This window comes from Crocodylus siamensis, chromosome 1 (assembly GCF_052110815.1).
Source record: "Crocodylus siamensis isolate JL-2025a chromosome 1, ASM5211081v1, whole genome shotgun sequence".
Classification (NCBI taxonomy): domain Eukaryota; kingdom Metazoa; phylum Chordata; order Crocodylia; family Crocodylidae; genus Crocodylus; species Crocodylus siamensis.
The window spans coordinates 63,171,474-63,448,371 of NC_143395.1; the positions used below are offsets into that span (position 1 = coordinate 63,171,474).

General features: G+C 41.6%; 3 protein-coding genes across 6 annotated transcripts; 1 reads left to right on the forward strand and 2 right to left on the reverse strand.

The window, feature by feature from the left end:
- Nucleotides 1–8,136: 8,136 nt before the first annotated feature.
- IRAK1BP1 (interleukin 1 receptor associated kinase 1 binding protein 1) lies at nucleotides 8,137–21,739 on the forward strand. Its single transcript, XM_090035250.1, has 4 exons — nucleotides 8,137–8,619; nucleotides 18,491–18,556; nucleotides 20,604–20,734; nucleotides 21,369–21,739. Exons 1-4 carry the CDS (start codon nucleotides 8,179–8,181, stop codon nucleotides 21,628–21,630), a joined length of 900 nt encoding a protein of 299 aa, XP_089891376.1. The 5' UTR covers nucleotides 8,137–8,178; the 3' UTR covers nucleotides 21,631–21,739.
- A 42,585-nt stretch (nucleotides 21,740–64,324) lies between these two features.
- Nucleotides 64,325–225,918, reverse strand: PHIP (PHIP subunit of CUL4-Ring ligase complex). 2 transcript variants are annotated; one of them, XM_090035265.1, is made up of 40 exons: nucleotides 222,580–225,918; nucleotides 222,419–222,477; nucleotides 222,286–222,315; nucleotides 222,107–222,166; nucleotides 212,475–212,625; nucleotides 212,265–212,363; nucleotides 190,814–190,974; nucleotides 175,083–175,304; nucleotides 173,346–173,446; nucleotides 158,319–158,389; nucleotides 157,261–157,361; nucleotides 157,133–157,173; nucleotides 155,873–155,971; nucleotides 153,885–154,038; nucleotides 152,487–152,621; nucleotides 136,527–136,655; nucleotides 135,165–135,390; nucleotides 127,449–127,586; nucleotides 126,136–126,319; nucleotides 122,631–122,754; nucleotides 113,856–113,996; nucleotides 109,778–109,881; nucleotides 107,082–107,313; nucleotides 103,078–103,197; nucleotides 100,855–100,962; nucleotides 100,178–100,302; nucleotides 99,894–99,976; nucleotides 98,987–99,098; nucleotides 98,671–98,732; nucleotides 96,539–96,694; nucleotides 94,558–94,678; nucleotides 91,150–91,275; nucleotides 87,051–87,123; nucleotides 86,462–86,512; nucleotides 85,987–86,136; nucleotides 83,787–83,939; nucleotides 80,913–81,076; nucleotides 80,165–80,442; nucleotides 79,438–79,599; nucleotides 64,325–70,802 (listed from the first exon to the last, which is right to left on the reverse strand). In XM_090035265.1, exons 1-40 carry the CDS (start codon nucleotides 222,620–222,622, stop codon nucleotides 70,159–70,161), a joined length of 5,493 nt encoding a protein of 1,830 aa, XP_089891391.1. In that variant the 5' UTR covers nucleotides 222,623–225,918; the 3' UTR covers nucleotides 64,325–70,158. The 2 variants fall into 2 exon arrangements, with proteins under 2 accessions (XP_089891391.1, XP_089891399.1); XM_090035273.1 differs by having other exon boundaries at nucleotides 109,778–109,854; nucleotides 222,580–225,917.
- Nucleotides 225,919–246,485: 20,567 nt separating this feature from the next.
- On the reverse strand, nucleotides 246,486–271,537 carry HMGN3 (high mobility group nucleosomal binding domain 3). 3 transcript variants are annotated; one of them, XM_090035285.1, is made up of 7 exons: nucleotides 271,359–271,511; nucleotides 253,589–253,639; nucleotides 251,177–251,206; nucleotides 250,278–250,325; nucleotides 248,339–248,452; nucleotides 248,123–248,222; nucleotides 246,486–247,821 (listed from the first exon to the last, which is right to left on the reverse strand). In XM_090035285.1, exons 1-7 carry the CDS (start codon nucleotides 271,371–271,373, stop codon nucleotides 247,808–247,810), a joined length of 372 nt encoding a protein of 123 aa, XP_089891411.1. In that variant the 5' UTR covers nucleotides 271,374–271,511; the 3' UTR covers nucleotides 246,486–247,807. The 3 variants fall into 3 exon arrangements, with proteins under 3 accessions (XP_089891411.1, XP_089891419.1, XP_089891426.1); XM_090035293.1 differs by lacking the exon at nucleotides 248,123–248,222; XM_090035300.1 differs by lacking the exon at nucleotides 246,486–247,821 and having other exon boundaries at nucleotides 247,828–248,222; nucleotides 271,359–271,537.
- Between the last annotated feature and the right edge of the window lie 5,361 nt (nucleotides 271,538–276,898).

Sequence of the window (276,898 nt, forward strand, 5' to 3'; positions counted from 1 at the left end):
AGGAGGACCCGGGAAACTATAGGCCAGTTAGTCTTACTTTGATCCTAGGCAAGCTGTTCGAGAAAATTATGCTGGCACACATCAATGAGGGGCCAGCAAGGGATTTCATGCTTCGGGGCAACCAACACGGGTTCATCAGTGGCAGGTCCTGTCAAACCAACCTGGTGGCCTTCTGTGATCAGATAACCAAATCATTACATGCAGGGGTAGCAGCGGACATAGTCTTCCTGGACTTTCAGAAGGCTTTCAACACTGTATCTCACCCTGTTCTCATTAAGAAACTGGGGACTGTGGTGTCGACACCCACACAGTCAATTGGGTCGCCAACTGGCTGAAGGGCTGCACCCAGAGAGTGGTAGTGGACAGGTCATTTTCAACCTGGAAGGACGTGGGCAGTGGGGTTCCGCAGGGCTCGGTCCTCGGGCCTGCACTGTTCAACATCTTCATCAGCAACTTGGACGAGGGGGTAAAAAGCACCCTGTTCAAATATGCTGATGACACTAAGATGTGGGGGAATGTGGGCACTCTAGAAGGGAGCAATAGGCTACAATCGGACCTAGACAGGTTACAAGGGTGGGCAGATGAGAACAGGATGGGATTCAACATCGACAAGTGCAAAGAGATGCACCTGGGGAGGAACAACCGGCACCATACCTACAGGTGGGGGAACTTCCTTCTTGTCAGTACAGAGGCAGAAAAGGATCTTGAAGTCATTATTGACTCCAAGATGAACATGGGTCGGCAGCGTGGGGAGGCAGTCAGGAAGGCCAACCGTACCTTGTCATGCATCCATAGATGCATCTCGAGCAGGTCCAAGGAGGTGATCCTCCCCCTCTATGCGGCACTGGTCAGGCCGCAGCTGGAGTACTGTGTCCAGTTCTGGGCGCCGCACTTCAAGAGGGATGTGGACAACATGAAGAGGGTCCAGAGGCAGGCCACTAATATGATCAGGGGGCAGCAGGGCAGGCCTTATGAGGAGAGGCTATGGGACCTGAACCTGTTCAGCCTCCAGAAGAGAAGGCTGAGGGGGGATCTAGTAGCCTGTTATAAACTAGTCAGAGGGGATCAGCAGGCACTGGGGGAGTCCCTGTTCCCCTGAGCACTGCCCTGCCAGGAGTGACCAGGAATAATGGTCACAAGCTGGTAGAGGGTAGATTTAGGCTAGATATCAGGAGGCGCTACTTCTTGGTCAGGGCAGCTAGGATCTGGAACCAACTTCCAAGAGAAGTGTTGCTGGCCCCTACCCTGGGGGTCTTTAAGAGGAGGTTAGATGAACACCTTGCTGGAGTCGTTTGACCCCAGTACTCTTTCCTGCCATGGCAGGGGGTTGGACTAGATGATCTACTCAGGTCCCTTCCGACCCTAGAAACTATGAAACTACGAAACAAGGAAATATGGAATAGGTGAAAGTAACATGAACATATTGGATCATTGAGCTCAATGAGTAGTCATCAATGGCTCAATGTCTGGTTGGGAGATGGTGTCAAGTGAGGTTCCCCAGAGGTCTATCCTGGATCTCATAGTGTTCAACATCTTTGATGACGATTTAGATGAGGAAATTGAGTGCATGCTTACCAGATTAGTAGAAGACCAAGTTGGGTGGAGTGGCAGACACTCCAGAGGACAGGGCTAGGATCCAGGTGGGAATAGGCTAGAAAAAAGGTCTGCAATGAATTAGATGAAGTTCAACAAGAACAAGTGCAAAGTCCTGCATGTGGAATGGAATAACTGCATGCAAAAAATACAGGCTGGGGAATCATAGGCTAGGTTGTAGTACTGCAGAGAAGAACTGGGGGCAGCGCTAACCCAAGCAGGGTGCAGGGCTGAGGGCAAATCAGCCCATGCAGGGCCCTGCCCCCACTCCAATCTCATGGGCCCCAGACCCAAAGAAGCTCTGCCACCATCGGCAGCAGGGGTAAGGGGGAGGTGGTTAGAGGCTGGATGCGGAACCACCACTCCACCCAACCCCACAGGGCCCCCCCAAAATGTGGGGCCCAGGGCAGTTGCCCCGATTCACCCTCCCCCCCCCCAAAGGGATGGCCCTGACTGGAGGTAACACTAGACCGTAAGCTAAATGTGAGCCAACAGTGTACTCTTATTGAAAAAAAAAAGCCTACTGGGCCGTAATAATAAAGGTATCATTAGCAAATCAAGGAAAGCAGTTCTTCTGCTGGATTTGGTGCTGGTGAGGCCTCACTTGGAGTATTGTGTCCAGTTCTGGGCCCAGCACTTCAAGATGTGGGCAGATTGAAAAAATTCAGGTGTGAAGTAGTAAAAATTATTAAAGGCCTGGGAAGCAAGACTTATGAGTAAAGGCTGAAAGAACTAAGGATATTTCATCTGAAGAAGAGAAAACTGGTGGCGGATTTGATAACAGTCTTCAAATACCTGAAGGGGCATTTCTAGAGAGGATGGAGATGTACTTTTCTCTGCGGCCATAGAGGACTGGCCTAGGAGAAATGCCTCAGGCTGCAGAAGGGGAAATTTAGGGGAAAGAGAACACAAAAGAAGGAATCTCTGGGCAATAATCTTGGGGTGGGGCATCAATCCCCAGCTTCCAAGGCTGCTGACATCCTGATTCAATCAAGAACCATGAGGTATCATTTGCATACTAGCTAGACATATAAAACCCTAGGACTGGTAAATGAGTAGGATTCTGTAGTCATTTTGCTTGCTTTGTTTGCATTAATTTTATTTGCTATCACTGGGCAAATCTACACAATGCAATTAATGTTATTTTGATTTACTGCACAGTAAACCAGTCCTGGGCAGGTGTCTACACGTGCAGCTATTTGAAACATTCTGGATGACCTGGGCCGCTTTCCAGGAGCTCCTCAATCAGCTCCACCCACACCTGGAGTAGCTGTCCCCAGCCATGCAGTCTCTCTGGCCACCTTGCGCTATGTCAGCCAGCTCTTCTCAATGGGCAAAGTAATTGCCAGGGAAGCTGTCCCAAAGGTCTGCAGCACTCTCCAGGACATGCTGGGCCACAACCCCCTGGAGGCCATAGAGGTGGGGAAGTGTCCCAGGTCATCCAGAATGAGTTCAGCCACTGCTTGTCATCACCGGTGCACTGGACAACATGGAGCCATATGTCCTGACTGGCAGGGCAGGCCCACAGGCGAAGGAGCTGGAGCACCAGGAGCTTGTGGATGCCACCTGTGGCAGCATCCATGTGAACGTCATCAGTGTCCCTGACAATGTCCAGGCAGCAGCCCAGGTGCTGGTTGGTGTCAGTACAGGGCCAGGAGGCTTCAGATGCAGTGGTGAACTTGGCCATGTGACATGGGTTGGGACAGACAGGGTCAAGACTGACCAAGGCCAGGTGGCAGTTGCCATGGCGGTGAAGTGCGGCAAGCAGGGTGGCAAAGAAAAGCCCCAGGCATGGGTCATCACTGTTAGGGCCTAGGAGTGGAGTAGCCATTCCATGGTGGGCACAGGGTCTGCAGACCCCCTGGAGGTGCGGGTGGGGTTCTGCACCCTAGGCTTCCCCCAGTGCATCAAAGCCCTTGATGGGACCCACATCCCTGTCATCTGCCTGCCCTGCAGTGATCACCCATACAATAGCCAGCGGGGCTTTCATTCGGTCATGCTTCAAGCTGTCATTGACCAGCAGGCACCTTCACCAACATCAGTGCCAGCTGGGCTGGCAGCACTGATGATGCCTGGATCTCCTGCAACTCAGCCCTGTCAGTCCTGGTGGAGAGTGGGTGCTTTGCACCAGGGTTGCCGGACCTCCAGCTGGGTGAAGTGGCAGCCCTACACCTCCTTATCAGAGACCCTGCCTACCCAGGTTCATGCAGCCCTGCATCAGCCAGCTGGACTCCCACAAGTCACATTTCAACAGGTGCCTGGGCCAGAGCCACATGCTGGTGGAGTGAGCTTTTGGCCACCTGAAGGGATGTTGTCGCACACTCCCTGCTCATCTCGAGGTCGCAGAGGCCAACATCACCCAGGTCATTGCTGCAGCCAGCGTGCAATGTAACATATGCAAGGCCTGGGTGGGAACTCTTCCACGAGGCATGAACAGAGGAAGTGCAGCGGGACTGGCAGCAGGAGCACCACCTGCAGCAGCAGCAACAGTGATGGGTGTCCCCCCACAAGGCCTCAGGCAAGCCACACACCTAGCCAGGGCACCATGTGTGAGAGGAGCTGGCATCTGCTCTGCGCCCCCTGCTGTAGGCCACCTGGCCAACCACAGGCCCCTGGCTTCCCAAGCACGCCCAGCACCACACTCACTAGAGAGGTCCTGAGCAGGGGCTGCATGAAGCCTGGGCAAGCAATGGGGAGGGACCCAGGTCAGAGGACCAGCTGGCAGGGGACCTGGGGCAGGTGCCAGGGCAGGGGGACCAGACTGCTGGAGACACTGCTGCCCCTCAGCCCAAACCCACTGGGAGGCTTGCTGCTGGGCAGCAGACAGCTGCCAAGAGGCAGGTGGGGCCAGAGCTGGGCAGCAGGCAGCATGAAGGAGGCCGCAGGGCCAAGATGGTGTCCTGCTCCATGGCCTACACTGCCTTGGCTACCACTCCTACGCATCCAGCATCCTCTCGAGGAGGGCAGTTGGCCTCTCCTCAAGGGCCAAGGGCCTGTCTCTGAATGCCCAGTCCTCCTGGGCCCTCTCCTGGTCTCACTTGTGCTCACGCATTATGTCCTCTGCCTACCAGGCCCGCAAGTCCACCAGCTGCTCTTCTGCCATGATGATCAACCAGCACAGCAGCAGGGTCTGGCCTAGGGCCCACTGCTGCCAGAGCCAGCACATATGGCAGGCCCCAGCTAAGGTTGGTGGTGACCCTGGAGGCACATCCCTGCTGGCAGCTAGTGCCTTTCCCACCCCCGTGCAGCTGCTGGACCTGCTGAGCCAGGAGAAAGAGGCTGTTTGTGAGTTTGCAACATTTCTGAGATAACATGCAGTATACCAGTAGGCCATGCGCTGCCTGGCCTCAAGTTGGGTTGTATGCACATAGATGTCTAGGGACCATGGTAAGTCAGCTGGGCAGGCCCTGGCACAGGTGGCTGCTAGCCGAGTCCCCTGTCCCCACTCACTCCACAAGGCCAGGTGGGCTGCTTGGTGCTTGCCACAGGCAACCTGCCTTCCCTGCCTCCTTCCCAGGTCGGAACAGGCCTGACTCCTGGCAGCACCTGCCGGGGCGCTCCAGACCCACTCCCCACCTTCTCCTTCTGCAAGCCAGGCAGTCTTCTCCAGTGCCACCAGGGTCATGTCAGGGCTAGATATACACCTTGCTGGGGTCATTTGATCCCAGTACTCTTTCCTGCCATAGCAGGGGGTCAGATTAGATGATCTACTCAGGTCCCTTCCAACCCTAGAAACTACAAAACTGTCGCCCAGGCCCAGGGGCGAGGGGTTCCTGGCCAATTGATGGCACCACTGTCCTCCCCCCAGGGGGTACTTTGGAGACGTGCCTTGGGGCAGTCCCACCCCCCGCCCATGGCCTGTGCTACAAGTATGGCCCTGGTGAGAGTGCCCACTGCACGCTGACTCGTAACATCCTGCTGCTACTGATTGGTATGATGCCCCAGAAACACCTGAGAACCTGGCATGGGACCCTGAGTTTTGATGGTGCAGCAGGCAAGCTGGTGCTTCCCCACAATGTTTGCCACCGCCTGGAGGGGTACATGTGCCTACACTATGTGTCCCTGCCCCCCACAGCTGAGGATATCGGAGCAAACATTGACAGGTTTCTCTGCACGTGAGAGGCCCATGGCTGCCCAGCTGAGGGGGCACTGACTGCTCAGTAAAGTTTTGTACTGCCTGCTGCCTCCCTGTGTGGTGTCAGGGGGGAACTCCAGGGACCAAGGAGGAGCTTGGCCAGGCCAGGTGGGGTGGGGAGACAGAGTCAAGTTCAGGGACAGGGAGTGGAGAATCCTCCTCAGTGCAGGGTTTATGGGCTGGGTATGTTAGGAGCATGCAATGGCCTGAGCCTGTCCTCACTGGCAGCGATGACAATGTGCAGTTCCTGCCAGCATCCTTGGGTGCAGAGGTGTGGTATCTGGCTGGCCAGGCAGGGCCCCCTTCTGGGGAGGAACTGCAACTTGTCAGGGCAGGTGGTACCATCCCCAGGCTGGCCTCTTAGACAAGGCTGCACACCTGGACCTGGCGTGGCAGTGCTAACCCGGGATGCCAGAGCTGGTGGATGAGGCCAGGGGTAGGAAACATGCAGGGACATGCCCCTGGTGTCCTCCCCCACTGAGGACTGCCACTGCTGCCAGGCTGTGGAGGCTCCAGCGGGCCACCCATGCTGGAAAACACAGCACAGCTCCAGCCAGGGACCCCAGGAATAAGGATATGGTCCAGCTGCCACATAAAGAGCATGGGCCTGTGGGAAGTCCCCAACAAACAGCTCTGGTCAGTGATGAGGACCCACTGTGCCAGCAGGGCCTTGACCTTTATGCAGCACTGGTGTGCAGACCAGTAGTGCCTGTGCTCCCACATGCAGCCCGCCAGGGCCTTACAGATGTGGACATTGGAGCACCAGCCCAAGGCAAAGTGGCTCTGGACCTTGGTGTCGCCCCACAGTGCCACAAGGTCCGTGGTGTCATCCTGGGACGTGGCATGTGGCATCAGGAATGACACCACTGTGGCTCTCCTGATGGCCCTCAGGAGCTGCAGCTGACAGTCTTGAGTGCTGCTGAGCCTGGGCAGGTGCCTGCAGCCCAGCGGCAGCAAGGCAGGCGGTGGAGCTGGCCCTGGGGCCCATGCAGGCTGCTGTGGTCAGCACAAGGCCACTGCTGCGGGACTCAGTGGCCAGAGGCAGTCAGCAGGTGACACAGGTCCCAGGGTCACCGATGACTTTAAAGGCCAGGCTAGGGCAAACAAAGAGCTGCCCTAGCCCCACAGCTAGATAAGCTCCAAGCCTTGCAGTCCTGGTGCTACCTTGACGGTGGCCCCTAGTCAGCATCTACACATGCTACTGCCAGTAACTATGGTGCAGTTAATTTGCTACCTGCATTTGCAGGTAGCAAACTAACCATACAGTAGACTAATTTACTGCACAGTAAGAGCCTGCATGTGTAGAGACCGTGGTGCTTTACTGCCTAGTAAAATAGTCAACTGTGCAGTAAAGGGCCTTGTGTAGACATGCCTACTACATATCAAAAAAGTTTTTTTCTTATCCAACAGAGGTGTCATAGTTGGAAAAATTTAGAAAGGCTGGGCCTGCCTGGAACAAGATATCTGGACTGGTTTATAACTCCAGTGCCAACACTTCTAAAGATGTATGCCTTAATATCTTTGGGTGTGTCTACACAAGATGCTTTACTGAGTAGAGTAACTGTGCAGTAAAGAATCACCGTCTACACATGCTCACATTTACCGAGCAGTATGATTTGTCTGCTGTGCAGTTAGCTAGTAAACTAACTGTAGAGTAGATACTGTGCAGTAACATGTGTAGATGCTGTCCAGGAGAAATTTACTCCAGGTCAGCCTAGGCAGCAGGGAGTGGCAGGGGAGGGTGTCCCTGGTCCTGGCACTGCTCAGTTCCCTGGCTCCCCCCAGCAGCTGATCGCACCAGGACTGAGGAGCTGCCTCTGGGCTCCTCAGGGAAGCTGGGAGGTGCGGCTGAAATCCAGCCCATGCCCGTCCCCCCAGCAGCTCTGCAACACTGGGAGCAGGCTGCTCCCGGTAGTGAGGGGAGCTGGGAATCCAGCCCTCGCCTGACCCCCAGGAAGCTCAGCGCCCACTCACTCCCCAGACCCACCAGCTCCAAGAGACAGGGGAGGGCTGGATTCCCACCCGCACCACAACGTCCCAAACCAGCCGGCTCTATGCCCAAAAGGGCAGGTGCCAGCGAGCCCTGCACCTCCCCACCCGGCACGAGGCTCAAGCCACCTCTGCTCCGTATCCCAGAGAGCTCCCAGCACGCCCTGCCGGGCTGACTGCGGGCGGGGCCGACTCGGGCCGCACTTCGTGACTGGGCAGTGACAGCGCAGATGCCAGGGGGCCTGCGCTGCCGGTGACTACAGAACTTTTTTTTTTTTTCTTGAGTCTGGGACTGCTGGGGTCGGGCACGGGGGCGGCATCAGGGCCTGGCTATGCGCGGGCAGCGCCTGCGCCCGTCCCCGCACACAGGCTCAGAGCCACAATACCCGCCAGCGCCGCTCCCCACCCCAGGCAGGCCCAGCCCGGCCAGGCCATGAGACGTAGCCGGCGCCAGGCTACGCATGCCCGGGGCGCCCGTGGGAGCTTCCAGACGATCATATGACCCGCGTCGGCCACCGTCATGGCGGACGTCGTATGCGTGCTGTGGCCCTCCTCCTTCCCAGGGTGCTGAGCAGCTTGGGTTGCCATGGAGCCGTAACTGCTGGTCCTTCCCCTCCCCCTCTCACTCCCCCCTCCGCATGGCGCTGCTGCCGCTGCCTCCCGCGCGGGTGTTCGCGGAGCTGCTGCCGCCGGCGGCGGGGGAGGGGCGGAGCCGCGCGCGCGAGGCGGAGCCAGGCCGGGAGGTGCACGTGAGCGGCTGCGCGGAGCGGAGCGCGGCGCCGGACAGGGCCCGGGTCCTCCTGCGGCTGGGCAGCACCAAGGGCGCAGCCGGCGAGGCGCGGAGCAGCGTCAGCCGCCGCCTGGACTACGTCACGCACAGCGCGCGCCAGCGCGGCGTACCGGTGGGTCTGTGCGGGGAGCGGGGCCGCGCTGTGGTAACGTCACTGTCTATGCCCCGCCCGGTTTCGGGGTTTGGGGCGGGGCCGCGTGGCGGTGGCGGTGGCGCCGCGCCTGGGGGCGGGGCGGGGCCTCAGCTGTAGCGGGAGGTGCTCCCGGCCTGCGGACAGGCGCGGAGTCGCAGCCCCTGGGTGGAAGCTGTCTGGAGCAGGCTCGGGGCTGGGACTGCGTGGGAAAGAGATGATCCCGGATTGAGCTGAGCGCAAGGTCTCTTCCAGCTCCTACTCGAAGTTAAGAGTCGGGGCTACGGGGGAGCCGAGCTAGCCGCACCAGTTGGACACTCAGGGAGGTGAAGTCCTGAGAGATGGTCCTTGCACCATTCTTCAGATCTAGCCCTCAAGCTCCTGTGGGCACTTTTACACGTGCAGGGGGTGGGCGGGTGAACTTTAATTAGAGTAGCTCTAAGAGCCACTGTAATTAAAGTGCTGCAGCATCATCTAGCATCGCCATGCTTCAAAGTGTCCGCAGGGGCACTTGAACTATGACTTAGGCGCTTGAACATGAGCTCATCGTACGTGCCACCATGTTGAAGCACAGGGACCCCGATCCAGCAGGCTGCTGGAGCACAGCAATTACCATGCTCCTGCAGGCTCAATTAATTGTCAGCTCCGAGGCCCTGGAATTGCAAGACATTGGAGCAGCCTCCACCCTTGTGTAGGGGTACTCTGTGTTCTCAAATAAGAGAAAGCTGATGTTTCCTTGCCTTTAAGCCACTTCATTTTTTTGATCCTTACATTATTTTTTTTCTTTTTCCAGACACTTGTATGTTAGTATTTTGCTTCAAAATCATAAGGTAACAGAAACTTACAGGCTGGAAGTACAAGTATGTAGAGACCAAGGATAATTTTGTTAGTTTTAATAGCCAGGACAGTTAAGCTACAAAGAGGTGGGAGTGTTGTAGCCGTGATGGGCCAGATTGCGTACAAGAGGCAAGGATTTTATGGTGTCATTTATAGAGTTGGTTCGATAAAAAAGTTTGGACAAAAAAAATTTTTTTTAAATCCTTGCCTCAAATTAGATCCTTTTTTCTGCTTGGGATTTAGATCTCTCCAGGCAGAGAACCTACCCTGCAGCATGAGCGCTGCTCCGTACCTGGTACCTGGCAACAGGTTATGTGGCTACAAAGGGTTTAGAAGAAACTTTGTTTTAAAACAATCTTGCAAAACTGTCATGACAATTCATAAAGATAGCTGCAACTTGTATTTGCACATACTTTATGATGACAAAAATGCCATGATATTTCCCTTGGCCATAAAGAATTAGTTGCGGGGTAGGGGAATAACATTTTGCAAGGCTGCTTTATGGTAAAGCCCTCCAAACCTGTCAGTCATACAATATTTTTGCCAATTTTCCTACCAAGTAGGAAGGTTATATAGCGTTCTTTACATTCACATCATTATTGTTAGTGCACATTAATCCCACATCAGTGCAGGATATTTCACCATGCCTGCAATAGGAACCATAGCCTAGAATAGCAGTAAGGCTTGATTTACACTTCATTTTGTTAGACTAAGAAGGTAGATCAGAAACACAGAAGGATGTCTTCCTTTATTTATGCCTTACCAGTCTCCAGTATAGATGCTGGTTAATTTAATAGTAAAGCTTATTTAGTTCAGGGAATGGGTTTAAACTACACCGAAGAGCTTTTTTGTCACTAAGCTGTATCTTCACTCTAGGTTTTGATATAAATCTAACAACCCATAAGTATACATGGGCCCAACACTTTGTTAACTTCTGTGTTTACCATGCAACACTCATCTTTCTTCTCCCAGCCACAGCATCTTTTTCTCCCTTTAAAAAAAAAAAAAAAACTGTTCCCTGGTAGAAAAGGAACAAGAGAACAGAGGAAAAATAACCCACCTCTTTCCCCCTATCTGGGACTTATTTCACTTGCCATTGGATTGCTTAAAGAAAGGGGAGTTAAATATCTGTATTCTTTCAGAGAATACATAGATTGGGGTGGGCCAGATGTGGCCCGTCAGGCCATTCTATCTGGCCCGCGGGGTCCCTAAAAAATTTAGAAAATTAATATTTATCTGCCCCGGCTACCTATCATGCGCCCCTTGATGGCTTGCCAAAATTCAGTAAGCGGCCCTCTGCCCAAAATAATTGCCCGCCTCTGGCATGGATGCCGAGGAAGGTGGTAAGAGCAGGATGATAATATGATTCACTTGCTCCAGGGAAAAAGTGACCTGTTTGTGGGAACTGTGCCTGTCTTTTGGGGACAGGAAGGATCTTCTGGCACAGGCACATTCTGCAGTTTTTTTATGAGGACGCAAAGCACAGGTCTGTCTGGTGCTTTTCTCAAGCCATATTTATATTGCTGGAGAAATAAGAGCAGAAGGTCAGAAATGTCACTGGGATTAACCCAGAGGGTTGTTTTAAGGGCCTCACCTGCAAACTAGTCCTATACTTCCCCAGTCCTATCTCTTTTTAAATTAACCTACCACACCTTGATGGAAACAGAGTATCAAGGGAGGCTGCCTGGCATCAGAAGAGGACAGTCCAGTGCTGTTTCTACTGCTTTTTTGCTTTAGCCCTTCTAATCATGGCCCTGCATGACTTCTAACCACCCCCATGCCACGTAGGTTTCAGTCTGTTTACAGGGTCTCCTGACTGTCCCTGCTTCAATCTTCAGGTTCCTGACCCTGGCCTCAGTTTCAGCCTCAATCTCCTTGAGGCCTATTTCAAAAGTTTCTTCTTCCCTAGCTCCAGGCCTCAGCCCTGTGGCTCTAGCCCCTCACAGGGGAAGGGAAATGCATCAAAAACTAAGAAAAACAAGAAAATCACAATATGTAGAGCACTATTAGAGCCTCCCAGCTATTCCTCACAGCACTTTCCAGTCCCCTAGTAGTTAAAAACAAACCATTAACACAAAACAACCCCACTTAGTTAACATAAATAATACTCAGCTAAACTCTCACCCTCCTGCTACAAACACAAACAGTCTTCAACCAAATCTGCAGTTCTCCGGGAATGTTCACCAGCTAGGGTTACCATATTTCCAGGATCAAAAAGAACACCTGTAGGGAGAGGGGGAGGAGTCAGTGACATGCGTGTGCCCTGCCTCTGCCCTTGCTCCCCCCCAGCCCTTTCAGTGCCCCTCACTCCCAACCTGCACCCCAGCCCCCAAGCACTGCTGGTGCCCCTCACTCCTGACCCAGAGAGAGACAGACACACTCACTCTCACTCCCCACCCCCCGTGCAGAACACATGATCCCCAACAGCCGACAGTCACATTGCCTGTTTCTCCCAGCCCCAAGTATCCAAGCTGCTTGTCCCCAGGAAAGGCAGAGGCAAAGCAAAAACCCAGACATTTGCTTGCATTTTAAAAACCAGTCTGAACACAAGGATCGGGGGCCAAAAAAAAAAAAAAAAGAGAGACATGTCCAGGAAAGATGTGATATTGGTGATATAGCCAATATCACATCTTTGATTTGCCAGTCTGAATAACTAGCTAGCCATTTTACACCTCAGTCAAGTGGGAGCAGGCTTTGGCATAAATCCAGGGCAGGTCTTGAACTCACTCCAGAGCCAGAATAAGACACCTTACTATTCTGTCACAAACCTCATTACCGTAGTAGCTGGCCTTTCACAATGGATGGGATTTGTGAATAAGCAGTTGGATGCAGTGCTTAATATTTTGAAACAGCAGTTTCTCAGAGTTTTAAAATCTATATTTATCTTACATTGGAGCTGTGTGAAACTTTGCCTGAAAGAAACAAACCTCAAAAAGCCATGATCTGAAACTAATGGGTAGCCAAAAGTTTATAGCATGTGAGCCAACTGTACTGTTGTGGAATCTGATGGTTTCAAAATTCATCGGATGAGCCCACTGGGGGCTGTGTGTATAACTATTATCAGACAGTAGATTTTAATGGGTAACTCACGGATTCATTCCTAGTTCTAAAATAACCACTTTAAATTACCAAACTACAGGGTTTTACTGCTAGGTGTAGCCAAATAGTTCTTTTTAAAAATGTAACTCAAAGGTACTGAATATAATGATGGAGTTGGAAACAACTGATTCTAGAATAGGAGGCGGCAAAGTACTCCTCACTAACCATTTGAAAGAGAAGTAAGAGACATGCTAATTCAACTAACAGATGTTTAGTTAGGTGGGGTTGCTAACACCAGTGAGAACAGAAAAATAGTAAGTACTGAATAAAGTATGACATAGGCAAAGACAGGCTGGTAAAACTGAGGATACACAGGTCACACGCAAATGTAATGAACGTTTATCTCTTGGAAAGTAACTCTGTTATGACCTAGGTTTGAGTGGACTGCCACAGAGGTCAAAATATGAAATGAGCCACAGTGATAAAATATGCTAATGAAAGTGCAGAAATACCACTTTGTTGATGAGGAAGGGTGTTAGCTCTCCTTTGTATTTATTGTGGAGGATGTGGATTGCTACGTTCAGTATCAGCAGAATATCTGACTTAAGGGAATTCAGAGGATAGCATTTTAGTCATCATTTCCTATGGTATAATTTGTAGTGCTTGGTTTCAGCCCAATTTAAATCACCCTAGTACTAGAGATTCTCTTTGTTTTGCAGATCTACTAGCAGCTTTCAGTAATTTGTCCTTTACTGGTATTGCATCGCATGTAGTTAGTACCACAGACCACTCTAAAATTAAATATCTTTTTCTTAGTGTTTATACCTTCAATCTTTTTAATCTTAAGCCCCTTTAGCAATCCATTAGCCAAACTATAGATTGATGTTTATATAGTCCATATCACCATTCCTTGTAATCATGCTTTATTAGGGAGTTGGGCTAGTTCTCTACTATTACACAAGCTTCCCAGCAACGAGCTGCAGTAGTGGTTTGCCAGGAAGCCTGGGGGCAGTTTGTGTTCTTAATTTCCATATATATTTACAAAGGATTGTAATCAGAAATAAATGCACACAGTAGCATGTATTTATAGAGAGCTGGAAGTATACTCAGCACTTCACAATACAGAATCATCTTTGAGGGCTGGAAGGGAAGTGAAAACTCAATGTGGAAAGCCAGCTTCTCTCAACCCAGCTGTCTGAAAGCAATGTAGGCTGTTTCAGTTGTGAACAAGCTATACACATGAAAATGGTGAGAAGGCTGAAGGGAGGTACTCTTGATTTACTCCATATATCAGCACTCTTATGTCAAAAGAAGAGGATCCACACATGGAATTAATGACATTAGACAAAAACACAGTTTGAAGTATTTTAAAAAGCATTAACAATATTTCATATTCTGCATTTGCAAAACAAGTATGCATTGAAACTCAAACAAGACACAAAAACTAATTAGGCAACAACTGGCTTTTACAAACATTTATATGACATTCTTATATGTCTCAAGCACAATTCTGTTCTACCTTTATGAAAATGCCTATTAAGCAAATACACTTTGAGTGCTCACTTAAGAAAGGTATTACAGAGAGTTCTTTCTCTTGGTTTTGTATGCTGCTACTTGTAGGAGTGTGATGCAGTATGCCAGTAAAAGTGGAGCACAGATACTATTGAAGTTGTTTTGAATGTTATTTGTCTTGACTTTAGCTACATGTGGTTTCCATGCATTCTTGGAGCACCTGTCCAGTCTTTTTACTTAGTTAGAACTGTTTAGAGATATGTCAGCCTGTAGCATTTCATGGAATACTGCCATGGGTCATAAGCATCAAAATACCTTGTGCCAAAGAGGGGAAAATAGTTATATTAGAAAAATATAAAATACTGACGCAGCCTTTCTATTATAATTTTCTCATTTTTTTATCTCCTGTTTTTCATAGTCAAAATTGTGCTGTATTAATTAGACAAAGCATGCCTATCAAAAGCTGCTTAGGAGGGACTTGCAAGTGCACATGCACATGTATACATGTAATAATGTAACCCAGGGCTGTCTAACTGGCAGCCCACAACCCCATCCAGCTTGCAAGGGGTTAACATGCAGCCCAATTAACAGGGCTCCCACCTTGCAGCTACTCCCCTCACTACTTTGGTTGAGCAGTAGCTGGGGCTGGGGGTCTGGAGAAGGACAGAACAGCAGGAGGCCCCATGAGCTTGGCAGATAGCCATGTTGGGCTGGGCAAGGGGTGGTGGGGCTTGGGCAGGGGAACTCACACAGCAGCAGTGAGGGTGACATCGCCCATGTGGTAGGAGCATTGTGGAGGATCACACAGTGGGTTGTGGGGGAGGGAATTGCCCACAATAGTTTGGGCTGCTTACTCGACAGCTGCTTGTGGCAGGGGTCTGGGGGAGTGTATGGGCCCTAGCCACCCTGAAGTTGGACAGCCCTGGTGTAGCCCATTATTAGTATGGTGAAACCTGGCATTGGGATAACTGGTCACTATGGACTTGGTCAAATGCACTGAATCCATGTCAGAATCCCATCAATTTGTACAAAACACTTTGGCTAATTAGTCATCTGTTAAAGTGTAATTAGTCATTTCCGAGTGTGTACATGTCCTGAATTACAGTGGAATTTGCTCCCGATAATTAGTTGGCTTAGAAGGTGGCTTTCATAGCATCTGTCTTCTGATTTTCAAGACATAGGTACAAGAAGACATAGGTGATCAGCCCTTTCATCTAGCAGAATTATCTTCTCTTTCACTTGCAAAGATGCAAAACAAACTTCTTTGACTAATTATTCTACTTAATCATAGGTATTATACTGCAAGCACTCTCACCTTGTGTAGTAAATGCTTAATGTAAAGTTTCTTATCTGTATAATCTTACCAGTTCTCATGTCAGAATGAATACAACTGCACCCAGTTTTTGTAATGAAGAAAAAACATATTCCAAAGGTCTAAAACCATTCTTTTTTTTTACTGTCTTGATAGAGCATGCAAAAATATGTCTTAGAAAAAATTTGAAGTGGTTACCTACTAGTAATTGGTTATCATTACCCTGTACAGTTATGAAGTTACCAGATTTTACTGTATATAAATATTTTCAAATTATAGCAGTTTTTCCCTACTAAAACTTCTGTCTCATTCTGATGTTGAATAAACTAGATTGAGTTTCCTTTTAAACAATAACTGAAGTGGCATAGAAAAAAAGACAGGTTTTTTAGTAGTTTTTTCATAATTACTCCACTGCTTTGTGGCTATTTGTACATGCTTTCACTTTATGATTAGTTTGTCTTGTTTCTTTTCATACTCATTGGTGGAAGCCTGGGTCACTCATATCACTAGCTGTTGTGGTACAGGTAGTGGCAGTTGCAAAATGGCTCTTTTTAAAGACATAAGCAGCAGGGACTTGCAACAGCAGTATATTTTGTAGAATTCTTATATTTTCAAGATGAGGAAACTGGAAAAACATAGAAAGATATAAACAGCCTTATTCAGATGAAATAAAGACTACTAGCTATGCAAGCTGTCTAGAACAGTGGTCTCCAAACTCTTTTGATCGCGCACCCCATCAATAAAAAAATTCTGAGCACGCACCCCAATATATGTATATAGAGATATAAATATACATCTAAATAGAAGTTCCAGTATTTTCTTCCTGCACCCCAATGAATAGTCTTTGCACCCCACTTTGGAGACCACTGGTCTAGAAGATAAACCATCTTACTTGTTTCTTGTACAATATCTAAGATGACATGGTCTTGTTCAGTGACTGAGACAACAAACAACATGACTTTTTTCCCCCCAGACACACAAAATAGTGATTTATTTCAGTAATAGTTCAACACACAGCAGTAGGTTAGCATGCTCTGTTAAAAATAAATTCACAAACTGATAGAATTAATGTGGTAACATCCTTTACATGTGATTTGTTCATTTTTCAGTTTTAATTATTTTCCTACCACAGTTTTTGGGGGCCTCTGAAACAGGACAGGGAGTTAGTTGACTGTCACAAAAATTCAGAGTGCATAGTGTCAAAAGTGCTTTTCATTTGAGGTGTTGCAAAAACTAATTTCTTCCTGTGGCTAACATGATTAAATTGATAACTCCTCAAGTAGAAAAAAAATTATAAACAGCAGGCACAGTTTTTAAAAAATTACATTTCCTTTTGAGCTAGCCTGAGTCATCATTCCGATTAAAAATTCCACCAACATCCATCCTTCCCTCACCTTTTCCCTTAAAACAGATCCTGAAACAGAAGCAAAAAAAATCTGCAAGGGAAGATGCATCATAAAAGGTCATAATTTTATTGTTGAAGCAGATATTTCTTCCATTGTTTTTCACTTGGAATTGATTATTACTAGATACACTTTTCATTTCAGCTTAAAAGTGGGGGGAGGGGATAAAAATTAACTTCTACTGGATTATTCTTAAAATAGAAAATACAAAATGTCTTTCACCACTAATGATCTTGCAATAGCACATAAAACCACAAGATGGCAATGTTTGTATACATAGGCCATACATTTTGAAAACATTTCATATGAACCAATTGTACTGTAATCTGTAGAAAAAGGAGAAATGCTTGCAAATTTTGGAGCAGCTGTGAGACCTCTTTCATCTTCATAATCAGATTATCTTGCCAGCGTGTGTTTTACCATCATACCACAGGGAGGTTGGAAGAAGTGACAAAAAGGTCCAAATACATGGAGTGTTTTCCTAGCCACCCTGTCAGTGTACCTCGGCTCTGGTTTTGTGCAGAGCTGGGAAGATGGGAAATTTAGTCTCTGTGGCCTATGCCTTGTCAGCTCTTGGCCTTACTGCAGAGACTACCAAAAAAAGATATCAGTCACACCTGCACTTGAGAATTGCCTGTTGGGAACTAAACTGAGATTGCCAGTCTCAATTTACAACCGAACTGGTAATTTAAGAGGAAAATGCTTATATCTTATTATTATTATAATCCTACAAAAGTATGTATGCTACAGAGAAGGTAGCTTTGGGGTCCTTGTTCCTATTTCAAGAAGTACATTAACAGTTTTCTTTAGAAAATGGGTAGGTAGTAGAAAAAGACTACCATTCTCTTCTGCACAGTCTCCTGACAGATGTTTTGTTGTGTTCTACAGAGCTGTTATTAAACTTCATGAAGTAGAATTCAGGTTGTTTGATTTGTAAGAACCTTAAATTGTAAGAAACATTTGATTTTAAGTTAGACACTGACCTGTTTATTTTGAATATTGTCTCCTGTTCTATAGTAGAATGATTACACTGTGCCCTAGCCCAGGGAGGAAGTGAGGGTAGGAAAGGAAGTTCATGTGAGATCAGCAGCAAACCAGTGCAGAAGCCTTGTGTTTTATTTGCATGTGGTTCTCATACAAGCCTCTGCTATTATCCACTGTGAAATAAAGCTCCTGTTAGCGCGGAACTGTCAAAGGAGAGTGGTAATTCTTAATAAGGGGATACTTAACAACAACAACAAAAAATTCTAAGAATTTTTTTACATTTGCTACTCATAGATTGTAAGGCTGGAGGGACCTTGGAAGATCGTTGGGTTCACCCCCCTGCATGAAGTAGGAAAGACAACTGGGGTCAATCTATGTAATATTGCTTTCAGGTTCTTTCAGAGGGTTTTGTAAGGAGTTTTTTTTTTTTTTTTTTTTACTCATTAGCTCTATGAAAACAATTCAGCTCCTTGTTCTGTAAGCCAGGTGCTGTGGTTATACACTGACATGGTTTGAACTGGCAGTCACTTTCAGGATTCAGTTCTGCTGAAGTGATGGGGAGCAAAATTATTCTATCCCACTATACTTGAATTTTTAATATCCACCTTGTTTCTAATTGAAGAGACATATATAGCAATTTCCAACTTAAGTTGCTAAGCTTCAGTTATAGACTAAAATACTCCAACCTTTCCAAGACATAATGTATAAACAAATTCTAGATTGATGGGTTAAGAAAAATTATACTTGTGTACTTTTTTTTCCCCAGGACAAAAGTGTGACTGTGACAAAGGATTTTAGCAGAGTAGAAAATGGTTATAAAATGGAAGCAGAGGTAAGTATTATTCATAGCAAGAGTAATAATGGTGTACACAGACATTGAGCATATTTGCAAATTATCTTTTCTCAAAACTGGGGACAGTTGTATAGAGTTTAAAGAATCTCCTAAGATACAGTTTGAAAAAAGCCTTTCTGAAAGAGTACAGTTGTAAAAAGACCCTCCATGAAACTTTCAAAAACATAAGCTTGGTGCTTTTGTGACAAAGTTTCTTTACTACTTCTGTAGTACAGCCTATTGTTTTGCTTCCAGGGCCCAGTTTTTAAGCATGACTACAAAACGGCTTGAGAGATCATGTATATTCCTCTGTCCAAGGCATTCGACATGGGTTGTGTTTTAAGTGGCTCTGCCACTGGTCTAGCCAAGCCACTAAATTTGGATGAAGATTCCTACAGAAGGGCTAAGTTTTAGGTTGGTAATCCCATTGATCTCAATGAGACTACTTGCGTGAGTGGGGCTTTGCAAGATTAGGCTGTTAAAAAGAAACTGCTGCCTTGGAGCTGTCCACTGAGGAAAAGCACCGTGTCTTCAGTCAGTGAACCTTTTGAATACATCATACTAATTAGACTGGAGGTAGACAGACTTTCTTGACAGACTTTCTTGACTGAGTCAGAATGATCCCCCTTGGGTGCATCTACATGTGCACTTTACTGTAGAGCTTACTTATTAGCTCCACAGTAAAATGTCACAGTCTACACATATGGCTGTATTAGGGCGCAGTAAACTACTTAACTCTAATGTAGGATAGTACTGTCTGGGATAAGTACTGTCTTACCACAGTGTAATTATGTGCACTCAAACACATGTGTAGACTGGGCTGGCTGGGGCACAAGAGTGGTACAGTGTGGGGTCAGCCTGCCACGTAGCCCCTGCACTGTAACACCCTCTTGCACCAGTCAGCCCCTCCACCACCCAAAGCCCAGGGCTGACCCCCTCAGCTCCCCTGCCAGCTTGAGGCTGCGCCACCCTGGCTCAGATCGTGGTGGTCCCAGGCACATGCAAAGACACAGCACCTGGGAAGCAACTGACTCCAGAGTGAACTCTGCCAGAGTTTATTCAGGCGCGTTAACAACATGTGTAGATGCATTCCCTGAGTCAGAGATGGGTGGGCTGGCATTAGAACCTGATTGCTGCCGTTTGTCCCAGCAGTGGCCCAGGGACAATTCAGGGAGAGCACCCACCACTGAAGCCCCACATCCTTGGGTCAGATTCAGTGGTTCTGTAGGCCAGATCTAGCCTGAGGGTCATAGGTTGCTGACCCCTGAATTAGACAACTATCCTACATCTTGATTTTATTTTACTGAGGCAGCCTAGGAGTTTGCAACACTGACAGATGTTTTGTTATGTTCTACAGAGCTGTTGCTAAACTTCATACAGTAGGATTCAAGTTCTTTGAATTGCAAGAAAACAACATAGCATACCCTTCTCAGATTTCCCACATTGTATTTAGTAATAATGCAAAAAAGGGACTCATACATTTTTGGGAGCAGAAAAATAAAATAGATGCTTAACTTCTTAAAGAACTCGAATCATGTTTCTTCTTGAACATCAACCCTTAAATCCTATTTTTGGCTGTAGCACTTGTAGGTTAGTCTTCCTATAACTTTATGTAACAACACTTAGAATTATACTGTAATTTTCCTTACTGTACATGCTTTTCATCCTATTTTACCTAATTTTGTACATAACCATTGAAATAGTAATTACTGCCTGCAGTAGCCTTTTGTGTCTTGAAAAATACATAAATAGAGTCCATATGGCTAGTTTCATCTTAAGCATTTATGTCAAACTGCTAACATACCAAAAATACCAGACCTCCTCACAAAAGAACATTTTCTTAATCCACTGCTTCCATCCCCTTTAAACAGTTTTAGTTCTGCTGCAGAGCAGTGACTTTCTTATGATAGTCTTCTATACCTGGAATATTGCCCAGGTATAGAAGCAATAGTTTTCATTAGATCTTAACAACAAAGGTATCCAATTTTGATCTAAGCATCATGGAAAAGAAAAAATGTTTCTAATTTCTGTTTATATTAACTCACAGGTTTGCATTACATTCAGTGATTTTGAAAAAATGCAGAATGTCTGCAATCTGCTCATTGAGAAGTTAGGTGGTTCCATTAACATCAGTCCCCCTCACTTCTACCATGCGCCAGAAGCTGTACATACACTCCGGTAAGTTCCACCTCTCCCCACCAGTGGCATTTATCTGAATGCGTAATCAGTGGTATTTAGAAATGGAAAGGAAGTCCTTATACTTAAAGGAAAATACCAGTAGCTTTATAAATCAAATCTTATTTAGCTCACAGGTGGTAAAACTTAATTTTTCCATGGAGGTTACCATATTCTTGCACAAATACAAAAGGTAACAAAGGATCTTACTTCTCCTGGTGAAATCTGTGGATTACTTAGAATATTAAGTCAGCATATTTGGTTTTGGAGAATTCTGTAAAGTACACCGATTTAGCCATCAAGCAAGAGAGTTGGGTCAGGGCATCATGTCTAGATACTTTTGATTTCCCCATTCTGAATGACCAGGTACTGTTTGCTTCTGGGTGTGGCCTTCAGCATGAATCTGGAATAAAAGTTGCACTTACACTGTAACTGCTTTACCATCATGCCCGCTAGGTGTATGTATGTTCTAAATCTCTCTCCCCACACAATTTTTACTGTCCAGCAAAAGACTTGGGAAGATGTCCTTCATATCTCTGTAATTATACAGAAACAACCCCCGCAAAAAAACAAAAACTTGGCAGGAGACTGCATCAGTTGGGTCTGTAAAGTTATTTTGCTGCTTTTTATGTTCTAGGTGTGAAGTGTGTCTTGCTGCTGTTGAAAACACACGTCAGAAAGCTCAAGAGGTCTGTCAACTGTTTGGCCAGGCACTGGGAAAACCTTTGTTAATAAAAGAAGAGGAAACAAAAGAATGGGACGGACAAACAGACTGTCACCTTTCAGACTCATTGACTATGCAGCAGAGAATCGAGAGAGCCACTATTTATGCATCTTCAAGAGTATTTGCTATTTTTGAGATAAAAGGAAAAGAAAAAGGAAAGAACAAGTTGATTTAAAAGTGTATGTCTTACCTGCCTTTGATAAGTCTTTAAATACTTTAAAAGTATGCATTTCTTCAGTTTTTCAAACATGTATCTTTGAATACAGTTGTTCAGGAAAAAGGAATTAATAGTGTTCCCTAAAAAATAGATTGTTCTTAACTGGAGACACAGTAGTAGTTCTATCATGATTTTTCAAAGGGATTAAAGGTGGATAACCTGGACTGTACATATATTTCATTCCCTTTAATGAGGAGAGAGGTGGGCTTATGGCTTTATACAAAAGTCATTAAGATTGTCTTTTTCAGATTTTACCAATCATGAATAGAGCGGGACACCAGTAGGAAAGCTTATGTATACCATGTTTCAGTGTGCTAAAGAAAAAGATGCAAGATAAAAACATTACTAACGATAACCACATTTTGACATTTAATTTTCAGTATCTTCAGAATTGGGAATAATATGTAGCTCGGTGCATAATCTGTCAGAAAACAGATATTCAGATTCAGATATTACTACAGATATTCAGAGGAATTACTAACCTGTCCATTTGGAAAGACATGGCAGTCAACTGTTAATTTAGTTTTTTAAGTGCATGACTTTAGAAGCTGCTAGCTGAAGCAGCTGTATTTAAAGCTTTCATTTCAAGCAAGTGATAAAAGTAAATTCAAGATATTATGATTTTTTTTTTAGAAGTATGGGAATTTTCTTTTAACTCAAATTTGACAACATAAGATATATACTGTAGTTCCAACTAACTGTTTATCTGAAATAAGTCATTAATGTATGTTTAAGAAAGAAGTTTAATTTTATTTCTTTAATGAAATAATTTGCATCACATTTATCTTGGTTTCCATTTTCCCAGTTTAAAAAGGGAATGAATGTATTGTATAGTTTTACATCACATGTCCAAGACATAGGCAGTTTTAAATGCTTCAGTGATGAGAACACATTTTTCTCAACTAAGGCTGCATAGTGTACTTTGATCCATCATACCTACTTTAGTAAGCTTTTAGATCAGGGTGGCATACCTGGGAAATAATCTTTTTAAACTGAGTCGACATCACAATGATCAAAAAAGCTCTGGCAAGAAGTTTAACAGTACTGTAAGTTATTAACAGTAGTTTTTGAGAACTGTTCAATATCTGTTACCCATAGTAAGAACTATGGCACAACTCAATGCAGGTCCAAACACAATTCAGTTAAAACTTTTAGGAGAAAGCAAGCAAAAAAGTGTATGTATTTTTTATCTTGTATATCTTATATCTTACCTTGTATATTATCATCTTATTATATGTATTTTAGTTCTCAAAAGATCAGGATATTTTACAGACAAACCCAAACATTTGTGTGAAGTATTTACAGAAGAGAAAATTAATGCCACAGTTCAGTAAAGAGGAGGAAATTAATGGCTAAATTAAGTAAAGGACCATAGGTACCTTTTCTGCAACATGGAGTTCAGAAACCAAAGAGTCAGGTGCCTACAGTATGGGGGCAATGACACCTCTATAACCCAAGAAATCTATGTGTTGAGCAGGGGGCTGCCTAGCATTTCCCAGCAGGAAATGCTGAGCACAGGAGTAAGTCTGCAACTCTATAGAGCTTGAGTACCTCATCCACTTGGGTTCCAGAGTGCAGAATCTTCTCCTGAAGACAGAACTTCTATCCATTCTTTGAAAGAATGGAGCAGGGCTCATTTTAACTTTAGAAACACAACTGGAGAAGATGGAGATGTGGAAGAAATGGAGTTAATAGAATCTTAGTCTGAGGTTATTCAAAAATGCATATTAACTAGGCTTGTGTGAATAGGGAAGTATCTGGTTCGGATTCGGCTGATTTGGAGGACAGTGATTCAACTTGGAAATTCAGATCACTGTCCTGAATCAATTCGGCCAAATCGACTTCAGAAGATTCGGCTGTTCAGATCTGCTGGGGAGAGGCAGGCACAGCTGGGTGGCTGCAGGTTTCCCCATGGCTTATCTGGCTGTGCTTGCCTCTCCCTGGGCAGGGGAGCCACAGGAAAAGTCCCCATGGCTGCCCTGCTTGGCTTCACTCCCAGCCCAGCCCCAGCACTTAAAAAAAAAAAAAAAAAGGCCCGCACTCACCAGCATATCAGGGCCTTGGGGCTGATAGCAGAGCCCGCCCGCCCCCAGTACAGTGCAGGGCAGGAGGAGACATCAGGGATCTGGGAAATAGAATTAAACTGGGGGGTGGGGAAACAAACAGGTTCCATTACCCAGCCCCAGGTTTGATTCCTCAGACCCCAGTTTGATTCACCTGGGAACCAGGGCCGTGCTGCATGCGTCAGCTAGACCCCAGTACTGCTCAGCTCCAGCAGTCCCAGCTCCCAGGCAGTGAGCAGCACCCTGCCGAGCCCCACTGCACCTGTGCCGTGGGACAGCTGCCACACAGGTGCCAGGTGCAGGGGGCGATCCCTGCTGCCCCCCACTGCGCAGGGGGGCCTCTGGGCACTCATGGCAGAGCTCCAATCCCCATTTCCAGAGCCAGTGAGTGGAGGTATTTTTTGTTTTGTTTTTTAAGTGCCAGGAGGCTGGGGCAGGGCAGCCGTAGTGGCTTCCCCTGCAGCTCCTCTGGCTGTGCCTGCCTCTGTCCTAGCAGGGGGAGCTGCGGGGGCTGCTACCACTTGCCCAGCTGGTGCGGGAGGGGGGGCACAATGTAGGTGCAGTTCACCCTGGGCAGCAGCAGGGCATAGCCCCAACTCCCAGCACTACCGTGCCCACATCAGCACTGGGAGTGGGAGCTCTGCTCTGCTGCTGCTTGCCAGCCAACACAGAGCGCGGGATGTGGGTGCAGCAGCGCTGCAAGCAAGGGCTATGCCCTGCTGCCACTTGCCCCCTTCTGCCCAGAGCAAGCCGTGCCCACATCCCACCCCTCCCAACCCGGCTGGGCAGGTGGCAGCAGGGCAGAACCCCCACTTCCAGCACTGCCAGGCCCACATCCTGCAGCCCCCACCCCCCAAGTAATGCACCCCCTGCCCTGGCTGGGCAGCTTGTCCCAGCTTCAATCCCTCCTTCTCCCACACCCCTTCCCTCCTCCCTCCCCCAACCCTAACAGACTTACCAGCTAGAAGCAGCTGTCAGCTGCCTAATCTATGACTGAATCTCCAAATTGGCCGAATCTTTTTCTGAAGCTTTTCCAACTCGATTCGGATGCTTCAAATCAATTCAGAGCTTTTACTTGGTCTCCCGATTCGATTCAGAAATCTGATCCCCAAATTGGACTGAATCTCCTCTGAAACTGAATCAGCTACCAAAGCTTTGCACAAACCTAATATTAACCTTGCATCCCAGAATTTCCAGGACAGTTTATCTAAATGAAGATTCCCTGCTTTCAGGTAAGTGAGGTAGTCCCCTTACAAGGAAGTGATACTCCCTCTTGTGCTCTGTCTTTCACCCTGTAATTCTTGATTTCCTTGCTACATTGTGAAACAGCTTCAGCAGGAGGAGTGGGGAGTATCTTGCCAACTAATCTGGTGATCAGGTCACTCTCCAAGGAAAGAGATTAAGCCCAAATCTCCTGAGGATTTGGTTTAATCACTTGGCCATTATAGCAAAGTGTACCCACCACTACCACCAGATACCTTTTAAAAGAAACCATGGTTTGTGAAGGGATCGGTCAGTGTGTGGTGTGCAGGCTTGAAGAACATCTACTGGATTGGCCCCTTAGAAGATGAAGGCTGCCTTCCAACTAGCTGCAAGATCCTCATTTGGCTTGGCATAAACTGGGTACTGAGCAGTTCAGACCAGGCTAGAAGCAGAAGTCTAGAAACCTCTAGAACTGTCACAAAGTACCAAGAGCACTGAGGTGTCTTGTGGGTTCCTCAGCCCCTGAGCAGAAGCTTACTGAATTGGAATTTTGGACATGGGCAGAACTGAGATGCCCAAGCCCTGTTTTAGGTACCTAAATCCTTTACTGCATCTATCCCAAAGACATTACGTGACCTGCACAAGTCAGACCAAGTCAATGAAAGCCAGCAACAAAACTCATCTTGTACAACAGTTTGCAAGAGAAGCTAAGCTGGTATTTAAAAAACCTAAGGGCTAAAAATGCCCCTGAAAGAAAAAGGCATCATCTAAATTATTCCTCTCAGCCTTCATCAATTGAAAAGATTTTTACATAAAAAGCAGAATAATGTACCCGTGCAGCTTAGGCAGCATTTGCACATCTGCTTAGCCTACTGGCTTTCTGTGCATTCAGCTGGTTGAGCTAGCTGTCTTTTTGACTACAGGGTAGCAAAAGCAGTTTAAAATGAAATTGGACTTAACTCTTACAAACTGAAATAATACCTTCTGTTCTCATAAGAATTGTTATCTCTTCCTCAGGAACAAACTGTAGACTTGCCAAATCTGTTGACTCTGTTAATAAGGATTTGGTAGTAAGGAGTACTTCTTAGACCCTGTAAAAGTACAAACAAGGTTGTCACATAAATATATTCACATGACAATATTAATATTGTATAATATAGCATTTCTAGATCCTAGAAACTTTAACCACTTGGAAAAATTACTTTTTTCTTTTGCGATTTCATAAACAAGAAAAATTAAATTGTCATATCACAACCATAAGAGGGAAAATTTGCCCACAGTAGATCTGAGGCCTATTTGCAAAGTCCAGATAATAAAAGGAACATAACTTTAGATGCAAGTCCCTTAACTCCACTGGAGGCATCAAGAAAGGCTATTTAGATAATACTAATTATTAGAATCATTTAACGTATTATTCATTACCTGAGGGGCTCAGCCCTTTGGCAGGTAATATTGATCTGATAATTACTTGACCACTGAGATATGCATGTAAAATAGATGAATATAGCATAGCTTTATTTACAAGCTTATGCAAAATAGTATTACTGTGACCTACCAAAGAAAAAGCAAAACAAAATTGACCAACATTCACGTTGCTCACACATCCTTCTGGGATTTATAGCATGTAAGACAACAGGTAAAAACATCAGGAAACAATTCCTTCCTCACTTTGGGCTTCCTAAAGACATCCTGTGTGAACCCTTTCCACCACAATTTTTACTGATGCATAAATTTTATCCATTGGCATTTTCTCAACCCCATGCATTCTTCTCATAGGGCACATACTTCCACTTATTAATTACCATTTGCATTACAGTAGCATAAGCACATTGGTATTGAAAACATGTCTAGAAAGTTTTAACAGACTTTACTTCCCTCAACCTTTTAAAAAATTAAGGAACCTATTTTGTGAGGCTGATAAAGCTATCCTAATCACTTGTTTTGCAGCTGATTTTATGATATTAGTTAAATACTGGTCACCTATTCTTGCTTACTAGGCCCAAGTCTGTTGCTTACTTGTGCTAAGCTCTTGATTCACAGGTTTTATGGTCCCTTTTGTTCCCTACTCACATTACTACTTGCTATATTATTTCTTATAGTTGCAGACTACACCCATATTTTTTGATAAAATATAGCTGACAAATGGTTTTGCACCACCAGCTGTGCCCTCCACAGGGTATGTATTTATATATTTCGAGGTGGAAGCAAGCTATGGTCAGAACTTCTGGTGATCTTACAATCTAAGTATGATGCAAGAGATAGAAGTAGATAAGCACATGGATTTGAAACATGTAGACCAGTGGTCACCAACTGGTCGATCGCAGACCCTCTTGCAGTTGATCTGAAGCTGGGGTAGGGGCTGAGCATATGCGCACACCATCCCCACACCAGGTCAGTCTGTGGGGGAGGGTAGGGGTGGGGGCCAGATCGAGGCCCCTGCAGTGAGGAACAGTGTGTGGCAGAGACCGGAGCCCTGGTAAGGTGAGTGAGGCCCCAGCTGGGAGGGTGGTGGGAGGATAGAGGCTGGGCAGCTCATCTAGATGTGTGGGGGGGGCTTCTGCTATGTACACCCCAGTGGAGGCCCCAGGGGGCATGTGCCCCCCCCCATCTGTGTGTGGTGGAAGCATCTGCCATTGCATGCTGGACTTTGCACCCCAAGCCTGGCTGCAGCTGGCCCAGGAGCAACCAGGTGCCACATGCGTCCTGACACCAGACGGGCAGAAGATGAGGGTCAGTCCAGTGGTGGGATGCACATGGCATAAAGCCACTCCTGGGCCAGCTGCAGCAGGACTTGAGGCGCAAGGCCAAGCCCACAACAGCAGCTGCCTCCAGCCCATGCACAGATCAAGAAAGCCACATGCCCCTTCCCCCTGAACATGGGGCAGCATGGGCAGCTGCAGTAGCGGTGAGGGAAGGAGCAGGGCTGGGGCAGGCCCTGCACAACCAAGGTGGGGCACAGGATGGAGCAGTGAGAGAGACTCACCCAGGGGGCATGGGGAGGTGGGGGCATACAGCCCAGGAGGGCATGGGAGGCATGTGCCCTCAGGTCTGCACAGAGGGCAAGGCAGACGGATGGCACTGGGCTCTTTCCAGTGGGGGTGTTGGACTGGACTGTGCTTGGGCCAGGTGCCAGTGCTGGGAGTGGTGCTACAGGTGGGGCTGCTGCCACCCAAAAATTCACAGTAGCTCCCCCACCAGCCCTACCTTCCAGCACTGCTGCTGCCTGCCCCAAGTGCTGTGCGGCCCAGCCCCCCCACCAGGAAGAGCCCAGCATGGTCTTCCCCTCCCCCTGACCCTTCCCCCCCACCCCACCCAGGCATGGGGACCGCATGCCTGGGATCTGCACCCTGCAGGGTAGGGTCCTGCAGGCTGGGGGGTGGGAGGCTGTGCCAGGCTTTTGCTGGCAGGGGGTTGGGCCATGCTGCACTCAGGGTGGGTGGCAGCACAAAAGGGGTGGTTGAGGGGGGCTACACTGAATTTTTGGGTGGCTGCAGCCCCCCCCCCCATAGCGCCACTCCCAGCACTGTCAGCCAACCCAACACTCCCTCCAGGAAGAACCTGGCATTGCCCCAGCCTTCCCCATGTGCAGATCCGGGGGCACACATCCCTCATGCCCTCCTGGGCTGCATGCCACCCTCTCCCTGTGCCCCCTTGATGAGCTGCTTGTGGATCCATCCTGTGCCCTGCCCTAGCTGTGCAGGGCCTGCCCCTGGCCCAGCACTCCCTACTCCTGGTGGTGAGGGAGGGAGCAGCGCACAGGCAAGAGCAGGGGCTAGGAGTAGTGGGGGACAAGCAGAAACCTGGAGGGCACGTGCCCCCAGGCCTCTGCTTGTCCCATCTCCTGGCCCAGGCAGATATAAAAAGGATAGTCAACAGGTCAAGGGAAAATATAGATAGTACACTGCTTCTGAGCTTTTGTTAGAAAGAGGGCATTAGAGATGTAAAAACAGTTGCAGTGGACTGCAGGGAGCAGAAGTCAGACTGAAGAGGATATAATAAGAGGAAAGGAAGTCCAGAGTACTATTATAGATAACAGATTGAGTAAACTCAGAAATGAAAGAGATTTGGAGAAGCAAATAGGGTCAAAGCAGGTTTTTAAGAAACTAAACCTGCATGTACTAGAGTGAGAGAAACAGGAGTGAGCAAAGGATAAACAGCAGTAAGAAAAGGAAATAAAAAGAACAGATGGGCAACGTGTGTGACAGGGAAGGAAGAGAAAGAAAGTCATATGAAGGGAAAGAGGGAAAGGTTGCATTACATTTTTTGTCAACTATCTCTTGGAGGTACAGTCTACATTGGAGTGGGCAATTATTTGGGCCTGACTTAGGGAGTTTTGGTGAGCTGCCACAGTCTGGGTCAGTTCCTTGCCACCCTCAGTTGCAGTGGGTCAACTGCCCTGTCCTGAAAGCAGATGAGAAGACATTAATGCTGACAGACTGAAAGTACTGGAAACTGAACTACAAGGTATGGGCCTGATTAATTTCTCTGAAAGACCACTTGATGGTCAAGGAAGAGGAAAAGAGATCAGAGAGACAGCACGCTGCCTGATAAAGGTTGTGTTGAGGCAGTAGGAAAGTGGAACCATAGCATTATGTTAAACATAGAGTGAGAGTAAGGGGACATACAGATAAAGAATCTGTGTCGTTTTGGGCACTGTACTTCAAGAGGGATGTGGATAACCTTGAGAGGGTCTGGAGGAGGGTCACTCATATGGTTGGGGGCCTGCAGCCAAGGCCCTACGAGAAGAGATTGAGGGGCCTGAATCTCTTCAGCCTCCACAAGAGAAGGTGATCTAGTGGCCGCCTACAAATTTATCAGTGGGGGCCAGCAAGAGATAAGAGATGCTCTGTTTACCAGGGCACCCCTTGGAGTAGCTAGAAATAATGGCCACAAACTGACAGTGAGCAGATTCAGGTTAGACATCAGAAAGAACTTCTTCATGGTAAGGGTAAGTGTTGCCAGAATCTGGAACGGGCTTCCAAGGGAGGTGGTGCTTTCCCCTACCGTGGGGGTCTTTAAGAAGAAACTGGACAAGCACCTGGCTGGGGCCATCTGACCCCAGCACTCTTTCCTGCCCAGGGCAGGGGTTCGGACTCTATCTGCTGAGGTTGCTTCTGACCCTAGTATCTATAAATCTATGAATTGCATCAATGTGGAAGCTGAAGATACAGAAGGTAGATGAGGAAATTATGAGGTGAGAGAAAGTCCAAGCCTGAGAAGTCTGATAGGGAAAGAGCTGGTCAATGGTAAAAGACAGCAGCACAGAGAGGGAAAGAGCTGGTCCACAGCAGAAGACAGCAGCATGGAGAGCTGGATGTAGGGCTACTCAAGAAGATAAAGAACAGAAAAGGGAGAGACCAAAAGCAGAATGGAACAGAAGCCAAATGCCACCTGTTCATTCATGTCAAGTAATGCAAGAAAAACAAGGAATGTGTAAAAGCAGCAACAGAAGCAATGTCAGACAAAAAGATTCAAATCTAAGACATCTATCTGAACAGAGCAGATTGCAAGACAGCATGGATGAATGTCCATGTTTTAAAATTGGAGTAGGCATCCAAAGACAGCAAGAGAAGGAAAAGAAGGATGATGTTAACAATTATAGCACAAGAAAGACAGGAAGTAGAAGGGAAGTCAGGACAAGTGTTACTGAACAGGAGGAGGTAGAGGTGGGAACTAGATTTGTAGTGGCAGGAGGAGAAAAATGGGAACAAAGGGAAAGCAGAGCCGGTAGAGCTAGTGGGAACTGTAGGAGTGAAGTTAGCCAGGAAGAAGATGAAGCTACTGGGATAGAGGGAGGAAGATGAATGCTATGATAGGAAAGCATCAGCACTTAAAGTGAATTGAACTAAACACAAGAGCTTCCTTTCATGTCTGTAAGCTTGGACAATGGAGATTGCTTCAGAAGAGATTTGATCAATAACAGGGATAATGGATTTGAAAAATTCTCACTTGATCATATTTAATAATCAGCAACCCAAGGTATTAGTTCATATTTAGTCAATTTTGTTGACAGTGCTTCTTTAAATATAATGTAGTGTGCTAAAAAACTGATTCATAAGAATGCCATGTCAGGCAATATTTAAGCAATCCAGTTTTAACATGCTCTGCTGTGGTGGCAGCCAAACACAGCAAATGTGTACTTCTGCATGTCACAGAAGATACAGGACTCAGAAGTTATGTTCCACAGGCAGGTAAAAGTTACAGTAATATGATTTCAAATATAACTCACTTAAAGCAGGAGTTAAAGACTTTCAAAACTGTTTCTCTGCAGTCATTTTTCTGGAGCTCTAGCTTTTAAGTCCCAGCCAACAATGACTCCTGAGTACCCAAATCTTCTGGGTACTATCACCTGTCCCACTCTGAAATGAACAGATTTTAGCTTTGGACTACAAAGGCAAGTTGATTCTGTTATAGGAAATTAACAGAATTAGCAAAGAAAAACTCTTTAGTCAATTTAATAGACTTTACTGTTGGAAGTTTGGTGACAAGTAAAAAAATTGGTCAATTAGATGAACTTGATAAAGTGTAACAGGAAAGCAGGAGATGAATGCTTTTTAGTGCAACAGCTACCCTGCTGTTCAAACCAAAGGGCATTTTAAAGAAGGTGTTATAGTATTTTACAAAGCAAACCCCATTAAAGTATACGTTTTCAATACTTAACTCATTTATATTTTATGTTATACCCTTGCCTTAAGTTAATGTGTGTTTTGAGAGATTCAAACTAAAAAAAGGAAGAGAAACTTGACAGTCATCTTCTCCAGTCTTAAATGAAGTATTTTGCATTACTATACTCCAATACCCATGACTGCAGCATTAGCACTAGGTAAGTTTATAATTTTTAGTCAAACTGTGATGGTTTCTTTCCTTGTTTCAAAATAACGTGTCTTTACATTTCCCATCACACACACACACAGTACCCACAGACACTCTGCAGGGGAGCTGATTTGATAGGGAATTACTTTAAAGTCTTTGTGATAAATTTTGTAAACTGTACTATGATACTTTTGCACAGCCTCTCCCCCTTTTGAAGTACTTCACTAAGAAGTACACAATCAATGGTGGCCTGGCTAGATTCTGATAAGGGATCCTCTACATAGGGCTTTTCACCTACTACCAACAAGAGGGCTTCCTGGCATTGCATGTTCACCTGGATTTGATGAATAGACTTTACCAGCTTTGATGTAGCAAGAACAGGTGAGGGAGTGAGGCTTGAAGGATGGAAGCAGAAGTGAAAGCCATAACTTGCATCAAACTAACTGATCCCTGCTGAGCAAGTTGCACATTGTTATATGCAAAAATTTGGCCAGGATAGCAAGGAGACCCAACTGTCCTCATGATAGTTTAGAAAGCTTTTGAAATATTGGTTTAGAACTTGATTTACTTGTTTTGATTGCCCATCTGTTTGAGGGAGGTGTTCTGTGGAAAGGTGCTGTTTAGGAGATGGCACACTTCCTTCCAAAAGTGGGATACAACTTGAGCCCCATGATCACAGACAACTGGTGCCTCCCAAGTCTGGGGGGGTGGGGGGGCACCAGCAGGACTGGAAGACAGTGCTCCCCCTACACATTACCCATGCCCACGATATGAAGTTATATGGTTTGGAAGGCTGTGTAACTGGAAGACATGATAAGCAAGTTGGTTGTAGCTTTTGCAAATGATACTTTGGTACAGGGCAGGAAGTGGGCCAGGAAGTGGGAGCATTCATCTTTGTCAACTTGCCTACCATGTGGTAAGAATGGTGTTCTAGCCCTCAGATGCTAGTAAAACTACTATGAGGTCCATGGTTGTGGCCCAAGTTTGTGAAGTTCTTTCTGTGGGTACTAACAGTCCAAATAGTTTGTGATGAGGAGTCTTGATGAGGAGCATGTCAAGTTTAAGGTAAAGTACCATTCATTTTTTTCTTTTTTTGGGGGGGGTGGGGAGGGTTTGTTAACATTTTTTTTTCTTCAGTGTCTTCAGTTTGGGACCAGACAGAGTACAGAGAACCTCACAAGACTTTGGCACCTGGGTCTGGCCCTATGGGTAGGGGTCTACTTAAATCAAGGAGGCAGCTGGCCATTTTCATGGGCTTATTGTGGCAGAGACCAGCCCCAATATCTCGATTAGCCCAGAAGCCCCAGTAGCCCCTCCCCCTGCTGCTAACTGGTTGCAAGGTTGGTCTGTTATATGGCCCTGCCCCTCACTGCCAATTGTTGGAGAGGGGTGGGGCTATACAACAGGCAGCCCTCTCAGTCAAACAGTGGCAAGGGGCAGGGATGGCAGCCATCTCGGGCTCTCCTTCATGGGCCAAGACTAGGCACACCTCCTCCCTTAAGGTATCAATCCTCATGCAGGGGTATATGAAAGCCTCCAATTCTAAGGGAGAATGTAGCCAGGCCAGCACATCTTTCACCTCAGAGAGGCCAGTTTTGAATTGGCGCATCATGTAGACTCAATCCAGCTGGTGTCAGATGCCCATTGCTGGAACTCACTAACATAGGTAGTAGATGAGCCGGGAGACAGACTGAGCTCTCTCAGGGCAATTTCAGTTGTCTCAGCCCAACAGGGGTCATGCAACTGGGAAGCAAACTCTTGCTGGAATGCTTCCCAGTTCCAGAGAAAGGGATGGTCCTGTTCCAACAGTGAAGTCCAGATTAAGGCTTTCTGTGAAAAGACTCAGGACAAGCCCTATTCTTGCTTGGTCAGTGATGTATTCTTGGGGATACATTAGAAATAGTAACCAGAACTGGCTGAGGAAGCCAAAGAATGCTTCCCAGGAACTATCATATCACTCAGGCACAGGTGATTATAGAAATCCATAAGCAAGGATAGAGAGGAAAGCATTTCAAACAAATAGTCTCAGTCTCCCTGAGCCAGGATTGCAGGTCCCAATTTTCTTCCTGTAATTGATCCAAGAGTACAATAACGATCAAAGTTCTGTGCACAATGTAAAAAGTTTTTTCTTAACTGCTGCTAAACTGTTTGCTTCCACATGCACAAGAATTTGTGGCAGATTACCAGTGTGGGTTCAAGAAGGATGGATCAATTTGTGATCAGAAGCTTTCAAATAGATTATTGCTGGAAAAGAAATGGGAACTTGTAAAAGACGGACCTCAGAGAAGTTCACGTCCCCAAGATTGTCAAAGCTTATGACAGTATTAGACAAGAGTCACTATGCTCAATCATGCTGGGAGCAGGAATTCCCCAAAAACTGGTATGCCTTACTAAGATGTGCATTGAATGATCAAGAAGTTGCTGGATAATTGAGGGAATGCTACCAGACCTGACGGAAATCAACTGCAGCTCAAACAAAGAGATACACTGTCACTGATGCTTTTCAACTTGATGCTTGAGAAGGTTGTAAGAGCTGTTGAAAAATGAAAAAAAATCTGAAGCTGAACAGACTGCACCAAGTATTTGTATATGCAGATGATAGCTACCCAACAGGAGAGGAAATGGAAATGATACAAAAACAGAGTTACATAGTTCATAGAATCAAACACCAAAGTTGGGCTTGCTATCAGTGTCAACAAGACTAAATACATGGTCACATCCAGAAATAAATTGCAAGATCACAGGAAGATAAGGATAGGAAATGCCAATGCGGAAAAAGTAGAGAGATTTAAATCTTTAGGAGCAATAATCACTGAGGACAATCAAATAACTGAAGAAATCAAGGCAAGAAGGTACAGTACTATGCCTGCTGAACATAAGAAAAATCTCAAGGAACCTTAAAATCCAGCTTTTGTTGTTCAACCAAGCACATGGAAAAAGGCAACAAGTTCTTGAAACCAAAGCTCTAAGGAAAATATTTGGTGCAGTACAAGAAAAAAGAAAGAGTATAGAAGACACAGTAGTGTGTGGACTTTTACAGATCTGATGTCTTGGGCAAGATAATACCACAGAGAATAAAACAGGTGAAGCATATCCTGAGAACCAACAAGAGAAGGCATTGTGAAGCAGATTTGGGAAGCCAAAGTCAAAGGTATCAGACTTCAAGGTAGACCTAGGTAATTATGGGAAGATAAAAATTTATCTAGAAGGGATAAGTGAAGATGCAACAAGGTGGAAGGAGATAGAAGACTGTAGTTAAAGTAGTTATAGGCCCTTGAGGTCTGTGAAATCAGAGAGGCAAAGAAAGAGAAAGAGCTGGTGATTCAGCAGGTGCTGGAGACCTATGAGCTGCCAGCTACAAAGGGCTAACCTGTTCCTGAGGTTCCAAGTCCTCTGATAAGGCTAGGGATCTTGAAGGTGGGGAAAAATCTATATTTCCAAAATACGGGTCCACAAACTAGGAGGAGGTTATATGTGGAATCCCAGTAAATTGTCACAAGTATGACCTGGAAATGGGGGTAGGGAGTCAGGGCTGAGGGACTGAGAGGCAACAATACTGGAAGCCGAAGCTAAGGGTCACAATACCATGTGTCAGTCCGAGACCAAGGTGTCACACTGAGGATCAAGACAGGTCTGTGGTCAAAGCCAGGCCAGAAGTCAGGAACCAAAAAGTTCAGGACACATAATGGTGGAAGTAGGAATGAGATACTGGGATCCAAGGCAGTGGATAAGGCAGCAACAAAGCACAGGGGTCAAAAGCTGGAGTGAGGCAGGGACAAGCCTGGAGCAGGACAGGAGGTTCCAAGGCAAAAGTGAGACAGGAGCAAGGCAGAAAGGTCCCAAATAGCAATGCTACAAACACTGCTGCCAAGCCCAGGTCCCAGGGCAAGTGGGAGGATTTTGATAGTCTTCCCATCAGAAGTTTGTGGCTTCCATTGGTTCCCTACTGGGAACCTCATGAGAGACCCAAGCAAGGGCCCAGAGCTTGTTTGGTGGTGCTGCAGCCCAGGCCTCTGTCCACAAGCCTGCAATACCTGGTTTTGAACCCCAGGGCTTGGGACAGAAGTTACATATAAACCAGTTTAAATATTCAGAAGCTGGTTTAAACCTGTAACAGAACAGAAGTCTAGTGCACTCAAACCAGTTTCAAAATGGCTGAAACTAGTTTAAGAAGAACCTGGTTCAATGTTATCAGACTTAGCTGATTTGGGTCAAACTGGTTTATGAAACTTCTGTCCCAGACCCCTCCCTAGTTCAAGTTATATCAAGGTCCTCCAGAATCCCAGCATAGGCTGTGTTCATTCCCTCTTCTTGCTGCCCCCAAGATCTCTGGGTTTTGCAGTCCAGACCCAAAACAGCAGGACTCTGCAGCATTGCTCATCACTTCCTTTTCCTGCTTCCAGGTCCCTGGGACTTGTAGTCCATGATCACAGCAGGACTCTGCAGGGTTGTTCCCTTCTGTTCAATACAGGCTTACTTCATAGAAAGGACTATTCTTGTTCAAACTTTTAGGAATTCAGTACCACTACCTTTTTTTCCTACCCACCCCCTCCTCATCCTGGCAGGTGCTGCTACCAACTCCAGGCAGCCCCTCCAGCTAGCTCTAGGCTGGGGCTTAGCCATGCCCCCTCTGCTCAAGCAGAGAAGTGGGGAAAGCCTTGGAGTTGGCAGACTGCTCTAGCACATCCCAGCTTCTGGCTTGAGCTACTGAAGGCATGTGCCTGCATTTCCCGATTCAAAAGTGATCATTTATTCACTTTCAAATCGGTTCAATCTCTGCAGCATAGACTACAAAGACTGACTGATTCAGCTTCAGACTTTTTGACAGTCTATACTTAGCCCAGGGGAACAGAGTAGGACTCCTATTGAATGAATTCCTTTTAATAATTACCCCTGTAACCTGGGTACACCCAAGGGTGTGCCCTATTTTCAAATCAGATGGGATAGGTAGGCAGGAGGAGGTGCCATGGGAGGGATGCCAGAATTTTGAGTGGATCCCTCTTTCCTCTGTAGAGTTAGCCCAAACCCAAAGTTCTTAACTATATACGATTTATTGAGTTATAATATACATAAACATAAAACTAAATATCATATACATATATTTACACAGTCAACATTAACCAATAACCAAGGTCAAACCCTAAATAACACTATTTACCCATCATAATAAAACAATTTCAGCAGCATCAGCACAATACAACATCACAATACAACATTTCAATTACAAAATATAAGGCACAAACATGAACAATCTTAATTTCATATATTCCTTAATATAGTCCCTGACCCATAGCAAGAGACAGTCCTTCTTCCAATGGGGTCCCTTGGGGGTGGGGGGAGGGAGGTGTCCAAGAAGCACCATGGGCCCCTCCTCTTAGGGCCTTGACTAGGCGAGGGCTGCTCACCCAGCCCCTTCTTTGGGGTTGCCCGCCCCAAATGTCTTTCCCCTGTGGGACCCAAGAGCCCAATGACCTGCTTTCCCTCAGGTGGCTGTGGTCAGGGTGCAGCTCGATGAGGTCTCCTCTGCTGGAGTGCCTCTCCAGGCCTCTCCTGTGCCACTGGGCTCCTCCCCACCCTGTGCCCCACTCTGGGCACCAAAGGCTCAGCTCCTCTCAGCTGCTGCACCACTGCTCCTTGGCCCCACTCTTGCTGCAGCACTACCATTTCGCCATGCCCTGGCTTTGGCACCAAGGGCTCTTTTAGCACAGGCCAGGCCTTTTGGGCTCTGTCTGTCCATCCTCACACTGGGTGGCTAACCCAAACAGCTTCCACTGTTCCCTGGCTCCCAAGGGTCGGGCCCGTGCGCTGCCCTGCATACCGTGAGACCTGGCCACTTGCTGGGAGATGAAGCCTGAGCCGCCTCACTGCAACCCCAAGGCCCTTGCCCCATGTGCTGTGTGGCCCACTGGTGCTGCTGGGGTTGCAGGCTCGAGCTGCCGCTTGCGGCTCCCAAAGCCTGGGCTCCGTGCATCAAACCATGCATCATGATGGGCCCAAGAGGTCTCACACTGCTCCCAGGGCCAGTTCTCCCCACACCATCCCTACATACTGTCAACAGCCTGAGCAGTCTCACACCTCTCCCAAGGTTGCTCCTCCAGTGGCAGCTTCAGGAGCCTTGCTCCTATTGCCCTCTAGGAGAGAGCTCCCCAGCTTTCCTTGGCCCCACTCTTCTTGAGTCCCTTGCCACATCTGCCCAGCCTGCTAAGCATGCTCCCCTTTTATACTCTTCAGGAGTTCCACCCCCAAAGTACTCCGGACCTGGCTGGTGCAGTTCTGATTTAGGTTCAGGTGCTCCTTGCCCCCTTCTTTTGCAGAAGGGCAGGGCATTACTTCCCTTGTGCTGCCTCCAGATTGGTGGGTGGGCTCCACCAATCAAACAGCAGATCCTTGATCCTGAGACTCAACCCAAGCTCTGAAAAGGTAAGCCTGCTGCACCTCTACACATCATCTCCCAAAATTAGTCAAAGGCAACAGTCTTCATTGACATGCAATCCATTTATGTGCATTTTAATTGATCTTTTTAGACCAAATCATTTTAGGTTAACCTATGTCCAAGAAACAAGTTCTCCTTGCATTTCCCACATGCAAGCCCTAATTAAATGACCTTCAATACAAAATTCAAAACTAGAAGTATTACACCCTACATAAGATGACTGCATGTTAAATTTTAGATGGGTTGGATCTGATCCTGAAAACACTTATGTACTTAACATTGTTAACATGGGTAATCTCACTAACTTTATAGCCAAATAAATTCAAATGCCAGGGCTAATTAAAAATGCAAAATTATTGCTGCGATTTATCTTCAGTTTCAGTATGCAATTGGGCTTGCTGCCAAATAGAGTATACGAGGTCTTTTTAAACAAAGAAAGGGGCGCTGCAAGGCTATCCTCAAAAGGATAGATCACTGTTTTAACCTGTCACTTATTTCGTATTTATACCACAGTCTCCTACTAAAACAGGCCAAAGATGATCAACAAACATAAAACTTTGTTAAGCACAAGTATGTAATGTCCTACCTTGTTTTTGATATCCACAGCTTTAAAGGGTTTTTCCATGCATCCAAACTCCAATAAGACTTTGCAAAGCTGTTCCAATTGCTGATTGCCTTTTAATAATAAAAGTGGCTGTCACATGGTTTAACAATTTGACAGTGTACTGTATATAAAATTGCTTTACATAAATTTAATAGACAGTTTATTTCCTTTTGTAGCAAAAGATATACATTTTTAACAGGGATCATGAATCTTTAGTAAAAAGTATCACCTCTAGGTATAAATAGCTGTCTTTTTCAATGGCGATTTGTACCCAAAACCAACTACTCTTCTTTCTCTCTCTTTTTTTTTTTTTTTAAGTCATAGTTTCATGCCTATGTGCTTCCAGCCTTTACTCAGACAATAGGAAATGCTATGCAGCATTAAAGCTGTGATTTCTTCACAACTGTGTTCTTCCTTTCTTGGCAAGTGGCTAGTCCCCACTCCCTAGTACTTCAGAAGGTGCAAGAAACCACAAAAATAGACAATTATAGAAGAGCCTGCAGAGTTAGTGGCTACATAAAAACTTGAGGGTACATCCCCCTACTAGATGTATTTACCACCAGCAATTTTATTTATTGGAATCTCCAGAAGGAGATTCTCACTGAGATGTAGTCACACAGGCTACACAAACAAGTTTTCATATGGAAAAAAACAAAGGCCATTCAAATACCAGAGACCATCTTTAAACTATCAAATACATTTGCATGAAACCACAAAAATGTTTCAAAAGGAATGACTTGAATGTTGCTTTCTTGTAAAAATGATGGGCATGACTGAAAATGATGGGTATGCCCCTGCGCATGTGCTGCAGCGCAGGGCAAAATGCCCTGCTTCGGACAAACTGCCCGTTCCCCGCTTCTCACAGACTGCTGGAGGATCCAGAATGGACCCAGACGAGGGGAGACACTCTGGCTGACAGCCTCCTGGAGCATGCGCTGCACCGCTTTTTTTTTTTGCCCCTTTTTTAATACTGGGTATTCCTGGTATTTAATTTGCACCATGGTGAACAGTTGCACATACACTGCATGTGGTTTGGAGCATCATAAACTATACGTGCACATTCATCTGGTACTGGCTACAAGGGACGACCTAATCGGCAACCTAGTGATTGATGGGAAGTTGGGTGACAGCGACCACGAGCTGATCACCTTCACCATCCGCCGTAAAGCTGGCAAGTCAGTCAGCAACACAGAAGTCCTTGACTTCAGAAAAGCCGACTTTGATAAGCTCAAGAGGCTAGTCGGTCAGGCCCTCAGGGACCATGACCCCAGGCAGATGGGAGTTCAAGAAGAGCGGTTGCTTCTCAAGGAAGCGATCCTCAGTGCACAAGCTAAATCTATTCCAACATGGAGGAAAGGCAGCAAGAAGGCACAGCAGCCCCCCTGGCTCAACAGAGACCTAGCGGACCTACTGTGGCTAAAAAGGAAAGCCTACAAAGGATGGAGGATGGGATTCACCTCCAAGGAGGATTACTCCACGCTGGTCCGGTCCTGCAGGGACCAAACCAGGAAAGCCAAGGCTGCAACTGAACTCCAACTAGCTTCAGGCATCAAGGACAACAAAAAGTCCTTTTTCAGATAAGTGGGGAGCCGGAGGAAAAGCAAGGGCAATGTTGGACCCCTGCTAAACCAGATGGGGCAACTGACAACTGACGCCCAGGAAAAAGCCAACCTATTAAATAGGTACTTTGCGTCAGTCTTTCATCAGTCACACGGGATGCCCATGCCTGCTATGGGACAGGGAAATCTGGGTGAGGGGGATCCCCTACCCTCCATCAATGCTGACCTTGTGAAGGAACACCTTGAGAAGCTGGATACCTTCAAGTCAGCTGGCCCTGACAACCTGCACCCCAGGGTACTCAAGGAGCTGGCGAGCGTCATAGCCCAGCCCCGGCACGGATCTTTGAAAACTCCTGGTGCTCTGGTGTAGTGCCTGAAGCCTGGAAGAAGGCCAATGTGGTGCCGATCTTCAAGAAAGGGAGGAAAGTGGATCCGGCTAACTACAGGCCCATTAGCCTGACTTCTATCCTGGGGAAGATCCTAGAAAAGTTTATTAAGGAGGCCATCCTTGGGGGACTGGCCCAGGCTAACATCCTAAGGGATAGCCAGCACGGGTTTGTTGCGGGTAGGTTTTGTTTGACCAATCTCATTTCCTTCTATGACCAGGTGACCTATCACCTGGACAAGGGAGAAGAGATTGATGTCATATATCTTGACTTCAAAAAAGCTTTTGATCCGGTATCCCATGATCACCTCTTGGCCAAACTGGCCAGTTGTGGCCTTGGCTCCACCACGATCCGCTGGCTGGGAAATTGGCTCCGTGGTCGGACCCAGAGGGTTGTGATTGATGGCAGTCACTCATCGTGGTGCCCTGTGACCAGTGGGGTCCCTCAAGGCTCTGTCCTGGGACCCATACTGTTCAACATCTTCATTAACGATGTGGACATTGGAGTCAGGAGTGGACTGGCCAAGTTTGCCAATGACACCAAACTTTGGGGCAAAGCATCCACGCCAGAAGATAGGCGGGTGATCCAGGCTGACCTGGACAAGCTCAGCAAATGGGCAGACGAGAACCTCATGGTGTTTAACACCGAAAAATGCAGGGTTCTCCACCTTGGGAGGAAAAACCTGCAGCACCCTTATAGGCTCGGCAGTGCTACGTTGGTTAGCACTAGAGAAGAAAGAGACTTGGGGGTCATCATTGACCACAAGATGAACATGAGCCTGCAATGCGATGCAGCGGCTAATAAAGCGACCAAAATGCTGGCGTGCATCCATAGATGCTTCTCGAGCAAATCCCGGGACGTCATTCTCCCCTTGTACTCCGCCTTGGTGAGGCCGCAGCTGGAGTACTGCATCCAGTTTTGGGCTCCACAATTCAAAAAGGATGTGGAGAAGCTTGAGAGAGTCCAGAGGAGAGCCATGCGCATGATCAGAGGTCAGGAAAACAGATCTTATGATGACAGGCTGAGAGCCATGGGACTCTTTAGCCTGGAAAAGCGCAGGCTCAGGGGTGATCTGATGGCCACCTATAAATTTATCAAGGGTGACCACCAGGATCTGGGGGAATGTTTGTTCACCAGAGCGCCCCAAGGGATGACGAGGTCGAACGGTCACAAACTCCTGCAAGACCGTTTCAGGCTGGACATAAGGAAGAATTTCTTTACTGTCCGAGCCCCCAAGGTCTGGAACAGTCTGCCAGCGGAGGTGGTTCAAGCACCTACATTGAACACCTTCAAGAGTAAATTGGATGCTTATCTTGCTGGGATCCTATGACCCCAGCTGACTTCCTGCCCTTTGGGCAGGGGGCTGGACTCGATGATCTCCCGAGGTCCCTTCCAGCCCTAATGTCTATGAAATCTATGAAATCTGGATGTACCCAATAGGGGAGAAAGAGAGGGTTACAACCTTTCTGTTATTTGGATGCACTGAACAGAGTCTGTTCCATACCACTGGGATATGAAATACTGTGGAAAAAGAGCAGATAACAGCACGCAGATCTTCAGAACCGTAGCTACATTCATCCGAGGTATTCCAACAGTAAAATCTCTTTAAAGATGCTTCTCTTTTCTCTCTAATCTGTTGGGGGGGGGGGGGAAGAAATTCAGGTCTGTTAATATTACAAGGTAAAGTTTTTATCAGTATATATGTTGAGTCACAAAATTCATAATGCTACATTTCATCTGTATTCAAAATGTGTTTCCTTGCCTTAAATATAGCACTATATTATAAGGTTGCTTTATTAATTAACTTAATTATGAGGTATTTAAATGGAAATCTATTCTTTTTCTCCACTTGGGGATGAGGAGAAAAGGAAAGAAACACTATATTGTGTGCTCATCCATTCTAGGCTTGCAATAAAAGCTTGATCTCCTTCCTGCTGAGTTTTAAGATCAACTGAAAAATAACTACATGAATATACTGTTTAAGATCTGCTACACAGACAGCTCAGACTGGACAAATTTACCTATCCTACCACAACACTTACGTAGTCATCTTGATAATACGTGCTCCCTGTTTTGTTTTGTTAAATCTCCAATGGTGGTCCTTAACACTGTTCTTTATCACTGTTTCAATATCTGTGCCATGCAACCATTATTATTTTAGGTGCCTCTTATTCCAGTTTTTAGTATTTAATTTTAAACTTTGTCCTATGGAACATATTAGTGCTCTTTTTCTTAAACTATATAACAATTGTGGAACTTAACATTGTGGAAAACACCTAGGAAAGGACAAAATAAAAAACACACAAATGCTGAAAGAAGATTTTGGAATAAAGGATTTCAAAAATCCTACTTACAAGCTGAAAGATTAGTGGGAGACAAAATTTTCAGTCACACTTTACCTTCTCTCTCTGCCTTGAGAGAAGAACAAAGTAAACATCTCCCTATATTAGACGTGCACAGTAGTTGAGCACAGTTTGCTAACAAATCTTTCCTCCTGGCATCCACTCTGAAGAAAAATGATAAGAAACAAATACCAGTTTGCTGATTGCTAGTTCAGGAAGAAAACTGTGGCTAGGGACTGGTTTAAGTGATCAGAAACTGGTTTAAACCAGGAGTGCCCGATGAAGATTTTGGGGGCCAATACTGATAGCTGATTTTTAAGGAGGCATATTGGCCAATACTGATCCTATTTCTGATGCAGCATGGAGAACTGCGTGAAATCTGGAAACACAACATTTGCTGGGGTGCCCCATATAAACAAAACCCCCTCTTCACAAGCAATGTAAACACAAAAACCCAAATTTATTACAAAAAATCTTTAAAAAAAAATCAAAAGAAAAGACTAAATATAATTTTAAAACACTATTAGCTACAAAGCAAAGTCTGTAGGTGGCACTATCTTGGGGAGGCTTCACCCATGCCCAGCTAGTCTGGGACTTGGGGCTCCCCAAAAGATAGTTCAGGGGACCTTCACCCTTTTACCTGCCCTTCAGCAATGGGCTGGAGAGGGGGGCCCACACCAGAAAGTCCTAATGAGCTGCTCCTTGGCTTCACGGTGTCATGGGATGCTGCTCAAGAGCAGGGTTGCTCTGTGCTGCAAGGGGCTCTATTGCTTCTGAGAAGTGGTAGAGAGCCAACTTCCTCATGGTGGCTTTGAAGCATTAACTGTGACTTCCATCAGCATACTGCACCCCAAAAATCCTAGTTCCAATCCCAACTCTATTGGGCAGAAAACTACAAAAAAAATTGAAGAAAAAGTCAGGGCTATCTTGGCTTGGGCTTGAACTACAGCTAGCAACCAACTACACTGCTTGGTTGGGACAAACTACAAAAGGGACAAAAGAAGGCCCAGGCCTAACTCTGGGCAGCAAAAGCTGGCTAGGCATATACTGTACTGAAGCCTGGATCAACAACAAGTGCCAGGCCTCACCCTGGCTCAAATCTGCCAGCCACACATATGGCTGTGGTGTAGCCTCAGAGCTAGGTTGAAATGCAATAGCTGTGAAACAGAAAAAAGGGCCCAGGCCTATGGCTGCAGCCTGGATATCCAGTCTCAGCTATACCAACATGCAGAGATGCTAGTTACAAAACAGAGGGGACCAGGCCCATGTACCGATAACTGCCAGGCCCCCATTTCTGGTCAGTCTGCTCCAGGGATTAATACCCCCCTGGTATTATCCCACTCAAGACCTGCACGGCCAAAACTGCCATGGCCTCCATTACTGATCAGTTTACTCCAGGGATTAATACCACCACTGTATTATCCTACTTAAGAAAAGAAAAAGGGGGGGGTGGGGGAAGAGGGAGGAAATAGAGGTCACAAACTGAGACAGATTCTCTCTCCTAGTGCCTGAGGCTTTCCTGTCACATAGCTTTTGCTCGCCTCTCCTGTGAAGAGGGGAAGAGACCCCTGACACAGGGAGCAGTTTTTCTGGGTCCCAGTTCAGCTGTGCAGTTCTCAGCGGCCCCAGAAGAAAAGGCTTTACATATTTTGCCCAGATACATGCCCCAGTTTTCCATGTGCAGAGCACATGGCCAGAACAACAGGGGCCATCTTGCCCATACATACAACTACAGGCAGTCCTCAACTTACAACGTTTCGAGTTACAATGTTTCACACTTATGACATTTCTAAATTGACACTCTGTTTCAACTTTATAACATCAGTTTCAATTTTACATTTGATCCAATGCGACACCACACCAGTGAACAAGTTCTCTGTGTCACTCATGTCCCAAGAACACCTGTCCAAACTTCCTTGAACATTTTCTTTAAGAAAGCAGACAAGACTCCAGAAAAACCTGCAGCCAAGACTCCCAAGAAGACTCCAGCCAAGAACCCTTCAAAAAGTCCAACCAGGAGCCTTTCAAAAAGTCCAGCAAAGTCACTGCAAAGAAGTCCTTCCAAATCAATATGATTGCTATTTACAATATAAATATATTAATGTAGCTATATTACTCATCTATAATTGATTGAGTACAAAATTCTGGGGTATTTTTGTGAAAAACAGGGTATCAGGCCTTGGTTCAGGAACAATCCCCCATTTACAACATTGTTTCTTATGAGAAAATTGGCTCTGAGTTACAATGTTTCAGATTAAGATGTGGTTTTCAGGAACCAATTGTGTTGCAAGTCTGAGGACTGCCTGAATATACACAACCCAAGTGTGTGTGGGTGTTACATATAGAACAAAAAACCCAGAAAATAAAAGCAGAAGAACTTCTTAGTGCAATAACCTCTAGAGAGTTTTCAAGTATAAACCTGGTCACAAACAAGCAAAGGTAGCCTCAGCCTATTTCCCACACAGCCATAAAAATCTATCCAGGTCACTGGAATTAGTCACCTGTTTATACAACCAGTATCAAGGCTATATTAGTACAAATGAAAAGTTAACACGATGATTCACTGAGAAAGAAGCAGCCTCAGATGACTGAGGGAATAATAATGAGAAGAAAATATCTTAAGCTACGTATCAAGCAAGTATTTAGTGCACAAATTTATCTTTGGAGTTTTCCAAAGAGCCTTTTGGTATAATAGAAGCCCCTATGTTTAATTCTGGGGTAAAATCATTTAGGATGCCAGTTAAACAGTTTGTGCTCCAAATGCAGGTGATTTGACATCAGGATAATTCATAAAACCCTGTTCAATAAGGGGGATGGACAGCAAATAAGAGTTTAGAGTCAAACTGCAAAACGACTGGGAAAGATTGCAGCTCAGAGGGGGGGTTGGGAGGGACATAGTTACAGATGACTGGAGATATTCCATACTAATAAATCTTAAGCCTTGTACCCACATAGAGGAAAAGTTTGTTACCTCTTTCCGTTTATAGACTGTCCGTCTCCAAAATACAAAACAATGGAATGAAGAAAAAAATCATTATCAACCAATTTCATCAAAGCACATTTTATTAAAGTGAGTTAGTTTTCATTTTAATTATTCCAGTATTTATGGTTTTGAAGCAATTCAGTACTCTTAGCTTTCACAAAAAAACTGGGAGGTTACATGGTCAGGCAGAAAGAGGACCTTAACATATTGTCTACAATATGAAGAGTTCAACAACCGTTGAATGGGCATAACTCAGAGTACTGTAATTCTTTTGTCTGCTATAGCACCAAAAACTAGATTCCAAGTTGCAGAGTACTCAAGGTGAAAAATGTTACAGAAATAAACTTCATTAAATACCTGCGTGTGGTGTTACTCTATCTCCTGTACACAGCAAAATACTTAAAACCATGTCACATTCAGCATACAGCAAAAGACTGAAAGTTAGGCTGGCAGTAGGAAAAAAGTTAACGAACCTATTTACAATCAGATTTGAGCATTCAGTGAATAAGGTTGTAAATCCCATCATTCCATGACTGTTAACTGGACTAAACATAGTCCTTGCCACAAAATTACACTCTGGTTTCATTTACATGCTTAGGTAAATCACGCTTAAATAAATGCATCCCTCATTACTATAAATTATCCAGACAAAATTCCCATCTTCCAAGCCCCTGTTTGTACTGGCTTTTGAACCAAGTTAGGGAACCATATTTAACATGGTCAGAAAACTATATTTTAACAGGTTGGCCCCCATACTGGGTATCTCCTTTCTGTCCTCCTTCCCATACTTGCTCTCTGCTGCGAGTCATTCCACAGGCTGCCTTCGGCAGGGATTGTTTTGTGTACAATACATGGGTAGTGCTACATTTTAAAAGTGTCCACATAGTTTGACCATGATTTGAATGGAATATTCTGACAAAGATTTCTTCACCTTCTGGCACAGAGGTTCAAAAATTTGGATTCTCATTATCAATGACCAAATCAATGACCATGTCTTTCCTGTGTACTGTGATACACCTGATAAAAGGTTTTCACTTTAGTTTTGGATTCTTGTCATGCTTATCTATCCTTAAAATATTGCAGTGTGCTTGATATGCGACTGAGCTTTCAAACCACTCAGAAATTGTTGCTAGTTTATGATACAACAGCCTGTTTAAGTGAGATGTTGGGCAGAGCATACAGTGCATGCTCCATGATCAGGTAGCTAATTTCTGGGTGATGCGTAAGGAGTTGCTTTTGACTAGTGAAATCAGAGGCCCTGCCTACGTGGAAGATCTTTGTCTGCCCTGGTTTATACACTGCTCTGTGCATGTCTTTTCACAACATCTGGTGAAACGAGATTGGGTTTAGCTTGGGCTGACAATAAAATGCCACTAAAGAATGAATAAGAAACCCTTAGAAAGAGGGATGGGAAAAAAAAAAGACAGGAATACCCAACTACCTGTGGGAGGCACGTTTCTTATGAGACAACTCCCTCTCCGATCTCTCCGTTCTAATCCTCAAAGGGAACTTAGAAAACACCTTTCATAAACAAGCCCACGAGCTTCACTTTATAAATCTACTGGATGCAAAAAATCTACTCAATATAGACACTGGATTTGTGACGCATTACAACCTGCCTGACATCTGATTACCGGGTACCTGCCAGACCTGACTCCACCCTCACACTGCTTCTCCCCTCCCCCCCTACTTTTCTGCCCTGTCTTCTCAATTTCTAGCTATTTCCTTTTTCACAGGCAGCCTTTTTTCTACCTTGAATTACTACCACTATAGAGTCTCTCTTACTCACCTTTGGCTTTCCCCCCTGCTGCTTGTTCTCCCCCTCCCTTCCCTGCTTTACTTTTTGTTTTCCTAATTTACTTTCTCACTGACATCCTGTCCCACTTCTAGCTTCTCTCATTCCTTGGAGTCTCAGAACAGCAGAGACTCCCTATGCCTAAAGAAGGGTGATTGCCCTCAAAAAGAACCTTACCTGCCTTGTTTTTATAGTTTCTTCCCTCTGCTTGACTCAGATTGCTGTGTTTAGTGGCGTTAGCATTTAAATAAGCCAATTCAACTTTGAAGGTAACACTTGTTTGAGGAAGAGGTGATAGTGAGGCAGTCATAATAAGCTTTTGATCTGGTATCCCATGATAACCTCTTGGCCAAACTGGCCAGTTGTGGCCTTGGCTCCACCATGATCCGCTGGCTGGGAAACTGGCTCCGCAGTCACTCATCGTGGTGCCCTGTGACCAGTGGGGTCCCTCAAGGCTCTGTCCTTGGACCCATACTGTTCAACATCTTCATTAATGATGTGGACATCCAAGTCAGGAGTGGACTGGCCAAGTTCACTGATGACACCAAACTTTGGGGCAAAGCATCCACGCCAGAAGATAGGTGGGTGATCCAGGCTGACCTGGACAAGCTCAGCAAATGGGCAGACGAGAACCTCATGGTGTTTAACACCGAAAAATGCAAGGCTCTCCACCTTAGGAGGAAAAACCTGCAGCACCCTTATAGGCTCGGCAGTGCTATGTTGGACAGCACTACAGAAGAGACTTGGGGGTCATCATTGACCACAAGATGAACATGAGCCTGCAATGCGATGCGGCGGCTAGTAAAGTGACCAAAACGCTGGCTTGCATCCATAGATGTTTCTCGAGCAAGTCCCGGGACGTCATTCTCCCCTTGTACTCGGCCTTGGTGAGGCTGCAGTACTGCATCCAGTTTTGGGCTCCACAATTCAAAAAGGATGTGGAGAAGCTTGAGAGAGTCCAGAGGAGAGCCACACGCATGATCAGAGGTCAGGAAAACAGATCTTACAATGACAGGCTGAGAGCCATGGGACTCTTTAGCCTGGAAAAGCTCAGGCTCAGGGGTGATCTGATGGCCACCTATAAGTTTATCAGGGGTGACCACCAGGATCTGGGGGAACATTTGTTCACCAGAGCGCCCCAAGGGATGACGGGGTCGAACGGTCACAAACTCCTGCAAGACCGTTTCAGGCTGGACATAAGGAAGAATTTCTTTACTGTCCGAGCCCCCAAGGTCTGGAACAGCCTGCCATCGGAGGTGGTTCAAGCACCTACATTGAACACCTTCAAGAGTAAATTGGATGCTTATCTTGCTGGGATCCTATGACCCCAGCTGACTTCCTGCCCTTTGGGCAGGGGGCTGGACTCGATCTCCCGAGGTCCCTTCCAGCCCTGATGTCTATGAAATCTATGAAAATAATGTTTTTGCTGTTGCTTGCCTGGGCATAGTTTTCTGCAAGGAGAAGCAGAGGTAGAAGGACATTAGACAGGAAAGTCATCCTGCATCAGAAACTTTCGAACATTAGATGTGAATTTTTTCATTTCATTCACAGGTGTCAGCCGAACTGTAGAAAGATCCTGAAAGGAAATAATTTACAGTTGCTTGCATTTACACTCTCCCACTGGCTTGATCAATATTTTGTGGGAGTAGGAGAGGTCATCTTGGGAAGAGATTCCTGGTGTTTTTTTTGTTTTTTTTTTTTTTTTGAGTGTGCACACCTGGAAAGCTCTCTGCTACAATGCATGAGAATACTACACATACACTGTCAAACTCATCAGCAAGCATCATAATGTATGATTGCTAAATTATGGTATATTGGCTCCCAATATCAGTAACTGATTTGACTTGCAACTCCTTAGCATGAAAAGGGAACATCTTCTACAAGTGGTGTATAGTTAGTAGCTGTAATCTATGTATTGTCTTGGTTACATAGGACAAGACAAGCTGTCACAGAGGTTCATTTGTCTGTAATGATTATAGGCATATTGTAATGCTTGCCTATGTGATAATAAATGTGGTCACAGTTAGCTCTGAGCCCTGTCAGTCAAAAGAAAGGTACTTTCTCTTGTGTACAGACAATAAGTCTGGGTGAATGAATCATAGTTCACATGTGAAATATTTGCAGTGTAAACTAGAGAGCCATTCTCTATTGTGAATTTCCCTGACTGAAGGTTTTGTTATAGTGGCAACTTGACTAAATGAGGAAAAAATTCCAGCACAGTCACAAAAACTATTCTGACTCTTGTCTGATTTCATATAGCTACACCACATTTACTATCATACCCAGGAATTTGAAAGATCAGAAGGAAAAATATCCAAGGTAGGAATAACCTCCTTACAGTATCATTCTGATAGAAACAAACATGAACTTGTACTTCATGACAGCAGTTCTAACTTTTGTGGGCACAAGCTGCCAAATGTGATAATCTGGTAGGAGGCGCCTGTAATTTCATAGACATTAGGGCTGGAAGGGACCTCAGAAGTTCATCGAGTCCAGCCCCCCGCCCAAAGGGCAGGAAGTCAGTTGGGGTCATAGGATCCCAGCAAGATAAGTATCCAATTTGCTCTTGAAGGTGTCCAATGCAGGTGCTTGAACCACCTCCGCTGGCAGACTGTTCCAGACCTTGGGGGCTCAGACAGTAAAGAAATTCCTCCTTATGTCCAGCCTGAAACAGTCTTGTAGTAGTTTATGACTGTTCAACCTCGTCATCCCTTGGGGTGCTCTGGTGAACAAAAAGTTGCTTTATCTATCCTTCCAAGCACCATGTTTTCCTACAACCAGATCCCCATTCCTGTATTACTTCCCTGTGTGCCAAAGGCAATTACCAAGAGCTACCCTTCCCTTACCACATGCACCCAACACTACATGTTGGGGCTGTCTCCCCAAACTGGCAAAAGCCTGCTTCACTATGACCTGCATTTGGCAAGCCAGGCACTTTACTTGCTTTGTTCACCAGCCCCCACCCCCACCACACCCGTTTTTGAGGTCCCAGAAACACTTCACTTGCAAAATTCCCCTCACCATTCACTGTTTTGGGGCACACAAGCCTACATGCTAGGGTTCGGTCCCCAAATTTCAAACTGCCTGCCTGTGTGGCCTGGGGAGAAAAACTTGTCTGGGCGTAATTTAGATCCACGCTGGGACTTGATGTGACATTTCAGGACTGTCCTCTCCAGTGAGGGCCAGGCGATCCCCTACTCACAGCAATCCTTATGGCACTGGGTACCCGGTGCTGTTTCCCACCCCCCACACACCCAGTGTCTCCCCATAAAGTTCTGAGTTTTCCTATCAGCCATTCCTGGGGCAAGGGGGAGGTAGTTTTTGTTCCTGATCCTTCATTTAGATCATTAGATGCAGGGGTAGCAGTAGACATAGTCTTCCTGGACTTTTGAAAGGCCTTTGACACAGTCTCTCACCCTGTTCTCATTAAGAAACTGGGGGGCTGTGGTGTTGACACCCACAGTCAATTGGGTCACCAACTGGCTGGAGGGCTGCACCCAGAGTGGTGGTGGAAGGGTCATTTTCAACCTGGAGGGATGTGGGCAGTGGGGTCCCCCAGGGCTCAGTCCCCAGGCCTGCATTGTTCAACATCTTCATCAGCGACTTGGACAAGGGGGTAAAAAGCACTCCGTTCAAATCTGCTGATGACACTAGGATGTGGGGGAATGTGGGTACTCTAGAAGGGAGCTATAGGCTGCAATCAGACCTAGACAGGTTACTAGGGTGGGCAGATGAGAACAGGATGGGATTCAACACTGACAAATGCAAGGTGATGCACCTGGGAGGAACAACCGGCTCCATACTTACAGGTTGGGGAACTCCCTTCTTGTCAGCATAGAGGCAGAAAAGGATCTTGGAGTCATCATTGACACCGAGATGAACATGGGGATGCAGTCAGGAAGGCCAACCGCACCTTGTCATGCATCCACAGATGCATCTCAAGCAGGTCCAAGGAGGTGATCCTCCCCCTCTATGCGGCACTGGTCAGGCCGCAGCTGGAGTACTGCATCTAGTTCTGGGCGCTGCACTTCAAGAGGGATGTGGACAGCATGGAGAGGGTCCAGAGGAGGGCCACTCGCATGATCAGGGGGCAGCAGGGCAGACCCTACGAGGAGAGGCTATGGGACCTGAACCTGTTCAGCCTCCAAAAGAGAAGGCTGAGGGGGGATCTTGTGGCCTGTTACAAACTAGTCAGGGGGGATCAGCAGGCACTGGGGAAGTCCCTGTTCCCCCAAGCACTGCCAGAAGCGACCAGGAATAACTGTCACAAGCTGACAGAGGATAGATTTAGGCTAGATATCAGGAGGCACTACTTCACTGTCAGGGCGGCTAGGATCTGGAACCAACTTCCAAGAGAAGTGTTGCTGGCCCCTACTCTGGGGGTCTTTAAGAGGAGGTTAGATGAACACCTTGCTGGGGGTGTTTGACCCCAATACTCTTTCCTGCCATGGCAGGGGGTCAGACTAGATGATCTACTCAGGTCCCTTCCGACCCTAGAAACTATGGAACTATGAAACTATTTTAAGTCCTGGGTCATCAACCTGAACCCCAGGTTTCTACCTCATAAGCTAACACGGAACACTTTTACTCGAGTTCCCACAAGGCTGTAAGACTGCTAGAGAGACACATTTGCAACAACCTGGGAGGTAAATCTTGCCAAAACTGGCCAATTTTCCAGCTAGGGAACCAAGAGCTGTTACCAGGGGAGTTATCTGACAGCACTCCAGCTATATTTACTGTGTTATAGGAAATAATAGAAGGCTTACTTTAGTTGGCTAGAGTGATGTTGTAGCCATGATGGCCCAGGAATTATGTCAGGGGCAAGGATTTCTTAGGGTGGTATCTTTTATTAATGGGCACATCTAGAATTTTGAAAAGGGAGTGCAGACAGGAAGATGCATCATCACATATAAAACAAGACATTTTTCTCCAGTTAAGAATAAACTAGAATCTTTGCTAATAGCTAAGGGCCTAGGGCTATATCATTCAGTTTCAGACTGAAGCAAAAAACAAATACAACTTCACTGGCATAAGTTAAAAACCATCTGCAGGACTGAAATAAGAGCTTCATTACTAGGAGCAGCTAACTGACAGCAGAACTGCAGAACAAAGGATAGCTCCACTGATGAAACATCAAGACCACTAAAACCTGTGGAACAGAGTTTATCATTGACTTGATTTTTTTCTAATGAGCCATAAAGTCAATCAACACCCTTGGCACAACCTGACTAGGAATCCTGCTGCCACTGCCAGGCAGTTGGTTTTAACCTTTGGGTGGACCAGGAATCAAAGGGCACCAGTATGTGCCCCTTGGTTCCACCCCTGCTTTTACTGGAGCAACTGCATAATTGGCAGAGTTAGACAAGCTTCTGAATGCAAAACATTCTTCCTGAGGTCTCAGTTTGGCAGTTATGATAATCTGGGTGAGCCAAGTCACTCTACTTAACTCATGCTTATGGTAAAGCTTTTTTGTGGTTTTAGCATCACTGAATTTCCTGGGTGTTTTTTAATTGAAAGGGCTAGTGATTGCTTAGCTCTATTTAACATGTAGGCTTGCAATCAAGATGTTACCAAGTCCATGTAAAGATAGTATGATGATCAAGATGATGATAGCTGCTGCTTTCCCATTCTGTACATTGTTACAGTGGAAAAGGGGGGAGATTATGAGCAGGTTATAATGGAGTGAAGTGCACAATTGCTAACAGGGTTAAAAAGAGACAATGCATGTTCTTAGATCCTGATGGCTCTATTATTTGGTGTTTGCAATAATTGTAAGCATGTAAGAGAAGACTGACTGGAGGGGTGGGAGGAGGGAGCAACTGCCTCTTTCTCTCCTGTAAACTTCATTTGCTTGTCTTCCCCACTATTTCCAGCTTCATCTTCTACCCCCTTAAGCTATTAGGAAGAAGTCATCGCTCTCTGTTTACCTATTGCAGGTAGCAGCTTATCAGTTATAGAGCCCAAGCTGCACATCAAACTAGGTCTCACCCCACAACTGCACCCCTGCTACTGCCCCTGCTTCAACCAGTCCGCCCCCACAATGCCTTGGGCCCACTCATTTCTATACCTCTGGCTGGTTCCTCCATGATACCCAGCAGTGGCATACTTGCATGCCTTAATTTTGTATTTCCTGGTATTGTGGTAACCTAAAATATAGGTTCTTTAAGGTGACCCTCCAGCTTCTCGCCCTTAGGTCATGGTTCACATGGAAAGGAGCCCAAATGACATTAAGGGACGGTCTCCCCAGATCACATCTCATGTACAGGAGGGGCAGGTAGAGGGGAACAAAGACCCTGGAATGGCAAAGACTTCCACATATCCTGGCTTTCAAATCTAGAGGGACAGGGGCTGCCAAAATCTGGAACATCAGGCATACACCTATCCCTGGAGCTTAGCTATTGCTTACTCAGAGGAATAATGGCTAGCAGCATGGGCGACTGGTGCCCTCTTGACTTTGGGGGTGCACCAGTAGCTGATCACCGACCCTGAAAGCGCCAGCGGCAAAACTAGAAATGCCGTCAACAAAACTGGAAGTGCCTCTGGCATTTCTCAGACACGGTGGTGGGGAGGGCACCACCGGCCGGCACTCCCCAACTGGCAAGGGCCAATCTTAGGGGGCTCCCTCATGACCCCTCTACACATCACCTATGGCTGTCAGGCACTAGCTAGGGTGAGAGAGGAAGAACTCAGACCATTTGGGGCCTGCTCAGAGGCACAATTTGTTCCTCCAAGTCTATGCAAAGAACAAGGGTCAAGTCTCTAAGCCTTAAACGAGTTCTTATTTTGGAAGGTCTGTATCTTAGGAGCCCTTGGCTCACTGAGTGCCTGAAGGCATGCAGAAACACTGCTTCAACATGCTGTGTCACAGCAGGTCAGAGCAGACTTGATTACTCATCTGCTGGAGTGCTAATCAGCATGCTCCAAGCAGCCTCTGTGTCTCATGTATTCAGTGTCTCCATTCCTCAAAATGGCAATGCGGGTGCTCTAACTAAAACTTTAGTTAGTGCATCCCCACTGCCATTTTGAAGTGAAAGACGCTGAATACACAAGATCTGTGGGCACTTAAATTAGAGCAGTTCTCAGAGCCACTCTAACTAAAGCATCCATATCCCCAGAGCACATGTAAAAATGGCCACCAAGTCCAAATTTGCATCACTAACTCTTCTACAGACATTTTATTTTTGCCATCATTAAGCATCTCTGATTCTTGATCGTTGTAGGATTGACAAAGCTCCTCCCTCTAGCACAGGGGTTGGCAACCTCAAGTATGCGTGCCAAGCATGGCACGTGAGGCCATTTTGCTCAGCACACCACTGGCAGCCAAGGCACTAGGCAGCTGCTGCCAGCCATGAAGCCCAGGCTACTCCCAGCAGGCGGCGGGGAGACTGCAAGACCTGCTGCAAGCATCCTGGGCTCTGTGGCAGGCAGCAGCCACCCAGAGTCTGGGCCAGCTGCAGCCAGGGGGCTGCAAACAGCTATTCTGGGCTCCAGAGCCCTGGCATCAGCTCCATACTGCTGGTGGATGCATGTGTGCCTAGGAGTGGATGGTGGGGATAGTGCCTGAGGCAGCACAACCCTGACCCACAGTCTACTCTGATGTGCATGTGCAGTCACCACCAGCATGGAGCTGATGCCACAGCTCTGGAGCCTGGTGCAGCTGTTTGCCGTCAGCCCGCTGCCTCCTGTAGCTGCCCAGAGCCCAGGCTGGCTACAAACAGCTGTGCCAGGCTCTGGAGCCCCATCACCAGCTCTGTGCTGGCAGCAACTGCACGTGCACCTCAGAGAGGACAGCAGGGGATAGGCCAGGGTTGCACTGCTTCAGGCCCTTTCCCCACCATCCACTCTGAGGTGCGTGTGCACCCACTGGTATGGAGCTGATGCCGGAGCTCCAGAGCAAGGGTGGCACCAGCTGCCTCCCAGTGGTGGAGCTGAGCAAGGAGACTCCACCCCTCTCCCAGTGCTGCTATTGCTGCCTACCCACCCTGCACAGCTGAGCCCGCCTGACTCCCACCTGCTCTGAGCCCAGTCCTAGCCCAACCCTCCTACCGGGATGAGGTTGGTGCTGGCCCTGCCTGGAATGCTACATTTTAGCAGGTTTAGCTGTGCGGGGTGGGTGGGTAGTTGGGCTGATGGGCTGGCTCTAGGCTGGGGCCTTGGCAGGCCACCAAGGGCTGGCTCCCCAGGGAAAAACACACGGGTGGCGGCAGGCCCCAAGCATTGTCAGGTCGGACTTTGTAACCTGGCTCCATGCACACGTACAACCGGTTCTGTGCCTTTGTCTACTTCTGTGTGCACACATCTGGGGATGCGTCTGTGTTTCTCTTTTGGCTCCTTTTTTTCCTCTTTCCTTCTTTCTCGCTCTCTCATCATAACATGCTTAACAAAAAAACAAAAAAATACACAACAACAAAGGTAGTACATGAAGTTGTATTTATTGTCACCAGGTTTAGGATTTGCAGAAGATCTGGTATTTACCAGGAAAAAAGGCAACATTTATGGTTATTAATTATACTAATATGCAGTGCTTCCTGCTATGTACCACTCCCCTCCCCCCGCCTTGTTTTTGCCAACACTCTGGCACCTTCCAAGGTAGATATTGTGGTTTTGTCAGCACTCCAGGCAAAAAACCTCCACCTACCCCTGCTCTAGCAAGTAGCTGTCAGCGCGATTCAGGACAGCTGGAGAGATTCAAGGGAGGAGGAGTAAAACTTGGGTAGTGCCCTGGGCCAGATACAAAGTATAAGCCTCCTTGAGGGCCAGATCCAGCCCAGGGCATGGGGTGGAAGCTTGGGATAGGCAGTGGTGGCAGCTCTGGCTCCAACACAAGGCATGCAGCAGCTCAGCCATGAGGCAGCAGCAGAGGAGACAGGGTAAACACACATGGGCCAAGTGGCTGGTTGCTGTGACAGTGACACACCAAGTGGCCATAGGGTGACTGGGACTGTATCAGACCTCATTTGCCCACCCACCTCCCCACTACCAAGAGACTCATCCATTAGAGCCCCACCCCACCTAGCCCTACCTCCCAAACCCTGGTAGGCTGGCAGCCTGGATAGAGCAATTCTGCAGGCTGGACGTGGACAGAAGTTGCTGATAAGAAGGAATAAAATATGGGAATTTGGAACAGGTCCCCTAGGCTCTGAAACAAACCCTTTTTCCTCAAAGCCCTCTTTCAAAGCAGACTCTAAGCATCTGTCCAACTGGCTTCTCTCATACCTTATTCCCAATCAGAAGACCTGCCTGCAGTTCTGATCACACTTCCTACACTGCTTTTGGAGATCAGAGGGCCCCATCAAATCAGCTGATCTGTATCTCTGGCCACAGCTTAGGTCAAACAGCACTCATTCTTGAGCTATAGATCTTGCAAGTTAGGCTGCTCCCAAAACTTTATCCCCTAGTCTCATGCATCATATCATGTGTATTTATTTCTATCCTGGAAGAAAGTCAAGCCACAGATCAAGGCCCTATTCTGCTGCTAGGCACTGTACACATTTTCATCAGTCTGGATTCAAGGCTGACCCAGCTCTGGCATACAAGGCTGATCAGTTCAGCCATATTAACCTCAGGACATACCATTAAAGAACTGCTAAGTGTAATGAACATGAATAATGTACTAAGCCAATTTGTAACAAAATGCTCTAAAAACTACATTGCCTGTAACGCCACCCGCAGTCCCATGGCAGATGCACAATCTGGTGTCTGCTGCTCTTGGTACTTAATGCTAGTGTATTTTTTCTGCAGGTCAGCACTGTCACTGACTAAAGGAGTTTTCAACCTGGGGGGCATGCCCCCCTGGGGGGCATGAAGAAATGTTGGCGGGAGGAGCCATGCACAAGACAAATTTTACTTTTAATTATTATCATTATATAACAAGAACATGATATTTGACAACATCGTACACTGAAATAGTATGAGTCAACCTTTTGCAAATGATTTCACAGGTGTTCCAATGTATTTAACTAAGCCAGAGATAACTTCCATAGCAACAATTACATTTCCCACCTTCTGGTTTAGTATGCCTATCATATCTACTCTTAGAACAAAAAAATTACAAGCAGCATTTGTGCAGTGCAGTTTTTTCTACTGGTGAGCTCAATATTTTTCATACTATTACAAAGTGCAAATGGATCAGTACTTATTGCCAAAAGATACTGTTCCAAAACAAAAGGCAGAAGCAGACATGGCTAAAGCCCTAAGTGAATATCACTTTCAAGCTGTGAATTTGAGACTTACAGATGTAGGTAATTTAATTAGGTAATTTAAGTTGTGTTAGTCTCTTAAGTTTATGGAAGCATCAGTACGTCTGTTTTCTGGGTTGGGGCAGAGAGGGCACAAACAAAATTGTAACTCAAGGGGGTGGGGGTGCTCAGCTCAAAAAAACCTGAAAATTGCCATACTAAAGTGATCACACCACCGTCTTTGCTCTTTATACCCTATTACTATCTATTTGCATCCAGAAATTCACAGCAAAAAAAGAGTCAGCTTATCATGCTCTGAAAAAGGTGGGACTCGTGTCACATTTTCACTAACTGCATTTGTGGCAGACATTGCTTTTGGTGACTGCATTCCAGATACCAATGCAGCAGGTGCTTGGTCATGGCCTCACTGCCCTGGCATGCAATCGAGCCAGCAAAACAGACCTGCAACCTCATCATCAAGTGCTATAACAGCTAGCACACTGGCAACTTACTAAGACTATCTGATTCAGCAGAAGGAAAATTAAGAATTATTGGTGATTTCTCCCGTTTCCAGAGATGTTGCCTGTCTAATGTCCAGGTCTCTTACCAAAAAAAGAGCAAGCTAATAAGAACTAGTCTCATAAACAACAATCCCTGGAGAAACTATGATTCCTTGTTACCTCCAGACCAGCTTGATCAGTTTGCCAATAGCTGCATTTGTAGACCCCACTCCCTCCTCTAACTTAGTTGCATTTAATGACTTGATCTGTTTGCATGCTGCCCAGATAGCAGCACTCACAATCAACAGGAACTCGTTTTTCAACAATGTACAATGCAGGTGGTACATAACTCTTGCCAAGTACTGGCTAATACGACTTTGGTCTTCATTAAATCATGATCTCTGAAGTATCTCCAGCTAGTACAAAGTGGTGAACCAATACCTATAAACTGTTTAGGAAACACCACTAATACAGAATCATTGCCTTCAAGCAACTCAGAGCAGCTGAGTGGTGACTTTCAATCTTATTTGAAACTTTACACTATTGAACAGCTTTGTAAAATCTTATCACATCAACCATGGTAACACCAAACACCTCCACAAACACCATACAGATCAAAGTGAACAAAACTGGTGCAAGAACACAACTTTACACAACCCTGTTAGAGACAAGGAAAAGCTCAGATTGCCATCTTTGCTCTGCCCTGCATTCTTTCATAGCACTGATCATGTCAAACCTTTTCAGGATACTTGAGCCTTAATGTCAGTGACTATAAGGACTGCATTTTGGTTCATGTTTCTCTTGGATTTGTTACAATTATCTCCACTCTCTCAACTCCCTACAGATGCTGGGTGGTTTTCATGCAACAGGTGGAAGAGAGAGGATGGAAAGAGGTTGCACATATTTATATATTTCATAGACGTTAGGGCTGGAAGGGACCTCGGAAGATCATCGAGTCCTGCCCTTTTGCCCCTCTTCTGCATAAAACACAGCATAAAGAAAACAGGGCAATTCTTCTGTTGCAAAGAACTTAAAAAGCCTACAATGGATCAGGAAGTCAGACTCAAATGGCACTCAAACAATGCAAGGACTGAATTCAAATCCTGTTATGGATTCTTGATGCGAGAAGAAGTTAGTTATAACTTTTAAGAAATCCAAGGGCTGTTGGGTCCATTGACTGGCAGTAGAAGGATAAAATGACTGCCAGTCATACTAAAATGGGGCTAACAAAGCCATCAATATGTTTCTGGCTACTATCAGAAATGGTTTACTGAACTAGAAAGTTGACTAGTCAGCAATCCTAATCTTTCCATGTAGCATTTTTGCCCTTCCGGAGCCTTGTATAGAAACAACTAAGTATTTAGACGCCCATCTACATTTCTTTATAAAGGGTATTGGTAGCAACTATCCCAAGTGTGTGAAGTATTCTGGATACAAAATGAGGTAAGTCTTTGCTTCTCTAATTCAAATGAAGGGATAACAAAAGGGAAAGACCAACAGAAGAGGCATAAGCTGGCTACAGGTGTCACAGAAGATTGAATGTATTTGACTATACTTACTTTATCTTAAAAGTGAAAAGGGCATTTTAAGGATTGTGATATTAAAATTAATACAGCATCTCTTTAAATGGATAGAATTATATTTTTAAATCACCCTTTACATTTTGGAGGGTTCAGTGTTCAATAGTCTTCTCAATGTTCAGAAAGGATTGTGGTCAGACCTCAGATCTACAGTAACCAATATGCTTTGCCTACCCCTCCATTCTTTTTGACACAGGAGAAAGTGTGAAGCTTTTATGTATACTGTGCTTTGTTATATACAATGAAGCATGTGCCTCTGCCTTTTTACGTGGCAACAATTGACCCCTTCTCTTTTTGTTCTTTCTTCCTGATGGACTAGGATACTGTTGTTCCTCACAACACTGTTAGGATGGTTGGAAAAGAGGTAGTAAATATCTGTTCCTGTACATCACTTTCCATTGTTTGGTGAGGTTTGAAGGTGCTGAGAAATAGTTACGGATTCACAGAAGTTTAGGGCTGGAAGGGACCTCGTGAGATGATCAGGCCCAGCCCCCCTGTTCTGGGCAGGAAAGACTGCTGGGGTCAAATAACCCCAGCAAAGTGTGTGTCCAGTCTCCTTCTGAAGATCTCCAGGGTAGGTGCCTGCACCAGCCCCACTGGAAGTCAGTCAGATCTTAAATCGCTAGGAACTTTTTAATGTTAAGACAACTTCTTTGAACAACAAAAATCTCAGGTTATTGCCCTTGGTCTAATAAAATGGAACATTTCCTTTTGATTTCAGTTTCTTATTCCTACATCAATAAGTATGATAATAAAACATGAGCATTTAAAAGTCCTTTCACTACTGACAAATATTCTGAGGGCCAGTCAAATGAGACCAATTAGAAAAGAGAACACTGCTGCAGGTGCAGAAGAAGAAACCAACCCTGCAAGCTGGGGGAAGTCTCACTTCTTGACACATCTGGAGTCTGGAAATGTTGGCTGCTAAAAAAACTGGACTGACTAGCGTGAAGACTGGCTAGCAGAACCTTCTCCTTGTAGAAAGCTAAACTGAAAACGAGGACTTTCCCAGCATTAGACCTCTGAGAAGCAAGAACTGCATTACTTGAAGGGATAGGCAGAAGCAGCTAGAAGGTAAGAAAGAAAAGCTATGGGGAGCAAATTGTTCAAGCTGTCAAGTCATAGAGGTTGTAACCCATTATAATGCAACAAAATATGGATGTTCATTGCTGTTGCTTTGTGCCACCATAAAAATACTTATGGTGGCACCAAGGTGACAAAACAATGTTGGTTTCCATTCTTCCTCCTTGCTTCCGACAGAGGAAGAAAACTGAAGGCAGCTTGTCTGGTTGTGACTACATAAACAGGTGCAGTCCCAAATCCTGCGTCCTCACTTTCTTTCTGGTGGTATCTAAAAATCTCAAAATATGACAGACTATAAATTCACAGCACCACCTTACACTCTGAAGTGAGCAATGTTGAGTCTGTTTGATAGATAAAAATAAGTCAGTGAAAAGTCAAGCACAGAACCTTGGATTCCTGGCTTCCTGATGTATCCAGCAGTACATACATTTCTAAAACACTGCAAAAATAGACAAGTGCTTTATAAAGTTTTCAAGTTTAGCAGGAGAATTAACTCTGCATATTACTAAAATGCAAGGCAATAGCACATACTAATTATTTGTTACATTTTTAGTTTTCTGAACAAAAAGATTCCAGTGGACACTTGCTTTATTTTTACTCATGCTTCAGACAAACTGATTTTTAAAGGTATGGCCCTTTTGTCAATTTAACCCATTTCCCTGGAAACAGCAAATGGCATTCTTTCCTGTATATTTTAGCTGTGATTACAGGATTAGTCATGCAAAATGTTTCTTCCTCTGAAGCAGCACAAATAGATTTTGGGATACAAAAGTATATTAAGAATTTTAAACATTTAACTCTGACAGCACAAACAGCAAGGATACTAGCCCAGACACTTACCTTACATCTCCTTTAAGAAGCTTTATGATTTGAGGTGCATAAACTCCCTCTCGAGTTCCTGCCTGTGTGTTTTTGCAATCAGAGACCACATTTCACAATGCCCAATAATACCAGATCAAATTTGCTTTCTTTTCCTTAGACCCTGCCCAAAAGTATAGTCAGTTAGAGGAAAAGGTCCAAAGCAGACACCTCAAAAGCAAGCATACACCCATCTTCCACTCAGTTCCCTACCACTATAATAAATTAGGATGCCACAAATTGGCTTCTAATGAAGAAGTCACTAATATTTCCCTGCCACAAAAAGCTGCCAAGTCTTTCGGATAGGGCAAGATATGAATGTAAATATAAATAAATTTACTACTTGTTAGACACTATGGAAGTTTGATTTATTTTTTAATAACCAAAGAACAAAATTGACACCAAACCCAAATATACTGGGGAATTAAATTTTAAAGGAAGGTATTCTATGAAGTATACATTAAGCAGAATGAACTTGTCAAACTAAGGGATGGATTACGAATGCAATAAATTTACAATACATGATACAATTGTGGAACCAGACTATATATTTTATTTCTAAAATTTAAATGATTGTTTATATAGGAGAAAAGGCACATGTGAAGTGGCTTAAAACATGCTAAAATAGTAAGCCAAAAGTGTTCCTATTACATTTTAAAAAAAGATGAAAAATATTTCAATGAGGTAATTAAAAAAAAAAAACAAAACAAACAAACCCAAAACTGAGAAGAGTTGCCCCAAAGGAAGAAAAAAACCCTCCAAATGTATTTATCATGTAGAACCGAGTACCAGAAAATTTTGACAGGCAACATTTTCAGTAGGCAAGAGGGGGTCAAATTTCTGAAATACTTACTGTGTTTGCAGGTCCAAGCAACCACAGTGGAATATCCAGATACGTTTAAGTCTGCTTTTTTAAAGGTTTTTTTCTTCACTGTTCCTAAAAATTCTTAAGAATTTAAGGAAAATAATGCTGTAAGTACACAAACCCTTTAATTACTACCTGCTAGATTGTGGAAACAATTCTTAGTTTCCATCCCCCTTGTCTCTGTCCTGCCTCCCCTTCCTCCCCCCCCCCCCACAAACATATACAAGTTTCTTTAACAAACTTCTAGTACAAACATCAATTTTGGGGAAATTTTCTCCTTGATAACATCAGCAGAAATTTCACGTTCATTAAAACTCATGCAAACACTGCAATACTCTCCTTCCCACCCTACTCCACCAAGTATAACATAGACTGAAATATAAGCATTTAAAAAAAAAAAAAAGACACTCTTGCAATAGAACTTGCTATGAATCTCTCTGCAGCCACAGGATGCAGTAACATCTTAGAAATTTTTAGTATGACAAAATTATCAATGTAAAATCAAGGAAGGAAGAAAATTTCACCTTCACAACATAGTTTAACAATGAAATTTGGTTTTATTGTGGCTATGAGGGTTGGTAATTCAGTAGTTTATCTGCTATTTCAGGTGAGTAAATGCAGAGAGAAAAAAAAAGGATATAGCTTCCTATAAAGGATGAATCAAAGGAAAAGAAAAGCAGTGAACAAGAGGGAAAAAATAATCCACAGGATGCTGTGTTTGAAATATAAACAAACATTTTTTACAACCATAAAAGATAAATATGCAGATAATACAATTCAAGGAATAAAAGAATTAGATTTTCAAACTGTTGTCTCTATTCTTTTTTGTAACCTCTTTTTGCACCAAACAAAATCACAAAAACCACTTCTCTACACACAGGGATGTGGAGGCATCTATCTTGATGCATCTTTTTAGTCATCAGGAACTTTTCCAAAAACTATAATTCTTGATAAGCTGAGGTTTCCAAGGCTCTTGGATATAGTCCTGCTAAAAACAGATGGGACTAGTATGACTATTCTTTGGAATACAAATGTGACCCTGGGAGCACCTTCCCAGAACCTTTAAACTACAGAACTTCTCAGTCTTCATAGGAGTGACCTAATGAAGCTGGTAGCAGGATGACCACAGTATCAACAAACATCAGTGTCTTTGCTGTCAGCTGGATTCACAAGATTTTACTGGCCATGAAAGATGGTACAATTTAATCACTTCAGGGATAAAATGCTGCACGATCAACTGATAATAGCACTTTGAATAGCATCCTCTTGGGAAAAAACATCCACAAAGTCAAATAAAGTTGATTTTAGACTTTCCTGAAACTAACAGATTCAATGCAATTTCCCCATTGATACAGGTGTCAGACCATAAGGTAGAACCAAAAAAATAATAATAAATCACACTGTAGGGAGATTAGAAAAACATGTTTTCTATTTATTTAAAAATAAGTTTGTAGTTACTACATTGCAGTGACAGTAATTCTTACACATACATTCTAGTTTGTATAAAAGGATTCAAAGTATTATGCATCAAAACTAACATAGAAAGTGTCCACGTAACAGTAAAGAAATTCCCAATCAATATGTACAAAAAGAAAGGGCACTGTTATCCTGGTGAGATACCGCAGGTTATAACATGATAATCCAGATTTCTGGAAGAAAAAAAAGCCTTGATAAAGCTAAAGAATTATAGTTTTCAAACTGTTTGTTTCTCATTACATACAACAGATTTTTGTGTTTTACATCATTCTGTACAAAATAAGCATTATTTTAATCTGAAAATGTGTCAGTTTCAAAAATTAACCCTTCTAGATCACTTCCTTAAAGTTCAGCTACATTCTACATGTCTAAACATTACATGACAGGATTTAAATAATTCACTCAAGATCTTTAACAAGTTGCCTGTCATTGTTTTGCAGTTCTAATATGGTCCAAAAATGTAACTTTGCAATCCGTCTCATCATTATTTCTGTAAATTAACATGCACAATTTTAAGTTCAAAATTATGTGTGTATGCCTTATATGCACGTGTACAAAGTAGGTGCTGAAATTTAACATTCTTTTCTACTCCCAATTTGTATGAGCTAATTCTTTGCCTTAAGGACAGAAATTCATAGTATAATACTACCCTACACTGTACTGTTTACACCATATTAAGTGAATTTCCTGATGTATTTATCTGCATTAAAAGGAGTTCCAAAGATCTACTCTTGCCATTACTACCCTCAAGGCCCACAGAGGACAATTTCTTCCAAACAATCAATCAAAGCTAGCTCCTGGAAGTTGTGTTTATTTACCTTGATTTTATTGCAAGATACATTCTCTCTGGGGTACCTTGATGCTGTGTTGCCTTCAAAACAAAAGCTTATCCTTCTCATCTGGTATCCTTTTCAAGAAAATCTAACCTTCCTGGACTGGAGTGTTTTCCCCTTAAATACAGTGCAAGATTAAACAGCAAAAATGGCCCCTATACTAAAATTAGCATAAACACAAGAGCCTAGAAGTTAACTTCAGTTTAAGAGCTACCTGATTTTCCTTCCCAAACACAGTGTCACCAGATCTGTGTTCCTTATTTTAAAAGATCTGAAATTATATAAAGTGTCAATACCAGGCTTGTCATGTTAGAAATAATTTCAGACTTGGCCAAAGTATATGAAATTTAACATGCTATTTCTTCTGCATAGAAACAAAACACACTTATATACAATAATTTACAGCAGAAAACTAACAGCCCTTTTATCTGTTGATATTTAGGTCCCCTTGGAAACTGTTTATTTAGAAGAACTTTAGGGAAAGTAGACAAAAATATTTTATAAAATAATTTTACACACTGTTTTTGCCTCATTAGGTAGTAAAAAGTAACAGAGAAAATGAGCTTTTGTTGTTTCCAGATGAGGTTGGACGGCCTCTTTCTGGGCTTTCACCAGTGTTAGAGTACTGTACTTAAACCTCTTTTGAACACTCAGCTGAAACAGTTTTAAACATGGTCTGACTAGGATACAGTCCTATATTGTTTGAACAGTAATATGTTGAACTATATTAGCTAGATTCATGCTTAAAATGAGCTCACACATTTAATAAGGATGGGCTAAGGCTATCTACCATATCCGAATCCTAAGGATTCTATTCCATTAAGTGTGATTCAGCAAACAGTTTAACACATGCTTAGCCTTAAGCAAGTACCCAAGTGTTTACTGTATCAATGCTTAAAGTAAATGTGAGCAAGAGATTTAAATATAACTGCAGCAAGCCTACTAAATGAATGTACTGTTTTAGCTTATGTAATAGTTTTGTAGATGGCAAAAGCCTCAGAAACAGGAAGTGAGTTGGTACTAGAAACATACATGTACAGCAATACAGTGCATAAGCTGTCTGCTACACTTTTTGTTATTTGTATAGCTCTAATACATCCTGCATGCTGCATAAGAGTTCTTTACCAAATGAATGTTTTCACTTATATTAATTCATTGTAATACTAAAACTCAACCAACTCAATCTTACAACTCTAACAACAAACTGATCACACATGTACAAACCGAACGATCTGTACAAATATATGTATGCAAATATATATCAAAGCAGTCTAATCACAGGAGGAAGACATTTTCTGTCAAGTTATGGTCACTGGTTAAAGCACAAAGAACCTTAGGTCAATATTGACACAATATTGGTGAAGTTCCTTAAGTTCAATTCCTGGATAACACAGTAGCAGTGGAAAAGAGACTGGGTACACATTTGCTCAGTATGTTGGTATAGGTACAATGATTGCCATTAAAGTAAACATTTAGAATATAATGTTATCTGGGAAACAGCAGTTTTCTCCTCTGTAGAGAATGCACTGATATTAGATACCTACCCACAGTGGAGTAAATATTGACTTTAATGGCCACAAGCACAGAAAACAACTGAATATTCCCATATCAAAAGTCAAATATCAATGTATTTGAATGAATGGATGAAGCGATGTTCATTGCTGGCAGGTTTGTAAGCTTATAGTTTGATTGTATATGAATAAAACATCTATGTAACAATATTTACAATGCATGTGAAACAAACACCAGCTATAATTTCAATATCCCAGTTTTGGATTATATGTTATGTACTTGAGATGGCATTATTCAGAACATGCATGTAACTTCATATTTTTAATTCTTTCAAAAGGCTGAACTACAATTTATTGCTCAAATTTAAAATCTTAAGACTGTTATCAAAAGCTCTTTTTCTGTGTTGATACAGTATTATGCAAATATTTCAAATAATACATTCTTCCAAACTAAAAGGACAAACAGTAAGATGCTGATGTTCCATAAATAAAACTTTTGCAACCTAGAGAAACTAAATTATAAAAATATATTTTTAAATAAATCTGTTATTACTTCTAATACATTTTAGTGTTGCTCTTATAAAAAAACGGATTCAAAGCACTAATTTTATTTTAAAAGAAGAAAGTCAATGTTTCTAGATGCGAACTTTTAAAAAAAATATAGGCTAAGGTCACAAGTATTTGTGGAAGGGGAACAATATCTATGTTCTGCAGATAAGGCCTTCTATTCTTACCCTTTTTAAGATGTATAGTTTCTCCACAAGTCATAGGAATGCTTGTTATTCCATTCTCCAAAATTTACATACAGGTATTTTCTGTGTATAAATATCTACATAAACATGCCCCTTAGATTATTATTACAAATGGAGTAAATACAGAAGCTGAATTTTAGATATACTCTAATTTTTATATTACAATGCAGATAACATCAGGAAATTACACAGTTGAAACTGATTGCCTTCATCAGCAGTGAGCTGCTTAACATTAACTGTTACATTTCAAAAAACTAAAAAGAATGTTACAAACTGTAAAAACTGCCTTTTTAACTATACAACCATAGTTTTTCCACCATATCATATATTTAACTACTGCATTTTAACTGAAAAGAAAAAAAAATCTGTTAGAAAAAATAAATATACATATGAATGAATATCAAACTAAAACCCTGTTCCCTAACTTCAGAATCAACGTCAAACTGTCAGAATCTGGAAAATAGTTTGCTTAATTTCATATAAAGATGTGTAATGCAGATAATTATATAAACCTATTCTAAGAATGCCAAATATATAGGTTACCAATTTTTTATTCATTACAGGTAAATAGATGATAAGTACGTTCTCTTCTTGGTGCCAAATATAAATCTGCTTGCTTAGACATTTCTTAAGATGACTTTTTGTAACACAAAATAAAGAGCACAGGATTTGGCCCAGAATAAGTAAAGGTAATCTGTGCAAACAAAAGGTCCTAATTCTGCAAACCCTTCCTTCGGCAGTTGCATTAAAAATCATTAGACTTGGCTTAAAAATGAAGAATTCTTGTAGAAGTAAGGTTTTTCAGGATTGGGTTCTAATTTTATACTTAAAAAAAAAACCAAAAACAAAAAAACCCCAACTTTTATTCTTTTCCAAATCCAGACAACATAAATTCTTTCACACTACCCCAAAATTCCAAAATAATGTGTCATCTGAAAATTTTGGTTGCATTTTTGTACCATACCAGATCTCAGAAAATATTACTAACTTTTATACTTCTTTTAAAACTGGACAATACTTTTTAAGCAATAGAAAATGGTATTAAAGTTTGTTTATAAGGTATAAAATAACTAAATGTACCATAAACAAATAAATAACTGCTTTTCTTTTCCATAGCAGTACATATAGTAATACATTCCCCTAAGTCATATAGTTATCATTTACAATAGACAACTTAATTTTACTAAGGATGCAAGAAATAATAGAATACAAGGCACAATCATTAAATGGAATTTTTCTTTAGGGTGTATATTGACTTATGTCAGCTTGATAAGTATACCGTAAAAAGTGCAGAAAAAACACAATGTGCAATGAGACCACTGTATAAAACATGATTGCATAAAAAGTGATTTGGCCTTTTTAACCTTTAATAATTGAAAATAACCAATCTTTTTCCTTAAAATTAAACTATAAAGTATGAGTTTAAAATTTTTTTTAATTCTCGTGCTATCTAAAAAATCCTGAAAAAAAGAATTTATACCTGGGTAATATTGTCTATACATGTGTTTGTGTATATAACCATACACAAACACATGCACACACTTCTTTGCAAGTCATTTTTAGCCTATTAAACATGTCTAAAGTTGTAGAAATAACAATCTGGATCAGAAAGTAAGCATCATAATCCCATAGTTTTCCTGTAATTTCTTGGAATCCTTTAACCAATTATAAATTTTGTCTAAAACATCTCTGTCAAAGAACCCTACCAGTGCATTATTGTTTTCTAGTATAAGTACCAAAAAAGGATACATCTCAGAACAATTTAGAACAACTTGCTATTTAGAACAATACACAGTCCTTATAACTGAAAATTGTATGCGGTACTGACACAAAAAAAGAGAGAGAGCGAAAGAGAGAGAGAGAGAGAGAGAAAGAAAGAAAGAGAGAGAGAGAGAAAAGGCTTCCCACTGCACTGATTTTCAGTCTTTGGCACAATAAACAGAGATTTAGTGATTGATACAAGAATCAAGGTCTGAAAAATTAGACATATTAGTCAAACTTTTTCCAATGTGGATATATATATATATATATATTGTGATACATTTTCTCTCTGTTTGGCAGAACTTGGATAAACAACAGCCCACACTATGCTTCTTTTGCAGCTGAATGTTCCATCACTACTGAAATTAAGCATTTTCAGATTAGCAAAGTTTGGTATTTTTGCAGTTGTCTTTAATTGAAATATAAATCTTAATTTACTGCCACTCTTTATCAACATCTGCCTTCCTGGGAGACATGACCTCTACAATCAATAAAAATGTACCTTGCTTGGTCAAAAATAGAATTCTGTTATCAGTTTGTGGCATTAAAATTTTTATCACTTTTTTAAATTACACAGAGATATTATGCAGTGCTCAAGATTACAGCAACTCATTTCTGCAAGTCAGTCAGAAATTGCTTATTTATAGATCTTCAATTATTCTTAGCTATGAACAAAATGACTGTTGAAATGCATAACCTATTATTTGGAGGGCAATAAATAGCAAAAGTTTAAAATATATATTTCTTTCAAAGAAGTGTTCTTTCAGTTTATTTTTTTGCTAATTTTTTTCATATCAGAACATATTCTTCTATTCCATAATAGCAGCAGGGAAGCAGAAGTCTTTGTTCTGCTCGTTCCTTAACTGTACCTGCTTTACAGCACTCTAAAGTAAAGGGTCTGGTAAAAATTACCAACCAATCAAGTTGGCCTTTGCTTTTTCAGTCAACTTTCGGACTCTGCCTCTGCTAGATGTTCCAAAAGTTAAAGAGGTGTCTTCAAACAATAGCTGCCGTTGCTCTTCCTCAGAGTCATCTTCGTTATAAAAGGCTGTCCTCCTACCCTGGTTTCTAGTTCTCATGTGGGGTTCAGAATCTTTAAGTTCCTCAGACCGTTCTTCCTCTACAGGCTCATCTGTCTTTTTCCTCCTGCTTCTTGTCTGCATCTTAACATTTACAGGAACTAAAAGATCTGAGTCTGGTTGATGCAACTTCATCTTTCTTTTTGGCTTTCTACCCCCACGGCCTTTTTTTTGTAACAAGTCTTCCTTCACATTATTTTCCGAAAGAGAATTGCACGCATTAGAAGCTGATGCTTCTTCTGTTGCGTCTCTTGTGGTCTGGATTGTATTCTGCTCTGCATTCTTCTGGTCAACAATTTGTAGCTTTTTTGGTTTCCTGCCTCTTTTCTTGTGCACCACTTCACAGCTACTGGTATTAGTCTCTGCTTTCGGTTTCCGTCCAGGACCTCTCTTAACTGGAGGTTTTGAAGGCTGACCTCCGTGTCCATTTACCTGAATGCTTCCTGATGCCAAAGCATTATTTTTGAGGTTTGCTGTAAAGGAATGACAATGTAAACAATATTTAAGTAACAGGCTTGCATGTACATTCTTCATCTGCACAATAGTTCCTAATCAGACTATTCTATTCCCTATTTTTACAATCAATCATTCTCAAGAGGACAAAAGATAAGTGCCATAATATGTTAAGGCCTAAGCATGTAACCAAAACCCAGTGGTAGGGTACAAAAAAAAGCTTAAAATGCTGTGGAATTCAGTACTTTAGTGGTGTGTTTCTCAAACTGGGTTATATGGCGAACTTCTAGAGGGAAAGTAAGGACCCTGTCAAACATTACTTACAGGTAGGGCCCTATTTAAGTCGTGACTTTGGGGAAACCACAAAATCCACATTCTGCAAAACCAACTTAAAAAGAAAAAAATTAAAACAAAATGTTGATGACTCAGTGAAAACCAGCAGTCTTTACTGCTTTGCAGTCTGCCCGGCAGGGGAAAACCCCACCTGGCAGGATGGCATGAAGGGCAGCCAGCAGTCAAGATCGTGACCACCCTCCTCCTTTCTCCCCCCTCCCCGTGCCTCTGCTAATCAGCAGCAAGGGGCAGAGCCACATGAAGGGCAGCCAGCAGCCCAGCAGCCAGCTGCCCCCTCATCCCTCCTCCCCGCCAGGACCTCTCCACCAATTAGTGGTGAGGGGTGGGGCTGTTGGAAAATGCCCATGCAATCAGCTTTCTATTGCAATTAAGCCAAGAAAATTCCTTTGTTTAGGCATGAATCAAGTAGATCCCTAGTTATATGACATGATTAAGGTGCTAATCATGCCCTATATTATAACCATGCCACATTAAAACCAATTTATGATGTGATAATATAGCAAATGAGGCACAAGGATATTCCATATATAATTTATAACATCTTTGTGGCTTGTTTGCGCCTTAAAATGTAGCACATCAGGGCTGACCCATAACAAGATCCAACATTCAACTGTGTGAGAGGATCCATCATGGGGCAGCCTCAGGTTCCAGACAGCCAGTAAGGCTAGATAAGAATGGGTCAGAGATGATCCAACAGCAGCAATACCTGGAACAGGCTGTGAAGAGAAATAACTGAAAGCCCAGGAGACCCCCCCCCCCCCAACCCCATCACTTGGAGACCATGAGAAGAGCTCTGCAGCCCAGGATAGGTGGAAATTGAAGAGGACCACGCTTATCAGAAGAATTGCACAGAGCTCTTTAATCAGCTTACTTATAAAACATAACTGAAGAGGGGGCAAATTTAAGGAGGAAAGAGTATGATAGAACAGGGAGTTCTGGCTCTGCAATCAGTGTGTGAAATGTGTGGAGCTGTGTATGTGGTCACCAGAGGTTGCTATGTAGAATGCTTCTGGCTTTGCTGGTGGTCACATGGGGCTAGAAAGAAGTTTTTCTCCTCCTGTTGTTACAGGTGTTAAGGTAGTGTTAGCTACCTTGGGTGTTAGCTACAACCAAGGCTGAGGATTTTGATTGGGTCTGCCAATGCTCCAGCTGGAATTTAAGCCCAGAGGTTCCTGGCTACACAATTTGCTATTCTGCTCAGAGTCTAACTGATCACCACATTTGATATGAGCGAAGAATTTTACTTCACAGTCCGATTGGCATGGACTGTGGGGGCTGTTCTGTAACAGGGGGAACAGTCTTCTTCACTAGATTTCTCAAGTGTATTTTAACTACTTCCTGTCCTTGCAATGCCAGGAAGTTGATAGGGCACTTTTTCCCTGCTTTACCTGTGGCAAATTAGGGTGTTTGGGCATTGTGCCAGGAGTTCAGGATGAGTAGTTGCTCCTCACGGGAGCAATCCTGGATGCGCAAACAAAGTCCATCCCGTCTCGGAGGAAAGGCAGCAAAAGGGCACAGCTGCCCCCTTGGCTCTCCAGGGAACTGGCGGACCTTCTATGTCTTAAAAGGAAGACCTACAAAGGATGGAGGGCTGGAACCGCCACCAAGGAGAAATACTCTGCTCTGGTCCGGACCTGCAGAGAGCTAATCAGGAAAGTCAAGGGTGTGATGGAACTCCAGCTAGCTACAAATATCAAGGAAAATAAAAAGTCCTTTTTTAGCTATGTGGGGAGCCAGAGGAAAAGCAAGGGCAACACTGGACCCCTGCTAAACCAGATGGGGCAACTGACAACTGACGCCCAGGAAAAAGCAAACTTGCTAAGTGGGTATGCATCAGTTTTTCACCAGTCCCATGGGATGGCCTTGCCCACGATGGGTCAGGGAGGCCCAGGTGAGGGAGATTCCTTGCTTTCCATTGAAGCTGACCTCATGAAGGAACACCATGACAGGCTGGATACCTTCAAGTCAGCCGGCCCTGATGGGATACACCAAAGGGTACTCAGGAAGCTGGCAAGCATCATAGCTCAGCCCCGGCACGGATCTTTGGGAGCTCTTGGTGCTCTGGTGAAGTGCCGATGACTGGAAGAGGGCCAATGTTGTGCCTATCTTCAAGAAAGGGAGGAAAGTAGATCTGGCAAACTATAGGCCCAGCAGCCTGACCTCTATCCTGGGGAAGGTCCTGGAAAAGATTATCAAAGAGGCCATCCTTAACAGACTAGCTGAAGGCAATATCCTGAGGGATACCCAGCATGGGTTTGTTGCAGGTAGGTCTTGCTTGACCAATCTCATTTCCTTTTATGACCAGGTGACTTATCTGGACAAGGGGGAAGAGATTGACATTGTATACCTTGACTTTAAAAAGCCTTTGATCTAGTATCCCACGATCACCTCTTGGCTAAACTGGCTAACTGTGGCCTCGACCTCACCATGACCCACTGGCTAGGGAACTGGCTCTGTGGTAGGACCCAGAGGTTGGTGGTTGATGAGAGCCAATCGTCTTGGTACGCTGTGACCAGTGGGGCTCCTCAAGGCTCTGTCCTAGGGCCTATACTATTTAACATCTTCATCAGTGATGTGGACATTGGTGTCAGAAGCGGACTGGCCAAGTTTTCTGACGACACCAAACTCTGGAGTAAAGCATCCACACCTGAGGACAGGAGGGTGATCCAGGCAGATCTTGACAGGCTCAGGAAATGGGTAGATGAGAACCTGATAGTGTTCAACACCTAAAAATGCAAGGTTCTCCACCTTGAGAGGAAAAAGCTTGAGAGGAAAAAGCATCCTTATAGGCTCGGCAGTGCTATGCTGGTTAGCACTACAAATGAAAGGGACTTGGGGGTCATGATTGACCACAAGATGAATACGACCCTTCAGTGTGATGCTGTAGCTAGTAAAGGGAGCAAAACACTGGCTTGCATCTATAGATGCTTCTCAAGTAAATCCCGGGACATCATTCTCCCGTTGTACTCGGCCTTGGTGAGGCCACAGCTGGAGTACTGCGTCGTTTTGGGCTCTGCAATTCAAAAAGGATGTGGAGAAGCTTGAGAGGTCAGAGGAGAGCCACACGCATGATCAGAGTCAGGAAAACAGACCTTACGATGAGAGGCTGAGAGCCATGGGACTCTTCAGTCTGGAAAAGCGCAGGGTCAGGGGTGATCTGGTGGCCACCTATAAATTTATCAGGGGTGCTCATCAAAATCTGGGGAAATGACTGTTCACCAGAGCCCCCCAAGGGATGACAAAATCAAAGAGTCACAAACTCCGCTGTGACCGATTCAGGCTAGACATAACAAAGAACTTCTTCACTGTCTGAGCCCCCATGTTTTGGAACAGACCGCCGCCAGAGGCAGTTCAAGCACCCACTCTGATCGCCTTCAAGACACATTTGGCTGCTTATCTTGCTGGGATCCTATGATCCCTGCTGACTTCCTGCCCCTGGGGCAGAGGGCTGGACTCAATGATCCTCCAGGGTCCCTTCCAGCACAAATGTCTATGAAAATCTATGAAACCTATGAAACATGCTTGCTTATATAACGTAATGTAATTTAATGCTATAGTATTGTTTATCAGTATCTGTATGGTGGTACCTTGCTAAAAAGGCAGTAATGCTTCACTCTGAACCAACTGCTCCAAGACATTCATAAAACATCTCTTCCTTGACCAAAATTTTTCATTTGGAGGTTGTCTAGATGTACACTCCAGACTTACTTAGATGCATCTGCCATGAGAGTTACTGGGCAGCGAACTGGATAGAACAACACTTTGCTGGGTCTTATGACTTTGCTGGGTCTTATGACAGCCTGTACTATATGACAAAAATTTTAGCATCTGCAGAGAAGAGGCAGGCAATTATTTTGGGCGTAGAGCCGCTTACCCAGTTCTGGCAAGTTGTTGAGGGCCACATGCGTAGCCCTACCTCTTGACAGGTGCCCTGGCCCCTAGTCACTGTCTTGGGACCAATATCCTAATGTCTTGGGACCAATGCCAGTGGGGCTCAGAGCTCAGCACAGGCTGGCTGGGGTCTGTGGGGCTGGGCTGAGCTGCACCAGCAGGGAGAGGAGGGAGCTGGCCCAGCTCTATAGGGCCCCTACTGGCCAGGACCCTGTACTCCTGCTGCCCTGCTCTGGGTCCCGCCCATGCTGAACTTGGGACAGTGGTGCAGGCCCCACACTCCCACTGACTCCTGTACCCACCTCGCTCCCAGTGCTCCTTGCCCCCGGTACAGGCAGGGGGCAGCATGCAGCCCCAACCCCCTGCTTCCTGGCAAGGAAGGAGCCGGTGCTGAGCACGGGGAAAAGCAGGCACAGCAGCCCCATGCGGGCTGAGAGCGGCTGCAGCATGGGGCACTGGCCACAGGGCAGGCAAGGGGCTGCTTTCCCCCCAGCACTCAGAACCAACTTGTAACCTGGCCCCGCTGCCAGCCTAGGCTTGGCGCCAGCTCGGGGTTGCACTGCAGCAGCTGCTCAGCATAGAGGAAAGCAGTGCCCACCCCCCAGCTTGCCACACTGTACAGTGTTTGCCACTGCTGCCTCTGTGCAGCCCGGTGCAGGAGCTCCAGGTGGGCAGCAGGAAACACTGCCCAGTGAGGCAAGTCAGAGGCTGATTTTCTCTGCACTGAGCAGCTGCTATCGCCATGGCACAGCCCCAACAGGCAAGCCCAAAGCTGGTGCGGGGCCCAGGCTGGCAGTGGGGGCAGGTTATAAGCTGGTGCCGAGTGCAGGGGAAAAGTGGCTCCTTACCTGCCTTGTGCCTGGCACCTCACGCTACAGCCGCTCACAGCCCACGTGAGGCTGCCTGTGCCTGCTCAGGACAGCCCCGCACAGGCTGCAAGTGGCTACAGCAGCGAGCCCAGGCCATGGGTGCAGCTGCTTTTCCCCCAAGCTCAGCACCAGCTCCTTCCCTGTCCGCAGTCCTCCCCTGCTCCCCACCCCCACCTGAGGTTCCCATGCCAGAGGAGCCACATGGTCCCAGGCCAGAAGCCTGTACTGGGGCTTCTGCCACCGGGGGGGGGCCTGCAGGCCATATTTTGTCCACCCCTACAGTAGAGAAACTTCTGCAAGCATGTCAGTCACAGTGCCTGGTTAGTTATTAAACTGATTTTGCAATTCTTTCCTCTGCAAAAGGGATTAAGCTCAAACATGGATTCATCTTCACTTTGTTTCATAATCATTATCCTGAATTCCAGTGTTAGAAAAATCACAGAATCACATCATAAAGAAGTAGGACTGGAAGGTACCTCTGGAGATCATCTAGTCCAACCTCCCGTCTGAGGCAGAATCATCCCTATCCAAAACATCCTATACAACCATAATCTAAACTCTACATGAGACTACCATCACCCATGATGTAATACAGACCAAATAACCAAACCTCACACAGAAAGCAGAGTAATGACAGCCAACATCCTGCTTCTGTGAAATGTTGTCAATATATGCTCAAGAGATCCTTGGTAAAGGGCCACACCCTCTGCTACAGAAGAAGGCAAAACCCCCCACAGTCTGTACCAATCTGACCATAGGGTAAATTCCTTCCTGGCCCTATAACGCTGGGAAGGCTTAAAATCCAGACATTGGTGATAAGAAATAAACTGTCGAAGAGAATTTAAGTGGGGCAACAAACTCTTTATTGAGTGTATCGGTAATGAAGCAGATGTATATTAAAGTTGCTGGTTTTATTTATTTTTTTAATGGTGGTACCAAAGATCCCCAAACTGACCATACCAACGATAAACACTGCAGTGGAAGTATCAATTGCCAAAGACTGACAGCATGGTACCAGAGCCAAGAGAGACAAGAAAGAAAATACTGAAGACTCAAGTTTAGTTGAGGAGTTTTGAGAAATCAGATAAGTAGCTCTAGACTTCTTGGCTGATGCTGAACAGTGCCGAAAATATCTGTTCTTCTTGCTATCTTGGACCCTGGGGTTACTGATTAGAAGAGAATACTGTGAGGGTTCATGGTATGGCTAGATGGCAAAGGCAACACCATGAAGACAAGATCTTTTGAGTGTTTGTCAAGGGACAAGATCCTCTTCCAATTTATTAGAGGCTTAAGAAGCATGATCTTATTCCACTCAGCTCATGTTCCCCAAAAAATAGTTAATACAAAAAGCTGACGTGTACTCCTGCTTTCTGCTTTTCATGGCTTACTTTTAAGGATAACATGATGGAGTTACAAAAGCAGATACTTTAACATTTTACGCACTTAAGCAGGGTGGAACAGGATTACATTTACTTGTTGAAATCCACTTACATATCTAATCAGTGGAACAGGATCTGGTCTCAATGCCTGAAGGTACCTTAAGTCCCAAGGCAGCTTCTCTATTAACCAGTTCAACAACAGGGACTGGCATCAGAGCAAAGGAAGAAGAGGAACTTCAAAGACTGTTGCACTCATTGGATTTCTTCAATAAATTTATTTTTGAGGGTTGCTACACTTTTTTGCGACTAGCTTTTTGGAAGATTTACAAATAATGTATTTGTCTGGGGCACTAGGTTCCATCAAACAAAAGGTTCTTTGCCCCTCCGAGGAACACATACCCCAGAGGCAAAGCAGATTTTGAAATCCAAAGTATTACAACAATTACAGAAGTCTTGGTATCAAAGAAGACTCAGAAGAAGAAAAGTAATTAGGTGCCAATGGGCCTGTAACAGGTCTGGCGTGCTAGAGCCCTTCTGTTGGTGGCTCTACCTTCCTGTCTTGGGCTAATCACCTGCTTACTTTCCTGCCATGCCTTGATCTTAATTGACTGAGTGATGCAATTAGCAGAAGGCTGCCCACTTTATACACCCTGTGTCAGGGGGCGCTACCTGCGGCTCCTTTTCCTCCCCTACACCGCAGCCCAAGCCTCGCAGATGATACTTGACATGGTTTGCCCTATGCCTTGGCCCTCTTCTTTATTTCTGGGGCCCCTCTCTGCCCCCTCTCACTCCGGGGCTCCTCCCTGCCGCCCCCTCGCTCCAAGGCTTCTCACTGCACCCCCCCCCCCCGCTCTGGGGCTCCCAGGCTGGGGCCAATGTGCCCCCAAAACAATGCTGCACCCTCTCTGGCACCAGAAAACCCCACGCTACTGTGGCATCCCTATGAGGCCACCTCCACCCCTAATAGCCTCACCCAGTCCTCCGGTAAAATAGTAAACACAAAACCCCTGGGCTATAACAAACTAAACCACCCGGTCAAAAATCCACGTTCTGTCCCTACCGGAAAAATATTTCAACTCCGCCGCAACCAGGGGATGCTCCTGCAGTCTAACTTCCCCCTTTCCCTGCGTGCTCACCGAGTTTCCCCCTGCTTGGCCACTGTAGGGGAACTGCTCACCTGGCCTTATGCTTGGGGTTAAGAAGGGGCCAAGACCTGCCCCTTCCTGTCAGCTGACCCCCTTGGTTTCCCTGGTAACCAGCACCTGTGCTGCCCTGGTGACTGGCAGTTGAGCCTCCCCCTTCTCACCACTAGGGGTCTCTCCTACCATTTCTGCTTTTAGGCACAGGGCACCCGCATGCGCTGCGACACAGCCCCATGAAATTAAGCAAGCAGCAAACCCTCTGAAACTAGTCACTCCAACATGGGAAAAAAAATACATTTTCCAAAAGAGTTGGGGTAAAATTATTTCTTCTTTCCTACCCTTCCTAATGCCAGAAGCTTGATATTAAGGTGGCAGTACACCATTTTTATTTGACTGAAGAAATACTCAGGAAGAAAAAAAACACGTATTCCCTCACAACAGATTAAATGGTGTGAAACAACAATATTTCCTGTAGTCTGCAGTTCGTAACACTGTCTCAGGAACCCTTGAATACGAATGAAATATACTACACACATTACCATTTCATTAGGGAACATAAAACTACCTTAAATAAAATTAAGCCAAAAAATAAAACCAAAATGTTTTCCTTGAGAAGTGATTATTACAGGCTTGCTCCCCTCTTGATGTTCGTATGTTAAGACATTTGACATTGCTTAGTTTAAAATGTAAGATTACAGTTTTTCCGTATACAAGAATTATACTGTAGTCATACTAACACATACTTGTAATTAGAATTAACTTTATATAAACAGAAATTTGATTTTATGACAGAGTAATTACAACATAAATACTATGTTGTTGGGAGGTGTATTTAGAATCCAGAAAAATTAACTATGAAATCAAAGGATATTAATGGCATAATTAAGTCATGTAGCTAACCTTCTTATAAGGCATAATAGCAATTATTAAAAACAGTCATGGTATACTCAACTAGCTACAATGGAATTAAAATCACCACTTTCTGAAATATAACCAAATACTCTTTTAAAAATACCTTACCTTCCTGATTAACAGTGGAAGATTTCACTTTTCGCTTGACTTGTTTATCTTTCTCCAGATTTTCTCTTGAGGAGTTATTTCTAGTGTTGTGACTGTAACCAGATTGGCTAGCGTTTGACAGAACATTTTGACTCCTGGAATGTTTGGCAGAATTTTCCAGTACTAAAAAGACAAACCCTTTGTAAGCAAAATGGCACCGATTTTAGTTTATAGCATTTATATAAATCGATCTAATCTGGCTAAACCAGTAGTGCTTAATGTTCTGGACCTGTGGGCTGCATGAATAGCATGGAGCCCTACATCACGATAAGAACCCTGCGTCACCTCCACCCAGCCCCATATGCCAGCATCAGGTCTGACACTAGCCTGGCATGCCTGATCTAGCATGAAAGGCCATGGCCTGTAGGGTTTCCCACATACTTGTGGACTCCATGACCCAGCACTGGGGGCTGGATTTGGCCTGTAGGCTTGGGTTGAGCACCCGAAGTAAAACAGACAATGCAGTAACTTTCAGTCAATACTGACCTAAACTGTATTTGAACTAGTAATCCAGAGAAAAGTTTCCATGTTCTCTTACCAATCCTGTGAGCCATTCAGGCTCCCTCTGAGATCTACTAACTTGAGTAAATGGGGCCCATTCTTAAATCAAGAACATAAATATCTAAGAAGCAAGGAACCATTAAATTTATAAGCTTGCAAATATTATGAACGCCTTTACAACACCTACCTGATTTCCCTGACACTGCAGAATTGGGTTTTGTAATTAAAGGCTTTGTAGTTAAAGGCTTTCCTCCTGAAGAAGTGGATGGTTGTTCTGTAATAGGAGTATCTAGCACCCCCCTATTGCTTCTAGTCCGCACTAGAGAAGACGTTTCAGCTGCTTTTCCGTTCATCTGAGCAGCAATGTGTCTCAGTGTTGTTGAACGTGCAGGTACCGAAGATGAAGGAGCAGCCAAGGCCTCTGTCTTCAACTGAGGTTTTATAAACCTTCTCTTCCTTTCAGGGCTGTGAATAAAAGTGAGATTTATAGCCTGGAAATTAGAGTTAATCTTTTAAAGGAATAAAAGAAACAATATGCTAGGCAGTGTCTAAGACTGTGGAAGCCAAAAGTTGTTTCTGTATGAAATATGTTAAATATATTACATTTACAGTAGAATTTCATGTAGTTGTGAACCTCTGAAAAGTGAATCTTTAGTGAAGGATCACTGTAAATGCTGTAGTTATGACGAAACATGATGCCGTCACTATCCTAATAATGCTGGTTTACTGTACATATTTAGCAGTTATTTGAATTTTAAGCACTTACACTAGCTTTAGTTAAAGTTTAAAAATCTTCCACATCATAGGAACTTGCATGTCAAATATATCATTCTGCAATATAGGGAATAGTAAAGGAGTATTAAAAAAAATACCATACCAAGTTCTACTACTATATTTCAAACAGAGCATTTCATAGCACACAGCAATGAATGTACCTTGATGCAACGCTACTGGACACCGAGCTGCTTCTGCTTCTTTTTTTCCTCCGTTTCTTTAATGAACTTCTTTTATGAAAACGCACAGCAGATTTATAATCTGATAAAATAGAACTTATATGTTCCTCAAAGAAAGCAGAAAGGCGCAAACTCATGCTGTAAATCTATTAAAAAAAAGCCAATGCAGGGTATAAGTGAACAAGACAAAGAAGGGGTTTTTGTTTGTTTGTTTTTTAAGGTTTATATTTTTTCCAGAAGCACTGTTTTCCTAATTACCTACCTAGAGCTATATCTATACAGAAAACCATACCACTTTAATATAGAAATGTTTTAGCTTCTCAATGAAATAAATGAAAGGAAATTTACAGGAGGAGCCCATAAATCTGCACTCTTGGGAGTTTAGCTTTGGAACCATCAAAGCAGTTCATAGAAAAAGTGGGCCATAATCCTGTGAAGACAAATACAGTGGAAAAAAGGAAAAGTTTAGAAGATAAGCACAGCTCCTATTCCCTCAGTTCCTGATTGCCTTTCCACAACAGTCTCTGAAGAAACAAAGGAAGAGTGAAAATGGGAACCTACAAGGGAACACTCTGAAAATCCAGTTTTCTGGATTAAGTTGCATATATATATATCCCCATCTATGGGCATCAACCAGGAGTAGCAACTCATCCCAAAAGAAGACATAAAGGTTAGCTACTTAAATGGATGACAACTATCCGTGTACCTGTAAACCTCAGTTTTTTTTAAGCTTTGCCCTCAGCTGAATGGGCGTGCATGAGTTTCTCTCTTATCCAATTAATTGGATTACAGATGCACCAGTTCCAAGAAAAAAACAAAATGACAAATGGACTGGCTAAAGTAATATAATAGGAGGTAAAATCCCCCTTGAAAGATGACAAGTGATTGGAGTGTAACAGTGGAGCCACTGCATTTAAGGGATCTGGTAGTCTGGCACCAAGATACAAAAGCAATAAATGTGATAGTATCTAAATCACTTTAACACTTTTTTTTTTTTAAACACTCATAAGCAAGTGCCATCTAAATGGGAAAAAAGCTTAAGTCTGATCTCATGGGAGGTAGACAGTAGTAGTTATCACCCCATTTTCAGAGAGAACAAGCAAGCCAAAATGAGGAATACTGACACCAACACCAATGAATGTCTAGAACCAGACCGAAGACCATTTCTACTTCAGTGTATATACACTGTGTGTGTGGAGAGTCCATTGAGCTCTCTAAAAAACCTAGAATATTTTTTGCTGATAGCTTCAGAAATCACTGAAGCTAGAAACCTACATTTTAATTAGAGGTTCAAATAGTAAACAGGTATTGGTTTCAGCATGAATTTAAATGCCTTTAGAAGATACGAATTAATATGACTGGTAAAATAAATATCTTGTTTTGGAAACCATTTAAGTAGTGTAATTGGTGAGCCCATGCTCAAGCCATGATAACATCAACCATGTACCCTCTCCAATCCGAGAAGACCTGAAGCAGAGGAGAAGAGAACAAAGGAATCCCAGTCCCAAAGTCTAAAAAGTCCCAACACCTGGTGTTGGCAAGGGCAGAGAACAATTTCTAAATTATTCCAAATGCTGAACAGATTGCCCAATATTGACTGAACTAGACCAATCATGCTGACCTCAGATCTTTTAACTGAGGCTCTCCTAAGAACCTTGTTGCCTACATGCTGGGACAAGAGTCAAAGTAAAAACTTGATGGAGCATTCACCATTTGCATCAGTAGCCACACACAGCATACCAGCCTGGTTGTTTACACTTGTGTTCTAGTACCAGAAGAAAAGCCTATCCCTGGAACAGTAATACATTTATGTGCAGCAATTACTTCCATAGGACTCTTTAAACCAGAAAAGAATCCCAAGAACTGAAGGAAATTAACAAAAAAGCTAATAACGTGGGGCCAACAGTTTAAAAATAAATTGGCAGATGAAAAAAATAACAGGATTTGCAAGGACAATTAAGAGTCTCCTCAATCTCAGTGCAAACCAGTAAACATCACAGGATATTATCCCTTTGTAATCTAGCCATTTTAATATTCTGATTTATGGAACTCTAAGAGTGAGGAGTTTGAGAATCAAGTATTATCCTCTCATAAACAGTTATACTTTGCATAAAATATTTATTGTTACCATCTGTCCAATCACTCCTTCAACACTTTTGGACTCTGTTGTCAAAAAATTATCTGTTTAAACTACATCTCAGAAGTATCAATTTAAAATCCAAGAAAGTTGCAGAAGAGAACTTCAAAACAGTTTGTAGGCTGGATCAGGCCTGTGTCTTAAGAATGTCTGGCTGATCCTCTTCTACCCAATCCAACCCACATTCTACTACTGGTTGACTGATCCTGGCTGATACTCTAGGCTCCAGCTGTCCCTGCTCCATGCAAAGGGCCTTCTCTCTCACCATTCTCCCCCAACTCCTCCAGGCTACCACCTGTGCTTACCATCACTATCAAATTAGCTGTTTCAAATCCTTGCTAACTACGGTTTCTGGTGGTGATGGTGAACATAGGCTACAACAGGAGGGCGAGACAGCAGCTCTTTGCATGGGTCACATATGGTTGGAATAACCACTGGGGATCAGCTACTCATAGTGATGGCCTGTTCACAAGGGGTGGCCCACTCTTAATAAAAAGGTCTCCTTTTATTCATAAGGAATTTGTTTTGTCATTAGAAACAAAATTCATGTGGGAAGAGCAAACAAGGCATTTAAACTACTGATATTTCCAAATAGCCCAATGTTGTTTTGGTCTTTAATCTTAAACAAAAATAAATTCTGCTCTGTTTTTGTCTAAAGTTTACATATTCTTTATTAAAGAAAGAATTTTTTTTAAATGGCGTGAACTATAAATCCATACCCTTGATCTTTTGCTTGGCGTGTAAGCTTTGGAGTTGCTGAAAATAAGTCTCACATCTTTACATAATTCCATTGGTGACTCATAATTGCCAGCCTCCAGAGTTTCTCTAACTGTAGCAAAATCCATTGGTGTGTCAATAATGTCTCTATAATCCTATTAAAAAGAATTGGCAAATCAGCATGTAATTGAAGTTAATTTTATTTGTCCAAATACTTCTCACCAATCAAGACATGATTACCTGTCACTTATAAACGGTTTATCAAAATTCTCTCTCAAGTTTGGATAGAAGACCATGAAAACAGCTTCCCATAACTATTCTATAGAAATACTGCTTTTTCCAAGTCATGAGACAGGCTACAACTGGCAGAGTTAAACTAAGAACCTGAGCATTTTAAAGTTATCCAATACAAACTCAGACCCATTTGATAAATAAACTACTTCAGTAGAAATTCTGTATTTTTAATAAAATTTCAGTCTGAAGAGATAAAAGGTAGTTCCCCCCTTCAACAGCTCAACAGCTAAGTTTAAAACAGCAACTTAAAAAAAAAAAAAGAGAGTAACAGGCCTAAAATTCCAAAATAAAGTTATATAGTAATAGCTTAGCATCATATAGAAGATGATGCCAGCACAGCATACAACAGACTAAAAATATTTTGTCTTCCCCACATTGCTCTCACAGATCAGCAGAAGAGTAAGGTCCTTTTAATCCACAACAAAGAACTCTACCATTTGAAATCAATTGTGCCATGAGAGTAGTAGCAACCTGTCCTCTGTGTAGCCCCTATTGGAATGGAATGAAACATGATGCTAACAGATGTTATAGTTATGTGCTGACAGGGAAAATATGGCAGTCAGGAGTAACAGGTCCAATTCTAGGGTCTGGAGGAACATACAATCTAGCCATTATAGACCCTTCAGCACCTCTCCCTCCACATCCTCCAACTCAGTGCTCGTCTCTTCCAGACTTGCCACTTTTCCCAAATACACTGACGTAAAGCCACCTGATTTCTCCTTCACACCTCTGTATTTAACTCCAGCACTGGAAGCAGTCATAGCACAAGAGGCCATCTCCCTGGCTCTTTGTTCCAGTGTCCAAGATACAGTAACTCCAAGAATGGCAGAGGAACAAATATATAGAAAGTCCTGCTCTTCCCCTCACTACCCTTGAAACACTGATTCTCAACCAGAGTGACACAGCACCCTGGAGTGCTAATAGGCTTTAAAGGGTGCTGCTGGGAGAGAGGAGATGAGCAGGATAATGCAGATTCTTCCCTTCTGTTGCACCTCAATCTCCCTCCAACATACTGCAGCACAGGCTCTTCCCTGCCAGCTGCTGCTGCTCCTTCCCAGCCCTTCTTTTAGCAAGTAAGCACTGTAATAAATAAGTTAATTTTTGAAATGGGGTGCTGGTCAATTCATAAAAGTTACAAAGGTCTGGCTCACATCCAAGAGGGTTGAAAACCAGTCCTTTGAAATGATGAGATGAAACATACTCACAGCTCTAAGCAGAGCACGTTCATTGTAGATGGTATCTTCATTGAATATTGCTGCCAGGCTCTAAAATGTCTACTGAAAGTATGCAAGCTGTGGTTTTAGAACATATAAACTTGGACAAATTTGGATGGCATTTCATAAAGACAGGAAAAAGCACATGGAATGCTAAAAGAATCCACCTGGCTAGTTCCTGCTTTATGATATAGAAGCGCTAAAACTTTTTCCAAAACTTGTTCCTAGAAATTTCTGAATGTTTTTTCCCCCCTCAGCACTTTCAGAAGTATTTCATCCTAAAACAGACACCTGATCTGGAAAATTCTAGCTCCTAAAAGCAAGGACATCCAACTTATAAACAACTAGAAATAGGGTGTCAATGGAAAGTATACAGCTACCTTAACTGTAATAACCAAACAGGCCTGTAATCAGAGCAATGATGTATAAAAATACTAATTAATTTTTGGTTTTAATCTAATCTAGATATAATTACAAACAAAATCAAGTACTGATCTGTTACCGAGCATCAGTTTATATCACTCAGTTCAAACGAGCACAGGTTCTGAACTATTATTAGACAATTAAAGTATTTAGACAATCTTGATGAATACTGTTGAAAAAAATATGAAACTCCAAAGGAGCCCCCTCTCTTCCAAATCAATCAAAATATACAAACACTGACCAGCTTTTTTCCCCATATTAAAATACTCACTGGATATTCAAGGAGATCCACTGGTTGGCGAAAAGGTTCAGAATCTTCGCACTGAAAAATGAGATTCAGCAACTCCTGGCATTGTCTCTTCCATGCCTGAATGTCATAAGACTGAGCTCTATTGCGCAGCCTCCGTTTGGGCTGATGATCCTGAAATGACCATACTGATTTGTTTACACAAGCCAATTTTTTAATACACAAAGTCAAAGAATAAAATTATTACATGCAAACACTGTAAATTGTGAATCCTAACTCACCCCCATCCCACACACAATGGAACAGGTAAAAATACTTTTGCATAACAGATGAAAGAAGAAAATATCTACTGTTAAAAACTGATTTCCAGGCAAAAACACACAATTTTCAAAGACAGGATTATACCAGCCTAAAATGGTTTCTATTTCTAAACTGTTTTGGATATTTTTTTAAAGCTGTTACATTGTAAATCATGGATGCAAGTGCAACCAAGTATTACCTTTCTTTTCCTAGTGGAAGTTCCTGGAACATTTGTCTCTTTCTCTTCTTCCTTTGAGCAAGAAAATATGAGTCGCATAACAAAATTAACAAAACACTTTTGAAAAACAGTTACTAAATAAACTACCATTCATATTTTCAGTTCTTTGCAGTGCTCTGATAGTCCCAAGAATCTTCCTGTTTTTGTGACCTTTTCTTCCCCAACTCTCAAGTTCCTAAAATATGATAACCATATATACATATCAATATATATTTTTTAGCAGGCTTGGACTTAAAGAGTTTGTAAATAGAGTGAAATTCACTGCTCCGCAAATGGTTAGCACAATATCCATGTACCACTTAATTTAAGTAGCACTAAAGTTCTCTATATACAAGAGGGAATTACAAGCAGTGTTCTTCAACTGGCTAAAAGGAATATTGTTAACTGATGCAACACATTCCCTTACCCTCTTGCAATGGGCTAAACATGCTGTCTTTGCAGTATAGAAGTGGGAAGAGATTAAAACTCAATTTCTTCCATAAATGAGTGCAAGCACAGCACCAGACCATTGAGATTACTTTTACATATATGTAGCATTCAGTTGGCTTACCTCATCAGAGTCAGACAATACTTTCTTCTTCATTGTATTATATAAAGGAATTATAGCATAACAAGTCTGGTCTCTGTAGGACAAGAAATATCATGTTAATGTAAGTCTATGTCATACATAAATGTATACATCTTGTCTACACACACAGAAGTTACAATGATTTAATTAAACATATATTTTGATAGACTCAGGCTAAAATGATAGAGGCTGCTATTAAAATAAGCATCCACCAGTCTGTTGCACTGGTTTAATTATATCAGTTTTAAAAAAAACATTTCTAGGTCAGACCAGTGCTATTTGCATCTATTTTGACAGAAGAAAACAGATAGATTTTAAAAAAGCAACACAGGCAAATCATTCTTAGACCTATACCCATTCTTAGAACTGAGTTTGTGCCACACATTTTATGTTGGCCTAAATGCCATACATTTTAGTTCTAAAGCAGGGGTGGGCAGTTATTTGGGCTGGTGGGCCACTTACGAGTTTTGGTGACCTGTTGAGGGCCACACCTCTTCCCTTCCCCCCCACCCCCATAGACTTAGATTATCAGAATTTATGCATTTTACCTATTTGGGAACCACTGCAAGTATTAGCACAGGTACTCCGTAAACATACTTTTAAGGTGCATTTTTATACCTATTTACATATGCATGATATTAATCCAAAGCCAAAGGCTCATGATTTACCATATAGTTCACTGGGCTGGACCCCAGAAAGTCAACAAGCATTTCAAGCCATGGTGACCCCATAGCTCAGCACGACTCAGTCTGTGTGTGTACTCTAGAAAGCCCCACAAAGGAGCTATATGCTAATTAGCCTCCCACTCATGACTGGGACAGGATGTTCTTGTCCTAAGTCCTGGGATACTCCACAGATTTAGATGCAATTGAGATGCAGGGCAACTTGGTCCACCATCACCTCATGAAGGATGGGGCCACACTAATCATGTACAACAACATGAGAGAGGGGGTGACAAAGGGAGTCTGTTTGCACTCTCTGCAGCTACACCTGGTGATGTCTACCAGACATTTGAGGCTGATGAAAAAAAAGGAATCACTGGAAATGGGAAAAAAGTTGCAGCTCAGCTGTGGGAGTGAAGAGGAAATCAAGATGTATTCAATGTAGTGGCTCACTATGACCTGAAGTGTCAGTGCTGAAGGGGACTGTGCATAACAGGCATTACTCTATATATATCTTATTCTTTGCGGTAGGCTCCCACCAGCAACTTAGTCTTTTGGCTATGATCAAGCATTTTTGGAATAAAAGGGAGGGTGTCAGAGCTAGCTCTGACCCACCTACTGCTGGCCTGTTATTGCAGTACCTCCAGGCCCAGTGGCAGTTCCCTATAGATGGAACACCCACCCTTTTTTGGTTTTTTTAGCCCCACCCCAAATGTGTCCAACATGGACCATGTGTTTTAGAGTCATGCTCAAGTGTTGGCTGCACTTCATTTCATCAACTTCAGTTGGTTTCCGTTACTGTGCACATGCTGCTTTTGCCAGTAGTTTAATGATGGACAATATATTTTATGAGGTTTCCTTCTACGCAAGTTTAAGATGAGGAGCTTTTTTCCTCACTGCTATTATCTGCATCCATGGAAGGGGACTGTAACAGGTGTGGAGAATGGATGACAAAACTATTCCTTGCTTTTGTGATTTCTTGTTAAAATGTTATGTAGGTAACAACTGACCTGCAATATAATATAACCATAAAGGTGTCCCATTTATGGACAACTGTGAGGGCTCCAGTTTTTCTCGACCCTCAGCACAAGGAAGAGGTAATGTGATCAGCATCATGCTCCGGCTGCTTTATACTCAGGTGGCTCCTGGTATCCATTGAATAAGAGGCTGGTTGGGCCTCACGGCCATACTAAAATTATTTTAGTACTAAAAATGAAAAACTGAGTAGAAACCCACCCCCCTCACCTTCAAACCCTAAGCAAGTCAGTCACCCTACCAACTAAGCTACATGGCTTCCAGCATTATCAGTAAAAGGTCTAAATAAAATGCTGACAGACACTTATTCCCAGCCTCTAACAAAGGATACTAGAAGGATGCATTTTGTATGAAGACTTTTTTATCGTGGGGGCCCTGGTTCCAGCAAATGCATATTATGCATTTAGCACGCTAAGCTGATCACATGAAATTTGGGAATCTTATACCCAGCATAAAAAGTCAAAAGAACTGAAATCTGCTATCTTTAAAAAGCATCTTTCATGGAAGACCAGCAGAAAGGGCAAAATTAACAGAGGACAAAGACTCCAATGAAAGTTTTATCCAAATGTCTAGATCATGGCTTGGCAACCTGTGGCCTGCAGGCTACATCTGGAGGTATTCAGCAGCTGGGGGCACTGGCAGCAGTTGTTTTCCCATGCCACAGTAGGGAAAAGCAGTAGTGGTGGGTGCTCACACCATGTTGCCATGGGGAAAAGCAGTGGCAGCAGTTGGATCCAAGTGCACATCTTCCCATCTTTGCCCCAAATTTAAAAAGGTTGGTGATCACTGATCTAGATAACTGTACTCAAGCAAACTGACTATAATCCATAGAGAAATGAACACAGTGTATATGCTTACTGTAACATTATTTCCACCATGTGCATCACAAGTTTAACTTGTTTTAAACAGAAAGTGGCTTACCTGAACAAAACCGAAAGTGAAAACCAGAGTTTTTCCCTTTGATTTTCCCATAGAAAAGATAGGTTGAGAAGTTGCATTTTACAAGTAGTTTTATGGGGAAAGCAGTAACTAAGGCTGCCAGCAGATGGCAAACAACTGCCAGGGCTGGGAGCCTAACATAGATATCTGGTCCCTAATGCCATGCTCCCCACCTCCAGGCAGCTTGAAAGGCAAGCTGTGTTGCCAGTTTCAGGTGAATCAGTTCCTGCATGCACTCTTTGTTAAAGGTCTCCAGGCATCATGATTCTGACACAGGAGGGAGGCACTGTGTACACCTGCTTTGTTAATGCCCCAGGGTAGTGTGAGCCTGAAATCAGAGGAGGTTCCCCAAATCTCCCGCTCTCTGGTGCCAGTAGGCTTATTGCAGCCTAGTGGCACAACTGCACTTTGAACATACCAGCTCCCCAAAAGCTGACAGTTCAAATGAAGCTGGGCTACACATGGGCTACTCCTGGATGCTTATGGGGCACAAGATCAACATTAACCACAATACAAACCAGCCATAAAGATGTTTCACATTATTGTATGATTAATGCATTAATCACACTATGAATGTAATGTATGCCAAAAGCCTAAAGATAGCTAACATCTTTGTGAAAGATACAAGTCTTGACCAAAACAATGTTTTTCAGTTTTATAAAGGAAAAAAATACCCTTTTAAATGTTCCCCTCCACATTTTTTTAAACTAAAGATAGAAAAGTTCAGGGAGGAAGGGAATAGAAAATGTTCCCCATAAAAAAGTTTTTCAAAAAATTTAATGTAGAACTTTGTTAATAATGAAGATGAAAACTTTTTTAAAGACTCCCCAATTTATGGCATACAAAAGACACCACTTTTCAATCAACTTATGATAACTGGAAAAATTTTTAAATGAAAAATCCCATAATTATTTTGTCATTAACATGGTATGAAATCCTGACGCTAAACAACTTTATTTAAACATATGTGGCTGTCCATATGCTTCATGTACATTCCACCCAAATTTATATCTATCATTGGATGGAAAGCTCATGCAATAAATGACAACTATAAAATCAAAGTCACTGTGGCAAGAAATGCATTCTCCTTTCCTTAAAACTCCCAGAAATAATGTTTCAGACTATAACAAGACTATTATTTCTAAACCACAAAATTCATTACATTAACTGTCCATTATGAAATTTCTAGATTTTGAACTATGAAAAGTAATATACTGAATATTTTGTTTTTCAAACTCTGATACTCTTTATTATATCCCATTTTATTAAGTAATTTACTTTTCTTTAAAAATGCCTTGAGGTTCACCTCTCCCTTTAGATGTTGTGTACTTCTATCCTTTGCTAAAGCAAATGGCAGGCTCTCATCAACAGGTAAAATGATCTACTATATTTGAATCTACTGTTAGAAGATGGACTGAAAACATTACATCTGGTAATCTACTCACTTGATGAAGTGTAGCAGAAGATCTGTGATGAATTTGGCAGATTTAACAATAGGACTTCCAGGTTCATTGAATGTTCGTGTATTATGCTCTATGTACCGGACTTCCCACATAAGTGAAGAAACCCGCCTTTGAGGAGAATAGAACAGATGACATTGAACAGTTACATTTGTAACATAAGGATGACTTTAAAAATAATCCTCACTTTTCTTTCCAAGAGGTCTCAAAAAGAACAACAAAACTTCTTTTGGTTTTATGTAAATGTTTTACGCTCTTTGACAGCTCCCTACCTTGTCAGCAGCAGGCAGCTTTCTTTGGCTTCCTGCTTACCTGTGTCTTGATAAGAAATAGGGATGAAAAGTTTTGAGAGCCTTGTTGCTGTCAATCAAGGTGTGACCCAAAAATAAATTTCTCGTGCTCCCTAAACAGTTCATCTGGCTGCCAATATTTTTTTTTTTTTTTTTTACTGATCCTTTGACACCTTTCTCCCAATAAAGCTTACTAATAAGGAGAAAATAAAGAAGTTTTTTTTGTTTTTTTCACTGACAGAATCTTAATGCAACTGCTAGAAATCTTTCTTTTACTCCACTGTACAGTTCTGCCCCACAAATTATAGATCAACAGCAAACTCACATTCAAAGAAAAAAGGAGAGTAATTAAAGTACAAAACACGTAAAAAAATTGAAAAGTATTAAAATGCAAAAAAATTGTCCAGTTGTTAAAAATGACACCTTACATTTTAAACAAAAATCATTAAAAACCAGGACAGGACACAGGTCAACAACATTTTCCGGCAGCAGGTCAGAATGACCACATTGGGTCCAAGTTGGGCCAGCACTAGAACCTGGCTTCCGGTGCTTCTCCCCGCTGCCCAGCTGTGGCATGGCACAAGCAGAGACCCACTCCTGAAGCCCCTGTGCTCAGTGGGCTAGGTCCGATGCATCTGTAGGCTGGATCCAGCCTGTGGGCCATAAGGTATAGGAAACTGAAGGTAGCCATGACCTTTCATTTATTTTGCTCTTACAAAGTGCAGTAAAAGAAGAAATCTCATCCAAGCATACCCTACACCTTTTGGTTTTTTTCCTACAGTTAAGAAACGCATATTAGAAATGCCACTTCCATGTGCTTGTTTGAACACAGCACTAGAAATAGAAGGACAGCAGGATACTTTTTAAAACAAATGTAAATATGCTACATTTAAATTCTCATTTTCAAAGACTAATAACATGTCCCAAGCAAAATCTGAATTTTAATAAAAATATTAATTTTTGTAAAGTATATTCCAAAATTAAAATAGCATTTCAAATGTTTCCACTAAAAATAGTCAACAAGTGAACGGAGAGAAAGAAAAATGCATAAACACTGAACACTTAGGTTGCCTGAAAGCTTCTGACTTTTTTTTCCCAGAAAAAAAAAACTTTCATATTTGAATAGTGCCACATTCAGAGATTAGTATGCAAGAAGCATTACATGCTAATTTTCAGATTTGGCCCAAACAAAAAGACAACATGCTGTAAGCACATTTTCACTCAGAAACGTCAGAAAGTGTGCATTAAGGGAAATGAATTCCCAAAGCAGTTATCTTCTATAAATCAAGGAAAACAAAATCTGCCACAAAATACTTTAATACAACCCTATTTCATCTTAGATAATTAAATTCTGGAATGTTAAAGAAAATATAGTGGCTACAGTTGTCATTTATGAAAATTGTGCTAACAAGTTAAAACAGAGTACCAAAAAAAAATATTAATATCATGAAACGGTGTCCTAACTCAGCATTTTTTATAGAAATTTAAATGTCTTTTTTAACATCAAACTGCTAATAAAAAATGAAAAGTGTAACAATAAAGGAAAGGCTATATTAGTCTACATCTTTTTTCAATTTATCTTCTGAAAAACACTAAACAGTCTTTTCAGTTTTCCAGTTAAATTTTAGCCAAGTACAAGCTACTGGAAGAACTGCTGTTCTCCCAGTAGAAATAACAAGCTTACAGAACTCATTCAGTTTCTCCAGGGAGAAACTTGCCCCCTGCAGGAGAAAGATCTTCCAGGTGCTAACCTGGAAAATTTCTCTTGTGAGAGAAACTCTCACAAGAATGGATGCTTGTATGCTCCCCTCTCTGGTTTGGGAAGGGTGCGAAGCAGCATCTTCCCTAGACTAGGGACTAACTGGTTTACAGAAAGGGCTGGGGACTTTGCCCCACTGTTCCTCTTGCCTCCTGGACCAGTCTGGGACAGAACTGAAGCACCAGGGGAAAGCCCTCTGCCTGTTCCCCAGACTAGGGTCCCGAGCCTGAAGAGCAAGCAGATAGTTTCCCCTTCTGCAGGCAGCATTTAAAGCTCCCAGGCCCACGAACTGTGGTGGAAAGAGCTCTCCCTTCTGTGGTTTCCAGGTCCGCAGGCTTTGAGAATGCCAGCTAAGTGGTGCACACAACACATTCAAAATCCTCAGCACTGGAATCCTGGGCTGGGAAAGCTCTTCCCACCCCAGTTCCCAGCCATACATGCTTTAAATGCTGCATGGGTAGGGACCTATTTAAATCACAGAGGCAAAGGGTTTTTTGCAGCCTGCTCATGCAGGGCAGAGCTGGTTTTGCAGGTATTTCATGGCAGCCCCACCCCTGGCGCTGATTGGAGGGAAGGTGGGGGGGGGGGGGGAGGAGGGGGGAGAGGACAGGAGACCAAGGGGGCAGCTGCCATCTTGCCTGTTGCCCTTCATGCTGCACCCCTCAGCCAGTTCCTTCCCCTCCCAGCAGTGAGGACTGCTGGTTCCCACTGAGGTGCCAGCATTTTAATTTTTTTTGGTTGATTTAGCAGATTTTGTGGACAATTCTGGATTTCATGGTTTCCGCAAAACCTGCAAGACTGCAAATTAAGTAGGTCCCTGTGCATGGGCTGCCCAGCTGGGCAGAACACAGTTGATTTAAAAGCCAAGGGGCTGCCTCATGTCAGTTTGCCCCCTTCGCAGGCAGGGGAAAGGGTAGGCTATCAAGTACTAGGCTTCCTTAATGGCAGGGGTGGTCCAGGGAGCCTTTTAGCATGATAGGTATCCAGCCAGGGGCCAGTAATACATGTATACTCCTGCTCCTTGGCTATTTTTCTACCAACAACAATTTCTCTGAAATTCGTACTAGTAAAAATGAATCACTTGTTTGTGACCTTTAAGAACATAATCCCTATACAGACCCAAACCCTGATTCTGAAATTTTAGTGCACAACCCCATGAAGCCAATTTTGGGATCAGAGAGATGAATAATATACATTTTGAATTTAACATCTGAACAAGACCAAGCATAGATGAGTAAATCACTGGAAACTACCCCACTATTTCAAACTCTTTGTCAGACAGCCTATCAAAGGCCAAACTGATCTGGCAATACTTAATAAAAACACACAAAACGTTGTTCTAACCTGTAAAATCTGCTTTCCAGTCTTTGTTTAATTGTACTGAGATCTGTGGGATATGCCACAACTGTGCAATACATAGGGTAAGCTTGGAGGTCCACAGGTGCCACAAATGGAGAAGCAATATCTAAACAGAAATGAAAAATCAAAATTCATATTATGCAGAAGTAGCCCTTTAGTAATCCCTTATAACTTCTACATTTTCCCCACATACAAAATACTCTTTAAAGCTTTATACAAAGCACAGAGCAAATATAAAAATCGACACCTATATTATATATTAAAAAGCTTAGTAGCATTTCATATACAAAAGTGCATGATGTAGCATATGCCATTAGCATAATTGCTACAGCAATTAATCAGTGATCCTGCTGTGCATGAAACATGACACTCAGCCTTACGTATTCAAAAACGAAATTATTTCTGACTATAAATACAAATGTGTAATTTATATAATTCAAAATACGTAATTCTAGAATATTAACTGGTATCTCTGAATTAAACTATGCTTTCCTAAAGTAGTGACATCTTAATATTACAACTCTTTCGGCCTCATGATTTGTGAAAAGCAATTCTTTAGATTGTTACAATAAATTAGGTTGTAATGAACCTCAGCTTTTAAGACAATAGGATAAAGCAGAACCTGGGTTCTTCATAGGGTTATTTCTTTAGCTCCCTGTAAACATGAGGGCTTGAAAAGTATCAAGGGCCACGGCAAACAACCACATAAGACCACCTGAAGTGCTCCAGCTATTTTCTGTAGCTTTTATTTCTAGAGGCACTGCTTCTCCAACCAGCTGGGAGTGTTCCAGCTGAGTGGAGTGATAGCTGCAGCAACTGGCTAAGTAGCTCATACTAAGTTTGGCAACTTCCTGAAAATTCAGCAGCTTGTAAACCATCCCAACGAAAGTGTGGTTCTACTCCAAACCAGCTAGTCCTTAGTACTATCAAATGGGGCATTATTATAGACCGGTTTAGTGGAGTCATTTAAAGCACTTGTTACAGATATACAGTAGGGAAAGCCTTAATTAAAAATGTATTTCCACTAGAAACTCACAGCATACTAAAACATATGCTTGCTAATGTCCTTGAGGTTATAATTAATATATGTGTAGTGCATTTTCTTATTTATTGGAAGCAGAAAGAAGCTTCTTATAGAGATGCAATGCGTCACCAAAGGAAACGTGCAGTATAAAAGGTATATCAAAATTTGGCATTTCCTTACTTTTTCTGCACTGATACATAATATGTCTCAGTCTTTGATTAGTAATAAAAGAATTAACAATTATATTACAACAGCTTATAACAACGCATTTTCAGAAGGTGCCAACACAACAGCAATTTTTTCTGTAACTGATTATCAAATAGTTCACCACGAATTTAATCAATGTTATTACTCTGCCCGCATATTCTCAGCATTTCTTTGAGAGAGATCTCTCCCCCTCTTGGAGATATCTTTTTTTCCTGAGATTGCAGCACACAGCAGCTTAGTCAGGGAAGAAAACCTATGTAAAATGTATCCACCACAACATTCTGCAGGAAAACCAAACATGCCTTTTTATATTTGTTTGTAGTACAGTTTAACTTTTTTTAGTTTAGTTTTTGGTATAGAGGCCTGTATTCTCAACCTTTACAAAAGATACTGGAGATATTATAAAAAGGAACCCAGTGTTTAATACTTTCTAAAAATTAAGTCTCTTCCAAGACTCAAGTTACACATTAAAAAAAAAAACTTTAAAAAAAGTAAAAAAAGATCACTTCAGATTTGAAGATATGGGCCAGACTATCTTAATGGCATTTACTATGCACATATATCATGCTTTAAAACAAACCATTTTCTTCTTTATCAAGTAATAAAAAGCTAGTGTATGACTACTACATTTGATCAATGACATTTCATGATTTTGTGCACTGTGTCCTAAAATAGTGCACAGCATTATATCCCCTACTATATATCACTTCTATAAATTAAGTAACAAATGCTTACCTAGAGTCATGAGCTGGTTTATCCCCAAAATAATTCTCTCACATTCTTCATCTCTGGTCCTGGAACCCCATTCTCCATCCAGAGGTTTGTAGATTAACGCTCTGCGTTCACCTTCAGTTAAAGGAACACTAGTACCCAGTTCTTCAGGAAACACAGCTAAAACAGAATAATAAATGCACCGCACAAAACAGACTGTTGAAAACACTTAACTTCTTATATTTTAAATATTATATACAGCTATTAATCCAAAAGTAAATAATAATACTGAATGCATAGGATAACAGTGTTCCAATAAACAAACTGAAATAATTAATTCTTAGTTTATTCTAAAGCAAACAAAACATTCATTGCAGTTGTAATGCTATTTTCCACATTTATTCAAATCCAAAATAAGGTGCATCCCCCACATTCAACCTCGGGGAAAAAACTTTGCCTTTTTTTCCCTAGAGCTGGGGGGACAGTGTGTGGTACATGGGGGAGTGGGGCAAAGAAGAGAGACCACACAACAGCAGGAGACCTGCTGCAGCTCTAGCCTTGACCCGAACTGGGATCAGGGCTGCTGCCGACGCTGCTGCCTGGCCAGGGCCAGAGCTACCACATACGGCAAGCAGCAGCAGGCAATACAGGCACTAGGGAACATATGGGGTAGTAGGAATTGGAAGGGGAAGAACAAGTGGCAGAGGGGACAGGCAGCAGGGTGGCAGCTATCAGCAATCAAGTGATATGGGAGAGGCAAGTGGTATGGGAGGGGGAGAGAGGCAGAGGACCATGAGTCATTGCCTGTTCCCTTGCTGCAAGAGGGGAGCAAGAATTTAAGACCTCCTCCAATAATAAGATTCTATACATGCAACATTCAGAGTTTTCTTGGATTTATTAAATAGGGTATATTCTTTTCTGTATATTATTGCCTGTTAATTTAAAATCCCACAGTGCAGCTTTATACATTTCCAAGCAGTTTGTTGGAGAATTTGTTTTTGCAAAGAAACAAAAGGTAGTTCCATAGTTACAAACTTCCAGAAAGAACTGAAGGTGTTAGTTCTGCCCTATAGAAGTCTCCTGAAACTCCTGTTTTTAAAACTGCCTTCTCCATTCTTCTATATTGCTGCAGTTACACAAAGTGAAAGTGTTTGAGATGAGCAGCCACCAAAACATCCTCTTGAAGGGCTTCTCAGTTTTGGAATAAATTCCCAACATAGCTAGAATCTGTTGTTTTTCATGGTATGCTGAAAAGTCTCTCTAACAAAAGTTACAGGGAGGGAAGGTACAAAAAGGACGAGTATCAGGGATACAATAAAGTGTTCTTGGTGAATTTAGGTCTGACACTTATTTGGTGGTTCTTTTCATTTTGATCATTAGATATTCTGCCAATTTTAAATTTTTGTGTTGCCATATTTTTAATTATTTTAAGAAGTATCAAGGGCCTGCAGAAAGTATTTCAATTTTTAAAACTGAACGATTAGATGAAAATATAAAAATAGTACTTTATTTTAATATAATACATATAAAAGCATCATACCTATTAAGTGTAGGTAGAAAAGAAAAAATAGTTTAAGGAAGGCTAACTCAGATATATGTATATATATATAAAAAAATCAATCTCATTTTTTATCAAATTAAAAAAAGAAAGTATGCACAAATATGGACAGAAGAAATACCACTGGTAGGCCGACTTCTCAAAATTCTTAAGAATGATGGAGCAAGTCCAACCATTGCCAATTAACCCTAAACATTTGTGCCTATAAAAGTAGGAAGTGTGTTGGTAATGACAGCAGTAAGTCTTAAGGCACTCAGTTTCCAGAGAACCCATGAGAAAACATGTTCATCCTCAGCAACCTTTGGAAAAAGTGAAAGGCCAAGAGCTACTGAGAACTGCTTCAAGATTTTGATCTGCTAGACTGAATAAGATTATATTTCCTGTTAATCTAGTCTCAAGTCTATTTAAAAAAGTGTATTTGTAGTTTAATACCTCATTTAAATTTAATCATGAATTTTTACTGAGACTGTTTTGCAATACTTATTTATTCTTAGCTCTTTACAGAACTTAAGCAAATTGATCAAAAACCATTTCCAAAAAGGCATGTTCCCTCTTTCTGTACTTTAAAGTAAATTAAGAAATCTATAGATGCACATACCATTATTCGGTATAAGCTCCATATCCCAAGGACTCATCTTCTCAGTGTCACCATTGTCCCAGCTTAAAGAAAAAAATAACCAGATCAAATTAATTTTAATAGTCCTAACACACCTATAAATAATTTATAAATGGTAAGTTATATAGTTACAACTACAACTAATTGGTTTACTTTATAAAACAATATTATAATTTTAAGAAATGTACATGTGAATACATTCTAATAACTAAAATCACTTTTAATCAGGATTGGCATACAAGATCTCATTTTTTAATAGAAAATGTATTAAAAGCTGAAGTAAGAAAAATATGCTAACCAGACGTTATAACACTGAAACAAACTATCGGGGTAATCGGGCTGAAGAGGTTCTTGGCTTTCAATTGTTCCAAACCACCAAGCATCATCAATTATGGATCTGAAGCGATCACCTAGACAAGAATACAAAATAGTTCCATCAATACAAGTAGCTACTGTCATAGTCCAGTTCTTCTAGGAATTTTTATTCCATTTCGTCCTAGTTTTCATAGTACACTCATTCTTTGGAGACACCTGTTTCGATGAAGAAATCTAAAGTGTATTCAGACTGACGCTTTTAAAGTAGGAATGGGCATTTATTAGGAAGAATGTTTACTGAATAGTTATACGGAGCATGTAAGAGTGCTCAGTGCTGGGCAGCATAAACAGCAAGTTCAAAATTCATGGAGCTAGCAAACAGGAGTGGCCCTCATTGCCCTTGTCCTCCTTCTGGCCTCTGGAAGCTTTAGAACAGGGGCAGTCAAAATATAGCCTGCAGGCCAGATACATGCTCAAGGTGATAAGAGTTGTTCTACTCTAGAACAGGGGTGGGCAGTACTAATAAGTAAGGCACCCTTGTGACTTGGCCAGCTATTTGGGAGGCCCACCTCTGCCTGATCTGCACAGAAGGTCTTCTTCTTCCCCCAAGCAACCACCCAGCTCAACACAGCCTCCTCTGAAAGAGGTGGCAGAGGACAATTTAGAGGATCTAATTTGATGAAGAGGCTGCAGCGTTGGAAAAGAAAGCAGTCCTCTGGACAGAGCAGGGAAGGCATGGAGCCCTCCACAGGAGCTGCCAGAAAGGGACCAGACAGACGTTTTAAAATTTCAATACAATATCAAATATTCATCTATGGTACTATGTTTCCTAATAAAATTAGGCACCATGGAACCAGATAATATTATTAAACAATTTAACTACCACCTACCTATATTCCATCGTCTATGTTTTGCATCATCAAACTGTTGCCGTAAGACAAGGAAATCTATAACATCTGGCATATCATGATACCTAGATAAAACCAAAATAGTAGAGAAGTTTAACCAGCAAGACAGTATGGAAAACCATTTAATGTCAAAATGCATTTGAACGCAAACATTTAGTATTTGAGATAAGTTGCTTAAAAGAATACATATGTTCTTTAGCAGATTTTAAAGAAATCACACATTAAAAATAGTTTCTCTATTTGAACGGAAATAATGCTTCCCTTACTTCATTGTGAATGATCCCCCAGTCAGTTTTCCAGTATCTGGATCAAGAAAAGCAAGTTTAAGGCAGCAGAGAGTAGGCAAACCCACTTCATACTTAATTCCAACTATCTTCATCAGTTCTTGCTCCTGAAGAAATAAAACATGGTTACTTAAGATGACTGATTTTCAGAGGACTTTAATCAGAAGAAAAGGAAAAAAGTTGATACATTTTTGTGGTACAACAGATTTCATCTGCAATTTTTGCTAAATTAATCAGACATTTTCAAATATATTCCCTGAAATAAGAAGTTCTGATTTCCGAATGTGGCCTCCTTACAAACTTAACTGTTAGCTGAGATACATTTTCTAGCAAGGGTGAAAATAAATCATACTGATTGGTAAGAAAATCAAAACAGAGCAAAAGAAATATATGGCTTTGAATAGGGTTATGATTTTTTGTCCCGTTCTTAAGGTATCACATTCCTGACATTTAAACATTTACTTGATTGATGCAGAAGATTTAAATATTATATATTTTTTCTTAGTTAAACTTTCAAAGCCAGAGTTAAATACACATACACCAAGTAGTTTTTCATACCACAAGTATGGACAAGTTATGCAAAATACCACCTTTATAAAATTTCTTCTATATTACTTAAGTGAGAGCATCCAAGAGGGAAGAAGTGAGAAATACCATACCCGGAGTTCCATTTTATGCCACGGCTGTTTTTTGGGATTAATACTGTATATTTTGTTCTTTTTGGCCATTACAACGTATGCTTCATGACCTTGTCGGAAATAATAAACCTAAGAATGAAATGTGAAAATTAGCTAAGCAACATTTCAAAACACCAAAATGTTAGCACAGTATGGATATAGAATGCGCTTCTTTCCACGCCCAATGTGAGTGAGTAGCAGCTTCTGTAAACTGGTATCTTTATGATGCCTTTTGCTTTTACAGACATTTGCTATGCATGATGGTAATCAAATCAATAGACGGATAAAAAAACATAAGTACAGCAACAACTGTACTAAACATTAAAAGATGGAGTTAACACTGCCAAAAGCCAAGTAATTCAAAATTAAAGCAAATGCTTTCTCATTAACTTGTAGGTAGGGGGGAAATGGAAAAACACAAAGGTAGGATTATCAGAAGTACTCTAGTAATTCAGAAACACAAATCCAACTCAAAGTCTTTTATACTATATATTTTATCTAAAGGCAAAAACCAGTTTGAATGATTTTAAAGACTTGTCCATGTAGTTACAATAGTTGCATGTAATAATATAATGTTCCACTGGCTGTTAGCTGGAACACCATTGTCAGGTTGGTCAATAACTAGCTAGAAATGTCACTTGTATCTAGAGCTATAATTTTACGAAAAAAATAAAAAAAGTTAGATTTCTGGTTTTAAAATTTCATAAAGCAAATTAAGCCATTAGATGTGGGATGGACAAATTCTTCACAGTAATTTCTATGCGAATGAATAAGCCAATGGTTTTCAACTTTTATAGACACAATGCACCCATTAGACTTGAAGGACCCCCATGGAAAATACAAGTCCTTAATTTTCACTCTTTTTACTATAGAAACATAATACAGCAGTTTCTCTTTTACAAGGAACTCAAGAAAGACCATACAGGTTCAAATATTTTTAACACTGAATAGGAATTTATAGCATTATGAATAGGAATTTCAAATATCTAGGTTTATCTTGTGAACTATATTTGCATGCATGACAGGGGGCATACTATTTGGGGGCAAACATTGTGTTGCCCCCTAGAGCAACTTTGGAAGGATCTCAAGGCACCCCAAGGTGCTGTGGCATCCTGATTGTGAATCACTGTTATAAATCAATCATCAAAAATTGTAAGAAGCATTAAACTTACATGAGACCATTTTTGTATATTTAAAAAAAAAATTCCACCAAAGGTTTAAAATCCACCATATTTGAATATCTAAAAGGCTAAAGTGTCTGAAGGAAGTACTAAAGGGGTTTATATAGCTCTCTGATTTACTGGTGGCAGATTAAAGTGTTAGGTCTTGGGTTGTGTCAGTGTTGACTGTAGTTTTGCGAAGGGGCTAAACAATATATTCGTATAGGATGGTTTGGATAGGGATGATCCTGCCTCAGGTCAGGAGGATGGAGTAGATGACCTCTCACTCAGCTTCTGAAGCTTCACACAGCCCTACTTCATACCATATTACTTCTTGAAGTTTCCCTTCACTACAGAAAATGCAGAACTGCTCTGAACTTTTTAACTACATATGAATAGAAATAAAATCAATGGAGGCTCTAAATACGAATTATGACAGTAACCTAATATATTCGGTTACCACTAATTTAACATACAAAAAAATAAAGTAACTTTAAATTTAAGCTAAATATCTTTACATAAACTCCAAACAAAAGTCCATTCAACATTTAGTCTGCAAACTTGGATATTTTCTGTGAAGCTGATCTGAACATGTCTCAGATGTAATTTTATATAGCAAGCTTTAATGTATTTGGCTTATTTTATTTATTATGTATACTTGGGTGTAGAGGACACTATAGAGCAACAGATGACAATAGATGAAGCCTCCCAAAAAGTTCATATTATGGAAGCAGCACCAAGTGAACACAATATAACAAAAGATACCTCACTTGAGTGGAAAAATAAAACTATAGCTAAAACAAGACAAGAGTCTAGAAGACTCTGGAGGAGAGAGAGAAAGCTTGAGAGGGACATAAATACAAAAATGTCAATTCTGAATGAAAGCAATTTTTATTTAAGTACTTTTATAGCTTGACTGATAAATCAACCCCAAAGTATTTCAAACACTACCAAAAAGTAATTACATCCCTGTCTTTAAAACATAAATCAAAGAACCTTAAAAACCAGACATGAGAGTTAGGAAGGCTGAGGAAAACAAAAATACCTCATCACCCATTTGCGGCACAAATGGACATCGACGGGGAATAGTATCTGTAATCCAGGCTGAAGGGAGCCATTCTTCCAAAGTCAGGCCATTTTCTGCCAACACGCCCACTGCCAATCTCTAAAGAAAATGCACAGAATAGAGTAGTAAGAAATAAATCTTTCTTTACCAAAATTCAATACATCCTGTAAAGATAATATTGTTTTGTCAAAGATAAATTCTCTGATTATCATTCATATAAGAAAGAAAATATTTTTCTGACACAAATAGAAATGTTATTAAAATGTTTAAGATCATTTTATAATAAAGTAGCCACATGAGAGAATTTTTAATTTTAAAAAAATTAATGTAAATTACTTTACCACACATTTAATATATACAAAGCATAAATATATTTAGATCTCTGTATTCTCCAAGAATGAAAGTTGAAATATTTGAACACTTGAAATGGTCAAAATTCTATGTTCCATCACACAACAATAAGACAATCGTAGGTTGCAAAGTAAAGCCAATAGCGTTTAGGATGGGACAAGCAGGGAGCTAGCTCCAGGCACCAACTAAGAGGGTTTTCACAATATTGGGTAGGTCTCAGCTGTTTCAAAAGATGGTTCTCATTTCTTTGCCACTGCTAAATTAGATTCATTAGTGAATACAAACAATTACCGCAATCCAGGAGACTCCAGAGTCAATGAGCTTTCATTAAAGAGCCCCTACAACCATTTTTCAGCATGGGGATGCTGATACATGTGACACTCCAGGCACTTTAGAGTGGGTCCAAGAGCCGCTCTGTTTAAAGTGCCACCCCTGCCTACCACAGCGCGTGCATAAATGCCCCTCCTTCGAGCTAGTCCTGACTGATCTAAATCAAAATGCAGAAGAAAAGGGGAGTGTGGCACAGCCCTTTCCAAATGTAGCTCTTCTAAGCTGCATGGCCAGGGAGAGCATACAATGTGACAGGCCTGTCCGTAGAATGACTGGCAATTATTTTGAAGAAGCCTCTATTCGCTTACAGATGAACATAGCATTGTCCCAGGGGGAAAAAAAGTGTGAGCATGTTTTCTCTCACATATTTCACAGGCAGACAAGATTCTTTGGGTGACTATGATCTCTTTTATTAGACCAACTTAAATAGTTGGTAAAAACATTTTATACCAAGCTTTTGGGTTTAAAAAGCCTTTGTCAGACCCGAAGAACCTTGTCTGCCTATGTCCCAAGACCAACATGGCTACAACCTACACCACTATACACTTCACAAGTACTTAAATAAAGAAGAGAATGGACTAGTCCCTCTATAAGGATCCCAAAATAAAAGCCTCTCTCCTGGGAGAAATGCAAGCCCTGTTTACCCACATTTTCTTCCTATAATGAATTCAGGCCTGCAGCAAACAAGAAACATTGGGCTGTGGCTTATGGTTTGGACCCAAGTTTCCCCTGACGTTCTGTGAAATGCTAAATTAAGCTTGCTTACCACCTGAAACTGGAACTCCAAAAAATACACCCAGCATAGGGATAACAGAAGTATCTCTCTACCTCCATATCTCCTTCTGTAGCTCTTCTCCATCAGCTTGGACTACTTGGAATAATTTGGAATCAGCTGCAAAACTTTTACTGTGTACCCCCATTTTCAGGTCCCTGATGAAACTGATGAACAAAACTGGGCCCAGCACAGATCTTTGCAAGACCCTACTTTGGACCTCCCTCCATCCTGAAAAGCAACAATCTGACTTTATCTGCTGCCTACCTTTTAACCAGCTCTCAATCCACAAAAGAACTTTCCCTCCAATACTGTGGCAATGCAGGTTTTTTAAAAAGGCCTTTGGTGAGTGACCTTGTCAAAGGCTTTTCAAAAGTCCAAATATGTTATGTTAACTGTATCACCCTTGTCCACAAGCTTTTTAAGTCTCAAAGAACTCAAGCAGGTTGGTGAGGCAGGATTCTCCTCTACAAAAACCATTCTGACACTTCCCCAGCAAAACATTTGTCCATGAGACTGATTTTATTCTTTATTATAGATTCTACCAACTTGCCAGAGATGAAAGGGAGACACACTTTGTAGTTTCCAGCATCACTTCCAGAGCCCTTTTGGAAGATGGGTGCTATACTGGCAACCTACCAGTACTCTGGCACAGAGGTCACTGTAACTAGATTACATACTACTGCCACCGGTTCTGCAATTTCACCTTGAAGCTCCTTCAGAACTCTTAGGTGAATGCCTTCAGGTCCTGGTGACTTATTAGTATTTAATTTATTGAACTGTTCTGAAGCCTTTTCTTTGTCACTTCACTGTGGTCCAGCTCTTCAGACTTATCTACTAGGAAGAACTGATCTGTCATAGGAACTTCCTCAGTATCTTTTGCTGTAAAAACCAATGCAAAGAGTTCATCTGGCTGCTCTGCTATGGCTTCATCATGCCCGAGTACACCTTTTATCCCTGGTCATCTAACAGTGCATTCAATTCTCTCACTGGCTTCTTGCTTCTGTATTTTTAAGAAGTTTAAGATTAACGTCAGCATCTTTTACTAGACACTCCTCAAAATTCTTTGTTTTGCTTACCTTATTTTGCTTTTACACTTGCCCTGCCAGAGTTTGTAATCTTTCCTGTTGTCATCATTTGAGCATGCCTCTGCCTAAAATGGCCTCTTTAACTCTGCTATTAAGCCATAAAGGTGCTTTAGGGAAGCACTTGGTACCCTTCTTGATTTGTGGTACATGTTTTTCTGAGCCTCTAATACAGTGGTTTTCAACTTTTGGACTTGAGGCACAAAATAACTTTTGGGAATTAAGTGACACCAATTTAAAAAAACAATTACATTATAGTGCTTACTTGCCCAGGGCTGGCATTGGGGGTGGGAGGATCATCCCAGGCAGGGACAAGATTTAGCCTGTGCTTATTTGCTTAGCAACCCTAGTTAAGAATCACTGCTCTAATATGGTATTTTTAAAGAGCTTCCAAGCTGCCTGCAGGCCTTTTTGGCTTCTGATTGCTTTTAGGCCTTTTAGGCTTCCAACTGTTCTTTAACTTATTTCTAACTAACTTCCTCATTTTTGTGTAATTTCCTTTAAAGTTCCCTTCTCAATTCCAACACACCTCCCAAAAGAAATTCAAAAGTATACTGCAACCAGATATTACAGAGAACTCTTTTTTACCATGGATACCATAAAGATTCATCACCCATACAAAGGTTACAGCATAAGTGATAGAAGAGGTGGGGACCTTGACAATTCCAGTACTATAATAAAGTGAAGCTGAGTTAGCTTAGCCAAAACTCGAAGCTGTAATGAAGTAATCTGGACACCAAACACACAAGCCCTGCCGTAACTCCTTTATACACTAGCCGGACACTAGCCGGACTCCTTTATACACTAGCCGGACACATTTTTGTAATACAAAACCTCTTGCATCCCAACCACTGCAGTTGGCAAGGCTAAACAAAGTCCTTACCCCTTCCTTTGCTTCATACTGAATCAAACATTTCTTGCTAAAATGCCATCCAGCTTTAGCTCCCTAATACAGGCAAAACTCTATAATGTAATTCTAGATCTTGCCCTCTGCCACAGATTCCTTTTGGGAGATAGCCTGGTCAGGTTCAGGGCTATTAAAACTGCACAGCACAACCCTCATCACAGCCCTGAGGTTATGCTGTGAACATGTGCCAGCATTTGCTATGCCAGGTTAACCCTTTGCTGATCTGGTTCACCTTTTTTTTGTAGTTTAGACTAGGCTCACCATTTTTAAGACAACATAAGCCCTACAAGTGCCAGAAGATTAGAGCATTTAGATTGCCCTAACTTTGCTTAGGATGACCTAAATGTATCACATGTACATACCCTCAGAGACCTCACAAAAAGACCTAACAACATTTGCAATGATCAGTACTTCTAGAATATAAACAAACTAATTTCAAACTGGACTGCATGTAAGGCTGTATACAGCTGCTCAACCTATTCAAGTCATTTAGATCCCTTTGTGGTATGTGTCTTATAACCTACAAATTGTTTCCAACCTTTTGTTTTCTTTCTTTGGGTTTCCTTTTCTTTGGTGATGTTGTTGGTCCATCTTTATCTTCATTCCCTTTTTTCCTTTCTTTTTTAATTTGCTTCTTTTGTTTTTCTGTTCCCTCCTCATCCTCTGAACTGCTTTCCGCTTTCTTGGTTTTAAGTTTGGGTATTTTCTTTGGTGGCTGCAGATTAATTCCAGCATCTGCTGTCCAGTCAGAATAATCACTAGAGTAGTCACTAGGATGATATGGAAAAGAAGTTTAAAATAAAATAAAGCATCAAAAAAAAAAAAATAATTTCCAGAACAAATCCAGGATAAACTGTTTTCATCAAGGACCCAAAAATAGGGTCTGGGATTGGGAGTTTGCTCTCACTGTACTAACTGCCTTTTTGCAGCTAGAAAGGAATTGTTCCTGTGCTAGCAGATAAGCCAGGGTTGGCTAGATACTGTTTTTATTTTTTGCCTTCCCTGCCATAACTCATCTTTAAAAACATTCCGTAAACTGAAAAAAGATATGCAAAGCAAAACAGCAAATCCTGTATCTTTCCTGTGCAGTGACTCCCTAATCTGTCTGCTTGCATAGATCTCCCACTTAATCACGCAGACTGCTTGCATTCAGTCAGAGAGAGATCCTGTTAGTGGTGACTCTGTTAGGCTCTGTACCTTACAACTGATCACCAGTAAAGGTTGACTTGTGCCCCCCTGCTGCAGGTAGTAAGGTTCGAAGTTTCACAACTTGGTAGGCATATGAGCTCGGGTACTTACTGAATAGGTGATTCAGTTTCTGATGCTCTAAAGCAAGAGGTGGCCTTAGGGAAATAAGCTGTTTAAGATGGTGGGGAAGAATTCAGACTCCTAATGTCTGGATATGTCAATTTAAAAAAAAAAAAAAATGGGGGGACTCATAAGGACATGGTGGTATGCTAGGAGTAGGTTGGGACTCCTTCATAAGGAAGGTTGAAGAGCTGATAATGGTTTTCTGATGAGAGAGAAATACAATCTTCAGTATGTGAGTTATTGTTGGATAGCTTTCTGCCAAAATTAGTTGCAACACATTTTAAGTTGCCTTCTTTATATCTTGTTTTTCTTCCTATGAAGAAAACACAGGGGCATCTGGCTTTGAAATCTATGAACTATTGGGCAATCCATCTGATAAACAGGTTTTCTGTTTAAAGATTGTAAATTAACTGTTTAAACCCCCCCAAATCCATATATAGATATCAGTTGAACACAATGTTTTACTGATATATTTACAATGTTAAGGCAATTAGAAACCTTACCAGGGCCTCAGTCACTATAATAAAATAAATTCTAAATACCTATAAATTCTTGCTCTTTGACGTGTACCCACTGCTTTGTAGCTCTGAGCAGCCCTTGTGCCAGTGCCCCTCACTCCCAACCCACAGCCTCCTGGCCGTGTCAGTGACCTTTACTTTCCTGGGTGCATCTGGACCATGGGTTTCCTCGAAAGTCAGTTCCGACTCAGGGTGAGGACTGCTTCAGTGCTCACTGTGGCAGTGGTGAGGGGTACGCTGGCAGTGGTAGCAAGCCAAGCTTCCTGCTAACGGCCAGAACCAGTGGGGCCAAATGGCTCCAGATTCAGCAGCAGGCCATGCCCCCAACTGTATTTGAAACCCCTGCTCTACACAATTAATAATACCCTAGACTGCAAGTGTACGTTACGTGGCTCTAAAAGCTTTGACTGTAGTTTGTTGATGATACCAGCTGCCACATCTATTTCTAATATAGGTCTTTATCACTTATTTGTAGGAAATCTAATTTCTCTCTCTAAATGCTGTATCAACAATATCTTCCACTGTTAGCAAATGAGTTAAAAGCATATTTTCCATTCCTGTCCTATATATGCCTAAGCTGTTGGGAATTAAATTCATGTCTTGTTCTTTCTCCACATCAAGTTAAATGACATTGTAATTTTCCCCCCATAACTGCTCAGCTTCCAGATACATTTCTTCCTCCTCAGTTTTTAACGAGTGAAGAAGTTCTATTGTGCCATTTCCCACAAAAAAAAAAAAAATCTCTTTAAAATCTAGTACTTTTGAAAAATATGGAAACAAAAATCTCAAACTGTCCTAATTTTACTTAACTAAAAATCCAGATATCAGCAATCAGATTCTACCTTACTGAGTAACAGTGAAGAGAACACAATTCCTTAGTGCTGTGGTTTCCAATCTCTTTTTTGGTTCAAGTTCTTTCATGATGAACTGAAAAAGTGTCTTTCCATGTCCCGACACTGAAGATATTGACTGTCTTGTTTCTTTTCTATATTACAGAATTAACCTTTTTCTCCTTTCCAATTTTTACTTATTTTTTTTAATTGTTTTATGCTCTTCCCTTCCCCCACCACCTGAAAGTTGTATGTTCTTGAAGGGATGCCCATTTTTATTTATACAGAACTTAACTGTGTCTTCATGGCTAAGTAGAACAATTCAGTTCAGGGAACTAATGCCTATACCTACAGCCTTGTATACAAGAGCTTTTCACAGAACTCTAGTTGCATTATGGGCTACATTAAAGTGTCATTCAAGGATCGACAGCAGCATTACATACAGACAACAAGATTAGGCAACTGTATCCTTTCTTTTCACTTTCAGTTTTCATTAATGTTAATGGAATAACCAGAGAAGGCAAAATACAAAACTTAAAAAGTACAGCTATTTTTCTTTGTATGCTGTCACTTACCTAGAACTGCCATCACTGTGCCATGCTCTCTCATCATCTTCTGATGTTCCACCACTGGCAACAACTATTTCTCCTTCCTGATAAGGAAGTATGTGACAGTTACTCTGTGGTATAATAATGAAGCATTAATTATAACATGACCACTGAAAAACATGACTAAAATTCGGAGTCAATCTTTCTATTGTAAACGTCATCTTTCAGGGGTTTAGTATACATGAAAAATAGCATTTTGATGATCAGGTATGAATTTTCTTTACACAGGTTTGACTGTGTCTATAGCTATTTAAATGAGAGCAAAACCAAAACGTAGCATGTTGTAGTAGACTGAGCACTGAAACACCACACAGATAGTTTCGTTGTTCTGTTCTCTGTTCTGTAACAACCTGTTATAAACATTTGCTCCCCCCTTCCCCAAACCTTTTTGTGCCCATTTCAATTTTCACATCTTTGGAAGCCAGGGCTGTCTTTTACTTATATAATGTATACATGTACAGTGGAGCCCTGATCTCAGCTGGGTCCTCTATATGGAACTGTAGTACTACTACAGTAATTGAATAAATGGCTTTGACACCTCTTAGTTCATACTACAGATCAACCTGTTTTAATTCTTAAAAAATTCCAATCAACTGCCTAGTGCTCAAAGTAGAAATAAGATAGTCAGGATTCACTGAAAAGTTTAAGCATATGAACCAAACATATTCTATGCACTGTATATATTTCTCACCACAAATTAAGAGAAAACACTGCATCTCACAGATATAGGCCGAGCTATATTTTCTGAGAAATAATGTAAATACATCTTGCAAACTCATAATAGTGAAAAAGAGGTATTCCAATGCAACAAAGCATCTTCTCTAGCCTCCCCCCCACACCCAAAGGAAAATTAATTGAAAAAATAAATATTGCATATGCAGCCATGCTGGTGAATTTAACAATAAAATGAAACACAAATAAAAACAGCTTCATCAATGTTATGCATCTAAGAGAGACTGGAATCTGATAGAGTCAGTGAAAAATTTCTCTCCTATCAGCTGTAGGTCAAATATTTCACAAATAATAAACATTAAAGGTTATGTAAGAAAAAATGTTATTAAAAAATCAAAAATCAATCATACCACTTTTATTTTGATTTTTACTAAAAAATAATAAATAAAATATGCTTTGAGGGTTCAGTGATTTGGATCAATTTTCAGGTCAGATTTGTTCAATTTTTAAAGATTTTTCTTTTACAAAAACCATACACCTGCAGTTCTTATAAAATCAGGGTGGGCTCTCTATTTCTCTCATGCAATCTCTATAAAGATCATGCAGGCAACATTTTATCATATCAATTACAAACATGCAACCTCTCGGCAGCTAGTAGGATTGCAGACAGGTAACAGGTGAGAGATGCAAACACTTCAGCTGGAATTTAATTAACAATTTGTAAAGGAACAGAAGAAAAGAGATTTAACATCTTGCTATTAAACTGGGTCTGCAGAGCTAATAGTAGTTAAAAAGAAAAAAAAACCCAGAAGGCCTTACTTCTGTTATCAAAGTAAGCTGACATGATTTATTTACAGGAAGATTGGTTAGATAAGCCATGCTTCCATCATTACTTTTCAGAGATTTAAAAAATGTCCAAAAACAAACAAAAAAAAATTAAGGGACATCCAAGATAAAAACATCGCTTGCACTTTGGATTCCATTACCAAAAAAGGGGGGCCTGTCATAGCATGTAAAATTGTCCATCAAGATATCCAAGTCCTTACAATAGTACCTACCCCCGTTACATGAACCAATATATCCTTTCCACAGACGTGGACCCTCTAAAATCAGGATTGATATTTTTCAAAAACAATCTTTTCCTGTTTAAATCATATTTATAATGTTAAATTTAACTTTTTAAAAACGTACTAAACTGCAACCCTATTATAATCTCTTAAATGCTTAAGTAGAAAAAATTATGCTGAATCAGCAAGTCTCTACAAAAAACAAAAAAACAAAAAACCACCTGAAAGACTTCACACACATGAAAAGAGGGAGGAGAAAGACTGAATGTGTGGCAGAGTCCCTGCCATGTAGCCTGATGCTGGCTACATAGCACAGCTCTGGGACAGGCCCCCACTGTGGTCCCAGGGCTAGGAGGTACAATAAGCTGATTGACAGTCAAAGCCCCAGAATCACACTGGAGCCCTGAACTGGCTCTTGCGCAGTCCCAGTGCGGAAACCGACAATCAACTGACAATTCCACATCCACTTGATGAATGGTTCCAGCCTTGGACCACGCTGGAGTCTCAAACCAGCTCCAGTGCAGTCCTGGGGTAGAGTCAGACTGTACCATGCAGCTGGCATCAAGCTGCATGGTAGGGAGTCTGCCATACATTCAATTTACGGTGCAATGGAAACCAGCTGCAAATTATTACACATTTTACAGAATAATTTTGTGGTTGATTGTTTGTCCCAGCCCTGGGACCACATTGGTTTGCCAGGCAGCTGGCTTTCTACTTGCTGGTACAGGGGTGATCATGATCTCAGGCTCGCCCTGTGCTGGCAAGCCATAATGGCAGAACTGGAATCTGATGCCCAGTCCCAAAACCGCATGTCCTGCCTGCAAACCATCCCTGCAACACACCACTTGCTTTGAAGGGAGAGCACTAAACTAGACACATATGGAGTGATCGATCCCTTATTTATTACCTTCCCTGGCTTCCACAATTAGTGGCAAGGAGGCATAATTGCTGGGATCAGGGAACAGATATCATCATGCTATTAAATTAGCATGAACCAGGGGCCTATGTTTTGTTAACTAATTTTTCTATTTCCCCAACAAAGCCTTTCTTCATTAAATCAAGCATTGGACTCTATCAACAGAATGGCCTTCTTCCATGTTGGAGAGCAACGAGCATAATTTCCATAACTACTGATAATGCAGACAAGAGTGTGCTAAAACATTTTATAATGATATGCAAATGGCATAGACTACTATTAAAAATTCTGTCTGACTTGGTGTTAAAACTTTGGTCACATTCTTAACTATACAAACACTTCAGACCCCAAATTAAAACTTAATACTACTCAAGTACACACATCTAAAGCAGCAATTTATCCTCAATTATGCAGACCATCTCCACAGCCAGATTGTATGTCAGCATGAAGGGAAGGGTTTTTAAAAGTCCATAAACTTTTTTTAAAAATTTTTTTATCCTCCCAAATTTATACACCTCCATATCTGCATTTTAGAATACTGAAGAAATTAGTGCACACTTTTAAAAATATGACCCTGTATTGCAGGAATCTAACTGGGCACAATATCTGTATGTGCAAGAGATTAGCAAAGTCATCACATTATGCTTTACGTAAGTAGTGTATAACATCTGAATAGAGGCAGAATTTTAAACAGCATACATTTAGATATGCAAGTCTTTTAACTGCTCTTCACCTGAACTTTTCAGGAAGTTACCTTATTTAAAAATAGCTATCTCCTTTTGGCTATAAAATACTAGTTTTAGTCTTGTTAAAAAGTTTATCCTATTCTACATATTTGACTCTAGACTTCTACTTATGCTTTCCATGAATTAGTATAATGTGATTCATTCTCCTCCCTCTTTCATTTAGTTACCTACAGTCTAACTAAACCAGCAGTTCATGCTTCATTTGCTCATAAAAAACTGTTAAATTTATACCCATATCAAATAAAAATGGTCTTTGATTTGTGTAGACTTAAATGCACACTGATCTCTTAAACATGAAACAGAGTTATTTTAATGTCAAGATTCTCATTGCTGACCAATTTATGTTATATTATGTAGATCAACTACTGAAAGAACACATAAACAGACACTGAAGCTACACTGAAGTTAAGAACTTGCACATGTAATTATTTTCTGAGAATGACCATTAAGAAATTTTGCATGCGCATGCATGCATAAAATGTGGGGGCAATTTTTATTACCTTAACACTTATGCAAAAGTAGATAAAGCATGTAATTGAAGATCAACAATAAAAAAAAAATTGAACTTCGAAACCAACAATTCCTAGAGGTACTTGAAACAATGTAAATAATCTCAAATGCTGCTTTGTTATTTAAACTCTTACATCTGATGAACTGTTTCCATTTTCTAACTCTTCAGCAGGCCTGGCAGTTTCTTCTAATGCGTATCTGGTACGGTAGTTATGTTGGTTAGCTTGTTGCTTTTTTGAGTCTCCTGCATCTAGTATGTGGTCATGCGAATGGTTCTATATAGAGACATACACATGAAAAATAGTCAATATGTTTTTACAATTGTTTCACTTTAATTTCTGAGTAGCTCTAACAAAACATTTTTGAGAGAATTCTATATCACAGCAAAAATCTTTAATACTCTAAAATCAGAAACTTGAGAACATGTGCCGGAAGAGTCAAAAGCTAAGAAAGAACGTATGTATGCATTTGAAGGATGGTAACAGCTTTTTAGTAAATTCTAGAAGCCAGTGACTTCTAGAAATAATATAAAAATGTATCTTGATGTAACTGAATTTTTTTCTCCAAATAATAAGGTCCATAGTTGTTAACCAATGGCATCATCACCTGTATGCAACAGCATAAGCAAAAACAGACCTGTCAACTGCTACTGAAACAGCTGTAGCCAACCACAGCAAAGAACCTGCTACTTGAGACAACTTGTATAGCACAAGGGTATCTTTGGTGAACTGAAACTTCCTAAAGCAAGAGAAACCTCCAATAATGCAGGTTCTATGTGTGCAAATTCACTCTTATACAATGACCCTTTTTATACCAAAGATGTGTTAGATGTGAGATTAATTCACTCTTACGTGATCGGTGTGGTGGAAGCATGCAGTCAGCAGCTGTGTGGGAGCAACACGCACCAAAATACATTCTCCTGTGTGGATCTGTCCTCTTCGCTCGTTGTCTGTGATACGTGTTTCTATAGTTGCCATCCCCATTATGATAGTGCCCTGTGCTTACACATACTGTCTGCTGGTGGCGAGTACCAAAACTGTCTTGTAAAAGTGGTAGAAATGGGTCTGAGGGTCAGTACAGTCAAGGTCCTGGAACGTATCCTTATTTGTTACATTGTAAAGTGGGTTCCCTTTATGCAAAGTCAAGTTATGCACCGTTTTCGAGGAATTGCATGTACAGAATAAAGTTAGGGAAACCTGTAATCTATATATGCACTACAGCAATAAACAATAAATTGTTACCACAAAGCATATTTTATTACACATTTGTCCCACTCTAAATACTTCTCAGAGAGGATATTTTTAGCAAGTCCAGAAATAGTGCCATTCATACCCTTAACCACTCCTTAGGCACATACTCTCAAGTTTTTGGAAAAATGTTTGATAACCTATAAAGAAAACCTGTTAATTACTGGGGAGGAAGTTAGATCAGCATTAAGTAGTTTAAATAACACAAACTCTGAAACCCCTTTATTCTCTCTTCTGTAAGAATCCTAGTTTTCATCACACAGATGTTGATGAAGTTAAGAATTTGTGTTTCTTATACCACTGTTAGAAGTTATGACTTGGCCAAAAATGAAAGAACCTATAGACATTTGCCTAGATGTCAGAAGAGCAAAGACTATGCCATTTATCTTCTCTCTTTCAGTCAGACTACTTATTAGACAGGAAATTTACTCTTAGGAGTTCTGGTGTGGATAAAAAAAACAAAACAAAACAAAACACAACACAGTCCCTGGGATTCAAACCTGCTCTTGTCTAAAAGAAAATAACATGGTACTGGTAAAAACATATAATATGAACCATATTCATAAAAGCATTATAATTCACTGAGTGCATCTACAGATGTGCTTAACTGGGCAAAAAACTAATTTGCTGCAGTGTAAAACACCACAGTGTACACATGCGATGCTATTACACCACAGTAAGCTAATGTTCACTGCTGTAAGACAGTACTTTTGGAGACAGTGAAAATAACTGCTCCTAAACACATGTAAATATTGACCCAGGCGTAGATTGTGGCCGGTTAGCCCAGGCAGTAGAGGGCACACCCCTGCCTGCTGCCTAGCCCAGCCTCCCTCACCCTCCACGAGCTGACCCCCCTGATTCCCTGTTAGCTCAGGTCTGCTCCACCCTGACTCAAACTGCTGCAGTCTCCAGTGCAGCATCTGCACATGTACCCTGGACCACAGCAGTTCAAGCATCTACACGTCATTAAGGTGCCAATGTAAATGGTGCAAACTGCACTGGAGTTTATCACATCACCATAATAGCATGTGTAGATGCACCCACTAATCTTACTGGTTCCCTCTCCATTCTGACAGTAAGTAGGAGGCCTATACTTCCACCTCTGACAAACAACTGTTGAACCTCTTTTTCTAGATCTTTCTTTTGGGGAAAAAAGGGAGGAACCAATTCGACTCACATATGATGCAAAAACGGTCAAGAGAACTCCACAATATCTTTATATGGGGAAAAACCCTATTATGGTAAATCTAGCTGTTCCTTGCTTAGCAGGACTTTTTTCCTAGAATACGTACAGCTTGGATAGACTGGGTAGAGCAAAATCTCCAAGACACTAGACAACAGGCATCACAATCTGTCGGTGTTGTGAGACATAAATACATAGGAGTTGTTTGCCTGGCGCAAAATACTAGGGCAAACTGTTCTGAGGTCTAACCACCTTATGCCATTTCCAATTTTGTCTGATTTTCTGTCTTTATTTCATTTGCCATGTGAGTGCCCAAATTTAAGCACTACAGTAAAATCTCAGTTATCCAGCACCCCTGGGGTAAGGGGATTGCAAGTCATGTAAAAACTCCAGTTATCTGAAATAATCTAGCAGGGTTTTCAGACAACACAGGGTGGGGGTGGGGGAGAATGTGGCAGTGGCCACACCTAGCGCAGTGGAGCAGCTACAGCACAGGCCTGTGCATGCAGAGCTGCCACATGTGAGCTTTCCCCAGAGCCCATCCCCAGCAAAGTGTGTGTGTGTGGGGGGGTGACAGCACACAGAGCAGCAGCAGCACAGGGTGGCAGGTGGCAGCGGGTGCTGCTGTGTGCAAGCTTTCCCCCTCCCCACAATCAGCTGGAAATTCTAGCCAGTGAAGATTCCGGTTATTTAAATGCTGGATAGCAAGGATTTTACTGTATTCTGTTCAATTTTGCTATAGGAAATCCCTTTTAGGTACTGATGCTCTGTTAGGAAAATTGACTCTCATAGTAAATTGATTAAGACATGAGCTTGAAACAGCAGAAGCAAGCAAGATGCATGACAGATATCCCCAATGTTATCAGGGAGCAGACTGTAACCTTCTATATATTTAAGACCATACTGATCAGAAGTGTGTGCCCATTTCCACTCCAGATGATTTAGCCACCATCTGGGGGAAGGGGGTGTCCAGGTAACTTTTCCCAATTTAGAAACAGTAATTCTTCATGGATCCAAGGATCTGTATCACTTTATCTCTGGGATGCATTTATCAGAAGGGATGTGACACAAGTGAACCCCACTTCCTTCCTGAGGGCAACCTGAGGAAGAATACTCGATTCTCAGAAGCTTGTCCAGCAGTTTCCACACTATACAACTGGTCCAATGAAAAGCTGCCACATACAATCCTTACCTCTTTTACATTCCCTGGACCAGGACAGCTGCAACATGTTTCCAACCTTGCTACAACATGAAGACAACTACCAAGACAAATAATCTGAAAACAAATCATGAGCCGTGGTAAAACCGAAATGCAACAAGCTGCTTTAGAAGTGCTGGTGCCCACAGCGAAAAAAATTGAAGGCTCAAGAATGGGGATGTGGAAGTATGGATCTTCTAATCTATTGTCACCAGGAGGGATTATTTCCTCCTTGAATATGACGCTCCTCAGAAACTAGATTGTTTCCCCAATTTCTTTTTGACCAGGAACAAAAATAATTTTAAAAATGTGTCCCTCTTTCGCTGGGTAGAGGGAGTGGTTCAAAGTTGTATTTTCCCACTTGTCCACAGTTAGCTATTATTCTTTTCAGAGTCCCTGGGAAAGGGTTTGAAATATGATTTCATTCTCTCCCTCGAACAGGGGTGGACAAAATGCTGGCCGCCAAACAATCCTATTCAACCTGCAGAGCCCCTAAAAAATTTAGAAAATTAATATTTATCTGCCCCTGGCTGCCTGTCACGCAGCCCTTGATGGCTTGCCAAAACTCAGTAAGTGGCCCTCCTCCCAAAATAATTGCCTACCCCTGCCCTAGAAGTTTGGTCATTTCCAATTTGAGGCAGCATACACCTTATTTACTGACTCCCCAAGTAACTTGGTCTTAAACATTTTGATTATGCAAGAGTAACCTCAGGCAAAATACCAACCATCCAAGTAAAAGATTCCATATACTATGGGGTACCTATATTCTAGCTGAGGGGTATCAAACTTAGCTGGCCCCATGGACTGGATGAGCATACCCCAGCGTTGCATGTGGCAACACATCAACCGGAGCTGTATGCTAGTTCTGGGTCCAGCCAAGCACTGCATAAAACATGCCCCTGCCATTCCCCTGTGCTGCATGCACACGTGGTCCAGCCTCACATCACATGCAGCATGTGTCAACTGTGGGAATCGCTGCGCGCACAACCCAAGGCCAGAATGGGCTGTGCCACTACATGTGGCAACGGGGGGGGTCACAGGCATGGACTACATGCAGTAACCTGGATCAAACCCCTCTGCTGCCTGCAGTGCACACAGCATGGCATCCAGCCTGTGCACCATATGAAGCACACAGGATCTGGACAAGTGTACAGACTCAGTTTATCTACCTGCTGGCCAGGTCACATGGCTTCATAGACCAGATCTGGCCCATGGTTCATATGTTTGATAGCCCTACTCTAAGTCATTGTTCTTGCTAACTACTGAACCGTATCCAGAGAAGCTTTCAAAAAGACAGCTGTTGCAAAACAGATTTTTCTGAGAGATAAATGCAAAGCACAGCATTCCCAGTATTTGAAAGCCATAGATAAAAACAGACCATCTGTCCAGAACAGCATTTGTACAAAGCACATGGATACAATGGATGTTCAGTACTGTGTAGGCTGCTTCATAGTTTGAATGCTGTACTATTCTATCTGGGATCGGTATTAAATTCATATGAAGTGGATCATGCCCTTTATCACCTAAAACCAGATCCAACCTACCAATTTCAAAGCAGTTCTAAACAGCTGAAGATCCAGAGCTGTATAAAACAATGGGCCAAAAATCATGCACCTTTGGGTTCTTGGCTAACTATACAAAGAGCTGGAGATATAGTACATGCTGTGTTCTAACATTCTAGTTTGGTGTTGTCCAGGAGAAATCTAGTTTTTCCTCCTTGTGCTCAAAACTAGCTGCCTCAAGAAAATAATTTAACGTGTTGGGATATGGTTCTCTAAACCACCGTTTCCCAACTGGTATGCCATCAGAAATTAAAAACAGGCATGTTGCAGAATTTTGGGAAAATGTGTCACACATTAGAAAAATAAATAAAACATATCATTTATATGAATTAGTCTTGTAGACTAAACCAAAAAGTGTATTGTATCATTCTGCTGTTCTGGTGCAGACGTGAGACGCTACATCATGCTACACTCTAATGAGTTTGTACGTGGTCAAAAAAAATTGTGAGGGGGTTGTGCACCACAGAAAAATTTTATTAACATGTCTTGAGCTGGAAAGGGCTGGGAAATTCTGCTCTAAATTTGTTCCATCAGATCAGTTTGTGGATAGGTAGCTTATTTAATTAGCCTGTTAACCTTTTATCTATTTTAATTTTGTACATTCAATATCCCTTTGATGTGGAAGCTTTTAAGTACAGCGCTCCTAGTTCTCCTAGACTGCTTTTTATTCTTCTGCCTTTGAAGTGGTTTCCAATCAAATTTTACTATGGTATGCTCCCCTCGAATTCTATAGATTTTATGATAAAATATGTTAAAAATAAGGCTACTTCCCAAGTTCTATGATCCAACTTGCTGTTCCAGTACAGTTTATAGCCAGGATTAAAGTATTCTTTTGAATTCTGGCATTCCACCATGCTTCAATTATGCTTACTATGACAACATCCTTTTTCAGCATTGTGACTTTAATTTCCAAATTCTTACACTGATGTACGTGTACCATTGTATAGCTTTTTTACCTCATCTTTTTTTCTAACATTTATTTCTTTCCAATTTTAATACATCTCCAGTCTCCATCAACTACACTTTTAGGCCTATAATTTTCTGAATGGAGATACCTTTACATTAATGACATCCTTAGCAGACGGTCTTGCCTAAATTCAGTGCTTACAAATATAAGCTTGCTTGCCAATTCGTTATTTAAACAATTTTCCAAAACTGTGTTCTGGATTTACACCCAGTTTAGTTCCTCTTTGGCCAAAGTAAATACCACTCTTTCCACAGAGACTCTCCACAAAGAACAGACCAACGGCTCAAAGTTACTTAAATCTCTGCTCTTTTTACATATTTTTCTTGCATCCAAACTATATAGTAAGTGTTATAAAAACATTAGGGATTACATAATATGGACAAATAACAATAAAGTTTGGTCTTCCCATATAATGATACAGGGCTGTCCAACTGATGGTCTGCAGGCAATTTGGAGGGGATGAGCATGCAGCCCACAGGCCCAGGCAGCCAACTCTCTAGCAACTTGATAACTTTGGGAATAATTTCTGATTTTTAAAAATCATCTTCCCACAAAGAAGAGTGCAATATTTTCAGTTAGGATCCCTCCCCAACAAACAGCTGTAATACATTATAGTCTTTTCCACTGTACTAATTTAGTAATTTCTTCTGAAATATTTCATTGTAATCCAAAACTTTAAAATGCATCTTTGACTAAATATTTTAATTTCCTCTACATGTTCAGTGTTATTTTGATTGCCTTTTCATAACAAAATTGTTAATGTCAGAAGGAACAAGAACAAAGGAAAGCATATTTATGAGTTAACTATTTTTATATTTGTGACATTATTAGAATGGATCAGATAATACATTTAAAAAATTTAATATAAACATATTTAACATCATCTAAATGCAACCTGCTTTGCTGAAAAACTATTGTACAAGTACCGCATGTCATGTTATGAGTGATTTTAGTGTAGAAGTGCCAGGAGAGAGAGAGAGAGAGAGAGAGAGAGTACATAATATTTAAGTTCCTGCATCTATCATTGACTAGTTGTTGTAGTTATACAGATATGTGAAAATGGTTTCTCAGTGTTGACAGTTCCCATCAGCCTCCCCATCAGCTCTCCTAGGTCTTCACATTTTTTCTAATCAATCTTTCTGGAAAAGAATTGTAAACTGTCCCCTGCACTTGCAGAGCACAGAACTCACCAGCTTCTGCATACTACTGTAATATGAACATTAAATTAAAATATTTAAAGACATACCATAAACACAGAAAACAGATCTGTATGGCAACTTTTGCTTCTACCCCAATTTACAACAAAATATGGATAGGTTGGCACTTAATGCATAACAAGTATGTTTTAACACTTCAATATACAATTCACATGAACATACACATGTAAATATCAAATCAAAATGATTAAGATCAATAACAATACAGACATTTTAGGCTCAAAGGATCCCAACCCCACCTCAGAGAGAGTTTTAAAGCCCACCTGACATCTAACTAATCCGGAATCCCTTTGGGATTCTGCTTATTCACCGTAACACAAGTTATGAATATGAGGAGGACAGGGAAAGGGAGCACAAGCATACCAATTCTATGTCCACAGATACAATAAAGCAACACTATATGTAAGTAGTGTGAACTCCAAGACCTATAAAAGGTGACTGTTACTGCTGTGTGTAAATCACCACTGTCCATGTAGATTTTGTCAACGTACCAGTTGCAATATTTCCTTAAAACAAGTGTGTGTGTGTGTGGGGGGGAAGGTATGAAGAACTGGCCAATCACTTAGCCTAAAATTCCTGACATGTTATAAATCTCTCAGGAACTCAGCAGAAAAAACAGATAATCCTGCAGCCCACTGTAGCAGAGAAACTACAGAATGATCAAAGGTGCTAGGCACAGGCTAAGCAAGGTTAAAAAAGGGCAATTACGTAAATAACAACAATTTGGGGCACGGGTTTTCCTAATTCAAGACCGACTTAAAATGAAGGGGGAAAGAAACAACAACTTCCCAGTTGGGCAATATATTTCAAAACTGTCCATTAGTAAGTTTTCTTGCCTCTTCTTCTGAAGAATCTAGTACTTGCACTTGTTGGACAAAGAAATTTAGATGGGTTATTGGATTGCTCTGAAAATGGCAAATCCTACATTCGTATGCAATTTTGAATGCAAGCCACCTGATTACAGCTCTTGCAGTAGCCCAACACAAACACAAGATCAACCACAATCCTTTGATTGTTTTATGAACTACTACCCAGCACAGTATGAAAAGGTCTCCAGAGCTGCAATAGCCTTGTTACTGATAATAAGCCTACAGAGGGGGTAAAAAATTACTAAGACTGACTATTTTTTATTTTCACTTTGAGCAACCAACTCAAACTACTGACCCAGTCTGGAGTTCTTATGAGCCCCTGATGGGTCTTGTTGTAAGCTCCGCTTCCAAGTCCTTAAAAGGAATGGACTTATTCACATATGCAAAACTGCAGGATACTTTTGAAAGACCCCATTATTTCTTGCTCTCAAACATAACAGAACCAAGTCCCACTTAACAGAGTTTCAAGGAGCAAAACTTAAATTTTGTTCTAAACGACTTAACAAGAGGCAGGTGCTCTTTTATTCAGAGTAAATCTAAATACATTAATACATCAAGATATTCCTTTTGAAATTAAGTGAAGTTAGTTTTTATGAACTTCTTTGGTTCAGCATACTCAAAAGGTTTTATGGAAAATATTGTAATAACAACTGGATGGGCATTTACCTTAGAGAAGGAAGGTATTTTGTTCTCTCTTGGAGCATGACTTGTAATATATTTCCTTTTCTCTTCTGATCTATATATCTTTATTTCTTCTTCTCCCTTTGCAGCTCTCCATTCTTCCTGCCTACTAAAAAAGAAAAAATGAAGACATATTAATTTTAGATTTAGGGCAAAAAGCTATAATTGGATCTCTAGGTGAAGGAAAATGGTAAACATTTACCACATTCTTCATACATTATTTTTTCTACTTCTAGCAGGGATCCAGCGGCACAAACGAACCTCCTGAACACAATCAGGTCATAAATAGTTATTTTGTTTCATACCACATGCCCCCAAATATGGCTTACACATTGTTTTTGGAAAGAAGAAGAACACAGAGTCATGGCTGACTATGACAAGAGTAAGTCCACCAGGAAATACAGTGTGTCCAGGAAGTGTGGCATGCTAGGAGACAGCACAGGTGAGGTAGCAGGAACTTATGGATGTGATAGTACAGGAACATGGCTAGGTCCCAGACCCTTGCAAGGGCAGCAGCAAGACCAGTAGTTCTTCATTGCCCAGAGATAGCTCACCTGCTGCTTCAAGCATAAGCCACAGTACCAAGCCAATAGCTGTAAGAGGAGGAATACAAAACTCCACCCTCTTCTGCTTCCAAGATCCCATTCCACCTCTGTGCTTTCAAGAGGGGAACTCCCCAGTCTGTATGTATGCTGTGGATTCCTTCTCCCAGAGTGCAGCACCCTTCATTTGTCTATGTTGAACCCCATCCTATCCTCGTCTGCCCACTTTTGCAGTCTGTCTAAATCTGTTTGCAGCCTCTCTCGCCCTTCAACTGTGTCCACCTCACCCCACATCTTAGTGTCGTCAGCAAACTTGGACAGCGTGCTTTCCACCCCCTCATCCAAGTTGCTGATGAAGATGTTAAACGGTGCTGGCCTGAGGACCGAGCCCTGGGGCACCCCACTGCTCACATCTCGCCAGGTGGAGTACAACCTGTCCACCACTACTCTCTAGGTGCACACCATCAGCCAATTTTTTACCCATCCAACTGTGTAGTTGAAACCACAGTAAGAATTTCCAAAGTTAAAAAAACTGTCAGAGTAGTATTTCTGCAAATGAGTATAGGATTTCACACTCATACCATGAATGTAGCATTATTTACTTATAATTTACTGAGTATACAAATGAAAAAAAATTAAGCTTTTTTTACATCCAAGAAACATAACCTCATCCTTTTCCTCTTCAGGACCACAAAGTAACTAGTTTATTGCCCCTTTCCCTTGCTATACAAGAACTTATTCTAAGCACCACCCCAAAGAGAAAAGAAAAAGATCCCTTGTCAAAGCATAATCTCATAAAAAGAATTCCTAAACAGGTACTGAAAATGGAAACTGGGGAAAATGTGTGCAACAGGATGGTTACAGCGAGCTATGATGACATCAAAGACAGAGTGCCAAGCTTCCAGAAACCAAACTAAGCCACTCACAAGCAAAAGGAAGGGAAATAAATGGAACTTAAGGAAATGATTGTATCTTTTGACCATCCCAAAGATTTTGGTTTTATGATGTGGAGAATGAGGAGTTGAAGGGACTGCTGATGAAGGATGCTTCTTTTTGTGGAAGTGTTGCTATGTCTAGAGGACAGTTCATGAGATGCAAAGGGCAGGTATTGACATGGTGTCTCTTGATGGTTAGAAAATGGTATTTAGAGGTTTCCTCTTGGGAACTGGCTTATAGGTAGATAAACATTAGAATAATGATCCAAGACAACAGTAAGGGTTAACTGATTATTAAAAAGCCTGTCTGTGACAAAGTTTCTTCAAGGCCCACTGTGTCTGATACAAGCAAGCACAAGCTGGGGAACTGAAGATGGGTACCACACTGTTCCATAACACAAGGTGGCACTAGGTCACAGTGCTCAACTGCAGGGCCCTTGGGCTTTCCAGTTTTGGGGAACAGACCAAATTAGGAGAAGATGGATAAAGCCCAAATTAGGAAGTGTGCATGTGATGGGTTTGTGAAACAAAGGATTATGCTGATGGGACAGAATGCGGACAATATCATGACCACTGAGAGACCAATCAGCGATGGTCAGAAATGAAGAGTCATGAAGGGAAAAAGAATACAAAAGAAGGGATTTCAGAACAGCAAAGGATCCCCAAGATGGGAACCCGAGGCCATCATGGACAGACAGCATACTACCAGCCCATCTCACCCACCCCACTGGGAGTGTGGAGGAGGGTGGGGGGCAGCCTCGGGCTCAGACCTCCAGGTCTGCTGACATTTAAAAGAGAACCTCAGGGTGAAGCACACATACTAGCCAGATGTACCCTCCCTCTGATGACCGCTTTCAGACTGGTTGGTAGATATCAAGTTGTTTGCACTGTTCTCATCTGCCATCACAGAATTAGCCTATTATCAAATGGAGAGGTCGTTATCAGTCTGAGGGTTTGGTCCCTGCAGAACAAGGTATCTGGGTCATAAAGCCAGTGTCAACATCTCTGACTATAAGGCTGGTATCTGTACTTCTTGGCAGTGCGTATACACCCTAAAGCAGGGTCATCCAACTGACAGCCTGTGAGTGATTTAATTCTGGCCTGTAGGGCTTGTTGATGCTGCTACTGTAGCCACTACACTGGTGTAAAGTTCTCCTGCTCTGCGAATATGAGACCTGAAAATTGAGCAGGGACAGCCTGTGATGCCAAGACAAATAATCAGGTCTCAGCCAGTAGGACCTGTATCTGGAACTGCTCTTTGAATGCAGGGCACAGAGTTAAAAGGGCCACTAAGAAAAGGGCTTCAAGCAACCACTGGACCAGAAGCAAAGCAACACAAAAGGAGAGGCATTACTGATTCTCTCAAGAATGAATGCCCTGGCCATCGTAGAACACTGAGGGATAAATGTATTCTGAAATGAGATTACCTTTTGAGGTAAAAAAAAGTTAAAATGAGGAGAGTGCAAGCAACATTGTTACTAGACTTGCAACACCTTCACAGTCTGATGAAGAAAGTCATTGCTTAGGAAAGCATATGCTACGCATCTCTAAATTAGTCTATAAGGTGCAAATCTACCCTACCTCACAAGAATTTACAACTAAGATTACATCTAGATTACTTTCAGAAAAGTTGCTCTGGGCTGGTGTACCATCTTTGCCAAAAGGAGTTAAAATGTAAAAACAGGGTGTTAGCAAACGGCAGTTGAACAATATTGTGTTACAACTTACAGCTAGGACACTAGAACTAATTTTAGGCCAATATGTCCCTGCTGCAAAGTATGAAAAGTTAGCCTCACAACCTCTCCCACTCATACACATGCCAAATACTGCTTTCTTATTCAATCTCTCCTAGAAGTTAATTTCTTCCTCATGATATCATCCTCCCTCTTCCAAAAAATTAAAAATCCATCAAGGAATATACATATCAAAACCAAGTAACAGCATAGTCACATGCCACCTAGACCAGAATCCAAATTTAATCAAATTAATAACTTTCAGAAGAGATAGCCTTACCTGGCTACCCCTGATGATAATTCAGGTACCACAACCCTTCGACTCCAAGCCACAAGGTCCCGCTCAGTGGCTATTTCACTTCTTGGTGCATTGCTATGCATCTGTCGCACACCTTCAATTTGTCCACTACGCCTTAAACCTATATTTGGTGGTGAATGTACTTCTGAGGTAGTACTTACAGAGCCTGCAAAATTAATACAGGTGTACTTAATCTGTATTCTAAGGAAAAAGTCTCAGAAACAAAAATCAAAAATAGAATTACAAACTACATTTTTCTGAAGTAAAAGATGAATTAAAGTATTAACTGGATTTATGTATAGCAATAATTACAAGAGGAAAATTTCTCATTCCAACACCAGATTAAAGAATTGGTAAGCAAGAAGCAGAGCAATTTAAGAAAAGCTCAAAAATACAAACTATTTTTGACTGAAAGAATCTAGGCAAGACATGTTCCACCACTGTGCTACTCTTCAAAACTACTCACCTGCAACATAAGGGAAGTATCTTAACATCACACAGAAATTAGGAACGTGCTTGCTACTGGATTTTCGTTCTAAAGCTGTTTTGGCATCTGCACTGGCTTCCCCCCCCAAACTGAACACAGCTGTTCCTTAGGAAGTGCAAAATAATACTATCCTTAAAAAAACCAAAACCGAAGCAAACAAAAAATGATCCACTGTAACATATTTGGTGACTGGTGAGCCCTATCTATTGGATTTCCAGTTCGCAAACATAAGTGATTTAATGAAGAACAAGGCAAGCAAACAAAAAGAAAACAAAGGGAGATCCTCAAATTCTTAATAAAATTTCAATCCCCGTATCTTCAGCTTATTCTTGCTCCTTCACATTTAACTTCTATTTTAATCAAAGTTTTTATAGTTCTGCAGATTACAAGGGTACTTATACCTAGCAAACTGTAGTGGACCTTGCTAATGCTCCTACACTTTCTCTCTTTTTTTTCCCCTCTGTAGTATAGAAGCTACAGCATTTTCACCCAGCAACTAACCAACTATATCTGGATTAGCTAACATTAATACAATAAATATTCTAATCTAAAGACTGCACAGTACTGCAAAATTCCTCAAGTTTTGCTATGTGTACTATAATATTACACTCTAATTTCATTTCAGCATTAGTGAAATGAATCCATTAAACAAGTCCATCCTAAAAGTGATCCACAATGAACAACAGAATGACTGGAAACTGGAATATTATCCTGTTCCCCCCCCCCCCACACAACAGTAATACATGTATTCAGATGTATCCATTAATTTGCCGTTTCACATATATGTTGTTTATATAGCAAAGTCTACCTCTGCTTAACCGACTGATATTGCTAGTTCCTGCCTCTCCAGAACGTCTTTGATCTTGTTCTTGCTGAAGCCTCTGTATCATGCTGTCCAAAGGACTTACTTCCTGGTTTGCTTGTTGACTGAGAACTTGGTTCAATCCTAGGGAGGATGGGAAGACAAGATCACCAAAAAATAAATTACACTAATGGCACAAGATGCTGAATATTCCAAGCTGATTGTCTAAATTTTACCTTGAAAATCACAATCATGATAAAAGTAACTGCCTAATGAAAGTCTATTAATATACAAGTATATGTATACGTGTATTGTACACAAGTCTATACATTAACTGCATATTAAGTGCAAATTAACTGTCTAATAAAAGTAACGCAATATTTAACTGTGCTAACACAGGTTTTAGGTGTATAGTTTAGGCATCCAGTTTTGTTGGATTACTTGCTATTGATTAGGCTAAATTCTGTGTGGTAAGAACAATACAATCAAAATTAATACAAATAGATTTCATAGATATTAGGGTTGGAAGGGACCTCAGAAGATCGAGTCCAGCCCCCTCTGAGCTGGGCTGAAGCAAGCTACCCCCACCCCAAGCTGTGCTGCGTGGTGGGACAGGAGCAGAAGCCACAGCTGTGAGGGGAGAAAAAACAAGCCTGCTGGGCCTGGCAGCTTCTACCAAGCATGTAGAGCTCTGGCTGCAGCCCCCAGATGCCTACCATGGTGTCCAGGAGCTGAAGCCACAGCTGCAGGTGCTAGGCAGAAGCCGTGGGGCTGAAACTTCCTGTCCCCCCCCACCAAGAGCAGCATGGCCACAGCAGCTGAAGGCGAGGGGGGCAGAACAGCTCCCCACCTGGGCTCCAGCCAGCCTGCTGCTGGTTGTGTGGCTGCAGCCCTGGGTCCTGCACAGGACACTGGGTGCAGTGGCAGCTGCTGGGCTTATGGCCAGCCAGCACCTCTGAGCTGCCCAGAGAAGCCCACTCCCCATGCTGACGGGCCAGGCTGTCACGCAGCCACAACGAGTTGGGAAAACCCGGCCCCAATGGGTTCCTTCCCAGCTGGAGCTCCAGGACAGCCCTGCCTGGCTTGGGCACAGGGAGATGCGCAGCCCCTGTGACTCCAGTCAGAGCTATAGCCCACTGGGAAGACCCTGGCCTAGCCTGGGCTGTCCCCTCTTCTTCCACTCCTAGCAGCATTTCCAGGCTGGTTCAGCTCAGTCCTGCAGCTCCATCCACTGGCAAGGCAGGTAGATGGTAGGGCCATGCCAGCCAGCTCTGGCCATGCTCCCTCCCCTGCCACTGAAGTGGGGAGGGCAGAAATAGTTGACAGGGGTCGCAATCCCACAGTGGGGTGGCGGGGTGGGGAATAAATCCCCTCCCTGCTGACTGCCTCAGAGAACCATGCATCTGGCCAAGCCCCCACCCCTGCTCAAGCTAGAGAGCAGAGGGGATGGGCCAGCCCTGGTTTCTGAAGCAGAGAACATAGCCCTGCCCAGGGCTGCAAAGCATCTGGGATGCTGGAGGACTCTGGTTTAATTTGAAGTAGGAGGGAGTCTGGGACAGAAGTTGCATAAACCAGTTGATGCAAATCGATTAAGTGTGATATACTACATTCAACCAGGTTTATCTTAAACCAGTTCTGGCAATTTTGAAACTGGTTTATGTGCACTAAACTTATATTCTGTTACAGTTTTAAATCAGTTTTGATCACCTAAACTGGTTTACGTGCATCTTCTGTCTCTAGCCTAGAGATAAACAAACAGGAAATGTATGGACAGAGTTCTACAGAACAACTCTACTTCCATCTCAGGTATGAGCATTATTATTTAGACCATGAAATTGGCTAGGTGAGCAACAGTCTAGGACACACAGCACAAAGCCTGGCACACAGCACAAAGCTGGCCCTCCAGCCCAAATAATTGCCCACCCCTGCATTAGGGGAACCTAACCCTTGTTCCTTCTCCTTGCACCCCTTTCCCCAGTCAGAAGTTCCTGGCAGGCAGCCAGGTTGGTGCTAGAGTGTTGTGCCATGTGGGCAGAGCTGGAGCAGTTCTGCCTGACCTGATCAGGGAGTATGCCAGGGACTTGGGACAAGGTGTAGGGAGAAGAAAGGGAAAAACACAGCATGGAACCAGCCCATCTAGGCCCAGATAACCCACAGCTCCTAGCCCCCTTCTCCCACTCCAAGTCTCCAGCACACAACCAGGCTGGGCAAGAGCTGTACCAGTTGCACCCACATGGGCCCATGTGGCACGCAGGAACACAATGCAACACTGGCTCGGCCCAGTTGTACGTCAGGGACTCTAGGAGGAGGTACAGAGAGGAGGCTAGAAGCCACAGGTTATTCAGGCCCGGCCAGGCTGGTACCATGCTGTTTTTCCCTCTTCTCCCTGCACCCCCGAGTCCCCAGCATGCAGTCATGCCAGACCATCCTGTGTTCCTGCACATCACCTTGTGCCACGTGGGTGCAGCTGGCACAGCTCCTGCCCAACCCCACTGTGTACTGAGGATTCAGGGTTGGGTAGGAGTTGCACCAGCTGCACCTTAAATGGCACGTAGGAACACAGTGCAGCACTATGTTAGCAGTGCCCATGCACCTACCAGACCCCAAGCCTGGCAGTACCTGGATAACCTACAGCTCCTGGCCCTCTTCCCCCTGCTCCCTCCTCCCCCACCAGTGGGGAGAAACTTACCTGAGCTTCATCTTTCAGGGGGATGAGCTGTCTGGTCTGTGAACAGCTGCAAAGCCAGAGCTGCACACAGACAGCCTTGCTGGGCAGAAGCCTGGCCAAAAGCTCAGTGCCCATCTTGGAGCAGATATTGGGGGCTGCGGGGCAAGACAGGGTGGGCAGAATGAGTTGCTGCTGCAGCCAGCTACGCCACAGGAAAGTGAGAAGGGCGAGAGGCACCGAAAGCCGGGACAACCATGGGCCAGATACATTTATGCTTTAGAGGAGCAGTCACATGCTGGATAAAATCATTTGGCAGGCTAGATGTGGCCCACGGGCCATATTTTGCTCACCCCTGGGCTACAATCAAAGTGCATCAGAAGCCTAAAATCGACTGATTAAGGCTGAGAGCCTAATTGGTGCCATATATATTATTTCCTTCTTGCACATATCACAATATAGTTATAAGAGGGGGACAAGACAGAGAGGCATAAGCTTCTGCTTGAAAAAGCTAACAAAACTGATAAACCATCAAATCAACCTATGGTGCTTTTTCTCTATATTCAATGAGGGCATGAAGGACCTCAAAAAGAAGACAAGTGCTGCTTGCAAATATTAAAGAAAAAAAAATGGCCCAGTACACACCCAAAAGAGGTAGCACAGTTGTTGGTCCTGGCTTGCCCAGCATCTGTATAGATCAGGGACTTTAGTGTAGCTTTTCTGGTGCTTTTACCTAATACCTGGCTGAATCAACTTTAGATAAAAGCACCAAAAAGCCCCACTGAAATGCCCGATCTATACAGATGCTGCAGAACTGGGTCAAAGCAATGCACTGCTTCTTCTAGTAAAGCACTTTTTTTTGTTTCGTATTTAACGTCTGCAAGCAGCCAAGATGCTTAAGTGTGACATCAGAAGAGGTAGCCAGCAGAAAAATGCAAAGGGGGCTGACATGATCAAAGTGATTTTTACAGCAGCATTCTGAATAGACAAAAATTAGGTATGACAGCATTTTTCAAGGCAAGAGAAAAACATGGTGTAGTAATTACTATGTGAGATGCTGAGAACTTGGATGAAAGATCTGGCTAAGTTGAGAAGAACCTATCTTAGTTGTTATTCAGAAAGAATGCACAAAGCTTAAAACAAAGACCACTCCCCAAGTCCTCAATCAGGCCAAGACAAAAGCAATGCTCAACAGTAAGACAACACCTGATGCCTAATGGAACATACACTAAAGGACTAGAGGGATAAGCTAACTGTCAAGTCCCTATTCAATCAGAAATGTGCTTAGGTAACTTATAAATTGATAAACTGTCCCAAGGGTCTGCCAGCAAAAATACCAGAAATGTCTATTAAGGTTCTAAAAAAACACTTTCTGTATAACACAAGATAATGTTCTTGGTGCCTAGCAAGTGAAGCTTTATTTCCCCCAAGTTACTATGAGGTATGAGAAGATGAATATCAAGGCAGTAGAGGAGGGATGGGCAAAGTCTGCAGGCCCGATCTGGTCAACTATGGACTGTATTTTCCAGAGGCCCCTGCCCACATTGCTTGGGCCAGTCTCCATGGAGACCCCAGCCACACCTACATAGGAAAGCTCGGGCTGGGGCTGCCATGGAGACCAGCCGCTGCCACCTACACTGCCCACACAGCTGAGCAGTGCAGGGAGCTGCTCCAGAGCCGCTGGAAACTTACAATGGGGCAGTTTGCTCCAGAGCCAGGACAGAGCCATGATCTGTAGCCTGAACACTGTGGACAGGGGAGCGCAAGCCAGTGATTGCAGCTCTGCCCCAGCTCCAAACCAGGCCATCACTGCTGCAAGCAGCTGGGACAGAGATGCAATCCCCTGCTTGTGCACCCCTGCCCAGAGTATGCAGGCTACAGATGGCAGCTCTGCCCTGTCTCCAGGGCGAGCTGCCTCATCATAAATTCCCAGTGGCTCCGACATAGCCCCCTGTGCTGTGCTGCCAGTACAGCTATGGCTGGTTTCCATGGCAACCCCAGCCTCAGCTTTCCTGCAAGTGTGGCTGGGGTCTCCATGGAGACTGGCCCAAGCCACGCAGGCAGGGGTGCCGGGAAATGGAGTCTGGCTGCCAGCCAGATTGGCCATTTTGCCCACCCCTGGACTAGATAGATACCGTATTTACCAGAATCAAAGACTACAGGCATACCTCATTTTATTGCACTTCGCTTTATTGTGCTTCGCAGATATTGCGTTTTTTACAAATTGAAGGTTTGTGGCAACCCTGCATTGAGCAAGTCTATCGGCGCCATTTTTCCAACAGCATTTGCTCACTTCATGTCTCTGTGTCACATTTTAGTAATTCTCGCAATATTTCAAACTTTTTCATTATTATTATATTTGTTATGGTGATCTGTGATCTTTGATGTTACTACTGTAATTGTTTTGGAGCACCACGAACCGCGCCCATAAATGACGGCGAACTTAAATCGATAAACGTTGTGTGTGTTCTGACTGCTCCACCGACCGGCCGTTCCCCCGTCTCTCTCCCGCTCCTCGGGCCTCCCTATTCCCTGAGACGCAACAATATTGAAATTAGGCCAATTAATAATCCTACAATGGCCTCTAAGTGTTCAAGTGAAAGGAAGAGTCGCACATCTCTCACTTTAAATCAAAAGCTAGAAATGATTAACCTTAGTGAGGAAGGCATGTCAAAAGCTGAGATAGGCCGAAAGCTAGGCCTCTTGCGCCAAACAGTTAGCCAAGTTGTGAATGCAAAGGAAAAGTTCTTGAAGGAAATTAAAAGTGCTACGCCACCGAACACACGAACGATAAGAAAACGAAACAGCCTTACTGCTGATATGGAGAAAGTTTTAGTGGTCTGGATAGAAGATCAAACCAGCCACAACATTCCCTCAAGCCAAAGCCTAATCCAGAGCAAGACCCTAACTGTCTTCAATTCTATGAAGGCTGAGAGAGGTAAGGAAGCTGCAGAAGAAAAGTTTGAAGCTAGCAGAGGTTGGTTCATGAGGTTTAAGGAAAGAAGCCGTCTCCGTAACATAAAAGTGCAAGGTGAAGCAGCAAGTGCTGATGTAGAAGCTGCAGCAAGTTATCCAGAAGATCTAGCTAAGATAATTGATAAAGATGGCTACACTAAAACAACAGATTTTCAAGAAGAGTCAATCGATGCAGCAAACTTCATTGTTGTCTTATTTTAAGAAATTGCCACAGCCACCCCAACCTTCAGCAACCACCACCCTTATCAGTCAGCAGCCATCAACATCGAGGCAAGACCCTCCACCAGCAAAAAGATTACGACTCGCTGAAGGCCCAGATGATGGTTAGCATTTTTTAGCAATAGAGTATTTTTTAATTAAGGTATGTACATTGTTTTTTTAGACATAATGCTATTGCACACTTAACAGACTACAGTATAGTGTAAACATAATTTTTATATGCACTAGGAAACCAAAAAATTCACGTGACTCGCTTTATTGCGATATTCGCTTTATTGTGGTGGTCTGGAACTGAACCCGCAATATCTCCGAGGTATGCCTGTACTCTGAATTAAAGACAACCTTCACTAATTAGACTCTATACACTGAAAGATTTATAAACATTATATTTTGCATGTACAGAATCTACTTAGTCTTAAAATTAGTCTATCCACCACTGCAGCAGGAAAAGCAGTAGCAGGTAGTGGGGGATTTAAGTGGCCTGACCCATACCCCTTCCCCCAATGTCTGACCTCCCCCTTCACCCCCAGCCTGTGTGCCCCTCTCCCCACCGTTTTCTCCACCCCCAGCACAGCTGCAGCCCTACTCCAGGCCAGGGAACAGAGCACATGGCTGCTCCAGCCTCAATTCAGCCACACAGTGGGGCAGGCTGCAGCTCCAATCCTGGGGGCTTAAGTCAGAGCTGGAGCTGCAACAGCCACCTTCTAATTTAATTCCCGTGGCAGACTCCATTTCCTAGCAGTCCCTGCCTGCGTTGCTGCAGCCAGTTTCTGTGAAGACCCCAGCAACAGTGGCCTATGACAGCGTGGTGCTACGGTTTCCACGGAGGTTGGCTTCAGCAGTTGTCAGGGCACGTGCCTGGGCAGGGGGCTACTCCACGGCCAGGATCCTGCAGTGGTGACAGTGCTCCGGAGCCGAGGCAGAGCCGTGATCTGCTACCTGCACACCGTTTCCCAGGGTGCACAGACAGAGGACAGGCAGCTCTGCCTAGGCTCCAGACCACTATCACTGCCGCAAGATCCCAGTCCCAGAGCAGCTCCCTGCCAGTACTGCAAGGGCCAGCCTCCATGCAAATCCTGGTCCCACACTGTCACAGCCCCGCCACTGCTGGGTTCGCCATGAAAACTGGCTGCAGCAACACAGGCATGGTTTGTTAGGAAGTGGAGTCCACCACAGGCCCAATCCAGCCCATGGACCAGACTTTGAGTACCCCTGGTCTAGAAGAAAAACAGCTGAAGTGAAATCATAATTCAAACAAACATGTAAAGAACATTTACCTAACTGATACTATCATCATTTGTAAGGAGATTAATTCACAAAGAGCACAGAACATGGACATTGCATAGTGTTCTAAGAGGCAATGTATATAAATTATAGTAAGCACTGCTAATGATCTTCTTATTCTTATAATATAAATATTAGGTTTAAACATATGTTCCAGAAGTTCAGCATGTTACAGTTGTGCTAAATCAAGAATCAGTTTTACTCAACATTTATATGACATTTTTCATATGCTCTGATCTGCTTCTCTCTGAAAACAGGGATTGGAGCCTTTGGTTTGAATTGTAATGGGTGCTTCTTTTGACTGACTGCAAATTTAGTCTGCCAGGTCCTACAGTGAGTTTCTCAGCTACTCAAAGCCAAATCTTTACTTATATAGTTCTTTTTTTTAAACCTATTTAGCATACAGAAAAGACTTTTCAAAAAAAAAAAAAAAAAATCAATAAATCTGAATCGGTCACTATTTTAATTAACCCTATTAATTAAATTATCAATATTTAAACACTGAACTAGGTTATCCTTCAAAAATGCAGTACCCAAGTCCCCATAGTTATAGTACATTGGATTAACATTCAGTGTACCTGAGGAAGTCACACCCATTTGAGGAATAAGCTGCTCTTCCCTGCAGTTCTCACGACCTGGAACTAATCTCTGGTATCTTGCTGGATGAGGGTTGCCATCAACATCAACCAAAAAGGGGGGGGGCATGAGATGTGGCGCCTGTTGTGTCTGTTCATCTAAGACAAAGTTGTTGGCATCACGGATAAGAGGCCGATAATCACTGTGAAAGAACATCTGATCTGCTATCTGTAACAAAGCCAATTTATGTTTTATTACAAACAGTTAAAAAGATGAAAAACAGAACTTTTCAAAACAAGAATGTCAGCAGAAAGCATTCAATTTAAGTAAGATCTGTAAAAAAAAAAAAATTCAAGTGATTATAAAAGTAAGTAACTTTTACTCCCTTATGGGGAAAGAGCTAACAGTCTAATATTTTTCCAAATCTAATGCTTACAGTTTTTTTCCTACATACATTAGGGAGGGGAAAAAAGAATTATTTTAAAAGCTATAGTGATTTGCCAGAAAACAGGAGTAAACTGTTCAAGCTAGTTTTAAAATCATGATGCACTGTATTTCTGACAACTACAGCTATATTACTGCATTTTAGGAGCTACTTGGTTGGAGGAAAATAAGCAGAAAATTATTTACACCAATTTAATCATCATATTTTGTCAAAAGAAGTTTTAATACAACTAATCTGTTCCTATTATATGTTGTATACTTGAAAAAGTCCGTCTTTAAAAGAAAATGAAAACTGATCTAAATAGTGTCAGGTTTACAATGTCAATCCAGTATTGCTGGTAGCCTACACAAGTATCAGAAAACATCTATGATGCATAGGAATAACTAGTAAAAATACAATACATATATATTAGGTATCTGTCCTCCTAAGAATTTTGTGGGCAGGTGATGCCATAAATATAATGTACCATGATCTCACTAATCTAAACAATAGTTAGAATTCTAGTTTTCTTATTTATAACAGGACTAATCCAGAACCAGTCCGGTCATGTTTGAAAGACAGGGTGAAATCAAGAAATGGTTCCATCCACAAAATACCAACTCTAACCACATTAAAAGTGCTACACATTTCACTGTTTCCCTTCTAAGTAGTATTTAAACTCCCTCTTTTGTTTGAAACGGGATGGAATTTCAGTTTTAGGATAACATGATAGACAGACCACAGCTGAAACGGGAAGTAGAGAGCATCAGTCAGCTATATAGAAAATGTCAGTGTGGTAAAAATGCTCGTAGCAGTACAGAACAAAGAACTAAGTTATACCTTTCTTCTTGGGGTGGTATTTTTAATGAAACTTTGAAGTTAAAGTATTTGTTTGAACACATTTTTTGAACTCATAACATTGGCATTTTTTGCACAATACCTTGTCATATTTGCTACTGGAGCCAAAGCCAAAAATCAAAAGGTGACCATGAGAGTCTGTACATGCAAAATGTTGACCATCAGGAGAGCACTTGCAGTCAAAAACTGCACCATGTCCTTGCCCTTCAATCTGAAATACAGCAACAGACAAAATTAATTTTTACCAAAAAATGGGGGATAGCTAAATTATAATCCTTACAATTATGATGCTGATCTGCATGTAAAATATCCAAAGACAATATATGCTCTTAGATGGAAGTTACTTCTAGTACACTGTTTACTTTTTAGCCATTCACTTTTCAGTGAATTGCATAGCAATGCTCATTCATGAAAGATGCCAGATTGATAGCAACTGACAGACTTTATCCACAAAATAGGCATAGTACAGGAAGTGACAGTAAAACTTTCCCCTTTGATGTCCTGCTGTTAAACCTAAACAAAGAGCTGGGTCCAGTTCAGGGTTTCAGTCACCACACCCATTCAGTCTACCTTTCTACTAAATTTGCCAAGAAGCACCACAGCAATACATGCTTTACAATACTTGCCCACTAAAAATGCACTGAAATTACCAGCCCACATATACAGATTAGCTTTGTGCTTCTACACTTCCAACTCATTTTTTGTGGGAGGGAGGGAGAGGTTGAGGGAGATTTAGATTGGTGTGGTCTTAACTCCAGTTTTTACAGAACTGCAAATATTTTAAAAAAGTAATTTTTACCTGATACTCATTTTCTGTTTTCCAGTTCCATTAAGCCAGAACAAATGGTTTTTTGTTTTTCCCTGCAACCTGTCAATCAAGCAGAGGTGACCAATCACCACTCTGAATTTTTATGCCTTCAGCACCTCTTCAAATAGCCCCTTCCTATTCTCCCCAGGCATGAATTTTTGCATTGTCTTTGAAGAGACAAAACTTCTTTCCTAACTATGGCAGGGTTATAAAAACTGATAGAAACAACATAATTAAATCCACACACATAATACTGTTCATACTATAGTACCTTCTCACTGAGGCTTATCAGTACCATTTTTAAAAGTCACTGAATTAAACCTCGCAAATTCTCATGAGCTAGGTACTATTATCTCCGTATTACAGCCTAAATGGTCAAGTATTTTGCCCAAGGTCATGCATGTATTAGTGGCAGAACCTTCTGTCTCTTCCCAGTCATTTTAATCATTTGATAGTATTCTCACACAGAGGGCTCTCATCAAAATGAAGTGGGGTTTTGGATTAATTAGTAAAAATGGAACACAAAACAGTTCTCTCCAATGTAGGTTCTGTTTTGCTAAAAGAGTCCTTCTAGAAAGTTACCTTAACATCACATTAACTAAAAAAATAGAATCAAATTTAGACTTAGTGTATGTGTAGATGTGAAGTAAATCAGCTTTATTATTTGATTTGTTTGTTTTTTGTTTGTTTTTTTTAAAAGCAGCTCACCTTTTTGCTCAATAAGGAAGTTATGGCTCTAGTAGGGCAGGCCCTTTACTTCTGGGAAGGAATTAAGCCTTGCAGATTCATACTAAAGCCCTATTTAGCCATCAAGAAAAAAAGTAATATAGACTTTAGTTCCCACAACAGCCCCCAAGAAAATAAAAACACACTACCAAGCTTCCTAATGATAGCATCTTCACTAATTCAATTTCAGGATGCTGCTCAAGCTTAAGACATTTTTAAAGACAAAGACATTTTAATAAGACAAAAGGCAAGAACTAGAAAGAATGGATGTATTGGTTATCATGAAATGCTAAGTTTTAGAATAAGGTTTTTGCCTCTCTTAGGAGAGATGCCTTGAATGAACCAGTCTCAAGAAAAAAATATAAAAACCCTGATCCTTTCTTATAAATACCAGAATGTAGCTTCTCTAGCTATTAGTACTATATAAATGCTTTGATTTCAGAAGTTGCCAAAATCTTTCTAGTTCAAAATTGTTTTGGGATGGTAGGAGGTTCTACTAGGTGTGGCAGGCAACCGATTTTGTTACCTAATTCTTCAAATTTAAAGAGTTCATGCTATTTTAGACTTGATTTTGGCAATTAGTGTGAACATCAGAGGAGCTGGATGTAGAAAATAAACTGGGATTTAGTGATCCAATGTAAATTGAATGAAAGGATAAATACAGGTCCTTAACTTAGAATGTTATGTTTAAAGAACGAACACTTTGTAAAACCAAGCGAACTCAGTGACGTGGACTAGACTGAAGTTTAAGAACCTGAATATAGCATAGCAAGTAAGGGGAACACGTGCATATAAGATCTTCAGCCTTAAATGAATGAATAAAATCACCTCAAAAATGATTTAGAGAGTCCATAAGAAATGGAAGAAAATAATACATCAGACCTAGAGTGATGTGCCCTAGAGGTCAAAAAGCATTGGGATATAGCAAGAATTGCCAAAACTCAAGCTGAATTAGGACTTCGCAAAGAAATAAAGTAGCAAAAGGTTCTTTATTTGCATAAATGAAGAGACAAAAAGAAAAAGGAGTGCATTAGCTATGCAGTGACAATGGGATAGAGATCAGAGAGAATGCAGGCACAGCTCAAAAACAAAAAAGCAGTTTTCAATAAAGAGAATTAGTTAGAACATGGAAGAAGAGGCAGGACAGCTAGTGGGAAATGAAAAATTAAATGAAGCATAACTCAAGAGTGCTTAATGATTTCAAGTTAGGCAGCCAAATAATCTCCACTCCAAAATTCTGAAAGAATTAAACACATGAAGTTGTAGATCTTGATGAATCAATTAAAAATATCTGCTTGAAACTGCTGGAGGAGGGGACTGTAGTATTTATTTTTTAAGAATGGGAAGAAAAATGATTTGGGTAATTACAGACCCATTAGTATACAAGAATTTAGAACAAATTTTGAAGGACAATGTGTAATCAAAAGAGTTTACTCAAAAGGCTGATCACACCAAACTAACTTTTTTTTTTTATAAGAAAACTGCTTTGTAGATAAAGCAAGTGTAGCAAGATCTAATTATCTAGACTTCAGTGAAGCATTTGATCCAGTAGTACAGGATAATTTATTAATTCACATAAAGATAATCATTAATAAGAGAACTGTAAGAGATTAAGAAACAAGCTAAAGGAAGTATGACAAAAAAAAGATGTAGGGCTGCTACTAGTGTTGTAACTAACAAAACATCCCCATAGATCTGTCTTGGGACCAATCTTATTTTTTCCCATTTATAACCTTGATACAAGAAATAAGAACTTATTAATGAAATGTTTAAGAAACAGAATGGAAATAATCATAAATAAAAAGGAAATTTGAAGCATTATACTAAAAGAACTGGATGACCTTAAGAGTTGGAGTTGCAAAATTAGAATAAGATTATGCACATGACCACGCACATTAGTAATAATACTAGTTTTTTCTTTAAACCGGGAGCTCCTTAGTTAGAAGCAGCGGAGGAAATAAAAGACCAAGGTACGCTACTAGGACACAGGATTACTACGTGATAGAGCCATGAAAAAAGGCAAATGCAATCCAAGAAAGTATGGGGAGAGATATTTTTGGTTAAGTATGACTGACACTGGTTGGAGGCACTGGTGAGAACTTATCTGGAATACTGCATACAAATGTGTGTCCAAAATTAAAGAATGATTAATTTTAGAACAGATGCAAAAAAGGGCTACAAGGATGAAGAATACAATGGATGGCCTATCTTATGAAAAGAGATTAAGAGAACTTGTTTTATTAAATGAAGCTTAATTAACAAAATGAACACTAACAAGGGATATAGTTGCTGTCCATAAATACTAGTGACAGAAAGGAATATTCAAGTTAAATGACAATACAGGAACAAAACCAAGATGTGAATGAATCAGATTTGAATACTTTTCAATAAAAATAGTAAGATTTCTCTCCTTTTCAGAAGAGTAAGCTTTTTGGCACAACGTTCTAGGAGGAGGAACAGGGACAAAAATCCTAACTATTTTTAAGATGGAGCTTGATCAGTTTAGGGAAAGGAGATAGGATAGGACTGTTTGCAAAGACATGAAACTGGATTCAACAGCACAAAAAAACTTTGCCAGTCCATGTTCTTATTTGCCTTGAAGGAGTTTCTAGGATAGTCTTTGACAACAATTTATTCAATATGTTTTGTTTATAGCCTGAATGTTAGCTATACATTTAAAAAACAGTCAGATAGCATATCTACAGAATGATATATATTGGTAGGTGTTCTATCAAGATTTTCAAACACCAATCCTTTTAGATGTGGTACATCCTCTCAGGCATTTCATCAAGGGTAAATTCTAGAAAATGAGCATTAGCTTTTTCTTGAGCTAAAAGAGTATTAAGAGGGCTTCCATTAGGAATCTCAGTTCTCACGGTTCCTAGTCTATTTATAAAGACTAAATGAATGTGTCTGTGCTTGCCCATGATATGATATCAAGAAAGAGTATCACAAAACTTTAAGAACAGAAATAAAAGTAGAACCACCTTGTTTTTTTAATAGATTACTGAAAAACAGAAAGTTTATTTTAAGATCTTTATCTTAAATTACTTTACATCTCAAATATGTTCCCAGACCATGAAACCTGCATCAATGTCAAAATAGTCCAGTGTGATCCCAGAAAAAAAAAATACAGTTTACTGATCTACAATGAAATTGACAAATAGGAGGGAAGAAAACCTCGGTTCTAAATCCCCAATACTAAAACAGTGTTCAAATGAACAGCTGATTTGCTCCCCTCTCTCTCCAGTCTGGCCCATAAGAGCAACTGACTATACAAAAAAAATTGGCTCTGATCTCCAGCAATCATATCTCCAAAAGGGAATCCAGTCCCCATATATGATAATGGCTGATGAGTTGCACATGGGCTCAGAATGCTCTCCTCAGAGTTGATCAGAGCTTGCTAAGAGAAAAAGTTCCACATGGACAAATTAGTATTCCCAATAAACAAAAAGGTACCTTTCAATTGGAGTGATGATGCTATGAAGAGCACCTGCAAACTTTATCAGATTACACTGAAAAGTATCTGAGTCTAGCATTAAAGGTCTGGGAACTAGGTTGATGAGATCAGTAAAAAATGACTTTTTGCAAGCTAGAAAAAAGCATTGTGTCTAAATTATGTCACCAGCTATATTTTAATTATAATAAATGGACTTCTGGCTATGGATAAAACAGAACAACAGTATAATAAGGGGATAAAACACAGCACTGCGCAGGGATGCATCTGAGCTCTTCATCTCGTTCTCTGTTCTCTTACATGGTGATGCAACAGTGTCCACTTGCAACCAAGGATTTAAAAAAAAAAAAAGACTAAAGACTATAACCAGACTCCCTGAAGAAACAGGAGCGTGCAAAAATTCCAAACTGCAAATGATAGCCTCTGCTTGATTGACAACTTGCAGGAATAAACCCGTATGCTCTGAATCAGTGGATGATGGAACACTGACAACATTGATTCCTCAAAATAAGGGTTATACAGTTCTGAAATGCTTAAATCATCATTTTATGTATTTTCCTTAGAATTGAAGTTCAGCCTTAAGAATACAAATAAGCATCACCAGATCTAGTAGAACCATCTTTGCTAAACATCATGCTCCACATAAAGGAGGCTAAAGTCATTTTCTAATCTTAGCTTGAAATAATACAGCAGTTCAAAAGAGAACAAGGAAAGAACCGATTCACCCAGAAGTCCTCATTCTGCAACTGCATGTGTGCTGGCAAAATCCAGCTCATGTGGGACCCCCATTCATTTCAATGGAGTTCTGCACAGTCAAAGGATTCCACCTTTGTAATTTCAGTTGCAGGATCAGGACCCAAGTCTGCATATATAATAACTATGAAATGTTTTCTGAAATGGAAATCTCACAGATATCAGGAAACCTACATTCACAAATTTAAATTTTTCCATCTGATCTTTGGATTTGGTAACAACCTTTTGTGTGTATATATGGTATTGTCAGTTACTGTTTTTTTATTATGGTCTTGGACTGCATCACTGAAAACTTTAACTAACTTCAAAGTTGAGAATATATAAATTGATTTGCTCACTCTAATTAAATCCTCAATCATACATGTAGCGCAGTTCAGAGATCCCATGTGAATATAAATATTTAAAAACAGTGAGGAAAAGAAGATGAGAAGAATGATACAAACTAGAAACAAAAAAGCCACCATACATCCTATGGAAAAAAAATGACTGAATTAACAATGCATAGTACACCAATTACACCAACTTATTTAGGAATGCAATACTTTCAAGAATTAGGTCCCGAACTTAGAGAGTTAATTTCAGAGCTCATTTCTGAAAAATCATGTCTGCATTTTTGGACTTCTTAGTGTTAACTCAATACTTTTCCCACAAATTAGATTAACTTGTATTAGCTTTCTTATAAAGATTAGATGAATTCAGCTTGAGTGTGCCTCTTATTTTTTTATTCATATAACCAGTATAAAAGCAAAACTGAAGGGAAAAAAGATGGATTTATTATGCTCACCAAATTTTCTGAAAGGTGATGTGATAAGTACTTCTCATCCCATATAACTATCAAATATAGATTTGACAGTCAAATGTTTGGTTAATATAGACTAGCCAAATTCCCTGATGGGCACAGCTCTGAGAAGTCCAGGTTGTTTTCTTACTTCATTAAAATTCAAAACAATGATAGTATTTGCCAGTAATGCTGAAGAACGTAAAACAGTATTTGTGACAGGTTTAGAACAGTGTGTTTTTGTAGAGCAGGTTATCATATGCACTTCCTCTAGTAAGTGCCAATAAAATTCTCACTTAATTTAAATGACATGCTACAAAATATAAATGTTTATTCCATTTGGGCTTTTTTGTTATTTTACTCTATCTCCAAAAACTTCTAACAATTTGAATCTGCCAAAATTGTATTCTGTAAAAGCAAACTAAGAACCAAAACAATATTTCTCTCATTTCTACACCACATTCATATAAAAGTGTAAGCCTAATTTTTTGCAGGCCAAGAAAGTAAGAAGATGGACAAAAAAAAATTAATTATGTACAACAAAGTTTCATTTTCTAGATTGACAAATACGTTATTTTTTTAATATATTCTATAAATTAAACATTCTAAAAAAATGCAGCACCTGCAAATTGGTAGGCAACAAAGTCTCTTTACGAGCTGTTATATGACATCACTTAAACTCTTCTCTATACTGACATTCTTCCACTACCGTTACCTGAACTTTGAGGAGGCATATCTATACTATGATGGAAGCATGCCCTGGCTACAAAAGGGCCAAGCACACCAGGCTGGCCCAGGCTCACTCATGGTGATTTAAAACCTGAAGTAAGGCAGTTAAAACCACCCCAGGGTCCTCCCTAGTGACCAAAATCTCAGGCATGTCAGAAAACAAGGTCTTAAGAGAAACTTCAGCGGGATGCCCCAGAACACAGAATACAGCAGTCCCATCCAGGATCTTTGAGAAACCTTGTATATTCAAACTATATGCGTTACAGAAGAAATGCAGGCTTAGCAACCTTTTCTATGTTTTCAAACAAAGGGATGTTTGACAGAAGTAAGTTGTTTCAGCCTCTTACATGGCATTTAAAAAATACCCAGATATATGATAAAACAACTTAATAAAATGTGTGACCTACTAATTTTATCTAGTTGAAATAGCAGTCATTACAATTTTACTTTAAAAAGGGACATTATGAAGTAATTTTGAAATATTACAATCTTTCCTGAAAAAAACCTGATGACTTGGAGGGAAAAAGGCCGAATAGAAAGATATTTGTCTTAAATGCACTTACACAAAGGTATCATCACATCTTTGAATATCTTATGTTTTAGTATGCAATAAGGATAGGCAACTTGGTGATTTTCAGTTAGCTGAGTTCAGGAAAATCATCTCTGATAGATCCATACTTAAATTTTATGTTTAAGGTAAACAAATATAATCATTTCATCCAAATTCTTGGAAAGAAGAGGCAGTCTACTTTAACCTTTATGCTAAACTTGGAAAGACAATAAAAAAGGTAAAATATTCAATGCTGTGAAAAACAACAAATAACCTTCATTAATGTTGAAATGTATAACATAATTTTAGTACAGAAAAATTCTCTATTAAAATTTTTACATTCTTGTGAAACTAAATACCTATCAGAAGAGTTTACCACCTCTGCAGCATTTTCCTAGTTGTAGTGTTTATAAAGCCACAGTATCAAGTAGCACCACTCTTAAACCCTCCTAGTAGACATTTATTTTTCTAAAACCAGCAAATTCAATAATAGTTAAAATTCAAAGATTTTTGGAAAGCTTCTCAAAACTAAGAGTGTAAGATTATCTTTTTCCCTCTTCACAAAATAGCAACACACTGATAAAAGTAGTAAGTTATGTAACTTTCAAAATAAAGTGTAGTCTCTCATCCTGCAACAGAAAACAAACTAGAGAAGTAAATGAGCTTCACAACATGAAGTGGTCCACACCTCCATGAATCTACTTACAAGATGAGGCCCTGTAACATGAAAGTCAGGGGATGGAAACCTTAATTTTTTCAAAGTGATTTCAGTCCCATCACACATTTTGCATCTTCTACTCCTGCTCTGGTTAAATGAATTTCAACATTTTGCATTTTGTTTTTATGCTATTAAACCTACACTCACTCACTCTTTCCCTCTCTCCTGATAGTCTTCTTAGGCATACTGAATCTTAAACAATGACATTTGCCTTATGAAAGAAAACTTGTATTTTTTTCTAAACATACATTAAAAGGAAAATGTGTGTGCAATATAGCTACTTAAGTGCTACTATTAGAAACATACACACAAACTTCTGACAGAATTGGTAACCTTAATATGTTTCATCAATATGATTGTGTGCATTTTTGTTCCACTTCATCTGCAAGTGTCACTATAGTGGAATTTCCTGTGAGATCTTACGAAAGATTTATGGCAGGTTTCAACCTAGCGATCTAGACAAACTCCTTTGAGGTAAATACAAAATAGTAAAAAACTAAACAAAGCAAAAGAAAAGAATAAGAAAACCCCTAAACCATCTCTGTCTCTCTCTGCCTTTGCTTGCTATACCATTCAGCTTTTGTATTTCATCATCTGAAGCTAGCTGAATTGTTCTGATAAGGACAAGTGCATTCACTGTGGGAAAGTATATGAACACTGGACACAATGTTTACTCTGAACTACAAGTCAGAGAAAATGCTCCACAGTTTCTTAGATTTACTAGTATGATGCCTCCTCCGGAGCACTTCTAGCATGAAAGAATGGAGCAGGGTTCTTGTATGCAGTAGGGGTCTGAATGAACATTTGACTGATTCAGTCAGACCACCCAGGTCTCTGGAAAAAGACCTAGAACATCAGAAGACAGAACAGTTATCCTAAAGTGGATCTTGAAGATCACAGTCACTATGGATCCGACTGTAGGTAGGCATGATGCCCATGAGCACAAGATCAGAGTCATCTGACAGTGTCCATCAGTACTGTGCACGTGGTCTGTGACTGCTCCTGCACAAAAGGCAATGGTTTCACTCCGTTCTCTTGCAAGTCAAAGCTAAATGCTGCTTATGACTTCAAAAAACAGAGAGAATGCAAGTTGTGCAATTCACACCGGTGTCTCAAAGAACCAGTTACTATAGATTAAGTAACTGTTCTTTAAGCTTCAGTCTGGATTCCATAGGTTAAAGGCAAAAAGAAAATCAACTTTGAAGGGCTGGAAACAGGAACATCTGATGTTTCAGACAGAGAAAAAAGTAACATTTTCCCATATTTGTCTTCCGAGATGGTTACCATGCCAAAGGCCTAATGTCTGAAAATCCTGGAAAAACTCATTAAAGAATCTATGTGCGATACACTTGTTGAGGGTACGATTCTAATGACAGCCAGCATGGCTTTGTCATGGGTAGGTCTTGTCTTACCAATCTCATTTCTTTCTATAAAGAGGTCTCTTGCCACCTGGACACTAGAGAGAAGGTCAACATTATATACCTAGACTTCCAAAAGGCTTTTGATCTAGTATCCCATTATATCCTTGTGGAAAAATTGGAAGATTGTGGGCTTCACTGCTCAACAGTTCAGTGGGTGGAAAACTGACCGCATGGTAGGACCCAGAGAGTTCTCATCTGTCATCCTGGCAAGAAGGGTTCAGTGGTGTCCCTCAGGTGCACATGGCTTGGACATGTGTTTTTCAACGTCTTTATCAATGATTTGGATGTGGGTGCGAGAAGTTCACTGGCCAAGTTTGCAGACAACACCAAGTTATGGGGAACCATGGTCATGCAGATACAGGCAGACCTGGACAGGTGGAAAAACTTGAGAGGGTCCACAGAAGAGGCACCCACCTGTATGATCAGGGACTTGCAAGACGAGCCATATGAGGAGAGGCTGAGGGACTTGGGTCTCTTCAGCCCACAGAAGAGAAGACTGAGAGGGGACTTGGTAGCAGCTTACCAGTACATCAGGGGAGTACAAGAACTTGGTGAACAGCTGCTCACCAGGGCACCCCTGGGGAAGACCAGGAGCAATGGATACAAACCTCTAGAAAGCCGCTTCGGGCTCAACTCCAGGAAAAACGCCTGAACGATCAGGGTGTCCAGACTGTGGAATAAACTCCCTCTAGTGGCGATGCAGTCACCTACCCTGGAAATCTTCAAAAGGAGACTGGACAGTTACCTTGCTGGGGTCACTTGACCCCAGTTGTCTTTTTCTGCCTAGTGCAGGGGGACGGGACCCAATGATCTACAAGGTCCCTCCCAGCACCTAATAATCTATTAATCTAAGTACTGGTTTGGGAAGACTACTAGTAGATTAACCTATTCATTTAGGTGAAGCTGCAGAGCAATAATGTGATAAAGGGGGTTTGAAGAGGTCTGACAATATGTGCTTCAAGTTCATCAAACCTTTATGCTGAAGTGCAGCAATAGTGGGCAATGACCATAATGGAGGCTCCAGGAAAACCAGATTAAGATCCCAAGTCAGACTCAGTTCTTTAAGGGGAGGGTAAGTATGCAACACACCCTTGAGAAATGTTGATACTAGGGTATGAAAATTCAGAGCTTGATACAGAGTTAATTATAAGAGCATTCTAACAACTAAGAGCCAGCACACACTGTTGGCACTTGAAGAGTTAGATGCAGTCAAGAACCTTTGGTACTGGGACCTTATCTGAGTCCTGGTATTTGACTGTCCATAAAGCAGAATTTTCCTTTTAGATGTGTGGCCTTCCTCCTCAAAAAGTTTCTGCTCCATGAGATATATCAAAACTTGTCAAGAACAGCATCTATCAGTACTCTTTGATGAACCAACATGAGTGTAGTGACTGCTTCTCACTGCAAAGCATTTAAACTTAATCAGACATCAAGACCAGGCAGACAGAGATACAGCAAAAGCTCTGTAATGCGGCACCCATGGGGAATGGGGGGTACCAGATAACCAAATATGCTGGTTACCCAAGAGGCCCAAACAGGCATCTTTGCCTGTTTGGGCTGCCGCCCCTCCCACTGTACCACCACTCCTCCCTGGTGTCAGTCAGTATGCTGGGTGACAGGAGTGGGTCCCCATGCAGGATGCTTTCCCCTGGGTCGTGGGGCTTCAGCGAAACTGGAAGTGCCACAGTGGGCACCTCCTGTTTCACTTTTGCCCCATCAACCAGCATGCCAGTTAATGGAGCATGCCGGTTTCTAAGGTGCCGGATAACGCGGCTTTTACTGTAGAAGGAACCTGAATACACACAGGCAAGACATTCAACAGCCAGAAATGTTTCAGTCAGTATGAAGATAGGACAAGGTCATGCTGATATTCGACCTTGAAGATAATCTGTGCAGCACTGGGGGGAAAAGAGGCAAATTGGGGGCTGGGGGGCGGGGGGAAGAGGGGAAGGGAAGGAACTTGGGCACCACTTTAGCAACAAGGCATGCAGGCCAGATCCAACAATCTAAGTCCAAAATTACAAACCAAAGCGTCCACACTCAGTAGTCACTCTTAGGGTTTGGGAACTAAACCTCACTGGATACTTCCCTATTTGTTCTGTAGGTTGTCCAAATACTTGCAGATTTGCTTTTGTGCATGTACAGAATTATTGTAGCCTGATCATCACAGAGTCCAGAAAAATCAGTAGCAGTGCCCATTTCAGAAAGACACAAACAGGATCAGAGCCTTCACAAAAAGCAACTATGATTGCTTTAGGACAGTGGTGATCAACCTTTTTGCCCGGCGGGCCAGATGGGCAGTGCCCAGGCTGCTGGATCCACCTCGTAGTCCAGATCCAATGCCAAGTGGCCACAGCATGGCTCCATCCAGCCACGCAAAAGAAGACAGGGTCCCAACCCAACCTGGCTCCTTGGGGGAAGGAAGGAGGGAGCGTGGCCCAGCCCCACAGGCAGAGGGAGGGCAGGCAGGTCACAGCCCCAACCAAGTCCCACAGGGGGACAGTCATGGTCCAACCCCAACCCAGCCCTGCAGGGGAGAGAGGTTTGATGTGGCCCCACAAGGGGAAGGAAGGGATTTGAACCAACCCCAACTCAGGGAGCAGGGAAGGGCAACACAACAGTTGTTCCAGGTTGTGCGCTCAGGCTATTATATAAACATATGGGCTCCACCAGTAGTTGCTGCTCTTCTTTCATCATTACAAAAACAGCTATCCTTACCTCAGAAGACAAGTCCATATGCATGGATATACCTGAAATCCACACGACATTTAGTACGGATGGACACAGCTTATCCCGGAATAAGGTTTCTAAATTCCGGCAAGCTCTCCATGCAGAATGTAGGTTTTGTGGTGAGTTTCTTGTTTTTAATTGAACTTTTTAAAAGACATGTAATTTTCCCTATGCACTGTACAGAAGAACCTAAGTGCCTAATTCTGAGTTTTGGATTTCTGTCAGAGTGTGGCATTTAATTTGTAACATAATTATGCCCTTTATTTGATGTAAGGTCCTGGTAAAGGAAACTGGGCTCCAGCCTCTTTTGCAAGAAGTTTACGAACTTAGTACTCTCCTCTGTAGGAAACATTTTGGTAGCTTCTCATTGGTTAAATATTGATTCTGTGATTGATACATGTAGCAACCACTTGTGAGGGCTACTCCATGCCTAGTCTACTTAAAGAGCCTGTCACACTGTTAGTAGCTCCTGGAAAATGCAGGCACAGTGAGGTCGCATCATGGTAATAAATCCCAGTTCGCAGCTGCATGACCTTCTGGAAGAGATGACCAAGCACATTGTTACTCCTTTACTTAGTGCCCTGTGGAATCCAATAAAGAGCTAGAATGTTCATAGGTCAGCCAGATGATCCTAAATATTAATACACTCATATGTGGTTTCAAAACATCCTGGGACCACTTCTTTGCCTCTGAAAATAGTTTAGGCAGGTACCTTAACCTGTTCCTGGTGTATTTATGGATTACATTCATGGACAGGGAGGACACATTTTCTGGATCCAGCCACTAAGTAAGTTCTTAAGCACTGGAAGTACTATTATGTTCTCTTCTGAGAGAAGCCATACCATATACAGATATATGCTCTTCTCAGAGTGATTTAACCTTGACTGTTCCCAATTTATTTGTCTCCTGGACTGTCCATTTTTACTGGCAGAAAGAGTATGAATATCTGCATACACGTGGTTTCTCAGTGACCCTCCCAAGAAAAAAATGAATGTCTGTATGAGGCCAAAGTAACTTCATACCCTCAATAACGAAGTAACATGTTTTAGTCTATTCCTCCAGCAATGCCTTATGCTTGGAGCCATGATACTTTTGCACATCACCACCTACAGACTTGACTGCTGTGCTGGACTAGCCTAGTGTCACCTAAAAGGTCCATCAATACCTGCCAGCCAGTCTGCTGCAATTACTTCTCTGAGGTCATATGTTGTCTTGTAGGAACTTCAACAAGTTTCATTATAATAGTTGCAAGCCCCTGGCAGATATTTCCATCAAGCAACAAGTGATATAATTCAATAGAAGCTGTCACACCATATGACCTACTTCACATTGAAGGGGGAAGCTATATAGAGGGGAAAAAAAGCATCCTGGAAACTTGCTTTGCCAGCACCTGCCAGCTGTGCTGGGAATGAGAAGTCATCTGGGCTCCCCTTGGGTGAAGGAACTACTTCCCCAATCCTTGTGTAGATCCAGAGAGACCCATTCAAAGGTCAAGGAAACTGCACAGAAGCAGCAGGGCTCAAACTGGCCTGGAGCTTTATGTGCTTGTCCTGCCCACAAGTTTCTGAACAAATTCCCTCCTCCAAATCCTTACCAATTTCAGACAAATAAAGCATGTCACCTAAAAATTTGTTTACACCTTGGTTTTCACAAAAAGGTGCTAATGGTTACTTAAAGAAGCAGACTTAAGGCTGCTTAAAGAAGGGGAAAAGGGGCAGTGAATAAGGACTGCTCCCACTATTGTATCCCTAGGAAGCAGTTAAGCATAAGAGAGTGTGAGAATGAGAGCATAAATTGACCCTGAGATGCTGGAGGACCTGGCCAAACACTAATCACCCTGTGTGACATGTCACACATTCAAACTAAAAGTTTGGTAGAAACCAGCTACAAAAAATGTTCTACATTTTTCAAGCAATAACTCCCTGGCTCTTTGGCCATTTGTATGTCTGATTGACATTTTTATTGTGCAATAATTGCTTTGCACACATAGCACGTCTACATTTATTGTGCAGTTAGCCAGTTAACTGCAACTGCACAACAAAGGTAATGTGTCTGGGGATGCCAGTAAGATGCCATCCCTAAATAGATCAGGTTTTTTTGAAGTACTTGTGTCCAATTTCAATTTTTCCTCTAGCACTGATACCACAACTTAGTTCAGAAACCAGATACCAATTCTTTACCCATTTCACTATAGTGAAATATAGTGTCACAAGGCTTTAGGCTTTACAAAGCAATCCCTTTATTTACAAGTAGAGCAGTTTTTAAAAAGCACAATAATGAATAATGAATGAGATTCCTTCATTAAGGACTATGGCTACTGACAGACTTGGGGGGTGGGAAGGAACAAAAAACAAAAACAAATGAAGAACCCAGTCCCCCCTCCCTCCCCCCCACAAGAGCCAAAACAAAACAAAAATGCTCTTTACTGAAAGAGACAGCACGTTATTTGGACTCAACTCCACAGCATTTGTATAAATTGGGTGCTTCAACCGTTAGATAAAAGCACCAAACCCGCCCCCCTAAGTAACCAGCCCATACAGATGTTGGGCGAGCTGGGTCAAAATAACACGATGCCTCTAACGCCCCAATGCCCTTTCAAACCAACGCTGAGCACACGGCATGTGCTGGGCTCAAAACAGGGGCACACAGAGTTTAAAGTAAAGTGTCATTTTTGGTTTGCGGTTTGTTTGGCGTTTTTTTTTGGGGGGGGGGGGGGGGGGCTACATCTGTAAGCAACCTACATTTATAGTATCAGAATCTCTGCAACGGTCCTAAGGAGGTCCTGAAGTGACATAAATAATCCAGGACTGGTACTACTAATGTCTCATCTGATGAGACAGATCAGTAAGCCTTTGTAACTGAAGGAAGATGCTAGGCTTTGTTTAGCTCCCAGGTCAGGTTTGTCTTAGTGATTTCTCCCAGCTGGAGTTAAGAACCAAATTAAGATGGAATTTAGCTACTCAGCAGTTTCCATCCTGGTGCAATGAACAAGCAAGAGAACTGACAGAGAATAAGGGATTCTCTGCCATTTATGCTTTCATACAGAAGAACAAGGAGGTACAAGGCACATATACAACCCCAGCCAGTGCTATTCAAAAGACTCTGATTTTGTGCAAGTGAGGCATATGCACAGACAGATATTCATATGATGAAAATCACCGATCAAGTTCATTTTTGGTAAAGTTATAGGTAAAACAGGAGTTTACTATACTATTCACTTCAATGAAGCCAGGATGTCACCCTCCTTACCCCTCCAGCCACACACATGCGCACCAACTGCCCCACATAATTTAGAGGATTAATTAGTACAGTGAAAAAATACAGAAAAGCAGCTCAACGTATTTCTGTAATAAGTAAATAAAGGATAGTTACCATGTTGAAGTAAGACCTAATTTTGACCCCTCTTGCCAGATCCCACACTATGACATTGCCATCATGGCCAGCAGAGAAGAGAACTCTAGGATCAAATGGATGAGGTTCAAGAACAAACACTTCATCCTCATGTCCCTGAAATTAAATATATATTATTTTAAATGTGCTGTTGAGAATAAAAAAGAATGGCTCAAATAATATAAACAGATACAATTATCACTATAGTATCAGCAGTATAAACATGCAAATAGCTCATAACAATGTGAACCTATATAAAAATGTCAAACATACAACAGCAGTTTGACAACTCTACTAGCTTCTCATTTCTCTGGCCCTTCATCCAATATTCTTCTCTGTTCTCTCTCAGGACAATTTGAAATACATTATTATGAGCATGTCAGCTGTGGGATCCCTGGGTCCTCACAGCTGAGACCCAGAGCTCCATTAGCTGTGAGACTCTCAGTTCCAGCTGCAGGGTGGCACAGCCAGGACCAAAGAGCTCTGTGTGAGACCAAGGATTTCACATACCCCCAAGACTAGGGGATCACAGGATCCACAATCCCCCAGGCTCAGAGGTTGCACCTCGGTCGGTGGGAGCCCTGTCAGATGCAGGGACTCTCAGTCCCAGCTGCATGTGGTCCCCCATGGCCAGGGGCCCAGTCAGCAAAGAGGGCTCCCAGCTGTGGGTGCCTGCTTCTCATAGATGCAGGGAAACCCAGGACTGGGCTCCCCCCTACACTGGTAATAAGATGCGATTAGCTCTAATGTGCAATCCCACAATTGTGCCTCCCACCACGTACATGTGGCAAGGCAGGAGTGATTGTGTGGATCACACATTAAATCCAATCATGCATTTACCTGCACGAGTATAGGGGGCCGCAGGAAGAGTAGAGTAAATAAATGTAAAAGAATTATTTCATGCCCAAAAGATGAGGGTGTAACAAGGACTGGTTTCTGTGATGCAACAGAGGAATTAATGCACCCCCAGTCAGACTTTCATAGCAGTACCAAAGATTCTGTACATTTGTATAGCAAGAAAAGAGGTATGGGAATATTTATGCACAGAAAATTCTTACTTCTTTATTACATAAGATTAACAATTCACATTGCCAATAATTTCAAGACAGCAAGACCAAGAATGGTGTCTCCTTTCTCACTTATGGACACTTATATCTCCAAAGCAAGCATGGCAAATCTCTGAAATGTTAGTTCAGGGTAAGTATCGGTATATGTATTTCTAAATTAGATTTTGATTGAAACAAAAAAAATTAACATCTACAGCTAATAATTGGCAAGGCATGTTATGGTGACCTTCAAAAAGGGAGATATGGGGTAAGCTTTTACTGGCCTCAAACTTGGTATGCATTTTCATGTTGAAAATAAGATCAAGAACCTTACCATAAGGACATGAATAAGTTGGCCAGTGAAAGAATTCCAAACTTTTAGAGTCATGTTATTAACTGCAGTTATAACAGAGTTGTCATGGCGGTCCCATGCCACCATTGTTACTTTCAGTTTTGTGATTTTGTCTTCTACTCCTTGCAGACTTTGTCTAGAAATAAATAGCAAAAAGGAGTTTCAAAACAATTAAAATTAATTTGCCAAAACTTTTCGTTTGTCCAGAAATGTACTTTTTTTTTTTTTTTTTTTTTTTTTTATAAACAGAGTCAGAATTGCAAATTTTTCAGTGTTTACATTTCCTACTGAAGGCAATAATACATTTCTGCAACAATACGCACAACTGAAAAACTAGACATATGATGGAAATAAGTGCAACAATACATGCCCAACCGGAAAAAAACAATTCAGTGTTCTTAAAGTAATTCATAAAGTGGCATTCTAAGCAGCAGCAGGTTTCACAGGCCACACTGATGCATCTGTGTAATTTTTATCTTCAGATACTGCCCTCTGATACCCCTTCAACCTATGTAAATGGAATGGAACATGTAGCAAGGTAGAAAAATCTGAAGAAAAACCTGTCCGCATACATAGGCAATTTTGGCTTACAGAACCTCTATTATTGGTGATTACATGTAAAAAAAAAAAAAAAAAAAAAAAAAAAAATTGTCCTACAGCTCTGTCAATCACATTGCTGGGGTTGGAGAGAGGGGAGAAGAAGGTCACCTTCAGATGAAAAAGGTCTAAGGTAATGAACATGGAACTCCACAACATCTTATATTCAAAGAATTTTGTAGGACACAGCCTCACTTAAGCAAACAGGTGAAGTCCAAGCTCCATCAATGTCATCAGGAAAACCCACTGACCTCAATGTGGCCAGGATTTCACCCACTGTTCAGAGCCTTACCTCCCTCCCATTGCATCTGAAAGAGTAGCTCATCTCAAATGTCATGTTTATTAATGATTTTGGATTATAATTCGTATGCGTTTCTTAGTATTTCCGAATTTATAAACTTTAAAACACCCCTCCCACCCCAGAGACTATTCCTGTAAAGTGTTGGGAATACATTCAGTTATTATCCCTCCAAGTGGTCCTATGCCTTACAAGGACCTTTGGGAGAGTGGGAAGAAAAAGGGAGAGGAGGGTGGAGGGACATGGCAGGTGGAACAGTGTTAACACTTACCAAGACATGAGACAGGAAAGGTACCTCTATGCTAGAGACTTCAATGTAATGGAGAGAGAGCTTATTTAAAGCTACATCTTTGGGATCTCAAGTACCAAAATCAGTCCACCTCAACTAACCTACAGGCTTGACATTACTTAAAAAAGGGAAGGATTTGCAGTACAGCTATACCAGCAAATCCTTTTAAGACTTGCTTACTATACCAGCAAGACAATGCTTTTGTCAATTCAGATTATCCATCACCTAGTATTGTGATACTGCCCATATCTTTAAGCAAAGCTGGACCTTTCCACCCTGGTTCCAAAAACATAGCTATGAATTTTAATGCAGATATCTAGACAGTCTGGCTTGATTCATGCCTAGAGTAATGGTAGTCACCTTTTTGACAGGTTTGTCACAAATCCCTGACCTTCTCTCAATGGCATTCTGATCCTCACCCCCTCAGAAGTATACCTGATAAAGAGTTTGCACAATGGGGCACTGAAAAAGGTGCCTGAAGCTCACACGCCACACACAGCAGTTTCCCATACCACAGATGGCCAACCCTGGCTTGAAGGGTTTAAAAAGCAAAGCTTTTAATGTCTTGGTAACAAGAGCTAAAGTATATGTCAGGTGAGCTAATTTGAACAGCTGAATATCTGGTCAGATATCTAAAAAATAAAATTGGAAAGCCTACGCCAATACAACACGATCCACACTTAAGCATTCTGAAGTTATTCAAATGATGCATCAAACATTTGGGTTGAACAAGTTTCCAATATGCACCACAGATACTGTGATAGCAATCTGTTTCGTATAACTTACCCTGCTGGACGAGTAGCCATGTCTAACAAAATACTCTTCCATTCCCTTCGCTTAAATTGCCAGATACGTGCTGTCCCATCTCGACTTCCACTTACAAACCTACCCAAAAGAAGAAATCACACCTCAATATCAAATATAGGTAAGGAGGATGGTATGCAATTCATTCCTAATGTTTAAATCTGTAATATATTACTGCATAAATCTACCAACATATAGTATTTCCAAAATTCTGCACTGATGCTTTTAATAGAGCCCACTTCATACATCTAAGAGAGACATAAGATTGCTAAATTGTATTCCTCCTCCTGAACTACAGCCAGAAATAACTTCCCAAATATGCCAGTTGCACATGGATTTGTATGGTACCCTTCCACCTTCTGGTCAACTACTAATCTTGGAAATTGCCATACACAAGACTAGCTTAGAAACAACACTATATGGATTCTATACAATTGTCCCCTCACTGGAAACAGTGTAAATTCAGAGATTAAGTAGTGCATAATGCCAGGATAAATTAACCTGGAAAAATAAGACACCTAATTTGTACATGCAAAACCTATTTCTCCAGTAATTTGGTACTGCATATTTTCTAACTGTCACAGTATCTAAACTGACCATTTCTCCTTTACAACTCAAATTGCAGATGATTATGGTGAAGTTTCCCCAAGCTCCACTGAAGCTATTTATAATACAAAAAAACCTATATTAAAAATCCACCTCCCAAAATAATTCACTGTCAATGAAACTGAATTTCTTTCTTTAGCATCTTCTGTGCCATGGATCCAAAAACTTTTGCAGAACAGTCGTATCAAAATATTCAAAACAGACAAAATGCCCAAGTCCTTAGGTAGGCCTATGCTTGGATTAATTATGCCTTAAATCAAGTTACAACTGATTAAAAGAACCAGCTAGGATGAGTAAAGTACTATATCAGAAATAATTCTGAACTCTGCCAAGCTTTTGCCATATCCTGACAACACAAAAACTGGTCATTAAAAAATGATTATGCCTTTTTTGTAATGGGGGACAATAATTACAAAAGTTATACCATTATTGTTTTAAATAAAGGTATTTGGTAACTTTTGAGTTATCACTATTAGAAGGACATCTACAACATAAAAAAAATACAGAAAACTACAAAGGATACAACAGAATATTTATAGTGAACTGCAGAAAACAGTTAACATTTGGTAGTTTTCATAAAGCTGGAAAGAAGCCTGCTCTGAAGTAAAAAAATTATTCAAACGTTCATTTACTTACCTATTACTACTGTTAGAAAACTGAATGCTGTCAACTTTATCCTATGTAAAGAAGAAAGAAATTAACAGTGATTCCAAACTATCAGTGAATTTTAATCAGATACTTATGTATTTTTAAATAGTATTTACAGTATGCAACTCCAACTCTGGTATCTTCTCTGGCTGACCTGATCCAAAGAAATAAACCCTAATGATGTGATCTGTACTTCCAGTGGCCAGAAACATTCCACCTGAGAGGGACAAGCACAAATAAACAAGTCATGAGTAAAAAGGAAAGGTAACATTATCTGAATAATGACAAAGCTCTTGAATGTATAGAATTCATCTTTCCTAAATTTACATTTACTGCTTTTAACTATTTAATTTTTATGTCAAATTTCAAGCTACATGAAAAATCTGTTACACTGAGCTTGTCATACCATTTATATTATTTATGTCACAATGACTAGATAATCCTAATTTTTTCCTCAAAACAACAATGGCTACATATTTTAAGTAACTTTTAATAGGCAAAACAACTGTAGGGCTGTTTTTACAAGATCTGTGGAAAAGAAAATTAAATTCCAAATTAATATGGAATTTTTAAAGTTTTTTCTAGTCATTAGAAGTAGAATCTTCAAAAGTGTAAGTGACTTGGGAAATTAAGTCCCATTCTCAAAAGAAAAAAAATAGTTAAGGTATTTACAAGTTAAAGTTGCAATGAAAATTAAGAAGGTAAACTCGTGAATGTCTTGAAAATACATCTTGGACAATTTAGCAATTTTGTTCGTACTGCCTTAGCTAAATTTTGAAAAATCATGTTTCTTCTAGTGACCAAGAAAAATTCAAATTCTTCCAGAGTTTGGAAATTGATGCTTCTTGTCCAAGCCAAAACATAAGCCAGGGTTTTGTTTTTTTTAAATCATCTCCCTTACTATCAAGAAATACTAAAAGAAAGCTACAGGTCCCAAAAACGTATTAGCAATGTTTATATCAACTGATTCCCAAAGATGCCTATATAACAAGTATCTTATGTACAGATAACGAAAATCTATTATCCCTATCAAGTGCTGTTATCCCCACCCCTTAATCTCATCCAAACATCAAAAGAAGTCATACTACTGTATTATACTATGGTCCGCTATACACCTCATATGCCTTGTTATAAAGTTTATACATTAAAGAAGAAGAAAGAAAAAACTCTGTACCAGCACTAAAAGAAGAACAGATCATCTGGACTCCCGGCCGAGGGCGTTCTGTAAACTTTGCTGGCCTTGGACTACAAATATAAAAATAAGTAAAATAATATCCTAAGGGGGTTACTTGCAGAAACAACTCTCTCAGAACTAAGCACAGAAAAACAAAATTAAACCTAAAGGAACAGATGGCTGCCCATCTATAAACAACTTAGTGTCATGCTTCATGATCTGATCTTTAGGAAATAACAACAGCTCATGTAGACAAAATTATGCATATAACAGTTCTGGGATCACAGAGATAGTTCATTATGGAGCTTTTTGGTATTAAAAAATGGAAGAGAGAACAAAAGAGAACAAATGAGGGGAGAGACTTGTGGTTAACTATTAAGATCAGTCTTAAATAATACATGACCAACTTTTCCCCATACTAACTGTAAAGCAACAAAACAGGCTTCTTTGAAGAATTAAAGGAAAACAAAAATTAAAAGTTCTCTAATAAAAGCATTTGGTGTAAAGAAATCTGTTAATTCTTAAAAACTAGCCAGCTTGCATAAATAAGTAAATATGTATTCTTAAGCGGCATTAACATCTCATTGTTCCCAAATTTAAATTAGCATTTTGAATTCCCATGTAGTTCCCATCTAGTCTTCTACACCATTTCTTCCCTTTAAGCATTTCAAAACCTGATATACACATAGAAGTAAAAACTAAAACAGGATTTTAATAATCTAGTTTTCAGGTTAAGAGTAAAGAAAATCTATATTTTTTCTCCCTCAACACTAATGTTCATTCTGCACACAAGCTGCAGCAAGAGAGCTGATTTTATATATAACATTTCACTGGCAAGCTATGCTAAAGAAAGGAAAAGCGTAGACTACACACTGTTGTAGTAGATTTCTTACACACATAGGCTGCTTGCAGATTTAAAAAAAACAAAACAAAACCTTATGCTTTACCGGAAGCAGCAGCATGTTAGTTTGACCCAGATCTGCAGCATCTGTACAGACTGGGCACTTCAGCAGAGCTTTGTGGCATTTTTATCTAAATCCAAGTCAATCAGCTATTAGATAAAAGCTCCCAAAAAACCCACTGAAGTGCTCGATCTATAGAGACATCAGGCGAGCCAGTTCCAACTAACACGATGCTTCTTCTGGGCATGTACTAAACTTGGCACAGGAGCACACGGAGTTTAAAGCGCCATTTTTCGTTTTTTAACATCTGCAACCAGTCTTAAAATAGGTAGGATTTCAGCTATCAGAATATAGAAAAAGTATTCATTACTTATCTGAAAAATTCCCTTTTTTGAGTAACATGACCCAGAGATCCATGCAGCCATTGAGGCAGATTGAGCCTCTTCATCACTTCTAAAAAGCCTGACAATTATTACTCTAACACACCAAGGACACTTTAAGCTTTTTTAAGTACACTTTAGTACCTGTATTCATGCAAAGCAAAGAATGTAGTGAACAAACAAATTCTGAATACCAATTAATTGCTGTATGCATTTCCCAAACAGGCAGCCATTGCAAGTGGGTAAGTTCTATAAACCTCATTATTCTAAGGAAATTACCTAGGAAATGTTGGGTAATTCTTACTCTTAATGAGATTCAAAATGTGTGACACAGGGGACTTTCATAGCAGCAGCCACTCGGGGTGAGAGAACTATTATATTCAGAACATTACAACTGTTTTTAGGCACTACAGTATGGAGTATCCCTATCCAAAAAGGTAGTATCCATTCATTTTACATCCAGCTTGCAAAATTTAGAGGAAGTATGAAGAGAGAACCAGGCAGCTGCTGAATGCAGACTTGATTGTGACTACTTTAATTTTATGGAAAGTATAGTCCTTATATCTCAAGGTGAGTACTTCTAAACAACAGCTTGAAAACTGAGGTCATCAACAGAATAACCACTTTAATGGTTAAAAGGTACTAGAACACTATAAACTGTTCAAAATCTATGCCCAGTAGGGGCAATGAGAGCCAATTTAAGGACTCGTAAAGAAGCTTTCTTCACTTCCAAGTGTATGTAGAAGATGAGCTGCTGTTAAAAACAACTGGACAAAAACCTCTCTCTTTCCCATGGCTTTAAGAATGCAAGGCAGATAAGATCTCCAAATGCCTGAATTATCAAGCCTAACCAAAGCTCATCTAAAGGAATCTGAAAATACCGATTCAGATATTGCAGTGTTACCCTGGTCTCTGAATAAACAAAAGTTAGATTTGTTTAGAAGTCAAGAATAAGGATACTACTTCTGCAGTTGGTGCAGCTCTACTCAAAAGCTATGCAGAGGCTCACACAAGAATTCCAAGTCCCTCCTTCAACAATATGTCCGTTCTTGAAGAAGCAAAGATGGGATATACTATGCCCTTTTCAGGTGACCTGAGAACTAATGCCTCCTTGTCCAAAACAAGACTGTAGGAATCCCTGGTGCCTGTTCTCACATAATCTTTCATAGCCTTTGGACAAAAATAAAGGAGAGGGGACACAGGAGTCTTTTGCAAGGTGTCATACATTTCATAGACATTAGGGCTAGAAGGGACCTCGAAAGATCATCGAGTCCAGCCCTCCGCCCATAGGGCAAGAAGTCAGCTGGGGTCATAGGATCCCAGCAAGATAAACATCCAATTTGCTCTTGAAGGTGTTCAATGTAGGTGCCTGAACCACCTCTGATGGCAGGCTGTTCCAGACATTGGGGACTCAGATGGCCTGAGGATTCTTTCTAGAACTTGTGTATGGCTATGTTAGTGCTGCTCTACTACAGAAGCATGGTAGATAGAGTAGGATGACAGGAAAGGGGCTGGGCAAGAGACTTCTATGGCCTTTTAACACAGTGCTTCAACCTGCAGTTGTGGGGGAAATGGTATGGAATGGAGGGAATGGCTAACTTGGTGCTACAGCCAAAATATTTTTGGACTTCTCATCTTTTGTCAGAGCTTTCCAGCTTGGGTAAGAAAGGTTATAGGAAACCCTATTCTAGTCTGGGCACCTGAGAGGGACCTGGGTCTCTACAGCAGGGTTTTTCAACCTTTTTGGATCAGTGTACCTCCAGTGGCCTAACATGGAGCAGGAGGTGGGAGGGGGAGGCACATGGCAGAATACAGAACAACAGCAGCTGCCGCATGTGAGCTTCCCCCCACCCCATACCCAGGCAGCATCTACGCAGGATGGTGCACGGTGGTGCTCCGTCCCTGCCTCCCTAGGCATACCCACTAGGGCCTTCTTGCATACTCCCGGTTGACAACCCCCGCTCTACAAAACCACTCTGAAAGTTCAGCCATTTAATCCTTGAGGTGCTACAAACCTGTGTAGATAAAAGGAAAAATAGAGTAACTAGAGAAAAAATTCACCATTCTATTGACCAATGCTGTGCTAACCTGTTATAAAGTAATGTATATCCCTGACATAATGACCCTAAATGAAGTTATTTCCAACTCCTTATTCCTGCCCCCCCAATGTGCAATCCTCCCACACTAATTTCTACATTTATATTAGTTGAAAACGTTCAATCCTTTCTTTTTCCTTGCATCAGCATCCAATATTGAAGCATAAAAATGCATCTGCATCCAAGCTACCCTTTTGAGTTCTCGTATTTTATTGATATTCTATTAATATTAGAACATACACTGATTTCTAATATTCTACTTGCCTTTTTAAGTTTTGTTCTCTTACCACAAGCTGTTCTGAGCCTCTGTTGGGAAGGGAAAGGGACATGTAAACTGCACACACACACATACACACACAGTTGAGGAACAGGAGGAAATCCCCTTGCCAAAAAAAGGAGACCTTGTGCACTGACAGACATACTTTTTGGCTGCTTTAATACAGAGGGGAAACTAATCAACACATCAACTGTTATTTATTTACTGGACTTATCATACTGTCATATACAATGCCCCTGAATAAGATAAGCACCTTTTATTTGGAAAGGCAGAATGAAGAAACAAAGTTTTCCGTGAAAATACAAGTAGGAAAGTAGCCGAGTGACAGCTTCTGCAGCTGAAGCTTCTGCCAGGGAAAAAGAGAAAAGTGCACATAGCTAGACGCTATGAAACTCCATGTACAGCACTACAGCAGTACTTTAACTTCCCTCCAGCAATGGCAGAAACTGCAATTACCATATTTCTTCTCTTATAACATGTACCCCAATTCCCAGCAGCTAAATTGTGGGAAAAAGATGTGCCATGTGAAAGACACCATAGCATATTGCCACTCTTCCCAACAAAGCTCCAGAGCTGCCCCTGTCAGGTATTACTTCCATCAAGCAATAGGCATTATCATTCAATGGAAACTGTCATACCATGTGACCAGCTTCATGTTCAAAAGGGCAGGCCATTCAGAAGGGGGAAAAGCACCTTGGGAACTTGCTGTGCCAAACTAACCAACCAGCAAGAAGTGGAGAGTTGCTGGCAGGGGCTGTCATCCCTCTCCGCAGCTGTGCTGGGACTGAGACATCAGCTGGGCTCCTCTGGGTGAAAGAGCTGCCCTCAACCCTTGTGCAGATGAGGGGAGACTTGTGTGAAGGGCAGGGATGGCAGCAGCAGTACAGCTCAAACTCTCCAAGGAACTTATGAACCGTTTTGTCCCACCTACAGGTTTCTGAACAAATTCCTCTCCCATGGCTCCCTGTTTCAGACAAATAAAGCATGTCACTTGAGTGTTTTTATATACTCAAAGAACTGACACTCCTTATCAGCTAAGAACTGCTGCCCAGAGCATTTTTCCATCTATTGACTCCTCTGTGAAATCCTATGAAATATGAACTTTCATTTCTACCCAAAACTTTTACAATCTCGTCTCTTATGTCTGATGAAGGGTGTTTGTGCCCGAAAGCTTCAATTAAACAATTTGTTTTTGCAAAAATCTTGTTGGTCCAATAAAACATATCACCTCTGTCCATGAACCTCAACTGTTTTTTCCTCTAGACCAATACAGCTACAACCTGGATACCTTTTATATACTCTGGGTTTCATAGAGGTGCTAATGGCTAGAAAGGACAGGCAGCGAGTCATGACATCTGCTCCTGTGCCTGGCCTAGGGCACCAGAATTAAGTATGAGAATCCCACAGAGTCCTCTTGCAGGGGGTGGGGGAGTTTGGAAGCAAGGGGAAGAGATAGTGGGAACAAACATAGGTGTGTACAGGCCTGGGAGCAAGCAATCTACTCTGGGACCTGGTCAAACCCTATCACCCTGTGTATAACATGCCACATGTTCAAATTAAGACTTTATAGAAACCATCTATAAAAATGTTCCATATTTTTCAAGCAATAGCTTTACTGCTTGTGGGTCATTTTTTATGGATTGTTGGCTATTTATTGTGCAACTTAAATAGGTAGCATATCTACATTTATTGTGTAGGTAAGCAGTTAATTACACAAAACACGTAATGTGTTGGAGCCTCAAAAAACCAAAACACCACTAGAAAAGGAACAGAATGTAAAACAAAAACTCCTTAAACAGTATCCCTGTCTGCATGACTCTGCATCTAGTCATAATACATGCACTGATGCAAGTACTCTATATTGCTCTAATGTTAACCCCGAAGCAGAGAAAATTGGAGCAGTTTTGCTTCACTAAATATCAAAGAATCATGCAGATGCAACAGCTGCACTGCTGATCTCAATACAATAGTTATATCCCTCTATATCCTACGAAAGCTTGGTGATGAAACCAACCGAAGCATTTTTCACCCATTTTTTCTCTTTAATGACATGGAGCAACTTCTTTCTGCTGTTCTGGAAATAGATGCAAAACAGAAAAGTTTTGTTCAGAAGTGGAGCCACACCTCATCAGTCATCAACAGACAGTTCTGGTCTGCTTCTGACACAAATCTCATGGGTTCATGGATTTTACTATAAATTACTACAATGTAAATTCCCAGTCTCTTGGAAATGCTTAGTATAATTTCAGTGAAAAAACATGAGACAATTCACTTACAAAAAGAAAGAAAAAAATTTCATAAGCAGGCCCTTTTTGACTCGAGTAAAATTCACTCAAGAAATATTCCAGGACATTACATTAAATTTTCATACTGTACCAGGTCACTTCTAGATGCCATGCTGTTACATTACTCTTACAGACTTGTGTAAAATATACTAAAGTTATTTAGAAATAGCTGATTCAGGTTCTAAACAATGACAGTTTAAAGCAACCTTAGTAGAGGGCAACCTTAGGCTCTAGTAACTGTGATAATCATTTGTAAAGACTGGTTCTCTTGGATATAATGAAACTGCAAATGATCCCAAAAATGCAACAGTAATTTTTTTTTTTTTTAATTAAAATTCTGAAGTTTACTTAAATATCTCAAAGAGAATCACTCCCCAGGGGAAGACTCAGGAGAGCCCAATATTAAACAAGAAGCAGTAAAAAAACACAAAAAAAAAAACCCCAAAACCATGAGAAAGAACAGAGAAAATTAACATAATCTGAAGGTAGGAATATGAGCATGAATTAAATCATAAAAATCAAGTAGTACAACAGAGAAGGGCCTTAAAATAATATGACATTTTGAGACCAAAACATGTCTTGGATGAGGATTACTAATCAGAGGACCCTAAAATACATACATAAAATAAGAAACTGGGACAACTGAAATAACCTCAGGCAACCTACTATCTGGAACCAGAGACTAACAAGAAACACACTAGGAAATCTCTATCCATCAACCCTATATAACTAAGACCTTATTTGCTTATCAAAAGCTTTGTTTAATACTTAACTGGCAAAGAAATATTTTTCCACTCTTAGCCTCATGCAGGTTTAACATGGGGGGAGGGAAAATGAGACATTTAATTCATAATTAATTAATATTTTTTCCCTCTGCTTCCATAAAGTAATGCATCCCCTCAGGGGGAGCATATGTTGTCTATGAGTACCTCCCTCAGACATACTGAAATCCAACCAAGATCATGTTGGTTAGGTGCTATAAAGGAGTTTTCTGGAACAGCAAGAGGGAAGTAGAATACCTTAATCTTAGCAATTCCATCTCTAATTTAAATAATTAAAAAAGAGAATTTCAGCTATTAAACTAGACGGAACTGATTCTCTTCATCTACGGCTACCTCCCAGACAACCCCCTACTTCAGATTACAGTACTTGAAAAAGGCTACTATCCAGCAGATGAGTGCTGTAATTATGAATAGAAATTAGCTAAAGACCTCATGTCCTTGACTCACAGGCAAAAGGGTCCTGCCCACATCTCCTAACCAAGATCTACCTTCAGTAGACAAATCTCCAGTTGCTCCCTGCTCAACATTCCTATATACCTACCCCAACAAAAGACTACAATCTTATCCCTTCTAGCACACAGAGCTGATTACTTGCATATCATTAATATCCCACAATTCTGTCACTGCAGAATTTTTGTTTTAAAACTGAATTTCAGAGAGTCTCAACATTTAACATGTCCCATCTTTGTAATCACTGAAAAAACTCTGGAAATATAAACTATTTTAAATTGATGAAGAGGTACTTAGAGTCTGCAGACAGCCTTCAAAAACACTTCAGAAGAGGTTAAGTGCCTCACTTACCAAAGTCACTGCCCTGTGCATTTTCCCAAGAAAGCATAGAACTGAGCCTTCTTAGTGTATAAGATTTACAATTTTGCCACAACCAATAGTTCAATACTTGGTCTCTTATTATTAGCAACCCCAAACGCTTAATAAACACACTTGCACCATACTACATAAGCTAGGTCTCCAATAGCCTTAAAACTGTCTCCTTCAACATCCCCAAAACAGTTTAGGGTTTTTTTCATTTGCCTGTATTTTGAAACATTAGGATTCATGGTCATCAAGCTTCAGGCTTTTCCCTAGAACAAGGGCGAGAAATTAAAAAACCAAAACACCAAACACCACCCCCACCCCCCAAGAGGTTTGTCTATTCATTTCAGGAGCTCAGGTTTAAAATCAACTGAAGTCACCAGGTGGAAACATGCCTCCCTGATGCGCTGGGATATGCCTGCAGCCATCTTTTCAGCTTTCCAGCTTTTCAAAGGAAAGGGAATGTTGTTAATTATGTGACAGGTATCCAGGTTGTAGCCATACTGGTATAGAGGAAAAAGGCAATCAGGACTTGTGGTAGAGATTGTATCTTTTATTAGACCAACAAGATTTTTGCAAAAAAATGTCTTTAATTGCAAGCTTTCCTGCACAAACACCCTTCATCAGGCATTGTAGAAAAGACTGCAAAAGTTCTCTCTTGGGTAGAAATGAAAGTTCATATCTCACAGGATTTCACACAGGAGTCAATAGATGGAAAACTCCTCTGGGCAGTCAGTTCATAGCTGGTATTCCATCAAGCTAGCTAAAATTGCATATTTCCCTGGCACACAGGAAGGGAACGCAGTTCTAATGCTACAACAGGGAAGAGGAACCAGTCCACACGGCATGCATACCAAAATATTCCCATATTGGTGAAAGTTACATTCATGAGACTTGCCAAGTCACAAGTTTTGCATATAGACAAAAGAATAGGAATGACAAGTATTTAATAATTTCCAAGACTTTAATCCCATTGTGTGAAATATGCCATGTCTTTATAATGTTTCAAACATGTCTTGCAAACTCATTTGAGATGCTCCTCAAAGTCATCATTTCAGTTACTAGCAAACCTATATAGCTTTCCAGAAATATTCAGCTAAACTACAACCTCCCCTGCTCTGCTGTGGCTCTATGTCAAGGAGCATTATACACTGACCAGTAGCAAAACAGAATCGGAGGAGGAGAAAGTAGAAAGATTGTGGATTAGAGTACATGGAGGTTAAGGGGAAAGAGATTTGGTGGTAGGGATCTGCTACAGACCCCCACACCAAGGGGAAGAACTAGATTTGGAAGTCCTGAGGCAGCTGTCGGAGAACATAGACTAGGGAGGCGGTAGTCACGGGGGACCTAAACTACCCTGACATCTGCTGGGAGACGCAGACAGCACATTCCCACCGTTCACGCAGGTTCCTATCCTGTGTACAGGACTTCCACCTGACGCAGGAAGTACATGGTCCCACTAGGGGGAATGCTGTACTGGACCTGGTATTGACAACAGGGGATGACATGACAGGGGACCTGCAGATCAGTGGTCACCTGGGGGACAGTGACCACCAAATAACAGAATTCACCATAAGGCATAGGGTGGGAAAGGTAGCTAGTAAGGTGTAAGTGCTAGACTTTAGGAAGGCTGACTTCAGCAAGCTCTGGCGTTTAGTCAATGACACACTGCAGAGTAAGAGATTTGGCAAGATGGGAACCCAGGAAGGGTGGCTGTGCCTTAAGGAAGCGCTCCTTCAAGGCACAGAGGGAGATGAACCCGATGCAGGGAAAAAGGGTGAAAGGGCCCAAGAGGCTTCCTTGGCTGACCAGAGAAATCCAGAGCAGCCTAAGGGCAAAAAGGGGGGCATATAAGCAGTACAAACAGGGAGAAATTACTAAAGAGGAGTATGCCTCTTCAGCTCGCAGTTGTAGGGAGGCAGTTAGAAAGGCCAAAGCTACCATGGAGCTGAGGATGGCATCCCAACTTAAGGATAACAAAAAGTTGTTTTTCAGATATATAAGGAGTAAAAGGAAGGCCTAGGGCAGTATAGGACCACTAGTGAATGGGCAAAAGCAATTGGTGACAGACAGGGGGGACAAGGCTGAACTCAATGAGTTCTTTGCCTCAGCATTCTTAAACAAGAGGCAAAACAAGTCTCAGAATGGGATCGTAGACAGACAACAGCTGGGTGCCAGACTACCAAGCGTTGACCCCGAGATGGTGCAGTCACTTGGAAGGACTGGATGTGTTCAAGTTGGCAGGCCCAGATGAATTCCATCCAAGGGTACTGAAGGCACCAGCTGATGTCATTGCACAGACATGGACAAGAATATCTGAGCACTCGTTGTGCACAGGCCAGGTCCCGGAGGACTGGAAAAGGGCCAATGTGGTTCCTATTTTCAAGAAGGGGAGGAAGGAGGATCCAGGCAATTACAGGCCAGTCAGCCTCACCTCCATCCTTGGTAAAGTCTTTGAAAAGATTATTAAGGCTCATATATGTGAGAGCCCAGCAGGAAAAATTATACTGAGGGGAAACCAGCACAGGTTCGTAGCAGGTAGATCATGCCTGACTAACCTAGTCTCTTTTTATGATCAGGTTACAAAGCACCTGGACGCAGAAGTAGGGGTAGATATAGTTTATTTAGACTTCAAGAAGGCCTTTAATATGGTATCCCACCCCATACTGGTGAACAAATTAAAAGGCTGTGACTTGGATGATTACACAGTCCAGAGGGTGGCAAATTGGCTAGAGGGTCATACCCAGAGAGTGGTAGTGGATGGGTTGGTATCGACCTGGAAGGACGCGGGCAGTGGGGTCCCACAGGGCTCGGTCCTTGGACAGATACTCTTCAACGCCTTCATCAATAACTTGGACAAGGGAGTGAAGTGTACTCTGTCCAAGTTTGAGGATGATACAAAAAACTGTGGGGAGAAGTGGACACACTGGAAGGCAGGGAACAACTGCAGGCAGACCTGGACAGGTTGGACAAATGGGCAGAAAAACAACAGAATATGATTTAACAAGGAGAAATGCAAAGTGCTGCAGCTAGGGAGGAAAAACATCCAGCAAACCTACTGCCTAGGAAATGACCTGCTCGGCAGCACGGAAGCAGAAAAGGATCTCAGAGTCCTAGTGGACTACAAGATGAACATGAGCTGTCAGTGTGACAAGTCATCAGCAAAGCTAAAGCCACTTTATCGTGCACCAGCAGATGCATGACAAACGGAACCAAGGAGGTGATACTTCCCCTCTATGTGGCACTGGTCAGACCGCAGTTGGAATACTACGTCCAGTTTTGGGCACCACACTTTAAGAGGGATGTGGATAACCTGGAGAGGATCCAGGGAAGGGCCACTTGTATGATTAAGGGCTTGCAGGCCAAGCCCTACGAGGAGAGACTAGGGCACCTGGACCTCTTCAGCATCCGCAAAAGAAGGGTGAAAGGTGACCTTGTGACTGCCTACGAATTCATCATGGGGGTGCAGAAGGGAACTGGTGAGGCTCTACTCACCAAGGCGCCCCTGGGGGTTACAAGAAATAATGGCCATAAGTTAGCAGAGAGCAGATTTAGACTGGATGTTAGGAGGAACTTCTTCACAGTTAGGGTGGCCAAAATCTGGAATGGGCTCCCAAGGGAGGTGGTGCTCTCCCCTACCCTGGGGGTCTTCAAGAGAAGATTAGACAGGCATCTGGCTGGGGTCATCTGAACTCAGCACTCTTTCCTGCCTATGCAGGGGGTCGGACTCAATGATCTATTGAAGTCCCTTCTGACCCTAACATCTATGAATCTATGAAAGAAAAAGCCACATTCACCTAAAGTAGGAAAATGGTACGGGAGAGGGAAAGAAGGAATCAGGTAAGACAGAAAGGGGAAGAGATGCTGATCATCAAAAAAGAGCACACTAGGGAAAAACTAGCAAACGTCAATGAATTCAAGTCAGTACAGCATGATGTATTTACCCCAGGGTGCTGAAGCAACTACCTGAAGAAACCTTGGAGCTAGTGAAAAAATGTTTTCAGATTCATGGATGACAGATGAGATCTCAGAGGGCTGGAAGGAAGTTAACATAGGGTGTAAACAAATATAGCATGTCTCCTAAGAAAGCCTTTTGTTCTAGGATTCTACAGAGTACCAGTACATTGTCCTGCTTTAAGGACTAAACCCTTCCTCCACCACTGCTGTGTTGTTTGTCCTTTGCAAACAAAGATGACCGCATAGGGGTGGGGACAGAAGAAAGAAAGGAAGTGGGAAAGAAAAAAAAGGGACAGGGAAGAGAGAAAGGGAGAAAGAAGAAAAAGGAGAGGAGAGGGTGGAGGCTAGGTTGCCTGGGTACGCAGATGATTTATACGCCCAATCTTTGCCCTGAACAATCTGCTGCAGCAGGGGCAGGAAAGTGACAAGGACTAAACATGAGAGGTCCTCATTTTCATGGCCACACGCTTCCTCACTGCCTCTGTCATGTGCCGCAGCTCAAAGGCCAGTGCTCTGGACTGCGCTGTGTATGCCTAAATTAATCACAGCTAATTCAGGTTAATTGCTCCTTTTATCTAGGTGTAAGCTGGCCAAATTGTGTACTGTCCTTGGCCACCGCAGTAGTTGGACTACAGCATCCAGTTCTGGGCACATCCCACTTCAGAAGGGATGTGGATAGCATAGAGAGGGTCCAGAGGAGGGTCCACTTGCATGATCAAGGGGCAGCAGGGTAGGCCCTATGAGAAAAGACTATGGAACCTGAACCTGTTCAGCCTACACAAGAGAAGGCTGAGAGGGGATCTGGTGGTCACCTACAAACTGGCCAAGGAGGACCAGCAGGCAATGATCCCTGTTCCCCCGAGCACTACTGGGAGTTGCACAGAAAAACGGCCATAAGCTGACTGAGAGTAGGTTCAGGCTAGACATCAGGAGGCACTACTTCACAGTCAGGGCAGCTAGGACCAGGAATCAACTTCCTAGGGAAGTGGTGCTCACCCTTACCCTGGGAGTCTTCAAAAGGAGGCTAGACAATCACCTAGTCAGGGTCATTTGACCCCAGCATTCTTTCCTGACCATGGCAGGGGGGGTCGGACTTGATGACCTGCTTAGGTCCCTTCTGACCCTACCAACTATGAAACTATGAAACCTATTGGAAGAGGAGTACGTAATGCAGCTCGGAAGGGTTACACGTGTATCAGGCTGTACCACTTCTTTTGTCCCAGGGTTTTGATTCATATATCCATAACAGCGTCAGAATGTCTGGTTACAGGGACAATGCCCATCTTTTAAAAGGGAGGGAGTGGTAGAAGGAGAAGTAATAAAGGGACACATGGAATTGTAGACAGGTCAGCTGTATTTCAATATCTAGAATGTTGTTAAAATAAATTAGAAAATATGCAGTTTGTAATCATCTGCAGATCAGGGGATGATAGATAGCAGCCAACCAATTTAAGAGCAAAAACTTGCCAAGACACCTTGATTACTTCCTTTAAAAGAATAATTAATTGGTAGATAAGGAGAATTTGGTGGATATAATATACCTGGACTTCAGTGAGGTTTTTGACTCAAGGACTACCATTCTCTAAGTAACCTAGATAAATGTAGGTTATATTAAATGATCATTGGGTCTGCACAGAACTGGCTGAATATCTGCCAGCAGAGTGCTTGTTAATGGATAAGTGTCAGGCTGGGATGTTTCAAGTGGGGTTCCACAGGAGTCTATTCTGCTTATTTTTATTAATGATATGGAAAGAATGAGCAAGAGCAAGTAAAAGCACGCAAGTGAATGCATGCATGCCGATCAAATTTCCACATACCACAAAAGGGATCTGGATAAACTGGAGAACTGGGCTATAGACCATAAAATGACAACTCATAGGGAAGAAAAATTAAATGCTCACATGTAGAATAGAGGATAAACTGGCTTAGCATTACTGAGGATCTGGGGGTTAAGACCAGACTCAAAGCGAGTTACTACTGTGATGCTTTCATAAGAAAAAAGTGAATGTAGTTTTGGCTGCATACCAAGAAGCCCTGCACGAAAGTCACAGGAGGTACTAATGCGACTCTGGGAACACACAGAACACACTCTTGCGAAGAGTTGAGAGAGAGATCTTCCAGGTTAAAAGCTGAAAGACCTTTCTCCTAGAGGGGGTGTTTTGCCCAGGAGATACTGAATGAAAACCGGCATAATCATAGGACACTTTTACACATGCTCCAAAGCATTCCAATTAGAACACATCAGAGCAGACTGCTGATTCTAATCAGAAGGCTCCAGCATCTCATGTAGTCAGTGTCCCTAGATTTCAAAATGGTGGCACGGGTGCTTTAACAAAAGCTCATCAAACGAACTTTAAAGTGCCCCTGCCACCATTTCGAAATGTGGGGCACTGAATACATTAGACTCTACAGGTGTATTAATGAGAAAAGCTCCTGAGTGCCACTCATATAAAACTGCCCACCCCAGAGCAAATGTATAGGTACCCATAATCTCCAGGTAGACACAAACTTCTGTATCTAGCCTCTATTTCTCAAATCAGCAGGCTTCAGCTGGACTTGTGTCCAGTTTTTGGTATCACATTATGAGAAGGAAATGGAAACACTGAACAGAATTTAAAGCAAGCAATGAAAATGAAAGAACTGTTAGGAAAACAAACTATATGAGGACAGGTTGAAGGACTCAAGTAAGTTTAGTTCAGAAAAGAGAAGATTAAAGATAAGCCTTGGTAGCACTTATCAAGTATTTGAAAGCCAGTCAAAGATGTTGAAACATAGTTTTCCACTGCCAGAAAGAGCAGGGCACACACCAATGAATTCAAACTGCAACAAAGCATATTTAGATCAAACTGCAGAAAAAAACCTCCTCAACTGTAACGGTAAGAAAATGGAACAAGCTACATGGAAATCTACCGATCTCCTTAACTGGAATTTTTCCAAGAAGCATCTGACTGGGATTGTTTAGGAATAATACATCCAGCATGTATGTAAGCGACTATACTAGACTACCCTAGAAAACCCATTCAACTCTAAAGGTCTATAGTTTTTAGTATTAAAAAGCTTTACATTTCTTCAGAAGGTTCTAATACAAAATCAGTTTCTCCCATTCAACACTCAACAACCTTCATCAAGTCCCACTGTTTCATTTACTCTGTCATCTGTATTATACCCATTTCAATTTCCATTAGGAGGCAGTTATACAAGCAGAAAAAACCCAGCTTTCATGCCACACCAGAGTCAACTTCAACATTTATTAAATCAGTTGGGCAGAGCAAGGTTGGATGCTCTTCTCTATTTGTTCTAAATGAAGAAATCATTCAAACCACAGGTTGAAAACCACTGATTTAGAAACTGAATCTTGCATTTGTAACCCTTGAGGTCCCTACCAGTAGGACCTATGATTTTATATTCTTCACTGAAAGGGCTGACATCCCAGTTTTTTAAATCTGTTGGCAGCAGTGCCCAACTGAAATCTAATTTGCTTATTATATATTACCATTTGTATCAAAGATTAAAAACAAAGAAAACACAAACTAACTTTATTTTAAGGGTGCCAGCATCCCAGAGCCAAAAACATATTGTTCCATCTGCCCCGGTCGAGGACAGATACCTCTTTGAACCACTGCACAACGGAGAAAACTGGAAAGAAAAAGAATCCACAGGTTAAAAATATTCTTTGCTAGACTACTATCATATTTAGCAAGCAGCATGAAGTGAGTGACCCAAATTATTCAGTCTTTTCTGACCACACCAGTTCCAGTAAGTGCTAGTAAAAGGAAATGTTATCACAGAAACACCAAACAGCAAAACAACGTGATGATGGTTCTCAGATGCATTCTTTTCCCCACACAAATAGGAACTTGATCAAATGGAGTTAGGGGATTACTTTACTTCCCTACAAAGTCTGTGGTTAGACCAAGCAACTGCAGTGCTTTCAGGTGAGGAATAGGAGGGTGGCAAGGACTCTCGTCTCTTATGAGAACGTACATCAGCCGATCCACGGAATCCATTTTTCATCTGTCCAGTCCTATTTGTCAGTAAGCAAAGCTAAACCACAATAATTTTACCCCTGAAGGAAACAGGTGATGGATTATTGCAATTTAACTTCAAATTTACCATATGATAAAGCAAAGACAAAAAAACCCAGAAACAAACAGAACAGATTCAACTGAACCAGTAAGACTCCCTCCCATCCCCTTTCAAGGAATCTGGCAGCATAAGGTGTTTCATCTGTCAACATCAAGTCCTACAGTCAACAAAACCTCAAAAAATGTTCTTACAATAATTTGAAGCTTTCTTATATACTATAATATGTCAGTGTTACTAAATAAAGTAATGAAATAATCTTGTTCTTTTAATTCCCAATGCTCTCCCTCTTTTTTTTTTTTTTTTTTTAAAGTTAACCCAGTATTTATCATAGATTGTAAGGTAACTTAGGCCTAGGTCCTGCAAAAGCTTACACATTTAACTTTACACAGTTATTTGTACTAATTTTAACAGAAATATGCATAGGTATAAATTTAAACTCATGTAGGCTAAGGACAGATGTTGCATATAAACTGGTATGTGATCAAAAGCCAGTTCAATTAGGTAACACAACAGAAATTCAATGCAGATAAACTGCTTTCAAAATGGCCAAAACCAATTTAAGATAAACCTGGATGGATGTAGTATCAGATTTAACTGTTTTAAGTTAAATTGGTTCACTGAACTTCTGTCTCAGATCCCCTCCAGATTCAAGTTAATTCTCAGTCCCCCAGCATCCCAGAATGCTTTGTATCCTTCCCCTCACAGGGTTGGCAGGCTAGTCTTGGCCCAGGCTGTCTACCCCAGACAAGCAGGGAGGCATGCTCTAGCACCTTCATCTGCTGGCATGTGGCCTGGCTTCTGTAGGCATGTCGCTGTATTTCCAGAATAAAGAGAGAGTGTCTGTTCACTTGCTAATTGATCCAATCTACACAGCTTAGACTAACTTGTGAAGACTGAATCAATCCAGCCTCAGGATTGTTGACTGGCTGTACTTAGCTGTAATGTTTTTGAAACAGGGTGTTTCTAAACTCTTCAGGATAGAAACCCGAGTCTGCATTCGTCAAGCGAAAGACATTTGACACTACAAATAAACACTGTCACACTACTTATATTAAAAGCTTCTTTTCCACTCCAAATTTTGTTATTACTTATTCCATATATTAAAAAGAAAACTCAAAAGAAAAAAAAAATTACTGCTGTAATCCTTTCTTGTTTACATGTTTTTTGCAAAAAAAGTGACTGTTACCTGCAGTGATGTTATGGATGCACTGTGGCCCTGCAAAACTGCTAGGGGTGCACATGTTCGAAGACACCAAACTCGGATCATTTTATCACAGCTCCCTGCAGCAATCATGGTGTTCTCATAGTTCACAGCCATGTCAGATATTTCAGCTGCATGTCCTCTTAGAGTAGCCAACAACCTTCCATCATCTGTTGCCCATATTTTTACAAGGCAATCATCTGAACCCTAAAAATAAGGAAGATATCACTATAACCATGCAAAATAGTTATTTTAATGTTCTATACCCATATAATTTACCTGAAACAACAAAATTAGTTGCACTGATTGTAAACAATTTCTTTCTATAGTTTGAGTGCACTGCAGAAAGCTTTGGCATTCTGTATACAAGAAGAATCTGAGGTATGCCAAATGCCAACTGTATACACAAATTATGCATCTTAACATATACACAAACCCTACAATAAGTTCAATTTAAAAATTCTTCAGCAAGGTAGTCTATTTTCTGTTGAACTGGAGTTTTGCAAATTAAGATATAGCAACAACCTAATTTACATTTTAAAATGGAGACTTGCAACTAACGTGGAAGTGGAACACTAATGGTTATTCATTTAATTTTTATTAACTTCGATAAGTTTACATTATATGTCTAGTCTCTCCTAACAAGCTCATTCTTCATGTCCCACAATGTAAAAAGAGTTAATACAGAACTTTTTCTTTCCTCACTTTTCCTGTATGGATTTAATGAACAATAAATAGAGCTACCATTTAAAACACTGCTAATATACATATTAATATGGACTGAAATGAAAGCAACAATTCAGAGCTCTGAGTTCCCATTTCAGTTCTTTACAAACTGCAGATGACATTTCTGGTTTGGTTAAACTCAATTTCACAGTTTGGAAAAAGTGTGGGGGGGGTTCTGTTCTAAGTAATGCAATCACTGGGAAATAAGCAAAAGGTCAGTTCATTCCTTTCCCGGTTTTTTTCCTTTGCATTCCCTGAAAGGAGGATATGCCACACTTTGAAAAACATTGCACTAAGATAACTACAAACTTACACTTCAGAGCTATTATTGCAGGTTATCTGCAGGCTCAAAACATCTATAACGCTGCACCTTTGAGCATTTCATTCACATTTTACTGTCTTCTTTGCAACAAGGAGCACCAGGAAAAAAATTAAAATGCCAGTTCAGAGCATTTTTGAAGCACAAATCCACTACAGACTCTGGATGCTTCTATGCCGTTAATATAAAGTTTTTTCCCTAGGTTTTTTCTGTCTAAATACACATATAGTGTTTAAGCATCCCAATTTAATGCATATATCCTTATAAAAACTATTTGAGGAAAGAAATATTATTCCCTGGAGGAACGTGAAGCAAAAGGTGACCAACAGCCACCATTTCAAAGGTATGTAGGTTACTTCAAACATTCTATTCGAACCCCTCTCTCAACTGAGCCAAAATAGTGCACACCAGGCAACGGTGAATGAATTTTCAGTAAAACAAATAAATAAAAGTTTGGTAATTTCCCAAAACAAAAGAGAGGAGAGCAGCAGCATTGCTTAACAGTTTCAAAATTACTACAAACATTTCACTAACATGTTCTAGCAACTTGTAACTAGCGTGGCTTGTCTGCCAAATATCTGAGTTCTGCTTTTTGCCATCCCTAGAAAAATCAGCCCAAATTTGATCACAGTTATTATACTGTAGAATAAACACTGTACTTTTCACAAACTCAATAAATGCTTGTTGGAGCTTGGCAGCAAAAATGCATCAAAGATTTTTTCTACGCTGAGCAGAGTTAGTGTGAAGATTTCAACTAGACTGTGCCTGCAGCAACCCTATCATGACTGAATATACACCATCAAAAACTTTCACAGCAAAATAAAACTGTCCCTACAACTGCTACTCCCAGCTCATAGGGCCGCTGCATACAAGACATCACAACAGAGAGCAGGGAGACTATCCACCACTCTTAATGGCCATGGACAGGCATTACATTTGTGCTAAGAAATATGCGACCGCATAGCTCTCCAGCCACTGAACAGAAATGCTTGTACAGCTAGCTCCCTTCTCACATTTTTGTGGCACTGGAGATTTTTTGGCACTCAAACTGCAGGCCTGTCCATATTCAATGTCTACCTGTTGGCACATCGGCAACTCAGAAGACAAAGTAGCCCATATTAAATACTGGGGTGGAGAGGAAAAGGTAACTGAGAAACAGGACTGAAAATGAGGAAGGGACAAAAACAGAAGTGAGCAAATTTAGGTGGGAGGCAGCAAAGGCAGATACATAATCACTAACGCATGGGCCCTTTTAGAACCTGGAACTAAACCCAGCATTCCAAAACCTTAAAATCCTTCTGCTGTCTACAAAGAAACCAAGAAAACCATTACCAAAGTATGTCTCTTATCTTTTCTAAAAGGTGCTGATAAACATGATATGATTACATGAATACATAAAGGATGACAACCTAAAAATGGTTATCAATTACTGTTCATTCAAGTCACAAGTTTGTCTATAAATTAACACGGTTCTGATTCTGTCAATGACCAATACAGAGTAAATCTAGTTCCATATGAAAGAATCCATAGTGTTTTTTAATTTTGCTTTTATCAACAAAACAAAACACACTAAGCTTGCTTGTGGGTTTTGTAAGCCATTTCCCATTAAGTGTCAAGCATTCAGGTCTAGGAAAAACCTTCATTAAAGCTTTAATTGCTATAACTGTAAGTATACATCATGGTACAGTCTACTCAAGTATTATTTTTCATGCAATGTATAGGCTGTTGCCTATTGAAGTGAGGCTACTGGGAGGAAAGCGATATCAACATCCCAGTCTTAAGAAGATGCCTCTTTCTAAGCCATATCATGAAGCCAAGCTTTAAAATGTTGCATTTAATAAGGATGTTGCACCTCCCCACTAGTGGGCACCTCTGAAAAGCCGGATTAAGTTTTATACAGATAACCCTTCCATAGCATTTCATGAATTGGGCTAATATGAGAGTTCCTTCTTTAGTGAGGTTAATGACTTTAAACCACTTCTGTTTGATATCTGGCCAAATACCAGTCCTCAGATTATTTTAAAAAAACCCAAAAAACAAAACAAACTTGAACAGTGGCAATAAATAAATAAATAAACCTGTTATTATATTGAAAGAGGTGCTGCTAAATTCAGAAGAGATACAGAGGAATGCTTGGAGTCTAAAAAGGTTAAGAACTGCTTCTATCTGCAAATACATAAAGTTAAGATGCACCAGATATATGCAAACACAAAAAGAGTAGTCTGTTTGCAAGGAAAATAAAAACAAAAGGGAGGACGGAGAACAGCCATTAAGCAGCAGAATGAAAGTGACAACACAGTTGCAGAAGCGTCACGTAGGAGATAGTAAGCCAGTCTGTAATTAATTTATTTCATTAAATGAAAAGTTAATTGAGTCACTGACCTATTAAACTCACTCCAAATCATTTAAAAGAGGATTAAATCTCACAATTTACAGAAACATTTGAACAAATCATGAAGAAAAAAAAGTTATGCTACATTACCATTTTTAAAAACAGAATTTCAAAATATTTAGTAGAGGTGCACCGATACATCTGTCCATACTGTATAGGCACTCATATCAGGAAAAAATTGACATTATCAGCAATCAGATTTTTTTTGGCTGACATGGCCGATAATGATGCCGATAAATGTTGTGTGCATGAGCACAGCTGCAGCATGCACGCCCAGGAGTGCAGCCCAGAAGCTTGAAGAGCAGCATCTGACTGGTAAGCTTGTGGGGGGGGGGGGGGCGGCGGGGGCGGGGACACACATAGGGAAGGGTAGACTGAGCCCCTGCAGTGAGGGAGGGAGTGGGGCTGGGGCTGCCCAGCTGGGGCGGGGCAAAGCATGGGACAGAGCCACAGGTCATCCAGGGGATGCAGAGGCAGCTCCACCACCACTGCACATACCCCTGGGGTAGGGGAAGTGCATGTTCCCCAGATCTGTGCACGGGGCGAGGGCAGGCTGACCGCTGTGGGCTTCAGACCAGATCTGTGCTCAAGTGAGGCTGGGCAAGGCAGGTGGCAGCAGCACTGGGAGGGAAGGCTATGGCAAATTTTGGTGTAGCTGTAGCCCCCCCCCACCAGCCTGAGCACAGCCTGGGACCAGGCCCCACCCCCTGATAAGAAGTTGGCAGCAGCTCCCAGCCCTGAGCTCACAGCAGCAGCCCACCCTCACCCTCACCATGTACAGATCTAGGGGGGCACATGCCCTCCATGCCTCCCCTGGCAGTGCACACAGCAGCAGGAGCTGCCCCCCTTGCCTGTGTCCCCCCAGACAAACCTCAGCTGTCCCGTGCCCTGCCCTACCTTACCCAGGCAGAGCCTGCCCCTGCCCCACTCTCTCCCTCAATCTGCACCCCCCCCATGCCCCTTCCCCGCAACAGACTTACCAGCTGCTCTCCAAGCTGTTGTGCTCCATATCAGCAATTGGGTCGGTATCCACTGATATGGCTTGTTAATAATCAGCCATCGGTATCAGCCCAAAGGATCTTTATCGATGCACCCCTAATATTTAGTGTTGAGAACTACTTCTCCAAAAGATACGTCTCAAAACGAAGACAAATTTACTGTTACAAGATATTACAATTGTAGTAGTTCTATAATGTCTACTCTCTCTCCATATCGTACACTCATTATTTAAATCTGTAACTGTTCTTTGCTACAATCGGCATTTTTATGAACTGGGATTTGCATCCCTAACAAATATTACCCAATTCAAGTTATTTCAGCAATGTTACTTACTACTATGCTTCTCTATCTTACGTAGTTTAATGCTCTGTTATTAGAGTATCCTTGATACTCTACTGCAAACAGAGAAGCTGAACAAAGGACAATAAAACATGACTGTACGTGCAGCGGGGGGGGTTTATGATGAGCAGTTTCTTCAAAAACAAAGTCGATTTAATATAAACAACACATAAAAATAAATATTAAGAGAAATCAAATGAATGCTTTACGTTGTTTCAGTGACCCATGCAAACAGTTGATAAAATGAACACACTACTTCTGAAATATATAAAGAATAATACTTTTTGTTTATACAACTTAATTAAAAAGACATAATTCACTGACACAGGATATTAAACTCAATAGTTTAGTAATATTCAGGAAAAAAATGTTCATCCTATTCATAAGAATATCATCTCCAGTTCAATACCACAGTTCAGATACAATAACATATTTTCCTAACATATAACCTGCACCTTCCCCCCCCCCCAAAACCAGCTTCAGAGAATTGGGGTGCACATTATATACAAGGAAAAGAGCTTCCAAAAGAGCAGAAAATTTGGGGGAGAAGACAGCAGCAATTATCGTATTGTTGCAACATCAATTAACCCTACCATTGCTCCCTCCACCTGTCCCTGGCCACCAGATTTCCAGACTCATGGGGAGCCACAATCTGGATGGTACGTGTGGTACCAAGCAGCCACAGATCTGAGGCACCAGACAGGGTCCCAGCACATGGCCCACAGCCTCAAAGACCAAATACACTGGTACTTACCCATATTCTAAGGTAAGATTATTTTCCTTGCTTGGAGCCTTCCAAAAATAGGCTGCATGTTATTATTTCGGTATGACGCCACCGATGAAACCAAGAAGGAATTCTACGCCAACCCTGACCAAGTCCTTCCTGATGTTCTGCAGGGAGCAAGACTTATTTTTCTCAGTGATTTTAATGGCAGAGTCAAAAAGGACTCTAATCTCTGAAATGGAAGCAATCATTGGTAAGGAGGGAGCAAGAAAGGTCAATTCCAATGGTATCCTCCTCTTAACCAGATGTGCAGAACATGGACTCGCCATCACCAATATACCCTGTTCCACCAGAAAACCAGGCACAAGACATCACAGCAACACCTACAATCTAAGCACTGGCACCTGATTCGACTATGTCATTGTTTGTGCCCAGGATTGCAAAAACTCTGTTTCCCACCAAGCTAGGCTGGGAACTGATGACTGCGGGTCTGATCGCTGACTCATCTGCTCGGTTATGTCACGCAAACTGCTCCCAAGCAATGGCTGCAGCAGCAGCAGCAGCGCCAACAGAAGATCAATGTTGAAGGACTCAAGGACCCAAGCAGGCAAGACTTCTTCCACCAATACCTCACCAAAGAACTCGTAAATTCCAATCAACAACAATAGAAGAATAACAGCAGCATGTGGGATGCCCTTAAGGCCACCATCATCAGTGCCTGTGAAGAGCACATTTGATGAAAACAACTGGGAGATCCAAGAGTTGTTCAGTTGCAAACACGTCTTTTATGCTTGACAAAATGACAAAAATCCCAAGAAAAAGAAACTGAATCTCCAACAAGCCAAGGCAGAGGTCCAAAGGAGGACTGCACTATGAAGAACAAATGGTAGGAAGAGAAGTCTAAGGAAATTCAACATCTCACTGGCATCTACAATACATGTGGTTTCTTCTGTGCCACCAAAGCCATCTAGTCTGAGCAATCAGGAACCAACACCCTTGAGACCTAAAGATGGAGGAGACCTGACCTAATCAAGGAAAGGGGAGTCTCAATGCCCACTAGAAGGAGCATTTTGATGACCTTCTTGATTGAGACTCTGCTCTTGACAAGAGTGTTCTCAACTCCATCCCACAACACCCACTCAGAGATCATCTTGGAATCCCCCCAACCCTTGATGAGGCTAGTAAAGCCATCAAGAAGATGAAGAACAAGGCATCTGGAGCAGACGGAATCCTAGCAGAAGTCTTCAAGCCTCAGGGACACCATGATTTGTCTCAATCTTCAAGAAATTGACATGTCTGACTGTGGAAATTACAGAGGGATCTCCTTGTTGTCTACCACTGGGTCTTAGTAATGGATCTATCACAAATTCTTTTGAGGCTAAAGCGGGAGTTAAGCAAGGCTGCATCATCTCTCAACATTTCTTGCCGCAATGCTACATATCTGGCCAGCAACAAGCTTCCAGCCAGAGTAGAGCTAAACTACTGAATGGACGATAAGCTGTTTAACCTCAGCTGACTCCAAGCCAAAAACAAGACCACCCCAACCTCAATCATTAAGCTCCAGTATGCTGATGATGCTGTAGTGTGTGCTCACTCAGAAGCAGACCTTCAGGCAATTGTCAGTGTCTTTACTGAGGCATTAAAAAAAAAAAGTGACTGATACTTAACATTTAGAAGACTATGGTCCTCCACCAACAAGTTCCTAATGAACAGTCCCCAGTTTCAGTAATCAAGATTCACGGTGAGACTCTGGAGAATGCTGAGTATTTCCCATAGCTCGGAAGACATCTTAGAAGGCTGAGATCTATGAAGAAATCCAACATCACCTCTAATATAAAAAAAGTGCAGCCTTTAAACATCTGAAGAAATGAGGGTTCAAAGACTACAACATCAGATCTGAAAACAAGTTCATGCTTTATCAAGCAACTGTGATCCCCACATTGCTGTACAGAACTGACATGGACAACATACAGAAGACATCTAAATTTATTAGAGAAGTACCATCAACACTGCCTACGGAAGATCTAAATCCAGTGAAAAGACAGACGCACCGACATTAACATCCTCCAGCAAGCAAACACCACGAATATTAAGGCGACGATCATCCCACATCAACTTTGTTGGGCCGGCCATGTCATCCGGATGCCTGACTCCCAAAGCAAGGGTTTTTTTGCCAACTCAGCCAAGGCATACACGCTCAAGAGGGCAGAGAAAGTGCTTCAGGGACATCCTCAAGGTCAACTTTAAGAAAATGCAACGTCAACATCAGCTCATGGGAGACTGTTACCCAGGATGTCCCCAAATGTAGCTAGAGACTGCTGCAGGGATATCAGTACTTTGATACCTCATGAAAACAGGAGATGGAAACAGAAGGGACTGCCAAAGAAAAATGCATGAAAAGTAAGGTAACGTTACCAGTCCTCGTATTTCACTGAAAAAAAACAAAACAGACTAAAGTCAGGGAGGAACCTTATTTATCCCTTCCAAATAGGAAAAGTACCATATAATTTACCAGGAACATTACAGAGAGAAAGGTTTAATCTTTCTTTGAAGTATGCAGTGCAGGCCATGATTGAAGTCAAGGTACTTCCCCAGACGAACCACCAGTTTGTGGCTCTATTGCTATCTAACTCTAAAACAGAGTTACATTTTAAAAACCATACAGACATTGGTGATTTTGTCTTTGTAAGATCTCAACTTCCTGGCTAGAGGCAACGATTTATGGGGAGTGATCTCTTTTACTGGACCAACTGCATGGTTAGAATAAAGTTAGACAACCTTTCAAATGCAAGACATTCTTCATTAGACTCATAATTCAAGTCAATGGCTGCACGTGACTAACAATACTCAAGTTGCTTCTGTTGTACATCTGTCATGCACAGTTGATACCACTACAGGCTCCGATAGCACTGTTGTTAAAGCCATCTACTAGTTGCTATTATTGACAACTTTTTGATGACTTGAGAATAATATGCGCAACTTAAAATTCTTAAAATTTATAAACTTTAAACAGTATTCATGAGTTTAACTCTAACCCTCAATATGCAGCAAGACAGACAGAACCGACAATGACACTATTTCATCTTTCCCTACATAGCTGTTATTCATGCCCCTTTGTCATTTAAGTTACTGACAACAACAAAAATGAAGAGGCCGGGAAACTAACACTGTAACAGTATGAAACTACAGGGCTAGCAACTACAGATTCCATTTCACAAGTAAAAATGTTAAGTTCTGACATTGCAATTGCAGTTAATATGAAAACCTTCATGAACTAATTAGTATAAAACATGCACATGCAGGAAGCAAAGGGAAGAGATCAGGCACCAGGGGAGGTGGGCAGTCTGCCCGCCCCTCCCTCCCTCCAAGGCTGCTTGCCTTGCCACACTGCAGCAAGGGTGGTGAGGGGAAAAGAGAGATGGACCAAATTTAAAGATGACCCCTCCAATAATTAGATTCTACACATGGAAAATTATAACAAAGTTCAAGTTTTCCAGGTACAGAATTTAAATTTGTGGAGTAGCCTGAAATTCAAGGTTGCGTTGGATTCAGGTAAATACAGTGGAGTTTTGAGGGGATGGGTTGGAGGGCTGCAGCAGGCAAAAAATAATGAAAACTAACAGACCAATTCTCCTGTGGCAGAACTCAGAAAGACCACAACAGGGCAGAATAGTTTTAACAGGATGAATTCCTATGTGAAATCTCGAATTTCAAAGACTTCAGGGAACCCTGGCTGAGAATCACTGCTCCACACAGCTTCTACCATCGCTTCACCCTCTGTCAGTCCTCTTGCCTCATTTAAGAATATTCTAATCAGATAACATTATAGCTCCATTTCTCAAAGAATTTCTCACTACACTGTTAGTTTGCAATTTGCCATTTGCAACCATAGCTAGACAGTACTGCTAGCCATTTTTCCCCTCTGAAGAAGTGTAAGTAGTTGCTATAGTACCATTTCCAGCTTTAAAGGCTCCACTCTTGAAACTCCCACACTGTTTAGTTTCTTATTTTTCAGGCAACTGACTTACAAGGTCTCAATCCACAAAGTAAATATTTTTATGTGAAATAATTAAAAAAAAAAAAACACAAGAAGTCACTAATTTGTTTCAAACAAACCAAAGGGATTTTTTTTTTTTGTTCTACTCAGGGGAAAAAAGCACATCTAAAAAAATTGATTTTGCTTCTTTAAATGAGCTTTGCAACTGGGACCACAATATTTTCTTTTTTTTGTCACAATACACTTAAATCCAAAGACACCAAATAAAAAATATTCACACCCACAAATGCCAAAGCTAACTGATGCAAAGTAACATTCCTATAAGAAACAGAAGTAAGCTCTCACTATCATTATTAGTAATGCATGTGTCCCAAACCATTGTCCACAGGACCTTACTGTTCTTGACAACATAAAAATGGTCCTCTTCCCCACTAGCATATATAAAAATTTGTTTTAACTTCATTCTTATAAGTGTTCAAAGGTCTCTTTCATGATTTGACTGCTTTGTGACAAGTTTACATATGACACTGCAGCCATTTGACTAGATAAAATATAGCTAGACTTAACAAAAATTTAAAATTTACAAAACTGTTGTAAGATACGTTGTGAGACACATTAATAAACCCACCACTTTTTTTATATACTCAACATTTGTTAAGTTTTGTAAATGCAAGATGTAGCTGCTCATAACCTTCCTTTAAAAAGCCTCTAATCTCCCTGGTTCATCTATATTGGTAGAACTGAATTACAAAATAAATTAGCATTTACAGATGCATACATACTTCTCAGACTTATGGGGCAGCAAAATCAATGTGTCTCTTTCAATACTTTCTTACTTGCAAAAATATTCATACTGGACCATCATCATGATAGCCAATTGCTATCGTGATACTTAAGGTATTAACACAAACTAAAACAGTACAAGGGATCTAAACGCACACCAGCCGATGTACAGTACCTGCCTGCATGCATGCACATTCTTACTTCACAGTATGTAAATATTAATAGGTGGCAGGTTACTTCTGGCAGGAGTGGGATCACTGTACACAGGTAAACAGACCTAAATATACTGAAGAATAAATTTCTCCCAAGTCAGAAGAGTTACCCAGCCAATACTAAATTAGTTCTGAACGAATTTTAGTGCTCCAAGATGCTCGCTCCTACCCTGGAGGTCTTCAAAAGGAGGCTAGATAGACAGCTTGCCAGGGTCATTTGATCCCAGCATTCTTTCCTGCTCATGGCAGGGGGTCGGACTTGATGATCTGCTCAGGTTCCTTCCAACCCTACCAACTACGAAGCTATGGAAGAATGTAATAAAATGTGAAGTAAAAGCATACACCTTTACTATAAGTTGTCTAATCATGTTCTGCTATGGAGAAACAAACAAACAAACAAAAAAGGATGTGTTCTTTCAATAAAACACAGGAAAAAGTACTTAACAGGCAACCAAGTGCTTTGATAAGTATGGTGCACAGAAATACATTTTCATTGTGAGAACACACAATCTCAGGCATTCAAACTCAGAGACTTTTTCCCTTAGCAGTGCCCATACAGCATGCCATCACTCCTCCACTCCTTGTGTTCTGTGCAGAAAGCCTAGAACGGTAATCTCTTCCTACACCTCTCAATTACAGCATCTCAGATTATAAGAGGCTCTAAGGAAGAGGAGGTAAAATATGCCATGTGGAATGGGCATGCAGATAAACGTCTGAGAACCTCTGTTACTGTTAAGGACAAAGAACATGCTAAAAACAGATTCTTAGGGAGAGTGAGAGAGGGAATGGGGTAGGAGATGAAAACTCTTTGCAGTAGTTGAAAAACAGATTAGAGTAACATGTATTGTAAGCCACTCTGAGCTTTTCTGGATAGAGGGGGACATAAATCTAAATAATTACTGTCAGCAGCAGTAGCATCTGTGAGAGGCAGAAAAGAAAACAAACTCCTCTGCAGTAGCCAGAGGACACTGGGCTCAAACTCAGAGTACAATGTCAACAGAAGTCCAGATACCACCAAATTCTTTCCTCCTCCTCCTGAAAACAGTGTAATCACTACAACACTGCCTACAGAGCTCCAGATTGTGACCACCCCTGGTATGCAAGTAAAAGAAGTGGGTGAGTATCTTCATAGCTCTACTGAATACTAAACTATGCTTGCTGGATAAACAATGTTCATTTTATGTATAACTATAACTAACACTGAAGAAGAGATCATCATGGACATACTCAAAACGTTTAATCTGGATTGTGGGAAGTCAGCCCCAAGGAGCCCAAAAAACCCCTATGATTTTCATTCTAAATTCTGGTGTGCACAAATTAAAATATGACAGAAGAGGATGACAGAAAAAATGAATGAACAGATTAAAAACCAACATTGCCCTTTGGTTATTTGCACCTGTATGCCAAAAGATGCTGCTGCAAAGAAATGAAGGTAATGAAGACTGTAGCCCTTCTTTTTATAAACAGAGCTGAGGAACGTACCAGTTAACTTTTTTACATATTACTTGGGTGATGACTGATACCCTCTTTAGTTACATGTCCACTGGGAAGAGAAGGCATTTAGAACCAAGTTAGTTAATCCAAGGCAACAGACCAGCAGACAAAGCCATCTGAATTTTTTCCACAAGTTAATTGGTCATTTGTAGGAAAAGAATGCTCGCAAAGCCATCCGAGAAGGTAAACAGCTGTGTGAGAGCTATGAACCGTCTTGTCTTTTCAGCGCCTAGGGCAAGAGCTCTCGTTTGTCTTCTCTTTCCAGAACAATTTACTTCTGCAGAATGAAGCAAGCGGGTGTCTATGACTTCCAGAACTGACTGGGTTACAGCAAAAGAAACACTGTATTTGATTTAGATATTTTTCAAGACATCTAAAATAACACACCTCTTAAAACCACTTCTCATATTTAGTTTGTATTATGCCTTTCAGAAGCTAGAGGCTTAAATATAAAAGTTTGTCTTATTACTTACTGTGAATACATGAAATAATTTAACCCTGATAACATAAAAGCCTGGAGAACCATATCCTTGGGGGATTACACAGTAAGATTTGTATGTTTTAGGACTCCAAAGATTTCAGAAACCATGATGGCTTGAATTCAAAAGGAGAAAATGGTTTCATTTCCAGACCCATATTTACCCCACAGGTAATCTAGATGCATAGCAGAAAGAGAAGGGGAGCCACTTTCACCATTTTTTGGGGTATGAACAAACAGAGCTTGAACAGTTTCAGAAGGGAAGGGATAACTGCTGCTTCGGAGCATGTTGCTGCTGTTATGCTCTAACACAGTGGTTTCTCAGCCTTTTAAGACTTGAGGCAGCTCTCTAAAAATTCCAGCTCTTATGTTTTCACTCATTTTTGGACTATAGAAAAATAACAGAACATATTTTTCATTGCAAAGAACTCAGCCCATAACACAGCAGAATGTTTCTGATGCTATGGATGTCTATTTGAACCCTCTGGGTTTATCTTATATATCATCCATTGGTTCTGGTGGGGCAACCTTCTGCCCTTACAGGTTGTTCTATCATTAGTATTGCAGTACATCCAAGGATCAAAGAACAAGATCCATGATTACATACAACAGACAGCCCTCCAAAAAGACCCTTCATGCTCCAAAGAGCTTACAATCCAAGCATAAAAGGAGAATATGTGTGAAATGCAATGAGGCACACTGTGGTCACATCAAAACCATCTGTGCAAGGTTTATTAGCAGAGGGAGATGAAACAGTCTGTCAGTGTCAGTCACCCTAGAAAGAGGTCCCCTATACCACAATTTGCCAAAAAATGGTGAGGTACAAAAGATTTGTTCTGAACAATTAATCACCATCTAGGGATCTATTTTTCAGGAAAGCAAGTACTAGAGATAAATTTATTCAATATGGCTTGAATTCATCACAACTGTGAGACCAGGTTTTTTGGGTCATCACTGGTTACGCACTGACTGATGGTAAGATTATAAGGGTGCAAATGATGGACTATATCTCTTACTCCTTGAGAAAGAGATGGTTGTGGCTAATGTGACCTTTCACTTTTAAAACTGGCCTCTTTCAGCCCAGGGCATTTTTGGACTTGCCCTTAAAAGTGTTATCAGGTCTATGCTCCTCTCACTCCTCACCATAGCAGTGAAGATATTGTTAACTACTGCCCCAAGAGAATTCCCATCCTCTTTATTATTTGCCTACTACACCAACCTTTGGGTCATCAGATAACTTTATCAGTAATCATTTTATGTTTCCTTCCAGATAAATAATAAATTACTAAATATACAGCACCCAAAAGCTGATCCCAATGGGAATGCCATTATGGGAAGGAAAAGAAACCAACAAGAAAATAAGTGCTTGATAATTTTCTGCTTACAACTACATTGAAACCTATCAGTTAGCCAGTTTTAAATGCGTGCCATTTTCATTTAGAAATCAAAACTATACAATTGACTTAGACTTAGTACTGCACATCAATGCCATCAACACTGACAAAAGTAATAATTTCAATTTATTTTGACAAGGTCTATTTTCTGTAATGCCACTTGATTGGCATTAGTTTTTTCTACTTGCATTTTTGAATCTTTAATCAAATCCTCTATCAGCACCCTATTACTTTACACAGGCTTGTACCACACAGCAGACTTGTAATGGGCAGAGGGGTGGTGAAATGTTGTAAAGGTACCATATTTACTTGAACATAAAATTAGGTTTTCCCCCTGCCATAAACAACATAGGGGTAGGGAAGGAAGCCTATTGTCTTGCATCTGCATACAAGGAAACTTCATTAAATACTTTGGTTATCATTAAGCTGTGGCCAAAAGCAGCTTGTGCTCAGCACTAAAAACCAACCATGAAATTGATTACATGCAGCCAACATCAGGCATAATTATAAGCTACATGGGTCCATACTGGGCAACGCTGATAGGAACTTATCACAAGGATAGGTTAGTACAGTCCATCTGAATAAGATATATGGTAGTGTCCATTAAGTGCAGCCCCTTTCAACACTGACACTTTTTCATGGTGAACTACTTCCTGAATCTCTCTCAACTTCCTCTCCATTTCCACAGCCAAGCTGTGCCTTTCTTTCCCATTTCCAATGATTCCTGTTTCTTCGCCAGCCTTATATGTCTGGCAAACATCACTAAACAGTTCACTCAAAATCTTTCTGCAGCCCCTCTCAGCCTGTCACGTATGATTAGTGTGACCTCACCCTCCGTGAGATGGAGCCAGAACAGGCTGCCTTGTACCTCATCTGCATATACATTTTTGGAGCATCCCAGGACTTATGACAAGAACACCCTGTGTTCCAGTCATGAGTGGAGGACCAATTGGCATGTGGATCCTTTGTGGAGGACTGTCTGAAGTATACCCACAAACTGAGCAGTGCTTAGCTATGGGATCACCATGGGTTTAAACACTGTTCATTGTGCTGTGGCCCAGCCCAGTGAACTATGGGATAAATAATGAGCCTTTTGGCTTTATATTAACTTCATGTATTGTTTGTACTATATATAAAGCAAATTCAGAAGTGCTACTTAAAAAGTGCATTTATGAAGTACCTGTGTTAAAACATGCAGCAGTTAAAAAACCTAAACTGCAATTGGATGAACTAAATTACTATAGGCATGTTTATTATAAAGTCAATGTTTCAAATTTGCCCCTCACTTCCATGTGCTCAGGGACAGCAGGGTCTGCTAGTAAGAGCAGGGAATGGAAGGGGAAAGGGGTTTCAAGGGGAAGATGTGGGGGAGGGCAAGGGGGCCACCTGATCCACCTAGATTTAAATTTTCCCTGCTGTAGCAGTGGGAGAGGGACAAATTCAAGGCAAACCTCTAATAAGATTCTATACCTGGAAAATTATAATAATTTCATATAAAATTTCCATATGTATAATCTAATTATATTCATGGTTGACCAAATACGTTATTTAACATTTGTTAAAATGAGTAAAATTTTCTTATTTAGATAAAAATTAATCAGAAGCCACTCGCCACAACCCCCACTGTAAGATTTGCATGACCAAAAAATTCATAATTAAAAAAAATACAAACTGCCTACAAAAATACTTGGTTACATGCTTTTTAAAAAAGTATTATGAATTATCAGTCAAATGTAATCATCTTCACTTATCTGATCCTTGCACATAAAAAGCATATAAGATATCTGACAACAGAAATAGCTAGATTTTCTCATCTATATTTAAATAACATTGTACAAAAATAAGGAATTCACACTTACGGTAAATATCCGTCTGCCAGTCCGATCAAATGTTACACAGTATACGGAAGATAAATGTCCTAAGATTCGTTTGTGCATTTTCATATGTTGATACACTGCAGTTGGAACAAGGCGTTCAAGTCTGTATCTTCCATTTAGTTTTCTTGAAAAGAGGGTATCCACTACCAAAGGGAAAAAAAGATATTTATATTCTGCTAGGTTTCAGTAGCATTTATATTTTGTGGTAACTGTATATTTGCCCCAGCTGCCTATTCATAAAAGGAAAACCATTTTCAATGTTTAACTATGTAATGCGCATTAAGTTTTTATAACAGACTCTCATTTTAAACATAACACAACTAATCAACTGTCCCCAGTAAACTAAGGGAAAAACATTAGAGCAAAAAGTAGCTCAGACTAGTAGGGGTGTGCAAAACAGGCCATATTCAATTCGGATTTGGCCCAAATCAGAGACAATGATTTGATCTGTTGCTTTGGATCACTGTCCCGATTCGATTCAGCCAAATGCAAATCTGAAGATTCAATGCAGATACAGACAATCAACAATTCTGCCATAGACACAACTTTAAATGTTTTTTCTATATACGAGGTACCAGGTGCAACTTATGAATGCTGCGATAGTGGCACAGAATGAGCATCCCACAGGAGCATGGGGGGGGGCGGGGGGCGCTTGGTGGAGAACCCAGAAATGGACTGGAAGTGCTTCTGGTCCACTTCCAGATCCACTGCCAAGCACGCTGGAGGCTCCCCCGCGGTCCCGTAGGATACTCCCTCCACCCCAGCATCTCAGCATTCACGAGCTGCCTGGAACCTTGTGGTATGTAGGAAAAACTTTTAAAGCTATATCTGAATCATCAAATCTTTCAGAATCTCTCCAAACAGATTTGGAGGGTTCCGATTCGATTCGGTGAAATTAAATGGTTTCCCAATTTCATTTGGAGAGAGACAGCCACTGAATCGAATTAGCAACCAAAGCTTTGCACAGCCCTAATTGCTAGCTCCTTCCACAAAAGTAAAATAACAAATCTATATGCAATTAGATACCTCCACATCTCTACTGCTTAAGGCAAATTCTAAGTATTAGAACTTTTTCTTTTTAAGATAAGAAGGCTTGTAAGGAAGAAGTTGCTTCCTAGTATGGGAGTCCTCTTACAAGCCTCAGCAAGGAGATAAAGGATCTCCAAGAAAAAAAAGAAAAAAAACAACATTGCAGATAAAGCTCAGCTCAGGAAGTTGGGCCTGACATACAGCATGACAGACTCAGGTTTAGCACCAGCAATAAAACAACACACACGTACACTCTTCCCATAGTTTTATGTACTGATTTGGAAGGATAAGAACAAATATATTCTATACACCATAAGACTGTTATAAAGCAAATTATGAAATTGGGCTCTGGCCTCTTAAGTTCTTTATGTGCAACTGAACTTGTAACACATTTGCCTTTTTTGCCAATGTTTACTCATATTGGAGGACATTGCTAGTTAACAATTGTAACTTTTGTATTTTGGCCAGATTTAAGGTAAACTATCTGGAAGTTTGTTAAGTAGTTTCTGGTGATGTTATCATGACTAATCTACCATTGGGAAAAACCAAAAGCCTACCCCAAAATTATATTCGCAGGGAGATTATCACCTTTATTACACTGCACACTTCAGAAAATAAGAACATCAGATCAAAAACAGCAGGCTCCATAATTTGTAAGGATATTTAAAACATCAGAACGCTCTTATAGAAGGAAGGTCAGATTATTATTTAACAGAAAGAAATACACATTTTACTCTTTTACTCCTTTTGTTCCCTCTTTATGGAACATAAAACTTTAGAGCAGTGGTCAACAACTTCGTGCTGACACAGGTCACCCTCTGCAACCTGACCTCCCACAATGAGGCACAAGTTTCCACCCCCCACTGTCCAGCTGCCTCCTCTTACCCTTGCCACTGATTCCCATCCCCTCAACAATGAGAGGGTCAGCACAGATGTGGAAGAGCAGCAAGCTCTACAGTGAAGAATAGCACTGCAAAGGGACTGTACAGCATGGTACAGCTGTGTCCCAATCCACAGGACTAGATCGGAGCATCACAGGTGAAAACAGACCTCTCTGCGAGCCCGGTGTGGTCTGCAGGCTATAATTTACCAGTCTCAATTTAGAGAATTACACACACAAGAGCACAGGTTTCAAGGGCACCTCACCACAATTCTGAGCATCTCTGATCATATTTCAGGACAGGATATGAAATGAAAACATAACTGTACTGATAAATAATTACTCAGTCCCAAGGCCAAAAGAGAAATAAACTGTCCACAAGTAAGCTTTATTAGAAACTTCTAATTTGTGGTGCTTCAGGAATAAAGTTCTAGGACATCTACTCATTAGAATTTTTTTTACCCTAGACCCTATATATTTTTAAGATTCTGATCACTTTATGGAAGTTACTTTACAATATGGTTGAGTATAATAATGGGCCTGATTATACAGCAAGGTCTGTCCAGTCTTATGTTCCACAATATACTAAAATACCTTTGTGGATCTAGTCTTTAAGTGTCCAATTGCCTCATGTATTTACAAAATTAAGTAAATGAAATAAACATCTTACTCTTTTCAATTTCTTTGCTCTTCTGTGATTTATGAAGCAGAACTGTTTAGAGTATGGGTCAGCAACCTTTGGCCGACATGGGCCACCTTTTGAGGATAGGCATGTAAACATTTTGTGGATCTGGCCCTAAACACTTCTCCAGTATTACTAGGCTTCTGTGGTATAACACTGCTGAACACAGAAACCATTAAATGACTCCACAGTAGCAGAGGTTGCCAAGAAACTGCTAAACCGGATGAAATGTTTGTTTTTGATGAGAAACTTCACTACTGAACGGGTTGTTAGCAACGAAGATGTCCTTCAGAGATTTAACTTCCATCTTGTTTCTTATCTACACATGAATGACTAGTACCACCAGCAGCTGGGGGAGCATGGTGGCAGCAGCTCAGCAGCAGCGAGTGAGGGAGCTCCTACAGATGCCAGTGGTGGTGGCGGGGATGGCAAGCACCAACCGAGGGTCGGCAACCACCCACAGCCAGCTGGGGTGGTAGACCGCCCGCAGACGTCATCTGTGTCGGTGGCGGGGTGGCGACCGCCCGCAGGCACCACCACCAGTGTCAGCACTGCCTTTTTGTACGGGGTGCACCACACACTCAGGGGGTACATGTGCACCCCCTATGCATCGCCCCTGCATCTACATCAGAACAGTACAGGAAATAGTAACAGAGCACTGCCATCATTTAAACTGAGAAATTCTAAGTTGTGACATCCTTCTTAAAGTATTAGCCAATTGCCCATCAAAAATGATGGGGGAGTAGCAGGCAGGGAATGAGCCCTGTGGCCACCCCCCATTCAGGTCTGCTCCCCACTTCCCTCCTGCCGCTTGGGGTCTGGGCCCATTTTCCCCATTCTTGCCGCAGCAGCCAGGGGGAGGAGCAGGCCCGAGAGTGAAGAAGCTGGGCCCCAAGGAGTGGGACCATGCCCAAGGCAGGAGGAGGGCAGCCCACTGCTCCCCCCCCCCCCCACACACATACCTCCAGAGCAGCCCCGCTTCTCTCCCAGCTTGGACTCAGTCCTCCTCCCCCGCACTGGGTGTGGTCCTATTCCTCTCCCACCCTCGCTCTCCCCAGCTCAGAGCCTGCTCCTCCCATTTCCTCCACCATCACTGGGTTGGCCCAGGCCCACTGCTTCCCTCATTGTAGTGGCCCAACTTCTCCCCACCCTCGAGCCCAGGCCTTCCCTGCATCAGGCCTGGGCCCACTCCTCCCCTACCCCCACCACATGCCCACTATTTGCCCCACCACCATATCAGGCCCTGCAGGTGGCAACGACAGAAGGGGGAAGGAGCAGGCCAAGGCCAGAGCCAGTGGCTCACTGCCCCCCCCATGGCATCCCAACCCTGCTCCCCCTGCTGCCATCACCTGCAAGGGGCGGGGTGAGGCGAGGCCAGCTCCAGTGGCCTAGCCCCCACCAGTGCCCCCACCTCTAGGGAGCAGGACGGGTGGGTAGGGGATGAGGCCAGCGTCCACTGTGTCCCTGTCATCATGGCGGCACTCCACTGCCATCAGTTCCTGTTCGAATGCTCTTTCACACTGATTGGCTGTTTGTCAGCCAATAAGAGCACGAATAAAGAGTGACAGACAGGACAGGACAGGACAGACTTAGGCTTTTATAATATTAGAATGTACTATACAAATAAGCACCATGGCTGCTTAAAAAAAAAAAAGTGAATCAGCTTTAGCTAAAAGCACCAAAAAGTCCCTCTGAAGATCCCGTTCTATACAAATATCCCAGAGTCAGGTCAAAGTAATGTGCTGCTTCTTCTACTGAAGCGCAGGGGGTTTTTTTGTTTTTTGTTTGTTTGCGTTTTTGTTTTTTTTGGGGGGTGGGGGGGGGGGTGGCTGTTTTTGTTTTTAGTGTCTACGAACAGCCCATGTTCCAGAAGTGACATTAGTAAAGTTATATGGGAGGTAATCCCACCTCTATTCCTACTTCCCATTTGGTATACCCAAAAACTTGCCTTAACCCTCTCAGCTATGGCACTGCACTACAAGCTCATGTTCAACCAGTTACCTAGCATTCCCCAACTCCTTTTCAGTCACTCCTTCCCAGGATGCACTGGAAAAAAACCTGCATATTCTTCCCTATTTTATAAAAAATGACCTACATTTTTTTGTTGCTAGATACATGTCCTTGAAGTCTACTTTGTTAAAATGCACCTTTGTTTAAGCCTACGTTTCCAAGTGATCCAGGCTGATGTATATAACTGACCTATTCCCATGATTGACCACTGCCCCAACTTGCCAACTATAATTTCACATTTTATTTCATAAAATTGATTTAAAAAATACTGAATACCATTGTTACAAGAACAAATCCTTCTAGTACTCCACTAGAAACACCTCTGCTGAATGACAGTTTTCACTCCATGTTCTTTTTGATTAATCAATTTAAGTCATTTAATAGAGCAACTGCTTAATTATTTACTTTTTAAAATTATAAATATGAAATGCCTTACAAAAGTCTAAATGCATTATGCAGACATAGCTGTACCAAACTTGTCAAGCTTTTTTTTTTATTATTATTTGTTTTGGGGTTGGTTTTTTTTTTGGGGGGGGGGGAGGGGGAGAGAGAGAAAGGTACATCCAGTCATAACCATTTTATAGTGCACCTCTTGAAAAATGAGCCCTCAGAACAGATCCAGCTGCATTTCCCTAGGGTCATTCACCCTGCCCCTCCACTCCAGGCTCTACCACTGAACCAATGAAGATCAACAGCTTGCATGCTCATCTCCCACGGGAAGAAAACTGGCATTGGATGCCAATGCTTTTTATTCACTGAGTCCACTGTCAGTCCAGGTAAAATAAAGTAGCCCACATATTCTGGGCCATACTGAATGAACATACATTTCTCCCACACGGAATGAAGTTGATTCTGGCAACTTTTTTTCTAAACTAGTGGCCAGCAACCTACAGTCAACAGCCCAGATCTGAACTGTGAAGGTCCAATCTAGTCCACATTTTACAAAGGGCATGCTGCTTCCCCAGCTCTTTCGTCTGGTGCATGTTTTGCTAATGATATGTGGATTGACTACAGCCAACTCCTACAGTCCAAGTGGAGGGCTGCTCAGACTCACTGCAGCCTCACTGTTCATCCTCTGGAGCAGGCCATGGCACCAGCCAGGTTATAAGCTGCAACCCTCATTTGTGAAAGGCTGCTGACCCTTAATGCAGGTTCTTAATGCAGATGCAGCAGGCATGCAGTTCCAGGAAAAAGACTAATAAGAATTTCTGTTAACTCAAGCAAAACCAAGTGAAACTCCTGAGGCAGGTCCTGAGTACTATCTTAATAGAGAAGAAAAGTATGGGGAAGGAATCCACCACAAGAACTTGATCTTGTGAGGTAACTTATCAAAAAAAGCACCATCATGGAGACAAGGGGCAGTTAACAAGTCACCATTGTCTTAAAGGTAACTAACTCCATGATAGTTATATGAGAACTAGATTCAGGTCCAACTGTGGAAGAGGTGTAACTGTGGAAAACATCTTCACCACTCAGTTCTTGATAATGTTCAAGGTTACAGAAGGTAAGAACATAAGATTTTAGCACATCATGCTCAGTTGCTGGCCATGCTAACAGAAGGATTAGGAGTTGGGAATATCAATCTAACAGGCTGTCTAGAACACTGGGAGTTGTTGGAGAAAAGTACTGGAATTGCACCAAATGAAAAAACTGACTCTGAAAGAAAACACTGATGTCTTACTATGAATGAACATGGGTTCTACCTACCAAAATTGCTTCTGTCATGCCGGGCAAACAAAAACAGCAGGACAGACATTACAAATGATGTAGGGAATCAGGGGCATGGCTGGGAACAAGATTAGAAAGGCATCCTGACACTGAACCTCAACTGAGGCCTCCCCTCAAGCAGGAGGGATATTTCTTCTGGACATCAGTTGCAAAGAGAGAGCTTCAGGTAGCACCTGTCTGCAGGATAGAGTCCATGATTTCCCACACACATGTGGCAATTACTCTGCTGAGGCAATCTGCCATGGCATTTTGATATCAGGAAATGCACTATGAATAATTTATCTGATGTGTGCGCCACAGCACAAGCTGAACTGCTTTCCAGTTGAGCTGGACAGACCTCAGCTCCCTGCATGCTTATATAAAACACAGCAAACTTGTCCATCATGACCTGAATGTTATGGCCTCAAATCCTCAGGAACTCGAGTTGGGAAGGCTTATGTCACTTTCCTCCATCATACTGATAGGGACCTTTGCTTCACTGCAGACCCAAAAGGTCTGCATCTCTAGACACCCGATATCCATTCCTTTGGCCCTGGAGGGAAGCATTTCATTAACACTAATGGGCAGAGGAAGGAAGCATGGGCACAGGCAAACAGGTTACATCGGTCCTGCCACCACATGAAAGAAGGAAAATAAATACTGGACCAAGAGCCATGGCCAGAAGATGTCTTTTTGGAGACTAAGACAGTCCACAGCCAAGTCTTCATAAGTAAAAGTATAAATATAATTTGTACTGTTCTTTGATTTCTTACTATTCATTTGTCCATCAGAATTCTGAAGTACGCACAAGACTCTGGATCGAAGAGCAAGTAAAAGTATCACATTAAACTAGATTAAGATGGCAATATCAAGATTCCAGTTGTTACATATGAACATTTTACAATATAAGAGAGATACACACATATGGCTTCACTTTGCAGTTTCTCTAACAAGGCAGAAATTCCATATGCATTGTCTCAAGGACTTGCACATAACATTTAATCATGTCAAGGAGCAGAGTTAGTAATAACTTGTATGCTGGAATTTGGAGGGCTAAATTCACAGGTAACCTGCTATAAAAAAAATTCTGAAAACAAAGTTGTAATGTACAGGTTTCCCTCTATTTATGCAGGTTCTATATATGCGAATTCACTCCTATACGATCACCCTTTTTCTACCCAAAATTCCTTACGTGCACGGTAAATTCACTCTTATGCAATCAGGGCTCTGCTTGCCCCCACTCACCCCAGCCACTGGGCTGCGCTGTGCTGTGCTGCAGGCAGGTGGTATCTGCTCCTGGGTCTGCTGCAGCAGCTGAGGTGAGTAGGGACGAGCCCCAGGAGGTTCAGGGCACGGTGCCTGGAGTGCCAGGAAGAACCTGGTGCTGCCGCCAACCCCAGCCTTGCTTGCAGGAATGAGGCGATGGCACTGGGAGGGGGGGCTGCCGCCACCACAAAATTTGTCAGAGGTCCCCCAATCTGCCCGAGTGCCAGGAAGAGCCCGGTGGCGCCGCCAGCCCAAGCCTGCAGCAGCAGCTTGCTGTCATCCCACACAGACCTGAGGGCCTGCACCTACCACCCACCCCCAAGCAAGAGCCAGCACAGCCTCCCAACCCACAGCCTTCCCAGGGGGCGCTTAGTAACAAAAGCTGCACCCATCCCCAACTACTCACAGTTCCCACAGCTTTGCTGCCTGCTGCAACCTTGAGAGCTGCCCACAAGCTGTGCCACACCCCTCCCCTAACCCCAGCCTTACTCCCTCCCCTCCCTCACCATCATGGGACCATATCCTCATCTGTTCCATTGTAAACTGGGTTCACTTCACGTGAATTCAATTTATGCACCGTTCTCCAGAAACACACATACTGCATTTAAAAAAAAAGAGGAAACCCTGTAAATTAAGGCAGTGCAACCCCCTGGCTTTCAGAATATACCTTCTGATTTCTGTGCAATCCCATTCACATTCAGTAAGTTTGCACAGACGACTACAAAGGTGCACCGATAAATCAATCCCATATTGGATCAGCACTGATTTGACAAAAATTGAGAGCATCGGCAATCAGCTTTTTTTGTCTGATGTGGCCGATAAATGCCGTGTGCATGCATGCAGCTGCAGCACAGCACACAGGCAGCAAGAAGCACAGCCCAGCAGCATAGATAGCAGCCAGGTCTGGCTGGTAAACTGGTTGTGCAGGAAGGGGGCAGATTGAGGCCCCCACAGTGAGACAAGGAGTGGGGTTGGGGCAGGGCCCAGCTAGGGCAGAGCTGTAGCTTGTCCAGGGGGAGCAGGGGTGGCTCCTGCTGCTGCACACACCCTAGGACAGCATATACCCCACAGATCTATGCTGGAGGGAAGGGGGCTGCCACTGCAAGCTGGGGCTGTGCCAGGCTTTTCCCAGCAGGGGGCTGGCCCAGGCTGTGCTCAGGGTGGGTGCCAGTGGCAGCACTGGGAGCACGGATTCGGCTGTAGCTACCCCAAAATTCACTATAGCCACACTCCCAGCACTGCTGCCATGTGATCCAAGCACAGCCCACCACAGTCCACCATCAGGAAGAACCCAGCACTGCTCCCAGACCCAGTCCACATCAACACCCCACTCTACTCCATGCACAGATCTGGGAGCATGAGCCCTTCCCTGCCCTACACTCAAGCCCTCCCCAGGGTGCATGCAGCAGCAGCAGCCGCCCCCCCTGCCCCCGTCAGCTGAGCTGTGGCTCCATCCCCTGCCCCAGCATCACCTGCCCCAGCCCCACTCCCTCCCTCACAACAGACTTACCAGCAAGACTCAGCTGCTCTCCATGCTGCAGGGCTGCATATCCGAATCAGATAATAATCACCCAATATGACTCATTAAAAATCAGCCATGAGTATCAGCCCAAAAAATTTCTATCGGTGCACCCCTTGATGACTGAAGTGTTTGTTTCTATTGATGAAGCAGACGAAAAAATAATTTCTAGCTTGGTTCCTTCTAGATGAGCTAGCTTTTCTAGGCCAACAGAAGTAAACTCATGACAAAGCAAATGCAGTTCTGACAAGCAAATCCTCTGAGAGGTGGTACAATTAAATAGTCTGAGTTATATAAAAACTCCAAAGAGTTGTACAAAACTTCTTAAGACAGTGGTTCTCAACCTTTTTTGTACCCAGACCTATTTGTAAACACTGATGGCAGATTGGGAGTGAGGGGCACTGAGTTGGGACTGGCCGACTCATGTACCCAGACCCCATCCCCATGTGTGGGGAAGAGGGTGGGCGTGTGGGGCACTGGGGGCCCCAAGCAGCCCCTTGCAGGCTGCAACTCCGACAGCCTGCAAGGGAAAAGCAACAAGTCTCCCATGCTTTTCTCCTTTAAAGAACAATCCATTTTTAAAGTTGATGCATTTTTAAAAGTTTGTTCATGACTCTTTCATATATTCATGGGACCCAATTTTGGGTGGTGACCCACAGGTTGAAAAACACTGTCCTAAAAGACATGGGCACAAAAAAAAGTGTGTACTAATACCAGCTCTTTCACTTCTCTGCCTCATTTCTATTTTATAGTTAGGAAAACTAAAAGATTCAATTTACTCTTACTCTAATATCAACAAATAAAGATTTGGTTGTAAATGCAGCACTCTCTCCTCAAAAAGTGGGAGACTGAAGTTTTATTTCTTCAAGCACTTCATTATGCACAGATGGTGTACAGGAGACTGCACTTTGACTGCTCTGTAAAGCTATGAGCATTAACACTGCAATACTAGACAGTATTAAACAAAACTTTATATGTATAGCTTGGAAAAGTGGATACAAATCATCTATTTAGCTGCAAGTATTTTTTTTTAAATAATCTCTCTCTTCTGACATAGTATTTCAAATTCTTATATAATAAAAGGTGTGGGGGAATTCTCAGTGGGGTTTGGGGAATTTCCATAGCTCAGTCTTGCAGGTAAACAACTACGTATTTTCTCCCAAGCAGTGATGCACACTTTCTGAGGCTTGTATCCATAAGGGATGGCGTCCTCCAAATAACGGCATGATTCAAAACCTAAGACTGGGAGTGGCTCAGCCAACTGTATAAAGTCTCAGAGTGCCCAAACAGCAGTGGAAACATTCGAGATTGACACTGGGACCATCACCTTCAACTTGATCAGTCAGAGACTGAGGTCGCGATGAGGATCACACTGGACCATGCCTCACTGGCCAGAGTCAGCTCACAAACTCGGGGATGCCTGACTTGTGAGAGGCTAACAAAGCCTAATTGGACAGAAAGTGCACATGCTTGGCAGCCAGCTCTGACCGGTAAGTGCCACTGATATATGTTTATGGCCTGATGTGGAGGCAGTTTTATCAGAGGGTGCCGTTGCACTATAGAGCCATTCTGTTAACCCTGGCCAGAACCACCATAGGACTGACTCTGCCAGAAGTGGAAAGAGTGGTAATGGAAATTCTGCCCTTAATGGACTCCTTGGGAGAAGGATCCTCTTGAAAAGCCCAGAACCGAGTTCACGCAGCCAGTATCAACCCTGGTGGTAGAACTTCTAATGCTACCAAACCACTGCCCCCCTGGGCTGAGGTCCTCCAACACACAGGAGCTGTTGCAGAGTGTAACGTGGCAAACTGGAAAACAGTTGGAAAACAGTTTCACCAAAGAACAGCTGGATGGAGTCCCCACGATTGTCTTAAGGGGCCTTTATCTGAACTTACCAGCAAACCCCAACTGCCTGAAGGTTTGCACCAACCTCCTCACCAGTGTCTGAGGGGACTGCGCTGACGGTGAGAAGGGGCGGATCACGACCAAAGGTTCCTTCTACCTTAGCCCATCTCGACATGAGGGTTTCAGTGGGAAGTGTCTTAAAGACTGTTAGGATGCTACTCGATACAGGGGCACAAGTAACCATTTTAGACGAGAAAGACTTCCCTGAGGCAAGAGGCACTCCTTTCCTTTTGCAAGGGGTAGGTGGCAGCAAGAAACAAGGAACTCCAGTTCCCTGGAAGTAGCTCCCTTTATTCCACACCTGCGGTAGTTCTTCCTGGAGGCCTGAGCCTACTGGGTCTTCCTGTTATTTGAGGCCAGAGATTTTGGATTGGCCTTGAGATGTGGGTTTTTGGACAAAACATGGGAAATCTTTCTGCCCCAGAGAGTCTAGAAGCCCAATGCAATGTAGCTACTTGTAACCTCCCACCTCTGTCTCTGCCACACATGCAAATGGTTCACCACCCGCATATCAAACCCCTCCCACAGCCACTAAACCCATCACCAAGTTGATTCGACAGCTCCTAGAAGATGGGACGACTGAGCAATGTCATTCTGCGGATAACAGCCCCTTTTGGCCAGTTTGGAAACCGAATGGACGATGGCGAATGACGGTCGATTTTAGAGGCCTGAATGCATACACCGACCCCATCCACACCACTGTGCCCAGCACATCTGACGTACCCATCCGCAACTGGACCGACGCCCCGTCATGGATGGCTTGTATTGATCTCAAAAGACATGTTCTTCTCTATTCCCGTTGACCCAGAATCCAGGAAATATTTTGCTTTTACTTGGGTTGGGGAACAGTTTTGATTCTGTGTTCTTCCCCACGGGTGGTGTCACAGCCCCACCTATGCACACTGTGCACTGGCACCGATTGTGAAAACCGTGGAAGCAAGGCATCCTAACACCCACTGCTACCACTATATTGATGATGTCATGGTGGGGGGAAAAAAAACCACTCGGGAGGCAGTTGAGGCATGCCTCCAAGATCTAATAAGTGCCAAAGACGCTGGATTTATTATCAACAACTCCAAGACCCAGGCCCCTGATACTAAATGCCAATTTCTGGGGGTTGTCTGGTCAGCACAAGGGAATCAAACTCTGGGAGTCTCAGACAATGGAGGTCATTGGAGCTTATGACAGCAAATGCCTGATGAACGCCAAAGCTCCCCCACAGGGCTCTGAAGTGAAAGATGGAAAGGATCAGAACCAAGATATACACTGTTAGCGAAATTCTTATTAACTGGTTACTGTGCCCTTATCTCCACCAAGGCTCTGCAGATAAATCATCCCACCATGCTAACTACACCAGTCCCCATCTTCCATCATGCTCTCTCGGAAAAGGTAATACTGCCCACCAGGCAAGCTAGGGGATCCATGGTGCTGAAGTGGATCTATGCCATTTTAGCCCAGGTAGAAAACTATTTGCCGGAAGAACAACCTGCCTTAGTAGAACAAGTGACAAAACAGTGCATAAATATCTTTCCCAGCTCCTCACCCCCAGAGCAACCTTTACCAGTGACACCAGCCCTGCTTTCTGATGAAAAATCAGAAGGTCAAAACGGGGTGGAATCCTGGTTTACAGGCAGGTCAAAGGCAGGAACCTCTTGGAAAGCAGCTGCCATCCAAGTAGGAGATGAACATACTCTCCAGCACCATGGTTCCAGAGCAAGCGCTCAACAGGCAGAATTATTTGCCATCATAATAGTAATAGACCATGACTTGGGAGACTGCAACCTCCACCTCTCCTCCCCACATTCAAATTTATACTGACTCCTGGATGTGCTATCAAAAATGCACCATTTGGCTACCCATGTGGCATGCCAAAGACTGGAAGAGGAAAGGGAATCCGATCTGGAATCACGACCTCTGGAAACACATTTGGGACTCCACTGCAAACAAGAAAATCATTGTAGAGATCGGACACATAGATGCCCACTCCCACAAGAAAGGAACACACCAATCAGCGGCAGAAATGTGGACCAACTGGCCAAAGGTCTAAAGGTTCGCACAGCAGAAGCAGAAACTGGCATAGAACCAGGAACACTTTCACCTTTACAGGACCTGATATTTGTGGCAGTCAACTGGCTTCACGGCCAAAATGGACATTGTGGGATTCAGACATTGGTACAACACGACCAAGAATATAGCTATTTCCTGACAAATGGCAACTGACTTCATAAACTAATGCGTCGCGTGCCAGGAAATTAAAATGCGTCTGAAGGCACCCACTCGATTTGGGGGCCCGCATATTAAGGAAGGAAAACAGCTCTGGGATACCTGGCAAATTGATTACATAGGGCCCTTGTTGCCCACCGTCTCTAAAAGGCGTATTGTTTTAGTAGCAGTTGAAGTAGTAAGTGGACTCACCTTCGCTCAGGAATCTCGGCACTGAGCTGCAGAGGACACTATCCGTGCCTAGGTGCCCTCCTTAGTGCATATCCCAAGGCCCTGGAAATACAGAGCAACAATGGCTCCGGATTTAAGAAATCACCTAATAACCAAATGAATGAAAGAGGCCCAGATTTTTTGTGTACTTATCATTGCATATATAACCCCCAGACTAATGGCAGTGGAACAGGCCAACTCCATCTTAAAAACTCATTTGAAACCATTCATGAATTCCACTTGGTCCCACTGGGATGACTATCTGCATCAAGCAGTCCGTCTAAGGAATCATCAAGCATGTCCTCTGGGTTCACCTTTGCAGTTAAGGATAGGGAACCCCCAACCTTGACACCTCGACCCCACTGTTCAGAAACCCTCAGGCCAGGGATGAAAGTTAAGGTCTCCCATCCAAATACTGCTGATTGGGAAGGGACAATAGCAAAGGGGCGGGGTAACATTTGGTGGGTATTTAACCAGGCAGAAACTTCTGAACCTGTAACTTTTGTCCCCACAGGAAGGATATTCTACTATGCCTCATCCTCCTAACTGCACTCATCGTGACCAGGACTTTAACTGCACCCCTGTAGTGCAATGAGACTAACACCCATGCCTGCCTTTCCCTCATCTAGATCATTATATGGATTCTCAGGGGACCTCAATACTTCATCTTCTATTTCCAAGAACACTAACTGGTATTACAACTTTACATTGCACGTTGCCTGGTATACTGTATCTTTTTCCTCTCTTCCCAAAGCACAATCTTGGAATGTTCCTATACCCTTAGAAAATGCACGGATATATGGGTTGCCCAAAATTATATCCCAATCAATTTTCTATTGGCCCAATGCCACTGCCACCTGTAATTGTTCAAATAGATGGTGGCCAAAATTAGGGGCAGGGCCAAACAGGATAAAACGAGACTGGCTGACCCAACTTACTGGTATGTTTGGAATAACGCAAAGCACAAAGACAAATGTCCAGGTCCAACAACTAAGATAGCAATTGGTAGAGGCTTTCCAGCTGGTGCCACAAGCATTTGTGGCAACTGGGCAGTCGTTTCAAAATCTAGTCACTACCTTAGAAAAACACCAAAGGGATCTCCAAAGTTTCCTCAAAAACCTCACCATAAACGATACCCTTTCCGTACCCATCCGCTGTATGTTTTGTGTTACCCATGTAAGCCTAGCCACTTGTGAACAGCAGACCACCATTCTAACCCAACTGCCAGGGGAGGCAGTATGTTATAGTCACATTTTGTGTTTTATTGTTATTTGTAGCCATCCCTTTGTTGTTAAGCGTGGTTGTTTAAATAAACTTTCTCCATCATCTAACCCAGAAACCTCTAGAACCTTCTCTCAGATCCAGCCGACTACTGGGCCACGACAAAAGGGCTTAGTCTGTCTGTCTGTCCTCAACGCTCTTGGAGCACTGCGACTGGTTAGTGAAACAACCAGAGTGTGGAGCACTGCCATGACAACAGGGACAGAGCAGGGGGGCGAGGCCCCCCCTCCGCTCTGTCCCAGCCATCATGGCAGTGCTCTGCTGATTCTGAAGAGCAGAGCCTGGGGGAGGGGGGGCAAGGCCAGTGATGCTGGAAGCAGCAGTGGCACAGGGTACTGGCAGATGGACAGCGGGGCAAGCTTCCCCCGCTCCACCTGCTCCTGGAGCATAGAGGTGGCCCGCCCACACTCCCCCAGTCATTCGTCACAGACAATTCACCAGTGTGCACATGCATGTGAATTGATACTTTAAGACTTTTCAATCATTCTTTTATGCAATTCCTTTTACCTTTGAGTAGGTTCTTCATACACCTTTAAAATGATTATTTCAGCCATGATAGTATTGCCAGAAAACCCCGCCTCAAAGCTGATGCAACAGCACTACTCAATTTAAATGCATTTAAAAGCAAAGTAACAAGCTAGACTACTTATAGAACATCTCTGCTGAGGAAGAGATCACAGCCAAAAAAATGAACCAGTTGAAGAGGTCATGAAAACTTACAACAATGAATCACTATCAGCAATATTAAGACAGATTTTCAGTAGGTGTTCTCTAAATGTTTTTAAAGGGAAAAAGCAGCTGAGCTAGTTCAGGATTCCCATGAGTAAGAGGCCAACTTTCTGCAACAACTTCAAGGTCCAGAGCAATGGAGCTCCGTTTTCAGCAACCTACCGATCTTTCAGCAATCCTTTCTGCTCTGCATCCTCCCCTACCTAAAGGAAGTAGTTACAAAAATCCTTTAAAGTCTGGTTTGCATTTTTAGCATTGTAATTAGCATTTAGGCAGTTTTTACAAAACATTTAATTTGTGCATGCAGAAATTAGCAATTTGACAAAAATAGCTCAGTTGATGTGAACATACAAGAGTGTGGTGTGTGCAAGCTGTAAATAAACAATTTCTTTGAAATGTATGAATTCATCCAGATGTGTCTTAATTTTGTCTTAAGCAACCACCTTCAAAGTTGCTGGCACAAAATTAAGAATTTCCTTAGGTTTCTCATTATTCTTATGTTTGATGGGCTCATTAGCAAGTCAGGGAACCTGCGTGAATGCCTAGTGAGATGCAGGTATCAGAGAAAAAGACTGTAAAAGGCAAAATTAAATATTCTCTCTGCTCCTCAACTTTGGTCTATGCAGCCTAAAAAGAGTATTTTTTAAGGTTTGGGGGGTTTCACGTTCGGTTTTTTTTAATTTTAGCTCTCAATAAGAGGGGGTTCTTGGGAGGCAATATACAGACAAGGAACATGACAGGTCAATTTAGAAAAGAATGTCATTCTAACTCACACCTCCCCAAAAGGATCATCATATTTTAATTCTGGTTCATTACAACTATAATGAACCAAAAATATAAATGATTTGAACAGGTAAGCTTCAAAGCCAAAGTTCTAAAAATAAATGAAAATTCTGTGCAGTTCCAAGCCTAACCACCAGTGGTTGGAAAAGTTTACAGGGCCTGAAAAAGGGTTATACTGGTAGGCTGAAGTAGTTTTAATCCTGGAAGCCTGTCTGGTACTTTAAGAGTAGCTATCTTCTGCTAAAAGTATTTTTTAAAATTAAGTCTTACAGGAAACTTGTTGGCTCTCTCATCACATTCAGTTTTTATCAAAAGGATCCATTCTGCCAACCAATTTTGAAGCGTTGTTTAAATTCAATACTGCAATTGATTTTATAAACCATTTTTGTTTCCCTGTTTAAAGGTCCAGTAATGCAACAAAGTAAGGATGACAGTTAAATTCTACATCTCCCCCATCTGTCTAGACTTCTCCTAAATACTTGGCAGAAGGATAGTAGCCATTAACTAAAAAAAAAAAATAAAAAAATCTTAATACTCTACCACTAAACTATTAGAAGTTCAGTCCTCCAAAATGCCACACAAAGAGGACTTTATATTTGACAGCTCAAAACTTTAGAGACTACAAGGTGAATTAAACACAAAAAAAACCAACACAAAAAACCAACAATTAAAACAAAATTGGATTTTATTTTGAGTGGATTTTCTTTTATTTAATCTTATTTTAGCTTTTTTTGTTAAGGTGGTTTAAAAAAAAACTATATAGTTATAAGATATGTTAAATCTCCAAGATATCGCCATGGAATAGGGATTATAACTTCTAATTACACACTATTTGCGACAATATATTCATGTAATCTTTTTAGAAGTTTTATAAATAGGTCACAATAGGCCAAGGACTATATTAGGGGCCCAATCCCATGCGTTTCCCAGAGGTTCCACTACAGGTTAGTAAAGATTAAAGAAAACCACTCTACCCAATGGGACTCAGTGCTCAGTCTAGAAGATCCCATTAAGCATCTGCGATGCTTAGTTTCAGTTCTCAAACTGTGAATTTGTATCTCCAGAGCATAGGAGATGACCCCAAGTTATTTGGATAGATGTGGTAACTTCTATTAGACCTACTAAATCAGCAGCAGGCAATTATTTTGGGCAGAGGGCTGCTTACTGAGTTTTGGCAAACCATCAAGGGCCACATGACAGGCAGCCAGGGACAGATTAATATTAATTTTCTAAATTATTTAGGAGCCCGCAGGCAAGATAGAATAGCTGCATTTTGTCCACCCGCGAACTAAGTAATTGGAAAAATTGTTCTTTGCAAAACTTTTGGGCACAAATGCCCTTCTTCAGGCATAGGGAGAGTTTGCTGTTTCCAGAGATAACATCCTTGTTAACCACAGCAGATGGAGATGAGGGATACCAGACCTGATTCCCCACCCATCAGTCCTATTGGCTCTCTGCAAATTTGTGTACACACAGTCAAGCCCTAAGCTCTCTCTAAAAGTGCTAAGTTTCAAGTTAAATGAATAAAGAGTATCAAACAAGAACACACTTTTTGTAGAAAGCAATGATTAAAATCAAAAGGCTTCCTGACCAGTGATTTACTTCATAACTACCCTGAGACACTAGCATTTATGGAGCTGATTGCATGACTATTGAGATAACACACAAAAACAATGCCCCCCACCCCAACCTACGATACTTCAAGTAACAAGCAGTTTTCATTTCCAGAAGACAATAAAGTAAAGTAGACAAGTCAAATGTTCCCAAACCGACTGGGGGAGGGGAGAAGGAATCAACCCAAAATGGATACGCGTGCTTCAGATGCCTCTACCCCCATGTATGACCAGGCCAAAATGTAACAACACACACAACCTCTTGATCCAAAAACTAAGATCACAAAAGAACAAGCTATATTACACAAGCTTTTCACCTGGTATTCTCAACTAAATATAAGAAAAATAAATTTATCCATTCTTATAATGCCTGACAACACCTCAAATATTCCCTCCCATGAGGCATCAGGTAAAGACTATCCATCCTTCAATTAACATATTACGTAAAGAAAAAAAATTGCATATTTTCTCTCTTTACCCTCTTTAAAATTTAATATATAGCTCTGCCCACCCCTTTGCTTCCCAGTGACAAGCTTCTTAACCTTGTCCATCACCACATACATGTTCGCTGAAGATACCTTTGCAAGAGGACTGTCTGTCCTACTCAATACTGCAGAGAAAAATTTGAGATAGCTTGCACTTTCTGCACAGGACTGCTTATCTTGAACCATCTGATATAACAGACATCAGCCTGTACATTTAAAAATACATCTTTTGAATTCACTTGGACTAAGGGTGATTCAAGATGTACTTTCATAAATCTCTATTTTCATATCCCAGTAAAATCAGTTTGCTTGAAACATCAATAGCCTCTGCATAGATCCCAAACACAGCCCTCTGATTCATAGAAATATTCTATATGGTCTTAAAATGAGACCAAAAAGAATAAATAAGGCAGCTGACCTATTGGAAAACACAAGCCAGTCTTGCTAATCGGGTAAGAATTTGCAGTTTATGTTGAGACTATACATAACACAATCCAGTTTGTAGATTATTTTTAAAGGAAGAATTGCAGACTAAGAAATAAATTTAACTCCTTTTGCTCTTTTTAGTCCTACACCAGGGTGCAGGCAAGCCCTGACATGGGTACCAGTGTGGCATTTGAAGGCATTCTGCTTGGCATATGTGCCTCTGGGCAGATGGCAGGGAAGGGGCCAGGGCTGCACTGCTACAAAGACTGAGCCCCTCGTGTTTCCCCCACCACCTACCCTGGCACGCCAACATGTTACAAGTCAAGGTTGCTGGTGTTTTTGGCACTCTGCCCAAAAACGTTGCTGCTCCCTATCCTACACAGTCAAAAACACCACAGGAGAACAAAGTGGAATCTTCAGGCACTGACAGATGTGAAAGGAAAAAAAAGCAAAAAACCAAAACACGCAAAATATGCTGTGTCAGCAGCAGCACGTTACTTTGACCAAGATCCACAGCACCTGTATAGATCAGGTGCTACAGCAGGGCTTTTGATGCTTTTAGCTAAAGCAGATTCAACAATCAGCGATTAAATAAAAGCGCCAAACAGCCCCAGTAAAGCACCCAAATCTGTACAGAAATTGGGCAAGCCAGGTCCAGCTAACACGCTGCTTTTTCTGGGCATGCACAGGGCTCAGCACTGAACCACGCCATTTTGGTTTTGGTTTTTCTTTCACGTCTGCAAGCAGCCTTTACTTTTGGTGGGGCATGGAACCAAAAGGTTCTTAGATTTTCCCACTGGCTTTGCAAGTCCAAAAATCAGAAACACAGACTCTTCATTCATATACCAAATCAGATTTGATTTTGAAATTACTGGAAGACTAACAGAATGTCAAATGCCATTTTTACAAACATATCTTAATAATAAAATCATATCAACAACTGAGAAAGTTGGCAAGTAGTCAACAATTGCTTAAATTGCAATTCAAGTTTTCACAATCCACTCTCTCTATTCTGACAAAACTCCCTCTATTCTGAAGCTTGCAAAGAAGAATTTTTCCTACTATTTTAGTTGGTCTAATAAAAGATATCAAATTTACCCAAAGAACCTTGTCTGCATACATACATCTACATTCAGAATTCTTTAAAATGAATTGCTTTTTAACTGTAATGCCTGGATCTTAAAACACAAGAGAACAGTTGCCAACTGGAGAGTCAAGTGCAGAAGAGATGCTACTCCTTCCCTTTTAGTATTATTCTTCTCTACAATACTGACAGACAGACCCAAGTCTATTAAACTGGCAATACTGAAGTAACAGGGAAAACATAACTAACTCATAACCTGAGGGCTTTAAATACAAGAAAATGTAGTTGCCAACTGGAGGAGATTTACCAAATGCAAAGAGAAGCAATTTTATTTTCATGCATTTCATTTTAGTTTGCTTTAAAATATGAACATTAAACATTTAAGTCTTCCCAATTACATCCATATTAATGTAATGTGGAGAGGGGGGGAAAAAGATCAATGATGAAAAAAAAGGCACTTACATTGACATTGCCAGTTTTACTAGAGAACTTAAAAACAGAGCAAGAACAAGCCACTAAAGAACTTCAGAACAAGAACATTTCAACTTGGTTTCAAGCAAACATGTGCTGATATGTTTTATTAATTCCTAACACTACTACTTTCACTAAGTTACTGTGTCCTTGTGGAAAATGAAAGTTTCTGCTCACTTTTACTGTCCTTTCTGGAACAGAAGGAAACTTAAAAACTCACCCTTCCAGATATCACACATACATACACACACACACACACACACACAAGATTGAGGAGGGTGGAGGTACTACATATCTGTAAGCATTTATGAGACATAATTCCTTCCAATCTCATCCATACATATGCACATATCAGATTGTAGGGAATTATATAAATCACACACACATATAATTCTGAATTTCTTCAAAATTAAAGGCTAGAACAAAGCTAAAGGCTAATGAAACATTTCTCAGTGAAAGATCTGAGTGAAAGGCAGAACCAAAAAAACCCTACTCACTTTTCCTGACTCCCATTCTCTGCCATTTTGCAGGCCAGGCAACACACACATGCTCCATGCTATACTAACATAAAACTAAGAAATAGGTCAAATAGAACCAGACAGTATAAAAAGGAAAACAATAATATTCCCTGTTAAAAGGATCCAAATTACCCAGTCTCTTTGCAGATAACTCCAAAAACTGCTACTGGATTTTTCAGTAGTGGAAGCAGAGCCCCTCACACCCCAAATTCAACCAGTCATAACAGAACAAACTGGTTCATTAACAGCTTTACCACTTCTTGGAAAACACTGTTATTAGCCAACCAAATGCTACTTGCATATTCTCACTTTTTTTTTCTTTAAATGAAGTATTACAAAACTCATGCCTCAAAAAAGTAAAAGTTAAGAACCTCAAGCTTTAAAACATGACGTATACCTTGGGACATGCAGTGTACATCCTGCCATGTTTCAAACTAGTAAACAAAGTAACTGACCATCCTAGAAGAAGTATTGCTAAAGTCAATGTGTACGATGCACAAAAGTAAATACAACCTCAGTGCTATTAAAATGATGTTATACAAATAAAAAAGAAAGGCAGGCATGAAAACTTCACACGCAAGCTTCATCAGTGTCGTAATGATACTGACTTACCTATACTGGGTGGGCTGCCATAGTTTATTGGTGACTCGGGAGGCCTTCCACAGTGTAATGCGGCCAAAGCAGATCCTTTCCACACAACATGTTTGCAACCTATTTCAGAACAAATTAGACACGAATGTAAAAAAAGAAAGGGAAAAAAAAAAATCCACACAATAGTGTAAGAGACTTTTCATGATTTCTGCTCCTATAAGATTTTCATACTTTTGTTTGTGCGAAGCAAAGACTGTCTTCCAGCTCCTAGCAGTGTTTGCACGCCAGGGACACTTTGAGGAATTTCTTGCTCTAGAAGTGGTCCTAGTCGATGGCATATCTGAAGCAAGTGATCAGGTGCCAAGTGTCTATAATACTTCACCTATTAGGTGAGAGACAAACAAAACATTTTGTAAAGGAAAAGTGAATAATTTTGGAAGCGTTATTCGTTAAAACCTCATATTCTATTGAGGTGTTACACAAACTGTTAAAAGAAATGAGGAAAAAAAAATGAAAATGGTTTATCACTTTAGACAAATGATAAAAACAGATAATGACCTTTAAGTATAGTAACTTATTCCAGCTGGTCTCAATTAATTCCCTCCATTTGAAATAGGGGCCTTGTATTAAATACTAGTCATGTTAATAATGTTGTCATATACATGAATTTCTAATGGTGTAAAGCAGCTCTTACATTGTTTTAGGTAACATGGAAAAATATAAAGAATGTATCAAATCCTAATTTTCAATACGTTTCTAATCAATTTAAGTTACTGTAAGGAATTTTTTTTAAATAGCATGAAAACCCCTAATGTTGTAGAGACATCCTGACATTTATGCATTTCTTACAAACTGCAAATCTAAGGAAAAGAACAGTATTGGGGGGAGGAGAAGGAAATCATCCACATTCAATATTCTTACAATAGCCATTCAAATGTAGTACCTCTCACATTCTGGTTCATTCCTTGTTTCAGTCTGAATCTTGTATCGTGATGTTTTTTATCTTTAAATTTGTGAAAAATCATCCCGTATTGTCTCTCGGTAAAAGCTTCTGATGTTTTGTTATACTGTAACTGCAGAAGGCCATGACTGACATTTTAAGGAGGCTGAACATTGCTCATACTTCTACAGTGAACCCAATTAAGAGGAACATACCTTATTTTTCAAATATGCTCCCTGTCTTGCCAACATGCTGTTACCATGCTTTGTATTGCAGTAATTTATTAACAAAAGGAGTGCCTGAAGTACAAAACTGATGCCATGGAAAAATCTTATTTACACTACAATGATTTTTCCCTACTACCTTAAAGCTTCTGTGGAAGAAGAGATTTTTCTTTGTTGTTATCATTTAAGTCATATGTCACATTTATAAATGCATTTGTGAATGGTTTGAATTCTGACTCATTGAATAACTGTGCAAGTAAAATTTAAAAAATACATCTTTAAAAGGTACATAAGTGTTACAAATTACAATCCAGCACTGTATAGATTCATTCAATTCATTTTTTTTAAATTAGGAATGTTTGTAGACATATGTATTCAATGTTAACAGGAAGCCAAAAAAACTCACAAAGCTCAAGACTTAGCAGCCATGATTTATTGTCCTAACAAATGACATACAAAATAGTGTTTTGAGACATCTTTTGATTTTTTTAGAAAGGTAAGAGAACTCCAAGTTATAGCTCTAGGTGCTTGAACAATATTACTGACTATAAATCATGGCAAGACCTGGTTACAGTTTTTACCTTCTAGGGACCCCAATTCTGACCCATTTCACTCCATTTTATTTCTAGCTGATCTCCTTCGAGAATCTGTTCTTCTCCTGAACTAAACAGATAATGAAGACACTTGTTTTTAAAGCCAGATACTGTACTTTCCTCTAGCAGCTGAAGCCAAATCCAAACTTGTCTCCCAGAGGTAAAACTTTTAAGTTTACTGATTAATCAAATAGCTAAAGAATTTTTTTAAGCATTCAAGTCAGCACTTCTTAGATCTGCTCGGCAAGATTCTCAATTTAAAGAGAAGCTTAAACCTCAAGAAGGTCAACCAGCATTTCCGTGAGATTCCATCATAATACGTCCTTTACAATGACTTCCAAAACAAAAATCAAGACCTGCACACCACTGATTCCAAAAGCAGTGTTTAAAATAAATGCTTCCTAGTGCCCAGGCTATCACTTACAAACATGATGTTTTCAGAGATACATGCTGTATATCCTGCATCTTGTGCTCAAAATGCAAAACCCTTTCCATTCCAAGCCAAAGACCTCCTTTGAACCAAGTAAAAAACACAGTGGTTTTGTCTAGTATGTGAATACAAACAAGAGAACAGTCAGAGTTAGAATAAAGTTCCTCTAACAAACGTGATATGTCCCAAGAAATATTTCAACTCTGAGAAGGGCTGCAGGTCATCTTAGTCTATCAGTACAATGACCCAGTTTGGCCAAGCTCTGGAGGCTGGTCCCAACTGGCCAGTGAAAATTTGAATGAGCATCCAGGACCCAACCAGGGTGGGAAGGCAGAGCAGCACAAACTGTGAAATAGGAAATCCTAGCAGACAGCAGAACTTCCCTAAAATAGGTTAATCAGTGGAATGACCAGTAAAGAAAGACTATTGTTACCTATAAAAGTGAGAACAACTGGTCATTAAAAAGCCATCAACTCCTTTAGCTGCCTAAATAGTAATAACAGAGCTGCAATGAGCAGCCCTGCCCCCACCCCTGAGTTTCCTGGATTTCACATTGTCCCATATGGTCACTCTATCAGTGACACTGATCCACTCACACTGTCCTCCATGGGATTACATGTATACGTCTCAATTACATTAATAAGCAAGTAGAATCTAACTCTAACCTGTTAGGACTCTGCTGAACTGAACTTTTAGTTCGCTTAAAAAAAATAAAAATAAAAAAATAAGCAGACTAAAACATAAATAGGGATTGGCTCTCTTAACCAACAAGGTGACAGTTCAGCTCATAACCACAAAAGTATTTTCTAGAAACAAAAGGGTCGCCTTCACGTTTACCAATACCACCTCTAACCAATGACACAGACATACACAAAGCATAGCTAAATGGCTACAAAAAATAAATACCCATAAACTTAATACTGTTTTGCTCCAAACAATACACTAGCAGAGAGCTGAAGGGGGGGACTCTCACATGTGTTTTTATTTTCCTTGACTTTGCATAAGATCTTAACTCCACTGAAACCACCAGGATATTTTTATACCTCCGAGAACATTTGTATCAGCATTTGGACTCTTAAGCTTCAGTGAATGTGAAGTTACATAATGAAAATTATTTTAACAATTTACAATCTTACCCCATATTGAAAGGCATTATTACACTTAAAAAAATACTTTTTCCAAAATATTGAAATTGTAAAAATGTATTGTAACAGCCTTCCCACAAAAAGATCCAGCGAATTGAGCTTTCTTAAAACCTCAATCAGTTACTTATATTTCCATGGTTCAAGAGCTCAATCCAAAAATTTGCAACCTTTTAATCTTAAAGTATAAAGCTACGCAACACATTACACAAGGCAAATCCTAGACTGAATTACAGTAATTGTCATACTATGCTGGATTTTCAGCCTAAAACTATCCTATAGCAAGCATCCAGTGGTTGACTTCTTCAGAGAAAAATAAGTCATGTTATTGCATCTCTTTAAACTTTAGTCTCATTTGCCCTTAGAGTTCCTTCTTTATAAAGTAAATACCTCCCCTATAATTCATTCTTATGCATGAAGCATCTTCCTATTTATACACAGGCTAAACAAATGAGACCTTACCTATTAAAATAGAGACATTTTCTTTCAATGTTAGTTTAACTAAAGAGACCCAACTGGAAGCAACTGTCCGAAGACCATACATTACACATTTTCCTCCCAGAACAAACACGGAAAAAGCTTGAGTACTTCTAAATTAAATTTGATAAGGACAGGAACCACTAAAAATAGCTACCAAAAAGAAAACAGGTTAGCCCTGTTGTAAAGTTTAAGGAACAATAGCATTTATTTATTTATAAACTTACTATATACATATATATGGGCCAAAAGGGAGACCAGGAGAAATCTAATAGATTCTACTGACCAACACCAAAACAAAACCAAAAAAACCCACCACTACCATACTGAACAAAAGATTTCCGACTTCCATCATTTTAAAGCCCCCCAAGTCTGTATAAGAGGTACCTGCTAAAAAACCCTGATAATTAAAGACTTATCTAGTTACTGTCCTACCAGTATTCCTTAACCCTAAACAGAAAGCAGAAGGCATAGAATAATCTATAACCATTATATTATTTATAAACTTAAGAAAAGGGACAGAATATAAACTCATTTGTTCTCAGGTAAGACAAACTGATCCCAAATTTAGTTAGATTTTTATTTCACCTGTAAAGTCTGTTAAGACTACCAGCTAAACAATCATGTTTAGGTGTGATGTCTATGATATGAATTTCAATTCAATTCCTGTGACACACCTGTTCATCTGGGAGCTGCTGCCTGCCATGACTGCAGAAGCATTCATAAATCAAACATTCAATATCTTTTCTGGGATTCAACATAAACTACTTCTCTTTTTTTATTTAAATCAATTTCTCTGAAAGTTTACATTATTTCATACCCATGAAACCAGGATGCCCCTCTATAAGCACAAAAACTCCTAAAGGGTTGAAGCCACTATGGTTGCCTATACACATGCATCAAGGATGCTCCGATGCGCTGTAATTACAGCACATCAGAGCAGACTTGATTAATCAAGTCTGCTGGAGTATGGAATTACCACGCTTCAGCAGACTCCAGTGTCACGTGTATTAGAGTCCCAGTGCTGAAAACGGTGTCGAGGGCACTTTGACTAAACTGAAATGAACTTTAACTAAAGTGCCCCGATGCCACTTTTCAATGCAGGGACAGCTGATACATGTGATGCTCTGCGTACTTTACAGTGGTTCTGAGACAGCCCCTGTCCCAGAGCATGTGTATAAATGCTCTAATTTAGAGCTATGCGAAGCTTCGGTCACTGATTCGATTCAGCGGACATTTGGCCCAATTCAGCAGCTGAATCTCTGAATCCATATTGAATCAGGCAACCCTTTCATCTCTCCGAATCGAATCGGAACCCTTTGAATCAACTTGGAAAGATTCAATGATTCAGACAGATACGGCTTTAAATGTTTTTTCTATATACCTCATACCTCAAGGTATATAGATGCGAATGCCAAGATGCTAGGATGGACGGAGCGTCCCATGGAAGTGGGGGTCCCCCAGTGTGCTCAGCGAACTCCCTCCCCCCCATGACTGGTGCCTCCTGGGTCTGGGAGGATACCCAGGGTCCCCCCACGGGCAACTGCCGAGCCAGGGAGGTGTGTGTGTGGGGGGGGTCCCCAACACACTCAACAGCAGACCCAAAAGTGGACCAGAAGTATTTCTGGTCCGCTTCCAGGTTCACTGCCGAGCCCGGGGGGGGGGGGGTGCGGGCGGAATCCCCCCCACACTCTTGTGGGATGCTCCATCCACCCCACCATCACAGCATTCACAAGCCACGTCTGGTACCTCGAGTTATATAGAAAAAACACTTAAAAGCTGTGTCTACGGCTGAATCCCAGAATCTCCAAATCAGCGTTGAAACTTCAGATCTGGATCTGGCTGAATTGAATCTCTGTCCCCTGATTCGGGCCTGTTTCGCACACCCCCATTTACACTAAGAGGAAAATTATTAAACAAACAATAACTGCACTGCTGCCTGTAGGACTCTAGTATTTAAGGAATTAAAACACACAAAACCAAGTATAGGACTTACAACTAAGCACATGATCAAGGTTTTCATGGAACTGGGGCCTTGATTTTATCCATTGTAAACAGTCCCTTTGAAGTCAAGATAGAGATTAGACACAACACAGAGTTAAGTAGATCTGTACACCAATACAGAACCAAAAAGTTTTAAAAAAAATATTATATTATTCTTAAGCATAGGTCTCCATGTTCAGTTGGAAAACAAGGGCGCTTTAGATAATATTGGAAACTGAAGAACGGCTTAGTAAAACCACATATATTCTAGGTAACCTGACATTAGTGTCACCCACTTACAAGCCAGCTACTGTACAGCACTACGAATGATGTGGCCGCGACAATATCATCTGATTTAGAGAAGTTGTCAAACACCCAAGAAAGACACCTAAAGGATAAACTACTTGAATGTCTCAAAGAGGACAAAGGGAACCAGCAGGATCGCTTTCTACCCTATGTAGTGGCATAGCTCCCTCCCAGTCACCTTCCCTTGACACCCTGTTATACCGAGTTTAGAACACTCAATACCATGCACAATGTAGGCCCATACACACCTTCATGGCACTTTTAGAGAATTAGAACATGCATAAAGAGTCAGCCTCCACCCAGAAGTGTCCGTGCACCACCTAGAGTCAATTTAACAACATGTTTCATAGCAAATAAATGATTAGTGACAAGCTAAATGCAGCTCAAACAAATTTCCCTTTGTTATGACTGAATCCTTCCTGTTAGTGTTGCCCGACAGAGCCAACCACTCCATTTCTGCTTCTATCCACACACTTTCCCAACCTTACAACAGCAAACAGGCAAAAAGCTGAGAGAACATCAATACTGAACTTTAATATAGCATCCTAGAGTTTTGCCTCTTTCATAGTGGTTATACTGCAACTGAGGCCTTGGATACTACTCAAGACAAAAGTATAACATTAATATTATGAAAGTTAACCTGAGATTTTTGGAAGAAAGGTCCTTCCTAAAACAGCCTTTTTAAAGTATTAAAAAAAAAAAGTGTGGTGCAGTATTCCCATCCAAAGATGGAAACATACATTAATGATGAAACAAAACCCACATAAAAGGAAGGTTGGAGTCAGAGTCCGTGAAGTTTTGAGTTCCCATCATTTACTTTGACTTCAGGACTCAAAGTCCATTTCTAACCTATTGTTCTTACTGCTATTTTTGTTTCTACTTAACTTTACACAATCTCTCCCTTTATTATTGGGAGCCAAGTATACTCAGATGAACACGCTGCTATCGCTGTATGGCATGTCATAGTCAGCATCTGCATCAATAACATACTGATTTCAAATTTAAAGACTTTTTTAAACAAACAAGATGTCTGAGATTACATGACATGCATTCAACAAATATTTACACTGGATATACATGTGTTAAAGGCATGCAAAGAAAAATAGTAACACTAATAATAATACTAACAACAGAATTGAGAAACAGGTTGGGAAAGTCTTCCTTACAGCCACAGCAAAGGGAAAAAAAACATGCTGTAGTCAGGTCAAAATATTGGAACTATGAGGTCCAGGAAAGCAAGGTTTGTTTAGTAACATCTTATTAAATTAATTGTATGGTACTTTGTGCCCCAAAAGTTTAACACCTCTGCCACCTATACAATTAGCCCCCAAAAGGATATTATCAAACAAACTTTGCTTCTTGAGGAAAAATAATGCCACTAACAGCAAGTTCTTTATTTTCCACCCTTCACTCCCTCCTTTTCATAGAATCATTTCTTTTGAGAGAAAGGAAAAGAGAAATCACACAAATATTCAACCATTAAGGCATCCTAAGGAACAAAAGGTAAGAAAAAGTCACCTATGTGGCAGCATTTCTCCAAACCTATTAAATCCATCCATCCATGCCCACATTTGGGGCATCATGACTTTTGGATAACCACATCTCCCCCCAATAAAAAAAAAAAAAAAAAAAAAAAAATCTGCTATTAAAATAGCAGCGCTAACTAAGTTGATGCTTATCTTCTCATGCAGGAATTTCTTGTGCTACAAACCAACTAATATCTCTGGACCAGGGACAATATCCTGCTTACACGTTTCACAACGGATCCCCCAAAAAACAGCAGCCCTAATTGCTACATGCTTTACAGATTTTGCTGATTCTTTCCATGTTTATCATCTGTCATTTCAGGCAACTTGAATCACATTCCTAAACCCAAATCCAGGAGAAGTTCCAAGCATGTCTTACCAGCATACCACAGAACCTCTAGTACATCTTTCTAAATAAACCTATTAATTCCTGTATGAATATCATAATCTTTATTGCTAGCTTTCCAAACCTATTTTATATTATAGTACCAAATTAAATAAAAGGAAAGATTTTGGTTTGTCTTGATTTCCTTATTACATTTTTCTATACACACTTAAAATATCTTAAAAAATTACAAAATATTCATGCATGTGCTACCTATACAAATATATTTAGAGTCAACCTGTATCAAATGTTTCATACCACTAACACCACCCAAATGTGCACCCCCCCACCCCATCGTCAACTGTGCTGTTCTGAAAGAAACTCTGTTCTGGTTACCACAACCATCCATCAAATCCACATGCTAAAAATCCTCATGCAATAACTTGTAAGCCACTAAACACTAAATCAGATACCCGAAAGTTTCTTTCAAGTAAATTATCCTAGTCAGCAGTCCACATTACTTTACAGGCTGGTAGCCAGCACAGGTTTCAAGTCTTTTCAAGTCTTAATAAAGAAAAATCCTGTGTGTTTTTTTTTTTTTTCACTTTATACTTGCCACACTAAGTTACGTTTTAAAGCTTTAAAAAACATACTGCCAGGCCAGTTTCATACGTTATGTTCCATCTCAGGGTGAATTTGTAGCAACAAGATGACGATTTTGCACTTATTCTACTCCTATTCCTGTATGTAAAAGCACCTGCAAAATATACAAATCCTTACTTTTCCCCATAACAAGTGGAGTCACGGGACAATACTGCTCACCTCCATGAGACTATTTACCTAGCTAGGTTTCAGTAGCATTCCCATTTATAAGGAGCACAACTGATGTGTAGATTTACTCAACTGCTATAACACGATTTTTATTCATAAGACAAATTTCCACAATTTTAGGTCTTACCTAGACCTGATGTTAAGGCAGCAGTGCAGTTACCCTGATGAGTAGCCCTGGTGGTGAGCTACTGAGGCCCAGAGGATAGAGCAGCAAAAACACCTCTGAAAACTTGGTGCTGGTCATAACATGCTGGCAAAAGAGAATGCTCACCCCTCTGCACTCTCCATCCAGCAGGCGCTGGCTGCAGCCCTCACCGCTGCTCCTTTCCTGCTGCCCGAGGGAAAGCTGGAGCCACAGCCTCCCGCAGACAGCGATGCACAGCGGAAAGCAAACACCTTCCCGCACATCTCGCAACAAAAAGCGGCACCTCGTGAGCAGCCCGAGCCCAACGGAGAGAAGGGGGCGGTAGAGGGAGGAAAACCCACCGCCCCGGCCTGCGTCCTGCCAGCGGAGCGATTGAGGCAGCTGCCGCGCCAGGCAGGAACAGGTCGAAGCGAGGCAGGGATCCCGGAACGGCGTGACAGCCAGGCCCCCAGCAGCCCCCACCGGACCGGGCAAGCGCAGGGGACCGTGGCCGGGGGCGGTCGGCGCTATTGTGTGCAGCCGCGCGGCGCGGGAGGCGGCAGGGCAGGAGTACAGCGCCCCCGTCTCCCGCGGCCGGGCGGGCTCCGGCAGGCGCCGCGCTCGCTCCTCCCCTCGGCGCTCCGCTCTCCCCGCACCGCTTCCATGACGCACCTCTCCGCCGAGCCGCCGCCTCCGGCCGCCCCGGCCCCGCCGCCGCCGCCGCCGCCCCCCGGCACCGGCCCCGGCGCCCGCCCCGGCCAGGCCCGGCTCGCCACCCCAAGCCGCGCGGGGGTGGCCGAGGGCCGAGCGGCAGGCGGAGAGGGGGAGGGAGAGAGGGGGCCCAGCTCCCGCTCCTGGTTTTTAAGTTGTTAAAAAAAAAAAAAAATGTTTTTTGCGGGAAATTCAATTTTTCTAGGGGCCGCCGGAAAGTTTCTCCCCGTGCCGCAGCCGCCCGTGCTCACCAGGCTCTCGTAGCTGCGCGGGTGCTCCTTGCCCATCCAGTCCGTGCGCTTGGGCAGCAGCTGCGGGAGAAAACGGAGGCGTCAGGGTGCCCCCTCCCCGGCCCGGCCCGAGCCCGGCCCGCCCGCCAGCCCGACCCCGCCGCCCCCGACCCCGAGCCCGCCGCCGGGCGCCCGCTCACCTCCTTCTCCGCCACCTCCCGGATCAGGACCTGCAGCGACAACAAAGGGGGGGAAGGGTCCGTGAGGGGCCGCGGCCGCGAGGGGCCCTGCCCGGCCCGGCCCGGCCGCCGCCCCCAGGCCCGCGCCGCCTACCTGAGCCGCCTGCTGGCACGGGCCGTGCTCCAGAAAGCGGGCGATGAGGAAGTACAGCTCTGCGGGGAGACACGCGCCGTCAGGAGGAGGAGGCCGCGCCGGGCCGGGCCCCTCGCAGCCGCCACCGCCACCGGGCCCGGGGCCGAGGCCGCGCCACTTACCCGCTCGCAGTTCCGCCGTGTGCCGCCCGCCGTCCCCAGCCATGGCGCGCGGGGCTGGGACCGGGGCCGCGCTGGCGGGGCCCTGCGCCGGCCCGCCCGCTGTCACCACCGCCGCCGCGGGCTGGGAGAGCGGGGTGGCCCCGGCGGGAGCGCGCGGGACCAGCCGCCGTCGGAGGCAACAACAACTCCCCGCTGCCGCTGCCGTCGCCGCCGCGCCGCCAGCCCGCGGGATCCCTCCGCCCGAAGAAAGAGTCCCCTCCTCCACCACCGCCGTGCCGTCCGCCCGCGCCGCCCCTCCCCCGCCGCGCGGCGCCCCACAAGCCCCAAGCCGCCCGCCCTGCACCGAGCGGGGCCGCCTGGGGAGGGCGGGAGGACGGGGGGCAGATCAGGGAGAGGCGCGGCGGGGAAGAAGATGTCGGAACAGCAGAGGCGGGGCGCGCGCCGCCGCTTTCTCTGCCAGGCCGAAGCGGAGGGATACGACGCACGGGTGGGGGGAGGGGCGCGCGGCAGTAGCGGGCCCGGCCCCTCACGGCCCGGCCTCACTCGCTCCGCGCGGGGCTGCACCGGCCGCCCTGACCTCTCTACTGCCGCCGCGGCCCGGCTGCCTCGGCCGCGTCCCCCCGGCTGCCGGTGGAGGACGGGTGGGAGCCGAGGCCGGTGCGGAGGTAACTCGGCGGCGGGGCAGCCCCGGCGCGGTGCGATGTGTGGCGCGCGGGCGCCGCAGCCCCCTCCCCCGGGCTAGTATCGCTGGGCGGTGGCGGCGGGGACCGCGCTCGCGGACACACGGGCGGGGCGGCCCGTGACGCAGTCCCCACCCCCCCGCACGCGCGCGCGAGCCTCGGGGTAACGGCCGCGCCCCAGGACTGGGGCGGGGACGGGCCGGGGGCCAAGGGGACCGCGCCGCTTGCCCTCGGCCTCCGCGTTAGGTCCTGGTCAGAGAAGGGGCAGCTTAGATGGGGAGTCGTTTAGGGGGTGTTGAGGCACAATATATAGTTCTGTATCGATACATAGATCTGTATCCATATCTACCTGTATACAGATATATAAACGTATCTCTGTATTTATCTGTGTGTATATAGATCTATCAGTATAGATATGTTGATATAGATAGCTCTAGCTTGTATAGATTATATAGATGTTTTTATATATAGATTAATATACATATATATATAGACCTGTTTACATCTAACTGTATACATCTACATACACACACACATGCCTGCATGTGCCAGCTGACAAGCCAACCTCTGCAAACCTATGTCCTCCCTGTGTCTGAGGTTTCTCCTTGGGGTGGTGAAAGCACTTGCTACAGCCACCTCCAGCAGCACGGCAGGAGTGCAAGTGCCAGAGAATTGATGCCTAGATGGCCCGCACTTTCCCAAAAGAGAGGTACACTTTTGGAAACAGAACGGTGAATGCCAATGGTGAGAAAGTGTCGTTGTACCCCTTTCTAAATCCGTGGTGAGTCCACAGCTTGATTGCCAGGCCCAGTCCTAATTCCCACACCTCAGAAAGGATGTAGAAGGAGAGGGGGGTCCTGCAGGGATGATTAGTGGTATGGAGGGCCTTACGTGGGGTGAGAGACCAAAGAGGCCAGGCCTATTCTGTTTAGAAAAGAGATGCTTGAGGGCACATGATCAGGGTTTACAAAATACTAAATGGCAAAGAGAAAGCAAATAGGGATTTATTATTTACTCTCTCACAACATGAGAACTCGGGGTCATAAAATGAAATTAGTAGGTAGTAAGTTTAAAACTAATAAAAGGAAGTTCTTTGTCACACAGCAAGTTACTAAAGTATGGCACTCTGCCACCAGATGTTGTGGAAGCTGACAGTTGAGCTAGATTCAGAAAGGGATTGCACTCATTTTTGGAGGAATGGTACATCAGCAACTATTGAGCATGGGAATGAGGGGTACAGCCTCTGAATCAGACTTTAAATGCTGGAGGCTGCAAGTGAGGAAAAAAATCCCTGGTCATACCAGTTCAGTCTCCCTTTCAGCATCCATTCTGCCCCTGTGTGACACAGGACACTGGGCAAGATGGGCCCATGGTCTAACCTATTAAATGGCAGTTCTTACATTCTTAAATACTACAACCTGATGTGTGGTGCTGTAATGTGATCGCGTTGTCAGCATCCTTAAAAATTCTTTAATATTTTTCCAAGTACTAAAAATATGCGTACTGTATGTAGTAGACCTGATCCATTTTTCAAGGAAGTAGCCTTTGCCTGATATTTTTTTCCAAGTATGTCTCTCCCTTTTATTGTTTTCTTATAACAGTAACTGTCCTACCTTTTAACCATAGGTTCTATAGCAATGTTTCAATATTTATAATAGTTTTGTAATCGCCTTTATTACTCAATAAAAATTACGAAAATAAAATTGTTCATTTTTTCTAGAAATGTGTTGTGTTCTTCCATGCATTAAGCAGTGTTGACAACTAAGGACTAAGTGAATTAACATTTTAATTTTCCAGTGACATCTGTGTATAACAAAGTATGCCTAATGTATGATGTAATTGTACCTGTAAGTCAGGTACTCTGACAATTAAACCCCAAAAGATTTTGATCCAGAAGGGGAAGTATCCTAGATACACTGTAACATTCTTGGTCTTTTGACAGCTTGTAACAACTTTTCTGATTTAGAGTAAAACAGTACCAAAGCTTTCTTGGTTTTTTGATTGTAGAAATAAGGATTCTGTGTTATTGTACAATATCTAGCACAACAGGGCACCAATCCATGACTCTGACCTAGGCACAATAGTAACAAAAACAATATCTAATAAATATATAAATGTAAGACATACTTGTGCTGTTGTACGTTCAAATTCAGGTTCCTCATGGAATAAGATCAACAGATTACTTTTATTTTATGTGAAAGTTGCATTTGCTTCAGGGAAAGATTTTAAATTATTTCTGTTTGGTGATGTACATTAAGGTGTTTTGTTTTTAATATTCTGTTGTTTTTTCAGGGATGTTTTAGCTGCACATTATACTTAAATGCAATGGAGAGAGTTTTTCTTTTCCTGAACAGAAAAAAATTACATCTATGAATTTTCAGAGCCTTAAATGCTGTCCTCCACAATAGTCTTTTTTTTATTTTGTATGTTCTTGTCAAATTACATTCTTTTTAACTAGATACACTGACATGTTCATTCACTCTGTTATTCATTGCAGTTTTTATGGGCTATTTCTGTCTGCATTAGAAAAAAAGCCATGGAATGATTTTACCTCTTCAGATTGCAATTGTTAAAATTTTAAAACAGCACAACAAAACCCATATTTTTAATTAATATGATTAGTAATTTGTTTTAATCCCTTAACAGCTTATGAAAACTCGATATAGTTCATCAGTTTGCATGCATGTATTGTACCTTTTTGTACAGATTTTTCTTACCTTTGTGACTTTTTAAAATAAATGCATCTTACTCTGCTCAAGAGATTGTGTGTATGTAGTAAAATTTATACATACTTACACTTTAATATACATAGCAATTCATTTTTTCAAAAATCAATCATAGACAATCTAAGTGCCTCAATTTTTGTCTGCTTCACATGGCCTTGTGCCCGCATGCAGCCTTTTTAACTGTTGTTGTTTCACCCCAAATGGCAGATTCTCACCACATTCAGAAAATGGTATCCTTTTAATATGTCCCTAGTTTAGTACCCCAATAATCCCTTTTGCCATCTCAACTTCATATTTAAAAGGCATTTAATATGCTTTTTTGTGTGTTGTGATTTCTGTTTGCATGTAGGTGTGTTGGAAGTATTTTTGTTCTCCAGGTATGCCTACCCATCAAGACTTCTTATCACTATCAGTTGTCAGTCTGGTTTAATTTCTTGCTTTAAAAATGCATTATCATCAGGAGTTCAGTGGAGTGACTCTAGTTCATTGCATTTTTCTTTTATGTAATCTGGTCTGGCCCCTTATTATTTCCTGGACAAATACTTTCCTAACAAATGGGCTTTTGTTCAGTTTTAGAAAAAAAATTAGAACTAAATTTTGCTTGTTGGGGGGAAACACCATTCAAATACTAATTTAAATCCTCCTGGTCTGTCTTCTTTCAGATGGGAAGCTGTATTAACCGTTTCTTATTCCTAAACAATTGCCTTCTTTTATAAACTTTGATACTCTACCAAAGAGGAAGATGTAGGTGTTTTTCAGAATTAATAGGAACAAATTATTTATGACCAGTGCTATTTTAATCACTTTGTAGATTGTTGTTAACTTTTTAGTTCGGGAAGACATTTGTTCATACTTTACATCATTGATGAACCAATTACTTCTGCACTCTAGATCAGCTGCTTAGCTGATTATTCAAATGTACACAGTCATTTTCAAAGTTCTTATAAGTCCATGTATGGGATTTAAATATCAAAGTATTCAAACACCTCTTTGTCTTCCACCTTTGTTGCTTTCATTACTATATATTCTGACTACATACATTTCTTTTACAATAACTGTTGGTATTAATGGGAATGTGTTATGCTATCCTGTTTTTCAATGTCTCTCCCCTGCTGGTGTGAGTTAGCCCTTACAGCTGAAGACTTACATTACACAATCTGCCGACAATACTGACAAACTATTATTTCATAAATATGATGTAAAATGGCTGACTTCAAACAAATAACTTTAGTTCTGCATGTTATTAATGCAGGCATGCTAGTGTAAAGTGAAATCTAGGTTAAGTTTTGAAAGCTGATTATTGTTTAAAAAAAGAAAACAACTTGTAGTCAGGCTATTGTATAGAAATAAGTGATGAATAGCAAAACGTCATCTTTGAATCAGTGTCATCCAATGATTTGGGAAAATTTCTTAGACTGTCCTTACTTTTAAGCACATGAATTATATCTATTACAACATTTTTAACTTCACTATTAAATCTTTTTTCATATACATTTAAACTTTTTTAGTCAAGAAAAAATTAGATTTAGAGCTATGTAATACCCCCAGAATAAAATACACTATTTAAGCTTCGTTTGAGTCACATAATTTATGTCCATCAGTCCCATATAAGATCCTCAAATTAAGTTACTCAGTCATTTTGACAGTAAGATTTTGTAAGCTGAATATATTCCCTAATTGTCCAAAGAAATTTAAGTAAAAGATTTAACTGCTGGGCTTAATTGTTCCCCACTGTAACTATTCTTCTGCAGAAAAGTTTGGATATCTGCCATAATCTGTTTCCATTTGATGCCACCAAGGTTAGTTTAACATGTAATACATATTTGTAAACCTTACACTTTTAAAGATCTTTTTAAGTTTTGCTTTAGTAACTTCTGTACACAGTATATTTTAGAGAACACTGCTATACTAGAATGAAGACAGAAGTCGGGGAAAAAAACCCCTATGGAACAATGTGGGAAATTATTACTTCTCTGAACCACTTCCATAGCATCTCTACTGAAAGTTATAGCAACAAGAAAATGCATTTTCTAGTGCAACATGGTAATGCAGATTTTGAGTGAAAAAAAATCTCTCAAAATAACTTTTAATAACATTTAAAACTTTAAACAGCAAATTTTACTGAAGTGAATTGGTTGATTTCAGAAAAGTGCTAAATCAATGATGAAATTATGTATTTTAGTAGTTTATTCACACAGCTGTAGCAAGTTACCTATTCCATTTTTTCTTTAAGCTAAATTTCAGTTTTATGTTCAATTAAGTTAAAGAGCTGTTCCTGATTGACATTTCTCATGTCAGATGGAAAGTGACAGTACTATATCCTTTAAAAAAAAATCAGCTGCTTAGTATGGATTTGGGGTCACTTATTGTTGTCTCTTTAGGGAGGCCTAATTATTATCAGTGACATTAGTGTAGATCTGGAGCATTTCCACTGGAGTTACTGATAATGAAATTGCTAGATTTACATCATGGCTGAAATCAGAATTTGACACACTGCTTAGCAGTTATTTAAATATATTTGTTACGGGCTTGGAAAAGGGACAGTGAAAAATGACAAAATATGCAGATGATTTTTCAAGTTAGTCAAGACTTGACAAGGTTGTGGGAAATTTTCAAAAGGGTCTGGTGCTGGGTCCTACCCTGGGGGTCTTTAAAAGGAGGCTGGATGTACACCTTGCCGTGGTCGTTTGACCCCAGCATCCTTTCCTGCCCATGGCAGGGGGTCGGACTTGATGATCTGCTCAGGTCCCTTCCGACCCTAGAAACTAAATCAAGTACAGTGTATGGGCAGTGTGGTTACAACTTACAATTGATGTTGACAAATTCAAAGTAACATATATTGCAGAGAACAGTTTAAAGCAGGTATGCCTATTCTGTAAAGAGAGTCAGGAAAAATATTCAACACAATGAACAGCAACAGTGAAAACAGTAAAAAAAATGCTGGGATACATTATGAACAGCATGGAAAGTACAGAATATATTGCTCTTAACAGCTGTGATACCTCTTCTAGGAATACAATATTCTGTTTGTCACATTACCTCTAAAAGACTGTAACAGAGTTAGGGGGAGTTCAGAGGTGGATGCTGAAAGTAGTAAAGTAGTAAAGATCATGAGCGAGCATTCGTATGCTTACATGCTTTCTGTCTTACCCCTTCAGTATTTCCTATCATCTTAGTTTAGGCAGCTCCAACTCAGTGTGCTGGCTTCTGTAGTTTTCATTCCAGTGTACCTAATGCTATTCAAAAAGACTAGGGGCACCACTATTCGTCCATGATCCAGTGTGGCATTTTAGAGTGCTTGTCAAATCAGGCCCTACAGGCTTGATTTGCACTGGTATGATTTTGATTTTGCATCCCAATCAGCCTTAGGTATGAAATAGGTGAGAGAGACATTTTTTTTTGTTTATGGTATAGCCATAAACAACCATGCCATCCCAGAACAACCATGTCAGAAAATTACCTGCCTGTAGACTTAAAGTCTTTCCCAAGGATAGGCAGCAAGTTTTGAGTGTCTAGATTTTAGACTTGTGGGCTCAACCTCTGGCCCACAGGCCATACGTGGCCTGCAGAGCCATTGCCTCTGGTCCGCAAGGCTCCCTATGTGTGAGGAAATTTGGCAGAGGGGAGCCTCCTGCAAAATTCCTAAACCCAAAGCCTTGTATGCTTAGTCAGAGCCAGGCAGCGTTTCCTGCCCTCCATGGGGCCAGGCTATACCCCTTTTTCCTCCATAGGCCTGGGCCATGTCTCCCCCTTGCTGGAAGCCTGAGCCATGCTTCCTTTTTTCCTGCAAGACTGAGTTGGGGCTGGGTCATGCCCCTTCCCCCTGCAGGGCTGGGTCAAGCTGCCTTCCTCCCCACCCGGTAACATCCCACCCCTTGCACATGGGGCAGGGTGAAGCCACCTTTCCCCCCTGGGCTCAGCTCAGGCCTTGCTGCCCCCACCCCCCTCCACATAGCCAAATGGTGCTTGCTGTTCGACCCAGGATGCTGAATCAGAACTGCCACCAACCGGCCTACTATCAGACCATGCACTGCCTATCTAGCCCCCTGGGGAAAAAGGTTGAGCACCACTGGCCGAAAGTAACAGACACATAATCTTAAGTCCTTTTATGAATACAGGAGTATATAAGGTTCCAAGTTTATCAGCCAGTTTATTACCAGTTCAACATGAAGTAAGATTTGAGATAGCAGCACACCATGGAGGTTTTTAAAAGGTCCAACCTCACAAAGGCTGAGGAAGAGTCTGATCTTTCAGTATCAAGTGAGGGTCACTATTGCTTCTCATTGATACACTACTTGTATTAGATCACAATCAAATACAGTAAGGAACAATATCTTAGACTGGATTGTCATCTTAAAGTAACACAAAGAATTTATTTTTAATTGGGTTCTGTTCTTAAAGCTTGTTATGCAATAGGGCATTTAAAATGCAAATTTAAATAACATCTAAATAAGACTGAAACTAGAATGAACAGTTTTACTTATGGGTGTCCACACAATAGAACATCTCTTGCATCTTTTGTCATTGAAAGGCTTTTAAATAGTCATACAAATGTCTTTATAGGGACCATTAACCTGCTGCTGAATGCAATTTCCCAAAGGTTGAAACAGTTGCTCACCTTTGCACAATACCACTGCCTCCAAACCCAAACATAAACAAAATCTTGTTTACAAATTGGGTTGTTTTTACTTGCATTCTTTATTTTATTTTATGACCTTTCAGGGTATATTTGGATCAAATTTTCAAGATTTTATCCATTACCATGAAGACTAGATGCATCTTAAAAAAAAACAACATAAAACCAAAAAAAACCTCCCGAGGTTCTCACAAATCTCCTCTGTCCAGAAAGTTATTGCAAAACAGGATAAAAAAAAAATCACAGGAGTTAGTAATACTAGTACAGAGCAATGTAATACAAGATATAAAGAGAAATACTTGTATATATTTTGGGTTTTTGTTGGGGGGTTGGGTTTTTTTTGTTTTGTTTTGTTGGGGGGGGTTGGTTTTTTTTGGTTTTTTTTTACAAACTGCAAAGAAATTTTACCCAAATGAAAGTTCACCTGAATTTCATTCTTACTTTTGGACAGTGGTATCCCTACTGATTATGAGTTCTCCTAAGGTTTAATTTTATGCCTCAAATGAAAAAAAAAAATCTCAAGCAGCACATTAATCCCTAAACAGAATTCTGGAACATATGTCTGGTACAAACAGAGGAATTAACAACAGTATTACAGTGCTTACAGACTAGCAAATTCTTGTTTTGACTTCAAACATGAATGAGCCAGGTGAGGAGTCAAAGAAAATGAAAGAAAACATAGCAAACAAAACAGCTAAACTACACCACTGCCAAAGCAAACTACAGGGATCATCTCCCATTTTAAAGGGTTTTGCAAGTTATCTTTCCCCCAATATCCTGAAGAATGGCACAGAATTTTTCTGACCATAATGTGTTCTTGCCTGTTACAAATAAATCTATTGAAAGAAAACCTTAATCCCCAATAATGTAATAGAACTGCATTGTTCTGGTGAGTGTCTCAAATAATTCATACAGGCCAAAATTCAAAATCAGGAGTTTTTAGGATTACAAAGATTCCAAGTGAAGTTCTAAAACTAATGTTTTTGACTGTTGGTAATTAAATATCTTAGAGACAATTATTAGAGATATGATATATCAGGTAATTGTCTCTAACTATTGCAGATTCCACAACAGCCAAACTATGACAGTCATCCTTCTCCTAGGACAGGATTGTTTCTATTTTCCCCACAAACTTAAATCCATGATTATGACAACAGTGCTGTTCGATTTAAAAGCACACCAAAGGACAAAAAAACAGACCACCAGTCTCAGATGCTTCAGATATTAGAAAGGTTCTCTTCTAGTCAGCCTTTCAAAGAAGGCTATAGAATGCATCTTTAGCTACAAAACAATTTTCTATTCTTTTGACAGAATAGAGGGGTTTCTATCTCTAAAAGGAAGTCTGATCATGACAGCCTTAATAACATTTTTCTGGAGTTTCCTTTTAAAGTAATAGCTAATGAAAATATTTTACAAACATTTAAAAATTGAGAGAGATTCTAAAAATCAGGGAGGGCTATTTATCTGACTAAGACTGAACAAACAATTCCAGTCAAATTCTAAAGTAGATCATCTGAAAGCACTTCTCTATCCCTGGATATGGATGTTCCCTCTATTTCCTGTTGCTGGTATGTTTTAATTTGGTCAGAAGGCTAAACTAACAGAGTCCTCTATTTTTGGGTTAGAATAAAAATAGCTCAAATCAAAAGTTCAAGATAGCCACTCAGCTTTTTTCCTTTAGCATGGCCCTCCAAAGAAAGTCTGTCACTGTTTCTTAGAATGGCAAACAAGTCCAACAGAACAAAAGTTTAACAAAGATTCAAAACCTCACCACTTGATATAGAACCCACCACTCTTGCTTCTTCCAGTCATTTACCAAATTTAAAAAGTTATTTACATTCTGGTATATCTGGAATTCATAAAAATGTAAACCATTCTTGGAGTATTATTCCCATACACACACAATAAGAATATTTTGACCAAAGACTTTTGAGTCCTTTTATTGGTTCTGAGTATTTTTGTACTTCTTCCTGTGCCACAGGTTAAAGTGCAGTGCAGGCCCAGCTGTTGCTTGGTTCTTTCCTAGCTGTGGAATTTCAGTATTACAGGATTCAAAGGTAGCAAAGAAAGGGGGCAGGTCATGGAACATCAATGTACAATACTACCGTGAAGAAGTAGTATCTTTACTTTCTTTGAGTACTTGTCTTTATACTCTAGTCATAGTGGCTGCTCCTACATGAGGCGCTTACTATGCAGTAGCTCGTTACTAATGCACAGTAGCTTGTTACCACTGTGCAGTAGCATCACCAAGCACTAACCATGTTGTGATGCTAATGCATAGTAGTAACGAGCTACTGCACAGTAAGCATCACTAGGCAACCGTGCTGGGATGCTGCTGAGCAGTCAGCTGCGCAGTCAGTGACTCACAAATACAGTGATGGATGCTTGGAATCTCCTTAAAAAGATTGCAGCACAACTGCCAAAAAGAAGCCTCAGATCTAGATCTCAACACTTCTGGGGACTAAATACAGAGTAAACCCCAGCAATGCTACAGACCTCTGAAATGGGCATGCTTTGCAAATAACCTGTTTGGGTCCTAGTAGAGGGAGTTCTGAGTTGGAGGACTTAAATTAGTTTGTTCAGTAATACTAATTAGATGAAAGACCTGTAAGAAACAAACATAGAGGGGATGCAAAAAAAATAACAGAAGCAAGATACGTAGAAAGTGTGGCCTGGTACACTTCAGGGTTAACTGATAGTCTCTTTAAAGATCACCAGACTAATTGTCCCAAATAAGAGTCAATCGGTTGTAACTCTTATGCCCACCAAGTCTCAAATGTCTTCTACTATCAACTCCTGGGTTTCAGTGGACTAATAAGAGTATCAGCTCCAGATATCAAAACTTCTGGGGCCAGGTAAGCATTGTCACGATGATCAGGGCGAATTTTGTCCAAACTTCCCAAGCACCCTGGGAAAACAAGTATACTTCGCTCATGTGGACCACTGAAAGTATCTGATAGAAATAATGGGCACAGACCTTTATAGAGCATGAAGTGAAAGTTTTTTTGTTCTTGTCTATTACAAAGTAGCATACTGGAAAAAAAACCCTAATCTTGAACAACGTACTGGAATCCTCCCATCATTTACTCATGATCCACCAAAATATGTATACTCCTCTGTTACAGCACTTTTCAGACCAGGAAGAGATATTGCAAAGAGATTCATTCATATTGCCAAGTGTACAATAGTTTAAATGCTTCCTGTATGAAGGGGATGGTCAGGATTCTCCCTGCCTGTTTATATAAAACACAGCTGTCTTGTTGCTCATTAGTTATTGGATCATTGATATGAAGGTAATGCAGCCTCTGAAAACTACTCTCAGTCCTAATACTTTCATGTGTACTAGAGTCACATGTCCACAGATCTCATACATGATTATAGTCCAGATGCACCCTTACAGAGATGGATGAATCAGTCAACATTAGTAAAAAGTCACGTTCCCTGTGGTGTTTGCTCAACATGTACACAAATATTAACCAATGTAGGTGACATATGGCACATTGTGTTACAAATGTAAAGGAGGCCCAAACAAATGTAAACAAGTTCAGCCCTCAGCATGAATCATAGAAAGTTAAGGTTGGAAGGGACCTCAGGAGGTCATCTAATCCAACCCTCTGCTCAAAGCATGACCATCCCCAACTAGATCATCTCAGCGAAGGCTTTGTCAAGTTGGGTTTTGAAAACCTCTAAGTATGGAGCTTCCACCACCTCTCTGGATAACCTGTTTCAGTGTTTTACTACCCTCCTAAGAAGAAAATTCTTCCTAATATCTAACCTAAACTTCCCTTGCTGCAACTTGAAACCATCTGTCATCTGCCACCACTGAGAACAGTCTAGCTCCATCCTTTCTCAAACTCCCCTTTAGATAGTTGAAGGCTGCTATTAAGTCCCCTCTCAGTCTCCTCTTCTGTAGGCTAAATAACCTCAGTTCCCTCAGTCTTTCCTCATAAGCCATATCCCCCAAACCCCTCACCTCACAATGAAGCTGCTGTTGAAGATACCTGAGGTTTGAAATTATTTTGAATCTGTCTTGGAACAGATAAGCTCTGGCTGTTGTAGAGTCTGTTAACGCCCAGTGAAATACTTTCCTCTTTTGAGCATGAAGAAAAGAAACAGTGAAATAATACAACTGAAGGAACCGAAGGAAAATTTCACCAAATGAGCCAATCATCTAGACGTGACTAACTCATCTTTTCAGAAAAGCAGCGATGTTTACCAAAGCACTGTTTGTTGCTGTTTACAAAGCAAGGGCAAACATTTTGTAGAGCAGGTGTCAAACATGGCCCATAGGCCAGATCCAGCCTGTGGTACTTGTCAGTGTCTGGATGACACATCAATGGATGCGGCCCATAGGACGTAGCAGAGTGGCAAGAGCCTGGAGGGGGCAGTGAGGAATGAAGGCAGGGAACACCTCTCTCTCCATTGCACCCCACCCCTGCAACACCATTGTACTTTCCCTGCAGCAGCTCCAGAAGCCAGATGCAACATTAAACAGTAGACTGAGAGGTCAGAGCAGCAACCATGGTTGGTGCTGGCAAGATTGATAGGGATGTGGGGTTAACCCTAATGCCTGCTTTTTTCACTGCAGAATTTAGGCTTTCGAATCACTGCTTGCCAGATAATTTTGCAGCAGCTGCCACATGAATCTCATAGCTGCTAGCTATGCTTACACTTCCTACTTCTGGAAGCAAACCCTACCAGTTCCACCTCTGTGGACCAGCACCCAGGTTGGAGATGCCAATCACTGGCAGTGGGGCAAGCAGCAGTGACATTAATCCCCATTTCCTTGCCATTGTGAGAAGCCCTGGATCTAGCGGTGGGTCATCCAACCTGAAAGAATCCCCTCCGTCTGCTTCCAGCTTGCAAACTCAATTTGAGTTTGAAACCCTTGCTATAGAATGAGATGGAAGAAAAGATTTTGCTTTAATAGTGATTCTGTTTCACATGAAATCTTCAATGTGAAAGTGTGCGCCAGATGTATGAAAATACAGAAGTAGATAACTTGCAGGTCAAAATCTGAAAATCGGTCTTGTGAATCAGGCAGTGGAGTTACAGACTACATGAAAAATCAAGCTCCACAAACATTACAAAATTATGTACCAGCAACTCGGGTCTCAATCCTTTCTGTTGTTACTCAGTGGTCACATGGTCCTACTGGTGATAAACAATGTCATAACTATGTTATAGCAAAAAGTGAAAAGGAGCTTTCTTTCAACAATTCTGCTGAGAGGAAATGATACAGAACTGGATTTCTAACTGTCAGCAGAGTGAGGTTCTGGAAAACCTTTAAAAGGAGTAATAGTGGTAAGCAACCTTAGTAGTTTTAGATAGGATTATATGCAGTGGTTTCCATCAAGAGCACAGAGCTGGACTTAAAGACCCAGGTGTTGCCTTCTAGTCCTATGTTCCTAAAGTCTGAACTTGTGCCAGTCTTAATCTGACCAGCAGAGTACAGATTATAGGACCAGCTCAAATTACCTTTAAAATAGTGATGGACTTCTTGCCCAAGAAATGGGGCATAAACATGCCACTGTTCTCTCAGTTTGACATCTAGTCTTTATTTGCACTACCAACCCCACTTGACACAGGAAAAACAATTTTAGTCCTTGTCCCAATCCAAAATAGCCACACTTCAACACGTTTATCAAAGGATGTTGACAAGAACTATTCCCTAACCTTTTCTGCAGAAGCAGAGAATTTTGTTAGGACCTAGCAAGCTTCCACGTTAAGTTCTTTTTCAAAGATGAGATTTTCATTATGGGGAGCAGAAAAGTCATTCTATATACTGCTTTCATATGATTCAACTTTGCCTATTTACTTAGCTTTTAGCCTCTTCAGCTGCGTCCAGATAAGCATGGCCATACAGTATGTGGCACCACTCACTGCACATTCAGGTGTTCCCCACACTGCAAGATAGCAGCACAGGGAGTTTTTTGGCCCCGAGATCTCCCAGGGTCAAAAAAAAAAAAAAAAAAGAAAGGAGGGCAGCAGGGGCAGCATGTGCCTCCCAAAACCAGAACCAGGCTAGCCAGAGCCATGCTTCAGCTGCTGGCCAGTCTCTGAGTGGCAGGATTGCCACAACTGCAGCTCTCCAAGGACCCAAGTAAGGCTGCTGGGGCCAGCACAGTTATTGGCCCAGCCTCCTCTACCAGACCCAGGGTAACCTGCCACACGCCAGAGGGCGCATGGCATAAACGTTTCCTGGGGACAAATAGCAGCGGCACAACATGACGAGGTGTGCCATTGCTTCTTGTCCCCAGGGAAATAAACATCCATGCTCATGTGGATGCAGCCTTCTTGTTTTCAGTCAAGTTATACCTATAGCTAATTCAGTATACCATCATGCTCATGTCTTTAATCATTCCGCTGCTACATATTTCCATTGAGGACTGAATGTGTTCCTATAAATGTGAACGTACCCCATATACAGAATCTCAACCTGCTACAATGGTAACAGATTGCTCTTTGGATCCTTAAGAGATGAAACTTAAAGCTAATGTATTCTATTGCAATCACATCTATGAGAAAAGTAAGTCAGCTACAGGTATATCAGATTTTCTATTCACTGTATTCTACAAAAATGACATTGTTCTGTTGTTATCACCTCAAATTTATGCCAAAAATATTGTCTTGAGTTCCACCTGGATTTAAATAATCAACTTCTTGGTATTCTTGCATATTTCAGGGAAACTTAGACTCCATATCCACTATCATCACTTGTCGAATTGCTTCCTGGAGTTCTGCACATAAACATGCATATGGTTTTCTCAATTTGACATGCATCAGTTGGTTACTGTGGACATAGGAGTGCAGTTTTGAAGTGTCTTAAAATTGGAACTCCTCAGCATGCCTTCCTGGGAGCTGTACTGCACACTGAACTTGCACACGTGGGAGTATTTGGGGATTACTCCCCAAAATGAAAGATCACCAAAAAAACCTAATTCTTTGCATGGACCATCTTCTCTTTCTCTTCTGAATTCTTCATTAGCCTCCAGGTTTAGTGGATAGAATTTAGGCAGTTGGATCCGCATAGCCCTTTTCTGGGCTTATTTGCCGGGGTATGTACAGAGAGTCAAAAAGCACGAGGCTGAATCAGTTCAATCACTGCAGGTCTAAAACTGCATAGATTGAACTGAAAAGTAAGTGAACGGGCATTTATTTTTGATTCTGGAAATGCAGCCACATGCCTGCAGTGGCGCAGGCTAGGAGCTGGGGGGGCACTAGAACACTTCCTTCAGCAGTGGCGGGAAGGCTAGAAGGAAGCTGGGAGAGAAGCCCTCCAGGCTTTTCCGTACTTCCTGCTCTAGCTGAAGGGGTATGGGGTGTGGCCAGGCCCTGGCAGGCACACTGAGTATGACCAGGGGGTGGTTTAAACCTTCACCCCAGCCAGGGTGTCCAGGGGGGTGGGGGAATGGGAGGGAGGAAGCAGCCCCTGCCAGGCTTTTCCCCACTGGAGCAGGGGGGCAGGGAAAGCATGGGCAGACCCCAGCTTAGGCTGGCATGCTGAAGCAGAGGGGTGGGTAGGAAGATTTAAAGCCCAGCTGAGGTCTGCCTGGCAGGGGCTACTGTGCTCCTGCCAGGCTTTTCCCCACTTGCCTCTTGAGCAGAGGGGGTAGGGGGTGTGGCCAGATGCTGGCCTCAGGCTAGCATGCTGAGGTGGAGGGGAGGGGTTTTTCAGCCTCAGGGTTTCCCTTTCCCTCCGCCTCTCTGCTGGCTGGGGACTTGTGTCTCTCTTTGTCCTGTCCCTTGGGTATCACCCAAAACATTCTATGTGCTGTTTTAATAGCAGCATTACTACTCTCCATACCACCTTTTGGATCTATTTCCAAATGGCTATAAGCTGTCAGATTTCCTCAGGGATTCTTTTAAAGCCTCCTCCTCCTCCTGTCATTAATGATCTCTGTTTAACCTTTTATTTAAATACAAGACTCTCCCTTGTGCTTCTCATTTCCCATTGATTATGGTCACTTCACATCAGTATGAACCATCTGATTCCCCTTATCAAGAGGGGATATAATCAGAGTTCCAATTAATGAAGAGTTCTTAAAGTTAAAATATTAACCTGTTTTGTATTTTGACCTTCCTAAAGGACTTTTAGAAAGCTTTCAAGTTGTTCCCAGAATTTTAACTCATGAAGACTCTTGCTTGTTTCACATGAGATAGATTAGCTCCCTATGGGCTATCAAAAAAATTCACACTGATTTTAAGCATAGATGGAGGACTTAGATAAAAGCACTGCTTTCAAAAAGCCCTGTGCTGTCATCTAAACTGTCATCTTTACAGCAGTTTTTCATTACTAGATTCAGGCTCATGTCAGATAGTTGGTTGCTGAAGATCTTCAATATACATCCACTTTTTATAAACCCTGAATTTGGAATTCACATAAAACTAAAGATCAAAATATTTGCCAAAAACCTGTTGGCGGCTACATCTGGGCCATTCTAATGAAGGATACAATAGCAAAACTACCAAATTTACTCGCTCAACACAATAACTTGCTTAAATATTAATTGAAATTTTATTTGTTTTTCTAAACCATAAGATGCTATTAAACTTGATTTCAGGTTTTCATTCACATTGTAAGTTCTGCATAAAAAATCATAGCATGGTAACTTTTACTATTGCTATAAAGTGATCAGAATTCCATCTAGCATTTTGAACATGGCGTTTTAATTCATTTTGTACCACAATATTGCCAGTTGATAGTCAACATCCCACAGGAACTCTCAAGAATGTGTTAGCATTTTACTGCAATTGTCAAATACAGAAATCTTGAATAGTTGATACGTAACAATTTGGTGATAGTCCATAGTATCATTACCTTACAAGGGGATAATATGCCCAAGCGTATTCCCCATTCTACTCATCTTTATCTTTGTGGTCATAACTGATTAATCTATTTTGGCTTATTTGTAAATCTACAACGGGGCATCAAAGGCAGCAATCAGTATGTCAAATTTTAGAAAAATTATAACTTTAAAACTAAATTTCAGAGTTTCTGGATTAAGAATGTGGATATAAAACACATCAACACTGACATCTTTATACTGAATGATGTAGACTGCAATTCTTGGCAAACACCTGAACTGCCAACAGTACACAGAAGTTTAGGAAACAGTAGACTTATCCCTCCAAAATCCTGAGGGAGGACTCTTGGAGAGAGAGGGTAATCCTTACATAAGGAGGATAAGACTTCTCATTATTTCACTTTATAGAAATTACCTATAAACAAGTTACGCATTTTTGTAGACGACAAAAGCGTATCAAAATCAGGTGCCCATTTTAAGCTTACAGCAGTATTCCAAATGAAACAGAACACCTGCAAATCCAAGTGCAAAGTTAAAGTCAGGTCAAAGCAGACACTTTCAGCAGAAACACTTAGTCTCGACATTCCAAAAGATTCTTCCTGACCCAATTGTTGACCCTCTCATCATTGCAGGGTATGAAATGACTGCTTTATTCTCTTTTTAAAAAAAAAAGTTTTAGTTGTTTTTCTAAAACAGCTAGTAGGAACACAGTCTGACGTGTGATTTTAGCAGAGATGAACAAAAATTGTAGACTTTGAGGTTTAGGATTGTTTGAATTGTATTTGGGGGTTCTAAAACCTGGTTTGAGTTCAAACCAATTTTTTCACCTGTAATTTTGAGCTTTCTCCTTCTTCTAGCCTAAGACTACATTAAAAGAAATACACCAAAACACAGCTAAATGTTGAGAGGAAAAAGGCTCCTCCCCTTTGTAAGAAACCAGTCCATTGTTGTGCCACCGTGCCCACACACCGCGCCCACATACTGCCCTGTATGTAGTATCTTATGTGTCGGCATATCGCCGCCTACGGCCCTACTGGCCAACGGGCACGTGTGGCTAGCGTAGAATCATCGCGTGATTTCAAGTAATTGAGCACGCCAGTAACTCCTGCACTTTTTAACTGCCGCACTGTGCAAATCAGGCCATGAACAGAATGCCTAAAGCTGATTGGGTGAAAGCGCACCTCAGGGTTGCAATGAGTATAAAAGGCGGTGGTTAACGCCGCTTGGGGAGGACTTAGCGAAATCCACCAAGTGTGCAACTTTCACATGCCATGGGGACCGGCCACCCCCGGGCCTCCCGCCATCGAAAACTCCCAGCGTACCCCTTCCCTGGTTAGCGCATCGGATACTACGAGCAGTTCTGCTTCTCGGTAACTAGCGAATGGAAAGCGAAGCGAAAAGCGAAATCCTTGTAAGAAGTCTGCAGCCTGCACCTCCAACGCAGAGAGTAAGTAAAAAATAAACTTGTTTGAAACCATACGAGTGAGTTCCCTGCCTGCCTTTATAAGTCCAGATACCTGACGAGAGTACATCCCTTTGCAACCCGATCGGGGGAGCAACACCCTTGTGTCCCTAAAATAACTAAGTTCCTACAAATGTATATTTCCACTTTATATTTTCGATATGAAGTCTTTCCACACTTCTGGTGTTAAACTTCCTCTTTCTCTCTAATACATTTTCTCTGCACATCTATGAAATTATTCGCTAACCCATAATATCCACCAAATCCTTAAGTTTTTGTACCCTTTGTATCTGGGTATAAAATGAAGCAGAATAAGTGCACTCACCATTTTCACTATTGTATAGCATAGACATAAATTTTTCAGCAGCAGCCCTAGTGATGTTTGGGTCTCACTGGCCCAAGGGGACCTTCTAGAACCACTTTCGTTGTCATTGGAACAGTTCATCAAGGAAGCAGGGATTCTTATATAATCACAAAACTGAAGGAAATACACTTTTAAACATATTATTAATATCACTATTATTGGCAACACTGTTTTCAACAATATTTGAAACTAGCTTTGTAAAACAGAATATTCAAGAGCAACAGAGGAAGTGAGAAGGGTGATTATTAGTTCTGCTGAAAGGATGAAAAAGCTTGACAAGGCAATTTGGGCAAGATTCATAATGAGACTCAGGCATGGCAATGCCAAGCATTTCTTTTCTACATCTAAAATTTAAGCATACAATTTCAAGGCACGGCTGCAGTCAGTTTAGACATAAAGTTAAGGCCTAGGCTTAGGATTCACAACAGTTAGTATGTGGAGCCGACAGGAACTGAAGAACCAGGGTGAGCGTGGGAAGAAAGGAGGGTAGAGTTAATCTGAAATCCCTTTTCTCTTCCAGATATCAGCACCCAAGGTTTTGCCTATTTCTGCCAGCAAAGTTCTAGTAGCAGACAAGAGTCAGTTGTCAGCACCCAACCACAAGAAAATGTACACACTTCTGGTGACTCCAGGATGCTCCACTGGAGCAGCACAACTACTGGAGCACAGAGCGTATGTGCTGGGAAGCATAGAGATTACATTAGGGCAATTTAATAATTATATAATAGGTAACAGTATGTTTAATTATGTATTCTTATATAAATATGGACGAACTTGTAGGAATCTGGGGTTGGGGAGGAGATTAATTCTCAATTTAAAATGAAATGTTTTAAGAATCAGACAAAGAAAAAAAAAGGCTATTATAAATGTTACTGTAGGTAGAAAGGTTGGAATGCCAACCACCAGAGAACCAGTAGAAGAAAGTTTCCTGCTTTGGAAAAAGCATGTAGGTATACTACTGGGTAAATCAAATTAGTTTCTAGAAATTTCTGCAGACACTGTAAGATGATATGATGAGACATCTAGGGGGATTTAAACAAAAAAATAATTAAAGGAAAGGTTCTTTGTAGCTGGAACAACTAGAATTTATCCCTCTCTCTTCCAGTTTCAAGCACTCTCAAATACTTGTAACTGTGACAGCTGTACGGGTTCAGTTAAGAAGTGCTGTAATATTGCTAAATCTCTAGCTAGCCTTCATTACAGATTAAAAAACCCCCAGTTGCTTAACATTTTAAAGTATAACTGTTGGCTTTTGAATTTATTATTGCACAAGGTAGGGTGGGATGGCTCCTTAGGGAATAACTGGTTCAGAGACAAACTTTCACAGGCAACAACCTGCTAAGCATCTGACAAAGTAGGTTATCTTAGAAAGCTCATGGCTCTCTGAATCAGTTAGTCTCTAAGGTGGCACCCTTCCCTGTCTTCTGCCTAACCACCTCTCTGGATTTGTTAAATGAATTTTAGCTGAATTACTGATGTGGTCTAACTCCAAGAAGAAGGCACTAATAGCCAAAGGGACCACTACAGCTGGCAGAAGGCATGGGAGTGTCTATTTGTGTCTTTTGCTAGTTGCTAGAGTGGCACTTGGCACAAGTGGTTTAATTGCTGGTAGAAACAAAACTTGATAGTGTAGATGAGGTTGGGGGGGATTACATGGGGTTTTGTGAATTGCCTAGGATTTCTTAGGTATTAAGTTCTTTGTGAATCACCCCCTTACAAATAAAATGTGGTCTGGTTCACAGCTAAAGTCTGAAGTACTCACTTAACTTTCCCTCCAAGTATATGTCATTTGTCACTGTGCTGTAACAGTATACTTTCATTTCTTCAATGGAAATATTTAAGTCCACTAACACAATCATCCATTCATCCCTCGCTAACATTGCTAGCTCCTTATTCTAAGACTAGCCAACTGCCTGTCAACAATGACGCAGGGGCGGGGAGGGCGGTGCAAGAGGAAATGGAGCCCCGGCCCCAACCCCTGTCCAGGCCCACTCCCCTCCCCCACAAAGTTATCTGCAAGGAACATGGCGGGGGGGCGGTGAGGCCAGCCGCCACCTCCAGGAAGCAGGGTGAGGGGGGAGTGAGGCCAACTGCACTGGCCTCACCCCCCCGCTCCGTCCCCTATGTCCCCACCATCATGGCAATGGGCTGCTTTCCATCAGAATGCTTCTTCGCACTGATTGGCTGTTTGTCAGCCAATCAGAGTGCAAATTAAACGTTAGACGGACAGACAGACTTAGGTTTTTATAATATTAGAACTAGCCAATTGTCCGTAAAGAAGAGGCAGGGATGGAGTGCCACTGTTCTGCCTCTTGCAGCGCTGCTAACCTCAGCTCCCCCATCCCCATCCCGTCCCATCCCCCGCGTGGCTTCAGAATCATGGCGGCACTCCCCCATACTTGGAGCACTGATTGCCTGTTTCTGTCTGCCAATCAGAGCCCAAATAAAGTGTGACAGACAGACTGACAGACGTAGACTTTTATAATATTAGAAGTTTTCTCATTACAAAGAACTTCATGCTCTTTTTCTTTAAATCAATTTAATGGATACATGTAAAGTTCTGCTACATATACTATGAACTTTATAACTCACAATATAATGTATATACTGTTTTCTGAAATCCCTTCTCCCGTGCCATATCTTCTATTTTGGTTATTATTCTTTAACACTGTATTCTTTTGCTTATTTCTTCTTTAACATTATATATTATTCTGGTATCCTAGATACAATTGTTAGAACCATTTCCCTCTTCTCATTACTGAAATCCTACATCTACTTCAATTGTGACAAGAATCTGTCAACTTTTAAAACTTGAAAAAACCCCCCCAAATATAGTAATACTTAAAAATAGCATAATACAATACATTTTTGAAGCCAGAAGAGCCATTAGATCATCTAAACCAATTTCCTATATACCCTGGAAACAGATTTCATCACTTAACCCTCACACTGAGCCCAATAATTCACTTGACTAAAGCAAATTCTCCAGGATATTCAGCCCTGATTTGAAGACACCAAGAGATAATAATGGTGAGTTCTCCCTTAGCAGTTCATTCTAATAGTCACTTTTGCTGCTAAAAATCATGTAACTGATGTTTATATTTGAATTGGTCTAACTTTAAACTTCCAACCATTGGTTCCTGCTATGCCTCTCTTTGAAAGACTTAGGAGCCCATTAGTACCTTGTACTTGGCCCCATGGAAAAGATGGTCTCTTTTTCAAGCTGTCCAAAATAAAAACCTGCTTTGTGGCTCTTTTCAATACCATCTCCAGGTTTTGATCATCCTTTTTAAGAACGTAGGTACCAAAACAGTCAGCAAGATTCATCTCACTAATACCATACACAGAAGTAAAAACTACCTCCCAACTCCTCCTCACTACTCTCCTGCCAATACAGCACTCACAGTTCAGGTCCCCTGTGCTTCCTAGGATGGAAAACTTTGCTGTTTCTGCCCAGTAAGCTCTTTAAGGCAACAGCTCTATAATAAGGATGGCAGCTGATAACTGGGCAAAGTGGCTTGTCACATGGGGTTTAAGTGATGTGTCAAGCTAATATTTCATTTTGCTGCTTTCCCCATGGAGTAGAAAAGTTTAAGAAAAAAAGAGGCATACGTTTATATGCATGTACATTAGTTAGAGCTGGAGGATTGATATTCAGGGTCAAAAAAAGCGATAGAAAGACCAAACTGGGAAATGGGTTAATTATCTCTTTTAGATAAGAGAAGTAGTTAGCCCTGTTATTCTGAAGTCAAGCAGAAGGTAGGCTAGAGATGCATAAGCTTTTGTGAGACAGAGCTCATTTCGTCAGATGTTATGAAAGGTCGTTCAAAACAGCAGGCTATTAAACAGAGTGATTTCAATGCAAAAGAGAGGGAAGGGAGGGAAGGAGGGAGGGAGGGGACACAATGTGGAGAAGCAAACAAGTAATAAGTCCGTAGGGACAAAGGAGTCACACAAAAGCTAATCCAGGTAATGGGATAAGAATCTAGTCCCTGTTTAGACCATGTGTAACACAATCCAGTCTATGGATAATTTCTTATGCTGCAATTTTGTGTTCAGAAGTTCTTCTAAAGTTTCACCAAAGGAACAACCATTGTGGCCATGTCTAGATGAGCGTGGACATACGGTATATAGCACCACAGACCCATCTGCGACACTAAACACCCCACATGCAGACATTCCCTGTACTGCTACCTTGCAGCAGAGGGGGTTTGATCCTGGGAGATTCTGGGGTTAAAAAAAACCCACACCAAAAAAAAAATCAGGATGGCGCATATAGCAGCAGCAGGTGCTGCCCAAAACCAGAGCCTGGCTGGCCAAAGTCACACTCCCGACTGCTAGCAGGCTCCCAGCTGCAGGAGCGCTGCAGCTCCCCAAGAACCCCAGAACCCCAAAGTAAGACTGCTGGGGCCAGTACAGTTGCTGGCCGCAGCCACCCCACCCAGGGTAACCTGTCATGCACCAGAGCATGCATGGCACACGCATTCCCAGAGACAAGTAGCAGCAGCACAAGGAGTGCTGCTGCTACTTGTCCCCAGGGAAATAAACATCCATGCTCATCTAGACATAGCCTATGCAGTTCAGGGAGGTAACATGTTCTGCCACAGGCATGTGTCTTTCTAGAATGGATGCCAGACTGGTGTTCATTCATCCTTGCATGTAGGAATCACTCCATTTGTCCAATGTAGACAGAAGAAAGTCACTGTAAACAGGAGATTGAATATATGACACTGGTAGAAGTGCAGGTGAATAAAATTTGGCTGTTACAATCCATGTTATTTGGTCCAGTGATGATATGATCTGTATTGATGAGGCACAGCTTGCATCTGGGTGTTAAAGGCCACATGCTTTGGCAAAAATGGAGCTAAGTAGCCTGTTGCTTGAGAGATACCATTTGAGACTGGGGGGAAAGGGGACAGAGAAAAACATACACTTTGTCCTCACTATCCTGTACCACCATCAACAATACATACATGTACAGTCACTCTTATTCCCAATCAGGTTCCCAACTGCAGCTTTCAGGTACAAAGACAGCATCCTTCTATGTTACTGTACAGTGACTATCACAATAAAAACCCTGTTTCTGACTGGGGCCTTCTATGTTACTACCATGCTCATGCAAGAAAGCAGCTGAACAAAAAGTATGTTGAAATGGGGAAAGAGAGAGGTTTTTGTTTTTTAATTAAGAGCAGGCTACTAGATATCTCCAAATAATAAATAAAACACTAGGGTCAGGCAATACAGTCATTTATTTATTGACTGAAACAAGCAAAAGTAACCCCAGACATAACGGCCACCACTTGAGCAATACAAATCAATTGTACTGAAGAACAGGGAACATTTCTTTCTCACCCCCCACCCCACCTCCACAAACAACAATAGAAATACCAGAGTCCCAGGAGAAGAGGGTTTGAAGGAGAAAATTATCCAAGGTGTTTATAATGAGTTGAAAAGGTGTAATGTATAGTACTAAAAATCATTAGCTAATTTACCAGCATCACAATCACTTCAAAAATACTTTCATTGTTCCATCTCTAACAGGTACCAAATATAGTGCTGTTTAACAGCAATTTCAATATATTAACAACTGTCCTCTGCTGAGGCAGAACAGCAATTTTTATAGTATATTAAATTTGAGACTGCAGATAGAAACAAGGGTCACATGTAATAAGATGTTAACATTAAAATCTGCTCTATTAGATGAAAGGGGCAGGCAGGGGAGAAGCCAAAATACTCCAGAATGCCTCACAGTTACTGTACTTCTGTAGCAATCAAGCAATTCATTCTGTTTTGGTATCTCTGCATCAAACTGGTACAGTAACACAAAATCTATTTGCTCATGGTAATAAATCTGAACATGAAACGGTGTATTCATAAGCCCATTAATAAATGGACCACAAAAAACCTTGACCTCCTGCTCATATGTGGACATTTAAATACATTGTTCATCAAAGGCCAGCAAAAAAACAAATATAATGCATGCAGATCACAATAGCTGCTAAACCACTCAGTCTTCCTCACAACAGTTAAAATATGAGTAAGGCATTCTAGATTTAGAGAAAACATTAGGAGGCCATAGTTTTGCAGGCAAGGAGACCTTTTATTTTAATCCATTAAAATAACCCAAAATAGTCAGCAGGTGGCCACATCTATCCATGTTTCATTAAAATCACATAAACCCTAAGTACAAAAGCACCACTGATTATTGCTCTAGAAAAACAGCATGAAAAATTCAAATACACACAGTAAAAACACCACCATATGCACAAGACTTAATTTCTCAAAGCAAGTGTATGGAATGCTGATCCAATTTTACACACACTTTCCAATGCTAAATTGATATTTATATTACTTGCCAACAATGGAAATTTCTAAAAGCATGGTTATGAGAAGGGAAATGTTCATATATAGTTTAATATGTCAACTATCAGTCCTAAAAAAATTAGCATTTACAAAATACTTGATAAAAATATCTTTTAAAAGTTGTCCAAGAGGTACATAAAATCAACCCAAAATTTTCATGATAATTCATTCGCTCTTGTCACCTAGAGTTTCAGTTTTCTGTGCCTGTGAAAGGAAAAAAAAAAGAACATAATTACTATAGTAAATTATCATTATGCATATAAAAAACCCACACTAACACTTTTTCCTTTGATGCATTATTTTCAACAGCTCAATGTCAAATCTATTTCAGTGTTACGTTCACACATACAAAACAGGTACATACACACACTTTTCTTCAGTTATTGGTCCCAGCTTTTCAAAAGCCATAGAAGCCTTACCTGTCAGCTTCCATTGTTCATAATGAAAAGCACCACACAACTATCTGTTTCTATTCACTGCACACATGCAGAAAGCTCTACCGTACCCTTAACTTTCACTGTTTCAATCTGCCCTTTTACTGACAGTGTGCTGGGTGGGGCACCTCTGGATGTTGAAACACTAACAGTTGAGCGAGAGATGCGAATCTGTAATAACATTATGGGCAATAAAAAGAAACATTATGAACATGCTATCAATGGCTGAAAGATTGAATAATTAAAAAACACTGATTCAATCAGTGGAAGGTGTGTGTGGAAAGTACCTCTTCAGCTTTATTTTCACCGTTTTCAGATGGTGTAGTACCTTCCTTTGCAGCTTCTTGCTTTTCATCCTTCTTCCCTTTAGCACCTTTGTTAGCCTTTGTCCCGGGTTCCTTCTGACAAAGGATCAAAAACATGAAGATAGCGTGCATCATTTTCTGTGAATGTCCCTATAAACTAAATATTAAAATAGCACCGAAGCATATCTGATGAACTAAACAGAATTCCAGCCACCTCTCTAAAAGTAGCCCAGAGCACTTTTAACTGTAACTACAATTGCTGACAGCACAAACAAATTTAACTGAGTAGTGTTCTCTAATTTGCTCTCAATTTACAGACATTAACATATTTTACTTTGGTAGAATTGATTTGAAAAAAAAACGAAACAATATATTGCCCATAAAGGAACAAGGAATGAACAAGGACATGCACCATCCATGGATTTGCATAAGTTTTTTTAGGATTTGTCATTGGATATTTAAATTAGTCCTGGGTTAACATTTTAAGATTTTTCCATCCTTCCCTTTGCTCCAACCTCCTTGACCCAAACTGATAACTACTGCTGTCAACTTCAACTGGGATATAAAAGTTAAGCTTCCTTTTATCAAGAAAAGTACTACATTCTATTTTTAATCTTTTACTTGGGAGTGCAAATATTCCACGTAAAATAATTTTCAAATAAAAACAAATCAAAGAATTTAAGTTTACATCTCTGCACATTTGCTACCTTTGAACACTAGAAATACATGAAGTTACTTACAATATAACATTACATACAATTCTTTCTTAGTTCATCCAAAATATAAACTTAATTGTTTTTCCTTTAAAAGTTTCACAAATCTATACAGGCATATGCTAAACCAGTTCCTAATTTTATAGTTTGGTTATAAAGGAGCTTATTAATTTTTATTAACCCCAAATTCCTGATATAGGCCTCAAATATATGCCTGTCTTGTGACTGACGCATACTGAAGCCATGATGTCAAACCCATAGCCACATGTAATGAACATTATAAAAACCTACCCCATTCTTTTTAAATAAACCTCTCCCCTCCTCACTATAAATTACTCCCTTTTCCACATTCTATATCAAACACATGTGGAAAAGACAGGATAAAATGAATGGTACTCTGTCAGCAATTTCAGTCGATAGTGCAGACCCAAAAATGTTCCATATCACAGAATTACAAACCCACACTTGAAAAAAATATTACAATATTCAGTTCAAGTAAAGACACCCCTTTAAGAATCAAAGGGGCACAGTGAGGAATGCTAAAGCAAGTTTTGTTTTCTCTGGTATAATAGTTGTGATTTTTTTGCATTCTCCCTGGCCCAACATTAATCTATGATTTTTTTTTTTAAATGCCTTTCTAGGATATCTCTAAGTAGTATCTAAAATAAGTGACTTACTGGGGAAGGATTTTCATTTCAATTCTAGTTTGGCGTAGAAAAACAAAACCACCCAATTTAAATACATCTTTAATTTCACCTTTATTTAAAATCTTACAATCTTAGTGATGGCTTCATTTACATAAGAAATCACGGATAAGAGCTTCTCATTACTGCATGGAGTCCTCTTCATTTAGTCAAGCAAAGAGATTAGCACAAAGCAAAGTGACATGTTACTGTGGGACTTTTCAGGCCTTAGTTTGAAAGTGAATCTATCCTGATCAACTCTGCCACCTCCAAGACAAGCGAGCTCCATCTTTAAAGAGCAAAAGCCCTTTCTGTGTGCATGTAAGAGGACATCTCTCTATTTTAACTACAATAGATGTCATGGGATGAGGAGGGTCTTTCTTTTTTTTTTTTTTTGGAAAAGAAATTGTGGTTGATTCAGAAGTAAACCATGAATACTTAAAAATGGTATAATGAATCTTACAATGCAAAGGAGAAAAATGCATGGTTACTTAGTTATAGCAATTTAAGTCAGAGGAATTTTACCTTAGTGGTTTTCCTTGGTTTGGGTTCAGGTTTTGGTGGAGCAGGTTTCTATAAAACATGTTCAGTTACACAACATATACAATGTGCTAGATAATTTACCACCATGCTTCCACCCGCACCTTTCCTTAGTTCCTAGTCAATGGCATGCAACTTTTAAGACTAGGGAGAATCTCACTGTGTAGATATACCTTACCCAGTCTTAGGCTTTACTATAGCATGCATCATCATAAGCTAACCAGGTCAAGGAATCAATGTAATTTGGGGTTCATTTTAAATTCCAAGCAGGGAGTATGGAGTGGGACATCATAAACCCTGCTTGCTGTCACCATCTTAAAGGAAAGATCTTGGCCTACCTTTTCCAACATTACTAGAACTCTGGGAGGTTCTTCCTCTCCACTCCTTGTGAAGTGAGTTTATTTTTTTCTGAGAGAGCTCCCTCATACTCATACACATACACATACCATAAACAAATTTACTAGAAAAGGAATAAGAGGAGACTTAGTTCCCACCTATCCTTCCATCCACACCGAAAAAAGACCAAAACTGACTCGCATCCCAAACTATTCAGAGGCATCAAATCAAGCTATGCTGGACCGTTCCCTCCTCTAAAAGAAGAATATTAATTTCTACAACCAGCATCTGTCAGGAGATACAGCTAGCTACAAGGAGTGCTGAGTCAGTGGTGCAGGCAGCAACATAATAGTGAGAGAAGTAGGACATAGGTCTGTTCAGGAGCTAATTTTAATAAAACCAACTGCAAACAAACATCCTTCCTTCAAACATGCTTAATGCTCTTTTAAGAATAAGATCTGAAGCAATAAAGTGACAATCTTATCAGTCTGGGATAAGAAAGTGTGCGTCTGGGAAAGCAGACACCAACAACTCTTACAAATACTTACAGCTGACAATCTTGCTGATCGTCTTGTGGGCTATAAGAGAAAGAAAGAAAAATGGCTTTTATAGGCTGGTGATCATTTTCAAACCAAGGCAAAAATCTGTCACTCATTTGGTAACAAAATAAAATGCAGTTCCAGGATAGCAAAAGGGTTCCACATATACTGGACCTTTAACATTTTAAAGGGATGGGGTGAAGTTGAAATCTAGTCTCTTGTTGAACTTCCAGTGACGCTACCTGCTTCAAACGTATCAGTATTTGTAAATTTTACAGTAACATTCCAGTACCAATTTATAATCGTGTCTCTCTCCCTTGTTGCTATGTGAAAGGTCTATAAACAGGACAGAATGGCTGACTGCTGGGAGAACACTAAAACTGACACTAGAGAGGGCTGTCAAGGGCACAACACAAATGAGCTGAAAATATTCTGAATAATATTTTCTCTAAACTAGCAGGAGCTATTTTACCATGAGGCAAAATATTTCACAAAAACACAAGCTAAATTGATAGGGTTCCTTTATAGAGGAAGTCATATCCTAGAATTTAAAAAACAAATTAGAGGCCCAATCCTACACAGAAGTTGTTTAGCACAGAACAAGTTGCAGATTCAGAAAAGAAATATTTTATTTAACTTTTGTTTTTTCCTGTTTAAAGAAAACTGAGAGGGATTTTTGTTTTTTCATATTACTTTTCTTTTTTTAAAGGTCCAGTGCAGAAGAAAAGGAAGCCTGGAAAAGCTTTGAGTTTGTCAGCCTGTTCTCCACTCCAAAGAGTGTGCTACAAATACATGCGAGTTCAGGACCTGGTTCCATAGCACTGTAATGAATTTCAGTTAAAATTTGGTCTATACAACAAAACTGAATTCCGTTTTTAATCAATAAAAGGACAACAGTATTATAACCAGCCCCAACTACGAGAGGGTCTAAAAGTAAACTGAAGAAGCCTTTTTTAAAATAAAGACGTGTATGTTCTGAAGATGTCATCATCTGAAATACATTATTTACACCCCATGGTTCTCTAGGAAGTGTTTGATCATCACAAGGTGGGGATAAGACAGTTTGCATTAAAATCATATTTTTGAAAAACAAATGAATTTTCATATACCCAAGCTTTACCTAATGATCTGCTACACTTAGGGGTTTGCAATGACAGTAAGAGTACAGAGAGTTTACTACATTTTTTTAAATATTCCCAGAGTTTAAGGGCTTGGTTGTTTAAATCGTTCATCCTGCTTTACTTAAAAGTTGTCATATCTGACTGTCAATTATGTGAACTAAGCTGTAGAGGCTACGTACACAGAGCTAAACTGTCTTCATGAACAAAGCCAAAAAATAGCTTTTCTACTGTAGTTTTTTTCTATAGCATCCATAGCCATTATATCTATTCTTGACTTCAAGTCTATTTCAAGTATTGTCACATTTCAGGGAGAACATGCTGCTTAGAATTCTAACAGATTTTTGCAAGCTCCTGGTAAGGAAATAGAAATGTTCATTCTTTATACTGGACATCAATAGACAATGGTTTCTCTCAAATCTTTCTAGGAAAAGAAAAATCTGAGCACTTTCTCTATTCTGTTTTGAGGAAATACTATTTGAATTGTGATAGAAGATAATTTAAACACACAAAAATATGTTAGTTACATTAAATTTAAGATTTGTCTGAGGTGTTTCCTTTAATTGCCTTTTCATATTTTATACAACAGAAAGTACATACATCTCTCAATTGCACTAATTTGTGTACAGACAACCATCTCTCTTCCTGATCTTCTATGAAATTTCATAGGAAGATACTGCTACTGAGTACCCAGAAACCAAGATACTCTTTTCACATCTTTATACTTTCCAAGGCTAACCTGTTCCCTTCAGAGCTCAGGATGCAACTTAACAATTGTTTAAAACCTCGTGCCTCTTCCTTTTCTAAAAGACAGAGGCTCAGGTCAGCTACTTGACTTGGCTCCGTAAATTGTACATTTTTCAAAGTCTTACAGTTTATGTTCCAACTCAAGTTTTCAGTTCAAATATGTATTTGGGAAAAACATTCAAAGCTTTTAAAGAAAGAGGAAATTCACTTGAATATTCACTTAGCTTTTAAACTCAAAGTATTAAAACATTCTTTTGGGGTTAAAAACAACATAAAACAAAAAAACAAAACTCCTTGATGTGGAAATCCTTCCTTCCCTTTCTCCTTCAAACCCAGACTAACTGCAACTGAAATATACCTCATGTAAAAATGAGACCTATGATTAGTCAGCCCATAAGGATTAGATCTTACCAAATCTGCCATGATTAAAGTAACATTATTCTCATAGTGAGGGATTTTTATAAGTGGCTCCTTAGGGAGTGGCATACACTGTTATGTCTTGTAAATCTGTGGAAAATAATTAAAACTACAGTATATGAAAAACTGGAAAACTTGCCTCTTGTTTAGTTACTTTTGCTGCATCCTTGCCCTCAGCACCCTCTGGAGACTAGAAAGAAAAGGTTAAATCAATCAGTTATTTTGTTATGCATCTATAAAAACGGCGTGGTAACATAGATTACAATCAAGTTTAAGTTTTTTCCATTTATATACCACAAAAACTGAATACCAGTTTAAAAACAAAACATTTTTTTCAGCAGATTCGCAAGTTAGTTTCAATTACAAACCAGGTTGACCAAAACCATTTTAGACTTCCTGAACAAGACACATATGACCTATTACCAGCCAGGGTTGGGACATCAGCTACCTAGCAGCAGGTAGATACCTAAAAACCCTGCATCAGTGACCATTCCAGGCAATTAACAAAGAGCATCTGCAGACTCCAATGGGAGCTCCATCGAGTCAGCAATTGGTAGGATGGTGGCAGGAAGAAGAGTCTTGAGATTTATCTAATAGGAATTTTAAGAACCCCTGAGAAATCTACTACTCTTCCTCTCACATATGTGCTCTGTTAGCAATTAGGAAAGCAAGAAGCCAACAACAAAAACATACTGAAATAAGAAAATGCCACACGTAAATATTTCAAGAAAATGTAACAGACTTCCTCAATCTTTTTTTGCCTAAGACTACTACGAATTTGGTCACCTCATCTATACACCCTCCATTACAAATAGTTCAAGTTAAAGAACTGTCTGGAGTCTGACAGGAAAACTCAGAGCAAAAACTAATGCTTCCTAAACTAATGCCTGCCTCATAGGAAGTTTTTCCCTTGCCTGGTTTTACCTAAAATAAAGAGGGGCCATTTGATCCCTCATTATGTATGCAGAACTATAGGTGTGGACTATATTTTACCTTTTGACGATTACAAGCTCTTTAGGGTCTTATAATCTAAACAGACACTTTGTGGAGAAGTCAGGCATAGAAATTAGGGAAAAACAGGCGATGTCTACCAGAAATGAGACCAGCACTTTGAGGCAAACATTATTAACGTTTTTGTTATTTTCTGGTTAGAGAGCAGACAATTCAGTATTATATAAAGTATTTTTCTTGGAGGGATTTTTTTTTTGTAGTTGGGTTATTATTTGCATTTTGTTTTCTGATCAGGTACAGGGACAGGAGCAGACAAGACTGAAGTAGAGGTTTGGAATAAAAAGCTAACCAAAGCAAACTAGTTTTGTAAAGGAATTTGGAGAATAGGGCAGTGTTGCTTGGGGCACAGAAAGCAAAGAGGCATGCTAGAGGCATGCTAGTTCGTAACAGAGTTGCCTGATCTTTTCTCTTGTTCTGTTACTGGACTATAAAAGGCTTGCAGAAGAGTACTGACAACCCTGTCCCCTACCAGTGAAGTCATAAATAGCGAATGAATGTGACTTTGTAGCTGTAACATATGCCCTCCTGATGAAAAAGAAAGCTTACCACAACAGCAGCTGGTAAAAGGGAAACTAGGACTGGTTGTTTAAGCAACGAGAAACAGCAGGAAATTAAGCAGCACTGCACAGAGCAGGGCAGCAGAGCTGCTAGAAAAGCAACAGATTAAGGCATCCAAAATGGAGTCTGGCCATTTCCTCAGCCACTTGGGTTCTCCCCAGCCCACAGTGGTGGTGTTCTCAGATAACTGAAAGACTTTCAGAAAATGATGGTGAGCGCTGTAATCACAAACACAGTTGCAGGATGCTGCTATCTAGGTGGATGAGAACTCAGAGGCCAAACAAGAAATTCACCATAAGGAGACTGAAGCCAATTCTAAATCACACTAAGAGCGATTTACATTGTCTCCTAAAACCAGAGCAATGTAAAATGAGTATGCACTGTAAGGAAGATGAGGCAAGGGACTCTGGCTTTGTTAATGATCTATTTTATTATTGCCCCTGTCAATACTTATCCCGATACTACCATGGAGGGATTTAAATTAAGGTGATGTAAATATAAAAGTAAAGCCCTAATTTTAATCAGTTCTTCAATTTGTGCTTCAGTTATTTTCTAAAGAAAGGTGCATTTTTACTGCTTGATGTAGCATTAAAACATGTAGATTTACAACTAAAGAGAGCCTTTACACTAGATTTTTTGCTGCTCCATTTTGATACAGTATAGGGAGATTATACTATGATTACATATATTTATTTAAACAAATATATAGCTTATTTTTTAAATGTTTATTAATTTTACATTTTTAGTGACAGAAAACAGTGAATAATATCTTGCTTATTTTCCTAGATAATAATTAAACTTTGCTTGTGATTTGTATCAAGCAGCTGCATTAAAATGCATGCATCAGACCACCCATATGGGCTCAATCTATACAAAGGAGATATGGCAGTGTCTCCTGCTGGAGTCAGAGACCAGATCCCAAAACCCACAACGACTCTGCCAGTCTCTTAAGTCCAAAAGCACAGACCCTGGGTTTCCCATACAATGAAGCCCAATATATGACCTATTTTGCCATATTTACAAAGCTTAAACTCCCAAATTACAATCAGAGTAAAAATATTTTTTTTACATAAAACCCCCCAAAAAACAGAGCCTGTAACTCAGTATTTTTTTAAAAATAGAAGCTCATGGATTCAGAGAATTTATTTAAATGTTATAAGAAGCAGTTTAGTTCTTAATATCTTGTGTTAAATTTAGATTTCGTTTAAAATAAGTCATTAAATAAGTCTTCAAAATAAATTTAAATGAAATAAGAAAAATCCTATTTAAATAAAAATTCTGATTTAAATTTTTTAAAAGATTTTTAAAATTAATATATATCAATTTTACCAACCTTGCTTAATAAAGCTTTGAAGTTGTATACTTAGTTTGCTTTCTTTTTCTTAGTTTAAAATGTTATCACATGCACTCCCCCCCAAGAAGTCTTAATGCCACCTTCTTGATACTGTGCTTTAGTAAATAATATAGCTTATTGATGGCAATTTATTTACTTGAAAATCAGACTACATTTTTACATTAACAAAAACAAAAATAACTAGAAAATACAATGGTGATTTCAGGAACCAAATCACCTTGTCCATTTTTAGCAAGAATGGGTGAAATAGACACAAATCCATTTGAAACAACCCTTAAACGTAATTTAATAATTCATCTCCACAAGCACCACAAGTTCAGAGCTCCATGATGACCCCTAAGGAACTCCAATTTCAAAGTAGTTGAGTTTAGTGCTAAAGAACTCATTCCTCCCCCAGATTTTTCCACGTGAGGTAATGCTATGGCTCACAGTATTTAACCTGACACCCTAATCTGTCAAACTGATGTGTATTCTAATTACTCTGCCTTGTTTATGAGGTAAACTAGTCAGGGAAGGCACTCCTTTGCAAATTTTGTATAGCACTAAGCTCACTGATAGCATACAATTATTCAAAAGGACAATATTCTTCCTACACAGCAAACCCCCAGCATGCCCATATTACAGTACCATTCATAGGCCTACTATATTAGGCCAGCGATTCTTAACTAGGGTGCTGCAACACCCTGAGGTGCCTTGAGATCTTTTCAGGAGTGACATGGGATGCCACACACAATACTGGCACTGTTAGTTCTGCAAACATGACTTACAAGATAAACCCAGTGATTTCGAATAAGAAGTCAGTGTTGAAAAACAAAATCTGAACTGTCGTGGTCTTTCTGAGCTCTCTGCAACAGAAATACTGCTCTATTACTTTTCCATAGTCAAAAAATGAGCGAAAGCTAAGAGCTGGTATTTTCTGAGGAGTGCCTTGGGTCTAAAATGGTTAGGAACCACTGCATTAGGTACCACCTGAATACACAAAACAGACTACGTATTCTTTGGGACAGACACCCAAATCAGGGTAAAGAGTTTATTATAAAAGCACATGAGGGCACACAGATAGTAGCACCTTGCATACTACTACAGATTGGGCATCTGAATCATCAAGTTTGTGTTTAGTGTGGCACCAGTTAAACTTTACAGAATCATATAGATTTAGTACCTCCAAATTAACCTGGAGGCCTGTATGCAAACTAGTGATCAGGAAAAACTTTACAAAAAATTCACACACACACATACATGCTCTGAATTATAAAAGCAAGGGATCTTTGCTGAATAACCTTGCCAAAATAGACATACAGATAAATAATTTCTGTTGAGGTGCTGCATGTCACACATTTTGGAAGAACAGAGACTACTGATTCTTGCTCTGTGGAGTCCTTATATAGGGCACTGGTGCTGTAACAGTGCAGCACCAGCACACCAGCAAGTTAAAAAATAATAGAAGCATGGAACTAGAAGGGGCTTCCAGACCCATTGGGTCCAGTCCCCTGTAGGTAAATTTTTACCCAAGGAATCCCCAAAATCATCATTCTGAAACCCTGGGGATCTTTAAGAAGAGGCTTGATGACTACCTGGCTGGACTCATTTGAGTCCAGTCTTTTTCTCCCGCCCGGGGGGGGGGGGGTCGGGCTTGAAGATCTACAAGGTTCCTTCCGACCATACTTCTATGATTCTATGAAACCTCACATACATACAACAGCAAGGCATCCAATCAGAAAACATCAACAACACCTTACAACATTCCAAAGTGGAAAGCAGTGGAGAGAAGGGCACTGCCAATGCCCTGCACTTAATTCCACAGACAGACTCATTGGGTACCCTACATCAAGGGTAGGAAAAATGCAACCCAGGAGCCGGATGCGGGCCTGGCCCGCCAGACCATTTCGCAACCCGGCCCGCCAGACCATTCTATCTGGCCCGCGGGGCCCCTAAAAAATTTAGAAAATTAATATTCATCTGCCCTAGGCTTCCTGTCATGCAGCTCTTGATGGCTTGCCAAAACTCAGTAAGTGGCCCTCTGCCCAAAATAATTGCCCACACCTGATCTACATGTTGATCAACGCGCTTTTGCTACTGTGCATTAAATTTAGTACCTCTAATGCAAGGTACTAACTAAACACGCATTAGGCTGCCCCAATGTGCAGTAGTGAAAGCATACCCTTTTTTTAGTCAGAGAAGGTTCTCTGGGTAAATCTAATATCTTTTATGAGACCAAGTGAATAATTGGAAAAATTGTGTTTTGTTAGTGATGCTTAATGCTCAGTAGCCTAATTTTACTATGTGTTAGCATATTGGCATGGTTCTTGCTGTAACACTCTAATGTGTAATAAAATAGGCTACTGCGTAAAAAAGCACATGTGTAGATACACCTACTGGTTATCAAACCAAGAACTCCCTCCCTATCCTGTACTATTCCTTGTACAAACTTAACAACTTCAATCTTAAACCTGTTCAGGGTTTTAAGGATGAATGCAATGAAATAATGTGTTTTACATATTTTTAATGAATTGCCACTCAATAGCAGTGGCTTCAGTCATGGTTTATAAGGAAATAAAATGAAAAGCTTGACCAATTCAATGCTAAAATCTAAACTTGCTGTAGCTTTACAACAGTAACAAAGTTACTTTCCATCATTGTCCTCAGTGGTACCTTAATACAAGGATGATAGTCTTCTAGTAGATATGGAAGTCACTGATAAGTCTGGAAATGACGGAAAAGGCAATCTGGGATCTGCCTTCTTATTTTTTTGTACTTTCAATAATACCTCAATTTAGATGTCCAAAAGATACTGTAGGATCCCATCAGCAACCAACTTCTGAACAAATATAAACACACTGACTGATTTTAGTAATGTGAACAGTGTATTAAAAGCTAATAAAAAGGGTAGGCCACTGTAAAAATGAATGTTTGATTTATGAAGGATCTTAATATTAGCTGAACACCTAGGCACTGTGTGGTCAGAAATTAATTCTCTCATACCCACATGAATTAACACACACTAATTTCATTCTAAATTCTATGTTATAAATTGGAGATGGAAGGTTCATTAAATCATCTCGTCTAAGCCATACTAGTACATAATTATTAAATCAATAGTATTTCTTTTCAGTGCTTTATCTATTCAAGTGCAAACACATTCCATGCAACAAAAGTTTTGTGGCACAGCTTCAGGATATAATATCTGTATTGTACACCATGATATGATGTCTCACCTCTTCTAACCCCAAACATTTTTCCTGCCAGAAACAAGGAAACAAGCAAGCAAAACAAATACAAACCTCCCCAACCTCTCCCCACCCCCACTCCTTCCCCAAACCAGATTTAGTAAAACTCAGTGGCCAACAACAAGATTTATCACGTCCTCATCACAGATCAGAATTACTGCATTTCAGGTCCCTTCTGCCCCTTCCCTCTGCATGTCTCTGTTCAGAAAGGTCCAAGTTTTCAGCTTGGGGAAAATTAAATTAATTGATAATATACCTAAATTGAAAGTCAAGAGAATTACACTAGACTGAACATGGCCCATTGCTTTGTCTCCCCATTCATATTTTCCTTTGCAAGATCTCTTTACTTATTGCCGTATCTTCCTGACAGCTCTGAATGTAGTATCAATTCACAGATTTAAAGTACTATTTCCTGTTTCAAGTTAATATAGACACTAAACTGCCCGTAATTTAACACCAAACAAATCCTGTGACACCTTTCTAGATACTTTTTCTGCACCGGCCACCTATGCAATATCCCATTTATCAATAACTTTTATTTCTCTGACCAGTTTTCAATTAATGCAACAGAGCTCATAGTTCCAAGCAAATCTGAATTAACTGTGCAAGTGAAACTATCACTGTATCCACTCTTTTTTTTTTTTTTTTAAACTAAGAGTCAGGTATTAAACCTACCACATTTCTATTATCCTCAAAGGATACTTCACCTACAAGTAGTCCCACTGAACTAACATTTGAAACATATAAAGTTACTTGCCTGATATGCTGTGAATTTAGAACCTTATACTTTAATGTTCCTCAACACACACATTTCTGTGGTATCTAAAGCATTCCATTAATTTTTACTTGCAAATCAGGAGGTGCTACTTCACTGTCAGGGCAGCTAGGATCTGGAACCAACTTCCAAGCGAAGTGGTGCTGGCTCCTACCCTGGGGGTCTTTGAGACAAGGCTTGACAATCACCTTGCTGGGGTTGTTTGTCCCCAGTACTCTTTCCTACCATGGCAGGGGGTTGGCCTTGATGATCTGCTCAGGTCCCTTTCGACCCTACTATGAAACTATTACACACATCTAAGGTTTACAGAATAGTAGGAAATGAACTTGGAAGTTTTAGCCCCTCCTGGGCCTATTCAAGAATTATTTACAAGTCTTCTAATGCTCCATGAAATACTACCTTCCTAAGCTTCCTTCTCCCAGGCAATGTTCCTTTCCTAGTTACCTAAGCAAACATAGTCTACAGTCACCTATATTAAATAAAACACACACTTCACTATAAAAACAAATATACCTGAAATGTTAAAGTATTCATTCTTTACATATATATATATATATATATATATATATATATTTGTTTTGTTTTGTTTAAATTACATATAACAAAAGGTAATACAAAACTTCATTTTTTAGAAGGTAAATCCCTTCATCTTTTATCCATTAAAAGCAGAATGTCTAATTTTCTAATCCTTTAAGGGGATATTGTCAACATCATGAAACTCTTGAAAAGGCAAAAGTATACTTAAAAATGCTTATATAAAATGATAAAAATATTCCTCAAAAGTTCAAGGGGAAAAAAGATTCAGGATCAGAGACTCCATGTCTTCTTTACAGTGTCAAATCAAAGAGATTTAGTATGTATGGTTAGCTTGTATCTATATTACATATACATGAAAATTATATACAGTACGTGTGCCAGTATTACAATCCATTCTTGAGTCAAGAGGTAAGAAAGGTCAATTTTTAAAATTAACATAACAGTGGAATGTTTGTAACTTGAATCTAGCTAGTTGTGCCTTCTCCCAGCACACTAATTGAATTTCTTCTTTAAAATAAACAAACAAATCAGGGCACAGTTCTATTTAATAAATTTAAAAAATAACGCATGTTGTTCTGCTCTAATAAATGTTTTTCTCAAAGAGAAACTTTACTGTAGATTTTTGGTTTGTTATTCCTACTTGAAAAGCTCTAAATGTTCAACTATAAATTTAAGCCACATGGACCCAAAACATAGCATTTTGCAAACTCTGAATTACACCTAATTTAAGATTTATTTAACCAATTATTACTAAACAAACAGCTTACATTTTTTTATAAGAAATTAAGAGCAAGTGTTCAAAACTTATCTCATTTTAAATAGTCTTTTAGAGGACATTATTTTCTTTATTCAACAACATGAAAAAGTAAAGCAGATCTATATAGAGGCTGCTGTTCATGCTGCCATCTTCTTTAGGAACCAATATTTTCATTCTTGGATGTTTAATCCATATTTCTGCTTCTTAATAAGTGGCTTTATTTTCAGGAGATTCAGGTCCAACAGGAGAGCTGTGGGTGTTCAAGCATATCTGAAAATAGGCAACACGCTGGGGTGAAAGATTTTAGGGTCTCACATTTGAGAATTTTGGCCAAGCTGAAACTCTTGCATGAATATTTGTTCCATAATTTTGTTACTACTATCCTGTTAAAATCAAAATCAGGACCAAAATAACCTAGTGAAGCTATAGTCAAGACTGACAACTATTTAATGCAAGTTCTTTTGGCCACCATTTAAAAAAATAGGCTCCAGTTCTGAAAGCATCGTATCTGTCTGCAGAGCCAGAAATTCAGTTCTTAAGTTTAGACTCTTAAGTCCCTATTTAAATAAAACTGGCTTGATTTTCACAGCACCCTTGTATCCATTAAATCGATCAGCATCTCTGACAATCAAGGTACATCTACAGCCAGTGCTTAAAAACAGATGGAAGGGCTCTACACTTAGAGAACCATACTGGACAACATTCTGGGTTTTATTAAACAATTTATGGGAGGAAATACAAGATAGGACAGAAAGAAAGAGGTGAAAAGAAAAAGAAAACAAAAACAAAATGTGATCAAAAGGCAAATATGTAATATTAAAGAATATGTAATATTCTGCCATGAGGAAGAAAGAATGCACTTTTGTAATTATCCTATCTGCTTAGTTTGTCATAGACCAAAGCTGTGCGGTACTATTAGCACATCAGATGCCCAGGGTCAGAGGTAAGTAAGCGCTGAAGGCTCTTCAGCAGCTGGGAATGATATTATCTTGCTTACACTGCCTTTTCCTCTGAAAAAGATATATATCCTCAGATCCAGGACTGCTTCACAAAGAATTCTATGTGCCAGAAAGGGGCTCCATGCTTCCTGAGCATGTCCATCCTGAGGCACCAGCCTGCCTTGGTCAGGATGGGCCCAAGCAAGTCTCATACACCTGCCCATGCAGGCACGTTCAAAACCCAGAAATTTAGTCCCAAAGGGATCGTCCCCAGTGGCCACTCTGAAGCAGAGTTGAAACCAAGGTATCCAGAGCAGTCACAAAGGGACACCTTGGTGTAGTCTCACTGGTGCATTTATAGTGCCCATGCAGGACCAGTGGGAGAGGCGTGCTTGCAAAAGGCTCAACCAAGACATGCCACTATCACCAAGTAAGCACCTGAGTCCTTGCTCACTCGCCCTGTTCATAGCCAAGGCAGCAAGACTCTCTTTCCTGTATTTACTACCATACTCTCTGAATTCGCACTCGTTCTATATGGCAGATAAGGCAAACCTCAGGATTTTTGTCTCATCACCCAACAGTGTTCCCTCTAGGCCCAAACATGTGATACATTCACACCAGTGTAATTTACTTCCCTGGGCAGCTTGTTTAACTGTCCTACTTTTCTGGCAGCAAATAAATTCATAGATTAACTCAAATAGCTGGCTGACTACCCTATGCAAGCTCTTAAAAATTCTCTTACAATTTATCACCCAAATACTCTTAGTATACCCTTAAATCATGCTGCACCCACTGCCTCTTGGTGGCCCTACTGGGTGATGCTTTGCTGCTTGGCTGATGGTGCTGAGATTTTCTGCCATTTGTATTAGGTGCTCTGTGTAATTAGCATATCTATCGCATCTACCCCATGCAAGGTCATCTCATGGCCAAATAACATCTCATGAAGTGTGTTATCTCATGGATGAATCGAAGTAATCCTGTAGACCAGGGCTATTCAGCTAGCTGCTCAAGGTATGCATGACTTCCTTCACACCCCAGACACCACCAGACTGCCCATGAAGCAGAGGAGAACCCAAGGCATAGGGGCCACTGTACAGCAAGTGGTTTCCAAATCTGCAGTCCTGCACTGGGTGGCCCCCAGCTGCCTAGAAGTTGGACAGTCCTGCTGTAGGCCACCATGACATGGAGAAGAGGCCGCCCTAATTCTACTGATCAGCACGGACCAACTGGCTGCCAAGCGTACAGTTCAGACACTCTAACTTATCAGGCTGTGGATGCCTAGGTGTGGTATGGGTCTTAATTTTCTGAAGGCAGTCACGTAACCCCTGGCACAATTGTGACTCTATTTCACTCTTGGTTAGCATGCAAGGGGCATAGTCTCTTTCCTTTCCCATCTACAATTCTCCTTTCCTGTCCCCAAAATTAGTTTAACAGTGTAGGTCACTAGTTAACCGCTGATATGCCCATACATAAATATTTATCTCCGTTTGTGATTAAGGGTGCCATGCACCCATTAAGAGCTTAGTTTACACAATGATCTTGATGTAACATACTCATTTCTTGTGCTGTCAGCAGCTAGCTGCTGAGAGGGATGAAAAGAAGAGGCACTGGTGTGAAAAGATATAAGGGTCCAATACTAAAGTGACCATCCATTTCTTTGGCTACCTCTATGGTTGTTAGGCTCTACTGTACTTTATTTACAGTCATTAAAGGAAAAAAATGGTTCTTAAGAAAAAAAAAGTAATTGAAACAACATAATGCTAGAGAATTATTTCCAAGACATATTGTTACTAGGTTTACCTTCACCCTACACAAATACTATTATAACACTTATAATAATTTCTAGTCTAATGTAATTTCAAGTTACTTTGCTACTACAATATTAAAAATGTTCCCAGAATGTTACTATACATAAATATTGCTCACTAGAAATTTTAGTGGAGAAATTTTGAAGTCCTCTGAGAGAAACTTAATTAATCAGAACATATGTAATTGCAGAACATACATTAGCTATCTTTCATTGTGTATTTGTTTCATTTCATCACTAGGCTAGTTTTATGACACTAATTACCAAAACAGATAATCTCAGATTATGAAATAAGATTTTTCTGTTGGCTTGAAGATCTGCTTTCAAAGAATTTCTGATCCAGTGAAAAACTCAGTACTTTCTAAAATCCTTGTATATAAATGAAATATCTGCACCTGCTCATTTTGAAAAATTTGGAGATGACGACTTGTGATATCCGATGAACTGTAAATAACAACAGGATTTTCTTTACACTTTAATATATATAACCAATTTTTGAATTACTTTAGGTTGATAACTCACTTGAACATTTAGGGGGTGGTGGTATTTCAGAGCAAAATACAACTAAAATTAGTCAGTGGGTGACAGAATCTAAAAAGTGCAAGTAGTTAAAAAGTTGATATACGTTTTTAAAAAATGGCTAATCAATTGCTGGGTTTTTCCATAGCCAACTATAGTTTAAAATTATCTATAAAACCATAATCTAATGATCTTAAAACCAACTCTAACACTAGCATAGTTAAGATATACTCAAGATATAATGCTATCATTAATCTGTTATAGGTTACCAAAAGGATTAAGTGATACAAAAGGTGACCCAGTACATTCATTCTGTTTTTATCTTTTCCATGTTTTAAACACAAATGCTTTGCAACTAGATGCAGAAGAAAATAGCGTTACTCCAGCATCTTTTATGCCACGTAACACATGCACACTGAAGTATACTTCAGTGTAATATTTGCACTTTTGTTTTCATCTATGTCAAAAGTTTAAGTCTGTTTTTTACTTGTCAGATTGTAACGATTCAAAGAAAGTTTGCTCATGTTTAACACTGGGGAATCAAAGAGTCAATTATAAGACAGACATCTATACAGTGCAGGCTTAACTGGCAGTGATACTTGTAGGGATGATACCTATAGGGAGGTTTGCCAGGGACTTTCTATTATAAGACTGTTTTCAGTTGCTTACAGCTTTTCCAAACATTATCCATTCAGCTTGAACTTTTCCAACCTACAGCACTGCATCTCAAAATGACTTATTTTTTTGCTTTAATTCACTCATTTCCAAGAATTAAGTTTGGAAAGCAACATACTTTTCCTCTATGCTAAAACTGTCTTAAAATAATTTCATCAAGAAACTCTGAAACCTCCATCCTGTAAATTGCTTAGGGCCCAAAAGAAGCTTTTTTCTACCTCTGGAAAAACATCCAAATATGACCAAGTTATAAGCCTCTGAAATCACTGATAAATGTTTGTTAGAATACAGCAGAAATAGTCTCTAAAGATCGTGTCCCTCATCAGTTTACTTCATGGATAATGAGGCTAACAAGAACTTTTTCTGCTGTCATGCATCCTATCTTCCAGGAGCTTTTGACGTGCTAGGCCAGGGGTAGGCACAATGCAGCCCATGGGTCAGATGCAGCCTGTCAGACCATACTATCTGGCCCATGGGACCCCTAAAAAATTTAGAAAATTAATATTTATCTGTCCCTGGCTGCCTGTCACGCAGCTCTGGATGGCTTGCCAAAACTCAGGAAGCGGCCCGCCGCCTGAAATAAATTGCCCTCCCCTGGGCTAGGCAACGAAGTAAGAGGGAACTGCTCTCAATACTCCTGAATTTTAGAGAATGCTTACACCCAGGAAGGAAACACTGACTGAAATGCAGATGCAAGGATCAAAAAAAGCACAATACCAGGCTAGGGAAGAAAAAAAAAGAGGTGAAAGATCTTCTGCCCACTGGCTCCTAACCTATCAGCATTACAGCACACTCACCTCTGGAACATGAAACTAAGGAATCCCAAATATCAAGGTTGCACTCTTACTAGCAAATCTCTCCGAAATCCACTGACAAAACATATCAATACCATTCCACAGGTTGATCCACATGCTAGGAGAAGGTTGTCATCTTATATCAGTGTTGTTGTAAGCTCAGGATATAGAGGTCTCTGCCATGGGTCTGCAATTTCCAACTCCACTGCCGATACATGTGGGATCAAACGTACCTCTCTACACGATGGAATATTTTCCCCCCTAAAAATGCTTTTTTTTTTTTTTTAAATGTAGAAAGTTACATTAAAAACCACCATTGAATGATAAAGCCAGAAAGTCAAGCACCTATGATTTAGGAAATGCCAGAAACAAATTTGTAAAGGCAACTTTAATTAGGCCCCTGTATAAAAATACATTATGATATAGCCTTTAACAAAAAGATCCCATACTGCTTTGCCTCTTGCCTCACCCAGGGCACCAGATGACCATCTGAGAAAGAGTCATTTCTGAAAGATCTATGGTTTTACAATGTTGCAAAAGTTAGTAACCATATTTTAAATAAGGCAGAGGATTTTTAAAGGGTAAAACATAGTCCCATGGTTAAGGCTACTGTATTCCATCATGAAGAAAATGATTCTCTCTCTCTCTCAGAGTTTCTGGGTGATATTAGGCAAATCACAAACCAAACTCAACACAGCCACTAACTGTGTGTTTGCTACTATCTGCCTAATATGAGATACCAAATTTATGGAAGTTCCCTAGCACTCACAACTGAAGCAGAAATCAAAGGGAGAGGTGCTCTGAAGGGATGAGATGCAAAAAAATAAATAAATAAATAAATAGAGCAAGAAGAAAGGCTAAATTTAAGCATTAATCCTCCAAAATTAAGAATCCCAAAGCAAAGTATACTTCTGACAATGGTGACCTTAATTCCTGTGTGCTCAGCTCCCAATATGAACAACATAGATAACATAACCTTCTCACTTCATCAGGGTGCTGTGAAGGCAACTTCATAAGCATTTGTAAAGGAATAAATTATTCTTGTTTTAATGCCATAGAGAAGACAATGCAGAAATTAAAATGTCTGTGTCTAGAGCAAGATTTGATGACGTATGGGAAAGAAATTACAAGAATTAAACTGAATATTGAACAGATATCCATCCATTCAGTAATCACTGTACATACTGAATGAGGCATGAGTCTCATGGAAAAAATACAGCATCATCTTCTTTCTAAAGGCTATATATTAACACATCTGTACAGGGGGGACAAAATTTCTAACTCTTCAATACTCAACTTTTCAGTCCTAATATACCTTTTAGTCCTTGAGCACAGGGTCTCTTTTTGTATTAATATACACACTATTTAAAAAAAACATCAACAACAGTTTATAGAACATACAGGGATGTTGTATTAACATACCTGGTTATCTCTTTTAAATGCTCACCACATCTGGCATCAATTCTATTGCAGAAGCTAGCATTTTTGACCACGCTTAGCAAGCAAATGACCTAGCTGAGTCACTAATAGAAAAGTATTCTATTCGTACTTTTTAAAATATCACTATTGTGGTCAAAGATGCTGTGAAATAAATTTTAAAAAATCACACTCAATTAGTCATTACTTTGGGTTGAACCTTCTGTGAAAAAAAAGTTCTCCAAACAGATGCAGACAGCATCCTATAACTAGATAAATAACAAGCAGAGCACATCTTTATCATTAAAAGACTGCACCAGGGAGCCCCACAGTGCCGCGTAGCTGCCTTACCACAGCACCCCATGTGTGCCAATAAGCTTACTCCCTCAGGCATGCCTATTAGCACATGCCTGGTGGTGCACAAAGCATCCACATTGGGGCACTGCCTGTGTAGAGCCAGGTGCATGGAGCCCTCCCTAGGGAAGTCCTTTGACAGTGAAGACTGAATCATTCTGAAGCAGTCTCAACTACATCTCAGACTCCTTGCTTGACATTGAGCAAGTTACTTGACTTTTTTACCTCTTTCATCATGGATGTACAAATAGTAAGATCAGCAATACTCATTTTAAGTTTCAATGATCATGCTAAAGCCATGTTTTGGCAATCATACCACGCTACTGTTTTGAGTTTATCCTGGGACACATTTAAGTTCCCTGTTTCTCTGCTAATGCAGAGATGTTTTGATATAGCCATTAAAACAGCTGAAGAATTTACTAATTCTAACCTGCCTGGACAGTATTTTTTTAAATTTTTTTTTTCTTTTGTTGTTCAGCCCTAGCTGAAATTAACTCCAAAGATTTCACTGCTACCAGTATCGCCCAAGTGCTCAAGCTTAGCCCACGCTGGCACACTGTTCTCTTTGTGAAAGGTTGTATTCACTTCATTATGTGGTATTACAACAGGCAGTAACACATGTAAAGGTCTCACTAGAAGAGTCCAGAGTTCAACCTCCCTTTGTTCCAAAGCAGTATTTGACACCATCTCAATGAACAAATGTTTTTTTTCACTTGCCCCTTCCAATCTAATTCAGTGACCACTGGGGACCAAAATTTTAGGGAATGCTGAATGTCCTACCAGAGTTGGCTGTGGTAAATTTGCAATATGCATTTCATAATAAAGGGAGTCAAATGATGACTTCTTAAACACAGAAGAGAAAAAAAATAAAAAGATAGAGCACGACTGGTCTTGCAAGTTAGATAAAGTACACACGCATTTTTACTTCTGCATATGCCCCTTCTGCAATTTTACCATTTATTTGCATGACCCTAAAATTTACATGTTTATATACTCAGTGATCTGTACACTTTTAGGATAAGTAATTTTCCAATTAAATCAGACCTTTGTGATTGAAGATTTTTGTTTTAATGGAAAAGTTCACTTTGCTAATGGACGCGCACATCTGCAAAAAGAAATTGACCCGTATACTTGATATACTACTTCTAACTCACCTCACATAGGCATTTTATTCCAAAATAAAAGTAACTTTATTTCAGAATAATTACTCAGCTATTATTCTGCTGAATCTATGTCATCAATTTCCTCCTGTAGTCAGGCCCATAGTCTTGCAGCTTTCCAGAGGCATTAACATTTCTGAGTTTCCTTAGATCCAAGGTTTATTAAGAGAAACAACAAAAGTAGACTCATTGTTAGTTGTACTGCATTCCTTTACCATGGAAGGAAAAGACCCAAGTTTAATTTTGCTATCACTGAAAAAATCAGCTGCATCTTTTTTTTTTTTGAAGGGGAGAATATGTAAGGCTGCCAAAGGGGCAGAAATATAAAATTGGGTATGGGAATAGACATGACAATTTTGCAAGGTTCTAGAGGAAAGTGGTATGCAAACATCACAGGACAGCCTAATTTTCAATCATTACTCAGGAAAGACAGAGCCCTAGAAATGCAGAAATCCTGTAGGCCAGGATGACAGCATATTGAAGAAAACTATACTGTACCCATTAATTTTAAGCAATAAAGTTATTAGTTCCTCACTTTCACCAGGAATAGATTAGTGCACCTTAAGAAAAAGTTAATCTGAAAACCCTCAACAGTGCACTTGATATTTTTTGACAGTACTCATGATGTATCAGTGAAAGACTAAAATGGAACTCCTAGCTGTCTGAAAATCACCATCTAATAGTCATTTTTATTAAAACAGATTTAAGATCCAACCACAGTATACATAATGGGAAGGTGACAGCTCACATTCTGCAAATCCCCAATAACATAAGTGACCCTACCTTATTTGGCCTAGTTAATATGAAAAGGCTGCAGTTATTCTTTTTTTTTTAATATATTAGTGTCAAGATTCTCATTACACTTAATTAGTAACTGTAATAAAGAGGGAGGAAAAAAAAGAAAAAAGTTCAAGTCTGGGATTTTAGATGCCTGTTGGAAGTTGGTATCTAAAGTCCTTTTGAAGATCCAAGCCCTACTAAACCTGTCCGGTGGTCACTTGTAATGAACACGCCTTTTAAAAAAATCCTGCAGCTGTTTCCCGAGGCCCAGGCACTGGAAGTGAGTCCTGAACAATGCAGGCACAAATAAACCATGTTTAAAAATTAAATCCTGGAGTTCCTGAAGGACCAGGTGGCTCAGGAGGTCTCACACAGGGATCAAAGCTGTGGCTCATCCCAGTCCTGCCACCTTCTCCAACCCTGGCCGACCACAGCTGCCTCAGGGACTGTCAGGAGTTCCAGAATAGACAATTACAGAAGTTAACATTTAAAGCAAGTGCCTCCTTCCAAGACCCCGGGGCAGCTGGGACCCACCGGGCCGCCCTGCCGGCTCCAAGCCCCCGTGCCCCCATCGCTGGCTGCTGGGACTGCTGCCATCTCCCAAGAGACGCATCTCCTGCAGCCTCCACCCCAGCAAGAGGAGGCCGCGCCTGGCAAGGACAAGCCCAGCCCAGCTTGGCAGTGCCGCCCAAACCAAACCATCCCCTTGCAGGGTGGGCGGGGGCGAAGGGGCAGCAGAAACCGCCCCCCCTCCGCTGTTTTTGAACTCGGTGTCTGCTCCGACGTGTAAGCCGATCCCCGCCCTACCCGCCCGTGCCGGCTCCTGTCCTGATTGACATGGGAGTGGGTACATACGGGTCTATCACAGGAGGGAGGAGAAGGGTGTAGTTGGTTTTTAAACATGGCTTTTCCTCTCCCCTCCCTCCGCACCAGCCCCGGTGGGACCCTCCCCCGCCGCCGCGGATGGACGAGCCGCTGCCGTGAGTTTGCGAGCAGCAAGTCCTCCTCGGCGACAAAGCTGCAGCTGCTGCATTTTTTTGCGGTGGGGGGAGGGCAGGGACTTGGAGGCTGCGAGCCCCGAGCGCCCCCGCTACAGCCAAGCCAGAGTCCATCGTGCCATGGAGGACCACGGGTTTGCAACAGGCGGCGGCGGGTCCCGGCGCCCGGCCGAAGCACGCAGGCAGGCAGGGAGGGAGGGAGAGATGCCCCCGTCGCGATGAGAGGGGGGACCCCGGGGGGCGCCTCACCTTTCTCTTCGGCATAGTGCCCCGCGCTGCGCCGCCACCGCCGCCGCTGCGAGAGAAAGCGAGGGGGGCCACCAAAAAAAAAAAAAAAAAAAAAGGAAAAAGAAAAAAAAAAAAAACTGCCGCCGCACCAGCGCGCAGCCGCCGCCAGCCGCGGATCCCGCCCGAGCGGCCCGCGCCCGCCCCCGGCCGCTCTCGGGCAGCGCCGCCCGCTGATTGGCTGGCCGCTGCTCTCCCTCCCAGGGGAAGGGCCGCGCGCCGGCTCCGCACCGGCCGGCCTCTCGGGCCTGGCCGCGTTCGGGGCGGCGCGCGGGGTGCCGCACGCAACGGGCCTCCGGCGAGCGGTCTTCCTGGGTGCCCGCGGCTCGCTTTCCCGCGGGCCTCGGCCCGCTCCCCCGCTTCCCTGTCTCCGCCTTTGCCTCGCGACCCGGCTCTCGCCTGACCCCAACACCCACCCCCCGCCTCCACCTTCCATTTTGCAGCTCTTGTGTTTGGTTTCCAGCCCCTTCAGGCCTCTTGTCCGGTCTTTTCCAGGCCATCCCACTGATATCCTGAATTGGGGAATTCCTTGATGAGGCTGTTGCCAACTGCTGGGTTTGTTCAGTTCGGCTGCAGGGCCAAAACACCTCAGCAGATGGAAGAGATCTGTCTCCTGGAAGATGTGCTCAGATATTTGGGTCCCCGCCCCTGGAGAACCATGTTCTGTAAATTTGACACAAAAACCTTTTGGTAGACCTGAAACACAGTGCTTGGTTTCAAGCACTTCTTTAAAAAACAAAATAAAGGAAATGAAGGGTTAGATTCATCAAACTGTCCAGGAAGGAGGCCCTTGTTTACCCTGTAACTTTGGGCAGGGCTGTTTGATGGGCTCCCAGCTGGGCACTGCTCCCTGCATTGCTCCTGCTGCTGGATGGTTATCTCCTGGCTCCCGCTCCCTTCTCAGTATTCTGCTTCCTACCACCACCCCTCCGGGCAGGGGGCAGCACAGGGGCCTATCTGGCTTGTGCAGTCCAGGTGGTGTCCCACAGGACTTGGGCAACCCTGGCTTAGGGGTTAGAGTACTTACTCAAAATGTAGGAGACCTTATTTCAGTTCTTTTCTAGGACTGAGAGAATTTTAACCCATTTTCCTTCTTATCAAGGCAAGTCCACTGATTCCCCAGACTAAAGGTTATCCTGAGGGCGGGCTTTTCTTCCTATTGACAACTTGAACTGCTTCCTATCAATAATTAGATGTTTGCTATGGCAGAGACCCAGGTGTGCTAACTCCCACACAAGCATGCTAACCACCAAGTCATGCTCCCTCCCTCTGTCTCAATAAATGTTAAAGTATGTTACACAAAATGCTACAGCTTTACCAGGACAGGTTGAAGAAGCTTGCCTTTGGGATGCTTTCTGCTGCAGCCCTTAAGACGTTCGCTTAAAATGGGAGAAACATAGCCTCAGATCTACTGCGCTCTAGTCTGGGCAGGGATTTAACCAATATTTCTGTACTTAACTCACGTAATACTAATTCTTAAATATTCATGCAACACACAAATGAGCATGGCTATAGCCTGGTGATTAAGATATACACCCAGGAGATGGGACATCTGGTTTCTGGTCTATGTCCCAATTAATATTTATTAATACAAAGTAGACTATATCCCATTAGGTAATGGGAGTCATCTCAACAAAGAGACATTAATAAAAAGGAAACAAATTTGATGAGAAATCTGGCCCTGTCTGTCCCCTACCATCGTTGCCCTCCCCGCCCCCCCCCACTTTTCCAGCAAATTTAGGTCAACTTTGTAAAAGGTTGAGGATCACCTGACTTGTAATTTTGTCAAGTTTACTAAAGATTTCACCGTATAAACTCCAAGTTTATTCAGTTATCAATTCATCCTGTCCCTTTGTATTTCTCAAAGTACTCCTGTTCTGAGGCATCTGTTTTTTGTCAGATTCCCCCTCCTCGCACATTCTTGTTCCTCACAAATTTATTCAGATCTCAATTGTTCATTCCAATCTACTTAATTAACTACTAATGGGAACACATAAAATGTAGAAGGGGATTTACAGGCTTTGATTGGAATCCACTGTATTTAGGGAATAAAGACACAACAAAAGATGAAACATTGCACAACTTTGGACATCTTTATTTTCACTAACATTAAAATATATTGTATTTCTCACACTCTTACCTATATGGAGTCACATAGAATTAGTCACAGAACCAGAAATAGCAAAACATCATAGTATAACTCTGCTATATTACAATATTTCTGGAATACTAATTTAAGGGTCCTCAGGTTTAGGGAGGATGTACAAACATAGTATGGTCCTTCATTGCCTTTCATGTTCCAGGGATGTTATATATCTGGTGGTACCATCCAAGTGCCCTAATCAAGGTTTAGGCTACTAAAAGAGGCCTTGCTTTGCTAGGGTTTTTTCAATACATAAATAGCTGGATATAGTGGATTAGGGTTGAAGAGTCTATAATATAAAAAGTTAGAAACAGAAGAGAAAAGGAGGTACTTTTTATGAGCAGTGATACACATATTTCCTGTTATTTCATTTTTGCAAGCAAAGCTAAGCTCCGTGTGCCCTTCAATCTAACAGTAGTTAGCACTTTTTTACTTCCAATTAATAAATCTAAAATGTAGTAAAACCTGTAAATAACAGTCAATCTTAATAACAAAGGACAGCTACTATTCTAGGCCTCATCACAGAAAGCCACCTAACAGTACAAAGAAAAATCTCATGAGTATTTGGGTTCATTTAAGTTGGCAATTAGGGTAGTATTGGTCTTTCTCTGAATAAGAAAAGCATTGATGTGCTCTAGGATCACAACATATGAGTATGTGACTGGTTCTCAAAATAAGAGGGTAGGCCTGTGGCTGAATGGGTATCCCTGTGACCATTTACACAGGTACCCTTCTAGTCACCCCAAATTTTCATAATACTCATTTTAAAGCCTGCTTCCATTCTGATAATGCCATTGTTAATGTAACAGCACCACAATGTACAGTAGAAGAGACAGGTAAAGCCATAAACCTATTAAAAAAGAAGGTGTCTGTAAAGTTTTAGTCCATATATTGTAAAACAGAATGAATGTCAAAAGCTCAGTATATGTCCTCACAAAGTAATCTTTAATTTTTATACCTCTTGTGTTTTCAACCCAGAAAGTTTACCATAAATATATTTTTTCAATTGGCATGTTTTGATTCTATTTAAATAATCATCATTAGCATATCTTGGATACTCCTAGAAACAAAAGGCAAATGAACAAGGCATAAAAACATCAGTTAGGGGCCAAACTGTTGTAGAACTATGCAAAGACAGGTAAATATAGTTCATAGTCAGAAAGAATTTACTGTATAAGGCTATTAGCAAAATAAAGACCAAAGAGATAGGCATATTTATCAAATTTGGAAATGCATGGAAGACAAGGTGATAGCTTTACTGTTCGTTATAGAGAGGGCATTATATAGACAAAAGACAGCACGGGAGAGTGAATAAAGATATTTGTGGGAGAAGTAGATAGTCAAGTTGTTAAGACTGATTTTCCTATTTATTTAACATATTATAAAGATTTATTTTTTCTCAAGTAGCATATAGCAATGGTTGTTAAACATCACTTTATTGTTTCCTTGATATAGTATAATAGCTGACTGGTTTGCTGGTAGGAATGGAGTTTGCCTTTTCTTGTTAGATTTTTTAATCAAGTTTATACACGAAGTAGGTACACTGTTAACATACATACAACAAACATTGTATTGACCTATTTCTGTTCCAGACCATTAAACATAGCTGCTTTCAATGATCAACAGGAAATTACCTGAAAGTAATGTGATGAAGATACTAATTGGATCAGATAAAGTGGAATGGTGATTTAAACCTCATTAAGTGCATCCTATGCATGTTGTTTATTTACTCTGGGAAAAGGGAGCTCCAGCTTCAGGTGTATGCAGCTGAGTAGGCCTCATCACTTCTGCCATGGTTTGGTGGCATCTTAGTCCTGACTAGATAAGTCTACACAGTGGTAATGCATTGTGAAGTGCAGATGTACCCTCTGTGTACTGAAGCAATACAAATGAGAAAGGTGAAACTCTCATAGTCATGAAGCAATGATGGTTCTCAACAGTGATAGCCCACTCAAGAACTCCTATGATTCCAAAAATATATTAAACTAATAAACAATTCCCAGCACTCTATGTGGCTACTTAATGCCTGTCGATGTTAGAATTTCTTTCCTTAAAGTCAGCAACACATTTTCAGATGGTGGCAAATGTGCCAGAAAATAGAAACAAACCACAGGGTGACTGGAGACACTTGAGCAGCAGCAGCTGCAGGGAAGGTGAGATCTACTGCTGGAGTACTGGTATCAGACCTTAAACAGCACAGATGTAACATAGGGACATAAGCATCATATCAGCGTGACTCTTTAATCGTCAATATCCTTAATGTTCTGCTCTGTCATATTCACCTAAACTACCTCTGCAGTTTCAGCAGGGTAATTTGGGGACTAGAATGAGGTGGGAGGAGATGGCTTACATGATGACTAGTTTCTAAAGGCCACAAGATGAAAAACTGAGAACCATTGGGTTAGGGGCAGTTTGATAGTTTCCTATAAAATATACACATCCTCGTCAATTAGCAAAGAATCAGAGGAGGGGCACTCTGAAGTGCTCTGGGTTAGAATACAAGGCAGTCAATTGGGTCACCAACTGGCTGGAGGGCTGCACCCAGAGAGTGGTGGTGGATGGATCATTTTCGACTTGGAGGGATGTGGGCAGTGGGGTTCCACTAATGAACCCATGTTGATTGCCCCTAAGCATAATCTCCCCTGCTGGTCCCTCGTGGACATGCGCCAGAATAATTTTCTCAAAAAGCTTGCCCAGGATTGAGGTAAGACTAACTGGCCTATAGTTTCCTGGGTCCTCCTTCCTCCTCTGTTAAGGAAGATGTGTATTCCTCCTTAATACAGAGTGCCACGTCCCCACCTTTCCTTCCTATCCTGGTCTTCCTGTACAACCTATAGCCCTTGATAGTCACTGCCCAGTCATGCGTTGGGTCCCACCACATTTCAGTGATCCCCACTATGTCTGGGTTGGTGTCAGCTAGCAGGAGGGTAAGTTCCTCTTGCTTGTTTCCTATACTACAAGCATTTGTGTAGAGGCATTTGAGGCCTTCTGTGGATGTGTGCACTGGCCCCCTACTTTCAGCATTACCCTGGCCCCTGTTGCTTACCTGTGTATATGTTCCTCTCTTTGGCCTAGTCTGGGCTGTACTTGTGGGTGCTGCTTGGTTTGGCAGTACAGGGCTTCCTCTGCTCCCATCTTCCCCTTCCTCCAACTAGCCTAGTATTGGAGTTGAACAATTCTCTTTATTATTCTTTTTTCTTTTACATTCACAACTATTTCACAAACGTGCATCTTGGCTATTTACAACTGTTTATTTATTTATTTTAGTCTTTTGTAAACACCTTTTATGAAGTTTCTTCTTTAGCAACATACAACAGTATATAATTAATGTTGGAACATTTTCTTTAACTATACAGAAAAT

Excerpts from the sequence above, each read along its gene's own strand:
- IRAK1BP1 (XM_090035250.1), top strand. The coding sequence starts at position 8,179 with ATGCCCGGGGCGCCCGTGGGAGCTTCCAGACGATCATATGACCCGCGT. Across the intron at positions 18,557-20,603 it reads GTTATAAAATGGAAGCAGAG|GTTTGCATTACATTCAGTGA; the intron begins GTAAGTATTATT and ends ATTAACTCACAG. Across the intron at positions 20,735-21,368 it reads GAAGCTGTACATACACTCCG|GTGTGAAGTGTGTCTTGCTG; the intron begins GTAAGTTCCACC and ends TTTATGTTCTAG.
- PHIP (XM_090035265.1), bottom strand. The coding sequence starts at position 222,622 with ATGGCTGGGGACGGCGGGCGGCACACGGCGGAACTGCGAGCGG. Across the intron at positions 222,478-222,579 it reads CACGGCGGAACTGCGAGCGG|AGCTGTACTTCCTCATCGCC; the intron begins GTAAGTGGCGCG and ends GTCTCCCCGCAG. Across the intron at positions 113,997-122,630 it reads AAATACCTTCCTTCTCTAAG|AACCATTCGCATGACCACAT; the intron begins GTAAATGCCCAT and ends GTCTCTATATAG.
- HMGN3 (XM_090035300.1), bottom strand. Across the intron at positions 250,326-251,176 it reads GATCAGCAAGATTGTCAGCT|AAACCTGCTCCACCAAAACC; the intron begins GTAAGTATTTGT and ends CATGTTTTATAG. Across the intron at positions 248,223-248,338 it reads GTGAAAATAAAGCTGAAGAG|ATTCGCATCTCTCGCTCAAC; the intron begins GTACTTTCCACA and ends ATGTTATTACAG.